This window comes from Heteronotia binoei, chromosome 6 (assembly GCF_032191835.1).
Source record: "Heteronotia binoei isolate CCM8104 ecotype False Entrance Well chromosome 6, APGP_CSIRO_Hbin_v1, whole genome shotgun sequence".
NCBI lineage: Eukaryota > Metazoa > Chordata > Lepidosauria > Squamata > Gekkonidae > Heteronotia > Heteronotia binoei.
Window position 1 is genome coordinate 74,180,485 of NC_083228.1, and position 288,358 is coordinate 74,468,842.

Below are 288,358 nucleotides of genomic sequence, written 5' to 3' on the forward strand. Positions count from 1 at the left end.
GTGGATTTGCTAGGAAGTTACATAAGAACATAAGAGAAGCCATGTTAGATCAGGCCAATGGCCCATCCAGTCCAACACTCTGTGTCACACAGTAGCAAAAAAATTATATATATATATACACACACACACACACACACACATACTGCGGCTAATAGCCAGTGATGGACCTCTGCTCCATATTTTTATCTAAACCCCTCTTGAAGGTGGCTATGTTTGTGGCTGCCACCACCTCCTGTGGCAGTGAATTCCACATGTTAATCACCCTTTGGGTGAAGAAGTACTTCCTTTTATCCGTTTTAACCTGTCTGCTCAGCAATTTCATCGAATGCCCACGAGTTCTTGTATTGTGAGAAAGGGAGAAAAGTACTTCTTTCTCTACTTTCTCCATCCCATGCATTATCTTGTAAACCTCTATCATGTCACCCCACAGTCGACGTTTCTCCAAGCTAAAGAGTCCCAAGCGTTTCAACCTTTCTTCATAGGGAAAGTGTTCCAGCCCTTTAATCATTCTAGTTGCCCTTTTCTGGACTTTCTCCAATGCTATAATATGCTTTTTGAGGTGCGGCGACCAGAACTGCACACAGTACTCCAAATGAGACCGCACCATCGATTTATACAGGGGCATTATGATACTGGCTGATTTGTTTTCAATTCCCTTCCTAATAATTCCCAGCATGGTGTTGGCCTTTTTTATTGCAAACGCACACTGTCTTGACATTTTCAGGGAGTTATCTACCACGACCCCAAGATCTCTCCCTTGGTCAGTCTCTGCCAGTTCACACCCCATCAACTTGTATTTGTAGCTGGGATTCTTGGCCCCAATGTGCATTACTTTGCACTTGGCCACATTGAACCGCATCTGCCACGTTGATGTCCACTCACCCAGCCTCAACAGATCCCTTTGGAGTTCCTCACAATCTTCTCTGGTTCTCACCACCCTGAACAATTTAGTGTCATCCGCAAACTTGGCCACTTCACTGCTCACTCCCAACTCTAAATCATTTATGAACAAGTTAAAGAGCATGGGACCCAGTACCGAGCCCTGCGGCACCCCACTGCTTACCGTCCTCCACTGGGAGGGACAGTGGCTCAGTGGTAGAGCATCTGCTTGGGAAGCAGAAGGTCCCAGGTTCAATCCCCGGCATCTCCAAAAAAGGGGTCCAGGCAAATAGGTGTGAGAAACCTCCGTTTGAGACCCTGGAGAGCCGCTGCCAGTCTGAGAAGACAATACTGACTTTCATGGACCAAGGGTCTGATTCAGTATAAGGCAGCTTCATATGCGAAGACTGCCCATTTATACTCACTCTCTGCTTCCTATTACTCAGCCAGTTTTTGATCCACAAGAGGACCTGTCCTTTTACTCCATGACTCTCCAGCTTTCTAAGGAGCCTTTGATGAGGAACTTTATCAAAAGCTTTCTGGAAGTCAAGGTAAACAACATCTATCGGGTCTCCTTTGTCCACATAAAGTTGTTTTTTAACAGAGGCTTAAAAATATAGGCTAGTACGAAAGAGACACACAAGCCCCCAAGGATGCCAGAAAGGTCAAAAATAGCAGACAAGAAAACTACAAAAGGCAAGCAAGTTTCCTTTGGAAAAGTGCATGTCTTGCCCAATGAAGACAATAAAAAAAGAGCACTAGCCCTGGCAAACCATATGTAAACTGACAAAAGTACAAAGGAAAACAGAATTTCCTTTAACCATGTGAGGTTCAGGAAACTAGCCAGAGTGACACTGACATTAGGCTTGCCAGCCCTCAGGTCCCAGTGGGAGATCTCCTGGTTTTGCAGACTCTTCCTTGCTGCCAGCCAGCTGGCTGGAGGGGGAGAGGCCTGCCTTGACAGCCACCATGTGCCTTTAAATCTTGGCAGGCTTAAAAGAAGCCTGCAAACTGCTTGTGTTTTGGACTATGTGTGTGTCTTTAAATCTGAGCAAGAGGAAACCTGAATGTGCAGGGCAGGTAGGCAAAGCCACATGGGTCTTCCTGGTTAGTATGTGAATTGTGTGAGAGAGGGATGAACAGAGTCCCTCTGTTCATTTAGAGGAAAACTCCACTCCCTGAGCTGCTCTGCTTTTGTTTCCTGTTAGTCTGAAGAAGTTGGTTGAAATACACCAGATGGTTACATTCAGCAACTCTTGTGAGTAAATTGATCTAGTGAAATCACGAAAGTGTGGGTGTGCTGTGTTTATTTTGGCTGCTTTGTGAGAGTGTGTGTATACATGTTCACTTTCATTTAGTGGAAGTGCAGCTGCTGGGGCATGAGGAAATTAAGTCTGTATTCAGGGGAACTGCATTGGTGTGTTTTTATTTATTTATTGTAGGGAATGGGAAAGTCACCTGGCTCTACCCCAAAGTCTCCCAGCTGCACCCCCAAAATCCCCAGATATTTTCTGAGTTGGACCTGGCAAGCCAAATTGACATTGTCAGATGAAGAGTGTAAAAGAAAAACTAGAGGAACACAGGCATTCTTTTAAGGCCCAAGAGGATAGTTTATGGATTTATAAAGGAGATCATTAATGGGACAACAGGGCTGTTCTTAGAAGGCTTTGGTTTTTTGTTTTGCTACTGAATGGAACAAACCCTAATTCTGCTGGGCGGAAAGCTGCTTCCCTCCTTACTGTCCATCACTGGATCTTGCCTGCTTGATTGAAAGTTGGGTGAAGAGAGAGGGGAAGGGGGGATAGTTAAGAAAAAATTGAAACCATCTACAGGCTTTAAGTTTTTTGTCACACAGCAGTATACTGTAATTATTTCACAATTAATGTGTGGTGATTGATTAACCTTGCTACTTTTCTGTTCAGATGTGTGGATTAAGTAAGGATAGAAAGAAATATTTTAGGATGGGCAATATGGTTCAATAGCATTTTTGGACATTTCTGGATATTTGAGGGTAATGCCTGGGATGTGAGGCATTTGGGGGAGGGGAGGGAAATCTCTTCTTGTGAAGTCACTTCCACCAAAATCAAATTTTAAATCTCCTGCCTCTACCAGGCAATCTCTGGAGTGTAGACATCAGGTAGAGAGACCAGCCTCCATATCTCCATTGCCTATAGGCCTATTGAGGATCTGCAGGAGGTGGGTGTTTGAAAAATACCCAGCCAATACCCAGGAGTGATGTCACTTTACCAGTGTGACACCAGTGCAACACAAACCATAGAGTTTTACCTGAATCTTAGAGTGTTGCATTGCCATCATGCCAGTGATAGGATATGACTTCCAGGTATCTACCAAAAGTGACATCATGCCACTGGCAGAACATTATTCCCCCCAGTCCCTGTCCTCTTCTCCTGCTGGTTGTCACTGAATGGCTGGCAACCCTACATTCAGGTGTAATTCCAGCCCCCACCTGAAGATTGTCATACTTAATGGGCAACCAATGGCCCTTGGTACCCATGGTCTGCATTCATAACTGCTCAATCAGGAAGGAAAGGTCCCCTGTGCAAGAACCAGTTGCTTCCGATTCTGGGGTGACGTTGCTTTCGCAACGTTTTCACGGCAGACTTTTTATGGGGTGGTTTGCCATTACCTTCCCCAGTCATCTATACTTTCCCCCCAGCAAGCTAGGTACTCATTTTACTGACCTCAGAAGGATGGAAGGCTGAGTCAACCTGGAGCCGGCTGCCTGAAAACCCAGCTTCCACTGGGGATCGAACTCAGGTTGTGAGCAGAGCCTGCAGCTTTAACACTCTGCGCCACGGGGCTTAATCAGAGATAAGGAATAATTGAAAGAAATCTTAATTTAATTGCTGAGAATTCACTGCAAATGTCATTGCAGTGTGTAGGGGATAGCTATGTCCATCATACTGTAATTGTGGTCGCCTTCCACAGGCACATGGCCCAACTAGACCTTGATGGAGTCATAAAACCTTCAGTCTGATTTAGCAAGGCAATTCTTGTATACTGAAATAGCCCAAGGACAAAATATCTGCCCTTTTCACAAACTCTCACTCATGAAAAAGCCACAGTGGAATTTATTTAGTTTTCTATCCTGCCGTCTCAGCAAGCAGACTCAGGGCGGCTAACTATCAGCCAGAAACAATTTAAGGTTACAATTTAAAAACAGTAAAATTAACGATTAAAATGCATTTCATGGTGCTACTATCTTGGTTTGTTATCTTCCCAGCATCTGAATAATTAGTGTATATAGCCCTGAGAATGGTCCAACCTTTACTGGCAGCATCTCTCCTGATGTCGGTCCCACATCTACTAATTCAGTTCTTAGTACTAGAGATGGCAGGAGATTATAATTAAGTTATGTGCAAATCATGAGCAATGGCATGTGCTGTGCCAGAGGTGTGTAATTAGAAATGCAGATATGTAACTGCTAAAAATTAATGTCTTCCTTGTTCACATTAGTCAGGCAATGACTTTTCATTCCCCATAATTATTTGTCATCCAAGAACTATTAAATAAACCCAACCCATTCAGATTAATACATAAGACTCATATTTCCATGCTGATTATGTCCAGGGAGCTAGGAGTAAAACTTATAACTGAACACATAGCAAAATTATGATACACGTCCAGAGTTCACACAGCCAAGGAGGTAACAAAACTGGATACAGCAGGAAGTCAAGATTAGCAGTACTGTACCTTTGATTCTAACAACCATATTTCTTTATTACAAACTCCAAAGAACTTCAGTGGACTATACAGTGTCCTAGCTGCAAACTGATGGGTAAAGGTAAGGCAAACTTGACTATTCTCTTTTAAAGAAGTGAAGGGACAAGAAAGGGAGATGGTAGTTCAGAAATTCTTGGTTTCCTCTTCTCTTCCAGCTTGACCAATTGAGTCTGCAGGTAAGATAGTGGGGAGTAACTTACTTATCAGTACAGATCTTCCAAAAACTGGCAGAGGGAAACAAGCAACTTCAGTGGTGGTAAACCTAGAGACATCCTCTCCTTTCTTTTAACATGTACACTCAACTCAAAGAGAACATTTTTGTGTTTAAAGAGCACATCCCTGTATTATTTTTATTCACATCCTAAAATAGAATATTATTTTTCACTACATGCCATCAGAAATGTGAGGTCTACTTCTGTTGTCAGATAGTAGAGTGCTGATCAAATAAGAACAATTAGCAAACAATTTCTAGTATTAAGGTACACACTGAATAAGTATTAGAAACTAACACTCATAGAAAAACATAAACCCAGTAGTATATCTCTTAAAGAGAGGCTCAGATGGAGTGTTTCTCTTGGGCAACTGTGAAAATGTTCTATTTTAAATTCTTAGTGATGATTCTCTTCTTGCAGCCCGTGAGAGATAAGAGCAAGGCTCCATGTTGCTGGCCACACATCACAACACTGAAAGTTCTCCTTGGACAAAGAAAACAAGATGGCTGCTCTTCTTGCAGAAAATTTTCGCTTTCTCTCACTATTCTTCAAGAGCAAAGATGTAATGATTTTCAATGGCCTGGTTGCCTTGGGCACAGTTGGAAGCCAGGAAATCTTCTCAGTAGTTGCGTTCCACTGCCCATGCTCCCCAGCTAGGAACTACATCTATGGATTGGCTGCCATAGGTGTACCAGCCCTGGCCTTGTTCCTTATTGGGGTCATCTGGAACAATCACACTTGGAACCTGGTAGCCGAGTGTCACAGACGAGGAACAAAGAATTTTTCAGCAGCAGCAACATGCTTGATCTTTGGCTCAGTCATGGGGCGAGCTGCAGTGGCTCCTGTCACATGGTCGGTGATCTCCCTGCTTCGTGGAGAGGCCTATGTCTGTGCCATGAGTGAATTCATGGATCCTTCCTCCTTGTATGAATTTCCACCTGGTTATGGAGCCAATATCATGGCCAGATTCCCTTGTGACGATCTACCAGGAAACTTGACAAAATTTAAGGATGAAGTTATAAGGCAATTAAAATATGAGTCACAGGTATCATATTTTACTTGTTTATGAAGTAGAAGAATACTGCCTTTTTGTTTATCTGATTGATTATTGTGGGGATTTATTTCTGTATAATGTCAATGTCGACAGCCAATGATTCTGAAAGAAAAATATCCTTGCACCTATGTCATGTCTATCCCTAGATTTAAATAAATTCTTTCTACCTCACCCCTTTCACTTATGTGCCCTAAAGCAGAGGTCCCCAAACCCTGGGCCATGGACTGGTACCAGTAGGTGGCCTGTTAGCAACCAGGCCACGAATCAAGGCAGAGGCATCACACCACCCCTTGTGCCCACCCAGGACCCAGGCAGATGAAAGAGGCAGCACAGCCTCACTTCGAAGCTACCTTCCCTTGGCCATGCTGCCTCTTTCATCTGCCAGAGTCAAGGCAGGCAGAAGAGGCAGCGCTGCTGCAACCTTTGCCTACCCTTCATTTATAGACCCCTGCCGATCAGCTGATCAGCAGCGGTCTTTAAATGGGAGGCAGATTGATTGATTCTGTAGCCTGGCCACCTAGCAAGGAGGTGGCAGAAGCAGCCCCAGTTTCCCCCTTCCCCATTTAAAGACCCCCAAGGAGGGCAGGGATGAAGCGCAGGTAGAGGAGCAGTCTGGGGCAGCCAAAACCCCACTGCTCCCCTAGGTCCGTGGAAAAATTGTCTTCCATGAAACCAGTCCCTAGTGCCAAAAAGGTTGGAAGTCACTGCCCTAAAACAGCTAATAATGCTGCAAAATTAGGGACTTTTAAAAAGTTAATGCATGTTGGAAGTAGGACAGTCTTGTTCTTGGTCCTTAGTATTGTGTAAGGAATTTATTCAGATGTTTCTTTTCTAGAGATGTTGAGATTATTTTGAAGTTTGGTGATATTGCTTGCCTTTGTTAAGCATTAATAGAACAAGAATGCTAACTCTTAAAACATTCTCAATAATCTAGATTACTAATCCAGAAAAACTTTTACCAACTAATTAAATGTAAATTTTGGAGCTATTGAAGATGTATTCAGAAGCTTTCCAAAGTAGACATTCACAATGCTTAATTTCAGTAAACTTAGAAATTATCTGGACCTGCTAAATATGAAGATGTAGGTTCCCATGAACCTGCTGTAAATCCAGGAAAGAAAAGGAAAGGTCCCCTGTGCAAGCATCAGTTGTTTCCAACTCTGGGGTGATGTTGCTTTCACAATGTTTTTATGGCAGACTTTTTATGGGGTGGTTTGCCATTGCCTTCCCCAGTCATCTACACTTTCCCCCCAGCAAGCTGGGTACTCCTTTTACTGACCTCAGAAGGATGGAAGGCTGAGTCAACCTAGAGCCTTCTGTAGAAGGAAGATGTAAATCCATCTTCCTTCTAAATGAATATATGAGAAGTAGACTGTATAAATCAGGCAGCACAACTCAATATACTACAGCGGGGGGGAACAAAGCTCTGCTGTTCTTTTACTAACACTATTGTTTCTTTCAGCTTTTTGGGTGGATGCTCCTTGGTGTAGTTGCAGTTCTAGTGTTCCTCACCAAGTGCCTGAAGCACTGCTGCTCACCACTCAGCTACCGGCAGGAAGACTACTGGGACCAATACAGATCCAATGAGACCAAGCTGTTCCATCGCACTGCAGAGGTGCATTCCAAGGTCATGGCTGCCAACAATGTAAAAAAGTTTTTTGGCTTTGTATGCTTAGATAAGGAAGAGAAGGAATTGGTACACGACTACCCTGTGGATGATGTCCAGCCTAGGCCACAATGGGATGCCATCACTGGGGTCTGTATCTATCGGGAGAATAAAGGCTTCCCTCTCTACAGCCGTCTTCATAAATGGGCCAAAGGTGCAGTGGGATGCAATTCAGGTCCTGATAACCAGGAAATGGTCTTCCTTGCTGCCTAAGATAACTGAACTTGTCCAGCATTCTGTGTGCATTCTCAGTTTTACCTATTAACAAAGGTTTCAGTTAGTGCATAACGCTGATGATTGTTTGTGAATTATCATTTAAACAACACAGCCTACTCCTCATGGGAGTTCAATCAATGACCAATGGCAATGGTTTCTTAATGGGGGAGTTCTTTTCTGAAAGATCAGAGCTTTCCTGTTTTGGAAGAAGAATAGTATTAAACTTGAGGTAACCAAGTAGAACTTGCTTGTTGGCTGGTAGCAGGGTTTGCAGATGTCAGGCACAGAGAAGTCCTCATAAGAAACACACAAGTAGAGAAGCTATCCTCATTTAAGACACAAAACAATGTTATCAATCTTATTGTTTTTGACTGCTGCTACTTGACTGGTACTTCTTTAGTAGCTTTCCTCTAGAAAGACTCAAACTGGAGTGTGGACATTGAGAGAAAGCCACAAGTGATAACATAGATGACTAACTCAGGAACTTTAGTGCTGCCTGGCAGGATTTAAGTTTAGAGGAGATGGGACTGGTGGAATTCTGCCTTTGCAAGTGGCAGCTGCTCTGCTTTCCCTTGCTTTGGTTTTTAACAACAGTACTGGACTGAATTACGGTATCTCTTTGGATCAATTATGTTGTGCTTTGAAATGGCACACCTGTACTATTGCACTTGGACATTTTGTTTGTATTTATGGGTCTTCCACATTGTTGCACTTTATGTAACAGAAGCACAATTTCTTGCTCTGAAGGTCTAGCAAATAGAGCAATCTTTACTTTTCCCATCACTCCTAAAAGCAAACTTGACAGTTGGAAGACAGCAAATGGGGGCATCCATAGACAAAACAGGGGTTACAAAAATCAGAGGATTCAGGCATGCAGAAAAACACATTTAACTTAAGACCCCCTTTACTCTCTCACTTACACAACCCTGATAAAGACTGAGCCTTCAGGTTTCCCTGTCAGAGGAACAGACCTGAGATCAGTTGAGCATAAATTAAAAGAGGCAAAAGGACATGGGAAGGGAAAGTTGGTCAGACTCAATACTTCCTGCCTTCCATTTCCTAAATGAGTCTTTTTTCTCAAGTCCTTAGAAAGCTGTTTATGGAGCCACTTTGGCTTCTTTAGGCTCTTCCCATTTTTCCTTCTCATAGGAATCGTTTGTGATTGTGCCTTTCGTTATGCAGGGGAGATATCAAGTACCTGTATGTGAAAAACTGTTCCTGTGGAGCAAATATTCCTGACTCAATTCAACATATATTGCTTGATTGTTCCATATATCTCCATAAAGAACTATTTTGCAAGCTTTCTTTGTCCCCAGATTTGTCTACTCTGCCACACTGTCGTTATTTATTGAATGACACTAAGTGGGAGGTTACTGAGGCTGTGGAAAAAATTTTGGTAGACATTCTTAAATTTAAATCTGACCATGTGCAAATGCATATGTAATGTTTCTTTTTTAATTTTACCTCCAACATTTAAACTTTTTACATTCTGTGTATTCTCATTTGCGATTGTTCTGCCATTAAAGGTTTAGTATGGTATGGAAGGCGGGCCTTATAACCAAGGATGAATATAAACAAATAATCAGTGCTTGTAGAGAGAAAGTTAGAAAAGCTAAAACTCAGTATGAGCTTAGGCTAGCACAAAATTCTAAAAACAAAAAGAAGTTATTTTCTTATGTTCAAAGTAAAAAGAGCAAGGACATGAGAGTCCCATTGCAGGGACAAGAAAACATAAGAACATAAGAGAAGCCATGTTGGATCAGGCCAATGGCCCATCCAGTCCAACACTCTGTGTCACACAGTGGCCAAAAAAAAAAAATTATACACACACTGTGGCTAATAGCCACTGATGGACCTCTGCTCCATATTTTTACCTAACCCCCTCTTGAAGCTGGCTATGCTTGTAGCCGCCACCACCTTCTGTGGCAGTGAATTCCACATGTTAATCACCCTTTGGGTGAAGAAGTACTTCCTTTTATCCGTTTTAACCCGACTGCTCAGTAATTTCATTGAATGCCCACAAGTTCTTGTATTGTGAGAAAGGGAGAAAAGGACTTCTTTCTCTACTTTCTCCATCCCATGCATAATCTTGTAAACTCTTATAATGTCACCCCGCAGTCGACATTTCTCCAAGCTAAAGAGCCCCAAATGTTTCAACTTTTCTTCATAGGGAAAGTGTTCCAACCCTTTAATCATTCTAGTTGCCCTTTTCTGGACTTTTTCCAATGCTATCCCTTTGGAGTGCCTCACAATCCTCTCTGGTTCTCACCACCCTGAACAATTTAGTGTCATCTGCAAACTTGGCCACTTCACTGCTTACTCCCAACTCCAAATCATTTATGAATAAGTTAAAGAGCATGGGACCCAGTACCGAGCCCTGCGGCACCCCACTTCTTACCGTCCTCCACTGCAAAGACTGCCCATTTATACTCACTCTCTGCTTCCTATTAATTAGCCAGTTTTTGATGCACAAGAAGACCTGTCCTTTTACTCCATGACTCTCCAGCTTACTAAGGAGCCTTTGATGAGGAACTTTATCAAAAGCTTTCTGGAAGTCAAGGTAAACAACATCTGTTGGGTCTCCTTTGTCCACGTTTGTTCACCCCCTCAAAGAAATGTAACAGGTTAGTGAGTCAAGATCTTCCCTTACAGAACCCATGCTGAGTCTTCCTCAATAACTCATGTTCATCAATGTGCCTACTCATTCTCATTCTGTTCTCGATAATGGTTTCTACCAACTTTCCCGGTATTGAAGTCAGACTGACTGGCCTGTAATTTCCTGGATCTCCTCTGGAACCCTTTTTAAAGATGGGGGTGACATTTGCTACCTTCCAGTCCTCAGGAATGGAGGCAGATTTCAATGAAAGATTACATATTTTTGTCAGAAGATCCACAAGTTCAACTTTTAGTTCTTTCAGAACTCTTGGATGTATGCAATCTGGACCTGGTGACTTATTAGTTTTTAATTCGTCTATCGTCTATCTAGTCGCCTCAATCTGACTCAGGACTTTCAACACCCCTTCCAAAATAAGTGGCTCTGGAGCAGGCAAACACTTCTCATCTTCCATAGTGAAGACGGAGGCAAAAAATGCATTCAGCTTCTCAGCCATTTCCCTATCCTCCTTCAGTAATCCTTTCACCCCTTGGTCATCCAAGGGCCCCACTGCTCCCCTGGCTGGTTTCCTGCTTCTAATATATTTGAAGAAATTTTTATTGTTGGTCTTTATGTTTTTTGCAATATGCTCCTCATAGTCCCTTTTTGCCTGCCTGATCACAGTCTTGCATTTGATTTGCTGCAGCCTGAGTTCCCTTTTATTAATCTCACTTGGACTAGCTTTCCACCGCTTAAAGGAGTCCTTCTTACCTTTTACAGCTTCCATTACTTTGTTTGTTAACCATGCAGGCCTTTTCTTATACCTGTTTGTGTCTTTCCTAACTTGTGGTATGTATTTTATCTGAGCTTCTAGGATTGTAGTTTTAAATAGCCTCCAAGCTTCCCCAAGGGTTTTGACTGTATTTATCTTTCCTTTCAGTTTCCTCTTCACATGCCTCATCTCAGAGAATTTACCCCTTTTAAAATTAAAGTGGTTGTGCTGGTCTTTTGTAACGAAGAGAGGGCTGAACTACTCAATTCCTACTTTCTCAGTCTTCTTTTGTGAGGGAAAAGATCCTCAACATAGCAAAAACAGAATATTCAATGAGGGAAGGGAGTTGCAGCCTAGGATTGGTGGAGGGGTGGTACATAAACACCTGATTTCTTTAAATAATACTAAGTCCTTGGGCCAGATGAACTCCATCCAAGGGTACTAAAAGAACTTGCACACATAATTTCTGAGTCTCCGGGCATTATTTTTGAGAATTCTTGGACAACAGGTGAGTTACCAGAAGCTTTGAGGCAGGCAAATGTTCCCATCTTAAAGAAAGGGGACAATGAAAATCTGAATATGACTGACTTGCCCTGGCAGTAATATGTGCAGTCTAGGATCTAGGGGTCTTAATGGACCATATACTGAACATGAGTCAACAGTAGCTAAAAAGACAAATGTGATTTTGGGCTGATTCAACAGAAGTATAGTGTCCAGATCATACAAAGTGAGGGTACTGCTTTACTCTGCTCTGGTTAGACTTCACCTAGAGTACCATGTTTAGTTTTGGGCACCACGATTTAAGAAGGATATAGACAAGCTGGAACATGTTCAGAGGAGAGCAATGAAGATGGTGAGGGGTCTGGAGACCAAGCCCTATGAGGAAAAGTTGAAGGAGCTCAGTATGGTTAGCCTGGAGAGGAGACAACTGAGAGATAATATGATCATCTTCAAGTACTTGAAGGGCTGTCATATAAGGATGATGTGGAATTATTTTCTTTTGCCCCAGGTCAAACCAGAACCAATGGGCTGAAATTAAATCAAAAGAATTTGACTAAACATTAGGAAGAACTTCCTGACAGAGTGGTTCCTCAGTGGAACAGACTTTCTTGGGAGGTGGTGAACTCTCCTTCTTTGGAGGTTTTTAAACAGAGGTCAGATGACCATCTGACAGCAATGCTGATTCTGTGACCGTAGGCAGATCATGAGAAGGAGGGCAAGAAGGGTTGCATCAGTGCTTAGTTCTCATGGCCCTTTCGTACATGCCCAGGGAAATGCTGTTTGCCACTTTGAAAAAGAGATTGGATTTCTACCCCAGCCTTCACTTGGAGTCTCAGAGGGAGTCTCCTTCCCTTCCTCTCCCCACAACAGACACTCTTTGAAGTAGGTGGGGCTGAGAGAACTCTTTTGAGAACTGCTCTTAAGAGAACAGCTCTGAGAGAACTGTGACTGACCCAAGGTCACACCAGCAGCTGCATGTGGAGGAGTGGGGAATCAAACTCTGTTCTCCCAGATTGGAGTCTGCACTCTTAACCACTACACCAAACTGGCTCTGGTAAGACAGGTTTTACAACAACAACAAAAAGTTCAAGGTTTCATAGAAGAACTATGAAGTTAACAAGCTAAAAGTCCAACTAAAACCAGATGGCATAAATTTCTAATTCATACAACAATGAATGAATGAATCAAGTGAGAAATACTAGTAAAGGAAAACAAACATTCTTCATCACCTTTATATAGAAAAAGAGTGTAAGCAAAAAAACTCACATAATTTTACTGCATTTAAGTAGTCTGTACACAAAATCTGTGGGCTTTCTGCATGTTATTAATTTTCTTTTAAATAAAATTATAAAGCAATTCTCATTTAAACATCATAAGAAGATAGCAAAAATACAAATATTTATAAGGCCTATGATCTTATACAGTTCCAGATAAGTCATGATGATTTTGTCCGAGGTTAACTTATTTGCTCTTGAGACCACCAGGAAGCAGAGCAAGCAGAGATGGCTTTCCTCCTCCTGACAGCTCCGCCATGCTTCTCTGCAAGCTAGCAAGCAATACTCCAAAGTCTGTCTGTTATGTGCATCAACCCTCAGAAAGATTGTTCTTGGATTCCACGTATTCCAGTGCTGCTGCCTTCACAGCTTGGACTGTTTCTGCTGTGCCATATTTCTTCTCATACTCTAGATAGCGTTTAAAGAAAAATTTCATCTTCTTTGGTGCTAGGCTGAGGTGTATTATTCGTTCAAAAACTTCCCTGTGAAAATGCATCAGACTGTTCAGAACACAGTTTTATCATAAAGTATGAACTGAATAGTCTACTCAGTTTTATTTTGGGGGGAGCATTCATTCTCTCTTTCAAAGCCCTTTGCCTCATGCAAAGATCAACATGCTGTCAGATCCTTGCTTCTGTTAATAAAAGAAAGCAGACAACCTGGATACAAAGCTTCCTTACCATCTTCAGCACCTGGTTATGAGGGAGACCCAGAAACCAGTATGGACCAAGACTGCACAAATGTGTTCACTAGAAACCGAGCCCTCCCTAGCTCAAAACGAAATAAAAACTGAAAAACAGCATGGAGAACCCTGGAAGTTTTAAATTCTCAGCACATGGGTTTTGTTCAAAAGGCTCTTACATCATCAGGGAAGGTCCTGCTTTCAGGCCTTCTTTGGTCACATCATCAAAATGATTTGCTAGAATGGTTTCCCATTGCATGTAATAGACCTAAGGTTCTTTATGCTTTCCATTAATCCAGTCCCTCACTCTGAACCCCTCTTGGTGTTGTAATACTAATCCTCCCGCATTCAAATGATCAGATCTTCCAGTCTGATGTAATTTCTCTTGAAATCAAGACCAACAGGCAATCCCTGTGTTATAACACAATTTTTTCCTGGAGGGTTCAGAAGTCTTGACTTTCTAACTCATGCTAGTACTCACCGTACTTCTTTCTGGCTGCCATGTTTTATCATCATGTCTATATAAATTGACCAGATGTCTGTGCGTTTTGGGTATGTACTCAGGGTGTTCTCAAAAATGGCCTTGCCATGTTCTGGATCTCCAAACCGGAATTCAAGCTGTGCCAGCTTTGAAATCACATCCACATCTGCAACACAGCAAACATGGATTTTTAAAACATACCTTCTAGTCATCGAACCTGAATAACATCAGAATGTTATTAGCACCAACTGTTTTAAAATGTTTTAAATTTAATTGATTTTATTATGATGATGCACTAACATGTTAGTCTCTTATTGTTTTATGATTGTTGTTATAAGCTGCCCTGAGCCTGCCTTGGTGGGGAAGGTGGGGTATAAATTTAATAAAACCTAAACATAGTAGCTGTCACTGCCTCTGGTCAGATTTTGAGGGTATTGCCATTACCTTGGCAAAGCACCATTAAACAAAGAAGTTAGGGTTCAATGCCCAGCAATTTCTCAGAGTAGTTCCCTCCATCCCTGCATTTTTGTTTAGTAAAATATGTGTTAGTAATTGTGGCTGATTTTTTTCAGTGCAGCATATGCAGTTTTTTCAGTGTAGTGACAGAGAAAGCAAGAATACATACATTAAACAACAGACAGGATGGTATCACAAGAACTGACAATAGGTAAACAGACTGGCACAGAATCAATGTGTGCTATGAAAGCACTGCTGAGATTTCTTGAGACTCTGGTAAACTCCAGATTATCTGGAGCAAACACTGAGCATAAGGAGTTAACAAAATAGAATTATCAGGAACTTCCCCCAGCCTCTGAAGTTAAACATAATTAAACTCTCATGTTTAAAATTAAAGTTACCAATTATGATTATGGTTGAGTTTTTTAGAATGTCTAGCATCATTAGTAATTATTAGCATGCACTGCCCCCCAAAAAGCAATAAGAAGCATGAAGTTCTGGTAGCTACTTGGTCCAAATAAAAATCTAAAAAAAAAAAAAAATCCACTAATACCCTCTTTTTTAAACAGGTCAACAAAAGCAACACAAAACAGTGTGCGAGCTTTTGAGTCCTTCATAAATCTACCTCAGTTTACATATTAAGGAGGGGGGAGAGAGAGATGTTCAGGCCATGTTCTGGAGGCCATTTTTCAGCTCCAGTTTGAAGAGTCATGCAATGTTAGGAGACAGGGCAGAATCAGTATCAAACATTATTGGGCCTTGTGGAAGTGTAAATTCTAGAGGGGAAGGTACAATAAGCCAACCATAAAAAGAGTAAACCAAGAAGATCTTACGTTCTTTGTCTGGCAGACACTTGAGTGCCCGTGGGAGAAGCCTGTGAGCTGCCTCTATCAGACCTCTTTTTAGGAGAAAAGTAGTATATTTCACCCACACAGACTTCTCCTGGCGAAAGCGCTTCAGCATTGTGTTGTACAGATCATCAGCTTGCTGATGGATACGAAAAAAGGGATAATTTTTAAGATGTGAAACCCACACATATCTAAAGGCAAAGAGCTGTCACTAATCATTTATGAACATAAGAAAACTGAACTAAAGAATTTAAAAATGCAATTCAAGGCAAGATCAAGACTAAAATCCAGGTCACCACCAACTCTATGTACTGGCTAGTAAATTACACATGTTCTAAATCTAGCTTCTGAGAATTTACTGATTCTCTGCTTGGATTCCCTGTCCTGTCTTCTGCCCATTTCGAAAACTATTGTTGGTTACTCTTGGGGTTTCAGGCTGACAAACAGAAAGATAAAGGGCCCTAAGAGATTCAGGCAAACAGTGACAGAAGGAACAGACATGATTTGCAAACTACTTTCTTTCGTTTTCTCCAGTACTTAGTTTAAAGTCTGTGCTCTTGAACTCCTCCCCCAAGCTTGGTTGCATTGAAAAGCCAATGTCTATCCTGGATCTGGTAAAGAAATGGTTTTTGTACATTTATATAAAATAAAAAGAAATTCTAAATCTAGCAACCAAGACAATGAAAAACTGCATGTAGTAAATTAGTGTAAACATACTGATCTAGTATCTTCTGATTGCACATTTTGTTATAAATAGACTCTAGCTAAAGCCAAATACCCAGAGGAAGGCAATACCTAGGCACTGCTTGCACAAAGCCATGTAAAGAATAAGTTTGCTACCGGTCGCAGCCTGAAGATATATCCACAATATCGTATTCCACAGGAGGAAGAAAACCCAGTCTCATTCAGTGTCATTTTCCAGCTATACAGGCTAGTAGTACAGACTCTCCACTTTAAAACACTGCTGTAACTGGGTCTCACCTTATATTTCTCAGAATCAGCATAGATGTCTGCCAACTGCTGGAAAACTTTCAGGGGCTCATTGTACTGAATGGCTCTTTCAAAGACTTTCATCAGTGCTTCTTCTGTGCCATACATGTTCTCCAGGTTCAGTAGGGCTACCCACACATTCAGCTTCTCTTGCTCTTCCCTTGGAAACAAATTGACCAAAGTTTATATTTCTTTACTGAAACAACTGATCCTAATCAACAGATCCCTATTACCCAGAAAAGGCAGGTAGTAATGTAGCCTCACAAGTTCAAAACTGCCCTCTGCCGTTGTCATTCCTAGACTTCTCTTTGGCACATATGAGCTGGGTCAGTCAGGTACATACAACCCTACCTTCCTGGTTTCCAATGACATGAACACAAAGACTGAGAATCAGACTACTGGTCTATCAAGGTCAGTATTACCTACTCCAACTCTTAGCAGGTCTCCAAGGTTTCAGATGAAGGTTCTCCATACAATTTACTGTCCAGTCTTTTAGCTGGTGATGCCAGCAACTGGTGGTTGCTGCCAGCTTTTAATTGATCTGGCAAACATCCCTTTGGCCTCCCCATCACTTCACCATCATGGTGACTCTGCTGTGTTGAAGATATCAGCCTATACGCTGTTGCTGGCTCACCATCTGTGTTTGTGATGCTGTACTGCCTTTGTCTTGAACTGTTATGTTTTTATATTGTTATGTTTTTATGATGTTTTAACTTGTAAAAGGTGTTTAAATTTCTGTTGTAAGCCGCCCTGAGCCCACTTGCAAGAAAGGGCAAGATATAAACCTAAAAATTAAATTAAATTTAAATTAAATTAAACCTGGGACCTTCTGCACACAAAACAGATGCTTTGCCACTGAGCCATGGCCTCTGCAATGACTGTCCTCAACAGCTACTCAACATCACATGGAAGCTGGCAAATCACAGTATTATGTCCCAACCAGAAACTGGGCATGTAACACTAGAAACCTTTCCCACAGAATGGATTTGGGGAGAAGCTGAGCCCAAGGGTGGGCACAGTGAGGGAGGCTATGGTAGTTCTTGCTGGGTGGAGAGAGTGAGCCAGCAATGAGCACGGGAAGCTGGGGCCCACCTGACTCAATGCTGAACCTATCAGAAAATCTTGAATGGCTGGGGGCTGGGTCGCCCAGATTACTACTTAGGGTGTCATGCCACCCCAGCTCACCATCTTTCTGGCATCAGACATTATGGATTTGGGGAGAAATGTTATTGGGACTGTAGCACATCAAGGAAGTATTCTTCTGAGCAAATTTTTAATGCAGAATTTTCCACCCAGCCCACTTGTGCTAACAAGGGAGTATGAGAGTATGTGCTATCAAGGGAGTACGGCTACCCAAAACCAACAGTAAAACATCAGCCACTTGTTGGCTTCATCTATGCAATCAGGATGAATGCTATGAAAAATCACTGTAGAACCATCTCTTTTCTTTCTCTTTACTCTGTTCAGTTCCCATACCCTTGTGCTGAAAGAGGGCCAATGCTTCATGAGTTCACATATGTGGCCCTTTTTATTTTTATACTCACCCTCTTTACAATCTATACATACACAGTGGTCTCCAGCAGTAGTTAAAATATAATAATTTTAAAATAGCTGCATAGTTTATAGAACAACTCTAAACATTAATGAAACCACAACAGAAGCAATGATGCGTGTGTCAAATGCTGTCAAATCACATTCAACTTATGGTGACCCTATGAACTAAACCTTAAATAAGCAGAAACAGCTACAGGCAAAATGGAAAGAAGATTCACCTGAAGGAAATTGTTTTGAGGGCCCTTTCAGCCACAGCTCTGGCCTTCTCTATCTCTGTCGCCTGGAGATGGAAGGCCATATATTGCAACCAAAGGATGGAGCTGTCAGGGTTGCCAAGGACCAAGCGGTCAAAATCATCTGCAGACTGGGGCTGCCGAGTAGGATCCATCAGGGCAGTTTCCAGTTTGGCAAGCTCCTTTTCTGCCTTTTGCTTCTCCAACTCCTTGTTCTGCCTTGTTGGCTTCTTTGTCTTAAAATAAAACAAGACAAGAATGAAGTAATGATTGCAATAGCAGTGATGCTACAAGATTCAATGTAAGGGGAGTAACATGCCCAATCACATGGTCACTCAAAGCTGCTCTAAGTCAGGGGTGGCCAATGGTAGCTTTCCAGATGTTTTTGCCTACAACACCCATCAGCCCCAGCCATTGGTCATGCTGGCTGGGGCTCATGGGAGTTGTGGGCAAAAAACAACTGGAGAGCTACTGTTGGCCACCCCTGCTCTAAGTGGTGGGCACTTAAAAGAGGTCATGGACTTTCTAAGAAGAGCTATGATCTGGAACAGGTGACATAGCTAACCCTTAGCTGAGGCACTTTGAACTCCAAACCCTCCTGCCACTCAAGACCAGCAATGCATACATCTATTACCTATCATCCATTACCTTGTCTGCCTTGGTTTGTGGTGCAATTAGCTAAACTGATGCAGCTTCCTACATCTCCGCATATGTGTGGAGGATGGTAACTGAAAGAAAGCTTTGGGGTAGCTGTATATACAATTGCATGTTTGTCATCATCTCATCTAAGCAACACAACTCAAGAACAAGTACAAATTTACTGATGCAAGTATCCAAAACAAAGAAGAATGTCTGCATAAAACAACTCCCAACATAATCTGAAGCTAGAGAAAGACTCTAATCCTACTTATTGTCCCAATTGTACCAAAATCTCTCACTTTCGGGGGGAAAACACACACTATCTATATACTTTTCAGGTCCGCATGGAACGCCCTAGAAGTACTAAGTTAAAGATCAGCAAATAAGATTCCAGGATGCATGTAAAGCAATGCTGAAGCAGAGTGTACTGAGATACTGCACCATCAACTGTGCATCTTCTTCGTCTTCCTCACTAGAAGAGCTGTGTTCTGTCTCTCTCAACATGGTTGTATCCAGTTCAGTTAAATCTTCCTCCCACGTAAAGCTGGTTGAAACCTTCAGCCTGGGAACTTCTCTTCTCTAATGGGAGAAAAATCAAAAGGTTTTGTATTAAATATATGCAACAAAAACACTCTAAAGAAGTCCAGATGTTCTTCCTCTTCCATAATTCTTCACCTTAGAGCTCTTTTCACATTTTTCCTCCTCTTCTTCCTCCCGACAATAGACCTCAATGCCACTATCATCTCCTTCAGTACAATGAATTCTCTTTTTTCCTTGTTTTTCTTCCTATCATTAGAAAACAAAATTTTACACTCAATTTTAAAAAGAACACTTTTATCAAACACCTTTTACGTATGTAAAAAAAATTCAAATACATGTAATGTGGTACAATTATATCCCAGACCTTCCTATCACTACTGCTACCCAGTCTCCCACCCAGACAGATACCTGTTCACATTCAGAAATTTTGCGCTTCTTTAGCTTCTTAAAGTTTGTGTCCATTTCACTGAGTGGCAAATTCAGGGACTCCGGGATAACACTCGGTTTCCCAGTGTCTTCAGGAAGAACTGAGAGCTCCACATGATTCTCTTCTTTGTTTACACTGTATAATTGTTAAAAAAAATAAAACAAAATGGTGATGGGGAAAGAATGGCAGAAAAAGAACTACTGTAAGTATGGAATCTTACATAGTGCTTTTAAAAATGTGCTAAGTACATTCCTTATCTCCTTCAACTTCACACCAACTCTGATAGGTTATTAGAATTAGCATTTTATAAATGGCAAACTCAAATATTTGACCAAACTGAAGTGGTATTTGAATCTGATTTGCTGCTTCTCCTAAACTAGACTACCTCCATGTCCCTCCATAAATGACAGAGTTTTATCTGTTCTATATCAAAGTGTTCCCATCCCAAATTCAGCAATGAATTAAACAAAACACTTACCTGAGAACTTTGGCAGTGATTAACTGTCCTGCGTGTATAAATTTTGCACAATCACATTGACCTGGCACAAAAGAATGGGTGATATATTCCAATGGGATTCGACCCACAACAGAATCAGACAATCTATTAAAAAGAAAAAGAAAAAAGGATAGGTCTGTTGTTACAGTCTCACTTCAAAAGCCAGATCATTGCAAAGCACCCCCCTCCCCAGCCAGTCCTAATGGAACCTGAACCTTGGCTTTCCATAAACCAGCAGCCAGCCTATGAAAGTAAAAAGTGAATAAACTTTTAATACTTATTTTAATTTTGTTGGGATTTTATGCTGTGAGCCGCCCTGAGCCTGCTTTGGTGGGGAGGGTGGGATATAAAATAAATAAATAAATAAATAACAACATTTCAACTACTGAATACAGTAATGTGGTAGAGATGATACAGGATAGTGGTATATTGATAGTCCTGGAGGAAGCTTGGACCACAGCTCCAGTTAACCCCAAATGGCTCTACACTCTTGATGGGCTGAAGGACAGAGCCAACGAACTCCAGAAACAAAGATCCTACTTCCTTCCAATGCTAAAAAATATTTTTCAGATATAAGAACTACAGGGAACCTGAGAAGAAAAAAAAAAAACCCAGAGTGAAGTAATTTGGGGCACTGGATTTAGCCTGGAACTGGAACCTGCAAACATTTCACAATTTCTTCTGCGTATAGAATATGCCTAGTTAGTATGTGCATTTTTCTAAAAAGAGAATTCATTTTTATGACCAGCATACTAAACTCACCCAAGGAAGATACTGGATGGTGTCACAGAGCTGACATAGCCTCTGATGAGTTTACCTTTCTGAACATTATCAAGGCTCGTGATTTCTGCATCTTCCACTTTACCATGGCTCTTGGGATTAACCCTATAAAAGAGAGAGATAGAATGAAATGCCCTCCTGCTGGCCAGGCAAAGTAAATCTGAACCTCTGAAAAACATCAAGCAACACAACTGGCCACAGCAGCCCAAAATTCCCATGCCTGCAAGTGTATCATAATAGAAAATCAAATTTCTGGAATCCTATTTCTACTTACACATTAATAAAATAATGTTTGGCTTTCCTGGCTGTGCAGAAAAGCTTATACAATTAAGATAGCATAGGAAATATAAGCAGGACTGCTTTGCTTTCGTCTGTATCTGTTCCAAACTTAAAAGCTGGAACAGAAAAGAAAAAATAAGAACGAAGCAAATTTACACATCTCATTTGCAGGATCAGATCCAAATGAATTTGTGCTGCTGCAGTTCTAGTCCAAATGGTAGGTTTCTTCCCTATAGGGCTGCTAGCCTCCAGGTGGGACCAGGAATTCTCCTAGAAACTGATCTCCAGACTACAAAGATCAGATCCCCTGGAGACAAGAGGCAGCTTCAGAGGGTGGACTCTATGGCATCACATCCCTCCTGAACTCCTTCTCCTTCCCAAACTCTGCCATTCTCAGGCTCTACCCCCAAATCTTCAAGAATTTCCCACTTCCCTGACCCAGCAATTTATTTTAATTTTGAATACTTGTTTAAAAAAAAGGATGCCAATTTTTAAAAATTTACTTCACTTCACTTCTGCTAGTCTATATTTAGCATGCAACTTAATTCCTTACCTGGACTGCCGGAGGGACACTTCTGTTATATTATGATCATTGGAAAGAACATAACATCTGTAAATACCAAACAGAAGAATATGGCAATTTTATCCAGAGTGAGGAGGAGAAAATAAAGGCTATTTATGTGTCCATTTTACAATACAGGAAACCAAACACGAAAGAACTTTTAGTTTAGGGAAATAAATTTGGGGGGGGGGGGGGGACAGAATCTGAGGGACACTCAACAGAGAACTTGAATACATACAAGGACGTTATCTTCTGAACAAACTTAGCTTTAAACCTTTTCATTGTTAGACAGCACTCACTCTGAAAAGCAGCATAAAATTCTCCATGTGTGTATAGAATATTTAAAGGGAAGATCATGATAGTGATTTCGCAGAAATGTCTTACTTGACAAGTTGTCCCATGCTGAAACCTTCTAGTGGCTGCTCAACAAATGAATCACTCAAGTGGAAAAGGCTAGCTTTGCCAGTCTTTCCAAAGGGAAGCATGATAGACAGGCCAACATGTGGAATCACCTTTTTGACATAGCCTAGGATGATGGTTCCGTTCTCCAGAGAATGAACTCCTGCTCAGAAAATGAAGAGATTAAAGTTCTCAGACACAATATACCAAAGTCTTCGTACATTTGATCCTCCTGAGGCCTATGTGAAACAATGGTGACATCAGGGGGTTTGGCCTAATATGCAAATGAGTTCCTGCTGGGCTTTTTCTACCAAAAAAGTCCTACTCATATCCTAAGGCTGTTACTTCCACTTACAAATATAACACAGGGAACCCAACTTCACTGGTTCAGAAAGATGGATTGTATAAAATTCCCAAGAGTAAGACTCTTCTTGCCTGGTATACAAATATCAACAGATGTATTGCTTATAACAACAAAAATGTGAAGAGTCACTACTTATTCAGTGCCCCTTTCTAGCTTAACCTGTTTTCATCTCAGTTTCACCCACTGATTGTGTAAAACAAACCCTTCTCAACTTGACCAGTGGCTACAAATGGATAGAATATTTCCTGATTCACTTATCATGTAACAGATCCAGAGCTCTGTTAGAACTCTAATATGCATATGGAGTTCCTATCTAATATAGGCATCCCCAAACAGGGATAATATAGATGGGTACACTGAGCTGACACTGCAGTGAATGGGAAACCCTTTTGGGCCAGGAAGCTCACTGTGACAACTGAAACTTGTCATGCACAAGAAAACTCTGCATTAAGATGGCAGAATATATGTTGGAAGTGCCATTCTAATGACTAGGCAAACAATTCATAACACAGGGGACTTGTTTGATGCTTTTAAAATCATACCTGTCAGTGACAGCCAGAGCTTGGTTTTAGTGATATCAGAGCCTACCACTGTTGCAGTCAAAGCTTGCCCATTTTTGAAGTACTTTTCTGCATGTTTTGAGACCTGAGGAGAGAGAAAGGTTTTATTACCAACAGAAAAGCCTAATTCAATGGCTGGTTACATCTCTGAATTAGAATTATTCCTGTATCCATAGCAGTAGTATGTTTAAAGCCCTATATGGCCGAGGACCTGCCTACCTTAGGGACCGCCTCTCTCCATATGTTCCCCAGAGAGCGCTGAGATCCAGCTCCCAAAGTCTCCTAAAAACCCCTGGACCAAAGGAGGCCAAACTGAAAGTAACGAGGGAGCAGGCCTTCTCAATAATGGCTCCCCACTGGTGGAATCAGCTACCGGAGGAAGTGCGAGCCCTGCGGGACTTTAACCAGTTCCGCAGGGCTTGCAAAACTACCCTCTTTCAACAAGCCTATAAGGAACCCTGAAAGTGACATCTAGCCATCTGGATATATATCTCACTGAATGTAGCACCTCTAATTTATTGTGGTTTTTAAAATTTTATGTAACTGTTTTAACTGTATTTATTAACTATATTTTATCATATGAATTGTATAATAATCATGGTACACACCATGTCTTGTTAGCCGCCCTGAGCCTGCCTCGGCAGGGAGGGCGGGATATAAATAAAATATTATTATTATTATTATTATTATTATTATTATTATTATTATTATTATTATTATTATTATTATTATTATTATTATTATTATTATTATTATTATTATTATATTTTCCCCCATTAAAATTCATTTGTTTTAGCCCAGTTTTCCAGCTTGTCAAAATCATCCTGTATCCTGACTCTGTCTTCTACTGCATTTGCTACCCCCCCCCATTTAGTATAATTTGCAAATGTAATAAGCATTCCCTCTATTCCTTTATTCAAATCATTTATAAATATACTAAAGAAAACATTTTTGAAGTATTTTTCTGCATGTTTTGGGACATCAGTGATTTTTCACCTTGGTGTTAGGCGAAAGGAGCAGGTCTTGAACTCTCCCTCTAACACTAGCAGTAACGTCCACCTCCAGCCATTTCTTTACGGTGTTGTACTGGGAACAGAAGCCACAGGAGAGAAGACATCACATTTCATTATTCTACTGGGAAAAGGCACATTATAACATTCAGGTTTCCACCGGGAACACTGCCGCCTTCCACGACATACTGTTGCTGATCTAAAGGTTCATGTTCTCTTAAAAATGAACGTCAGAGAGAGAATCCAACATGATAGTGCTGAAGTCAGATTCATCAAGAAATGTAGCATTCTCTCTGTCCACAAGGCTTGAATAGGGTGCTAAATTTTGTTAGTCTTTAAGGTGGCACTGGACTTCCATTTATCTTTGCAGCAACAGACTAACATGGCTACCCTGTGGATTTATTATGCATTTATTAGAATTAAGTCTGAAAATTCACTGAAGCATTTCACCATTAACACACCTCCCACCTCGCAAACATGAATCTAAAAAGTAAAATTAGGAAAGCGATCTACAACTTAAAGAAATAATTGGAGACTACTTAGGAAAAGAATTTCCAGTCATGTATCTATTGTATTTTGTAGGCGTGTGTGTGTGTGTGTGTGTGTGTGTATGCGCAAGTGTGCCTGGTCTACTGGCAACTCCTACTGGGACATGGAGGATGTTCAGAGAAGTGGGTGGATACAACCTGCTTCTGCCTACCACTCCTGGTATTCCACGGAGGTCTCCCTTTCAAGTACTTGCCAGGGTCAGCCCTGCTTAGCTTCCAAGATCTGAAGAGATCAGGTTTGCTTGGGCTATCCAAGTCAGGGCAACTATCTATTATATTAACTTTCTGAATCTAAAATGCCAACTGGCTTAAGTGCAAAAAACAAACAAAATTTGTTGGGTTCTTAGCAGTTTCAGGCCTCACCTTCTTAACAAAGCATGTTACCATCTGCCCGGGCTTGAAAGATTTTAATCTCTCTTCTGTGTCAAAGTCTTCAGGGCACAAGGTTGTGTTGCTTTCTCCTTTCAGTTCCCTGGTTATAACAGGAGGTGAAGCAGTTATGCCTGTATGTTAAGCATTATAAATATAGTGGGAAGCATGAGGCTTCATTTTTCTATTTTACTTCTCTCCTTAAACAAAATGCACTGTCTGTACTCATGCTGCAATCAAAACCAAGGAACATAATGCACTATCAGGAAGAGATTGGATTTATACCCTGCTCTTCACTTGGGAGGCTCACAGCAGCTTATAATCTCCTTTCCCTTCCCCTCCCCACAACAAACACCCTGTGAGGTAGAAAGGGCTGAGAGAGCTCTGAGAGAACTGTGGTTGACCCAAGGTCACCTAGCAGCTGCATGTGGAGGAGTGGGGAATCAAACCTGGTTCTCCCAGATAAGAGTCTGCACACTTAACCATTACACTAAACTGGCTCTCATATTGCAGGCCTACCAAATTCTTAATTACACAAGAATGGAATTCTTATAATGTTTGCATAGATTAAAGTAATGGTATGTGGCAGCAATATTTGAATTCTGCAAAATAATGAACACTAGGAATGTTTGGAACAGTAGGAATGTTTGGGGTAGCTGGATGTATGCTGAGAAGAACAGCAGTTCAGAATTCATTGTCTAGCCTTCTCCCAATATTTCTAGCCCAAGCATTCTCCAGGTGAATCAGCTTTTCCTGATCACAATTCCTCTGTTCACTGTTTACCACTATCTCAGCCTCTACAACGCCCCCCACCAAACTATATTCTATGTTTGGATCTGATATAATTTTGTCTAATACATTCTCTTCATACAATTTGGGATTCTAGACACAAAAATCAAAACATATACCTGGCATTCAGATAAATAACAAGAATTTAGGCATTTAACAGTTAGAAAAATTCACACACACCCATCCAAAACAGAACATTTAAAAGTTTCCTTACCTTGGCCGGACACTGAGCTCTGGGATGGTCTGGGTGAAGTATGGATGGGAGATGGGCAGATACCTGGAACATTAAGAAACAGACTTAGCACTTGATCCTTGCTTTACCCAACACAGTATGAAATCAGCACTTTATCCTCTTACACAACAACTAAAAGCAAAATCCAGACACTAAATTATTTTTGACTAAGGCAACCTATTTCCTTGGTAGGCTGCTTCAGCAATATTAAGTCAGTTTCCTGAGAAAAGACAATGAGCTTTACTCTTGCAATTTTAGACAAATTTTCTACCTCAGACCAGGAGTGAAAAGATATTGCACCAAGAAGCAAATGCCTGCAAAGTCTACTCCCTTCAGATGGAGAAACCATCCTCTGACCACTTAAGGCTTTGTTTTCCAAGCACCCAAACACTTAGTTCCAGTTCCTCACAAATGTAGTGATAACCTGTCAATGAATTTAAGAAGGTCTATATACATGAATACCAACCCACATCTTGGCTCTCATTAAGAATGGGCAATACATGGCACTTAGCGGACTTTTATGTGGTCTGGAGGAACTTGCTGAAATTTGGCTGTTTTGATTTCTTTCTTTAAATCACACTCACATTTAATGTTTAGGGAGATAATTTTTCAACATTTTAGGCAACATTTGTCAAAGGTCACATAACAGGAAGTTATTTCTAAAACACAGGCATTAAATCTTGTTTATGTAAATAACACGTAAGCATTTGCCACAGGCAACAGAGTACCAACTGAGCTGTGATCAGGGATGGAATTCTAGCAGGAGCTCCTTTGCATATTAGGCCACACACCCCTGATGTAGCCAATACTCCAAGAGCTTACAAGGGTCTTTTTTGTAAGCTCTTGGAGGATTGCCTACATCAGGGGCGTATGTCCTAAAATGCAAAGGAGTTCCTGCTAGAATTCTACCCCTAGCTGTGATCATTTAGCTTCTAACAGGTTTCTAAGTTTGTCCTCTTCTGCTCTGTAGGGAAAGGAGCAGGTATTTAGATTAGAACAAAATTAGGCTATGCTGCACTTATGATCTGAACTAGCCACATTATAAACAGAGGCACAAAGGCCTCTGCCTCTCTATAGGCAACAAAGATGAAAAAATTACAGCACAATGTTGTAACAAGCACAGTGATATAGAAAAGCTTAAAAAAACAGCTATGAGAAAACAAAATATAAGAAAAGTTTGTTACCTGTGAGTTTTAACATCTCGACCCCCAATGACGCGAGCTGTCACCTTCTGTCCAACCTTTAGCTTTGATGTGGGAAAGGTGTCTATTGGAACGTCATCCAAGATCTGGGATGCATGAATGTTGCCTATTAGCTTATCATCAAGTGCCACAAGGACAAAGGTGGGTTTGACTGACTTCACAGTTCCTGTGACCATATCTCCCAAGGACAGAGAATGTTTTATCACAACTGATATTTCCTCTGGTGTCTTGGACTCCTGTTGTAACTTGATCATGTTCCTTCTCTTCTTTGGACTTTGGACAGCAAGCAAAAATCCATGATCGCCTGTCTCTATGGTCTTCAGAATCACCATGACTGACTGCCCCACCTTCATTTTTTCAGAATCAAATTGGAATGTATCATTGAAGTGGGAAGTCAAAGGGATGGCAATCAATTGACCTGTTTCTACCAAGGAAGCAACTGCATACTCTGAAGTCACATGCTGCACCACAGCTGGATGCTGTGATTCTGCTGTTAACTGGAAAAGAGAGAGGCAATGACTTTCAGAGAGTCACAGAAAACAAGAGTTTGCTACTGACTGCAGGGATCCAAGGATCCTGAGACATAAACCATACATTTGAAGCATTATTGCAAGATATTTCTATTCCACCTGTGAATCCTTCACAAATTTCCTAGAGAAAACTGGTAAATTATTTCAATTTCCCAAGACCCAGCTTTTATCATTTTTATGCCCATTCTTACTGAAGGCTGCAAAAAGAAATCACATGATTTCTAGGCACCAGCATCAAATGTTTAGGGTACCAGTGTAATAATGTCTAGGGAGTTTTAAAAATTTGGCAAGATTCCCACCCCCCAAGCCCATTAAAAAATTTAAACTGTTCTTCCCAGTGGACAAACAGTACTGAAGATGGTGCTGTCTAAAATCATTTAGAGCTTTTCCTTCCTTCTAGGTTGCAGGAAGAGAACAATGTTCTATCTTACACCCTATACATTTGGACATTTGAAGGATATTAGCATGCTTTCTAGTCCTCCCCTGCTACTGCCAATGCATGTTAGATAGTATTACTATGTTTCTTTCATCAATTAAGCATACATGCAGTCAGCATCATCCACGTAAGGCAATTCAATTTAACCATACCGTCTTTTGTTTTGGGGAAAGAAGCTCTTCTCGAAGAGAAACATAGACCTTTGACTTCAAGAAATCCATGTGAAGAATCACAGCTCTTGCTTGGTCACCTATAACAATTTTCTTGCCTTGGAAAGCAAACATGGACGAGAAAAAAGTATCTGATATTATTGAGTGTCCCGATCAAGACCCTGAAAGAGAGCTAATTCACATCAAACAGCAACATCAGTAGCACATTTTGTTTTCCATCAAGTCACAGCTGACTTATAGTGAACCTGTGGGGTGGAAAGAGATGTTCAGAGTTGATTTGTCATTGCCTGTCTCTGCATCGCAACCCTAGATTTCCTTGGTAGTCCCCCATCTAAACACTATTCAGGCCAACCCCGCTTAGAAAATTGCAATACTTTGCAATAAAAAATAGTATAAAACATTAAAAACCCAGAAATACAACAGTAGCACATTAACTCAAATTAAATCTCAGCCCCACTAATGCTTTACTGACTCTGTTGTGGTGGAAAGTGCCATCAAGACACAACCAATTTATGACTCCCCTCATGGGGTTTTCAAGACAAGAGATGAACTGAGATGGTTTGCCACTGCAACAGCCATGTGCCTTAGCCAGGCTTCTTCTTTGATTGTCTGAAGACCTACGCTGCTGATCCATTCTCAAAAAAACCACTGTAAATTAAATAAATCTTGTTTTTTATATACAACGGCTTCAGTGATCTCCATGTTCTTCTTGCTCACCATAAAACGTACTTCAAGGCAAGTGAACCCAAAACCTTGTTAACCTAAGAATGTCTTGTAACTGAAGGAAAGGTTTATCTAAACAAACCTGGTTCCCCAAAATCATAAGAGGCTGCACAGGCCCCCTCGATTCCAAGAAAGGCCCTGTCATAGTTGACAACTGGGTTTGTTGCAAAGTCTAGTTCTGGGTTTTATGTCGCTATAAGGTGGACTGCTGCTAAGCAGCTGCTTTAGATCAGAGAGGGGAAAATGTAAGGTCTATCGTCCAAGCCTGTTAGGAAAAAGTTACTTTCCAGGATGGGCAGTAGATCATTGAGGATACACTTGGACCTTTTAGCTAGGAAGCACATATTTTCAAATATAAATGAATGTTCATCGTGTAGTTGCACAGTAGCCTCCGTATCTCCACATGTGCCAACTACAGCCTTAAAAGTTGCTGCTTATTGGTCCTAGACATTGACTAGAGTCCTTACTTTTTATATAGCAGCTTCTATGCTATGGAACAGGTTCCCCATGGTGGTGAGAGGGGTACTATACTTAGAAGGTTTTAGGAGGTGCTATAAGGTTCTCTTATTGACTTGGACTTTTAATGGGTATAAGCAGCAGGCTTTTTGTTGGGGGAGAAGTTAATTGGGGGTTTATTGTATTTTGGTTTTAAAATTTGGAGGTGTAAGCCAAGCCACCTTCAGTTGCAATAGAAAATCAGAGTGTGTGTGTGTGTGTTATAAAATAAGTTAACAGACTGTGTGGAACAATTGTGATGCAGAAGCTGTTGAAATCCTGATGGAATTTACAGTTTGTTTTTCATGGGTCTATGAAGGTATCATTGACGTATCTCAAGGAGAGGCATTTGGGGACAGGGAGCGATAAAGCATTACTGGCATATTGTGGAACCCCAACAATACTTATGGCAGTGCATTAACCTGAAGATACTATCTGTCCCCAGATGTCAAGTGATTTACAAAATTTATTTATTTCAGTATTTACATTCTGGCTTTCTCTCCAAAGGAATGCAAAGCAACTTACAACCAACCTGTGGTTAAGGACAAAGTATGATAGCTGGGTATGGGGTAGAACTGTTGGGAATGGTATTCTTGATGACTTGCAGTTAGTCTTTGCAGGAGATTTTCTTATCTAGATTCTTGACCTCCTTGGTGCCATTATAGTATTCTTTGAAAAATTATCAACGGATTATAGGGGGTTTTCTCCCCTGAAGGACAATGTTAACTTACAAATAAATGGGAGCTCTGATAGTATATAGGGCTTGAGGATGGAGCCTACATCTATAAAGACATCCCTGTGTTGTGGTAGAGCGCAAAATCAGAGGAACTTGGATTGTTTGATTTTTTTTTCTGAATAGCTCAAAGATGATTCCTGGTTGAGGCGCCTTTGGTTTCCTGGATACCTCCCTGGGAGACAAGGATAGACCACAGAGTATGCATAGCCTAAGAGGGCTGCCTTCATAAAAGGATGGTGAGTGGCCTGGGATGAAGCACTAGCCTCTCTCCCCTGAGGCTGAAGAAGAGAGCTATGGGGAAGACAGCCAAGCAAGGTGTCACATTTAGCACCCTTCCCTTCCATTTTGAGGCCATACACTCTCCTTGGAGGACACAGTCCCAAGAAGGAGGTCCTAAATGTCATTATGAACAAGCTGCACAACAACCTCTCCAATCTGTTAGTCCTTAAAGTACCACAAGACTTGTTTTTTGCTTTTTTTGCTGAAACAGGCTAAAAGTACAAGTCCTCTGGAATCCTTTATAATCAGGAATCTGTTTACTTCTTGACAAACAAAATTTAAGACAGCAAAAGAAAGAAAGAAAGAAAAAGACCACAAAATATATCCTACCTCCAAGATGTCTGTGAGTGGCCTCAATGGTCAACCCAGAAGCACATATGCCACTGAAAAGTGCTGAACCATCTGCCTTGACTTCTTGAACCACCAGCTGCAGCTTCTGCCCAAGTTTTAATTCACAGAGTTTCTGGGCTACACTGGAATCATCTGAAGAAGTGGTAAGACAGATTTATGACATCTGCAGTTACAGTTTTCAATATGAAGTACAGAAAGTCCAAGTAAGGCATCCTGAAGAATTAAATGTCCTTAGCATTACTGGAATCCAGTACTTAGCATTATTGAAATGCCTTTAAAAGGCATTTGCTTTTAAAGATCCAGCAAGTTCACAATTTTTAATGTCAATTTGAGAATTCTTTCAAAGAGGACAGGGTGGGAGGCAATATGTCTTTTGATACGTTTAAATTCATAACAAATGAGCCACTGTCACCAACTGAAAACCTGCCAGTCAGGAAGCTTTATCTTCACAACTGGTGAAACAGTAAACAAAACCCACAGAGCAATTACGAAGACCAAAGTATCATATCAACGTAACTAGGGGTTCACCTGAGACAGAAACCATAACTAGACCCAAAAAATTTCACAAAAAATTCTGAAAATTTCACTACTTGTATCCCAGAACTAGATTCCTTCTAACATGAATCTTGCAAGTCATACTTCTTAGCTCCATCCCATGTCAGCCAAGCCTTTTACCTCTTTTGCTCATAATACTCTTGATCTCCTGCAGCTCCTTGAAGTACTGGAACAACAAGGAGAAGCTCTCAGAAACAGAATCTTCGGAGGAGCAGTCAGACACCTTCAGGGACAGCAGGAAACGCTGCTTCTCTTCATCAATGCTGGTCACCTTGGCCATCACAGTCTGACCAATCACAAAGTGATCCCTGGTATCTGTCACAAATTTATCACTCATTGCCTATACAGATTAGGAGACAGAGCAACATGCTATTACTTTGGCAGCCCTTTCAAGTTCTTTCAACTCATGTGTATATCAATATTTGCAAAACAAATCAACGTTCAGTACAACCCAACTTACTGATTTGGGTGCTAGCCCCGTCAAACCATATGGGAACTCCACAAACACACCATATGGCATAATGTTTCTCACATAACCCATCAGCAGCAATCCAGGCTGAATGTCAGAGAAGTTCTTCACTGCATGATCCCCCTCTAGAGCAGAAATGATTGCAGGCTTCCTGCTCAAGGTCTAAACAATATGTCAAGGTATAGAACAGGGAAACAACAATTCTGAAAGCTTTTGTACTTGGTGACCCAAAGTTAGACATCCTTTAAAAGTTTATCAAGACAGAAAGAAAGGTAAACAAATTTGATGGACCATATTGTGCCATGTGAAGAAAGCACACAAATCCAACACCCACCTTCAGATAGACCCACAAAATCTAGCTACTCTCAAACTTTGATAGCCAAAGAATTAAGGACATTGTTCATTTCTACCATTTTTCCCACCTAGTTTCTCTCTTTCAAACTGCTGGAATTAGAAAGGCTTTGAAATATTTTCTACACTTAACTTCAGTTCCTCAAAATGTACAAGAATTAACAGTTGATGAAAAAAACCCAAAATTTGGAGCATTTGAAGCCTAGCAGGAAACAGCTCTAGTCACAATGCGGACCTAGATAAAAATTACATATAATTCATTTTAATAGTACGTGCAGTATACACAGACTCTTGTAAGATATGACATGTATAAGGTCACTGATAAGGAAGTAAGACAGGAAATAAATGTGCAAAGTTCAGACCAAAAAACCTGAAAATGATTGAATCAAACTCTTGACACAGATTAAAAAGGATACAATATGGCCTCCCTTGTCATGAAGGCAAACAACATTGTGCAGGGTTTCATTGCCTTTGAGCCAATGCCACCACAGTCTACAATTGGTCACATAGTCAGAGAGTTGCATTGTGGGAAGATAGGCAGAAACATCATCTGGAAAGATTTTAACTTCTAGGCCACTTTCATTCTTCTTTAGAATTTTCACATTAGCAACCTGAGCAAAAGACAAATGATTGGAGAGGTTTTAAATGCACTTGGAGAAATGTCACTCTGTCACTCTGCCATGTTCTCTCAAACGCAGGTGGGTTTACAATATAAAATGCAATTATCTCTAGCTTCTTTAGGCTTCAGGTCTAGATCCTAGGAGAAACTGCTCTGATGTGAGGAACATATAAGGTTAGAAGAGATTTTTTGTACTAAAAGAAACTATTCTATGGTAAAGTAATAGAGTAGGTGAGATCAAAGTACATCATCCATTCCTAAGGTGTGTCAATCCATTTCTGACAGACAAAACATTCACTGAAACCCCAAGATATACTCAATGAGTGAGAAATGCTTGGCAATTCATACAAAGAAACACAGCACACTTCAGGGGGGAAAAAGTGCATGGCAGAATTCTCGACATTCAAATGACTAACATCCTAAATACTAAGAAAACACACCTAAGCTGTTTTGCTAGTCTCCGCTTCCTACCAAATGATATTCAGAAGTCCATACCCACAGAAGAAGGAGGGGAAATCTTTCAAAATAAATACCTGTCCAGTTTTATATGTCACTTCTCGCTTCTTTGCAACCTCTTCCACTATAGAGTCCTCAACAAGAACATTATCAGTTAATTTGAATGAGAGCAGTAGTCTCTCTTGCTCGGGCTCACACTTTAAGACAATCACCTTGACCACCTAGTTGACAAAAAAGGAGATTAAAAACAAGATTAATATCACTAGGATATTGACATTCAGACTTACAGGCAGGTCGACCCTCACACTATGAATGTAGTCAGGGCTTTTTTTGAGCAGGAATGCAGTTCCGGCTGGCTTGGTGTCAGGGACTGTGGCCTAATATGCAAACAAGTTCCTGCTGGGCTTTCTCTACAAAAAAAGCCCTGGATGTAGTATAAAACATGCAGGGTTCCTAGCTTTCTCTTAACTTTCTATTGATTTATTTAGGTCATTATATTCATATTTCTGATAATTTTAGTCTGCATATATTATATGAGTTATATATGAGCAAAAAAAAGAGAAAAAAAGAATCAATATTCTCTAATAGTTAACTGTAGGCACATTAAGGATAACATGTAAAACTGGAGAAGTTATAATGGATCTTGAGATGCTCTTAACATTTAGTTAGTGCTTACCTGGCCTTCATAGAAAGCTTCCTGAGGAACAGTAATGGGCGCCAAACCAAGCTCATTCTTGGGGACCAGACCTTTTATGTCATTGTAGAACTTCACAATACAGCCAAACTCCCTAGCACACACAACAAATCCATGGGTAACTAGACCTGGCTTTGCATCTTCATAGCTAGCAAGAATAGGGAGTTTAGAAGTGACAAGACTTTTCTTAAGTGTCAGAATAAGCATCTTTGTGTCAGGATTGCAAGCAAGCACCTGAAAGAGAAAGAAACCAGAATGATGCATGTGGAGTAAAAAAACGCACCAAACTTGTGATTTGAAGCAAGAAGAGATTAAACCTCATTCAAATAATGGTATTAGTCTAAACACAGCTAGAAAAAAAGGTGACTGGAGATCAGAACAGAATAACAGAACCACAGAGTCGGAAGGGGCCATACAGGGCATCTAGTCCAACATGCTGCTCAATGCAAGATCAGTCTAGAGCATCCCTGTCAAGTGTTTGTCCAGTTGCTGCTTAATGGAACCATAGAGACAGCTTCATTATTGAGCTCCTTATAATATAATTTATTTAGTGCATTTTTACCCTACCTTTCTTCCACAGAGCTGATGGTGCCATATGTTCTTCCCTCCTCCACTTTATCCTCATGACAATCTGGTGAGGTAGGCTAGGTTGAACATGTGTGACTGCCCAGATCTTAACCTAATTCTCTAACTACTACATATCCAATGCAAAAACACTGAAAGTAACCACCAGTGTTTCATAGCATTTAAACGATGAAACATCCTGTGTGACTGTTGTTCACTTAAATATTTAGGCGATAAGGCAGAAGTCATTCTGTCTCTTTTTTGGGGGGACGGGGGTATTTTGTATTTTTATGGGTATGTGTGCATCTGGAAGTCATGTCAACCTCTGGTGACTGACACCTACTGGGGGCCTGGAGGATATTTAGAGAGGTGGCTGATAGGGATGTGCATTCGGTTCGGCCGAACCGTATTTACAGCCGAATCACCACTGATTCGGCTGTATACGGAATAGGCTGCAGCCAATCCCCATAGGCGCCCATTATACGGCAGCCAAATACGGCTCGCCGTATACTTACGAATGGCTATTCGGAAGTATATGACTGTCAATTCAAAAGGCGGGAAAGTAGCTTCTGCAGCCTCAAAGGAGCTGCTTGCCTACTTTCCCGCCTTTAGTTGCCTTTTCCCGCCTCTCCCATAGCCTCCCTGGGATCAGGGAGGGGGGGAGGGGGAAGAGGAGCCCCAGCAGCCAATCCAAAGCATGCATTTGCAAAATGCATTGCAAATGCATGCTTTGCAGGGCTTTTTAAGGAGTCTTCCTTCCTGGCTGGACTCCTCCATTGCTGCTGTGTGTGAGAGATTGTGCTGCTGCTGGCTGGCCCTTGGCTTCAGCTGCTGCCTGCTGCTCTCTCACTCAGCCTTACCAGACTTCCCCTGGACTAGAGAAGACAAGGTAAGACAGTCTTGGGGTTCTTGTTTTTATTTATTGTTGGTAAAAGGACTTTTTAAGACTTAGAGTCCCTTTACTTATCCAGATTTGGGTGGTGGTGGTGGTGGGGTAGCTTATTTGGGGTTAGGGGTTTCTGCTTGGGGAGGGGGCCTGGGGTGGGGGGGTTGCCAATTTGCCCATATCTAATTTAGTGAGAGGACTTTTAAAAGTGCAGTGTCCTTTTACTTCTCCTGATTTGGGTGACTTGGATTTCTTGGGGTTAGGGTGAAGGGTTTTTTGGGGGGGGAGGGGTTGGCAAAGTTCCTGTATTGTTAAAAGTTAATTTTTTTACTGTTTTAAAAGTATTCAGTGTTTGATTTGTTGCTGCTGTGTTGTGCTGCTGCTGTTACTCTTCTCTTCGGGTTCTTGGGGGGGGGGTGTGCTGTTTGGCCTAATTTCCATTGTTTAAAAGGCCACTTTTGTCCCCCTTTTCCTGGTTCTGGTTTTAGGGGGGGGGGGTGTTGTTGACTGATTTGGCCTGAGCTTTCTTGTTGGTGAAAAGGCCACTTTTTTAACACTTGGCCTTTTGTGATTCTGCTGGTTTTGTTTTGGTTTTTTTAAATTACCTCTGGTTGGTGTGGGGGTTGGTGAGGGTGTGTGTGGGCTGTGTGGGCTGGGTCACTTTCTTGTTTTTATAGAGTAGATTATGTGTTCTGTGGCAGGGAAGCTGGCACCTGGGTGAGAGACCCAGAACCAGCAGGCTTGTTGTGGTTGGCCAGCTCTCCCCGTGTTGTTTGGGGCAGGGCTGGAGAGCTGGCATCTGTAGATTGTGTGTTCTGTGGCAGGGAAGCTGGCACCTGGGTGAGAGACCCAGAACCAGCAGGCTTGTTGTGGTTGGCCAGCTCTCCCCATGTTGTTTGGTGCAGGGCTGGAGAGCTGGCATCTGTAGATTGTGTGTTCTGTGGCAGGGAAGCTGGCACCTGGGTGAGAGACCCAGAACCAGCAGGCTTGTTGTGGTTAGCCAGCTCTCCCCGTGTTGTTTGGGGCAGGGCTGGAGAGCTGGCATCTGGGTTTGCTGCAGCCAGGTCTGCAGAGCAGACCTTGAGCAGATTGTGTTTTGTGTGGCAGTGACGTTGGCAACTGGGTTTATATTGCTTCCAGGCCTGCAGGGTTCATTGATTTCAATGGCCCATAGGGTATAATGATGGAATAGGGGCACCCTCTTTGGGTGCCCCTGGAATGGGATCCCCTGGCCCAATCTTTTTGGGACTCGGGGGGGTTGGAGGGGAGAGTCCCCTGCAGGTCCCCTGCAAATTTGGAGGCTCTCCCTCAAACCCCCTCCCCTCCATGCGGCTTCAAGTATACCCTATTTGCCATTGATTTCAATGGCCCATAGGGTATAATAGGGCCGTATATTCGGTAATAGCCGCGCATCTACCGTATATGCGGCTATTCCGAATGCGGTATTCAGGAGTATACGGGGATTCCGAATTTTTTCCCCCGTATACTTCCGAATCCGTGTAAAACCGAATTTTTTTTTTTTTGCACATCCCTAGTGGCTGAATAGAGCTCGCCCCTGTCTTCCTGACTTGGTATTTCAAGGAGGTCTCCCATCCAAGTAATAACCAGAGCTGACCCTCCTTAGCTTCTGAGATCTGATAAGATCGGGAGAATATTCAGAGAGGTGGCTGAATAGAGCTCGCCCCTGTCCTCCTGACGATATTTCAAGGAGGTCTCCCATCCATAGTGTGACTTGAACCAGAGTTTTGCACATTCAGCCCAACATTTTAGCCATAACACTGTGTTAATTCTCATTAACTCACCTCACTAACTCACAGCATCACAAGTGTGTAACAGTTAAAAGTACTTGACTAAGATTTGGGAGACCCAGGTGTGAGGAACCAGTCAGGGTCAGCTTGGGAGGGCGATCACTATGAAATTTTTCCTGTCACCTCCACCCAGTACCTCAGGCACACCAAAGAAAACTGTCAGAAAAATAACTAGGCACCGAACGTTTTTAAATTCAAAACCAAAAGATATTTATTGGATCACAAAAAGTCAAGGCAGGGAGTAAAATAATATTAATTAGATTATAAACAAATCAGTTGACAGGCAGAAGGTTAACTAATTAGACAATCTAAACGCCAGAGATTGACAGGCTGAGATAGTTTAAAAATATAAAACACTGGCAGGCTTAATACAATCTTTAAGAATCTTAAACAGGCAGGCAGTGCTTACTTGGCACTAGGAACACTATGCAGAGACAGAATTATCCCCTAAGCTTGGGCTTCTTAAATCATAAAAATAATAAATGGTCACACACTCTTTGCCATACATACTGAGGACTTCTGACTTGTGCCAGATAACTATTCCCTCACAGACTCATTCACTAGCATACAGGACTCACACTTTTTGAATGCTATTACCAGCCCCTCAATCCTGTTTGTCCCACCTACCTAGAGTCCTAGTCTGACTTTTGGGATTCCTTCCTAGCCACAAGAATCCAGTCTTTCTTTCAGTGTGTTTGAGTGTTTTAAATTGGACCAGGAGTCTGCCTTGATGTGCTGACAGATCCCCTTAAAGTTTTTCCTTATAGAAGGTGCCTGGTGTTGGCCCCTTCTTCCCAATAACTCCACAGGCTGTTCTCAGCTCCTTCCCAGTTGCTCTCACAACTGAACAGCTTCAGTACCAAGACTGAACTCCAACACTCAGACTGAATTCTACTCTGAGGTGGTTTTTCCCCCATGCAAGCCTCTTTGCAATTCGATACATTCTCGTAACCATGGCTGCAGCCCAGCCAATTGTTGCAAGCTGGTCCCAGCTACCAGGATAACTGCCTGAGTTCATTACGCCAGGTTCAAATCCTCACTCTGCCATGGGAGCTTGCTGGGTGGTCCTTGGGCCAGTCACACAATTTCAGCCTAACCTCCCTCATAAGTTTGTTGGGAGGATAAAAGGTAGGGGAGGGAAACTATGTAAGCAACTTTGGGTCTCCAATGGGGAGAAAGGTATAAATGCATAAATAACGAAGGCACTTTTTTGTACCACCTTAGCACCCTGAACAACCCTCAGTGGAAAAGACCTTAAAACAATCCAAGTTTCAAGTGGACACTTATAGGAAAGCTCTTACCCGAGATTTGACAGTGCTCCTCACACTATATTTCTTTTCTGGTTGTTTCAGAACCACATCAGCTAGATGCAGGTGAGGAACCAGTCCCTTGATGTGACCAGCCACTTTTACTTGCATGCCAAAGTCCTTCAGAGCAAGCACAGTGCCCTAAAATCAGAAAGAAAGTTTTTTAAAATGTGGTGGTCCTGAAAAAATGAGTTGGTACAACACTTATGTTTGAAGTAATATACAGGGTTAAACAAAAATATAAAGCATGTTAATTGAGAAGAAACTACATGGGTCCCTGCACAGAAGTTGTTGCTGCCATAATGAAAAACAGCATGGATGTACTGACATTACAGAGCAGAACTGGGCTTAAAGCATAATCCAATACACAAATGCACAGCGCTTCAAAAATATGTTAAAATAATCAGATAAATAATTAAGTGTTCAGTATGATCACTGCAGCACCATGAGCAATCCAAGGAGCAAAAGACCTCAGAAGTTGGAGTGGACTACTCATTGGGGAGACCTACCTCCACGATCTGTCCAGGATGAATATCATGGTATCTCAAGAATGGAGCATCAATTATACGTCTAAACACCAGAAATAAAACAATCAAAGAAAGAGAAAGAGATTGGTTTATGATAGCTGGAAAAAAGCACAACATAACTTAACATGGAAACTATCACAGGAATCATTTTCCCTTTAGGGTACATCAGCCTTTTTACAGCACAATTTAGAGGCAATTTCAAGCATGCTTACTTGGACATAAGCTCCAGTGAGTTCAAATGACTTACCTCTCAGTAATCATGTTTAAGGATTTGGTTGTTCAGCACACCATTTGTCAGATAACCCTTAGTCCATTCATCCTCCCAACAACTCGCAGCTTTCTAACCTAACTAACATTTTAAATTATGCAAGGTTCCAATGCCACCATTGTTAAAAAGAAAACTTCTCAAAATAGTTTCCAACCAAAACATATTTTGTTAATACAATTCCCATCATGGTTTCCCGAAATTGAACATTTGCTATGACAAGCCTGGAACACAGCTTTCAGCTAGAATGCCTGTTGAGTATCTCTGTGAAAAACTCTTATTTTGTAATCTTGTCTTATCTAGAAACAAAGATCCCAAAAATCTCCTCAGTCAGGGCCTTAGACTACTACAACATATGGTACATTGCTGTCTGTCTGTCATCCAGTGTTTCTTGGTCATTCATAGCAAACTTCAGCTTGCTATACTGTTTATTTTGTGAGCTGGAAAAAAAATTCTTCAAATGCAATATGCTGGACACTTTTCATTTCATGGTTTTAATATAAAATACATAGTTTTTAATGTTTAAAAAAAGATATGGTACAATAAAGTTGCTATAAGCTAAGATATTGGATTTATAAAAAAGATACTGGATTTATATCCCTCCCTATACTCTAAATCTCAGGGTCTCACAGTGGTCACAATCTCCTTTACCTCCTCCCCCCCCCAAAACAGAGACCCTGTGAGGTAGGTGGGGCTGAGAGGGTTCTCACAGCAGCTGCCTTTTCAAGGACAACTCCTATGAGAGCTACGGCTGATCCAAGGCCATTCCAGCAGCTGCAAGTGGAGGAGTGGGGAATCAAACCCAGTTCTCCCAGATAAGAGTCCGCACACTTAACCACTACACCGAACTGGCTCTCAGGAGACCAACACAACCTGAATGTGAGAGCAACCTAAACTAATGACAGTGTGGGGTAATGGTTAATGTATTGGACTAGGATCTCTGGGAACCAGGAGCAAATCTCCTTCCTGCCATGACAGCTATCTGGGCGAACTTGGCCAGTTAGTCCCTTTCAGCCTAGTCTACCTCACAGCACTGCTATTGTGCCAATAAAATCAAGGAGTCAAGAACAATGTTATAAGCGGCTTTGGATCTCCATTGGGGAGGACAGTGGGATATAAACAAATACATAGAAACCAATTTTAGACACATATACTTCAAAGCAACTGCTACTATTTTCAACTGGACTTATGCTCAGGTACAAGTTGTTGTATGATTGCAGCATTAGTTATTTGCCCGCCCATGCTGCTAGCACTCTTTCTTTACTGGGCAATTCCGGAAGTTATTGAATTAAGAGTCCTCTGAAAGGGACTACCTCTCAAACAACTATTAACTGTGCAAAATTCTTCGCAGCTGCTTACAGAATACCCCAGGGATCCACAGAAACAAGTTGATTTGTTTTATTTCAGGGTGAATTAGAATTTTTATCTAGTTTTATATTATTTCTCTTGACTGTTTTATTCTGATCTATGATCATAATAAATAGATAGATAGAATTAACCTCAACAATACTTTTGTAGCTGCATAAATGCTGATAGTGCCTAAGAGACTGAGCTGTGATTGGGGAGGAGAGGGTCCCCCATTCAAAGCTCACCTCGGCCACAAACTCAGTAGATAGCCTTAGGAAGCCACATTCTTTAAGCCTCAATTTTTTTAGCTTGCAATTATGGCGATAATAATACTGGTCTACCTGTTGCCAGATTACTGCAATAGTAAGTATTAAGAGCCCCGTGACACAGAGTGTTAAAGCTGCAGTACTGCAGTCCTAAACTCTGCTCACGACCTGAATTCAATCCCAGCAGAAGGCAATGGCAAACCATCCCGTAAAAAAGTCTGCCGTGAAAACTTTGTGAAAGCAACATCACCCCAGAGTCGGAAATAACTGGTGCTTGCACAGGGGACCTTTCCTTTCCTAAGTACTATTATTAGCTAAAGCAGCAACACTTAAAAGTATTTTGCAAGACACTTCTGACACTTCTTACAAATGAAATGGTTAGACACATATAGAACTGATAACTATCTGTTTCACAGATTAGCATGAAACATACACTTAAGTCTTTTGGAACTATGACTATTTTCTATTAAGCAATGGGATACATGAAGCTGCCATTAGATCAGGCCCCTGGTCCATCTATCTCAGTATTCTGTAATTCTGGCAATGGCTCTCCATAATCTCAGGCAAAGAGTGGTGTTTCACAACATGTGCTGCCTCAGACCTATTAATCTAGGAGATACTAGGGAGTCTGTACCTGGGAATTTCTGCATGCAAACATTCATATTATCACTGAACTAGAGTCCCTTCCTAAGGAATTTTAAGAAATGGGCATATGTTCAAAACATGAGTATATAAAATTAGTTAACACTCCAATTTACACAAACTACACTGAGATGAGACCAGAAACTTACTGTTTGAGGGACAACAATAACATATCATCGATAGAGCTGTAGTCAATAATTCGGCACTTATGCTTGCTTCCAGGCTTAAAGGATTCACGTTTGAAAGACTTGGAAGTATTTGAAAGATGTTTTAACTAAAAACATAAATGATTACAATTACATTCCACATCATTTTTAAATATTATCATCATTCCTCTATACTACATTAGAGATGGGGAAAGTATTCTAAGTCTATTTCATTTTATTATGCAACAGTACTTCTGTTTTGCAAGCCTTCTTTAACTAATGTCAGGGAAGCTCCCTGAATACAGTTAAAGCACAAGCAAAGTCAGTTTATACACTGTTTATAAGCCTTCATTGTCGTCAGTCAATGTAAAGGCTTGGGCTGGGTCCTTGCCCATCACACAAGCAGGGCACTGTCCAGGGAGAGGGCTTTAGATAAAGTATATAAAAGGACTCTTTCTATACATTAGTCCATTCCAGACACAGAGCTCCACAGAGCTTTGTCAGTGTTTGGGGCTGCATAACCCCCTTCCTTTTATGGCTCCAAAGCTCTTCTGGGGACTTCTGCACTGCTCTATGTGGCAATCAGTATCCAACAACTCAAATGGGAAACAAGATAAATACTTGATTTCTGAGTTGATTGCTTAGACATTCAGCAAAAGATTCTCTTCATTAAACATGCAAATGTTGAAATGAAAATCAAAACTTGTAAATATTTGGCTCAGATTTGCAGAAAGCAAAGCAATCTCCAAAGTCCTGTTGGAGACTAGTTTCTTCTTCCCTAGCATAAATTATAATGTGACAACATGCTTTAAGAGACCCACTTTCATTGTTGCTCTATAACCCCAGTGTGATCACACTGCAAAGGAATCCAGACAAGCTCTTAACTAGTTTCAGACTCAATGTTGTTCTGGATTCTCTGCAACCCAGCATGGTAAAAAGCAATTAATAAAACTCCACAGGGGGTGGAGGAAAAATCTACAAAGTTTTGGAGCATAAGCATATTTTCCCTGGTGCTTAAAAACTTGCAAACTGGTCACAGGGTGAGCTTTCCCACAAGATTTCCAAATGTTGGGTGCTACCACTAAAACATGGCACAATTGGTTCCGGCTACTTACATTTGCAAAAGCAAGAGTGCCATCATCCAATATGAAGACAGCACCAGCATTTTTATGAAAGCTTCTCACTCTTGCGTGTGCCACTAGTGCACCAATCCGATCACTAGAGAGATGACCAAGCTGAGTGCCAGGCTGAAGGAAAACTGGGCGCAAAGAAAGGCGTATTGCTTTGGAGGTGGGGTTAACAGAGAGAATGCAGGCTTTCACCTGAAAGGAGGAGAACAAATAGAGAATTTTTTTTTAATTTTCCATAGGTTGCATCAATACATAATGTACCAGACTGATAATGTAACTTTTAAGAAAGCTCCAATTTAGCTGTCTGAAGGCAAGGAGCAGTTTATGAATGTGTCCATGTTTATCCTATTCCACACCATCTCTTCTCCCCAAAATTCCATAATCATCTGGAAACCTGAATCACAACAGCAAACTTATGAAACACAAAAGGAAATACATAAGCATAATTACATAATATATTCTAATTGTGGAATTGTGTTTAAACAAAAACAAAACCATGCTGCATAATATGCACAGTCATGTAGTGCTCTATATATACAAACCTGAACAGGCACAGCTGTAGCTATAAGAAATCTGAACCATCCAAACGGCTACTTTAAAGGTGCCCAGGGGCTTAGGCATGCTCAGGTTGGGATTTAACCTCCAGACTCTTGCATCACATCACAAACTGCTTTTGAAGCTCTGATCATCTTCAGGAGAATGATTGCAAGCAGTATGGAGGCTGCCCTTACAGAAACATAAGTGCAAAGCCCACGGGAAAGCAACATAATCCCAGATATTACAAATAACTTCATAAAAAAAAGCAGCAGCTCTCAAGAGTGCTGAAAATAAAGATGCGTAACTATGGTTTTTACTATAGGACAGTGTGACTCAAATGAGATTTTTTTAAAAAAAACAGGAAATTTTTTCAATTGATTTGTTGAACTTTAGAAATCATCAAATGTTATGAGACTGACTCCAAAACATCAAATCTTACTACTTCTAAAAAGCCAAGCACCAACTTTTTAAAACTTCCCCAATGCTGGCTGCCATATTCATGGTTCTGATTAAGTGCCTCTATCTTGATAATGGAAACATCTTCATAATTTTTTTCACTTAATAGTTTGGGTCTCACAGTATCACTTTATGCAAGACCAGTTTAAGACACTTACTATATGGCCTGGAGAGTAGTTTCTTGATTTTGTGGAACCCAGGTGCATGAAGTCCACAATTCCAGTAAAGGAAGACAGAAAACTAAGAGAAATTCCCAAAGGAGTCACCTAAGAAGAACAAAACAAACAAAACTCCTACTATTGGATTAAAAATTAAAAAATAGAGCTGATTCCCTGATCTGGATGAGGTTATAAGACAAAGAAGCTACTTCATAAGCTTTACAGACCTTTATATCTCAGATGTTCACAGGCAAAGATCTGGCTGCAGTTGCAACAAAACTTATGCTTTTAATGCATGTCTGTAGTTAAGCTAGACAGACTCAGGGGAGATTTTGGCTATAAGAAGGGGCAGGACCATGACGGGGCTATAAATGCATCCCCATACTGAAATTAACAGATGCTGTGCAAAAGCATGGTAATGCTCACCTCCCCTTCCTTCTAATAAAAATTGCACACAAGGCTTGTTGGACAAGAATGTTCCATCTTAATTAACAGAAGAAGGAGGGTGCCATTTGGATTCTCTGTCCCAAGCACCAATACAGCTTAGGACCAACCCTGCTAACTGGATAGTTTGCTGGCTGTTCTGTTGTGGGAGTTCTTGCTTTCTCCACTGCTATTAGAAAAAAGCAGAATAAAGTTATGTTGAAGATGTACTTAACTTGTATCTCATTCTCCTCCAAATATCTCAGTGAAGTGATGCATTAGGAGACAAAAGGATTCCCTTTCATGCAGAGCAGTCAGCAAACCATGTGAGAAAAACCACAGTTGCTATCAAGTAGACCAGTCTTCTCTATTTCCCAAATTCAATAGGCAATACACAGAATATATTTGTGCTTTTGCCCCTAGAGAAGTAATTATACAATGTATGAGCATGTGTGAATCAGCCCTCACTTTTGATTCAATATACGTAGAATTGTTCAGTATGTGCCTCCTTGTCTCATGGGGGTAAAAGAAAGATTTACAAAAGGTATGCTATGACTTCCATATTATCTAGTACAGCATAGAATTTGCAGTTAGAGATCATCAAGCAGACCTTTAAAAACCATTCAGGTCTTTGTATATTAAAGCAAAAAAAAATTAAAAGGTTGTCTTTGTCCTAGTCCTTTATCTCAGTAACGCAGGTTTACCTCCTGAATCTGGGCTTTCACCACCAGCCCAGGTAGCAAACTGTAGAGTGTCCAATTTTGCACTTCTGTTGCAATGGCAGCAGCAACTTCCAACTGGCTGATGGAAATTCGGATTATCCTCCCATTGTTCTTGACTTCATCAATAAGGCAGTTTAAGTATTGTCCTATCTTCAGTTCAGCTCCTAAAAACCCACCATATACAACCATTATTTCTCATAATCAGAGCTTAGCCACCACTCTTCTGATGTTATGATCAAATTGAGGTTTTTTGAAAAAAATTCCTTGTTTCCACATTTGAGACAGACTTTTAGAATGAGCTGCTTCACTTGTACAGCTCATCTAAACAGATCTTGCAGCAACAACAAAAGTTCCTAAAGGGAAAATACTGAACAATGGAACTGGTCAAATTAAAAAATGATCCATGCTGGAATTTTTTAAAATCCCCAACATCAGGTAAACTGTTTGGTTTCTAGTCATTTCTGCATCTAGTGCTCTGTATCTATAACTTCTTAACAATGCAGTCCTACAGCTGGTCTGTAAACTGCTTTGGATGGCCACCAAGCCCCACACCTAAATACCATGGAGGTGCACCAGTGTAATGTCCTGTGGATGCTGTCAGCATAAACTTGATGCAACTGTGCAAGCACAGAAGTCTGAGGTGAGTAGCAGCAGGGTATACCAAGGAGGAACGGGGCTTAGAATACTAAGCCGTCCCTAGTGTCAACAACAATGCCCCAGCAAGAACACAGGTGCAAATAGAAGTACTGCCTCTGAACTTACTGGAAGTGAAAAGCAAAGTTTTCCTCATCTGCCTCCAGCAACTCCTACACAGCCATGGTGCAGCTTACAATAACAATTCTGTCTGTAAACAATTGCAGCTCTTTTAAGTGCTATGTAAACTGCAGCCATGAATACCTTCTGTGAATATTCTCTTCTAAGATCCACTGATGCTATCCTAGTGTCTGATGCCTCCTGGTCTTGCCTGAAAGGGGCTGTAGCCTTTTAGGGAGATTTCCTCTGTCAAGTAAGCTGCAGAGGTGTCCAGATGGTATGGTTGGTGGCCATGATTTCCCTCCCTGTGCATCAACCTGCCAAAGGTGTATGTTTGCAGGAAGGATTCAAACCTCCATCTACAGAACACCAAGGTATGTTGTTGTGTCTTGGAACATCACAGTCCAAGGTAGTATGTGGACTATGCTTGTTCCTTGTTATACTGGGGGAGGAGCAGGGTATCATTAGGATGGCATGTAAGCATAATCCTGAATAGGTTGGCAGCTTCCTTATATATGACTGACATGGGGTTTTTGTCAGCACGCTGTCATGTAACTGGTAGGTATGTGAGTGGTCTCATTATAGACTGAAGTGCTGTTGCAAAGGTCTGATTTTCTTGATACCTTGGTCTTTTGAGAATTTCTTCTCTGATGATAAAGCAGAGGGTACTGAGTAACTATGTAACTGAACTGCACACTACCCATTTCTAGCCAATCACACAACACACCAATTTAAACATAGTTATACCTTTTCCTTTTGACTGGAAATAACTCTGGGCTTTCTCTCGTGGGAGAAATGCTTTTGCTGCATGGACTCCTATGTCAATAAGGTAGCCATGATCTTCCACACTAGAGATGCATCCAGAGAGCAGCTGTTGGGAGAAGTAACACAGCTTAAAAGAAATTGTACTGCTTATCCATTCCCCACCCTGTAACACATGGATTTTTTTCTAAAAAGATCCTTTGCTCCTAGGAATTAACACAGTTTCCTCAAGCAACCCAGCAAACAAAGAGGAATTCCTCAAACCTGGAGCAAGGAGGAATAAATATTTTCCATGCAGTAGCTAGAAAAATTGAGGCTTGTCTGAGATCAAACAGGAACAGAAGGAACATGTTAAATGATAGTGCAGTGCTCTATTCTATGCATGGAAATGTTTTATTATATATTTTATTTTTTTAATATTCTATGTTTATTAATGTTTTTTAACTGTTGTTAGCCGCCCTGAGACAGTCAGGGGAGGACGGGATATAAATCTGATAAATTAATAAATATTCACTCTGCCCTCCCTTTGTCCACAATCAGTTACAGAAATAGCAGAGATCAACTATATAAATTTCAGTTTCTCTCCCCAAATTGATTCATAAGTATTAAGGCTCCTCTGCCATAGAAAGATACCTAGCAGAGCAGAATTCTGACAGATGCAGCTGCTCCACCACTAGAGTATTACTACAACAAGATAATTTGCACTGGTGAAATTCTACTTCCTGCATACCTGTTGAAGGCACAGGGCCATCTTCCCTACATCACCACCAGAAAACCTAAGGGCCAGTATCTTTCAAACTCAGACAAGTAATAATTGTCATACCATGCCTGTTCTCAGAGCTGCAGTGTTCAAAGCCTTGTTGACATCTTTGGGATCAATCGACAGTTGTATCCCATGATGTCCTTCTGCAACCTTCTCCACACCAATCACAGCACATCTGAGAAGCATTCCTGGTGAGAACAGCTCTGAAAGAGGGCTCAAGTCCTGCAAGAAAGAATTTTATGGGATTAAAGAGTAAAATAATGCATGATAACCCAAATCAATAGTGATAGCCAACTACTGACTGAAAAGTCTACCCATATGAACTGTGCTGCCTGCAGCAGTATAATAATTTGTTCGGATGTGCCAAGAAGAAAACATAGTAGTTTGGGAGACAGCCATTCAGCTGTCCAAAGCTTAATTTCTCTCTACTATAGGAGGCAGACTGAAGGCAACTATCAACCTGATATTTGAATATTATTGGCAATTTCTGCTTCAAACAGAAAATGCAAAAAAGATATGATTCAAGGTCCCCAAGCTGTATGAAAAAGTAGTTTTATTTTCAGAGGAGTAGCCATTTTAGTCTGTTGCCACACAAATAACAAACAGCAAGACTAACAAATGTGTTGCATCAGAAGCTTTCATGAGCGACAACCCACTTCATTAAATCAGGACTGGTTGGGGCAATAAAGGGCCAGAATGGATCCCAGGTGGCAAGAGAGGAGGCATACATTTTTCTCTCATGCTATGGCCACCTCTCTGAGAGACACCAGATAGGGTGTTCTGAGCTTCCTATTCTTGCAGGGGGGGGGAGGTAGGCTGCAGTGAAACTCCACCTCCTGTTCTGAAACCATTATGAAATGGTTAAAAGAAGGGTGGCTACTCCCATCCACAAACACAATGGACAACAGCAGAGATGGTGTGTGCTTCATACCATGCCATGGCTCCTGATCTGGGACCCTTGCAAGGCATGATAGAGGCCTTTCCTCTGCATTCTCCCTCAGAGCCTGCAAGCATAGCAGGGAAAAGGGCAAGGGCAGTTGGGATGGTTCAATAGCTTGAATTGCCCTTGCACCAGATGCACTGAGGCTGTTGTTTATTTTGTTTCCATTGAACTGGCAAGATCTTAATTTCAATGTACATTCAGAACTTTTTGTATTGTGCAAAACAGTAAACATACAATAATAAGCAGTAGTACTAGATTCAGTTATAGTAGCTGATCAAAATCTGTGTTAATATTAAGTGTTCTATACCACTGCTTCAGGGCAGACTATGCAGAGCAAAAGCAAGTAACAGAACATGCAAGAGAATCCCCTGCAGAATTGAAGAAACCTGTTTCTGGAACTCTTGATTGGTACTTGCAGAATTCAATCATAATCATTCACTACCTCTTACCTCTACTGGCTTATCTGTGGCCACCTGCTCACTCAGCATTTTGCTGTAAGCCTCACATATGCGTGTCACCTGGACATTTCCAGAAAGCCCATTTGGTAAGCTGATTGTAAGCTCATACTCATTACACTCTTTCACACAGCCCAAGACCAGTGTTCCATCAGTGAGACACTGTTGAATAAACACACACAAACAATTAGGGACTATGGGAGACAAGCATATTCTAGGTGTTTTACACATTTGACTACAAAATGGATGATCCTGAAGGAGCCTTGAAGTTTATAACCGGACCTAAAATAGCCAAAGCAAAAAATAAAACAGAATTCTTCATCTTCTAGATTATGTTATAATAAATGTTAATTAAATGTTATTTAAAATCTATATGCAGCCTCTTGCCCAAACGGTACGTATGTTTGGACTGGGTTGTCACCAGTATGCAGATGACATCCAGCTATTATCTGTTAATGGACAGCCAGCCAAACACCACCCTAAATATTTTAGCCAAGGGCTTGGAGGCTGTGGTTGGCTGGCTGAAACAGAGCTGACTGAAATTAAGTCTATCAAAGATGGAGGTCCTGTGGCTGAATCAGAGAGACCTGAGACTGGGGTGCCAGCTCCCGACTCTGGACAATGTATTATTAACACCAGTGTCAATGTATTATTAACACCAGTGAATAGTCTAGGTGTGATCCTTGATGCCTCCCTTTCAGTGGAGGCCCAGGTAACAAATGTAGCCAGATTGGCATTTTTTCATCTATACCAGGTCAGGCAACTGATCCTGTCTCACCCTGATTTAGCCACAGTGATCCTCAAAGGGTCACCCCCAGGCAAGACTACTGTAACTCGTTCTATGCAGGGCTCCCCTTGAGGCTGACTTGGAAGTTACAACTGATCCGAACATAATCTAGAGCCCATATACAACTGGTGCTTGGCCAACTGCACTGGCTCTAAGTTGAATACTGGATCAGATTTGAGATCTTGTTTTGACCTTCAAAGCCCTGAGACCAATATATCTTTGGGACTGTCTCGCCTCATATGTCCCCCAAGGAGCATTATGCTCAAATAATAATAATCTCCTGGTGGTTCCTGACCTGAAATATATCCGTCTGGCCTCAACTTAATCTAGGGCCTGAGCTTTAGCCCCAACCTGGTGGAACACCCTTCCAGATGAAATCTAGGCCCTGCAGGACTTAATGCGGTTCCCCAGGGCCTGCAAGACTGAAATGTTCTGCCAGGGGTACAGTAGAGGCAATGATAGCTTCTAGATTGGCCCCCTCCTCGTCTCCAGCCACCAACTCTGTCAGTTGTAATATCCACACAAGATGCACAATCCTTCCCTCGAGAGCTTGCAAATTTTGCCTTATGTGCCATCTGTTTGATTATTAACTGTACTGAAATGGATTTTAATTTGATATTGTATTTATTCTTTTAACCATTATTGTTACCTGCCCTGAGTCCTACTGTGCAGGGGAAGGAGGGCAAAAAATCAAACAAATCAAGAGATAATACATGAACTAGCTCCCAAAACCACTACGGTGTATAATTTACAACTGATCCCTGGGATATAATATGAAATACAGATTCAAAACATTATTCAAAACAAACAGATACAAAATATGCCTAACCTCAGTTGTCAGAAGTTCAAAATCCTTTGCATTGGTTTTTACAACTGCTTTCTTCTCTGTCTTGAGTTTTTTTGGTTTTGCTTGATCCTGCTGGGTTTTCTTTCTTTTCAGAGTTTGCTCTTCATGTTGTGTCTAAGATAGATTTTTTTTTAAAAAAAAACACTTAACATATGCACAAGGATAGACACTTGCCTATGCAACATTCATTATGACTGATTCTGAAACTCAAAACCTCTTGTACATGTGCAGTCTTATCCCCAGATTGAATTTGCACTGATAACACAATTAAGGAAGGCTACTACTAAGGGTTTCTATTAAGAAGGCTACTATTATTTCAGTCACAATCACAGGAATAATTTCTAGTCTACTGCAGAAAAATCTGTCATAGGCCCAGTGAAAATGCCTTGGAAATAAATTCAAAGGGACATAACATTCAAAATGTTTAAGAGTATCAGAAATTGAAACATTCTCAACATAACATGCGTAAAATACCACAAATAATGAAAATGTAAAACTAATGTTATTTTCTGCATGGATATTTGATGAGTGGCTTAAATCTTGAACTCTAACAGGCACACATACCAATTCTAATTTAATAGAAGTTAGTTAAACACTGGGTCACATGCTTTCATAAATTTGCATTATAAACCCTTTGCCCTCCACAAGACAATTCTGCTTCAAGAAATTTTGAGAGTAACTCAATATGATTAGTAAAAGAAAAGGTGAAAAATCATTATATTCATTAAAGTCTTGGGAATCACCAACATGAAATGAAATAAGCAAATAATCTGGGTAAAGGGCTTATAATGCCTTGGATACTGGACCGCTGGGGCGACATACACCGATGATCTGATTAAGTTTCATATATTTATTATTTGCATTACTTTGAATAAGTTATCCTGATCCACTGTTGGCTGTTTTGCTGCTTTTCCTTCTCGTGTTGTCTTCTGTGTGCCCCCTCGAGGGAAGTTCTCTTCTATAGAAGACATGGTTGTCTTTCTGGGAAGAAAGCCACAAAACTGTCTGCATCAACAAACTTCACCTACAAAGGTAAGATCAATATGTACAAACATATGAGCATGTTTAATATGACAGCAAGCATTAAGTATATATTTTTCATTTTCAATAACTACTCATTAGTTAGAATAAATCAACTCTCCCTGATTTGTTGTGGCACTCAAACAGTTCAATTTTATACCAGCAGCCTTGTCAATTCATAACAACATGAACCACGCTAGTGGTTCTAATACATTGTTTTGTCTTTGTCAATATTTTGAGACAAAAAGAAAGGAAAGATGACTTCAAGTAGCTAGAACAAGACATGGGCAGCCCAATCCAGACATATGTAGCGGCTGGCTGCTCGGGCGTGGGCGGATCTATGGCGTCGCTCGTTGGCTTCCAAAGGAGAGATGTTACGCCACGCTTGGAGAAGGAAGAGCAGCCAGATGAGCGAGAGAGAACCTGTCGCCGTGGTGATTCCGCTCAGGCACAAGCCATTGGCCCACTGCCGAGGCAGGGGTGGGGGAGGCGCAGGCATGCGCGGGACCACGGGATTGGCCAGCCCATTGCATGTGACCGGGCGAGGGGGCAGAAAGCCTGCACCTGAGATGCTGTCAATCCCCCCACTCCCTCCCGCTGTCAGAGACTCTGTCAATGGCAGGCAGGCAGGCGGGCAGAGGCATGTGCGGACAAGCAGGAAGTGCCAAGTGCAGGAGTTCGCTGTCCTAGACAGCAGCTGGAATGTGTGTCTGGGAGCGGCCAGACCAAGTCCGAAAGACACCCCCTGGAGACCCCCCCCCCCCGGTGTTGCCCTGCTGCCACCCCCTGCTATGTGCAAGGAACACCTCCCCTGGGGGCCGCAGAACTCAGGAGTGCAAGCCACTGGACATGCATCCACTTTAGCTACCCCCCCCAAGTACCCAGCTCACAACAGCCCTGTGTGGTCGGGTAGGCCATCAGCCCAGGCAGGTTGAGGGGCGGCAACCCCCCTCCCGTCCAGCCCTGCGGGGGGGCAGCTCATAGCCCATTCCTCCCCCCCCCCAAGAACCAAGTCTGCCCACTCTCCCAGGCATTCCCTCGGAGAGGCCACTGACGGGGGGGGGGGGGGAAGTTGCCCCGAGAACGTGCAGCAGATGCCAAGCAGGAGAGACAACAGAAAGCACAGCTCAGACTTTATTTTTTCCGGAACAGAGTACAACAGTCTCCCTGGAGCGTGCTGGGAAGTCTCGCTGTGGCAGAGCTCCATTCCAAGTGGCAGGCAGCAGCAGCTGAGGAGTGGGGAGGGGGGCGGTGGAGCAACACACGCGGAAGCCTCTGTGTTGGAGTCCCACCTGCAAAACAGAGATAGAGATCAAGAGCACCTGCAGGGGCGGCAGCTGGAAGAGCAGGCTGCATTTCAGCTGGGCACTCTCTTAAAGGGACAGTCTCTGACCCATCTCCCCGCATCGGGGCAGCTGCCCCCCCCACACACACACGTGCCCTTCCAGGGGTTGGGAATGCGGCAGAGGGCAGACCAGGGGAAGGGAGCAGGCAGAAGCACAGGCAGCACAGGCTCAGCAAATGCCCCCTGCTGGAGCCCACTGCTGGGTTCAAGTGCCAGAGATGCTCGCACACCGAGCAGTCGAGAGGGGAGGAGGAGGACGGGGGGGGGGGCATGGAACTTACCCAGCCATGGGCGACAGTCCTTACATGCAGAGCCTCCAGGAGCCTGGAACCTGTGGAGACCTGGAAACAAGAGCAGTTAGCCCCAGGGGAGAGACCTCTCTCTCCCCCTCGCAAGTCAAAGTTACTGTCAAAGCAACCGCACAGTGCAAAATCCATCACCAACGTGCCTGCTTGTCCCTCATTCTAAGTCTGTGTGGCCGGGAGCTCGCCAGCAGATTTTCCCGTCACACGAACCTGTCCCTAACAACTGAGTTGTGCGAGGCAGAGTGGAAGTATTTCTAGGAGGGGGGGCTGCAATTGAGCGCCGGGGATGGGGCTCACCAGGTCGAGGCGCGAGGAGATTGGTAAGGCAATCACGCCGCTCCCTAAGGGATTTGCAAGCTTCCGCAGCAGCAGAGGCGACCTTTGTTTTTGGTTTCAACAAGTGCCTATGGGTTTCAATGAGTACCTACGGGACATTTTTTCAGGCGTAACGTAGCGCCTCTCGGGGGGGGGTGTCATGGGCCAAACTGCTCAGGAAGCCGCCAAAGCTTGGCCGTGCCCCCAACTCCACCCCCTCTTCCGCCTGAGCACTGCGCTCTGCCTCACTTCCACCCATGCTCGGGCGCAGCACTCTGGCAGAGCAGCTCTCGGGCGGCCCCCCGCCCACGTAACTTCCCTCCACTGTGGTGGCACCGGTCGTACGTCGGCGCAAACCCTTCCTGCGCCCATGTAGTGGCTCGTCTGCTCCCAAAAGTCTTTCCACCACCACCCCTCCTTCGGATTGTGCTGTAGCTCTCGAGTACTGCATGTCATATATTGAAGACCTCAGCAGAGTTACACCCTTTTGAGTCAAATTACTAAAAATGACTTCTCAGAACTGTACCACATCGTCAAACTACAATGTGTTCAATTATCTGCCATGACAAATGGATATAAAAATAAGTCTACTTTTGTAGCTTACAGATGCACTCAGAGGAAAAGAACGAAGATGAGCAAAAATCAGAAGTGCATCTCATGTTACAGATAGGGCGAAGATAGAACCCTAGGTCTCAAAATGTTAAAAAGTTACTCTTCTACACTGCATATAAACCAGAATTCCATGGCTCAGAAAATTTTGCAAGAACTACACAATACATTGCATTACAACTATTGGCGAACCATCGGCCGGTATCAAACCTTCCCTTTTTGAGAAAGGTTATAGAGTGGGCGGTGGCAATTCAGCTACAGGAATTCCTGGATGACACTTCTGCACTGGATCCATTCCAGTCTGGCTTTCGACCAGGTCACGGGACGGAGATGGTTCTGGTCGCCCTCATAGATGACCTAATGCGACATCGGGATCAGGGCAGCTCAGCGGTGCTGTTATTATTAGATCTGTCAACCGCATTTGATACAGTTGACCGTCAGCTACTGACTAGTCGCTTTGCCGACGTGGGGATTCAGGGGTCCGCCTTACAGTGGTTGGCCTCCTTTCCCCAAGATCGGGGACAAAGGGTGGTGATAGGGGAGGAATCATTCCAAAGGCACCCACTTATATGTGGTGTGCCACAGGGTGCGGTTCTGTCCCCGATGTTATTTAACATCTATATGCGCCCCCCTGCCCAGATTGTCAGGAGGTATGGGCTGGGATGTCACCAATATGCAGATGACACCCAGCTCTATCTATTGATGGGTGGCCAGTGCGGCTGTACTCCGGAAAATCTAGACCTGGCTCTTCAAGCCGTAGCATCTTGGCTCAGGCTGAGTCGGCTGAAGCTGAATCTGACGAAGACGAAGGTTCTCTACCTGAGTTGGGGTGGTCCGGGGAGGAGATCGGTCTGCCGGCTCTTGATGGGGTGTCACTAATACCGACCCTTAAGGTCAAGAGCTTGGGTGTACTCCTTGAGTCCTCTCTTACAATGGAGGCCCAGGTAGCAGCCACTACTAGATCTGCCTTTTTTTCATCTTCGGCGGGTGCGGCAGTTGGCCCCTTTCCTGGAGCATGACGACTTAAGCAGTGGTGATCCATGCTACGGTCACCTCAAGAATAGATCACTGCAATGCTCTCTACATGCTAGTGCAGAACGCTGTGGCACGGCTGTTAATGGGGCTCCCCTGATGGGAGCACATTCAGCCAGTGCTGAAAGAGCTGCGCTGGCTACCTATATTGTTTCAAGTCCGTTTCAAGGTGTTGGTATTGATCTTTAAAGCCCTTTATGGTCAGGGGCCTGTCTATCTGCGGGAATGCCTTTCTCCACATGTTCCCCAGAGAGCACTGCATTCAGGGATAAAAAATCTATTGTCCATCCCTGGACCAAAGGAGGCTAGATTGTGTTCGACACAAGCTAGGGCTTCTCACTGGCAACACCAGAATTGTGGAATGCTCTCCCAGAGGCCATAAGGGCCCTGCGGGATCTTTCCACTTTCCGCAGGGCCTGTAAGACCGAACTGTTCCAACAGGCCTTTGATATCTAGCCAGGAGAGAACTGCCACCCGACATCGTATAGAGTATTAGGTGATCACCGTCAGAAAATAACAACTCGGCTATATTGTAGTGATACAGCACCACAAAATGTTTTTAAAATCTTAAATTGTAATTATGTTTTATTGGTTTTTACTGGTTTTAAATTGTGAATATGAATGTTGTCAGCCGCCCTGAGTCTGCTTGTGGAGAGGGCGAGATAGAAATTTAAAGTAATAAATAATAAATAAATAAACTAGCTTCTTTCACTTGCTGGTTAGAAAATATAAGAGCTAGGCAGAAAATATAAGGAGCTGGCTGCTTCCATATTATTCAGCAACATCTTTATGTAAAATTGTATTCTTGTTTACAGATGAAGTTCTTAGAATGTAGTTAACTGGAAAAGCAGCAGAAATCAGCAAAAGCAGATTTCTCCATCACTGTTAGGAAAGGACTTGTTGATTTCTGCATATGCAGTTATCAATGGCATTGGTCAGAGGTGTCAAACATATGGCTGATGCAGCCGCACTGTAGCTTGTTTTTTTCTCAGCTCCCTCAGTGGCCCTTTGCTTCCTGCTTTTTGCCTCCCTTCTCCCTTGCTCACTCTCTCACACTCACAGCTTACACAGTGGCATTGTGCAGGAGAGATACAAAGACCAACCCCCCCCCACACACACACATAGAGTTTCTGCTCCCTCCTCTGCAGCTGCTCCTCCTCTTTTGGAGAGGAGTGGGGAGGAAAGCGAGCGTTCTTTCTCTACTGTTATACCATCCATTGTCATCCCGTACAATGACTCACCATCTGAACTATTATATTCCGGCTGATAATTATGTTTTAATCTGCAGTGTACCCACTCTGCCGTGTTATACTTTACTGAGCTGTGTTGTTTTAATTGTATACTATTAATTTATTGTTGGATTTTAATTGTTTTTATTATGTTTGTAATCCGCCCTGAGCCCTTATGGAAAAGGGTGGAAAATAAATCTGCCAAATAAATAAAAATAAATAAAGAGAGAAAAGGGAAACAAAGTTGGAGTCCCATGGCTGCTTCAGGACCAACTATGTTTTATACCAGGTATAAGCTTTTGTGTTCAAGCACACTTCTTCAGAGGGAGAAAGGGAGGATGGATTGTTCTAACAAGCACAATTTACATTGAGGAAAGTATTTTGGCTTATTCTGAAAAGTTTATTTTTAAAGATTGTATTTCTCTGTTCCTATCTGGATTTTTTTTTAAAAAAAAGACTCTGATTAGGAATTAAAACACTTTGACTGGTCCTTATATCTTGAAAAGTAGAGTGATTTCAGATGTCAAATGTTAGCACACACTGGTAATGAGACAGGAAAGCTAGGTTTCAATTCAATCCAGGAGGCTGCATTGCCTTAGCTTCATTATCAGTTGCAATTCAGCAGTCTCTCTTTCTAACCTCCCTTTGAAATTCCTTTGTAAGAGCACTGCTATTCTTAGGTCAGCAACTGAATGTTCTGATGAGAGCCAGTTTGGTGCAGTGGTTAAGTGTGTGGACCCTAACCTGAGAGAACTGGGTGTTTCCCCACTCCTTCATATGTACCTGCTGAATGACCTTGGGTCAGTTATATTTCTTGAACAAGCTGCTCTCTCAAGAGTGGTTGTCAAAAGAGCTCTCAGCCCCACCTACCTCACAGGGCATCTGTTGTGGGGAGAGGAAAGGAAAGGAGATTGTAAATCACTCTGAGACTGAGTGAAGTACAGGATAAATCCAACCTCTTTTTCTTCTTCTAATGCCAGACTTCTGTCCATTTATTCTTTGCATCTTCCTGGACTGAATCCTCCCGGATGGAATTGAGACCAGTGCTGGTATCTTCATGCCTACTACTCCTCTGCTTATCACACCTAATCTAATCAAGCCTGCTAATGTAATTTACCTGCTATTGTCATTCAACATCTGAAATAATCTTTATATAGTTTATATCTCTGGTACTTTGTGTTACGTTTTATGGCATGCATGGCCCGGCCCAACAAAGTGACATTTATGTCAGATTGGGCCCTCATAACAAATGAGTTTGACTGCTCTGGCATAGGTGCTCTAATCTTTTTTAAACTATTTTCATGCCATGATTTTCAAATAACTGATACTGCATTGAATAGGTAAAGGAAGGACAAAGCTGAAACCACTCACATTCAAAACTGCACACCAGTCTTGCACATTTTTACTAGGCTGTGTGCCCACACATTATCTGTGTAAAATCCAAAATTAGTAAGATGTTTTTAAAGAAGTTGCCATGAGGCAAGACTTAACTCACCACAGACAACCAGCCAGGTGTCTAGTTTCTATTACAGTAGTCCTAAAGCAGGGGTCCATGGTAGTTCTAAAGCAGGGGTCCTAAACCCCCGGTCCATGAACCAGGACAAGTCCATGGCCTGTTAGCAACCAGGTCATGAGTTGTATAATTATTTCATTATATATTACAATGTAGTAATAAAAATAAGACGACATTGGATTTATATCCTGCCCTCCACTCTGAATCTCAAAGTGGCTCACAACCTCCTTTATCTTCCTCCCCCACAACAGACACCCTGTGAGGTGGATGGGGCTGAGAGAGCTCTCCCCAGAAGCTGCCTTTTCAAGGACAACTCTGCGAGAGCTACGGCTGACCCAAGGCCATTCCAGCAGCTGCAAATGGAGGAGTAGGAAATCAAACCCGGTTCTCCCAGATAACTTAACCACCACACCAAAATAAAGTGCACAATGGTATCATCCCAAAACCATCTCAGCCCCCACCCACCCAGTCCATGGAAAAATTGTCTTCCACAAAACTGGTCCCTGGTGCCAGAAAGGTTGGGGACCGCTGTCCTAAAGAAAGCACAGTAAGTGGAGTACTTTGTTTTAAACAGGAATTTGAGCCTAATTTTCTCACACATTATGTCTAATAATCTAATCATAGTTTTTGTTTGTTTTTTTATTTGGTACTTTTGATGTAACCACAAAATATGCCATGAAAATAGGACCAAAGGCAAACCTAAAGATGCAAAGACCATCAAGGGAATAGGAGAAAAAAATGAACAGCTATAACACGAATGAAAAGGAGGACTACTGATGAATGACCATAGTTTCAAGTGGTGACCACTGAGTGACCAAATCTCTTTGATTTCTTATACACAGAGCAAAGGCAGGCTGTATTTATAACCGCTACCCGCTCTATAATTTTCAGGATTACACATGCTTCTCCTAACTTCACAAGAATCCAAAGAACCACACTCAAGTCTGTCACAGCAAACAAATATACAAACCAGCTGTGTGGCCATTAATGGACTAGCACCCACTATCAAATGCAAAACATGCGTACCCAGATGTATTTTTATACACATACCGTAAGTATTAAAAAGGTCAGCATTTGCAGGGTCAAAAGCAGCAATAGGACACAATATTCCTGTGACTTTTATGAGTAAAAAAAGAGAAGAGCCTATAAACTGGACAGATGCAGGTGGCACATCAGCATCAATCATAGATTTTTGATCATTCTAATGCTGTCTATTCACAACAAACTTATGGTGACCCCTCATGGGGTTTTCAAGGCAAGAAATGAAACAAGAGGTGGTTTGCAACCTCAGGCTTCCTTAGTGATCTCCCCTCCAAGTACTAACCAAAGCAAACCTTGCTTACGGTCTGAGATTTTACGAGATCGGACAAGTCTGAACCATACAGATAAGGGCCACCCCATTTCTAGGTCTTGTTAAACGTTACCCACTCGAAGGCGACTTAAATCTGAGGGTAATAAACAGCATAATCTTCTTTCCCAAATAAACTGTTCAAACTGAGAAAAATAGTAGCCCAAGAGAGCAAAAAGTCGTAGCCGGACTCTATCGGCTGTCCTAGACTTATTACTATGGAGATGAGTCCGTCCCCCCCCCCCCGCCGATACTCAGCAGCATTTTTAAAAAGGGAACCTCCTCCCCAAGTTCTGTATTGTTGCAACCCATCTTGCGTCTCATTTTGCTGCATGCGAACTCATCCTCTAATCACTGTATTAGACACTCTCTCCAAATAAACGCGTACTTCATGTACCCCACTCTTTCCTTTTCTAACGTTTCCTTCCCAGTTCACCCAATAGAGTTCCTCCTCTCATCTTCACCATTTAACCAAGAGAAGTAAAATGCCACACTTACATAGTACAGCCGCACATGTGAGAGAAAGGCTTCGTGACCCGGAAATCAAAATGGCATAAGGTAAAGACCGAGAAAGGTCAACAGGAAGCATACGCGTGAGCCCACGGCAACCATAGTGCTAAGCAGCAACTAGATGTCATAGAGAGGGAGGAACGGATAACGAAGAGCACATCAATTAGCCAATCGTGAGGCAGTCTCCTGAAGCAGTTCCGCCTTATTCGTCAGGGCAAGGGGAAGGTCTGGCTAACGCCATCTTGTGAGTGAAGGGCATTGAATGGTTGTGGTTCTGTAGTAGATTGGTCCGTGAGATTGGGGAATTTTGCTTTGGTGGAAGCGTGAGTAATTTTTGTGTGAAGATACAGTTTCTCCGATGCCTCCTTAGTCTCATGTTAGTAGTATCCTTTCTTGTATGCGTTCTGTGCATTATTTATTGTAATCCTAACAACAAATTTTGCCTACACTTCAGTGAATTCCTGGTCCGTTCCATTTAAGCATTGTGGGTAACTGGTGAGTCTGTGAGGAGGACCAATTTAAATTACAGACTGGAACTCGAGATCAAATCCTAATTTAACCGTAAAGCCCTTTGGGTTATCTTGAACTGATCACCATAGAAACTAAACTATTTCACAGGGTTGCTATAAGGACCAGATGCATGTATGGTGGTATGCATGTAACTCTGACATTTGATTGTGTCACTGAATTATTTTACTGGATGGTTGTGCGTGTGAATTGAAGGTGAAAAGAACAATGTATGCCAGCCTTAGCTCCTTGGAGGAAGAGTTGGATAAAAATGCAATAAGTAATTATGTTACTCCCAGGGCTTTTTTTGTAGAACTGGGGGGTTTTTTGTTTAAAAAAGCCCAGGAGGAACTCATTTGCATATTAGGCCACACACCCCTGACATCACCATTGCTTCACACAGGGCTTTTTGTGGGAAAAGTCAAGGAGAAGCTCATTTGCATATTAGACTACACACACTGCTGCTGAGCCGGCTGGAACTATGTTCCTGCTCAAAAAAGGCCCTAGTTACTCCTGGTTTTCAAACTCTGAAAGATGAGTGCAGGTTTATCCTTTTAAAGGTTTCCAATAGCAAATCAATTTCCAGTTAAGGATTTGCCTGTTTGAACTGAACCTAAGAAGCTTCTAGTAAGTTGCTGTTGCATACCAGAACCTGCTGTCTCCCCTGCATGAGTTTTGAACTTGCTCCTCATTGATATCCGTTCCCTAAGGAATATTGCTGAAGAGCAATGATTGCAGGTGTATTTGAAATCAATTCTCTTATTTTTTTTTGAGGGAAGGAACCAGGAAGCAGCAACATATAGAAGACTGCCATAGCATTAAATACTTTTAATATAATAAATATTAAACTTATTGAGGTAGTTTATAGTTGTTACAGTCTGTTAGGGTAAAAATGTGCACAGCAGAAGTATTTTAGAGAAAGCATAAGTCCTGATTTGAAAAATGACAGCTGCTACATCAAAAAAAGTATTGTATAAGATAATGCTATTGCTTTCCAAGAAAAAATGCAGAATATATGCTCTGAATTTCAGAAATGCATTTTCAGAACTTTGCTATAGTTCATCAGAGTAGAACTTTATTTTTTTTTCTTTTACTGGCGCACTATCTGACAATAATGTTGCTTTATAATGTATTATTCTACTTTTTTGCACATTGACTCCATCAAAATTATAGATGGTGAATTTTGGCCTGAGGTACCAAAAAATTATTACATGCTTTATTCTAGTATCGAATACAGTTCGTTACATCAGTTCTGCAATTAAGTCCATAGAAGTAACTTATTTTTTTATTAGTCCATCTACATATCACTGTGTCTTAATGTACGGAGGTAGATTTTTGGTTTCACAACACTAACTTTTGTTTACATGGAAGCAGGACTTAAAAGAATCATATCTGTTGGTGGTGCTCCTGCATGTAGTGCTAGTTTTAGCTTAATGCTCTAATCCTTGAATACAGATAAATGGAATAAAGTGAGTAGTTGTATCGCAGTTTTCCATTTTGGCTAGAAAATAGTTAAGAGACATATGAACTCTTTATTTTTAAATCCAGGACAAGCAGTGATGGCAGGACATGATTCTGGAGCGCATCCACAATTCACAGGGTTTCAAAAATACTTCAATTCTTACACCTTGATTGGCCGAAGGAATGTAAGTATGCATTCAGATAACCATAAAGCATGCTTCTGAAATGTGTTTTATTTAATTCATAGTATCTTTTTCTGTTTTCAGTGTGTAATAGCCACATATGCAAGCGTTGCAATGCTCATCCTGTACTTCAAACTAAGGCCTAAAAAACAAAAACCAGCTGTGACAGAGAAATAAAATGGGTAAGTACCATATTTTATTACTATCATTATTAGCAGCAAATAATATTACAGTTGCCCTGACATAAATAGATCTAAGCAGAGTTGGCCCGGGTTAGTATTTGGATGGAAGATCCAGGGAATACCAGGGTCACTATATAGAGGCAAGCAATGGCAAACCACTGCTTATTGTCTCTTGCCTTAAAAACCTTATGCTGTTTGTAATTTGCTGACAAAAAAATTGCATCATGTCATTACAGATTATTTTTTTTGTTTCCAAGCCTGTGTTGTTTCTAGTTTGAACATGGAAATGAGAAAAAAAATTCTACTAGTTCTTTTCCTGACAAACTTTCTGATTTTTTAAAATTCTCACAAATATGTACTCTTTGTAAGCAAATGTTACATGTAAATGTGTGGCATTGGAACTGGGGTGTGAACTAGTGGAGAGTAACTAAGAGAGATCTTGGGGTCATGGTAGATAACTCAGCGAAAATGTTGAGACAGTGTGTGACGGCAACAAACAAGGCCAATGCTATGCTGGGAATTATTAGGAAGGGAATTGAAAACAAATCAGCCAGTATCATAATGCCCCTGTATAAATCGATGGTGCAGCCTCATTTGGAGTACTGTGTACAATTCTGGTCACCACACCTCAAAAAAGATATTATAGCATTGGAAAAGGTGCAGAAAAGGGCAACTAGAATGTTTAAAGGTTTGAACACTTTCCTTGTGAAGAAAGGTTAAAACACTTGGAGTGTTTTAGCTTGGAGAAATGTTGATAGAGGGGTGATATGATAGAGGGTGCTCGCTTCGGCAACACATATACCAAAAAAATTGGAATGCTATTGATGGAGGTTTACAAAATTATGCATGGGATAGAGAAGGTAGAGAAAAGTATTTTTCTCTCTTTCTCACAATACGAGAACTCGTGGACACTCAATGAAATTGCTGAGCAGTCAGGCTAGAACAGATAAAAGGAAGTACTTCTTCACCCAGTGTGATTAACACATGGAATTAACTGCCACAGAAGGTGGTGGCAGCTACAAACATGGACAGCTTCAATAGGAGGTTGGATAAACATATGGAGCAGAAGTTCATCAGTGGCTGTTAGCCACAGGTTATTGATGGAACTCTCTGGACAGTGATGCTCTGTATTCTTGGTGCCTGGGGCGGTGGGGGGGGGAGACAGTGGGAGAGCTTCTAGTGTCCTGGCCCCACTGATGGACCTCCTGATGGCACCAGGTCTGTTTTTTTGGTCATTGTGTGACATGAGTGTTGGACTGGATGGGCCATTGGCCTGATCCAACATGGTTTCTCTTATGTTCTTATGTACAGAACCACACTAGTAAAATATCCTAGAGTTGAAGTCACTTAAACATTTTTATTTTGTAGTTTATCCTTCTACAATGTGCAGCTGTGTAAACATACGTCCTGCAATTCCTTACTGAGACATTACTGAGGAATTTTCACAGGAAAAACATGATAGTTGCTTTCAATACTTTTTGTCTGATGTTTCTAAATTAGATTCTGCCTAACAGTCCATTTTCTTTTTTATCAGGTTGTTAATGTGCTGGTAGTGAACTTCCAATGTGGTATTGATGCAGCCAGAAAAAAACTGATGTACAGTTCAAATAAATCATGACCAGTGATGGAATTTGTCTTCTGTACATATTGCCAGTAGTGAAGTGATTCTACATAAACAATAAACACGTCTAAAATGTTCCAATTTATTTAAAGTGCCTGTTGCATTTATCTTGAAAATAGGTGTTAGAGCATAGGCAAGCATAATCCCTTGCCAGGTATTCCTGCATTTCTGGAACATATTGCACATTTTCCTGCTTAAAATGTAAATTGTAAGTGCTGTTAATCCAATTGTAGTATGAGAGAAACATATTTTAAGATTTCTGTTCTGTTACATTATTTACATCTACACCTTCATGTGAGGAAATGAATTTTACCAGAAATGCTTTTTTACTAGCAGGCTCAAGCACTTTGCATAACACAGAATTGTTTTAAGATGAGTGCCAGTTACACGACAGTATTCCTGGTTTTGTACCAATTGGTGTTCTGTTTTTCAGCATGAGTACAACCAATTATCTATAGGGAAATACAGTGTTAAATGGATAATATTCCTGCATTATATCAGGAAAAGTTAGATTTCAAAAACTGTTTCAATACCCAGCTAGAGCCAAAACACCGTATCTTTTAATATTTTGATAGTATTTGTTTTTTTTTTAAACAGAGGTCATCATCTTGTTGCTGGAGCAGAGGCTCAACAAAATGGGTTTATTAACCAAATTATGAAATGCTTCAGGTTTTATTACTGAAAGTGTCAGTTACTTAGTGTTCCTGTAAACCAAGAATAATTGTAATGAAAATACCACTTTCACTCCTATTGATAAGAACTCATATCACCTATCCAGAGAGCCAGTTTGGTGTAGTGGTTAACTGTGCGGACTCTTATCTGGGAGAACCGGGTTTGATTCCCCACTCCTCCACTTGCACCTGCTAGCATGGCCTTGGGTCAGCCATAGCTCTGGCAGAAGTTGTCCTTGAAAGGGCAGCTGCTGTGAAAGCCCTCTCCAGCCCCACCCACCTCACAGGGTGTCTGTTGTGGGGGAGGAAGGTAAAGGAGATTGTGAGCTGCTCTGAGACTCTTTGGAGTGGAGGGCGGGATATAAATCCAATATCATCATCATCTTCTTCCAATTTTAAAATATAGTGTATTAGTAGATCCTGAGTACCATCATTGGAAGGAATGCACACCTTTACTATTTGTTCCAAGTCAATATGTGGATTTCATATAGAAAATCCCCTTTGCCCTCCGGCCTACAGTCAAGCAATATACAATGACAATTATATTACTGTGTAAGTGATAGAGATGTTTATTTCCCAGTTATTTGCCCTTGCTTCACTCATTTAGTAAATGTAATAATTTGTAACAACCTTAATTTAGGATTGCTTCCTTTTTAATGGCTATAAATTCTGCAGTGCAGACATGATAGTTACAGTGACCTGTTGCCAATTATGATTCTGTTGTGTTAGAAATTTTTTCATCAGTTACAAATTGTAAAATCAGTATATACGGTGGGTCAGGGAATACTTAATTGAAACAAATGTCCCTCATTAGTTAACTGTAGGTGTATAGTTACTGTGCTGTCACCACATAGCTGACAAGTGTCTTACTAAACAGTTATCCTGCAGTTCCTTGTCAGCGTGAAATGCTTAACTGGCTTCCCCTCTTCACCCAAAATAAAGGATATATGCAATTTTATATGTTTCAGCTCAGTGGTAAATATCAAGAGGAACTGTGACATAAGTGACTGGGGAAAAAGCTTAGAATTTTTATTGACCCAAAAATTTTTCTCAAAATGAATTGTTCCACTTGTCTTTGCGAAGAGAAAGCATGATGGGATTAGTTCCACTTTTCCTTAAGAAAATAAAGCTTGATGGTATTAATTCTAATAGACACTGCAGCAATATTTCATGTAAGAATTGCAGAGAATAATTTGTCTTTATTACAAAGTATCAAAAATATAAAACTGTACAAAATGAAAAACCATGGCAGTTTAATTTTTTTAAAAAAACGTGTGGCTCATTCATTTCCTGCCAGAATTCAACAACTGGTAGACAGCTCAATCTGTGTTGTAACTGAACATATGAATTATAGTTACTAACCCATTCTAGAAAAGCAATGTGGTGTTACTCTAGTATACACTTTATAGGGATGTGATTCTATACTTCTGTCCCAAAGTAATTTAACAGAGGACAAAAAACAGTACCCCAATTAAAGATTGTCACAATTTAAAAGGTCCATCTCTAAAGCATCATTCAAATTTTGTCAGCAGGCTTCAATATACTCAATCTGTACTGTCCTCCTTAGAATAAATAAGGACCTCACGTAAGACAAATAACTATGTTCTCTCCATATTATAAAAAGAACCCACAGTTCCATGTGGAAGCTCCTACTGAAGTTCGTGGAAGTGGTTAAACCCGGAAAAATGACAAAATAAGTGCTTTTAAAAAGCTGTTAAATAATGTGTTGTTTACCTTTGATTTTACAACTGGTTCTGCAGTTTGGAGCTGAACAACCATTTCTTTGCTGAGGATAAGAGACTACCTGTACACTTATCTGAATTAAACTCCCCCTCCCCCATCAAATTCATGATTTCAGAGTCCAGCATTTTCCAGTGGAGCTTAAAACAGTTACTTGAAGGTGCTGCTTGGGTCATAGTTTATGTTGCTTGTTCCAACAGAAAAGTTCGTTTCAGTTCATCAGAGTCTTAAATAATACAAAATATTCTACAGCCTTTAATTCACAAGGCCTTACACAACCAAGTCTTGTAGTTTCATAGTTCACTGGGAACTGTATGCGCCAGCAGAAAGAAGCAGATTTCTGCGAGTGAAATGGAGATGTATGACGGGAGTTGATTTGGTCATATAGGTACCTAACAACAAGTCCTGAGAGCTTTCAGGCAGATTTATATGTCCAGTGGCTGTGGTAAAATCATCTGTTTCTAAGTCCTCAAAGGCTTTCAAAGCATCCCACAACTTTACTGTGTTATCCATTGAACCTAACAAGAAATGGGACAAAGTTAACACATTCTACATTTATCAATTCACAGTATAAGTAAATCCATCCAGTAAATATGTTAATCAGGTTGCCAAATTCAAAGTATCTTGGAGTACTAGTGCAAATGCATTTTTGTTAGAAAAACTGTCAGTACTTATGTGAGGTGGTCCACCAATTTCTCCTCCCTCCGTTCTCTTTCTCTGGCAGTGGAGCAGTCCAGCGCATGAGCATCGGGACTTGAGAGTCCCTCCCAAAAACTGCTGATACTCAGTACCAGTGAGTATCATCCCCCCAAAAAAGTCCTGAGTGTTATAGCAACTCATTGACACAGGATTCACAAGCATTTAAGATGAACATAATAAGCTTGAGTAGCAACACTGTTTCTAAGTGCACTAAGATCAGAGACAAAGACAAAGGGTGTCCTAATATAAAAGGGAGCACTGAGAACACACTGCATTCAGATAGAATCGCAGAGTTGGAAGAGACCATACAGGGCATCTAGTGCAACCTCCTGCTCAATGCAGGATCAGCCTACAGCACTCCTGACAAGTGTTTGTCCAGCCGCTGCTTAAATACCGCTAGTGAGGGGAGAGCTCACCACTTCCCTAAGTGGCTGATTCCACAGATGTCACAAATCTGAAAAATGGGCATAAATATAGTTTGCTACCATGTTCCTGTCCTCCTTTCCCATGTGGAACACAATTGAGGATTTCCATGTTTCAGAAGCCTTCAATCACGCTTCGGTTTCCCATGATGCCCTGGTAAACTGCAGTTAATTCAAGTTTAGAATCCTGGCTTGGGAGGAAGAACCAATTTGCCTATGAGGCTAGGGCAATTTAGAATCAAATTTTAATAATAATAATAAACAACTACATATGTATGATCATCGTGGCAAATTAGTGTTCTAAAATTAGGTGGCTTCAAATGAACTCTGTGCAGGAGAAGCATGAAGGCCCCATGCAATCACAACAGCCGTTATTTTTGATTCACTGAACAAGAAATCTTGATTTACACACCTGATGCTAAAATTTCTCCATCTCTACTGAACCGGAGTGCAGAGACTGTATCTGTATGTCCTTTTAACTCCCCTACCATCAAACCATGGCCAATATCCCAGAGAAGCACTCTTCCATCTGTAGCTCCAGTTGCCAAGAATCTTCCATTAGGAGAAAATGCTAATGAATGGACTGGTCCCTAGAACAAAAAAAGGTAAAACTATTACAGAATGAAGTTTTTGCATCTAAATACTCATGTCTATACGTTATGATTTAAAACAGATTTCAAACATTATCAACATGAACAAGTTCAATTTTTTAGGTTCTGCTGACAGACTGCCTGGAACCTTCTTAAACTTGCTTCTAGTATTATGTAATTTTGCTATGTGGCCAACAGTAGATGCATGCACATGGAAACAGACCATGGTTTAGGAGCAGAGCATCTGCTTTGTATGCAGAAAGTATCATGAGTGAAAAGGATCATGTAGTAGGTGATGTTAAAGGTCTCTACCCTCTACCCTGAATGCTACTGAAAAGTTGGCATTTTCATACACCAACTGACAGCCCACTCACAGCTTTGCCCTAAGCATGGACTTGCAAATGATGTCCTACTGTTAACAAGGTTTACTTCCCAGAAAGGATCAGTCTTTAACATCTTACTGGGTTCAGTGGCATTTACTCCTAGACAAGCGTGCAAAGGACTGATTCCATGCACAATTACCTAGAAATCTCACGTAGGATGCATTCACACTACACTAAATAATGCGTTTTGCTACTGGATTTTTACTGTGTAATAGCTAAAATCCAGTTGCAAAACGATTATTTTTAATGTGAGATTTCAAAATCTTGAAGGTGCCACACCATTTTGGGTGTTTTTGTGTGTGGGTGTACCAAACTTCAGTGTAAATATGGTTAGGTATAATGCCATAAAGTCCACCCTCCAAAGCAGGCATTTTCTCTAGGGGAACTGGTCTCTGTTCTGTGGAGCTGTAATTCCAAGCAATCTCCAGACCCTACCTGGAAGCTGGTTTAAGTAAACATCAGTAGGATAAGATTTCGTAAATCTAACTATGATATAATTTCGTATACTTCATATGTGATCAGTACTCTTATTGAGTCACTCCATGTAATCCATCTTGAGTCCCAGTGAGCAAGGCAGAAATAAATAAATACAATTATTACTGGGCATCAGTTCTGTCTCATAAAATTAAAATGGCATTTAAAAGAAAAACACATTTCAATTGTTGGTTGTTGTTAGAAGGTCAGTCAGCCACTTCCCCTCCCCCATAGCATAAATAGACATCACAATATGGACACAAAAATATACAGCAAATCTTTTGTTTCATCGAATGCTCAAATTTTTATTGTTTGTCATTTGCATCTCAGGATGTTTAAAAAACCTGCCCTGAGCCAGTCCTACAGGAAGGGCGGGCTAAAAATTCGAATAAAATAAATAAAAAATAAACCCATTATTGGATCTTTCATTTGCAAAGTAATTATACTTAATTACCTATAGATTAATCACTTTAAATTGTACATTTTGATTTCTAGCCTCAATACACACATTTCTCTATAATGACTTTGATCTATTATAGAGAAATGTGTGTATTGAGGCTAGAAATCAAAAATCACCTCTAAGGCACTTTCTACCCATAGTGAAGGTGTTGAAATGGTCACTGATTTCATTTCTCATTAATCCCACCAAAAAACTCAATTTCCCAGAATACTTAGAAAATTTTTAAAGAGTGTCTTAAAAGCGTGCATGCACAAACAGGTTCTGCACATGCGGTTCCTTTTCACGTTTATGCTTGTTTGGTCAAGACGGCTTTTTCAAAACCTGGTAAAATAGCAGGAGACTGGGGGTGAGATTTTTTTTGATAGAAAGCAACATTTTCAAAGTGTTTCCTCATTTGCTAGTAGAAGTGGCCTGTGCATTTGCTCTTGTCAGAAGCATGGAAATGGGCAAAAGATTCATGGGTGAGGGTTTGGAAGAAGAGGAGGAGGATGAAGAAGAGCTCCCAGAAACTCCTAATGGGAGGAGCATCAGTTAGAAAATGGGAGGAGCATCAGTTACAAATCTCCCAGCTCTGCCATCTTTTCCTTCACTAGCTTGTGAGAAGCGGCAATGCTTCTTACCTAACAAGGGAATCTCTGTCCAAATGAAGGAAGCCCCTTCCAGGTAAGAAGTGGTACTAGTGGCTTGCTTTTCAAATCTGGAACCAGAAACAAGGTTGCACCCCCACCCCCCAAAAAAATGAAACACAAGATGTGCTTTGAAGGTAGACCATCACCACTAGTTGGCCATCCCTATCTCATAGGATTTTTTTCTATATTTGGAAGCTTAAAGGGGTGGGGGAGAGACAACAGTTCTATTGGAATAACCACAAGGGAATGCTACAATTTTTGACTTTTAATTACATTGGCTGCATACAGAACATAAGTAATTTTAATATGAATCTAACATTAATTTACCTTATGTCCTGTGAAGATTCTCACACAATTCCCATTCAGAACATCCCACAGCCGCACTGTTCTATCTGCTGAGCCTGTAGCAACGTAGTTGGAGTTTGGGTGAAAACGTGTAGATGTGACATCAGCAAGGTGGCCAGCAAAAATCCGCAAAGGCTGGTAGTGATCTGTAGCCCACAAACTGAGACCAATAAAAAAAAATCATAACAAGGAAAGCAGAATTTGACAGTTTGTTCTTTAGGAAGAAACCAGTGTTTGATTCACAAGGACTTCCAATCTTATTATTTTAAAAAATTAGCAGATACTGCTTTGAGGATCTCATGGGGCTATCTGAAATTTTAACTATGGCCATGGATAGGCTAAATGAATGTCTAATTCTAAAAAATGAATTTGTTTTAATTTTTACTCTGATAAATTTTTACTTAAAGGATAGATTCTAGATGAGATTTACAGCTCACTGACACTTGCAAGTTTATATCTAGATGAAAAGCTTCTGTAGATTCTTACCGAGCCACTCTGTCATGACCACCTGACACAAAGTAATACCCATAGGGTGAGAACTGTGTGTCCCATACAGGGTAGTTGTGTCCTTTGTATCCCACCAGGCAAGAAAAGGTTAAGAGACTCCACAATCTGATTGTGCCATCCTCTGAAGATGATAACAAATAGTTCCTGTCAAAAACAACAGTAACACCATATGAAGGTAACAATCTCAACACTGAAAATATAATGCATAGTAGCACTGATAGTAATACATAGCATGTGTCAAATATATAATAAATGGTTAAGATGTTTATAGTAGTAGACCCACAGTTAAAAACCTCTTCATCTTCACCATACACCTAAGATGTTATTTCTTAATAGTGTTTTCTACAAGGAGAGTTTTAAAGACTTTATTTTCCCTTGCTCTCAATGGGAAGCCAAAGCAGCTTACATCATTCTCTGCTCCATTTTATCCTCACAACAAACCTGTAAGGTAGGTTAGGCTGTGTGTGACTAACTGACCCAAGGAATTTGTATGGCAGAGTGAGAATTCAAACCTGGGTCTCCCAGATCCTAGTCCAACCCTAACCACTAGATCTCTTAGGTAAAACAACATATAGACTACATGCTGCCCCATTCGTATCATATTTCTAAGTCTCAGTCTATCTGAATTGGCCTTTTTGCAAAGCTAGTTTTATTTTTTTTAAACCTGGCTTCCTTTGAACCTTCCAAATTCCTTAATTTGCACAAACACACACACATATTTAAATTCAGAAATTATAGCAAGAGGGGAAACGGGGAGTTTATGGACATAGCTATATTTGGCATAGGCATCTGGTTTAACACATGTAATGCTAGTATCAGTACATGCTATGCTACTGTTTACTATAAGCTTTTTGATATTGGACAAAGCCTAACTGAAGAACAGAGATTTCAAATAAGGTGACACTGGTAATGGTTTCAGCATCTAAGGAGATACAGATAAATACTCTGATGCTCACATCCATCTCAGAAGTCATGTTGACAACTGTCTTGAATTAAAAACTCTATTTCTTTTTAAACATTATGCTTGAGAGATTTTACCTATCAGGGCTGAAGCTGGTACCATAGACAGGTCCACTGTGACCATATAAAATCTTCAACTCACTTGCTGTTTTCTCATCCATGATCCTTTCTAAAACATCATCAGATTCTTTATCTATGAGGCTGAGATCTGAGGGGGGAAAGTTGAAGTTCACATTTACAGAGCTATTTCTATATCATAAAAGTAAACTTTTGTTTGCAGATCTTTTTTGGCCTATTAAAAGAACCAGTTAATAGAATTATAGAGCTGAAAGGGACCTACATAAGAACATAAGAGAAGGCATGTTAGATCAGGCCAATGGCCCATCCAGTCCAACACTCTGTGTCACACAGTGGCAAAATTTTATATATATATACACACACACACACTGTGGCTAATAGCCACTGATGGACCTCTGCTCCATATTTTTATCTAAACCCCTCCTGAAGGTGGCTATGCTTGTGGCCGCCACCACCTCCTGTGGCAGTGAATCCCACATGTTAATCACCCTTTGGGTGAAGAAGTACTTCCTTTTATCCGTTTTAACCTGTCTGCTCAGCAATTTCATCAAATGCCCACGAGTTCTTGTATTGTGAGAAAGGGAGAAAAGTACTTCTTTCTCACTACCTTCTGAGGAAACCTGTTCCACTGAGGAACCACTCTGTCAGGAAGTTCTTCCTGACGTTTAGCCAGAAACTCTTAATTTAATTTCAACTCATTGGTTCTGGTCCGACCTTCTGGGGTCATAGAAAACAACTCTGCACCATTCACTATTTGACAGCCCTTCAAGTACTTAAAGATGGTGATCACATCACCTCTCAGTCGTCTCCTCTCCAGGCTAAACATACCCAGCTCCTTCAACCTCTCCTCATAGGACTTAGTCTCCAGACCCCTCATCATCTTCACTGCTCTCTTCTGGACATGGTCCAACTTGTCTATATCCTTCTTAAATTGTGGTGCTCCAAACTAAACACAATACTCTAGGTGAGGTCTAACCATAGCAGAGTAAAGCAATACCATCACTTCACGTGATCTGGACACTATACTTCTGTTAATACAGGCCAAAATTGAATTCGCCTTTTTAGCCACCACATCACACTGCTAACTCATGTTCAGTGTACGGTCCAGTAAGACCCCTAGATCCTTTATGCACATACTACTGCCAAGACAAGTCTCCCCCATCCTATAATTATGCATTGGAGTTTTTTCCTACCTAAATGCAGAACTTTACATTTATCCTTGTTATAATTCATTTTATTTGTTTTAGCCTAGTTGTCCAGCCTGTCAAGATCATCCTGTATCCTGCCTCTGTATTCACGACCCTCCCAATTTCATATCATCTGGAAATTTAATAAGCGTTTTCCTCTATTCCTTCATCCAAATCACTTATAAAGCTGTTGAACAAAACAAGTCCCAGGACAGATCCTTGAGGCACCCCACTTGCCACACCTCTCCAAAAGAATGGGGAACCATTCACAACCACTCTTTGTGTGCAATCTGTCACCAGTTACAGATCCACCTAACAATGACAGGATCCAAACTGCATTTTACCAACTTGTCAACAAGAATAGTATGTGGAACCTTATTAAAAGCCTTGCTGAAATAACTGAAGTTGTAGTTGCTGAAGTGTGAGTACAATTAATGCTAGAATACCCTAAGTACTTTTCAATAGAATAATTCCATAAGCACAAGCATATTTTGCTGCAAATACTGTAACAAGTATTAAACAAGTATTTCAACACTACAGCCTCTTCCTAAAATCAGGAATACTCATACCAAATCTCCACTAGCCTTCTATTTGCAAGGAACTTAAAAACATATATACAGTTTTTCTTCTATATAAGATCAAGTGTCAGTTGTATAAATATGGAAGTTAAACCTATAAGAATTATATTACCTGATGCCGACTTTACACTACGTAGTTTTTTGGGTGTCACAGACCATACTCTGACAGTGGAGTCAGCAAAACCTCCTACAATCATGCTAGAGTCATCCGTAAAATCCACTGCTGTTAGGCCCTGTACATACAAAAAGTACTATTTTAAGAAGGTTTTTAATATGATAAATGATAAATATAAATTCTAAAATTACATGTTCTTATTTAAGGAGAATTAGCCACCAATAATACCTGAGATGGGAATGATCACATAATATAGCAAATCCTTTTGTGTGAAACAAATTATGCTATACTTGGGCAGAAGTAGCAGGGCCCACAATTTTGACTGGCTTGGATAGCCAGACATTACTTTCAGATGCCACCAAGATATGGAGGCTTTGAGAGAAGGGAGAATTTCAATCTCTCCAAATCTGGATTTAGAAACTCTGAAACATGAGAATCTCTTGTTTTTCAGTGTCTGCAAAGTCTAGTGTGGTGAGAGTTTGCCCATTTCCTCCCCGTTCCCCACTCTATGTATTCTAAAAGACTAGGCAAACAAGTCCAGTGTGGCCTGTGGCCTCTCCCCTCCCTCCCACAACTCCTGTAATGCATTGAAACCTTAGGGAACTATATTTCATGCTGGGAAACCAAGACCATGTGGTCATCAGAAAGATTCCTGGTCAGCACTGTATTTTTACACTCTATCTATATATTGTGGATCTCCTGTAATTTAAATAGCTGAAGGAAAGCTCTGAACATTTATAGCATTAATAATACATTTGATCAATGTCCACAACAGGGTATCAATGTGCACCACAAGATATCAATGAAACCTCTACCCGAAAATTCATTCTTTCCAAAATCAAACTTCATGCTTCTGTGCCTATCATTAGAAAGGGCAATGAAAGCAGGTGTTCTTGCATACCAATAGGCTCCCTAGGCACACAGAAAAAATAAATGAGAAAAGTATGCTCATTGCCCACCAGAAACCACATGTTGCTGAATATGCTAAACATGTGCTGGGGAAAATAAATGGCAAAGTGACTAGTACAGACATGCTTGAGTCGCTAAGAACTTGTTTCATCTTGGACTAGGTAACAAAATTAGGACTGAACATATGAAGCTGCCTTATACTGAATCAGACCCTCGGTCCATCAAAGTCAGTATTGTCTACTCAGACTGGCAGTGGCCCTCAAGGGTCTCAAGCTGAGGTTTTTCACACCTGTTTGCCTGGACCCTTTTTAGTTGGATGCCAGGGATTGAACCTGGGACCTTCTGCTTACCAAGCAGATATTCTACCTCTGAGCCACCATCCCTCCCATGAAGATGTGTGGCTAATAGTACAATCTTAAAAACTTACACCATTCTAAGTTCATTGAGGTCGGTGGGCACCGAAGGGTGTAACTGCTTAGAGCTGCATTGTACATACAGATTGTGACTCACAAGCTGAGTCTCAAAGAAACACTTATCCAGTGGAATACATATATGTTTGGTTTTACAGGCTTAAGCTTTCAATATTGGACAGGTAGGAATGCTTACAATACAATATATCAACTGCTTAGAGCTGCATTGTACATACAGATTGTGACCCACAAGCTGAGTCTCAAAGAAACACTTATCCAGTGGAATACATATATATTGCTGGTTTTACAGGCTTAAGCTTTCAATATTGGACAGGTAGGAATGCTTACAATACAATATATCAAGTGATATATATATATGAAATAATTATGAGTTATTGATCATTGTTAATATTCATAATTTCATCTAGTCAATAGCATAAGTATTATATTAGATAGTCCTGGTTCACTGTGTTACCTTGGACATTTATGTAGTGTATGACCCCACCACCTCTACAGTCCAGAGCCTCCACACACTTAATTGCACAGGGGACTTTATCATGTGATTTCTATTCCGCAGAGGAAAAAAATAAAGGAGAAGAGAGCTCAAGAATGAAACCTCTCAATGACTGGACAGACATTGGCTTGGATCTACTGGAGATGTCTACAGATGAAAGGGATTTTTGTCCCTGGAACAGAAATTGCCTGCCCTTCCCCCTGGCTGCAGCCCCAGTGCTTCTGGTGAGAAAGGAGATCACAAGGAACAGCTCTGCAAAGGAGATGAAAATCTGCAACAGAACAGGGGGAACTGGTAAAAATCGATTTGGCCTTCCATTCTTGGAAATCCTTCTACTGGATCCAAGCCATCATCATATATATAGTAGAAGGGCAAGGACACTACTCCTGGATAATGTGAACAGCTCAGGTAAAAAAAGTAAAAAGCAGACAGCTATGATTGTTTTCTATATTATTTATTTATTTATTTATATTGGGATTTATACCCCGCCCTTCGCACCGAAGTGTCTCAGGGCGGCTTACAACATGATAATTCAAATACTACAATTTAAAACACTTACAAGTAAAATTAAAACCATAAATTAATAAAAGCAAGATAGATAAAAACCGGCGGTCTACAGATGCATTTTGTTCCATCCAAAAGATTTCCTTGTCAGTCAGTATTATAGGCCTGCCGGAAGAGGGCTGTCTTACAGGCCCTGCGGAACTGCCCTAGGTCCCGCAGGGCCCGCACCTCCTCCGGCAGCTGGTTCCACCAATAAGGTGCCGTTACTGAGAAGGCCCGATCCCTGGTGGATTTTAGACGGGCCTCCTTTGGCCCGGGGACTACCAACAGGTTTTGTGAACCCGAGCGTAGTACTCTCTGGGGAACGTGTGGGGAAAGACGGTCCCTAAGGTAGACAGGTCCTAGGCCATATAGGGCTTTAAAGGTAATAACCAACACCTTGTACCGGACTCGGAATATTACTGGCAGCCAGTGCAGATCCCGGAGCCCCGGCCGAATGTGCTCCTAATAACAACATATTTTATTGAAGTCACCTTACAGCCTGATTCTAACCATGCCTTTTTTTACTGTAAAGTCACAGCTGATTTACAGCAACCCCACAGAGTTTTCAAAACAATAGATGTTCAGAGGTGGTTTGCCCCTGCCTGCTTCCACATCATGACCCTGGTGGTATCCCATACTGCTTAGCTTCTGAGATCAGTCAAGATTAGCCTAGCCTGGGCTATCCAGGTCAGAATGCTTTTGCAGTAATGAACCCTTTTTTTCAGAACTTACTTGAGGAGTTCATCCTAACTATGATTTACCCTATATGTTTTGACTCTCAGGTATTTCCCCTACAGTGATCCTCCTTTGATGAACCCTTTTTTTCAGAACTTACTTGAGGAGTTCATCCTAACTATGATTTACCCTATATGTTTTGACTCTCAGGTATTTCCCCTACAGTGATCCTCCTTTGATACAGTGATCCTCCTAAAAGAGCCATCTTTAGATCCGGCCCAATTGACACACTATCGGCCGGTTTCAAATTTGCCCTTTTTGGGCAAACTTATTGAGAGGGCAGTGGCGACGCAGTTACAGACTTTCCTGGAGGACACTTCCGTCCTTGACCCATTTCAGTCCGGCTTTCGCCGGGACACGGGACGGAGACAGTGTTGGTTGCCCTGGTGGATGACCTTCAACGGCATCTGGATCGGGGTGGCTCGACGGTGCTGATGTTGTTAGACCTGTCGGCTGCGTTCGACACGGTCGACCATCGGCTACTGACGTGCCGCCTCGCCGACGCGGGGATTCAGGGGTTGGCCTTACAGTGGCTTTCCTCTTTCCTGGAAGGTCGGGGACAAAGGGTCGCAATTGGGGGGGAGCTATCCCGGAGGCGCACACTCGATTGTGGTGTGCCCCAGGGGGCGGTTCTCTCCCCGATGTTATTTAACATCTATATGCGGCCTCTTGCCCAGATTGCCCGAAGGTATGGGCTGGGATGTCACCAGTATGCTGATGACACCCAGCTCTATCTACTGATGGATGGCCAACCTGTCTGCGCCCCGGAAAATCTCGACCAGGCATTACGGGCCGTGGCTGAGTGGCTCAGACTGAGTGGGCTGAAGCTAAATCCTCCGAAGACAGAGGTCCTTTGCTTGGGTCGCCGCGGCCCGGGGAGGGGGATCTCCCTACCGGCTTTTGACGGTGCGCCGCTGATGGCGGCGGACAGGGTCAAGAGCTTGGGGGTGCTGTTGGAGCCTTCCTTAAAGATGGAGGCTCAGATAGCAGCTGCTGCCAAGTCCGCATTTTTTCATCTTAGGCGGGCAAGGCAGCTGGCCCCCTTTCTGGAACGCGACGACCTAGCAACAGTGATCCATGCTACGGTCACCTCAAGGTTGGACTACTGCAATGCCCTCTACATGGGGCTGCCCTTGTCTCGGACCCGGAAACTGCAGCTGGTGCAGAATGCCGCGGCCCGGCTGCTATTGGGTCTCCCAAAGTGGGGACACATCCGGCCGGGTCTCCGGACTCTGCACTGGCTTCCAGTGATATACCGAGTCCGGTACAAGGTGCTGGTTATTACCTTTAAAGCCCTATATGGCCTGGGACCTGCCTACCTGAAGGACCGTCTTTCCCCACATGTTCCCCAGAGAGCACTGAGGTCAGGAACACAAAATCTCCTCACTATCCCCGGGCCAAAAGAAGCCCGTCTGAAAGCCACCAGAGAAAGGGCTTTCTCCGTTATGGCCCCCGTATGGTGGAATCAGCTGCCGGAAGAGGTGAGGGCCCTGCGGGACTTGGCGCAGTTCCGCAGGGCCTGTAAGACGACCCTCTTCCGGCTAGCCTACACCTAGCTATGATGACAACTGATGTAACTGGCCAGCCATCTGTTTACAGGAAATTGAAATATTCTGTTTTAAAGTTTTAACTGTTTAAATATTTAATTGTTTTATACTTAATATTGTTTAAATTTTATGTTTGATTAAATTGTTGGAAGCCGCCCTGAGCCATTCGTGGGAAGGGCGGGATATAAATCTCAAATAAATAAATAAATAAATAAATATTTAAGAGGTTTCCATGAGATTGGTCTTGGCTATAATGTGAACATTAATTGTCTGTAGGTTTATGAGTTCAAGCACAGCAAATATTTAATTAAGCAGTCACTTAAAAAAAAAACCCAACCAGTTATCAGAGTCTTAATTCTCCTGCAAGTGCCACGGCAGGCTTAGTGCAAAAGTATTCTATGAACAGTGCCATTGATCAGTACTGCATACTAACCTGATAAGCATTAAGGAATGTGTAGAAACAGATAGAAGGCAAGCAGTCTGGACCAAGACGCACACGCTTAGTGGCTTCCTTCATATTCATTATTTTATCCAGCTTGTCAGAATCCTTCAGCTCAGGAAGGGGAATTCTGTATGAAGAACAACACACTTCAAACAGAGCAGGAATGCCTTCATGCCATGAACGTACAAGTGACATTTGGAGGAGGAAAGGCTGAATTCAATAACACTTAAAAATAAATTTTGCATGCTTCTTATTAAACCAAAACACTTTTTGTTTATACTATATATCTTGTCACTTTCGTCACAAGTCTTTCCTCCATAAAATAAAACCTGTTTATTAGTACTGTGCCATGACTTTCCTCTTAATGTATGTAATGCTGCCACCAGGAATTTAATTCCAAATACTGTATTTAACGTTCCTAACTTAATTGTGCCCAAGCTCTAAGACTTCTTCATTGTACTATGTGACCCTAAGGATGAGACTCTTATAATTTAATATCATACGCCTCCAGGTTAATATAATTTATTTGTAGAGTGTATTGGTTTCAAGATGTTTATAGCTTCATTCTTAGGCGAATAATAGTAACTTCTGACTGAACTTACACTCTTTCATTTCACACACTCCTCACTCTCAAATCCTCTTCCTAACTCAACTTTTTGACAGCTTCTGTTTCTCACACTCCAAAGATTAAAATACTTCTGTCCACTGACATTTTAGGTAGGATCCATGCCATTAACTGGTCTTCTCTAGTTTTAAAATTACCTGTTCTGAGGAGGAGCATTTGGATCTTGCTTTTTACTTTTTGATCCCATACTATCCTTTTTTGGCTTCTTCTTCTTTGGCTTACCCTCCTCATTTTCTCCCTCTTCATCTTCATCATCCAGAGGTAATTCAATTTCTGGTTCTTTTAATAAGCCGAAAAAGACCTGCAAACCAACGTTTTAAGTACTTTTATGATATAAAAACAGGCTTAGTGAAATGCAGAACTAGTGAGATAATACCTTCTATTGAATTGTTAAATGACTTAAAAATAAATGTGCATATTTCCTATTAAACGACAACAATTTTCACTTATGTAATGAAGGTATATAGTTAAGAACTGATAATCATATGTTAGTGATAAAACAACCTTTATTTCATTAGCATCTAATTAAAGAGATATCACATTATAATTTCTGATAAAAGTTAATTACACGCCACTATCTAGCGGAATATTTTAGGTGTGATGAAGGGCATGGACATGCCTTGTGAGATTTGTTACAGTTTAAAGAAAAACAGTAGACTCTATTATATCCTGCATGTCACATCACAAATATATTTTGCAGCTCTCATAAGTTTTAAAAATGGTTTGCCATGCTATGAAGGCAATTCCTGTTGACAAAATACAAATTGAAAGCTGTCTCGTAAGGTGCACAAAATTAATGTGGTCTTTGGACTGCAGCCCTTGGGGCATTTGGAGAGCTTCTGTGCATACAACAGAACTTTCTAAGGCACTTCTTTCTATTTCAGTTGCTTGAAAAAAATTAGTGTCCACCATCTAATCTAGCACAAGATGGTGCTATTCAGAAGAGAAAATAACAGAAACTCAGTATACACAGGCCTTGAATTCAACAGGAGTTCACAGGAGCACAGCTCTTGAACCTTTCTGAAGGTTTCCCCTCCTCCTCCCCACCTACTTACCTTGTCCATGGAATAGTAGGTGCAGCTGCATAACAATCCCTAGATGAGCTCCACAACCTATTTTTCTACAAAACGATCCCTAAGTATACATATATACATGGTACATATACACCTTTCATGTATTGCAGCTCCAAAGTTTAAAAGATGCAATGTCCTAATAGCCGTATTTAAACCATCAGTCAGTCAAGCTGCTTCTGTCAGTCAAAGGCAACCAACCTCTGTTCTGGCAGTTTATGGCTCTCCCTACTCTCCTACTGGCTAAGCTGCCTGTCACTCTGCTTTGCAGAGGAGAGAAAGACAGCCTTCCCTCAATTGGCTGAGGGACAGAGGAGGAGAAAAACAGTCATAGAGAAAGCCCTCTCTGAGGGAAGGAGGTGGAGGGAAGGCTTTCTCACGATTGGCTGAGAGAGAGGAGGAAAGACTCTCTCTCGATTAGCTGAGGACTCCCTGGATTGGCTGAGGACTCCCCCCTTTCCTCCTCTGGAAGGGAAGCAGACAGAGACAGGGAGGAAAATGGCATCCTGTACCAGCAGGCCAGATACAGAGAGAGAGAGAGAGGGAGAGATTGAAGTCCTTTGCTTAAGACCAACAATGTATCAGAGAGAGACTGTTGGTCTGAAAGGTATCACAAAAGGCTTCTGAGGGAGAACTCATTGGGGCCAGTCCTAACTATGGCTTCCAGTTCCAGGTTGGTGGGAAATTCATGGAGATTCTGTGGTGGAGTTTGAGGAGGCCACAGGAATTAGAGCTTCAGAGCAGGGTCTACCAGACCCAAGTTCTTGCTGTGGAAGCTGACTGGGTGATTTCGGATCACTCACAGACTTTCAGCCTAACCTGTCTCACAGGGTTGTTGTTCAGATCAAAGGGGGGAGAAAAGAATGATGTAAGCTGCTTTGGTCCCCACCACTGTGGAGAAAGACTGTCCTTTCCCTAGGCAGAGGCTGCAGGGAGGGGGAAGGTGATAGAAAGCTGAAGTCAGAGGGGCAGATAAAGTGAAGGAGATAGCGATTACAACTCCAGGTTAGGAAATTCCTGGGGATTTAAGAGATGGAGCCTGGAGAGGGTGGGGTTTGAAGAGGGGTGGGACTTCAAACAGGTACACTGCCATACACTGCACCCTCCAAACTAGCCATTTCATCCTTGGGAACCACTGTTGCCAATCTCCCGGTGACAGCTGGAGATCATTCAAAATTACAACTGCTTTCCAGATGGCAGAGATCAGCTCCCCTTAAGGTTGTGGGGGAATAAATGCCTTCACTTGGGTGGGGGAGAAGACAGTAAGGGTGGGGGGGGCACTTGCCATGAGCCTCGTTCCACAGCCTGTTGTATTTTTCTCTTCAACTGGTCTTATTCCAAGTTATGCATAAGACAGTTCACTAAAATTTTCTTCTACAGGGGATCCTGGAAAGTCTTAAGCATATTGTCTCCTGTCCAGAATTAAATTTCTACATCCCAAGTAATGCTGATCAACTAGCTGTACTATACTGACCAAAGCTGAGGGCCAAATTGTTATCAATATCGAGATAAAAACAGACATTCATGAGGATGGTCTCAGAAAGCTGTCTCACCTTCTTTCATTTGATCTATCTATGCAATAAAACTTATTTACTGCTTTCTGTCTTTTTCTGTCAAAGAGTTGCTGAATTAGTTCTTTGCTCTCTAGAACCAAAGTATAAGTTGGTATGAACAAGTATAAGACCTCAGCAATCAAGAACTCCCACTGGTCTGTCAATCTAGATAGCCCCGACAAAATATTGTCTGTGATGTTATGTCCTACTGAGTGTAAATATATCAGCATCATACCTTTGCTTTGTTAGCCTCTCGTTTTGCCTCGCCAGCCAGACTTCCTACCATAGCATCAATTTGTTGTTTACTGCGAGGCATTCCATCAAATATATCAATGTAAAGATGCTCTTGAACAATATTCCAGATCTGATTGTTCTGTTTTTCCTGAAGGTGTCTCTTCAAGAGCTGGTAAGAGTCACGGGAAATGCGTAGCACAAACTTGCTTGTTCGAAAATCCAGCATTGTCTCATTCCCTCTCATGTGCTCTTTTTTGGTTAAACTTGATAATACGCGCAAGTCATCCTGGTAATAACACTCCTGATCTCCATGAAACCTAGAAGAAGGATTTAGAAACTTAAAAGATGACAGTCTTCTAAACAGCTTGAATTGTATGTTCCTCAGATCATCTTGAAAGAACAGTAAGCAGGCATTTACCACAGACATTTGCTTATCCCAAAGCAGAGAAAACAACAGTTGGGACTTTTCTCTGCTGTTAAGAGAAACACACTATGTAGCAGTAAGCAGTATGAGCACAAAAACTAAATGATCTAGAAAAATGTTTAAGGTTCCTGAGTATCTACATAATAACTTTTGGAACTCAAGTCACAAGGCACTTGAGATTCTTCCAGCATTGGGCACAGACATACTGCCCTTCCTCTCAGAGCAGTGCTTGGTGAGAACTTTGTCCAAAACAGGAAAGAATACAGTTTCAGTGAAACCACCTTAACAGCATACACAAAAATTGTTTTAGTCCAGAAAATGAAGTTTAAGAAGTAGAGAGAAATGCACATAAATAAAAGTATTAGAATGCAATACAATCAACTTGAATAAATTATATTTCAGGTCTATAGAATTACAAGTAAAGCAAATATGTATATATACAACAGTTATTTGCTTGAAAATAATTCTAATTAGCACTGGAGGAGGAGAGTTATTTGGGGGAGGGTTGTATTTTGTATGTTTAAACAGAATATCTAAGCCAGTCTGAGTCATGGAGAAAGGCATGGTATAAATGTTTTAATAAATAAGCACCTACAATACACTAATGTACATAATAGTTGAGACTGTCTTAATTGTGTTATATGGGATCTATCATACCCTCCACAATGTAATGCCCTGGACCGGGGGTAGCCAAACTTGCTTAACGTAAGAGCCACAGAGAATCAAATGAGAGAGGGGAGGGAGGGGAAGAGAATGGAAGGTAGATGGGGAGAGAGAGGTGGAAAGAAAGCAACTTTAACTCAAAATGCATTCTCCAAACCACCAGCTTGAAGAAGTGATTTAAAGGGTCAAATGCTTTCTCCAAGCCAGCCAATAGGGTGGTGCAGACTTCGAGAGCCAGACAATATGCTTCTGAGCCACAGTCTGGCCATCCCTGCCCTGGACACTTACTGGTTTTCCTTCCCTTCCCAAGAGACATGTTCAGAAAGCATATGGTATTCCTGATGCCTGTCTTGAAAAAGAACCACACAGAAAAATGCTACATACGCTGCTCCCAGATCACTACATAGCCTGAGATCTAAAACAGATTTAGCTATCTAAAAATGAGAAAACAAAAATGAAATTAGACGTATGAAATTATATTACTTTTCAAAGAAAGACTTTGCTTCATTTTCATGCCCATTGTAGACTAGCTCCAAATACATATGCACAAAGAGAGGATAAAAAAGCTGAGATAGCTCAGCTCGATGACAGTCCAGAGCACATTCAATGAAGTGTTTCAGTCCACTATAATAGTCTTCATAGAGTGCTGGGTCTCCCTGCTGGTTGTAGGCAGACAACACTGCACTCACATCTGGCTGATCTTCCATGAGGACACCAACTGCAAAGTATCAACATATCAGGGTAAATAATCTTGTACTTTGTATTGTAATACTTCAATCCTAAACATCTTTACTTTGAAGTTCCACTAAAATTCATTGACTGGGATGACTGAGAGGATGACAATACATAAACAATTTAAAGCCTGATTTCTTTTACGCAGCATTTTCTATCATATTCCAGATATAATTATGGTAAAGTTGAGTCTGAGTTGCATAAGGAATATAGAATATATAATGAAAATAGTAACAAATTGTTTTGCTGATGCTGGAAAAAGTATTATGAACATATTTTTATCCAGTATATTCAATCCTTCATTAACTGATTAAATATTACACGTACTTCAGTGCTAAGAATTTCCACCAATAAATTATAATTGACTAGTGAAGAGTCCCATTGCTTAGTGCTGATAGATATTTGGGAACGGATACTATACTGTTGCTCTTGTTTGTTTTGTAACGTAAGAACATAAGAGAAGCCATGCTGGATCAGGCCAATGGCCCATCTAGTCCAACACTCTGTGTCACACAGTGGCCAAAAAAATTATATATATATATATATATATATATATATATATATATATTATATATATATGTGTGTGTGTGTGTGTGTGTGTGTGTGTATATATATATATATATATATATATATATATACACACACACACACACACACACACATATATATACACACACACACACATATATACACACTGTGGCTAATAGCCACTGATGGACCTCTGCTTCATATTTTTATCTAACCCCCTCTTGAAGCTGTCTATGCTTGTAGCCGCCACCACCTCCTGTGGCAGTGAATTCCACATGTTAATCACCCTTTGGGTGAAGCCGCCACCACCTCCTGTGGCAGTGAATTCCACATGTTAATCACCCTTTGGGTGAAGAAGTACTTCCTTATAATGTATTTAAATGTATTTATTTAATTTAACATATTCAGAGGCCCACCTTTCTCTCAGACAAGTGTGACCAAAAGCTGGTAACCAAGTAAAAGTAGTTCAAGCAATCCCAGAATAACAGAACAGTAACAACTGTAGCAAACACCCTGCAAGCCTGGCCAATGGGCATTAGGCCATTCATGCCCTAAAATGCTAGCAATTAACAATCTCAAATTTCTCTCTCTCCTTCTTCAAAGGTTACTTATAGAAGTCTCAGCAGTTTTAAATGGTTTTCATTTGTATATTTCAGCTTGAACTCAGAAACACACAAAACTGCCATACATAATAAAACCATCAATTCTCAGGGGTGGCAAACTCATTTGTTATAAGGGTCAGATTTGACATAAATGAGACCGTCAGGTCGGACCATGTGTATAATAAAATATAATTCCAGGTAGCAGAGCTACAAACTTTATAAAAAACACAAACACAATTAAAGATTTTTAAAAACTGAAAATATGCTTAAGTTAGCAGTCTTGCAATATTTTATTTAACAAGTCTCTGATAACTGACACCTGAATTAATGCATCAAAATCTGGAGACAATGTCTGTGCTGTAGCAATCTTGACTAGGCTGTTCAGGGGTGTGTGTGTAAACTGCAAGCCTACTTTTGATTTATTGACATTTATTGCAGAAATCTCATGGTCAATGCTTTGAATCTAAGACCCCAGTGGAAAACATGAAATTTTTCAGGCTGGGCATTGTGAGCTTTTATACACAAGTTGTTATATGTGCTGGTCAGCCAATGGAGAAAATTTGCTCTGTAGCTCTTGTGTGACTGAGCAAGCCTGGCAAAACAAGCTGTGGTGCAGATGACAGTGAGGTGCTCACAGGCCTGATCTGGCCCTCAGGCTACACATTTGACACCTCTGGTCTAGATTAATATGATCTACTCAATCTATCAGAACCTCTTCAAGACCTCATGAAGAGAAAGCTGCTTCCTAATCTGTGAGTTTTTAACTGGAGATACCATGGATTGAACCTAAAACATTCCGCATGCAAAATACATACTCTGCTGTTGAGGCACTGCTCATTGTAATATTGCAAACTACTTTGGGAGGCTCTCTAAATGAAAGCAGGAAGAAGTACAGGAAATTATAAATTATTTAATGGAACGTTCCCCAAAAAAACTCAGCATGAAAATGAATAAAGCTCCAAATTAGCATCTAATTTTTATTTCAGGATCCATGGCTATGTGAATTTTAAAATTAGAAGCAAGGTCACTGCCAACCCAAATCTGTGTTACTACAACATACAATTTTCTATTCCCGTTATGCGTGTAATAACTATTAATTTTTTTACCTCTGCTGTCTTAAGTACTGTGCAAAATAACTAAAGGTAAAGTTGCATAAACTCAGGGGAGCGGTCCGCACGCCTTCTCACCTTTCCCGGGGGGTCCCAAGGGCACCGCAGGAGGGGCCGTGACAGCTGCATGAGCAACGGCAGCCCCCACCTGGCCAAAAGTGATGGAGCTGAGCAGCACTTCCCCAGGTCCGGGGACAGCGGCCCCGAGGCTGGATTCCTGCCCTTCCCCACCATGAGTCGCCTGCCCTCCGGGCGCCGAGGGACTGAGATCAGCCGCGACCTCATCGTTGAGCAGCCGAGCTTCCCGGCGGAGAATTTCTTCAGACTCGCGGAGGTTGCTACGCCGCAGGAACTGCAACACTGCCAGCAAGGTCTGCCGATCGGTGGGCAGCTGGGAAGCGGCCGGTTGAACAGTGGGGACCACTGGGGGCTTCGAGTCAGCTGTGCCCACCACCGTCTCCCCGTCCGTGAGAGGAGCAGCAGCGGTTGAGGAAGGAGGAGCGGGAGCGGAATTTGCCGGGGACTGAGGTGGAGGCGGTGGAGCTCCCCCATCGGGGTCTGGTTTCACCGTTACCGCCTCAGCCGGTTCCTCCGGCAGAGCCGCCATACCGGCCCTCAACGGCCTCGCCTGTTACTCAGGCAGCCCGCGGGTTTACGACACTCAGGGCATAGTGAAGCCAAGAACGCTTAGCGACAGTCCGGCTGTTGCTTTACGGTATTTCCGGTTTCTGTTAACAAAAAAAAATAATTGTTGCAAGACTGTTAAACCGGTTGTTGGTGGAGTACGGGTTGGTTGAGGCTGTAAAATCCGTGATTTTTGGAGAAAGTTTAAAGGCATTTAGGGTTGCGGCTAAAATGTATTCTGGTGAAATCGTCTTCCTTTGAACCAAATGCATTGCATAGAAGTAAATTGATTGATTTCAATGGCTCCCTCTCGTGTAAACAAATATGATTGGAATCGAAGGTTTAAGCCGCAGCTCAATCCCTGACCTGTTAAAATACACATATTGACCGCCCACTTACAGCTTCGACCTAAATATGGACCCGCAAATTATGCCCCACTGTTAACAAGGTTTACTTCCTAGAAAGGATCGTTCATAGTCTTTATCGTCTTATTGGTTTCAGTGGAACTTACTCCTAGAGAAGCCTGCAAAGGGCTTATTCCATGCAGGATTACCTAGAAACCTCACTTAGGGTAGGCTCACACTACGCTAAATAATGTGTTTTGCAACAGAATTTTTAGTGTATAGCAAAAATCCAGTTGCAAAATGCATTATTTTTTAAATGAGAGTTCTAAATCTTGAAGGGGGCGCACCGCAGTTGGGTGTTTTGTGTGTGTGTGCGTGCACCAAAATTCAGCGTAAATAAAATGGCATGGGTAGGGACTTCAGAGAGTTATAACTCCATAGAGTCCAAAGCAGCCATTTTCTCTAGGAGAACTGGTCTCTGTTTGTAGTTGTAATTCCGAGCAATCTCCAGGCCTCACTCGGAAGACAAAGTAGAAAAAGCCCAGCAGAAATGTATTTGTATATTAGGCTACAGCCACTGACATCACCATTGTTTCACGCAGGACTTTATTGTATTTGCATATTAGGCCTCTCCCCCTGACACCAAGCCAGCCAGAACTGCGTTTCTAATTTAAAAAAGCCCCAAGACAATAAACACAATGACTACTGGGCATTCGTTCTGTCTCATAAAATTAAAATGGTTTAAAAAAAAATCAATTGTTGGTTGTTGTCAGCTGGTCAGTCAGCCACTCCCCCCCCCATACTATAAACAGGTATCACAGTATGAACACAAAAGTAACAGCAAATCTTTTGTTTCATCGACTGCTCAGATTTTTATTATTTGCCACTTGAGTCTCAGGATGTTTAAAAAACCCTTTATTGGCTCTTTCACTAGCAAAGGAATTATACTTGATTACCTGCAGATTAATCATTTTAAATTGTACACAGATCAAAGCCATTATAATGTGTGTATTGAGGCTAGAAATCAAAAATCCGCTTCTACCCAGACTGAAGGTGTTAAAATCATTGCTCTGCTCTCTGGGAATGGTTTCATTTCCCATTAATCCCCCTAAAAACTCAATTTCCCAGAATACCTAGAGAATTTTTAAAGCGTGTTTTAGAAGAGCGCGCGAACAAACTCTGCGCATGCGGTTCCTGTTCACGTTTATGGTAAAATAGGAAGAGAGATCGGGGGCGAGTTTTTTTTTTATTTTTTTTGTAGAAAACAACATTTTCAAAGCGTTGTCTCATTTACTGGTGGAAGTAGCCTGCGCGTTTGATCTTTTCAGGGGCATGGAAATGGGCGAAGAATTCAAGGGTGAGGGTTTGGAAGAGGAGGAGGAGGAAGATGAAGAAGAGCCCCCGGAAGCTCCTGGTTGCTCCGGGGCGGCCTCCCGCTTCGAGAGGGAAAGCCGCTCAGAGTCCAGTGGTGAGGGGAATGAAGAGATGGAAGAAGAGATAGAAGAAGAAGCTCTAGAAAGGGGACCTAGGGAGCCCTTTGGAAGCTTTGGGATGGAGGAGGGAGCAATGGACTCGGACGATGAAGATGAGGTAACGCTGGGCTCACCATAATCCATTACAGCGTATTTGGAGGAGGGGCGGTGTGAGGACACTTTGTGGTGAAGCAGGACTTCCCAGCATGCTTTGCACCAAGTATAGCTGCCAGGATACTCTTGTAGCGGCCAGAACGTTGAGTTTAAACATAGATTAAAGAACACAAGTTTGACTCTGTACTTAGTTATGAATTTTCGTGTGTAGGTTGCCGCAACCTAACATTAAGGCAGCGAACATCAACACATCATAACAAATTTTAGAGTATGTGTGTAAATAAAAACAATTCAACAAACACATAAATGGGAAGGAGGTTCACTGAGGGGATGCCAAACAAAACAGAAAAGTCTGCTGACAGAAGACAGTGATTGAAGGAAACAAATAAAAAGTCCATTTCAGGATCGTCACCTAGCTCAGTTGGCAGAAGCAGCCAAAACAGAGCTTCTGAAGATGACCATGGTGACTCCCAGGTTCATATGGGAGTAAGAGGTCCTTAAAGTAAGCCAGCCCAAAGCTGTATAGGGCTTTTAAAAATATTTCAAATATTTTTATTAAATAATAAAACACATTTACAAAATGTGTGAACTGGCAGAGACTGACCAAGAGAAAGATCTTGGGGTCATGGTAGATAACTCACTGAAAATGTCAAGACAGTATGCCTTTGCAATAAAAAAGGCCAACGCCATGCTGGGAATTATTAGGAAGGGAATTGAAAACAAATCAGCCAGTATCATAATGCCCCTGTATAAATCGATGGTGCGGTCTCATTTGGAGTACTGTGCAGTTCTGGTCGCCGCACCTCAAAAAGGATATTATAGCATTGGAGAAAGTCCAGAAAAGGGCAACTAGAATGATTAAAGGGCTGGAACACTTTCCCTATGAAGAAAGGTTGAAACGCTTGGGACTCTTTAGCTTGGAGAAACGTCGCCTGCGGGGTGACATGATAGAGGTTTACAAGATAATGCATGGGATGGAGAAAGTAGAGAAAGAAGTACTTTTCTCCCTTTCTCACAATACAAGAACTCGTGGGCATTCGATGAAATTGCTGAGCAGACAGGTTAAAACGGATAAAAGGAAGTACTTCTTCACCCAAAGGGTGATTAACATGTGGATTTCACTGCCACAGGAGGTGGTGGCGGCCACAAGCATGGCCACCTTCAAGAGGGGTTTAGCTAAAAATATGGAGCAGAGGTCCATCAGTGGCTATTAGCCACAGTGTGTGTGTATGTGTGTGTATATATATATAAATAAAAAAATTTTGGCCACTGTGTGACACAGTGTTGGACTGGATGGGCCATTGGCCTCATCCAACATGGCTTCTCTTATGTTCTTAAAATAAATGGAAATATATAAATAACATACAGGACCTGTGAAACACATGCAAAAATAAGACATTGAGAAGTCAATGATCTAAATGATCAAAAGATTTATAATGGTACTATTTCCCATAAAGACTTAAGTATATAATCAGCAGAAAAGTGAAACAGCAGAAGTTATTGTCTTTGCTGATTAGATAGAAAATTATTTTTAAAAAACAGCATCCTGTGCCATCCCAAGCCCCAAAAGAAAGCAAAATTTAAAGGAAAAGAAATAGAAAAGTAAAGGGAGTGAGAAGGAAGCAAGTTCAGAAGATAGGAGGGAACACCAAATTATAAGGAGAGAAAAGCTGTATAGGGTTTTAAAGGTCAATAGCAGCACCTTGAAGTAAACCTCAGAAGCAGCACCTCAGAAGTAAATTGGGAGCTATTGTTGGTGGATTAGAGTGATAAGGTCTCTGTCTCTTCATTCAGCATTCTGTACTAATTTTATCTTCCAATCATTTTTTCCACACAGAACACATCACAGTAGAGTAGCCTGGATGTTGCCAGGGCATGCATTGCAGTGGCATTCACAATGTCAATGTGTTGTTTTAAGCCTTTTGGTGTTGCAGTGGGGGAAAGAGTCATAAATATTTCAGTGTTGACATTGTACCATTTTCACTGTATCTTGGTATGATGCTAGCAAAACAAGCTCTCCATTTCCAAATAAGTTAAATCCATTAGTGTATTTTGAACAGAGTGGGAGAGGACTAGCAAGATGACATTTGTCAGCAAGCACTGTTTTGTGTATGTACTCTAGATGTCCATTGTGCCTCTAGTATGCCATGTGTGCTGGAGATGGGACCATCCTAGATCAGTGCTTCCTGTCATGTTCAGTACAGAAATTGCACCTGGAAAGTATGTCCCTGCAAACTGTGCATAGAACTGTCATATATGATATGTCATATATACCTCTAAAGTAGACAGAGAAAGTGGTGCTTTCTGCCTATACTTATAGCTTTATTTTTTTTAAAAAAAAAGTTCTATTCTTGTAGAGACCAGTTCTTCAGGGGAAAGAAGATCTATATACAACTGCATTTTTTTCCCTTTTGAAATATCTGTTGTGTAAGTAGCATGCAAACCTTTAAAAAAGCTGACACAAGTATCTTGTTCACTTACAGCGTATGATTAATCTTTCTGAACTGACACCGTACATAATGTGTTCCATCTGCAAGGGGTATTTCATAGATGCCACAACTATCACAGAGTGTCTTCATACATGTAAGTTTTACTTTCCTTTTCAAAAGAAACAATTTCATATTTGTGGGGAAATTACATTTTGAAAAATTATCAAGATGACTGTAATAGCTTAATCAGCATCAGGATAATATATAATATTTTCTTAAAAGGAAGAAAACAACTAAAAGACTGTGAAGACTGTGTACCAACAACTAAAAGACTGTGAAGGGTTGATTCTTCACAGTGCTCCAGAAAGCTTTGAGTGGCAGGCTGCTCTGAGCAATCTAATTGGTTGGCATCAGCTGAGTAGAAAAAAAAGTATTGAGAGAGCTGGGTGCTGAGGAAAAATCAGATTCAGAGTCTTACTTTTACTGTGAAGAGACATGTACTGAGACTGTCTTTGGATAGCCCTGTGAGAAAAAGGGTTTAGTGCTGACCGAGTCAGATTTTAGCTGTGACTGAATGCAGTCTGAATTCAGCAGTAGCTATGAGCAGTTTGAACACAGGAGCACTGGGGATAATTTGCCAAGGAAGAGAGAAGATTCCCATTCAGCCCAAAGGGAGAAAATTGCCTACCCAGTCAAGCAGGTAGAGACCTTAAAAGTCAGTCAAAACTCAAAAAGAGTACTGGTGTTCCAAAGAGAAGGGGTTTGGGTACTGGGAACAGGGTACCAGCCTTCTGGGCATCAAAAGAGTTAGCAGTTATACAAACAAAGAGTAGTTGAGTGTTTGGGAAAACACTGGAACAAAAGCCTCTCAATTTAAAGTTCTAAGTAACCGTGAATGAATTAAGAACCTCTAATTCGCCTGATGTTTAAGAGCAAAAGTCTGTGCTCATGGTAATTTCACCTGACTCATGGCTGTTACATAAAAACCATTTGTTATTTTTGACTTTTAAAAGTGTCTCTAGTGCATTTTCAAAGGTTTAAGTTAAAGGGTGGACTTATCCCTTTCCCTCAAATACCTGGTTTGAGCAAATCGACAAACAAGGTTTAAGAAGGGAACAATAAACACGTTATCAGGGCTTCTCAGTCAGCGAGGGGACAAATAAAAAAGGAGGGAAAATCTTATCTGTGAGGGAGGGAAGTTGAATTGAATGTCCTGCTGCTTGTTGGTAATATATTGCTTGCAGGCTGTGGAATGCTGTTTTTAAGAGTTCTTTTCCATGAGTGCAGTTTTAGAATTCACTGTAAGTCTGAACCCAGCATTAGTTTTACTTAAGGGTCACCTTTCTGTTGTGCTTTCCATTCTAGGCAGCCTGTACTACACTTTCTGATGCTTTTGTAATACTTCATAATAAACATGTAACTACCACTTTGTTCTTTTTCCAGTCTGTAAGAGCTGCATTGTAAGACATTTTTACTACAGTAATAGATGTCCAAAATGCAACATTGTAGTGCATCAGACACAGCCGCTATATAATATAAGGTAATGTATTTGGGTTGTTGTTTTCTATTTAGTTTGCCTGCAAAGAAAAAAAAATGATTTAAAAAACAAGTGTCCCTGTGCTAGTTTTAAGTATTAGAACTGAAAGTATATTTCATACAAATGGAAGGAAATATCTGCTTCCAACAAAAAGTCTAGCAGACCATTCAAAAATTATCTGTTTCCATTGTCATAAAAGAACAAAGATGTGCTGCAGATCCAGACATACATTTTGTTCCATTATGCTTGAAATTCCTCTGGTATATCTTTCCATCTAGGTATCAATCCACTGTTATTAAAAGTTTGATAGTAAAATTACTTTTGATCTTTGGTTAGAACCTATATACTCCCCAGAAGTTGACTCATATATTTTGGTTGAAAAGAACAAGAAACTTGCCCAACAGTCTGTTATAACTGAAAGTAGTTTCTAATCTATTGCATTTTGTGGCCATACTTCACTAATTTAATGCTGCAGCATGTGACTGATAGTAAATGATTTATTTTCTTTCTTTTATAGGCTGGATCGACAGTTGCAAGACATAGTATATAAATTAGTAGTCAACTTGGAGGAAAGTAAGTCGTCTTGTATGAGGTTCTTGCTATTAGACTAAAGATATGCTTAACTAGAGCATACATGAGCTGTAATGCAGATAATTACTGTGTTCAACAATACTCTGAATTACCATTTCTTAAGGGGACAAGGGGACATGTATGTTTTCTTTTTCTGTAATGTTACTCCAGAAGCCCAAACCCTGCCATATTGTACAGATTACAACAATATGAGAATCCTTTATTTCATGGTAAAAGAAAACAATTTTGTAGACCTTATGGTTGTAGAGAGAAGAATGGAAATCTGTGGGCAATGGCTGAAGAAATCCCAGATGACATAAGGGTTTAAAATCCCAGTTCCCAGAAAGTATGGATTTGTTGACCCACACAGCTCCACATAGTTCACTTCCTCCTCCTCACCCTTCTTTTCACCCAGCCCATAATTTAGTGACCACTGGCTTTGCAGTCCCCATAGCCTCTGTAACCTTTCCTACCCCTTTACTTTGCCAAAACCAGGAAAAGTTTTAAAATAATAAATGTTAGAAGCAGAGGCTATAATTAAAAATGTTCAAATAGTCATGCATGTGTATAATATATTTGAATCACAAAGTTTAGGTTTTTTTAATGTTTAAGATTGCATTTCAGTTCTAGATTTGTTCAAAGCTCTTTCCATAATCATATTGTTATTTTGTCCCTTCAAGTTCTGACTGAATTTGTTGACAGATACTGCTGCTATCATTTGCATGACAATGTACTCACAATTACAGTTTAAATGTTTTAATCAAAAGTAGTGGGAATAATCCAGATAGTATATAAGAGCAGAAAGCAGTGAACTGCAAGTTCAGTGTGAAACTGTTGTGTGATTGAAAACTTAAATCTTTAAGAAGCACCAATAGTGAGGGTGATTGATAAAAGTGAGTGACCATGATGGATTGAGAACCTTCTTTTCACCATTAGAAAAGGAATTATGCCAATTAAACAAAATTTTTCACTGATTTCTCCATTGCACAAAGTGCTGTTCCTGGGGGTCTTTAGACTCCTGAGTGCAATATTTCAGAAGGGCATTTGTGATACTTTGAATTCAACAAGTATGCATTTCAAACCCAAGTCACTACATGTCTGTATGTATCATATTTGCTATATAGGGGAGAAAAAGCAAATGCATGATTTCTACAGGGAGAGAGGTCTTGAAATACCCAAACCTGGTAAGTTGCAGCACTTACCTTATTTTGTTCTTAGCTGGATGCCAAAGATATATTTGTGAGCAAAGCATGGTAGTTGTTTCTGCTTCTGTTGGATATTATAGTTGCTATGGTAATTAGCAGTACAATTGGTGATTGACAGAGCAGACTGTAATACTTCATTGTAGCTGTTTAAACTTTTTTTGTTTCTGAGGTTGAAAATATATTCCTTTGTCATACAAGAACACTATTAATTAACTAACATAAAGATTATTTGATTAAAGGTGCTGTAAAAGCACAAATAATTTTGTGAGATTTGCCATCTGCAAAAGAAATGTAGAGTTGGCAAGCTGTTAGGAGAATGTCTTGGTTGGTGACTTTATTCATAGGTATAAAAGCAGCTTATTTTACTTCCTAGAGTATCCTGTGTCCTGAAGCAATATGGGAGCCTATTAAATAGAATTACTTTAGAACAGAAAGATCTATGCATGATGATAAGGTTCTCAGTATCAGGGCTCAAGTTTATTGGTTAATACCTTTAAGCCGCTGGCATAGCACCACTACTTGAGGTCAAACCAGACAAGATCCTGGAACTTCCATGACTGGCACTCCAAGCTCTTTAAAAATGCATTTTTAGGTGTGTGAAGACTGGGGTAGGGTGCCATGTTCCCCACCTGCAGTAGTCCTCCTGGAGAGCAACCATATGGTTTCAAATACTGTAGGCTTTTCCATTGAGGCAAATAGCAGCATCTGGGTTCTGTTTCAGTTAGGGAAAACATTTCAAGGGATATTTTAAAAAAAAAAAATCCTCCATGCAGTGCAACTACAGCCCCAATCTGGCCCCATGTGCTTGATAATCACATTTGTTTACAAAAAGCTAGTAACTCTAATTAGGGGACTCCCAGCATCTCTCTTCTCTCCCCCCCCCTCCACTTTTCTTTCATTAAACTCTGTGATTTAAATTCTACATTATTAGGGATGGGCATGAACCAGGAAAATGTGGTTCAGTTCATGGTGCGCCTGGTTTGTGAAGCACAAACTGTCATGTTATGTGGTAGAACAACCCTTCTACATGCTAGAGTCACCAGGCCCACAGGAGATCTCCAGCTGCCTCTCCTCTGCCTGCCCTCCAAGTTTGGTGAGGATTAGATTTAAAGGGTTCAAATTACAGCTCCCCAAATTACAGCTCCAGATTGGACTGGAAAAGGTGTCCAAGTTTTGCCCCCCCCCCTCCCTGAAGACGATGGAAATGTCAGGTGCCGGTTCAAAAGATTTAAGTCTAGTGGCACCTGGGTTCAAAAGCGTAAGCTACACATACCAGATGCACAGGGAACCTGTGCTTTGCATTTGCTTTGGAAACCTGTTGCTTTGATGTTTGGTAAATCTTTTGATTTGTGTGGAGACAGTCTGTCTGGAAATGTATCCATTCACAAACTATCACAAACAGCTTGAAAGTTCATCCCAGTTGACCTGCCACAAAGTTCAGTTCATCCCAGTTGATGTGCCAAAATTTTTCTCAAACTTTAGTTTGTGAGCCCGTTCATACCCATCTCTATACATCACAGTAACAAAACTGTAAGGTTCAGGGCTTTTCTATGAGCAGCCAGTGTGATGCAGCGACAAAAAAGTATAATGCGATCTTGGGGTGTATCTACAGAGGCATAACATCCAAATTGCAAGAACTCATAGTCCTGCTGTACATTGCATTGGTCAGGCCACACCTGGAGTATTGTATGCACTTCTGGAGGCCTCACTTCAAGAAGGATGCAGTTGGAATGGAGTGGGTGCTGAGGAGAGCAACAAGGATGATCAGGGGTCTGGAGACCAAGCCCTATAAGGAAAGACTGAGGGACTTGAGAATGTTCAGGCTGGAGAAGAGGAAATTTAGGGGGGACATGATTACTGTCTTTAAGTCTTTGAAGGGCTGTCACTTAGACAAGGGCAGGGAGCTGTTCCTGTTGGTAGCAGAGGATAGGACTCATAATAATGGGTTTAAATTAAGGGGGGGAAGGTATCAGCTTGATATTAAGAGAGACTTTTTTACAGTAAGAGTTGTTCAACAGTGGAATCATCTACCTATGGAGGTGGTGAGCTCCCCCTCACTGGCAGTCTTTAAACAGCAGCTGGACAAACACTTGTCAGGGATTCTTTAAGCTGATCCTGAATTGAGCATGGGGTTGGACTAGATGGCCTGTTTGGCCCCTTCCAACTCTGTGATTCTGTGATCAATAGAACTCTTTCCCTAATCTTTTGAGTTTTAGATGCCAGGTGAAGGTGTTTTCCCTTAGTATATGGTGCTTATTATTTATTTATTTATTTATTCTATAACTTATACCCCGCCCTTCCCATAAAATGGCTCAGGGCGGCTCACAGCAAACGATAAAACAATAAAACAAAATACAGAGTTATTACATTTATTATAGCCTGTTCACTCCTGCATTGACCTTTGGAGCAGGCATCTATGTGCTCAAAAGTCCGGCATGACATGAGAGACCTAGGAAGAAGATGATTTCTTATCACACTGAGAACCCCCACTATTTCCTTCACCACAGGGCAGGTAGCTTTTGGGGACCCCAGATAAATACCCTTGAGAGCTGGTGAGCAGCTATGGAGTGGGAAGAGTGAAGGTAGAAAGACAGAGAATTGGCTTAAATTTGTGACAAAATAATTCCTTACCATAATGTAGCAATATAGCCCTTTTTAAAAAGTGACTCTTGGAGTGACATTCTTGAAGCATGTTACAGCACTATACTGCTTGTTATTTCGCACTGTGATATATAGATTCTTTGTTTTTATTGTTCCTCTTTTTATATCTTAGCTGTGCCACAGCCAGTTGCTGTAGCCAGGGGGAGACCTCGCAAAGTTGTAGGCTCAGTGTTCCGTATCCCCCCAGAACTTGACATGTCGCTACTCCTGGAATTTATTGGGTGAGTGAAACAAAACTTTATAACCTGTTAACCATGGCAAGTAGAAGTTTCAAACATGTATACATACACTGGAAAAAAAAATCTCATGTCATTACACTTGCATCTGCTCAAAATGTTGATACATTTTATTAATGTTTTTGTGTAGGAAAAATGTTTTTGTGTAGGAAAAATCGACACCTAAAATTGCCCTTTGTTTTTAGGGAGAAAAAGGAATTCCACTAGGGAAGAGATCCTGCAGTTTTGGAATTATGTGCAAACACTGTTTTACTTACTTTGAAACAGTCTGTTATTTCTGCAGTCTTGTTTGGGAATGAATTCTTAGGAAGCCAGATTCCAATATACTTACATCTAACTTTTCTTACAAAAAGTGTGCATGAGTATTCTGTCTGTAGAGAACCATATGATTTCATCAACAAGTACATGAGTAGGTATTCTAAAAATACCCGTTCGCTAAAACTGATGTTGGTGTTTTCTGAAGATGTTCAGCTCTGTAACAATAAGAATCTTTATGGAAATGTAATGACATGATTGTTTTCCACTGTTAAATGCAAAACACCCATTTTAAATATCCACATTAATATTCCACCTTTCCTCCAAGGATGTCAGAAAGGTGTGGATTATCACACTGTGTGGTAAATCTGTGCAGTTGTCATGTCTCAGGGTGCAGGCAGGAGAGAGTCTAAAGCCGGTCTGAAGTCAAAGTTCAAGGAGTCAGTCAGGAGCCGAGTAACCACAGCAAAATTGCAAACCAGAAGGAGAAGTCAGTGTCCAAAGCCAAAAGGTCAGAGTGCCAAGGAATTCAAACCGGTCAGGAACTGGAATCAGGAAGGAGTGTAGGTGCAAGCCAGGGAATCAACTTGTTGCTTCCACAAGGTTGCCAAGTTCCAGGCGTGAGTTATATGGGCATATCAATCAGCCTACTTTCTGGGTGGCCATAGTTCCCCTAGTAATCAGGGCTAAGAGATCTGAAGCATTGGCGTGTGGCGCATCTGTTTTCTGTCAGTGTCTGTCAAAGATGTACCTACGTTCATGGTGTGGGTGCCTGGAATGTGGAGGGTGTGATTGACGGCCCAGCTGTTGGTTCTTCCTGGTCTGTTAACCCTTCCAGCTCCCCCTCCTCAGGGCTCATGACAGCAGTACATTAGGCTGAGATACAGTGATTAAGCAGGAGCCCAGAGAGCTTTTTTACTGAGTGGGAATTTGAGCCTAGATATTCCCAGGACAATCCCATCACTTTATCCACTATGCCAGCCTATGTATGCCCTAACTAGAAGCTTGCTGTAGCCTGAGTCTGTCCAATTTATGTAAGGTATGAGATACAGATCTAAGACTTTTGCACATCTTGTTGAAATGTTGATTCCCTGTTATTCATGCTACAGTTTTACTTATTTCTTGATTGTAAGAGCAGTTTGCAAGATGGGGATCTAAGTTGCAATGCTTTTAGTCCTCTAGTTCAAGGACGACAAAAAATGGGATAATATATTAGCTGTATATTGCTAAAGTACTTTAGAATTTAAAGGATCAGTTATCCAGATAATAGCAAGAGACAACTTGCTTCAGCACTAACATTTGAGATTCCTTTCCTAACTTTCATTTATTAGCTCTCTTTAACAGATTGGTTGAAAGGCAATTTAACTCATGAACCTTCTTTAAAAAACACACACGCCTTTGCAGGCTGTAGATTTCCACATGTTCTTGATAGGCAGCCTTTCCATATTGCAAAACGTGAAGGTTTCCTGTAACTTTGCTGCATTTGCTCTGTGTGTGTATATGGTAGCACACCCCCCCTTCCACTGCATTCTAAAATGCTACTCACTGCCATCCTTGGAGGTCCTGTGGTGGGAGAGGAGAAGACTCACTGTGGGCAGAAATTCTCCCATCTACTGAAACAATTTGCTGGATCTAATTCATTGGTCATTGTTATCAAAAGTTTATTTGATCTTCCAAAACAGCACATATTTTTGAAATGAAATCTTTAAGCAGATATTTGTGTGCCTAGCACATCATTTTACTTATTACATGAAAAGTTATGTTATTCATATGCTTCACAACAAATGTTTGCTTGCCTGTATAGAGATTATCTTTAAGTAGAAAAATAGTAATATGGACAATGATTGAGGTTAGTCCTATTAATTTAAGGACAGGAGTTGAAGGCAGCAACTGCTTATGACAACAGTTTATCAGGTTGATAGTATGTTTATATGACAAATTGATATCTTGTAACTTGACATAGTGTAATTTTCAAATAATATAAATGCAGTTACCCTTCTTGCTTAGTGGCATTAATAGGTTAGTTGTGAACGACCACTGGAAAGGTGACAACTGTTTATTGATCCAGAGCATCCATTAAAAAAAGTTGAAACTGTAAAATTTAACAAAATAAACAATGAGTCCATTATGAGGGGAAATGTATTCAGAGATTTTTAAAATAAATTGCTGTGGGGAATCGTCCTTAGGACTGTCATACTTTTGATTACCTTAGAAGTGATTTGTACTCTGTTCAGTTTCTTTTTGTTAATATGAGTATATATAATCCATGTTGTTTTTAAAAATGATTTGATTTTTAATCCAGTCATTGAGTTGAAATTAACATCTTTTTATAAATTCAGAATTGAGTAATTCCATGATTTTACATGGGATTTTGTAGGAGTTTATGTGATAACCAAATGCCTGTTCCTCAGCATTATAAACTAATTAAGGTTCTCTGGGTGTTTATATTTTAAGGATTTCTTTCCCCTTTAGTGTCAAAAATAGTCTGAATTCCTTCACCCGAAGAATGGGGAGCTGACTGCAGAATAATGGGAAGGATCTGTTTTGTCAACAGCAGTGCTTTCCTTCAATGCATGGAGCCTGCTTCAGCACAAAATCTTCTTCAGCCAGTGAAAAACCCTATTGTATTATGCTGGAGGAAAACACCATTATCTATTAGTGGAATAGATCTATGGGATCTAGTCTAATGGAGGAAAAAACCCTACTAGACCATAAAAATATTTAATATGTTTACAAAAACTGTGGTATTTGCACAACTTATTATGAACATGTGCATCTTTTACACAAGCACTTGTCTAAAGAATGCCCAATGAATATAAAAGAGTAAGTGGAATTTTGTATTATCTGATTCTACATCACTCGAAAATTTTACAGTGGTTAGATACTTTCTGCAATAACAGAAAGAAGTTGGAGACTCCTAAATGGGAAATTGTGGTCACGTTCTTTTAGATGACATAGATTTTTCCAGCTCCTCTGTTCATCATTCAGGCATGCATATAGATAAAGCACTAGAATTCAGGCGTTTTGAAAGATAAAATTCTTGTCTGCAAGTGCATGTGTCCCTATCTCTGAGATAAAACAGCAGTCCTCTGAAATATATTTTGGCTTTTGATAACAGTTATGATTATTCTGCTCAGCTCTCCAGCTTGAATGCTATATATTTTAGAGATATAGAGATCTAGGAGTGCAGTCCTGTGCAGAATTATTCTGCTCTAAACCCACTGAAATGTATCTGTTTAGAGTAGGATAACTCTGCATAGGATTGCACTGTTCATATAGAGTTCATGGTTATAACGCTTGAAACTGCATATCTAGTTCTACAGAAATCAAACCAATTATTTAATATTTAATGTTGAAGCCTAAACTAAGATGATCAGTTTACATTACACAATAATGAAGGTATTTGTTCCTATCACAGTATAAAAGCAGCTATTTTTGTAATTTCCCCAGTGTAATACTGTCTAATCCTAAAGAGAGTTATATTTTTCTAAGCCCTAAGTGTAATTATAAGTATTGTACTGTTAGTATCTAGTATCTACAAGGAGCTGCTTTTCTGTTACACTAAAAGTGGCTTGCCTTTTAAAGATGTCTCATAATTTCTCTGAAGACTGTTTTGGATATTTTCTGTCACTAATTTGAAATGTACATGAATGAGATCATCCCAAGCATGAGAATGGTGTCATCAGTATGTTAATGAGACCCATGATATTTGTCATTCCCAACTGAGCAAGAACAGCTGTTGTGGCTGTGAAGCAGTACTTAAATGCTATAACAGGCTGGATGAAGATTAACAAAATGATACTTTATCTGAATGAAACAGAAATGATAGTCATTAGTGGCCTCATTCCCCTAGGAGAAGTAAGATTTCACTGTCCTTGATGGGGTCATACATTTCCAACAAACCCATTTTCCTCATCCAATTCTTCACTGATTCTACCCTCTCTTAGAAGATGAGTATAATTGTTTTAATCTGTGCCTTGATAACTTCTGGAATCCAATATTGCAGTTTGCTTGGGATTGTCTTTAAAGATACCCATTTAACACCTGCAGTTGATTTTGGGTTTGTTGTTTGTCTCTGTAAGCACCTAGGCTTACAGTAGGTAACAACAGTACTCTTTCAATTCCATTACCTGCCAGTTTGTTCTCAAGCACAATCCAAAGTGCTGGTGAGCAAAATATGTATATGTATGTGAATACTTTGTGTATGAAAGTGAAAATGACATTGTGTTGATATAGCAATTCAAGCATATAAACACATGTAGTTCAAGAGGTATTGATTGTGTTAATTCTTTTTTTCTTTCAGAGCTAATGATCTCTCAGGGAATTTTAAGGTGTGGATGTTACTAAATTTATCTACCTATGTTTCACTTTGAATATTATGCATAATTAAAATGTTAGCACTTTGAAAACAAGTTGTTATCTTGGAATATGCCAGGCTAACCTGATTTCCTTTTTTTGACAAAGTTACTGCCTTGCTGGATCAGGGGAATACTGTAGACCACTTTTTCCCAAAGGGGGCAATATTGCCCCCTGGGGAGTGCTGGAATGATCCTGGGGGCCGGTAGTAGCCTTGGGTGCAATTGGGGGGTGGTGAATAAAAATAAGGGGGCGATGGAAACATAATGGGAGAAGAGAAGAGGTGGGAGGTGTCAAAACATCATGTTCTGGGAGAGGTCCAGAATTTTTAATTTAGAGAAAAATTCCAATTATCAGAAATAGAGGGTTCCTTTTTGTCTGCTACTTAGTGCGAGTTCACCCAATTAGACTAGTAATGAGGATCAGAACTCCTTCCAATTAAAATATAAGATGGATGCAGTTTATTTACAATACAGAATTAAAAAATAAAGGTGTACAGACAAACAAGAAACCCAGAAACAAAAAATCTTATTAGTCTATCCTAGCCAATACTTGCTACAGCTAGCAGCTTCTCAAGATTGCTTGCATTTTCTGTCTCAGCAATACAGTTCAAGTCATGACAGTGGAAGCACTGAGACAATTACACAAACTTCTCTGAAGAGTTCCAAGCTGTAGGTTTCTCCTCACAAGGTTTTCTGCAGAGCCTCAAGCTTCTTACAGTCCTCTGGTTACCAGGTGGTTGCTTCTGTTGATTTCAGTCAACTGCAATGCCCCAGACACAGAGTGTCTTCTGCTGGGCCAGTGCATGGGAGTAGGTGGGGTAGGCGATTGCCTAGGGTGCCACCCTGCCAAGGGCACTGCTGGATGCCCCCTTAGTCCCCCTTCCCATGTGGTACGATGGCACCAGCCAGCAGGCAGGCCAAGAGCCCTGGGTGCCACTGCTTTTCTTCGCAGGGCAAACGTTGCCTGCGCTTGTCAGAGGCTTCCAAGGAAGCCTCCGAAGAGCTGACAAGCGCAATGGGAAGGTGCCGCTCGCCCAGCCACTTTCAGCCTGAAAGCAGCAGGCAGCAGAGGCTTCTTTTGAAGCCTCCAACAAGCATAGACAATATTTGCCCTTTGAAGGAAAGTGGCGGTGCAGCAGCACTTGTATGTGCCGCCTGGAACTCTGGGCTTGTCTGCTGGCTGGCCTGATGATAACATCATCTGTGCGCAAAGAATATCCCTCCCTTAGGAGCACTCAGGGGGGTCGCTGAGTAATTTTTTTTTCTGAAAAGGGGGTGTTTGGGGACCTCTGCTGTAGACACTGTAAGGCTATTGATAAAATTGTTTCAGTAAGGCTATTGATAAAATTTCACATGCTATTCTTGCTGACAAGTTGTTAAAATGTGGTTTGGATCCTGTTAACTGTTAGGTGGATCTATAACTGGCTGACAGATTGCACCCAAAGGGTGTTTGTGAATAGTTCCTCATCCTCTTGGAGAGGAGTGCCTCAAGGAGCTGTCCTGGGACCCATTCTGTTCAAAATCTTCATAAACGACTTGGATGAAGGAATAGAGGAATTGTGTATTTAATTTGCAGATTATACAAAATTGGGAGGGGTCACAAATATAGTAAAAGACAGACAGTTTACAAGGTAATCTTGACAGGCTGGAAAACTGCGCTAAAACAAAATGAATTTTAACAGGGATAAATGTAAAGTTTTGCATTTAGGGAGGAAAAATCCAATGCATTAGAGAATTGTCTTGGCAGTAGTATGTGCGAAAATAATCTACGCGTCTTAGTGGACCATTCACTGAACATGAGTCAGCATTGTGATGCGGTGGCTAAAAAGACAAATTCAATTTTGGGCTGATTCAACAGATGTATAGTGTCCAGATCATGTGAAGTGATGGTATTGCTTTATTCTGCTCTGGTTAGACCTCACTTAGAGTATTGTGTTCAGTTTTGGGCACCACAATTTAAGAAGGGTATAGACAAGTTGGAGCATGTCCAGAGGAGGTCAATGAAGATGATGAGAGTTCTGGAGACCAAGTCCTATGAGGAAAAGTTGAAGGAGCTGGGTATGTATAGCCTGGAGAGGAGATGACTAAGAGGTTATATGATCTACCATCTTCAAGTACTTGAAGGGCTGTCATATAGAAGATAGTGCAGAGTGTCACGCTCTGGGGTGCTGGTGGAGTGAGACTCAGTCCCAGACAGGGTATAAGCTGAAGAGTAGAGGGAAAGCAAGTCCCAAAGTGCAGGGTCTCAAGCCAGTTCAAGGTCAGAAGCCAGGAAAGAACAATGTCCAGAACACTAACTGGAAGCTGAATTGTTCAAGCCCGGGGTCCAGAAGCCAAGGGTCAGGTTTCATAGCAAGATGGGGTGAGGGCAGTCGCAAAGTTCAACACGTTGCTTTCACGAAGGAATCTGCCTAGAGCAGGGGGCTTCATAGCTTGCTGCAGCTTTTTCCAATTAGCAAACGATCAGGCTCCGGTTAGAAGTCAGGACTCAGATATCGCTTCGCCTTCACCTCTCTGCGTCTGAGGGCCCAATCCTGGCATAGTCTGTCTCGGGGGTTGAGTTGGTGGGCTCTGTGCTTGTGGCTGTTCAACTGCAGAAAGTGAGAGCGGCCGCAGCCAACTGTCAGTTTCTTCTGAGGGACCGGGAGCTGTGCTGTCGGATGGCTGAGCTGTTTGTTCTGCTACCTCCGCAGCTGGCAGCTCCCCTTCAGCATCAGAATTGTACATAACACGGAGTTGTTTTCTGTGGCCCCAGAAGGTTGGACCAGAACTAACAAATTGAAATTAAATCAGAAGAGTTTCCAGCTAAACAATGGGAAAAGCTTCCTGATAGAGCAGTTCCTCAGTGCAACAAGCTTCCTTGGGAAGTGGTGGGCTCTCCTTCCTTGGAGGTTTTTAAGCAGAGGCTAGATGGCCATCTGGCAGGAATGCTGAATCTGTGAATTAGGCTGATCATGCAAAGGAGAGTGGGAAGGGTTGCATCAGTTCTTAGTTCTTGTGGCCCTTTCTTATACACCCATGGAAATGCTGATTGACGCTTTGGGGTAAGTCAGAAATTTTTCTCCAGGCCAGTTTTGCAAGGGAGTCTGGAGATTTTTGCCACCTTCTGGGCATGGAACAGGGGTCACTGGGGAATGTATGTGGGGGAGGGGGAGATACTTGTACATTGTGCAGAGTGTTGGACTAGATGACCCTGGAGATCCCTTCCAACTCTATGATTCTGTGTGCAAATTCATAAGCATAGTGTAGGCTACTACAGCACACCTATACTTACTCTTCTGCTTGCACATACATCTTGTTGGCATCACTGTTCTTATGCTAACTTGCCTTGTCAAGAAAGAGGTTCATGTGTCCTTGAATGATCTCTTCCGTCTTTAAAACACTGGTGAACACTCTGTAGAGGGTAGCCAATGGCATCTGTGGGAGTTATACTGGGTAGGGGGAGGAGAAATGGCTACATTTGGTCAGAGTCTGGGGTTCTAGAGGAGTCTAGGCTACTCCCTTTACCTTTCTTTTTATTATCAGTACTTTATGCATCAGCTAACATCACACATCTTTTTCATACTTTTAATTTTTGAATTGCACAAACATTCTTTGAGAACTTTTCATTTTGTGTGATTTTAAGAAGCTCTGAATCAATTCTTTGATGATAAACCAATATTATTGACTGTAGTAATGCAAGTTTAATATATGCAAAAAATATAGCATTTCAGAACTGCGCAAAGAATCTTATGTTGAGAAAGTAGTTCAAAGGTCCCAATGCATTTTTCCTGTTTTGAAAAATTGGATCTTCAATGTACAATTAAAGTATTCATAGTCATTGAACAAATTTTAAAAATTAAAAAATAAGGAATGTATTTTTGCAGTAGTGTGTGTATATTTTATTAGAATTCATACATAAAACTATTCTATTATATAATCTCATGAATATCACATATTGAGTCATAAATAAATATTCACCAAATATTTGCACCAAACACAACCACTTTTTAAAAACCTGCAAGGGTAAGGCTCAAGCACCAGTAGTGTGGTTGCATTTTCAGTAGTTATATGGTGGAAAGTTAAATCTCCTTTTCAGTTTTTTTTTAAATCCCCCTTTTGAATTCTTGGTTTTTGGCTGCTTTAATGGCTGAAAAAAATTAGTAAGGCAAAAGCACAACCAGACCACATACAGCAGTTGCTGGACTGTATGAAGCAACTATGTGAAATAATAGCTTTAGTAGGTGTAGACATACATCTTCACTCTTTATTGGTGATATTTCCCATTGCCATAATTCCCAAGTATGTATGCAAAGGGACCATAGTAGTGGGGGGAGGGGAATAGCTGAGCTTTGCAGCCTGTGAGCCATGTGAGCTGCTCTTACTGTGCAAGGCAAGAAGACAGTGCTGCTGTATGTATTTTGAATGTTTTTTTCCATCTTCAGTTGTCATAGTTCCCATATTGATGAGTATGTTTTTTTAATAAAAGTAGAGTCCAAAAAATACTGTTTTCAAATTTATTCTGCATTTTGATAACAGCATAAAATTTGCTGCCTTCTTTCTGTAGCCACTGGAAAAGAAGTTTGTACGGGTTTCAGGAGAGGCAACTATTGGACATGTTGAGAAATTCCTCCGAAGAAAGATGGATCTCAATCCTGGCTGTCAGGTATGATATGATAGTTGTTTGTACCATGCCGTGGTCTCACACCCTTATTCTCCCACCTCCACACCATCTGTAACAAATCTACCTTCTAGTAGCATGGAAGTGAATGAGGTACAATTATTCGCATTTGTACTTTTCAGAAGGTGTTATGTAACTTGGAGAAGTCAAACTTGTTGCTCTGTATATAAATGTGCAAAGAGACACTTTGCAGAGAGGGCAAAATAGACTAGACTAGAGCAGGAAAATAAAATTGAAAGGCCAAACCATATTGTTGGGTCTTAAACGGGTTTTTATTTAGCAGAAACGCAGTTCCAGCTGGCTTGGTGTCGGGGTATGGCCTAATATACAAATGAGTTCCTGCTGGGCCTTTTCTTTTAAAAAGCCTGAGTAAAATAATAGTGCCATCAGGGGGTGTGGCCTAATATGCAAATGAGTTCCTGCTTGGCCTTTCGTACGAGCTTTATAGTGGTGATAGGAAAATATGATCTGAACCTTTTTATAATTTCAGATTTTTACCAGAACTGTACCCAGTTTTTACCCATAAAAACTTCAGGGATGAAAGGGAGGTTTGGGGAGAAAATATTTTCTGAAACATTCCTTATATTTTCCCTATACTTTATGATGCCATTTTACAGCTGCTTCTTTCTCTAATAAATCAGGAAGCAGAGTGAACTGTAATCAGTGGAAAGCATGAAGTTAACTTTAAAAAGTGATTGTTTTTATTTCAAGGTTAGATGGTGGCACAATCTTGTATTCATTTCCCAGATAGAGGTAGGTCCTTAAGGAGTTTCGGCTAAACTGTGGTGGAAGCTAGGGGAAATTCTTTGCTTGGACATGGCCCTAGGGAGCTTATAATGATTATAAGCTGTTGATATGTTTGCTGCTTTTATTGATGATTTAAAGTTCTGATTGTGGCATCTGAGGCAGAAATTATTTTTATGGCCACGTCATTGGTTCATGACTCCAGTGTGAATCTTAAATATGTGCAATCAGAACTTTGCATAAATTTTTGCAATCAGAACTGTTGATCATTACTCTAGAGAGGCTGGATTTTACACAATTTGTTTTGCTCTATATTAAATGTATCTGGAATATCTAATTTTAATAGCTACTGGCCCAAAATATAGTGTATTTGCTTTATCGTGTTCCTGTAGAGTTGTTGTAGTCTTCATAATTACTGTCTTTTCCTTTATATTTAAAATAATCCTCAGAGTGTTCATTTACAGGTTGTCCCTAGTTTGATACTGTGACACACAGCACAGGCTAGATCCATCTGATAGGTATAGGTGAGCTCATTTTGAAAAATGAAAATCGTGTTTTCCCACACCTAGTCCCTTATGTTGCCCATTGTTTATATATTTTTAAATTAACCTTGAGCTGTTCAGTTGGCTTTTTAGGTTAGTGTAATAGCATATGAAAAATGAAAATCTCTTTTAAAATTATAATTTTGATTGAATGGTGTTTCTGTTGTAATATCCCAAAGCAGCATTATCTTTCTTTTGTAGCCAAAATTAATGGGTAAAGTCATTGATGATTTATAGTAGAAGTTCCATGCAGCTGCTTTTAGATATGCTAATATATCTTAAAGAAATGTTCCCTTGTCAGAAATGTATTTCTTAAAGCATGAACTCTAAAGCCCAAATATAGGCTTTGGAGAGATAATCAGAAGCATCACGGGCTGCAGCTGCTAATTTTAGCATGCTTAGGCCAAATAGAATTTCTGGTATGTGATAAAAGCACAATGACAGTGTTGTATGAAGAAAGGAAAAGTTCTGTTAATTAAATTGGATGGTTAACTCATGTATCTTTCTGGTCTTAACCTTTCAGTTGGCTCCTCACATGACTCTTAGCTCTGTCCTGGATGAAAGACTTGCTTGGTTCCTTACAATTGTTGACTCTTTGATGTCCAGTTATTCATTAGATGACCCCCCACACACCTTTTATTCAAGTACAAACCATACTTCTACATGTTGCTGTTACAGTGTTTAGGGTTTGGGGTTTTTGTGGGCGGGGGGGTAGGGTTTGTATGCAACCAGTTATGGAGGGTAATTAAAATGGTTTCTGTATGTTTTATTATGACTACTGGGGAATGTTCATTAGAAATACTGTGAATCCGTTTTCTGTAAAAAGTCTCGTTATATATATGGTTGCCATCTGCATTAGCTTTTAGCACTGATTAGTTGATTTTAAGTCTAAAACTAATTTATTGCGCAGCTGATTGATGGGCTTCCCAACCCTAGTCTCTCATGCATGTCTTTACACCACAGTGATTAATAGATGCAATCCCTAACACTTTAGGCATTTAGTTAAACATGAGTTGTTGAGAACAAATTGGCATTGGTATTACTTTCTTATGTTCCATTGAGTTGTATTTGCATCATATGAGTCCCATCTTAGCAGGTTAGTATTGAAGCATTAAGAGTTGGCTGTGATGCAACAGAATTTGTTTTACATTCCAAGCACTTTGGAGTAGTGAAAGAGAAAGCAACTTTATAATCATTTATTTAAAGCTACTGAAACAATTAATGTCTTGTCTAATGACTGAGGATATATAGGAATAGGCTGGATAGTAGTTTTGAAATGCAGATTAAATATGTGCTTTATCACGTCAATTAGTTGTTAATTTGATATTTTAAATAATTATAACATGTTCTTGTGATTTAGCAAAATTATTTTAATAAAGGGAATTGTTGCAAGACAAGTAAAAAACGCAGCTTTCATGTAAATTGCATATGGACCAAAATGAAGAAAGTTCAGATGGTCACATTGCCATATTTATTTCATTTCCTTTTTATCTACATAGTGATTCTTACAATTCTCTATTGTCATTCTATGCTGAGTAATGATCTACTTTGACCAACAGGAGGCAGGCTATGCCTGTTGTTATTTTTTTAGATACACTTTCCAATAATTAGATGTTTCTCTGTCTCAGCAAGCAATTGTATGTCTGCTTCCTTATAAAGCAATTTTTAAAAAACAGCCAGACAGTACAACTGCACTTGAGAAAACTCTGGGGATCTCGGATCTGTCCTTCCAGTGTTGATCCAAAACAGATGAAAGGAGCCACCTAGATCGTAGGCTATATTTTTGCAGGCACAAAAATATGAAAAGTTTTTTTAAAAAAAAAAAAACCCACCAAGTAACAAGCTGCAGGAAAGAGCTGACAGTCTTGGTATAGATTGCCATTCAAAATTGGGGGGCAGGAAAAATGTAACCTATTGGGAGGGAAGAAATACTATGCTAGTGGGCAATTGTGCAGTGCCAAGGGTGAAGGCTGATCCATTAGGCAGAGGGGAGGGTGGTGAAAAATGGGCAAAAAAGGAGGGTCCTCCTGGTGGCATTGGGGGAGGGTGAGCATGGCTGGGATTTCCCCATCCTTATAGGTACCCCTTTGTTTCTGCTGTTGAGGAAGATCATTCTTTGTTCAGGTTAGACAGCTCATGTGTATCTGGTTCAAACAAGAGGTGACTCTGCTCCTAGTTGTTGAACAGAAGAACCTGCTGGGTGTAGCAAATCGACTCTTGAGCTATGTCCTTTTCCACATAAGAAATTATGTTCTCAAGGTACATTTAGCTGTGTTTGGCATTGTTTTAGGAAATTCCCTGCCACCTCTCCAATTACAGAGCCATAAGATTGTATAGATCTCAAATTTTGGCTACTTCAAAATATAGCACTGAGGCTTCAAATCCTGCCATTAGACAGTCATTGGCAGAAGGGAGCTTGTTTGGAGATCCCCTTTCTGAATTGTCTGGGGGGGAAATAATCTATTCCAAGCTTCAGTCAGACCTATCTCAAGTGGATTAAAAACTGTATGTTGGAAACCAGTAAGACTAGGCATGTCTCTACCAAAGTTGCAGACTGGATGCCTCCCCTAGAGAATGTAAGCTCATTGGCCTCCTGGTCTTCATAGTCTAACCTTTTTCTGGAAATGTGTAAGACAGCCAGCCTGCTGGCTTTCTGCTTGCATTTTTACTTGATTCTGTAGAATTCAGATCCACTTATTAACAGGAGCAACCTTTAGCTGTAGGGTGCTTCATAGTTTCCTTGAATGATCATTCTGATCAGGAGAACAACTCTGAATGTGTATGAATTTTTCTCACCCAGGAAAGCTGACCCAGCACAAAAATGCATGACACAACTGGAAAAATAGCACTTGAACCAGCTAGTTCTCTTCCTCAGAATTATCTCTAGTACCATGCCAGCCCTCTCATGTTCAAACAAAGAAGTTCTTCAGTCTTAGCTTGAATAACGATTGTAGATCTTTTCCTTGTATCTGTTGCATATTTCATGTTACATATATAGTGGTGGTAGGTGATTATTATTTTAAACATTACTTCTCCTGATTACAAGGAAGGAACTTGGCCCCCTACCGGATGAGATATGATGAGCAGCAGGCTACTGTTGAGGTGTTTTGTGTATGTACTCTTTGAGTTGACATTATTGCTTCCTTATATTTACTGCTTTTGAATAAATTATATGGTGAACAAAGAAAAGGACTGGTCCTATTTCAAAAACTTCGATCCAGCCTGCATCCCATTGGTCAGGGTAAATCCTTATCCAGATTAGAACAGCATCAGAGACTAATTAGAGGGACAAATCCTAGGAAGGAAAACAGTTGTCTGTTTTCAAAATGGGTTCTGAAGAAGTTATTGTCAAGGGTTCAGTGGTGAAATCATCAATAGCTGCAGATGGTTTACCCAAAAGAAAACATCTGCTACTGCAGTTATCCACTGGGGCTACAGAGAAATGTTGGGTGTGTACCAGGACTTGCATTCTTTGGTGATATGTAGTCCCAAAAGTCCTCACTGATTCTCTCAGTGATTTGAGAATATCATATCTACGAAGAATCCTCTGCAATGTATAAGGGTTTTGTGGCTCAGATAGCTCCCAAGGAAATGGATCAGTATGGAAGAGGTTCTCTGATAGTAAGAGTTCATGTTTTGTATCTAAACTTCCAGATCTGTAGGCCTAGGGTAGCTTTGCTGCAGCAAAGGACATGAATTGCTGATCTATGTTTCTCAGCTGCATCATTTGAACTTAATTTGGTAGTAATTCAGCTTATGTCATTTTATACAATAGTTACATGTAATTCTTGCATGAAGGCTATGTGTGTTCCCTCTGTAGGTTCTAACAAGGCATCCAAACAGTTGCCAATAATAGTTACCTTTGGGATTTGCTGCTGTTAGATGATACCAGATTGCAAATAGTGTGAGCACAATGTCCCACAGAGAATTGGCACTCCAAAGCTAATAGCTCTTGTGTTATTTAATTAAGATGTTGCTTGGATTGAGACAGCTGCCCATGTTAACAATTGTAACCGCACCAGTGCTTGAACATATATTTGTTTTGAACATGGATTTTACAAAGTATTTGTCTTCCTGTACACTGGCAAGTATAAACTGATTTTTTTTTAACCAAAGCATAGCTGCAGATATAGGCCCACATATAAACATATATTTGTCATCAAGGTTGGTAAGCTAGAAATGGAGGACAACCATTAAAACAAATTATAGGTATTATGGAATGTTTGGGAAGGATGTGCCTTTTCAAAAGATTTTATTCTGCTATGGAGTACTCGTGACTTATTTATCACTGGTTGTTACACAGCTCCTGTAGGCAATCTTTGCTTTATAATGGGCCATAAATTCTCTTGAAGTACTGTCTCGTGAAATCATAAAAATGCCTTTTAAAAACCTCAGCAATGTTTAAATAGTTTTGAAATCCTAGGAAACAATTCTGGAAAGAACTTGGTGGGAAAGGATGAATTGTATCTATATACCCTCCTTGCAAATAGTGTGAGCACAATGTTCCACAGAGAATTGGCACTCCAAAGCTAATAGCTCTTGTATTATTTAATTAAGATGTTGCTTGGATTGAGACAGCTGCTACAGTCCTAGAAGCTCAGATAAAATATATGCTACAAGTTAGGAAAGGCACAAACAGGTATAAGAAAAGGCCTGCATGGTTAACAAACAAAGTAATGGAAGCTGTAAAAGGTAAGAAGGATTCCTTTAAGCGGTGGAAAGCTAGTCCAAGTGAGATTAATAAAAGGGAACACAGGCTGTAGCAAATCAAATGCAAGACTGTGATCAGGTAGGCAAAAAGGGACTATGAGGCGCATATTGCAAAAAACATAAAGACCAACAATAAAAATTTCTTCAAATATATTAAAAGCAGGAAACCAGCCAGGGAAGCAGTGGGGCCCTTGGATGACCAAGGGGTAAAAGGATTACTGAAGGAGGACAGGGAAATGGCTGAGAAACTGAATGCATTTTTGACTCCGTCTTCACTGTGGAAGATGAGAAGTGTTTGCCCGCTCCAGAACCACTAATTTTGGAAGGGGTGTTGAAAGACTTGAGTCAGATTGAGGTGACAAGAGAGGAGGTCCTACAACTGATTGACGAATTAAAAACTAATAAGTCACCAGGTCCGGATGGTTGCATCCAAGAGTTCTGAAAGAACTAAAAGTTGAACTTGTGGATCTCCTGACAAAAATATGTAATCTTTCATTGAAATCTGCCTCCGTTCCTGAGGACTGGAAGGTAGCAAATGTCACCCCCATCTTTAAAAAGGGTTCCAGAGGACATCCGGGAAATTACAGGCCAGTCCATCTGACTTCAATACCGGGAAAGTTGGTAAAAACCATTATCAAGGACAGAATGAGTAGGCACATTGATGAAGACAAGTTATTGAGGAAGACTCAGCATGAGTTCTGTAAGGGAAGATCTTGCCTCACTAACCTGTTACAGTTCTTTGAGGGGGTGAACAAACATGTGGACAAAGGGGACCCAATAGATGTTGTTTACCTTGACTTCCAGAAAACTTTTGATAAAGTTCCTCGTCAGAGGCTCCTTAGTAAGCTCATGAGTCATAGAGTAAAAGGACAGGTCCTCTTGTGGATCAAAAACTGGCTAATTAATAGGAAGCAGAGAGTGAGTATGAATGGGTAGTCTTCACTGTGGAGGACGGTAAGCAGTGGGGTGCCTCAGGGCTCAGTACTGGGTCCCATGCTCTTTAACTTGTTCATTAATGATTTGGAGTTGGGAGTAAGCAGTGAAGTGGCCAAGTTTGCAGATGACACTAAATTGTTCAGGGTGGTGAGAACCAGAGAGGATTTTGAGTCACTCCAAAGGGATCTGTTGAGGCTGGGTGAGTGGGCGTCAACGTGGCAGATGAGATTCAATGTGGCCAAGTGCAAAGTAATGCACATTGGGGCCAAGAATCCCAGTACAAATACAAGTTGATGGGTTGTGAACTGACAGAGACTGACCAAGAGAGAGATCTTGGGGTCGTGGTAGATAACTCACTGAAAATATCAAGACTGTGTGATTGCAATAAAAAAGGCCAATGCCATGCTGGGAATTATTAGGAAGGGAATTGAAAACAAATCAGCCAAGATCATAATGCCCCTGTATAAATCGATGGTGCGGTCTCATTTGGAATACTGTGTACAATTCTGGTCATCGCACCTCAAAAAGGATATTATAGCATTGGAAAAAGTCCAGAAAAGGGCAACTAGAATGATTAAAGGTTTGGAACACTTTCCCTATGAAGAAAGGTTAAAACACTTGGGGCTCTTTAGCTTGGAGAAACGTCGGCTGCGAAGAACACTGTCTGGTGCAGTGATGCTCTGTATTCTTGGTGCTTGGGGGCAGGGTGGCAAAGTGGAAGGGCTTCTAGCCCCACTTACGAACCTCTTAATGGCACAAGTTTGTTTGGTTTTTTTGGGCCACTGTGTGACGCAGAGTGTTGGACTGGATGGGCCGTTGGCCTGATCCAACATGGCCTCTCTTATGTTCTTAGTCAAGGTAATCGAGGAAGAATTTGGCAATCTAGCATGTTGCATATCAAAAGATACTTTGGTTTCCACCCCACCCACACCCATACATCTTTGTTTTATTTCTAGGTTGATATAATATGTGGAGATCATCTTCTGGAACACTTCCAGACTTTACGAGAAATCCGACGAGCTCTAGGAGAAAATGCAGTGCAGGTAAGTTGATGCCAAGGCTGTGAGGGAAGATGAGGCTTTTACCAAAATTGTCTTTTATTAACAAAAACAAATCAATATCTGTTAATGATGCTTTCTTTTGTAGCTGGTTTGGTTTAACCTTGCATAATGATATCCTTAATTTGTGGCAGGTCCTCAAATGATATCCTGCATGCTGCTAGAAAAGTTTTAGAGTGACAGTTGTGTGGTTTTCTTGGTTTAAGGTTTTAGTTTAGCGTTGTCCTTAGAGTTTTGCTTTCAATTTGAGTCAAACTGGATAGCTACTACAGTAAAAAGCATACTTAAATATAATGTTAATATCTCAGTCTACCTCTTTACAGCATGGTAACAACTGCCAAGAGCCATGCATTGGTGTGCTAAACATAAATCTGTACTTGCTTTCACTGTGTTTCAGATTCCTTAGAATGTCAGCTTCTCAGTCTCTCTTCCTTATATTTTTATCATATTTCTATCATATCTTTACATCTTACAGTTGTACCTTGAGGGAAAACAAAACATACTAGAATTGTCAGTATTTATGTGCCCATTGACACTAAGTATTTGAACATGCTAGACTGTACAAATCAGTATTGGGTGTTAAATGGTTTTTGTAGATAGCACTGTCAAAAAATCTAAAAATAGAGAATTTAAAAACAGACAAGTATTTTAATGTAATGCCTTAACTGCATATGGTCTATTTCATACGAAGTGTTCTACTGAATCAGACCAATATTCCATCTAGTCCAGCATCCAGCTTTACACAGTAAGCAGCAAATTGCTCTTGAAGGCCAACAGACAGGTCACAGATGCCAAGACCCACTTCCTCCCCAATGTTGCCTCGTAACCTAACCATTGTTATTAAGGGGTTCACTGGCTCTGAACGTAGAGGTTTCCTGTAGCCACTATTGCTAGTAGCCACTAATGGACTTGCCCTCCAGAGATCTGTCTAAAATTCTCTCTGTGCTTATCACTATGTTTTCTAGCAGTGAGTTCTTTTCTCCCTTTCTCACAATACAAGAACTCGTGGGCATTCAATGAAATTGCTGAGCAGTCAGGTTAAAACGGATAAAAGGAAGTACTTCTTCACCCAAAGGGTGATTAACATGTGGAATTCACTGCCACAGGAGGTGGTGGCGGCTATAAGCATAGCCAGCTTCAAGAGGGGATTGGATAAAAATATGGAGCAGAGGTCCATCAGTGGCTATTAGCCACAGTGTGTGTGTGCGTGTGTGTGTATATTTTGGCCACTGTGTGATACAGAGTGTTGGACTGGATGGGCCATTGGCCTGATCCAACAGGCTTCTCTTATGTTCTTATGTTCCACAATTTAATTATTTGTTGAGTAAAGAAATAGTTTCTTTTGACCAACCTGTTTCTGTTGCCCATCAACTTCATTGGGTGCCCCTGACTTCTAGTATTATGACAGAGGGAGAAGAAATTGTCTCTCTATACTTTTGTCACCTATGGATAACTTTATAAACCTATACTATGTCCTCCCCTTTTTAAAAAAAATTTTTAAAGCCCTAGACACTTAAGCCTTTCCTCACAGGACCGTATTTTCAACACCTTAATCATTTTGGTTGCCATCTTTTGCATTTATTCCATCTCTGCAGTAGCTTTTTAAAGATAAGGCTACCAAAACTATACAAAATAGTTCAAATGAGGATATTTTCATCACACGATATATCCATTGTATCCAGTGCCCAGATCTCTCTCCTTGGCAGTCTGAACCAGTTCAGACCCATCAGTGTATATTTAAAGTTAGGACTTCATGTTGCAGTGTGCATCACCTTACACTTACCTTCATTGAACATTATTTGCCACATTGTTGCCCACTCACCCAGTTGAGAGTTCTCTTACTGGAGCTTTTACAATTTGCCTTGGGCTTCACCCTAACAAATGATATGGTACTATCCAGATCCTTGGCCATTGCACTGCTCATCCCTAATTCCAGCTTCAGAGGGCAGCAATGTAGTAGGACAGCTAGATTAAAGTCCAGTAGTGCTTTAAAAACCAATGACATTTTTTGGGTATAAGCTTTCAATGCTCCCTTCATCCGATAAGCTTACACTCCGAAAAATTTGTTGGTCTCTAAGATTCTACTGGACTTGAATTTAGCTCCTGTAACCGCAGATAATGTATGCAGGAATTCATTAATTCACAGGTCTCACATTGGGTCAAGGAGAGAGGAGGAATACACTGATTCTGATAACTTTAATGCCTGTTCTGTGATCCATAGATTCTTGATGCAGCAGGCTGAATTCATGGTATTGTGGACAAGAATTAGTTTTCTTGAATATGTATTTAGCACAGTCAGTTTTGACAACCCTTTCTTCCCCTGTTTGTTAGGTCTGGCTAGGGAAGATGTGAGTCTGGAATTAGAGTTTAAAGTACTGATGATCTGCTTGTACTCAACATCATTTGGAGCTCAGTTTTAAATAGGCAGTTTGCAGGTATAAGAACAGGTCTCTGGCTTACCAGGATCCCCCATTTGAGCCCTGCTGGGTGGCTCATTGGGCTGGGCATCATCTTTGTGGGGCACACTGGTGCCTCCCAGGACCCCATGCCCCCTGAGGCATTCTGCTCCAGCCAGCCAAATAGAGTGTTAGGGTCAGGCAGGTAGACTTCAGTTGGCCAGTCTTCAGTCGGGTCCGCCTGCCGAGTATACATCCAGCTCCCTGATGGCCTCAAACCACATTTTCCTTGGTGGCCCCAGTGGTGAATGGGTGACCATGTGCTGGGCAGAAAACATAGACAAACACCTTACATGGGTATAATAGGCCACAACTTTATTGATTACAGTTGTAGAGGTTTGGCTTGGCAGAGGTGTTTGATCTCAGGCATCAAGCAACCCACCTGCCATCCAGTGGGAAATCCATCTTTCAATCCACCTGCTGCAGGGAAGGAACCTGGGATGGCAACCAGTGGGAATGCCTAGGTTCAGGCCACTGTGTGATCCTCCTGCTACGTGGGGGTAAGAATAGCCTGGCAGCCTCCAAGCTGGGTGTGCCTCCCTAAGCCTTCTCCCCCAAGGCCCCTTAATAGGATCCTCAAGTGGGATGACCACTTTCTCTCCCAATAGGGATCCAACCCAATGCCAAAACAGTCACTAGAGGTGGATGTTTTGATTCATTTGCCTCCCACCAAACCTACTACAGCTGCAACCACTTCCAAAGACCTCTCCATAAACAATGCAGCCAGACATCCTGCTCTGTTCCAAGAGATGTACACCTGTCAACCTGAAGAGGGCCTCCTGCCTAAATGATATTTGGATGCTGGATTGTCTGGCCTCCTACTGCAATCACAAAGTTGCCCCCAGCCTTGGTGACCTTTCTCCTGGACAGATCAACCTTCTCAGGGTTTTAGGCACCTCTCCAATAGGTCAGACCAGAAGAATAAAATGGTTGGAATTTGGGTGCGTAGTATGCTTATGTCAGCCTGTATTGCAAGGGTCAGGTCTAGGCTCTTGTGGGAGTTGAGGCCATTTTCTCCAAGATGGATGGTGATACCAGTGCTTTACTTGGAGGTACCAGCTCACTTCACTACATACCACAGTGTCCAGTCCAAGAAACCCTCCTGGCTAACATGCACCCTCCCCCCAACTGATTGACACCGTATATCTCCTGGCCTTGTACACAGTACTATGGCCATAGACACAGATGAACCAGAGTCACAGAAAGTTAGAGGAAATTTAGTTGTTGAATGTACATGCAAACCAAAGAAGTGTCTCAGCTACCAGAGCCTCATATGTAAGATTTGGGGAAGCCAAGATCTTCTGGCAAGGTGGCCGTTTTGATCCTGAAAGAGTACCCCCCAAAGTCACCTGATGGGAGGCCAAACACTGCCAGACAAACCAGCAGTACCACCACAAATTTATACCACTATAGGAGGAACTGGTCAGGGTGGATAAGCAGGGCATCAGAGTACCACAGGCAGATGTCCATGAAGGCTCTTGCAGATCTCACAGAAAAAGGGAAAGATGCCAGAGACCCCTGAAGGTGGACCCCTGATGGGGTACTCAGTGCATTCTGAGTTACAGGTGAATGCTGTGCCTGTATAGTGTGACATCAGCCAAGTGCAGTGCCCACACTGAGCAGTGCTGATGGGACTTGGCCAACAGTTTGCTCAACCTTAATGCCCTAAAAAGGCCAGGGAGAATGCAGCCTCAAAGAATGCTGCTTCAAAAACTGATGAACATATAGGAGGGAGCCACTCCATCAACCTGAACAGTAGGGGGTAGAAGATGGGGTACTCAGTGCATTATGCATCTCTGCCAAGCAACCACAGGATTATAGAGAAGGGGTCTGGATTGATGCTCATCAAGACTTCTGTACCACAGGCCCTGAACAGCTGGACAGCCTGGTTGAATTAAGCATAGCACACAGAGCAGAACTCAGGGTGGCAAGTGGAATGGCATCATTAACTGAGGAGCCCTTAGGGTATGAGCCTGAATTAACCCAGTACTTTCTTTGGTACCACACCAAGGGGCAAGTCATGGAGATTGGGTGGGGGAGCGTGGGACTGAAGGGTCCTGCCACCCTGCTGGCCTTACGTCTCTTGTTCAGTTTTAGCACTATCAACTTTGACAGTCCCTCCTTTCTCCTCTTTGTTGGTCTGGATGGGAAGAGTATGAGGCTGGAATTAGTTTAATGCACTAATAATCTGCTTGGTGCTCAGTGCACCAACTCTGAGAGCATCATTTGCAGCCCTGACTCAGTTTTGAATAGGCAGTCTGCAAGCACAAGTCTGCACATTTCTTTATTGGTCCTTGCTTGATTAGAGCAGTAGTATAAATGGAATGGTGCAATTACCCAAATCATGAAGCCTAACAAAAAAAAAGTTTAGAGTTAAAATACAGTTTCTAATGGATGATTTCACTATATCATAATGGAAGTATTTTGGGTCTGTATCAAAGCTCCATGGAAACAGATTGCTTCTTAAAGTACCCTGTTCCAGTCCTGAAATGCTGTTTTCACACATTACTGCAGAAGTGCTAACTATATGCATCCTAGATCTGTTGTCAGTATGAAGTGTAATTTGCAGTCACAAAAAATGTTAAAGTAACTTGCTGTTAAGCAATGATTTGTGGCTAGTTGTAGATCTTTTCCAGCAACCACAACAACTGAAACAATTAGCAGTGTGGGAGATATTGCTTCTGGAAGTGGCATATGTGAGGAAAGTTGATACAAATGGCCATTCCTCTGACCACCTCCCAACTGCTGTTAAAGAAAATGAATGATCTCTGGAAATCAGATTGTGGCTCTCCACCATCTCATCTAGTTATATCATTTCATTATTCCTTGGACTATGGAGCTGGTCTAGTTAGTGAATCAGACTTTAAAAATCAAGCCACTAAAAGCTTATCCTGCAACAAGCTGCAACAAACACAGCTACCTTTAAAAAAAAAACAACCCCAAAGCAGTGCTCAAAGTGCTTTGGAAGGCTGGAAAGAAAATCCTTCTGCAAAACAGTGGAATAATTGGGCAGGGGGGGAATGAAACAGCTACTAAAAAGTGCAGATGAATTCAACAATCAATGTTTTATTTCTTGGATTTTTAGAATTAATTCTTATACTTTCTTTAAAGAATTATTTTGCTTCTGAGTCCGCCCTACTGGCATCAAAGATGTTGGAGAGCCAGTTTGGTGTAGTGGTTAAGTGTGCGGACTCATATCTGGGAGAACCAGGTTTGATTCCCCACTCCTCTGCTTGCAGCTGCTGGAATGGCCTTGGGTCAGCAATAGCTCTGGCAGAGGTTGTCCTTGAAAGGACAGCTGCTGTGAGAGCCCTCTCAGCCCCACCCACCTCACAGGGTGTCTGTTGTTGGGGGAGAAGATATAGGAGATAGGAGAATCAGAGACTCAGAGAAAAAGGCAGGGTATAAATCTGCAATTCTTCTTCTTTTGGGACCCTTTATTATTTTAATTAACAAAGGGTGACATGGGATTGAACACTGAGAAGTGTTTAATGTGCATATAAAATAGGATTACCTGCTCAGGTGAAAGGGACAAAATATGTGATGTGGGACTTCTGATAGAATACCTGTTGATAGGTTGTGACAGTTTAGACTGCAGTTAAGGGATCCATTGTTGCATCATCTTTTTAAAAAACTCCTTACCTACTCAAAAGCAGCATTTGGGTGCAAGACTGTACAAGACTCTTTCCTAAAATGTTAATTTGGTATAGGTTTGTTCATATGAAGGAGTATTGACATTTGATTTCTTAGTCCAACAATAGATTATTCATTTTTGCTTTTAGTCTCCATTTCCTTTGTCTGTAATCCTCTTTTTAAATAAATAGAACAATACAATCTAGTGGTCTGTTCAGACATGGTTTCCACTACTGTTGCGAGTACTCTATCTCAAATACTCCTCACTCTGCAGAGAGAATAGAGCAACTGAATTGAGAAATCCTGAGTTCTATATTTCACAACAAAACCCCTCTATACACTATTTCTCTATTCATGGAATGTGCAGGGAGAGACAGTGGGCATGAGTGCACTGGCCCTGCCTCCATGCAATTGCTGGGTTGTCTGCACAGTGTTGAATGTATCTGTCATATGTTCCCTCCCAGTGATTAGGGACACTAGATTCTAAAAGTAGCCCTTCATGGGGAACATATGCACAAACACTTTGTGAGACGCTGTTCGTAAGCCAGTGCTCATGCAGAGGGTGGGGCCAGCACACTCATGCCCGCTCTTCCTTTCCATGTGTGCAGTCAGTGTCAATGAATCAATATATCAATATATTTATTACGATCATAGATCAAAATAAAACAAAGGTCAATCAAGATAGATAATATAAAACTAAATCTATTTTGCCCTAAAATAAAACAAAACAACTTGTTGCTGCGAAGAATTTTCCACCGTTAACAGTTGTTTGAGAGTTAGTTCCTTTCAGAAGACTCTCTGAGATTTCTTTATCTGAACATCTAGGCTAAGATTGAAGCGAAGAGGCAATGAACTTCATACCAATATCCACGTGCATATTACAGTGTAATAGGATATGCTTAACTGATTCAGTCTCATTAGATCCACAGATACATAGTCTTTGTTCCCAGGGAATCTTCTTGAATTTTCCATCAAGGACTGCAGAAGGAAGAGTCTGCCATCTTGCCAATGTATAGGCTCTTCTATATTTGGGTACCACCAATAATGAGAGAGCTGCAGCCAGTGCAGTTAAGTACTTGTGGTTTTCTGGAATTAAAAAACGAGGTACTTTACTGTTATCTTCCTGCCTCTCGATATCAAGTATCCTTTGTTGAATCAGTGCTTTGGCATGGGAGTTGTCTAGTCAGAGGATACTGTCTTCTGCCAGTCCAATAGATTGGAGATTCTGAAGAACCCCTTTTGCCCAGGACGAGTAAAATCTGTCTTTTAAAAATAAAGTCATAAGACCCTGTGGATTTTGCCTTAGTCGAGGCCAGTGAAGAATGGAGGTAAGAATGGAGGCAGTCAGTGTCCAGAGGACTTATGTGTACAGGGCAAAAGAGTAGCGTTTTATGCAAAGAGGAGAGACTCTTGTAACAGCATGATTTCTTTTCCACTTTCTAGGATGGCTTACTTGTACTGCACTATGGTCTGATTCTGAACAGAGATTCTGCACTTTAAAAGATTGTGTAAACCTCAGAAGTCAAAGGGCTCTGAAGAAGCAGATCAACCATTACTGGTCCTGAAGTACACCAAAGAAGGCCATCTATCAGGAAAAATGCATTACTGTTTGCTCTGTGCAAGCTAATTAGTATATGACTTAAATCAGCATGAAAAACAAATGTTGTGCACACAAGTACTGAGAGGCTGAAGTACTTTCTGGCAACAGAACCCAGCTAGCTCAGGAAGAGCATAACCACTGTGAAGTGAGCACATCCACTCATTTTAATTGCTGTTTTGCGGCCTTACAAGGTCACTGCTTATTCCCAGGATTTCAGACAAGCCTGTGCCTGAGAGTCCTTTAAATACACAATGGCAATGGTGTTCTCAGGGATTATCTTTGGCATCTCATATACATTCTGCTTGGTGACACTTTGTATGCACTGGTTGATTTGTATAGCAATAGTATGGGAAACCTTTCAGATTAGTCGATAAAAGAAATGAGGAACAACCACCTGTTACCAGTTTTAAGCATTATATCTTCTGTTTTCATTTTCATTAAAAATAGCATTAAGCTATGCAACATCAAAGCAGTGGAACAGAGTGTGAAAAAAATTAGACAACTGCTAATAAGGCACCAACTTCTTTACCCAATGTGAATTGTTACAATAGGCTGGCTGTGAGGTCCTTTTTGGAAACCATTTAAGCTCTTGATTCGGATCCTAATGAAGTCAGCATGCAGCCTTTGTTATGGTCCATTAGGATTCCCAGCTCTTGTCACCCTTGCCCAGTTCCTTCATACTTTTCAGCAAGTCCACTTCTATTCCTGGCTTCCAGCCACAGTCACATCTGTGCTGCCCCTTCACAGCCTCTGTCATCCTACTCCAAATGTTCCATCCCTTTCTTGTGCTTATTCCTCAGCTTCCTTCAGCTGCTGTTTTGGAGCCTCAGTTGGTGGTACATGACTGGGTTGTGACCTCTTGCAAATACAAGAGCTTCAGGCAGCACTCTGTTGCAGTATCAAGGACAAAGGAGACAGTGCCTTGAAATGGCAACATATCTGAACATTTGATTTTATATCTTTTAACACATTCACAAGACTGGTTTAGTCACAGGGACTTCAAAGAACAGTGTTTTGTAAATGGCCTGTAATATCACCACAGATGAAATACGAGCACCTGAGACTACAGTATACAGAACAGTGGATAGAATATGTGCTTTCTGATACAAAAGGTGCCAGTCTGCTAATTATTCATTTTTCTACTTCAGTATTCTATCTATTAGAAATGGAATTACTGCTTCATGTGCATAAAGACAATAGATTTTTCTTGATTTTTTTTTTTAATTACAGGCTTTTGAATCAGTTTTTTGCTTAGGAAAATGCCTATGTAAATTCAGTTTTACTGCAATAAATTTTGTAGAGGGAAGGTGTTTCTAAATGTTCATCTTATAGTCAAAATATTCAGTTTGTTTTGAAGATGTAAAAAATAGCAGTGATAAAAATTGAGAACGTTGTTTTGTACATTTTTAACCATGTATTGAATTTCAGTATTCTAATGCTAACAGACATGATGGTTCTCTTTTAGAGCAGGGGTTACTGGGAATGTCAACTGCTGCAGAATCTCCATCAATTATCAACTCTATGATGTAATCAAATAAGGTTTATTCATTAAATGAAGACGTTACAGTTCCAAGACTAAGTCTTGGTGAAACTGAGCTCCCAGGCCCAGGCATCCAAATATAACTGTGTGTCCAGAGTGTTACAAGTTTAAACTCAAAGCACCTTTTTTTGTTTCTAACAATAAAAGCATTCCCCTTTGTTATCAGTTCTAACTGCAGCAGGCTATTCTCCAAAAGTGAAAGTCTCTGGGCAAGAGAAGCGACTAACCTTCAGTACCTAGCCATACCACACATTCCCAGGGTGGAAAGTTACTTGTGTATCATTACGGACATAGCATAGCAGATTAGCAAGCAAGCTCACTATGCAAAGCAACACAGCACAAATACACCCAGCTGGCTCAAAACAGATGTGCTCATGGCAAGAGAATTTCCTGCACTGGACTTGATGATCCTTCAGGTATGTTCTAGCTCTGTATTTCTTATGTTTCTAAAAAATGATTTCATTCCAAATGAAGACAATCAAAAGGAACACAAACCATAGCATTAAAATATAAGTTAATAGTAAGACAAGCAAAAGAAGAATTTGAGGAGCTGAGTCTTTTGTCTGAGGATGGCTTTCTCCTTTCAGAAAGTCTTAGTGGAAGGGAATCACTGGTCCAGTCCAGTATGTTTAAATACTCTGAAAATAGGAAACAAGACAGGATTGCATCTAGACTATCAGATAATAAAGGCTGCTGGATGATGATATGAAATATATCTCCATTCTTCCTATGAAGCACTATAGCATGAGCACATATAGTGAAGCATTGGCTTCTCTGCAGGACTCAGCACTTTATTTTTGTGACCTCCTTTTATAAAGGCAACCAATGAGATGCTGCAGAGATATAAATCTTTAAGCATCTGCAGAATGACTCAGTAATATCCTTATGTAACTACTGGGGTTTTTTTCTTTTTACCTTTACTTGACTAATGTTACAATTTTATGATTAGGGATAATGCTGCAGGGAGTATTCCTGATCAGGTAGATTTATTATCAAACAAGAAAATGCCTTAATTATCTTTAAAGCCCTAAACAAAACAAGCCATCAGAACTACTTAAAGCTCTGGCCTCAATGGCACACTGCAAAATATACATTCATTAATAGAGTTTTTATTTGGGCAAACCAGACTCAATGGCAATATAATACAAAATGATTAACCAGGTTTATCAATCTATAGCAACTTGGCTCTGCTGTTCAAATAAGCAGTGAAGGAACTGGGAACCTTTTTTGTCTGTCAAGTCCTTCAGGGCTGCTTCAAATCAGAGATGTCATGATGTAAACTGCTTGCAAAGCTTCTAAAGTATGAGTCACATTGCTAGGGTGAAGGTATTACTTTTTCAAAGCTTCATTGTTTTGGCAGTAATCCTAAACATTAACTAGGGGGAAATATTGAACTTCATTACACATACTTTGGGATAAAATGCAGAAATTTACACTGTGCATGTACTTGGAAACCAATTGTTCCTTTTTTAAACTGAATCCTTTACACACACCCCTTAAGTAAATTAGTTTAAAATTGAGTGCTGTAGATTTTTGTTTTTATTTTTTTACATCTATGTCCTTTTTATAGCTGGTTCTGAGGAAGAATGTAACAAATACATGGGAAATGGTGTTTATATCACCTAAATTTACACCTCTTTTCAAACAAGTTCAAGGTGGTAAATGCTGTGCAGCATCTACCAGAAGATTGCACTGCATTGATCACAGTTGGATCTGGAGCCTTCATCACATACATAAGCTGACTAACAGGAGAAATAGAGTTGGGGGATCTTTCATGTGTTAATATCTCACTCTAAATCTCCACTATCTCTTCCAGCATTTTCCCATAGGAGCTAAGAGCAAATCACCCAATATGAACATATGAAGCTGCCTTATACTGAATCAGACCCTTGGTCCATCAAAGTCAGTATTGTCTACTCAGACTGGCAGCAGCTCTCCAGGGTCTCAATCTGAGGTTTTTCACACCTGTTTGCCTGGACCCTTTTTTGGAGATGCTGGGGATTGAACCTGGGACCTGCTTACCAAGCAGATGCTCGACCACTGAGCCACGGTCCCTCCCCTAATATGACTTTCTGGAATGTGCCCAACAGATAAGAACAAATGACTGGAGCACAAAGCCTCTACTATTTAAGATGTGTGATCCAGGAGTACAGCAGTGTCAATAATAAAAATTGCCAAAATGTCCAAATGCTGTGTTTCTCTCTCCCTGTGGAGGTCATCTACCAGGGTGGCCAAAGCAGTATAAAGTTGCTTTTTGAAGTCTGACCTTGGGGCCTTAAATGGCTTTCTTTTGCAGACAATATATTTCATAAAACTTGATTTATTTGTATGGGATTGTTTCTGTTACAGCACAAGTATTTTACACTTCTATTTTTTGATAGACAAGCATACTGTTTAGTCACAGGCTGGGGAAAACAAGGTAGTGCCTGTTCCAAGATTCCAAATGAAGGCTTCAGTAGCCAGTTAGCAGAGCACAGTTTTTTCATGCTTTTTTTCAGTGTGTTATTTGCTTACACTACCTCTCTGTAGTCCTTTATGCAACTTCCAGAAAAGTCAGTGCTTTCAATGTTGTTGGAGAGCCAGTATTGATTATAGCAGCTGCTTCTGCAAAATGGCTTTATTGTCCTGCTTATTATCCACATGAAGCCTGGGTGATGTTGGACCAGTCACAGTTCTCTCAACTCTCTCAGCCTCACCTACCTCACAAGGTGCCTGTTGTGGGGAGAGGAAGGGAAAGCAATTGTAGGTCACTTTGAGACTCAAGGCAGAGAAAAGCAGGGTATAAGCAATTATCTAATTTTTCATCAGTTACTGGAGCCTTTGTTTGAATGAATAAAGGAAAGATGATAACCAGGCTACTATAGTATTATTTGTGTAAAGAGGAAGAGCACAGATACTGTTTTTCAGCACACAGCCCTCATTAAGGTACAGTAAGCATTTGAGAATAACAAAATAGCTTAAGCAGCTTTCTCTGTTCCAAAATAGGAAACTGCTTTATAAAACATTTCTATATACAAGCCTGTTCCAATTATAAAAACTCTCAACTGCCAGCCAGCTGGGCAGCCAACAGAAGAAGAAGAAGATATTGGATTTATATCCCGCCCTCCACTCCGAAGAGTCTCAGAGTGGCTCACAATCTCCTTTACCTTTCTCCCCCACAACAGACACCCTGTGAGGTGGGTGGGGCTGGGGAGGGCTCTCACAGCAGCTGCCCTCTCAAGGACAACCTCTGCCAGAGCTATGGCTGACCCAAGGCCATTCCAGCAGGTGCAAGTGGAAAAGTGGGGCATCAAACCCGGTTCTCCCAGATAAGAGTCCGCACACTTAACCACTACACCAAACTGGCTCTCCAACAACACACAAACTTGGTTCATCTTGGATTCTTGTATATCTAACACGAGTTATTGGTGAGTGTGAACAACTTAATATCAGATAACAAACATACTTGTATTCTTAATTGTGTTAACAATTACAGTTGTGCACATAGCAAATCACTGCTATCTCTTGGTCTTTATCCACTACATGTATATTTTGGATGCCCTTGAGGAATGTTGGAAAATTCTATTTTTTTTCCCTTGTCCTTTCTTCAAGGAGTATGAGATGGTGTACATGGTTCTTCCATCCCAACAGTGATGTAAGGTAGGTTAGGCAGAAAGTAACTAGCTCAAGGTCACTTAGTGAATTTCAGGGCATAGTGCAGATTTGAACTTTGGTCTCCATAATTCAATGCTAAGCATGTCTGGCAGTAGGACCCACCCTGGACTTGTAGGCACACATTATCTTAGCTGAGGCAAGCTGTAAACATGGGTGGCAGGCCCACCAGTCTAGCTAGGATATACCTGAAACAGGCGGGGTGGGACTGCAGACTCAGGGTTGCCAAGTTTGGCCACTAAAGGGAGCCCATCATTGTTAAGCTCTGTCTGGGTGAAGGGAACAACCCAGGAAGAGGTAGCTGAGACAGGGATCCAGGATGCTTCCTGGCTGGATGAAAGGGTGGAGATTAGCCAGCCCTTAGAGGGGTATTGAAAGGGTAGTCTGGTTAAGGACAATCTGCAGCAAGTCAGGGAGGATGGAATATCCCTGATCAGGTAAGCATGTGAGAGCTGAGGGTACAGAAAGGAGATGCAACCACCTCACTGCTCCAATATAAGTTCTTGTGAGTTCGCTGCTGTGGGCAATACAGCCTTTTTTTGTAACAAAGTTGTTGTCGGGGCTTTTTATGAGCAGGAACACACAGGAATGCAGTTCCGGCTGGCTTGATGTCAAGGGATGTGGCCTAATATGCAAATGAGTCCCTGCTGGGCTTTTTCAACAAAAAAGCCCTGGTTATTGTAATAGGATACAGGGGGGATATTGCAATGCAGCCTGGATGATGGTGAGAGTCACAAAGTAGTACACCATACTGGCTCACTACATTAGTAATACACCTTCAAGGCCAACTGCCTTTGGCTAATGTTGAAATGTCATCCTTGTTTCTCTTATTTACTAGTAAGCGGTAGCAAGTACCATGGAAGTTTTGTAAATGCAAGTGTGACAGATTGCTCATGAAAATCAGGGTTTTAAATCCTGCTAGTTCAGAGAGCCTGTAAGGTAAGGAGTTAATTTTCACTGGAGTGGAGTGCTTGTTTGATAGACTGCTCTACACACTCTGATTAGCCAGTGTCAGCTGAGGGAAAATATAAGATCAGCATTGTACTGGAGGGGGAAAGCTTTTAAGCCAGTAGGTTGGCTTCTGACATAAAGAGCTGGAGTCAGTATTTCTGATGGAATTAGTCAGGTTCTGCTTCTAAGAGAAGGGACTCCTTTGCCCTAATTGAATAGGAAACACTCTGAGGAAGAATTGTGATTCTAAGTCTAGTAAGCTAAAAAATTGCTTTATATACAGACATCAGAACTGGAAGAGAGATTTCCTGTTCTCATGTGTGCTGTTAGAGTGGTATGTCTGGATGAACAGAACTGAAACCACCATGAGGGGTGAGGGGAATAAAACAGATTTCAAATAGACTCGCCTTCAGCCCGATGGAGCAACCAAGACTTATTTTACTTCCTAAGAAGGGGACACACTAGCAACAGATGGAACTAGAGAAGACATTGTGAAGGAGAGGCAACTTCCGAGAACCCTATCTCTGCATATCATTTCATTGCCTTCCAAAATATTCCAAATTCTGTTTAAAATTCTATATTTTCCACCTAAACATTAAACATGTACCTTTTCCCTAGCAGTCTATGCAGTTGGAGGGTTTGAACATAAGAATCTCATATACAATCTTTATAAACACTTCAGTCTTTGCTGCTTTGTTCTTTTGTTAGTTGTAGTCAGGCCACAGATTCAGTGGGAGCTCACAGGAGCACAGCTCCTGAACCTTTCTGAGAGTTCCACTTCCTTGTCCATTGAATAGTATTGAAGCTGCATAACAATCCCTGGATGAGCTCCACCACCTATTTTTCTACAAAACACCCCTTGGTTGTAGCGATTGCTCCTAGCAAAGACTGATGTGTGAACACTGATTTGTGTGAATTGCATAACATTCATTCTAAGATGATGAAAGCTTGAAGGCAAAACTTCAAAGAACAAGCAGGCTGGATGAATTCATGTTGTCTTTTATTTATTTGTGCCTTACAGAAGAGGAGGAAACAATGTGAGTATTTCTCTTCTTGGTTCAAGGAACTATTGCAGTGAGACTGATAGAACAAGATGGCTTCGTGTTATCAAACACAATCATGGTAGGATGCATCAGTGCAAATACATCATAACACACAAATGCTGGCAATCTTAAGGCATTGAAAGAAAATCTACAACAGTAAATGCTATATAAAACTTGGCACATATTTGTGTGGTAGACCGGTGATGTGTACTGACTGCTGATATAGATGGAAGATGAAATTCAGCTTTATCATTCAGAATCCTTGCTTTCTCTGGGGGGAAATGGTAGGTGTGACTCTTTCCTTCCCCGTGATTAGAGTGTTGTGATGTCTGGCAAAAAAAGTAGTTCTATTTGCCAAACTGTTGGAAAGGCAGAATTCCATAGTCTATGACACCTATTGTTGCTCATTTACCAAACCAAAGTGGTTTTTTCTTTGTTTTTTCTGGCGTGCAAGGCCAAACAAATGTGCTGCTCCTAACCGATTCAGAGACAAATCAGAGTCACTAACATTGTGTGGTTACCATGTGGCAGTGAGTAAATTTAAATATATATATATATATATATATATATATATTAAGAAAAAAGTCCCAAACAGGTAGGTTTACTGGCACAACTGGTCTCTGTACAGCATGTAGAGATCCTATTGCTTTCCATAATAGAGAAATGAACAGCTGGCATAAATCTACACTCCTTTTCTAATGGTGAATCAAAAGCAGAAGGCTATAACTTTACATTGTGGCTATAGGAAGCTGCACGTATCCTAGCTTTTGAAACAACATTAGAACTCTGTGCTTCTAAAGAACTCAAGAGCTGGTATTTTTTTTTCTTTTAGCCTTATATGAGCCTTAAGGCCAATTACAGCACATGTGTTTCCTTTAATTATTTTTTTATACCTGGCACTATTGATTCTAAGCAATAACAATTTCTTAAATTACTAGTATGGAACAAAATGAAACTGAACAAAGGCTCACTGTAATTAGAACTCTGCTTCTAAAGAACTCAAGAGCTGGGGACAGGGTTTCCCCTCTTAGCCTTATACAAGTCTTAAGGCTAGTTACAGCACATGTTTCCTTTACTTATTTTTTAGTACCTGGCACTATTGATTCTAAGCAATGACAATTTTTTTAAATTACTAGTATGGCACAAAATGAAACTGAACAGAAGCTCACTGTGATCACAGAAATTGACTGGACATGCACCTAATAATAGATTAGAATCCTAAGACCCCATATTTCACCATATAGGCTTTTTAAAAAGAGAAAGAGGAAGAATACACCATGCTCAGCTTGGTTCTTATGGTTGCAAGCAACCCCAAAATACAGAGATACAAGTGTCTCTTCACAATGTGCTAGTCATCACAGAACACTACACTTTGTTAAACACTGGTGTGGCAAACTTGCCCTCTACTTGTTTATTGTGGGGTATAATACTAATATTTCTAAACAAGCTCACCCCTTTTAAGACAGTAGCTTCCACCAAGCATTCCTAGATGTACTGTGCTTCTCTGTAAAATAATACAAAACACATTACAAGCTAGAGGACTGGAAACGGAGTGAAGCAGCCATGTGCATGAGTTTCCTGCCTTCAGAGGTTCAGGATTAATCTGTACCTCATTGATAATATATACTCTCAGGGGTATTGCCAGTCTTACCCCTAAGCAGCTGTTTTCAAACTTCAGCTGAGACTAGGAGTCAAAGCAAAATGTGATAAAGATCATGGATTACCACAGGTCTGCAAAAAAAAAAAAGACAAATTGCATGTGTATGCAGCCATGATTCAGACAGGGACCAATGGGGGAAGGAAGAAGAGATTTAACTTTTCAAGCCACATTCAGTTTTACTAATCCAAATGGTTGTAAAAGAAGAAATGTTTTGGTTAAAAAATAGGGTTGCCAGTCTCCAGGTGAAACCCTATAAGAAAGCTGGATCCCCACTCCACCCCCCTTTAAAACACCAACAGTGCAGAAAGTCTGTTTTGTATAATGAAGCTGAACAGCACTTGAAGAGTTAAATCCCCTCTTCCTTGATCTGAACTAAACCTGCAGTGTAGACATACAATTTTACTTTTTACAGATGGATGGAGACCTATGCTATCACTGTTTTTGCCCCAGACAGTAGATTCAGGGTTAGGTAAGAATACCTGAAACATGCAAGCTTCAAACATGTAGAGGTTTTTGTCCTTCCTTCTTAGCTGCTGCTTTGAAATTTCCCTTCTTGTTTAATTTAGAAACCAGGCTACCACATTACTATGTAATTCGCTAGTTACTTTTTCGATAGTATTTCCAACTCAACTTTGACTATTTCTTTGCTCCTAAAGTAGTCTAGTGATGTGAAACATTAGAATGCTACATGTTTGTGAGCTGGTAAGCACCTTGATTCAGGTATAGGCAATTTCAAAATTTTAAGCTATATTGTTCCCCCTTAAAATTTAATTGTACTTGAGGCTAAGAGTGTTACATTTTTTGGTTTGCAGTACTCCCCTCCTCCAGGTTTGTTCGCTCTGTTTTCTTAGTGGATGTTATGGTCTCCTCAATCATTTCAGCAAAGGCTTCCCCTACTTGACTTGAGATTTTTGAGGCCATCTTAGTAGCCTCTTCTTTCTCCTCCTTCTTAAAAGAAAGAGTGGGGGATATTTTGGAGCTGCTGGTCACAGATGAACTGAAGAGTCGGGGCTGGAAGGAATAGCTTGGATTGGAAAGGGGGTTTAGAGGTGAGATGCTGATGCTTGAGGTGCTAAATCGTGTCTCCTCACCTTCCAGCAGCTTCCTGTAAACATCACAGAAGAAAAAAAATTATTATGACATGTGATGATGTTCAAACCAAGATTAAGCAAATTTGTGAAGATAGGTCCATCAATGACTAATCATTATGTGGGTTCAGATCAAAAGTGAATCTAAACTTGATATTCCCAAAACCCAGAAATGAACTGAAGAGCATTAAAGATCCCTACTTCACATTACTACAGTTTGTATATGCTTCATCTGACTAGGTTTTGATTAAAAAGTTCCACTGATATACATACCCAGTTTTTTAAAAACACCTCTCTGGGACAAGACTTTAATTACATGGTATACATTAGACATTTATCCCCAAACTGAAACTTCATTTACCTCTCTTGTCCTGATTATCCATGTTTACCTTGCTCCCAGGTCATATATTTCAAGGTACAAGGTTCTTGAGCACAAAATACTTGTTTACCTAAATGCTGAGTTATTTGAATTTCTGAGAGACGCTCCAGTGATAGGACATTCAGATAAACAAAGTTGCACTGCACTCACAATTGAATCAGAAGCATAATCTTAGGTTTTAAAATGCCCTCAAAGTTTGAGATGTGAATTGTGTATAAGAAAAAGAGCTGATACGCTTAAAAAAAAAAAAAGCTGCAGCTTTAAAAAAAAAAAAAGATTTCTTCTGTGTCTGAATACCTTGCAAATATCTTGCCTGGATTAACAGATCACAACAGTAGCTGCCAGTCAGAACTATGAACTACAACTTATTAGAATATATTACATGGTATGTGGCACCAGAACCAAAGATACATTAAATCCAGTATCCATCATTAAGGTACAACTGGAACAGCAGAGATCATGAAGAATCAGTTTCATGATAGGAGTACAGGTGAAGTTGAGTGACGTACTGGGACTGTTTGTTTTCTTGCAGATCCAGTCAACCCATAATAATTCAGAAACTGAATGCTCAGTAGATGTCTTACTAGGCAGAGTACTTGTGAAGAGTTCCTCACCATCTTGGAGAGGAGTGATAAGTGGAGTGCCTCAAGGATCTGTCCTGGGACCTGTTTTGTTAAACATCTTTATGATTTGGATGAAGGAATAGAGGGAGTGCTTATTAAATTTGCAGATGATACTAAATTGGGAGGGGTAGCAAACAGTAGAAAAGTCAGGATGATCCTGACAAGCTGGAATACTGGGCTAAAACAAATAAGATCAATTTTAATGGGGATAGATGTAAAGTTCTGCATTTAAGTAGGAAAAATCCAATGCATAATTACAGGATGGGGAAGGATTGTCTTGGCAGTAGTATGTGCAAAAAGGATCTAGGGATCTTAGTGAACCATACACTGAACATGAATCAGCAGCGTAATGTGGTAGCTAAAAAGGCAAATGTGATTTCGGATCCAGATGGGTTAGTGTCCAGATTGTGCGAAGTGATGGCATCACTTTACTCTGTTCTAGTTACACCTCACCTAGAGTACTGTGTTCAGTTTTGGGCACCACAATTTAAGAAGGATATAGACAAGCTGGAAAGTGTTCAGAGGAGGGCAACAAAGATGGTGAGAGGCCTGGAGACTAAGTCCTATGAGGAAAGGCTGAAGGAGTTGTGTATGTTTAGCCTGGTGATGACAGAGTTGATATGATCACCATGTGCAAGTACTTGAAGGGCTACATAGACTAGAGGATGGTGCAGAGTTGTTTTCTGCTGCCCCAGAAGGTCAGAGCAGAACCAATGGGTTTAAATTAAAAGAGCTTTCAACTAAACATTAGGAAAACCTAGTCAGTTGTAGCCTATGGTGGGTTCTCCTTCTTTGGAGGTTTTTAAACAGAGGCTAGAGAGCCACCTGACAGCAATGCTGATTCTATTAACTTAGGCAGATCATGAGAAGGAAGGCAGGAAGGGTTGCATCAATGCTAAGTTCTTGTGGCCCTTACACACTCAGGGAACTGGTGTTTGCCACTTTGGGGTTAGGTAGCCAATTTTCACCAGGCCGCTTTGCTAGGGATCCTGGAGAGTTTGGGGGGAGCATTTATTCCATCTTCTGGGCATGGAACAGGTGTCTTGGGGATGTGTGGGGAGAGATATTTGTGAATTTCCTGCATCATTAAGGGAGGTGAACTAGATGACCATAGATGACCTACCAACTCTATGATTGTATGATTTAAGGCTGACGATATTTTTGTCTATCTTGCTGTTCATAAATTATTTACAGCAGTACAGTAGTTTTCAAGTTACAATACAAAGTTGTCTTAAATGTTTAACCCAGCTGTTATTTATCATCTACCCATCAAGTAAACAAATGACATACTACTACTATCCCTTAGTCCTTCTATTACCTTTCTGCTCCTTTCAACACAAGTATTCCAAATTCCCATCCCAGCTATTTAAAGTCCAGATTGATTGTGTAAGCAACCCTCTGCTTCAATTGTAACAATAAAGTTACAGAGTGGACCTATCCAGATGTCTAAGAAAAAACAATGAGCATGCAGCCAACATTATGTAAAAGAGTACCAAAGTATTCTTAAAGGCAGAATTAAACTGGATCCCACCAAACTCCAAGGCCATTATGTACCATTACAGCTTTTATTGTATTTCCTGCAGTTGAAGTTGCCAGTGATGGCAGAGCTGTAATCATCAGTGTTACCTGTATGCTGCTATCTCTATATCCAGAGCCATTTTAACATTGAGCAAGTCTTGGTATTCCCTCAGATGCCGAGCCATTTCACTCTTAGTTTCTCTCAGATCACTTTCTAGCTGACTGATTGTGTCCTGCAAGTCAAAGAAATTGTGTTAAAAGTAACAAGGTTTCAAAACAAGACATACTAATTAGTTTCTTTTTCTACTTTTTGTTGTAAGCAAGGAGAAAATATGAATGTGTTAACTCATTGTAGCAGGCTGACTGGAGCCAAACAGAACTTCCAATTAAGGCAAGTATGATTGCTATTCAAACATAAATGCATCTTTAATTGTTAACAGTCTGTTCCATACAAAAGAAATGCAATATATTAATTTAGAAGCCTGACCATATGTTTATTCAATGACAAAAAAAGCTTCATTTTTTTCCTATAGAGATCAGGGGTGAGGTATCCTTAGCATATTTATACAATACTACTAGGATATAATCTAAAACCTAATGACGCTCAGCATATTTGTATATTAATCTTAAAGCATAATTTGACTTGGAAGCCAGTACCGCTGTTGACTTGGAAGCCAGTGCTGCTGAGTTCATTGTCGCATATCCACAAGTAAATATATATAGGCTTGCAATCCTCAGCAATCTGTAGGTCATACTATATGTGCAAGCACTGTATAATCCTTGTTTCTCTTATCCAAACAAAACCTGTTGTCATTTTTTTCCAGCAGGGCACTGAAACTGATCATGGCTGAGCAATACTCTTAAGCCCAGATCTCACAGAATAAGGCTTACTCCTTTCCATACAGTGACTCTATTATCAGAACTAGGTTAAAAGTGGAATCAGATTGTTCCTTATCAAGCCATGCCTATCCAGTTCTAGCAATTCTATTGAATAACTGGTGGGCTTAAATGTCTGTTTCCTGTCTGATATCAAACCAGTTAAATTTATGGTAAAAAAAAACATACACATGTCAGTATTCTCATATGCATACAGATGTCAAGACAATATTACTTTGAATTCAATATACAAATGCCATCCTCAGCTACTGCAATTTTTCGCATATAACTATGTTAAAATTGAAAATAGAAGAACAGCAGAGACAATTACATAGAACATATAGCAAGGCAAGCAGTCTTGCATGTATCTGTGTTGATGATGAAGACAGGATGGACAATCATAAGGGTACCTTTGATGATACTGTGTTAAAGAAGGAAAGGAGTCATACTGATCCTCTCGATAGAAAAAGACTGGATAATAAATCTTGATAATGGCATAAACAGTAAACTCTGCCTTGAACAAGACTTCACATCACGGCACCCCCCAGAAAAAGAAATACATCCCTTTTAAACTTTTGCATTATTTTTTGTAACATTCAGCCTGAGAAAGTGTACTGTTGAACTCAAAAACTGGTGGATCCTGTTGGTTTTCAGGCAGCTCTGGGGAATTTTGAGAGCCCCGACGGTTACTCCGTGGAACCCTGTAGCTGTGTAGAATATAGGGGTGCCAGATTCCCTGGTGGAGGTGGGCATCTCCTGCTGCCAGGCCATGTCCCCAAGCCTCTGATCAGCTGGTCAGCAGGGGGACTTACCAGTAAAAAGATAAAGGCCCAGTCCATGTTGCCAGGATTGCACAGGAAGTGACACTATCACACCAGCAACTTCCAGATGACGTTCTGGTACTTTGGCAAAAACTCTATGGTAGAGGCTGGTTTGACCATAGACTTTTTGCCCAAATACCAGAGCATTGCCCAGAAGTTGTTGGCATGATGATGTCATGACTGGGCCTTTCTCTTTCTTCTGATAAGTCCCTCCCTATCCCTCACTGATTGTAAGAGGGAAGTTGGCAACCTTAGTGAAATTATGGGGCTATAAACAGTTGCTCCTTGGTGTCCTCATCCATGCTCTGTGAAGCCCACAGCTCACTGATTTACCTGGAAGTGGGATGACATGAAACAACCTGGAAGACAACTAGAGTGAGACTGGCAGAAAAGTTGGGATGAATCAGACAGAGCACATCATAAAGCCCATTTGCAAACCTATGATGTAGCAGTGAAGACTTTTTTTTTCTCTGCCACCATTCCATTAGCTTGATTTTTTTAAAGTGGTTTGTGAGTTGATAACACCTAAATCCAACCCTGCCAGCAATGAAAATCTGGCTCCCAGTTGTGATGTTTTGTAAGGTTATCTGCTGGCAAAAATTCTCTCTTCCATTTCAAATTGGAAGCCAAGCTAAGGGCAGATCCAGATACTTGAGGTGTCAGAAGTGCCTGATTATCTTTTTGTTATGACCCTGCCAGCAGATGCTGACAAAGTCCTTAGGAATGTGTGGGTCAACAAGTGTTCTCTGTACCAAAGCCTGTCATGGCTTTAAAATCTTTCTAATTTTATTTTAAACTTGAGGGAATACAGAAGAAAAAGAGTAGGGGAAAAGAAATAAAAGTTAACATTACCAAAACACAATATGGAGGACAATTTTTGTGAATATAAAGGACAATCATTTATTCAAATACATGTATTTATAGGAAAAATATAACGTAATAGCATAAGAAACCACTATAACAACCTACATAACTAATTCTATCATTTTCACATAATATATTATAATTTTTATCCTATCTTATCAATCTTAACATGGCTTTAAAATCTTACTGGGAAAAATTACTGGAACTATTAATTAAAATCATAACCTCCTCCCTGATTGAGGGGGCTCTCCCAAGGCCTTTGAAGGAGGCAGATATTAGACCTTCGCTCAAAAAACACTTCATTGACTAGGGATATGGTAGCTGGTTACAAGCCAGTCCCCACTTTACCTTTTTTGGGAAGGTGATAGAGCATTATTATTTATTTTTATTTTATTTTTCGTACTTATATCCCGCTGGAGCAGGCTCAGGGCAGCTAACATAAATAACAATAAAATACTAAAACCATAGAGCCATAAAACGATTACAATAGTATCAGTTAAAATTAAACAATTTGCAATTTAAAATTATTAATACAATTTTAAAACAACAGTTTTGGTGCTAAGTTCCATGCCATGATGTTGGACAGCTATGTACTTTGGTTGAAGGCCATTCGAAATAATGTTGTTTTGCAGGCTCTGCAGAATTGGGCAAGATCCTGCAAGGCTCTAACATCATCTGGGAGTTCGTTCCACCAGTGGGGGGCTGCAATAGAGAAGGCTCTTTCTCTGGTAGCCTTCAATCTCACCTCCCTCGACCCGGGGATTTCTAATAGGTTTTGTGATCCAGATTTAAGTACCCTCTGGGGTTAAGGCAAAACAAAGTGGAACCAAATCCAGACAAGACTGAGGTGATGCTGGCCAGAAAATCTGTGATGGCACAGCATCTCCAATGTTTCCTGAATGAGACACCTGCCCTTGACCCATTTCAGTCTGGTTTCAGTCCCGAGTTTGGTACCAAGACAGCTTTAGTTACACTGGTGGATGATCTTTGTTTAAAGTTGGGCAGGAGACAATATTTCCAGTGGTTACTGTAGGACTTCTCAGCTGCCTTGGATGCAGTTGACTGCTCCATTTTTAATTTTTTGCCACTGTGTGACACAGAGTGTTGTACTGGATGGGCCATTGGCCTGATCCAACATGGCTTCTCTTATGTTCTTATCCATCAGCTTGACTGTGGACTTGGTAGTAATGGCATAGCCCTTCAGTGGTTTTGCTCTTTTTTTGTCTAACTAGACACAAAGTGTCTTCTCCAGAGGTGCAGAATCAACTGGGGGGGAACTTATTTGGGGGGAGGGGCTACAGGGTTCTGTTCTCTGATCCACACTCTTTAATTTATACGAAGCCACTAAATTAAATTGTCTGGAGCTTTGGGGTTGCATTATCCAAGGCTCCAAATGCATCTGTTTTGGTTCTGGAGCTTTGAGGCTGTGGTCAGGTGGTTAAGGCAAAACAAACTGGAACCAAATCCAGACAAGACTGAGGTGATGCTGGCCAGAAAATCTGTCATTCTAGAAGGACTGAATTCACTTATTCTAGATGCAGTGAATTTTTTTCAGAGCAGGTTAGGAGTTTGGGAGTGCTCATGGACCCTGCCATGCTGTTTGAAAAGCAGACTGGCATAGTGGTTAGGAGTGCATTCTATCAACTACATCTGATTGCTACCTATCTCATTACCTACTGGCTGTGCTGATCCAAACTTTTGTAAACTCATGGACTACTGCAACATGCTTTATGGCCGAGGACCTGCCTACCTAAGGGACCGTCTCTCTCCATATGTTCCCCAGAGAGAACTAAGATCTAGTTTGCAAAATCTTCTGAAAATCCCTGGGCCAAGGGAGGCCAAGCTAAAAACAACAAGGGAGCAGGCCTTTTCGATAATGGCTCCCCAATGGTGGAACCAGCTGCCAGAGGAGGTGCGGGCCCTGCGGGATCTTAATCAGTTCCATAGGGCTTGTAAAACCGCCCTCTTCCAGCTTGCCTTCTAAGGTGGAATCTTGGCAATCATACCCAGCCATCTTTATATATGTACTGAAACTGTAGCACCATTAATTTATATTGGTTTTAAATTATTTATTTAACTTAAATGTACGAATTTGTATTTAACTGTATTTTATTGTATTAATTGTATTTTATTGTTATCATGGTATATGTATCATGTCTTGTAAGCCGCCCTGAGCCTGGCTTGGCAGGGAGGGCGGGATATAAATAAAAATTTATTTTTATTTATGTGGGACTGCCCTTGGAGACAGCCCACAAAGTACAACTGGTCCAGAATGCAACAGGCTGAATGCTGTCAGGGGGATAGTTATAGGGAACATTTGTTGCTCATTTTGAAATAGCTACCTGTCTGTTTCCAAGTTCCAAAATCCATCATTACCTGGGACACACACAGTTGAAGAACCATCTCCTTCCATACATGCACTGTGCAGACTTTGGTAATTAGGCAGCCATCTGCTGACTATTCCACTACTTGGGGTGGCCCATCTGGCATCAACCAGAGCAGGGGTCCTCAACCTACGGCCCGCGGGCCAGATGCGGCCCGCTGAGGACGTTTATGCGGCCCGCCGGGTTATGGCAAAATCAGACCGGAAGTGACGTTCGACCTAAACTCGCGTTAGCAACGCACGCTTCCGGCACTGGGCTGAGGTGGCGGAGACAGAGTGTGAGGTGATACCAAGGTGAGGTTGTGTGGTGTGTGGTGTGGGGAAGGGAGAGAGATGCAGAAGACGGAGAACTGACGGCCCGCGGCCTTGTACAGTAATGGCAGTCCGGCCCTCCAACAGTCTGAGGGACAGTGAACTGGCCCCCTATTTAAAAAGGTTGAGGACCCCTGAACCAGAGCATGGGGTTTTACCATGGTGGCTCCAGCTCTGTGGAATGGGCTCCCTGAAGAGATAACTGTGGGGGGGGGTGCTCCCTGGACATCTTCAGGGAGGTGCTGTTGAGGGGTTTAAGTGGCAGGCATCTTTTAAGGTGGGGTGGAACTTAGGGTTTGTTATTTTATCTTTGATTTTAGTTGGGGATATTTTAATTGTTGTAAACCACCTTGAACCAAGGTGATACATATGTGTGTCATTTAATTGATCTTAATCAAAGGTATTATGTGGACTGTGTTCTTGGTTTTGAATTCACCTAAGGACAGAAGGGCCACCTCTGATCAATTAGAAAGATATAACAAATGCAGAAAATTACATTGTTTTATAAGGTTTGTCTCCTTTAACGAAAACGTCTGATGCCTTAGCAACAAGAATTCCCCTTTCTCCACTTCGGCAACAGCCTCTTTTATCTTCTTTGCAGCAGCATCCCTTCTTTTCTTGGGCCTCTCTTTACCTATGTCTTTATCCCTTTTTTCTTTTCCCATGGTCCATTTTGCCGCAAAGGTACTGGAATCCCAAACAGGCAACTGAGAATAGTTTTGATTTAGGGTAATTTGCAGTGCAATCCTCTGTGGAGTTATCCAATCTAAGTGGTCTTAGACTGGAATAACTATTGCACTGTTCGAGTACTTCACTTCTGCCTTGATAGGCTGAAGGTGCTTAAGAGGGTAGGCTCTTTTTTTTTTTACTAGCATGCAACCATTATTTGCTATTTGTCCTTTTCATTTTCCTGCCTATCAGTCATATTTGTCTTCATGTCTTTTGTTTTGTTTGTTTTAATATTCTTATTATTGTGCCTCAGAAATAATTTTAATTCATTTTAGTCAGTTTACTGAGTCTGCCTGTGTTCATTACTATAATTCAATGGTATAACAATTGAACACTGAATTATTCGAATTCACAGTCTGTTACGTCCTATAAGAGTTCAAACTACAGTCCAGTGATATCAAGCCAAAGAATCTTCTTTTTAGTCCACAAATTGATAATTTCCAAGCTACAATGTCACCCAATTTGATTGCAGACAATCTGTCCAGCCTCTAGGCACCAATATGCAACTACATGCATCCTGGGTTCAAAATAAGCATGTTTCAATCAGGTCACAGTTAGGTTCTCCTGTAACAATTGTGAGAAGGCTGTGCCACATATTAAAGTTTATCTTGAGCATTGGGTCCATTGTTAAATTGTAATGCGACCCGAAGAAGACTACTGTGATTGAAACATACTTATTTTGAACAGTGCAACAACTTTGTATGTTTGGCAATTTGAATTAAAGCACAAGCTTAAATAATCAAGGATTTTTAGAATAAACAAATACAAGTTCCCAGCCAGCTGCAAGCAGTTTCAGTACTTTCAGAACCCTGGACAGGGGCAGAAATTTCTCCACAATTTATTAGCTGCCTCTTAGGCTTACGCCTATATATATTCTAGTATTTGTGTGTGTGTGAATGAGAGTGTGTGAGTGAGTGTCATGGCAATCTCTGGTGACTGACCCCTACTGGCGACATATTCAGAGAGGGGGCTGCTCCTGCCTCCAGCTCTGGTATTCCAAGGAGGTCTCCCATCCAAGTACTTCCCAAAGTTGACCCTGTTTAGCTTTTGAGATCTGATGAGATCAGCTTGCCTGGCCAAACACTATTTAAAAACTTCATAATTGAATAACAGTGCTGCACAACTTCCTGCTACAATTACATTTCCAAGTCATTTTTGATGCATCAAGCAAGAAGATACATGAATGCATCCAAACTATTGTGTTGAATGGGGTCTGCAAGACAAGCCAAAGGAGAGCTTAAAGGAACAGGAAATCAGCTGGGGAATAGAATCTAGACTACATCATGCAAAGATGACATGGAAGGAAGAAGAACAGAAGAACTGCAGATTTATACCTTGCCCTTCTCCCTGAATCAGAGACTCAGAGCGGCTTACAATCTCCCACATCTTCTCCCCCCACAACAGACACCCTGTGAGGTGGGTGGGGCTGGAGAGGGCTCTCACAGCAGCTGCCCTTTTGAGGACAACCTCTGCCACAGCTATGGCTGACCCAAGACCATTCCAGCAGGTGCAAGTGGAAAAGTGGGGCATCAAACCCGGTTCTCCCAGATAAGAGTCTGCACACTTAACCACTACACCAAAGTGGAAACCCAAAGGCTACTCACACAGTGCCTGCTGTGTAAAAAATCCATGCTTTAAAGCTCATGACACTCAAAGAAGGGTCAATGTTAGGAGGGTCATTTGGCCTTGGTCTCAGATTTTCGCCATTTGTTAGGTTTCAGAACTTGTTTATGCAAAAAACAAAAAATACCATCTGAGCAAACTGTGAGACACAGAGCATAGAGATAAATTACATATATCTCATTCTGATACCTTGTTTAGCTTATGTGTAATCACATAAAAAAAATATTATGGCTAAGGGACTTGGAGGAATTCCCTGGTGCAACACGGTTAACAGCTTTGAAGACGCCTTCAAGAAGAGGCCTTCCGATGCTCAGTCCCCTGGGCCATCCACAGCAGGCCCGGCCAGGCCGAGCGGCAAAGGCCAAACGGGGGGCGCTGCAGGGCTAAGGCTGGAGCTGCTGACCTGGAAGCCGAGGGCCTCGGCGCTGTGGCGCTCCTCGGTGTCGCGCAGCTGCCGCTCGAGGGACTCGTTGGCGCCGCGCAGGCTCTCCACCTCGAGCGTGCGGGCCTGGAGCTGGCGGCGGTACTCGCCGATCTCCTCGCGGCTGGCCCGGATGGCCTCGTGGCTGCGCGCCGCCTGCTCGCTGAGGTTGGCGAACTTGGCGCGGTACCACTCGTCGGCCGCCTGCAGGTTCTTGGCGGCCAGCCCCTCGTACTGGGCGCGCAGCTCCTTGAGCGCCGCCGTCAGGTCTGCCTTGGTGGAGTCGGGCTCGGCGGCGGCCAGGGGTGGCGCCTGCAGGGCGGCGCTCAGCTCGGCCAGCTCCTCGGCGTGCACCTTGCGCACGAAGGCCAGCTCGTCGAGCAGCGCCTCCACCTTCTTCTCCAACGCCAGGCGCGCCAGGGTGGCGCCGTCCACCTCCAGCTGCTGGGCCCGCAGCGCCTGCTCCGCCTCGGCCCGCGCCCGCGCCTCCTCCTCGCAGCGCGCCCGCAAGCGCTGCACGTCCTCGGCCAGCCGCTCCCGGTCCAGGGCCAGCTGGGCCCGCGCCGCCTCGCTGTCGTCGAGCTGGGCCCGCAGCTCGCGCAGCTCGCCCTGGAAGAGCTCGGCCAGGCGGCTGGGCTCGGCGTGTCGCTGCCGCAGCGCGCCCAGTTCGGCCTCCAGCAGGCGGTTGTGCTGCTCCAGCTGGCGCACCTTCTCGATGTAGCCGGCGAAGCGGTCGTTGAGGCCCTGCAGCTGCTCCTTCTCGTTGGTGCGGGTCAGGCGGAACTCGTCGCTGAGTGCCGTCGCCTGGCTCAGGTCCAGGCTCTCCGCCTGCAGCTGGGCCAGCCGGTACGAGACCGCATGGCTGCTGCTGCTGCTGCTGCTGCGGGAGGCCGAGTGCGAGCGGTAGCTGCCCAGGCGAGAGGAGAAGCGCGGCGGCTCCCCGAAGATCTTCCGGTAGGAGGAGGCCAGGTAGTGGGGATCCGAGCCGAAGTTCATCCTGGCGGTTGTGGCGGGAGCCCCTGCGCCGCCCCTCCTTTATATAGGGAGGCGCGTCGGCGTCTGCAGGAAAGGCGGGGGGAGCCGCGCTCTTCGGGTGCGGCCGGGAGGAGGAGGGGCGACTCGGGGAATCGGCAGGAGAAGCGCGATCTTCCGGACCCCTCGTCTCAGCTCCTCGGGGGCGAACCGCAGCGAGTTCAGGGGCCCTTTTTTTACTGACTCGCCCAGGCGGAGGAGAAGGGTTTGAAGGGGAGGCTGAGGGCACTGGCGCCCTGAAAAGTCTGCGATAGTGGAGATTGGGAGATTTAGGGAAGGCTGGATAGGGAAGGTGTTCATGGGAGGGAGGCAGGCAGGCCCGGTGAAGTTAAGCGAATTAAGAGATGCCCAGTGGAAATGGTGCTCGAATGGTATTCAGAGTGCTTTGCAGATCGGGACCGAGGGCAGGTACCGTTGCCGGCTGAAATGTTAGGGTGCACATCAGAGGAAATAATGGGGGAACGGCTAGCAGCTATCTAGTAGAGTGAGCCTGGCATGTCTTTCCTGTATCAGCGGTCCCTTGCGTTTTCCCAGCTGACTTTACCGCGGGAGCATGACTAGGGGAAATGCTGGTGGAGCTGTCCATTTTGCCGCAGTGCTGATGTCAGTCAGTTCCGAGGGCCACGGAAGGCTGAGTATTTTCACTTTCAGGGACTGATATAGTTCTGTAGTCAGGAAATACAATCAAGCAGTATTTGTCCTCTAAAACACACACACACACACACACACACACACCAGTTGTTTTCCCAAAATTGCTAGCATTGCTTGAACCACAAAGGCAGTTCTCCTCAGGTTCAGTTTTAGGATTTTTCACTTCAGGTGAAAGAGAATCTGTAATCCAATCACCACATTAAGTAAGTTTTAATAGTATGAACACTGAAGAGGGAAGGAAGCCATCATCCACCAGTAAATAGAAACGGAAGAGTGACTGGGGTAGCTGAGTGGAGAGAGAGGAGAAGGCTAGAGAAAAACAACTGCACCTTGGAGACACTGCTGTTATTCTCCAGCAGGTTTGCATTTGCATCTTGTATCACATCCAGAAAAGAAATGATGGCAAAAGCTGATTCTTTAGAACAATCCTAACTAAGTACAAATATGGGCTGTGTCGTTTACAGTACACTTAAGCAGGAATGCTGTATTGCTCTTAACAGGGGAAGCATCCAGACATAGAGAAGTATCGGATGGTTTGAAGTGGCTATGTTCTGTATAATCCAAACCAACATAGCCACAGTTCTTTTCAAAGGAAAGAGAGAGGCATGCCAAGACAGAATTAACTGCATCTAGGACTATAAACACATAAGACTGCCTTATACTGAATGAGAACTTTTGGCCCATCGTTATCAGTATCAACTACTGATCAAAGTGGCAACTACTCATAGGTCTTCTTAGGTAAAGGTCTTTCACATCCCTTTAACTGGAAGCACTGGGGATTTAATTTGGGGTTGTCTGCATAACGAGCAGGTTCTCTGCCACCAAGCTATAGACTCTAAATTATATGTTACTTCTACCCAATTGAACTACCACTTTCAATCTATCTGGTACATTTTTATATCCTGCCCTTCCTCCTAGGAGCTCAGAGTGGCACACATTGTTCTCCCTTATTAAATCCTCAAAACAGCAGCACTGTGAGGTAGGCTAGGCTGAAACAAAGTGACTGGCCCAACGTTTTCCAATTAGCTTTATGGAGGAATAAGAATTTCCAGCCAGGATTGACTGGTCCTAGTCTCACACTCTAAACAGTACCTCCCATTGTTGTTGTACTCTAAATAGTACCTCACTATTGTTTGTGTTCATGAATACATATATGTTTGTTTTATTTACTCAGAGATCCTGCCAAAGTTTTTTTTGATGACCACTCCTCAATGGAGCCTAATTCTTATGGGTCAGTATATCTCAGAACCAGGGGTGGAATTCTAGCAGGAGCTCCTTTGCATATTAGACCACATACCCCTGATGTAGCCAGTCCTCCAAGAGCTTACAGAAAAGAGCCTTGTAAGCTCTTGGAGGATTGGCTACATCAGGGGTGTGTGGCCTAATGTGCAAAGGAGCTCCTGCTAGAATTCCACCCCTGCTCAGAACAATAATTATGGGGCCATATTAATTATGGGGACATATGCCTTCCACTGCAGCCAGCTGCTATTTAACTTGTTCATTAATTATTTGGAGTTGGGGGTAAGAAGTGAAGTGGCTAAGTTTGCAGATTACACTAAATTGTTCAGGGTGGTGAGAACCAGAGAGGATTGTGAGGCACTCCAAAGGGATCTGTCGAGGCTGGGGAAGTGGGCATCAACATGGCAAATTAGGTTCAACATGACCAAGTGCAAAGTAATGCAGATTGGGGCCAAAAATCCTAACTATAAATACAAGTTGATGGGGTGTGAACTGGCAGAGACTGACAGAGAGAGAGAGATCTTGGGGTCATGGTAGATAATTCACTGAAAATGTCAAGACAGTGTGCGACTGCAATAAAAAAAAGTCCAATGCCATACTGGGAATTATTAGGAAGGGAACTTAAAACAAATCAGCCAGTATCATAATGCCACTGTATAAATTGATGGTGTGACCTCATTTGGAATACTGTGTACAATTCTGGTCACTGCACCTCAAAAAAGATATTATAGCATTAGGAAAAGTGCAGAAAAGGGCAACTAGAATGATTAAAGGGTTGGAACACTTTCCCTATGAAGAAAGGTTAAAATGCTTGGGGCTCTTTAGCTTGGAGAAATGTCGACTGAGGGGTGACATGATAGAGGTTTACAAGATTATGCATGGGACAGAGAAAGTAGAGAAAGAAGTACTTTTCTCCCCTTCTCACAATATGAGAACTTGTGGACATTCAATGAAATTGCTGAGCAGTCAAATTAGAACTGATAAAAGGAAGTACTTCTTCACCCAAAGGGTGCTTAAACACATGGAATCCACTGCCACGGGAGGTGGTGGCAGCTGCAAGCATAGCCAGCTTCAAGAGGGGATTGGATAAACATATGAAGCAGAGGTCCATCACTGGCTATTAGCCACATAGTATTGTTGGAACTCTCTCTCTCTGGGGCAGTGATGCTCTGTATTCTTGGTGCTTGAGGGGGCACAGTGGGAGGGCTTCTAGTGTCCTGGACCCACTGATGGACCTCCTGAGGGTGCCTGGGTTTTTGGCCACTGTGTGACACAGAGTGTTGGACTGGATGGGCCATTGGCCTGATTCAACATGGCTTCTCTTATGTTCTTATGTTAACAAAATCTAGTCCTCTATAGACTGAGATTAAAGCTGTATCTTAGCATCCAGCTGAGGATGTCCTATGTATGCTTCCAGTTGGCACAGTTCCCTTCCTGTTAATATTCAGAGATAATGTAAGTCTTCCTATGAAAATCCCTTGACTTACTTTCAGTCACAGGAGTTGCCTACTATCTGGAATAGTTCTTGAGGTTCTTCTGTGATACTTGATTTCCTTCCTGTTTCTGCCTCTGTCTTTGTCTGGCTCTTCCCCATCTCTGACCCAGAAATCATGATCTTTGGACACCAGAGTTTTTGTGGATATAATTGTGGATCTTCCAGTTCTGGACTAAATAGCTTTTGTCCTCTTCTTTATTATTTTCAAGTGTTCAAAAGGCTGTAGATTCCCTGGCTCTGACTGCAAATACTGTATACCCATGAGGTGATCATTTATTTATTCTGTACTATGTGAAGAATAACCTGCCCTGAGCCTGTTCTACTGGAAGGGTGGGCTAAAAATGGAATAAAATAAATAAATACACATATAGTTGTATTACATCTTGAACACTATTAATGTCAACACATCAGGCTGCCTAGCCTGCCATAATGCAGCCACAGATAAGAGAGACAGTGTTGTGTAGTAAGCTAGAGTGCTGGATTAAGATCTGGGAATCCTCACTCTGCCATGGAAGATTTATGGGTAAATCTGAACCACACTGCCTAACCTACCTCCCAGGTTATGAGGATAAAATGGAGGAGAAGAAAAAGATGTAAGCTGATTTGGAGATAAAGGCAGGGTATAAACGAAATAAATTAAAATCAACAAATTTCATATACCCTTGGCTTATGTAGGAGGCACAAAGGCTTTTGGCTTTTATATGCTAGGGAGGCTGAAACAGACTTCTGCAGTGCATGGCCTTTTGTTTGCACTGGAAGGATTCCCCCCCCCCCTTTCATTTTGCACAGGAGTATTGAGGATGGTTACAGTCTGAAAGGCTATTGCAGCAGTACAAGCTTGTTTCAACACCTTCATTAACTGGTATCTCTTAAAAACCTACAAGAAAAATGATAAAATCAACTAAATTGTACCTGTCACCCAAATGTTTCCTTCCATTACCATGAAGATACAGCTGCACAGCCATAGTCTAACAGTTTACACACTCATGTGCCTTCACTGCAACTGTTCTCAGACATCATTGCAATAATCAAGTTAATATTATTATTTAGAAGAAGATATTGGATTTATACACTACCTGAAGGAGTCTCAGAGCAGTTCACAATCTCCTTTCCCTTCCCCTCCCCACAACAGACACTCTGTGAGGTAGGTGGGGCTGAGAACTTTGACAGAAACTGCTCTTTCCAGAACAGCCTGTGGCAGAGTTATGACTGACCCAAGTTCACTCCAGCAGTTATATGTGGAGGAGTGGGGAATCAAACCTGGTTCTCCCAGATAAGATTCCACGCATAAACCACTACACTTAGCAAGAAGCATACCCCATCTTTAAGTCCTCATCAGGGCCCCCAAGGCAACTAACAGATTAAAAACATACATAATAAAATTACATCTTAAAAAGCATTAAAACCAACAAACTCCCCATTATTAAAATAATATTAATATAAATATAAATATTAATACATACTAAATATATTGATAAATATTAATATTAAAATATTATAAATATTAAAATAATTAAAACCAAAGCTAATGTACACATACAAAAATATAGAGTAGAAAGGAAGGAATGCCAAATTTTGTTTACAAAGTCTTCATCTGCTGGTGGAGATGGCAACAGAAAGGACAGACAATTCCCTTTGCGGAGGGCATTCCAAGTTTTGGTATCACAACTTTCTCCTGGGTTGCTACCTGGTTAATCTCAGAAGGCAAGGGCACCTGAATCAGGGCCTCAGAAGATGAACTAAGTGGCTGGGTAGGGTCATAAGGGATTAAGCAGTCATTCAGATATGTTGGTCCCTAGCCATGTAGCACTTTAAAGGTTAACACAGACAGCTTGCATTGGGAGCCGATATAGACGCACCAACATCTTAATTGCAATATTCTGCATCAACTGAAGTTTCTAAACACTTTTCAAGGCAGCCCCATGTAGAGTGTTTTGTAGTAATCTAATATAGATGTAACCAGGACATGCACCACAGTGGCCAGACCTTTTCCGCCCAGAAAAGGATGTAGCTAGCTGAGCAGTCAAAGCTGTCAGCTCTGGAACTATTCTCAGTTAAAGAAGACCTCCAGGGTTTCAAAAGGTTGGCTTTATTGATTGATAGGACCAGTAGCAATACACAACTGTGTCAGATCTGGCACACCTGAGAGGTGGCTAGAGTTATATACCCTCTCCAGGGCCATTATTCAGACCACCAAATCTTACAGTGCAAAAGCCCACACAAAGAATTACAAAGTGGTTCACACCAACACCTTTTCCCTCCCAGACAATAATGAGCAGTTGAAGCTGGCTCTGGAATGAGATAACATGGCCTTGAGAAGGCAGTTCCAAACCTCTCTGCAGGGTACAAAAAGATACTTATAACTGTTATGCAGACAGAGCAAAGCGGGCACAGGAGTTTCTACCTGAGATCCATTAGTGATGTAAGATAGAGCTAACTGTCATTTACATATTTGTGACAACCCAGCCCAAATCTCTGGATGAGCTCACCCAGCAATTTAATGCAGATGTTGAAGAGCAAAGGGAACAAGATGAAGCCTTGCAGGTCTCTATATGCCAAAGGCCAAGAGTTACAGTGTGGTTTGCCCAAACCATCCAATGAGCTTTGTGCATGAGAATGTAAATCTGGTTCTTGCATGGCTTTTTGCTAGTGTTGATCCATTATTTCCCTTAACATCTTACCTTCTCCCCCCATCATTCCATTTCCGTTATTGTCTTCCCCATTTTAACAATTTAGATTTTACACTCCTCAGGGCAGTAATCTGTCTTTTTTCTCATGCTGCTCTCAAGATCATCATATACATTGCTAGCCACTGTAGCATGCTGGTTCCTAGTACTTATTTGTAGCAGCACAGAAACAAGGCAGATTCTTACACAAAATAAGCTTTCCCCCAAATTATAGAAGGAACTAATCTCTCCCTTCCTCTTGGCTTGTGGTGACCTCAAGGCACACCATTTTAGGAAACTTACAGTGCAATCCTAAGGAGAGTTACTCCAGTCTAAGCCCATTCATTTCAATGGGCTTAGACTGGCGTAACTCTCCTTAGGATTGCACTGTTAAATACCTAAAACATAGCCAATTTAAGATAATATGCAGAGTGATGCAGTGATGAAATTGGCTTCATATTTTCTCAGGTGCTTTTAGAAGGTGCTCCTAGAAATTATGCAGTCATATTTTAAAAATTCAGCCTTAGCACTCCTTTAACATATGATCCATGTTTTATGTATATTTGTCCTTAGAAGAATTTTGGCAAGTTCAATTTGTTACAGATTTACTCCCCCCCCCCATCAGATTTGTAGCCTATTATTCAATAAATGTTGGGGTAGATCATGATCTACCTGCTGATCCCAAACTGGGTCATAATAGTCCTCTTAAAGCTCCTGACTCAAAAGCCACAAGAATCCCTCACTGGCCAGTGTTCCCTTAATTAAATTTGGGTCACAGGGTGAGTCTAGTCTCTTCCCATCCTGATCTCCAGAGAATCCTCCTATTTGTAAGGTTTGGTCACCCAATGGTATGACAACCAGTCTAGGTGGTTAAACTACAATTGCTTCTCCCTGACAAAACTGTAAACAATGGTGCCTCCTTAAATTGCTGATGTTTAAAAATTGCTACTAAGAAAGACCATATAATTACTTATTACCATTTATTACTTTTTCATATCTGAAGAAGTGTGTGTGTACATGAAAGCTGATACACAGAATAATATTTTGTTGGTTTTAAAGGTGCCACTGGACTCAAACTTTGTTCTATTACTTATTATGCCTTTCTTCTCTATCGATTGGCAGCACTTGAAACAAAGAGGTCAATTTTGGTAAGACATTCATTTTGATGGCAGAGAGTCTGCCTAGCCAAGAAATTCTCAGTTTGTTCCAACTTTGAAGGTCTTCAGTGATACTTATCCATACTTTTTGATCATTATCTTTGTATAAATTCTTATTTTGTCCTGTTATATTGATGCCCAAATATTGTATTGATTTTTTTTGTAACAAGGCACCCTGCTAGTTTTTGTATCTCTTCTTGCTCTTCATTGGTTGTATTTAATATTATTATCTTGGTTTTCTTTTTGTTCAATTTATATTCAGAATGACTTCCAAAACTGGTTATTTGTTCCATTACATATTTCAAAGAGGCATAGGGTCTCGTCGCCATTATGGCAACATCATCTGCATAGCTTTTCATCTTATTTTTTCCCTTATCTTCCTTTATTCCAGTAATCCTATTATCTTGTCTGATTTTATTGGCCATTATTTCCATTGCTAGAATAAATAATAGCAGTTATGTTGGGCATCCTTGTTGAGTACCTTTGGCATTCTCAGTTTTCCCCAATAAGGAACTGTTAATTAAGATTCTGGCATACTGATTCATGTAAATATTTTAAATCCAATTTAAAAATTCATTTCCACAATCCATGTTTTGTAAAATTGTAAGTAGGAAGGTTTTTAAAACATTGCAGAAAACTATAAGCTTCATATGTAATGGGGGAAAAGCCAAGGTTTAAAATAATGCAAGATGAGAAAAAGAGAGGAGGCTTGGCAGTACCAAATTTTAGGTTATATCATCAAGCAGCAGGACTAGTTTGGATATCAGAATGGATTATACACCCAGATTAGAAGAATATTAAATTGGAAGTAGCAGATACAAAGGAAGGAATTCACAACAATTTATGGATCAAGAAGTCATTAAAAGCTATTCAAAAGCAAGGTAGCAATCATACAGTGAGAGACAGACTGCTGAGAATATAGTTTCAGTGCAAAAACAGAATAAGCCCCCCTACTTCACTACTGACATCTCCAATCAATGTCTACTGTGATGCAAGTACCAGGGGGGGAAATGATAACTTAACCTATGCTTACATTATTTATTTATTTATTTATTTATTTATTTATTTATTTAAGATTTATATCCCGCCCTTCCCACGAGTGGCTCAGGGCGGCTTCCAGTAGTAGATCCAGCAAAATTACAATATTTAAACATATAAAGGGATCAGCATTTAAAACAGATAAAAACAGATAAAACCATAGTTATCAATAAACATTAATAAATATTTCAACTGTATATAAAAGAAATCCGGCAAGTTACGTTAAAATTCTCAAGCTAGGTATAGGCTAGCCGGAAGAGGGTCGTCTTACAGGCCCTGCGGAACTGAACAAGGTTCCGCAGGGCCCTCACCTCTTCCGGCAGCTGATTCCACCATGTAGGGGCCATAACAGAGAAAGCCCTTTCTCTGGTGGATTTCAAACGGGCTTCCTTCGGCCCAGGGATAGTAAGGAGATTTTGTGTTCCCGACCTCAGTACTCTCTGGGGAACGTGCGGGGAAAGACGGTCCTTCAGGTAGACAGGTCCCAAGCCATATAGGGCTTTAAAGGTGATGACCAGCACCTTGTACCGGACTCGGTATATTACTGGAAGCCAGTGCAGGGTCCGAAGACCTGGCTGAATGTGTTCCCGCTTTGGGAGACCCAATAACAGCCGGGCCGCGGCATTCTGCACCAGCTGCAATTTCCGAGTTCGGGACAGGGGCAGCCCCATGTAGAGGGCATTACAGTAGTCTAACCTCGAGGTGACCGTGGCATGGATCACTGTTGCTAGGTCGTCGCACTCCAAAAAGGGGGCCAACTGCCTTGCCCGCCTAAGATGAAAAAACGCGGACTTGGCAGCGGCTGCTATCTGAGCCTCCATCTTTAAGGAAGGCTCCAACAGCACCCCCAAGCTCCTGACCCTGTCCGCCGCTATCAGCGGCGCACCGTCAAAGGCTGGTAGGGGGATTCCCCTTTCCGGACCGCGGCGACCCAAGCAAAGGACCTCTGTCTTCGCGGGGTTAAGCTTCAGCCCACTCAGTCTGAGCCATTCAGCCACGGCATATAGTGCCCGATCTAGATTTTCCGGGACGCAGGTCGGCTGGCCGTCCATCAGTAGATAGAGCTGGGTGTCATCAGCATACTGATGACACCCTAGCCCGTACCTTCGGGCAATCTGGGCAAGAGGTCGCATATAGATGTCAGGGAGAGAACCGCCCCTTGGGGCACACCACAGTCAAGTGTGCACCTCCGGGACAGCTCCCCCCCAACTGCGACCCTTTGTCCCCGACCTTCAAGGAAAGAGGAAAGCCACTGTAAAGCCAACCCCTGAATCCCTGCGTCGGCGAGGCGACCCTTCAGTAGCCGATGGTCGACCGTGTCGAACGCCGCCGACAGGTCTAACAACATCAGCAACATCAGCCGAGCCGCCCCGATCCAGATGCCGTTGAAGGTCATCCATTAGGGCGACCAGCACCGTCTCCGTCCCATGTCCCGGGCGAAAGCCGGACTGAAATGGGTCAAGGAAGACATGGAAGAATAAGATCTTGGCAAGATATAACAAGTGAAGGGAAGAATATTCAGTGGTTGACATATTATCAAATGGCATCAAAATACAAAGAATAAATTGCAAAAGAAGGAGGCCACCTAAGCAGAAAATGGCTTATGAACAACTGATCACAGGTGACCTAAACATCTATTAGGAAAAATATATAAAATGCTATTGCAATATGAAACAGAAACAGAACAAGTGAAGGACTGTAAGATTAAATGGATGAAAAACTTTGGAGAGTGGGAAAAGAACCCCAAACCCTAAGCGATAAATTATATAAAATGTTCTTTAGATGGTACATCACATCCAAAGAAATGGCAAAAGTTAACAAGAGCTACAATGCCAGATGTTGGAAATGCAAGAGTACTGATTCAACATTTTATCATATGTGGTGGTCCTGCAGCAAAACCAAAAAATATTGAATAAAATCCATGAATACAAAATATATTAAAAATTAACTTCCCAATGAATCAAAAAAATGCTACTGAATATATTACCATCTAATGTATCAAAAATTCATAATGAACTATTTTAAATACATGGTAACAGTGGCAAGAGTGGTATTTGCATCTAAGTGGAAAGTTGAAATATGGCCAGAATTGATTGACTAGAGAAATAAATTAACTGATTATATGACAATGGCAAAGTTAACATCTTATTTGCACAACAGACCAGAATCCAAATTTCAAGAAAATTGAATGTATTTGTTGCATATATTGATTACAGCTAGGCTGGAAAGATTTAAAGAAAATAAGAATAACATTATAAAGTCTAGAAGGATTTAGAGATGGAACTGAGCAATATAGGTTTAATATGTTTATTCTTACAATGACCTAAGGTTAGAATTGTTAGGAATTAAAATGTAATTATATGTAGACCAGTCCAAAACAAGTATATAAGTAAACTGTACATAACAAAGTAAGATCTGTTCAACAACTTTATAAGAAAAATGTTATTTACAATTTATTAGACAATATTGATTATAAATGATGGTTTTTCTCTGATTTCTATGCTTTTGATGACTAAACTATAACTACTTATGTATAAATGAAATTCTGTGGTATTTCTATCTTATTTTACCTTTTTCAATGTTTGTATTGTTCATTTATATATATATATATATATATATATATAGAGAGAGAGAGAGAGAGAGAGAGAGAGAGAGAGCGCTAAGGTCCAAAGAACACATTAAATTGAAGATCCATTTTTGAAAACTTCAAAGCAGCTATGGAAGGAATTTAGGACTGGAGCCATGGCACTGAGGTAATGTTAATCTTGCCTCCCAGTGCTCTTTCCTCTGTTTTGTCACATACAGGCAGACCCCAAAGCTGGGCCCAGGGGAAAAGACAATTACAGTGTATGCACCCCCTCACCAAGCACTGCAACCTTGATCCATTCCGCCCTTCCTCTTCCCATAGATCAGGGGTGTTGAACTAATTTGCCATGATGGCAGGATTTGACATAACTGAGACCTTGTTGGGCTGGGCCAAGTGTGTAATAAAATGTAATGCCAGGTAGCAGAAATATAAATTTTTATAAAGGACACAAACACAATTAAAGATTTTTTTTTTAACTTATGCTTATAAGATTGGCACTCTTGCAATATTTTATTTAACAGTCTCTTGCTCTGAATTTAACCTCTTGCTCTGAATTACTGTTTATCAAAATCTGGAGACAATGTCTGTGCTGTAGCAAACTTGAATCTCTTCTGTGGGATTGAGGGAACTGGGCACAGGAAGCTATGGCTCTTTCCCTTCCTCCCCAGGGAACAGCCAATGGAGAAAATAGAGGCTTTGCTCTGTGTGATTGAGTACACCTGACAAAGCTAGCTGAGATGCTGAAGGAAGCAAGAGAGAGGGAGAAGGAAGTAGACTTTCTCGCGGATCTGATAGGAGGCTTCCTGGGACCTAATCCAGCCCACAGGCTGCTTGTTTGACACCTCTGCCATAGATAGTTGCTGTGAAATCTAAAAAAAGAGTTGGAATATCTCTGTGACAAAATTATTTCCTTGTTGGAACTTACTTTTTAAAAGGGACTGGGTTTTTTTTCCCTGTGAAAGGGAGTCAGTTCACTTATACAAACTGCTTCCCCCCTTCCCCCCTTAACTACAGAGGAAAGAGTCATTTGCTAGAGAGGAAGGATGTAAACAGGAAGATCCAGATATGCTTTGGGACAGGCCTGGTGCATCCATAAGGCAGCATTCGGCAGCTGCCTAGGGTGCAGATGTGAGAGGGAGCGCCGGTTTTGACCCTCCCACCCGCCTGTGTGCCTGTTTGAAATATGCTGCAAAGCAGCATGTCCTGGCCTGCGCCTCGGCTGACAAACATGGCTCCACCTCCCAAGTCTGCGCTGGAATCACAGATGAGATGCAGAGCCTTGCTGGCCGGGCTGCCACCAGCTACAACCAGTCTGGGAGACTGGAGGTTTCTCTGCCCCCTCTAGAGAGAGAGAGAGGTGAAGGAGAGCTGGAGGCCTGGTGGAGAAGAGACCCTGTCCTGCATTGCAACCTCCCAGGGAGAGAGGTAGATAGGGAAGTGTGTAGGAGTAGAGGACTGCATTTTTCTTCTCTTTTATTTGTGCCTTGTTGGTCCCCAGTATAAGCTTTCCCTTGTAGTGTGCCTTACTCAATCCATATATGTGTTCCCTATTTATAATGTAAATAGTTTGAATAAAGACTTATAATTTCTTTTGGAGTTAACTAGTGGAGTCATGCTCTGACCACTTAGTCTCCCCCGCTCTGCACATTACCAAGAATAAAAAGGGTATCCTGGGAAGAAAAAGGAGGGGCCTGTTTTTTGGGTTGCCAACTCTCCAAGGCCACCCCAAAGATTGGAGATTTCACCTCTAAACAAGGAGAGTTAGCCAGAGGGATCTCACTGTCCCTCTACAATGGCAGTGACAAATTCAGTGAGTGGTGGCAGCGAAATGAGGAAAGGTTACGCCCACTAGGGGGTGGGTAGGGGCAGCAGCGGGACTTGCAAGCCACAGACGGTTGCACAGTTGCAAGGGGTGTGGGCAGGTGCCTGTTCCTCCACAGTGCACATCATCCAAAGTCTTACCCATGGCAACAATAGTGAGGTTTTCCCTCTCTCAGCAACTTGTGGCAACAGTTTTCTCCACTGCATGACCTGAGGGCTTTGGGGGTTTAAAAATAAAAGTAATTGCAAGATCACTACAGTGCTGTTACATTATACTGATCTATTGCCACAATTTACTAGGTTCCCTAAATTCGCAGATTTCATTTTTTAAAAAAGAATTAAATCTCTAGCACTACTTACTCTCGCTCTCTTTTTAAGAAGGCTGGGAATTTAGGGGAACTGGTAGATCCTGGTAAAAGATAGTTATCATGCTATAATGATCCAACAATTATCAACATTTTAAAATAGGGTTGCCAGGTCTGTGTTGGAAAATACCTGGAAAATACCTTTGGGGGTGGATCTGGGAGAGGGTGGGTTTGGGGAGGGGAGGGGCCTCAGCATGCCATAGAGTCCACCCTTCAAAGCAGCTATTTTTTCCAGGGGAGCTGATCTCTACCAGCTGGAGACCAGTTGTAAAAGTAGGGCCTATCTGGAGGCTGGAAACACTATTTTTAAACCTCTCTGGTGACAGGGGGAAATGACAGCCACAGGGACCTGAGGCAAGGAAAGCAGGGGGACAACTGCTGTGTAGATGCTCCATTTCAACTGCAAATGCCTTAGCATTCACAGCAGCTATGAAAGCTATGGACAATATTGTTGCTGTGGAAGCATCTCCAGCTCAGTGTTGTATTCTCTGTCTGATAGAACCTGTACAGGGGCTGAGGACGAGAAAGGGCTTTCCCAAATTCTTGCTACCTGAGAATCTCAATGGAGGTTCCAGGAACTGGACTTTCTGCATGCAAGACATGGGATGTGACCTGTCCCAAGAAGTTGGTGGAAATAAACACATTTATTGAAAATTAAATAACAGTTTATACTGGATGCTAAAACTTATAGGCCTTTGATACTTGTATGCTTATTTGATGTTTAAGAATAAAAAATAATATTTACATTACTGACTACTGTTTTCTCCACTGCCTGACGTGAGGGCTGAAATTTGTAATAAGCCACTGGATCGGTCAACTGCAACAAACAATCAGGTAAGTCCATCTTGCATTGCCCTGTGTGCAAAATGACCATATGTGTGAGTCTTTCATTTCTCTTTGTAGGCTTAAATATGGAAGACTCTCTGGCTATAATTCAGCCTTTCTTAAACAGATGACTGAATTCTGATTATACACAAGGAGTTTTTTCTTTCTAGCCTCAGTGTATAACTTTGTGGGTGGAGAGTATTCAAAAAGAAGATTCTTCAGATCCCATGTGGTGGTGCATGCTTGGGGGTTTCCCCTTTTCCCAATGTAACTGCTCACAACCTGAGTCAAGTTATTCCTTTTTGAGCCCACTGACTTCAATTAACTTAGAAACTCTGTTTAGGATTGCACCAAAAGGCTAAAATTCTTCTCCCTGACATCTAGCTCTCTTCTTTCTACAGAGCAGCATTCAAATAACATGAGTCCCTTGGCTCAACCACAGGTTTGCTGTCTGTGGGCCAGACTATAAGTGAAGGTGGAGCTCCATTATTGAAACTTCTGATGAGTTATTTAGCCCTTAAAAAGCAACTGAGAGGCCAGCATAAATTGGGTTCTTCACAATGGGGAAAGAAGGCTTTAATTGTTCTCCCTGTTAAGTTTCTCCAATGGAAATTTTAACTTCCAACCCAGGTTGCTTGAAGTTCTGGTATATGGGTACAAAGCTGGTCAGGCACAATATGGATATCCAGGAATCGTTTTGTAGAAAAATAGGTGGTGAAGCTCATTAGTGTAATTCATTAGCATATGACCCCTCCAGCCAAAAGCAACCTGATGCAAGAAAGGAGAGTCCCAGGCAAGCACGACTCGGGCTTGTTAGAGATCCAGCCAGCCAAACAGGCCTCACTTGCCTGGGGCTATCCTGGGCTGCTCCCCCCAAGTCAAGCCACCCACCACTCAAAATCACATAAGAAGTGGAGAAAGGGTGGCACAGGCTTCTCCAGGGGTTAATGAGGGCTGCTGGGGGCATGGCAAAGCCCCTGGTGGTTGGCTGGCTGCCCACTTTCTTAATTCAAGGATTGTTACGCAGCTGCACCTACTATTCAATGGAGAAGGTAGGTGGAGAGGAAGAGGGGGAACTGTCAGAAAGGTTTAGGAGCTTTGCTCCTTTGAGCTCCTGCTGAATCTGAGCCCTGTGGATATCTTTTTTCCTTACTGAAACTTAAATTAGGGGGAAGGAATTTTCAGTGGAGAAAGGATCAAGGTGAGAGTTAATATCTCTCCCCTACTAAATGTCCTCAGTCTATATTCTTCCCCCAGCTACTTTTTAGAACCAAGTAATTCATCTGGAATTCCAGTCAAAGAACTTGAGTGTTATGCTGGATCCAACTCATATGTGTAGGTGCTTTAGGGCCAAACAACATGTTATGGCAGGTATGGGTTCAACCTGTGGCTGTTAATGCCATTTTACCGTAGAATTTAATCATTTAAACATAAGAAAACCCCCGCTGAATCAAGCCAGTGGTCCACTAGTCCAGCACCCTGTTTCACACAGTGGCCAACTAGTTACTCCGGAGAGCCAATAAACAGGTCATAGAGGACAAACAGCCCCATGGCGCAGAATGGTAAAGCTGCTCACGACCTGAGTTCGATCCCAGCGGAAGCTGGTTCAGGTAGCCAGGTCCAGGTTGACTCAGCCTTCCATCCTTCTGAGGTCAGTAAAATGAGTACCCAGCTTGCTGGGGGAAAAGTGTAGATGACTGGGGAAGGCAATGGCAAACCACCCCGTAAAAAGTCTGCCGTGAAAATGTTGTGAAAGCAACGTCACCCCAGAGTCAAAAACGACTGGTGCTTGCACAGGGGAGTACCTTTACCTTTAGAGGACAAAACCTTTCCTTGGTGTTGGCTCCTACCAGGTTTTTTTGTTTTTGTTTTTTAAGCAGGAACGCATTTCTAGCCGCCTTGGAACGCACCAGAATGCAGTTCCGGCTGGCTTGGTGTCGGGGTGTGGCCTAATATGCAAAGGAGTTCCTTCTGGGCTTTTTCTTTTAAAAAGCCCTGTGTGAAACAATGGTGACATTGGGGTGTGGCCTAATATGCAAATGAGTCCATGCTGGGCTTTTTCTACAAAGAAAGCCCTGGCTTCTACTATCGGAGTTTGGAGATTTACTGTCTCTGAATGTGAAGGTTCCCTTTATTTACCATGGCTAGTAGTCATGGGAAAGATTTATCATCCATTAATTTGCTTAATCCCCCCTTAAATCAATCTATGTCTATGGTCATCACTACATCCTCTGGCAGCAAATTCCACATTCTGGAAGGACCCAGTCCTTGTCAGGCCCACAGTATGAAGGGCAGGTAATCTCTTCCCCACAACAGCTTTTCAAGGGCTGAAACAGCCTTCCATTGCTGTTTCAGCACTTGAAAAAGCATGGCAGGGGGCGGGGATGGGACAAAATTGCTTTGTCTCCCTGCACTGGAGGTCCGACCAGAACTGGGTCCTTGTGGCATTTTTAAATAGTCAAATTCTTCTGTAAAATGGCATTAGCGACCACAGGTCATTATAACATGTAGTTGGTTCTTAGTACCATCCTATGTCTTGGAGCAAAGATAATAATTTCTACTCCTTCTGGCTCTCTCTTTGTTTTCTGATGAAAATGAAGCAGGAAAAGAGTTGCCAGAGTAGCTGCTTTTAATGGGACAAGACTAAGCTATCTTCCCAATCCCTTCTTTCTGTTCTAGCTTTGAGACTAAGATGAAAAGTCGAAAATCAGCATGAGGAACAAGAGAAAGGGTGGGACTGCCAAAGACAGAGGACTAGGTAGGGGGATAAAAACTGAAGGCCCATAAACTTAGGGAAATTGTGTGTTTCAGTTGGGTAGGTAGCGATGGGGAACTTTGTCTCTGGTCTTGTGCTAGCTCTTGAAAGCACAGTAGAATACAACATGAAACCTTTTGGAGTTGCACACACTGCTCTCTTAGGCTCCAATGATCTGTCCTTGCTATACATATAATCATATTCCTGCTGTTGCCTTGCAGTGCAATCCTAAACACACAGTAACTCTGCCTGGGATTTTTAACACATTGATAATACTGCCTAGCACATTTCCAACAGATATTGTCAATGCAAAGTTCATTGGCACATTTAAAAAAGCACATTTATGTAATTGTGCATGCAGAATGTCATATGATTTGAACAGAAAAGCTTTTACGGTATAAATAAATAGTAGTTTCTTGTCCTTATGAGTTTCACTTCCAGAAAGGAGAGAATGTCAAACTCTGATTTTATTTATTTATTTTATTAGGTTTATATCCTCCCCTATCCCAAATATAAATAATAGAATCAGAATTATAGGTCATATTGTCCAGCCCCCTGCACAATGCAGAAAATTCATAAGTGAGAGGAGTGAAATAATGAAATGAGCTGAAACAGGAGGAACCAAATGTAATGTCTTAGTGATTGTTAAGGTGCAAGGAGCAGAACCGGGTACAAACATTTAGTAACCATAGCACAGGGGTAGTAGCCATTGTTAAAACGCAGAAACCGAAAAGAAATAACACGGCTGAACAAGCCATGGCAACAGTAAGATTAATAATAGAGATTAATCAGCAATAGAAATTAATCAGCAGCAAGTACGCAGGCGTAATCAAGTAATGAATATTAACTGACACACCCCACCTCGGGGAAAAGTAAATTTAAATGCACATGCAATGTATGTAACGGGAGGGGTACATATCAAGGAGGGGGTGAAGTAGGCGTGCCGGGTAGCCTGTACCCTCTAAGTACCTCAGCCTATGGGGAAAGGAGGAGGGACTCATCGGCCGGGAGTAAAGGATAAAAGGGTATGTATGGAACTAATCAGGGAGCTCGTTGAAAAGCGACTCCCCTCTTTCTTGATATCAATAAAGTTGTATACTTCAAAGGAGACTCCCGACTGACAGCTCTTTTTCTTTGCATCTCCTGGAGGGGCCAGGGGAGGCAGCCAAATTGTCTCTAACAATTGGGGGCTCGTCCGGGATCACGTGACCTGTCGCCAGCCCACTCAGCGAACTCCAATTGGGAAGGTGCACCTCGTGAGTATTTCACGACCCATTGGATCTCCGTTGGCTGAGATTGGAGACAGCTCAAGACCCGTGACACTGTAGATAGCAGTCAGTCGGTGACGCTCCAGGCAGGAGGGGCCTGCCAGGCAGGAGGGGCCTGCCAGAAAGACGAGCTCGCACAAACTTGGGAATCGGGACGTCCCGTCTAGTTAAGGTAAGACCGCGGCAAATGAGAAATAGAAGTTCTCAGTTTAAAGAGGGTAACGGATCTGGGGAGGCTTAGGGAATCCCCCAGATACAAGCAGACAGTCATTTAGCACTGATGCTAAAGAAGCTAGAAGGATAGTCTTTGACTGTTTGAATAAGGAGAAGATGGTGAACTTCTCTGTTTTTGTGTGGCCAAAGTATAAGTTGCGGGGACTTATCTGGCCTCCCTTTGGTAGCTTTGATGAAACAGTGAGACAGCTGTTAAACATTTATATTAATGAAAGGAGGCCTTGAAATGAGGAATCCAGTTACGTGGGGGCATGGATGCCTCAACCAGGATCACTGGTCTGCATGATGAAATTTAAAAGGGAAAAACAAAAAGAAATGGTTGCTTTTGGTGTGGCCACACCAAAGGGAACTCTCTTGGCTAAAGTCTCTTGGGGAGGGACGGTGGCTCAGTGGTAGAGCATCTGCTTGGAAGCAGAAGGTCCCAGGTTCAATCCCTGGCATCTCCAAAAAAGGGTCCAGGCAAATAGGTGTGAAAAGCCTCAGCTTGAAACCCTGGAGAGCCACTGCCAGTATGAGTAGACAATACTGACTTTGATGGACCAAGGGTCTGATTCAGTATAAGGCAGCTTCATATGTTCATGTTCAAGTCTGGATACCAGTCTCCAGGTGTAGCCAGGAGACATCCTGCAATTTCTCTAGATTGCAGCTGCATTCTTAAAGTATTCCAGGAACTTCAACCTGGACATGGTTATTGGGTGATCTTTGTCAGATAATCCTCTTGTAGTAAAGAAAGTATTTATAGTAATGAGTGTTGGGAAACAGAGAGGGGAGAGAACTGGTCAACCCCCCCCCTCTGTTGGAATATTTTTTCCTTCTCCTTTCTTTTCCCTTCTTTTGTTCTTGTTAGTATTTGGTATTTGTAAAGAAGTGACTATCTTTACACTTAGTGAAAAGTGTAAGTTCTGTCTTGCATAAGTAAACTACTTTGGAAATGTTGTTGGAACATTATAAAGAAATACATTATAAAGGGAGTGCTGTCTGTATAGTCAGAGATTAAAAGTGTTTGGAAGGTAGTAAAGTGTTAAAATAAAGTTTGCTTTCATGGTTGGAGTTTAGCAGGATAACTGTGGCACAGAAGGTTAAAATAGCTGAAAGTGTTAGGAAGGATTTCTTTCTTTTAAAGTGGTGATAAGAGTTACGAGTTTATTTTGGTGTATATATTTTGAGTAGCTAAAACAGATTCAGTTGTTTTCCTTGTAAATTGTTTGGCAAAACCTTTTATAGACCAAACTTTGAGCCTTTCTCCTGCCAGGAGACTGGCATCCTCCAAGTCCTAGCCCCTCCTTTTGGAATGTTAGGAAACAATACAATATGTAGCTAAGATGGAGAAAGCAGGTTCTTTCTCCAAGGATTTTTTTTTCTTGCTGAACAGAGGTTTGCCTTAAAACAAAGCAGAATTAAGTATTCAGAATTAATGTAATGCTATTCAGAATGAATGTAAGATGAGAGGGTTTTTTAAAAAAGTTTTTATAAAGTAAAAGGACAGTTGTAGATAAATTAATTTTAAGTATTTACGGCTTTTAAACCTGGTTTTTATCAATGTTCTGTAAATAAACAAGGAAGTTGTTGAAGCACAATTAGTGGGAGAAGAAAGTGCAATGTTTATGTCATTGGTTATAAACAACATAATGCTTTAACCCTAAAAGGGTGAGGGCCAATGTTCCCTTTAAGATGAGTTGGCATGGGCAGGCTCATGGATTTCTAGCCTTCAGCTCACACTTTTTGTAAAAGTAGTCCCAGAGCACAACTGCCAGTACTCGGCAGCTTAAAAGGAACATTGGTAGGGTTAAAATTATGCACTATTAAAAAAAAATGCACTATTATATCAGAAGTTGTGGAATAAAAAGTGAGATATCTGAATTGGACCCCCAGAGGAAATAACATTATCTTAAGCGGACTCAAAGTTTTAATGGCAACCTTGTGTGCTGCCTAGAGAAATAACTTTTGTTGAGAAATACTTTTAATAGTAGTTTATAAGCAATAAAACAGATTAATGCTAGTTATGACAAATTCCAGATTTCTAAAATGTAAAACTAATGGAGACTTTTAAAGGACAAGAATGGAGAAACATGATAATGTAAAATTTACAAAACCTCCAGATCAAAAAGCTAACCAAATCTAAAAGATGTTCCTCTACTCCAGGGAAGTGCTGGTTCTTTCCAAGCAGTAGAGGAGAAAAGGTGCAACGATATAAAGGGAACAAGGGGGAACAAATGGCAGGAATAATTAATTTGGGATGGTCTGGCCAAACCTGTACTTCATGTTTTCAAATGTAAACTCTATTAAAGAGAAAGGGTAGTTTATTTAGGTTAATAAAACTCTTAAACATTTTGAAGGGAAAAAGAAAATGAAAATGCTAACCAGGAAGGTGGGGAATTCAGATCCTGAATTTAGCAGGAGCTCACAGGAGAGCAGCTCCTGAACTTTTCTGATGGCACCATCTCTTTCTCCCCATCTAGCTACCTTGACTATTGAAAAATAGGTGCAACTGCATAACAATTCCTGGATGAAATCCACCAACTATTTTTTTTTTACAATACCCCTGATAAAATTAATATCAGAAGAATTAAGGATTGGTGAAGCAAAGGGAACAGAACAGTTAATTATGTGTGTGCAGGTATCAGATATAATTTTTGGATAAGGTTATAGAGAATAAGCTAACTAATGTGGCAGTTAAAAAAAAAAAGCTAAAGAAGAAACAATAACAGGGTTTTGGGAAAAGTGGCATTATAAAGTTTAGTTAAACTTAAGGTATAATTTGTGTAAGAGACTGTAAAAGGAAGAACGGTGGCTCTCCAAGCCATTAATTAAATAAGTGTTAAGTGGTTGTACGAAGGGAAGTATCAGGGAGTTCAAGCCAAGATGGATATAGGAAATTTGTGTGTTTAGGAAATTTTTAAATAAAACCTATATTGTGTGTGTGGTGTATAAAAGTGGATTGTACTGCCTTGAGGAGGAAGGCTATCAGTTACTCTACCTTGATATACCTACTTCTATCTATCAAAATGCTGCTAAAAAGTTTGCCTCAGTCAGGAATAACTGGCTGAGTTATTATGTGTTATTTGGATCAGCTACTGTCCGTGCTGTTTTCTTTCTTCAACAGAAAAGCCTTGCTGATGCGAACGCTGTCCCTACACCAACATGGACTGGGTGACTGGGTTTTAGTCAAGACTGGAAAGGAAAGGCCGTTGTCTCAGCAGTGGTTAGAACCTTGCCAGGTGACACTAACAACGTAAACAGCAGTTGGCACAGCAGAGAGTGGCTGGATGTATTACACGTGGTGAAAGAGGCTCCAGCAGCAGTGAATTACATGGCTGATAAATAAAATTGTTGAACAGTAGCATAAAATCACAAACAAATAACTTTTAATTTAAGTTTTCTAAGTGTTAAATGGACTCTGAAAAGATTGTTTTATATAATTCATATCGTTTGATACATTATTAGAACTTTGGAGTAGGAGTAGGTTGCAAAAGGGAGATTGTGTAACACATATAAGGTTAAGGTTTACCAGAATGACAGATGGCTGGACCCTATCATGACGAAGATTGTATCTGATTTTACAAAAACTTCTGTTAATAATACTGATCTCTAAGGTCCAATGTCCTGGAACTGGAGGAAATACATGGATCCGCCACGCTCATTATATGTTCCAGCAACATGGGAAAAGCTCTAGATTAATTTATGAGCATCCCACATCAGTAGCAACGCTGAGTCTGCTACCTGGACTAATAAGTGAGCCCCCATTAGTAGTAGGGTCCTTACAAGCATTATCTCAATGATCAGAACGCGAAATATTGTTTGTCTCCCCCTCAAAAATAGGAAAAACCGGATTAAGGTGGTTTAGATACAGCAAGTTGACCCCAGGCTTATGTTTCTGTTGCATTCATAGTGGGGTATGGAACTCTATAGTGCCAGGCTTCAACCAGGCACAAGAAAGAATGAGCAAGCTGAGTAACTACAGCGCTTGCACAGACTACTTCTGGTTGTCAAAACCAGGAAATCATACACGGGGGAACAAAACTCTCCTGTGGGGCAAGACAAATTTGGGAGATATTTTTCCTGACATACCAATGTTCCAGGCTGATTATTCAGGTAAAGGTAGTATATGTTCAGGGATGAAAATAAAAGATCCCAACCTGTGGTTTTTCTTTGATAAATGGGCCACTAATTATCATCCTGGGTACAAGAGAGGGGCATGTGTTGGGATAGGATTCTTAACATTCCCAGTACAGGTGTTGCCCAAGCATTCCCGGGTAAAAAGGGAAGATCACCTCGGTCCCAGAGACGGACAGTTAGGAACAAATTGCAAAGATGAAGTAATTGTGGGCCATCAGCTCTCAGATGATGCAGGCAGCCGCATAGGGGGAGGATTAATAACAGGTCTTTTAACATTAGGAGCCTATCCAGGAATAGTGGCACAAGAAAATCGTAAAAGCATAATAGGTCTGACCTGTAGACTAGAGAAAACGGTGAATGCAACAGGGAAGGTCATCAGAGAATTGCAAACTGAGATAGAAGAATTAAGTCAAATCCAGCTACAACATCGGATGGCCCTAGACTATTTGTTAGCACAGCAAGGAGGATTCTGCAAGGTGATAGGAACACAATGTCATGTGCAGTTTCATGATTTAAACAAAAGCATAGAAATGCACTTACAAGAAATGCAAACTACTTCAAAGGAAAACTATGAAGGAATACAAAGTCCCTGGAACTGGCTTACCTCCTGGTTACCAGACTGGGGGTGGCTCAAGAGCATATTGCAGATCGGTATGATCATAGTGGTAATCAGCATCATCTGTTGTTGTTGTCTCCACTGCTTGCCGGTGTGTAGCAGTGCTTGCCAGTCAGCAATAAAGAAGCATACCAAGAAAGGGCAAGCTCAGCTGATGGTTGCAAAGTTTGAGAATGTTTCAGCTCAGGTGAAAATAAAAGAGTAGGGATTGAGAGGAGTGAAATAATGAAATGAGCTGAAACAGGAGGAACCAAATGTAATGTCTTAGTGATTGTTAAGGTGCAAGGAGCAGAACCGGGTACAAACATTTAGTAACCATAGCACAGGGGTAGTAGCCATTGTTAAAACGCAGAAACCGAAAAGAAATAACACGGCTAAACAAGCCATGGCAACAGTAAGATTAATAATAGAGATTAATCAGCAATAGAAATTAATCAGCAGCAAGTACGCAGGCGTAATCAAGTAATGAATATTAACTGACACACCCCACCTCGGGGAAAAGTAAATTTAAATGCACATGCAATGTATGTAACGGGAGGGGTACATATCAAGGAGGGGGTGAAGTAGGCGTGCCGGGTAGCCTGTACCCTCTAAGTACCTCAGCCTATGGGGAAAGGAGGAGGGACTCATCGGCCGGGAGTAAAGGATAAAAGGGTATGTATGGAACTAATCAGGGAGCTCGTTGAAAAGCGACTCCCCTCTTTCTTGATATCAATAAAGTTGTATACTTCAAAGGAGACTCCCGACTGACAGCTCTTTTTCTTTGCATCTCCTGGAGGGGCCAGGGGAGGCAGCCAAATTGTCTCTAACAATAAGTACCTCCCCCCTCCCCCAGTGATCCATGCCCAGAAGATGAGCTTAGGACAGCTCATGGCAATTAGGATATAAATAACAATAACAGAATATGCCAATTAAACCAGACAATCAAGGTAAGATGGCAGCAAACAAAATAAAACTCCAGGGCAGTCCTTAATGCTTCATGCAGAATTATTAGTCCAATCAGGGGTGGAATTCTAGCAGGAGCTCCTTTGCATATTAGACCATGCACCCTGATGTAGCCAATTCTTCAAGAGCTTACAGGGCTCTTTTTTGTGAGCTACTGGAGGATTTGCTACATCAGAGGTGTGTGGCCTAACATGCAAAGGAGCTCCTGCTAGAATTCCACCCCTGAGTCCAATGATGTATTTCTGTGGGCAGGAGAGGCTGAGATGGACTGCACATCCACAGCTTCAGGCAAAGGCCTGACAGAACAGCTTTTACAGGCTCTGCAGAACTGTAACAAGTCCCACAGGGCCTTGATCTCACATTGGAGCATGTTTCACCAGGCCAGGGTTTGGGCAGAAAAAGTCCTGGCCCAAGTTGAGGCTAAGCAGATGCCTTTCAGGACAGGGACTACCAGTAGGTGTTGATCAGCAGAGCTCTCTGTGAAACATACAGGAAGAGATGGTCCTATAGGTATGCTGGCCCCAGGCTGCATAAGGCTTTAAAAGTCGATACCATAACCATGAACCAGATCTGGTATTCAGTTGGCAGCCAGTACAATTGGTGGAACACCAGTTGAATGCGTGCCCGCATAGGCATCACCATCAGTAAGCATGCTACTGCATTCTTCACTAGCTGCACTTTCTGGGTCAGGTTTAAAGGGAGGTCCATGTACAGCATATTACAGTAAGCTAGCCTGGAAGTGACTATTGTATGGATCATTATAGCTAATGATCCCATTATAGCTGGAAAGTGAGATAGGGAACCAGTTGCCTGAGTAGCTGAAGGTGATAAAAGGCTGACCTGACAACAGCAGTGACCTGGGCCGCCATCGAAAATGAGGCATCCAGGATCACCCCAAGGTTTCTCACCCTCAGGGCTGGGGTCACCAATGCTCTTGCAAGTGTTGGAAACCAGATTCCTGATCCCAGGCCCCCTTGACTCAGGTATAAGACCTCCATCTTCATTTGATTTAATCCCAAAAAGACTCTGCTGTAACCATCCAGCCATGGACACTAATGCCTTATCCAGAATATATGAGGCAGAGTCCAGCTGGTCATCTGTCAACAGATAAAGCTGGGTGTCATCAGCATACTGATGACTGCTCAGTCCAAACCCACAAGCCAACTGAGCAAGGGGATGCATGTAGATGTTAAACAACATTGGAAAGAAGATCGCCCCCTGCAGTACTTTGCAGTACTTTGAAGAAGGAGAGTCATTGTAAGCTGTCCCCTGTATTCCTACATTGGTGAGATGTGGGTCAAAAGTTCATAGTTAACTGTGTCAAACACTGCTGTTGCGTCCAAAAGCAACAGCAGCACCAACCCACCTTGAACCAGGTGTCTCCAGAGGTCCTCTGCAAGGGTGACCAGCACAGATGGATCCAGATAGACAGCCATGTTGGTCTGAAGCAATAGCACAAAGTTGGAGTCCAGTAGCACCTTAAAGACCAACAAAGTCCAAAAGAATGTAAGCTTTCAGCTCAGTCTTTGTCCAGCCACTAGGCAAATTGGGCTATCCCGCCCTCCTGGCACTCAAGACAAGTGCCTAATTGCGGCGGTCACCAGCTCTCTGGCTGGCAGCAGCAACTAGGCGGTGAGGGCAGGCAGGCCACCTCCCCCACCCCCCCATGCGCTCAGAGAAGTGATGCCAGCCTCATCCTTCAGCAGGCATCACTGTAGAGTGTTCTCTTAATAGAGAGCAGGATGAGGCTTTGCTCCCCCTCCCTTCCGATTCCTGAAGGGAGGGGGGAGCGAAGCCTCATCCTGCTCTCTATTAAGAGAGAACACTCTACTGCAAAGCCCACTGAAATGGGTAAGGACAAGGCTGGAGTCTCTCCTCTGAGTATGCTGAGGGGTCAGAGCATGGTGCCACACTGTGGCACTGCAGAGAAGAGGGAAGGGGCATCCCAGGGGTGCCTCTGTGGAGGAGGGGGGGTGGTGGCAGGCAGTAAGTCTGCTTGGGGCGTCACACGCCCTAGGGTGGGCCCTGTCTCTGTCCCATGGCCAGGGCAGACACCAAACTGGAATGGATCCAGGATGGAAGCCACAGCTCTCTCAACTACTTTATCCAGAAATGGAAGATTCTATACCAGGCAGTAGTTGGCAAGGAACGTAGGGGCCACTTATGACTTTTTAAAGAGTAGATGCACCACTGAATCCCATTTGCAAATGCTTTATTTTGTAGCTCTGCTTTGCATAATGTTGTACTACAGCCAATGCTCCTTGTCTTTTATTTGTGAGAGATTTTCGTATATTCCAATTGCAACAGTTCTATAAAAGACACACGTTGTTAATTGATTGGAGAAGGAATGTTTTAAGAGGTGTCCTACTGCATACTAAACAGCTATTATATTTCACTAGGTAGGATGACAAAATACAGGGCTATTAACCACCCTACTCACTACTGAGCCATCTATGCAAGTCCCATACCTAATGCCCCTGATACAAGAGCCAATGAGTTGTAGTTATTAGAATAACAAACTAGGCTACAGGGAAATCTGGTTTTAAATTAATACAAGGAAACACACTGGGTGAGCTTGGATCAGATACTGTAAGCCTAACCTACCTCACTGGGTTGTTGTAAGATAAAAGGAAGGACAGGAGAACCTCTGAGCTCCTTAGAGGGAGAGTGGAATAAAAATATGATTGATACTATGTGCAGAAATAATAGAATTAACAACCCCTGACAGCATGACAGGATAGACCTGTTACATGTTCTTCAGTGTGCCACTAGTGAGTCACTAGATGCATTTCTTTAATATCAGAGTTCAGTTCTCCTTTACTTCCTTTGTATTTGTTGTGTCCTAGGTTCAAATGGAGAACTGTTACTTTTGGAGGGAACTGTTACTTTTGGAGGGAAGCTGAACAAGCCAAGCTTGTACTCCACACCAGGGTTCCAGAGAAGGCCTAAGCGTGCCCAATCAGGGGAAGGATTGAAACATAAGTAGCCAATCAACATCTAGGCTCATACTGTACCCTGATAGGCCCTTAGGCCTCTGTAAATAGCCAATCCATGTACATAGTTAAGGTCCAATCAGAAGGGGGCAAGAATTGTATAAAGGAGCGGGAGGTTTGAATAGAGCTCAGTCTGTGTTGGTGTTCCTGAAGTAAAGCTTGCTGAAATCACTCTCCGCCTCTGGTCTCTTACTGCGTCAACCCCAGTACTTTACACTGGTGATGAGGATGGGATGCCAGTAAGAACCAGCAACAGAACCAGGAACACGGAAAGGTGGCTAAATCCAAGCCATCTGGGTCCGCACCTCCGCTCTGCGCACACCCCAGCTTGCAAGCCGCCCAGACACGCTGCCAAGAATGGAGGCTCCAGCCAACCTCCTACAGCCCTTTAGCATCGATCGCCCTGAGCTGTGGGACTCATGGGTCGAAGGCTTCCAGTCATACCTGACCTTCCGGAAAATTACAGAGACTACCATGCAGAGAGCTCTGCTTATCAGTACGTGTGGCACGGAGACCGTGGACTTAGCCAGGGCTCTTCTCCAACCCAGGAAGCTCTCAGAGACGCCGGTGGACAACATCATCAGCGCTCTGGAGAAGTATTTCCAGCCCCAGCCAACCAAGCTCACCCGGCACTGGGACTTCCGACAAAGGACACAGAAGGCAGGCGAAACCACAATGGCGTTCTTGACAAGCCTGCGCCGGGTGGCAAGCCGATGCAGTTTCACAGACCTCAACGAAGCCCTTCTCGACCAGTTTGTATGGGGCTTGAGGGACGAAAAACTAGTACAGAAACTCCTGTCCCTCTCCGAGTGCAACCTAACAAAGGCAATCGATGTGGCCACCAGCTGGGAGAAGGGCAGATCAGCAGAGCCACGGCTGACAAGACAGGCTGTGGCACACCAGATCAACCCTGAACCATCTACAGAGGACTCAGACGAGGACAAAGCTCTACAAACCGGCTATCGTTCAGCAGGAAGGAAGACCACCCATGCCCCACAGGGCATGAGACACAAGACACCACCTGCATGTGCAAGCTGTGGGGGCCAGCACGAGTGAAAGACCTGCCGATTCCGGAATGCCACCTGTCGACTCTGCAACAAGGAAGGCCACATCGCCTGTGCCTGCAGATCCACATCCCGAGCATGCGTCCCGCAAAGATCTGCACACTCCGAAGGCCAGCCAGACTTCGAGACTGACGCTCTCCACGCCCACCCATACCCGGTACAGTACCTACCCTCGCCAGTCAGGCCCTCCAAAATCCGGGTCAATGTAGGGATCGGGGGGGTGCCCTGCCAAATGGAGGTGGACTCTGGGTCAGCATAATCTATTATAGCGGCAGAGACATTTTTAAAAATCCCCACCAGGCTGAGGCCTCGTCTCAGGGACCCGGGGTTTACCTTAGTGGACTTCCAGAAGAATAAGGTGCCTATCTTGGGAGTGGGCCCGGTCCCAGTCCAATACAAGGGGTTCAAGGGCCAGCTACAAGTGCTAGTGGTCAAGAACCACCTTACAAACCTTTTGGGTCTCGACTGGTTCAAGCCCCTGGGAATAGAGATCAGGGGGGTCAATAAGACTGTCGGAGTGGACTTTAACAAGGTTTGCGAAGAGTTCCCGGCCATTTTCGATGGCACCTTGGGCTGCTACACGGGTCCACCGGTTACACTACACCTCGACCCCACAGTGCGGCCTATTAGGCTTAAAGCGCGGCGAGTTCCATTCGCGCTCAAGCCTAAAATTGAGGAGGAACTGGATAAACTGATTGCACAGGGAATACTAGAGCCTGTCACCCACGCAACCTGGGAAACTCCCATCGTGACTCCAGTCAAGCCCAGTGGGGAAGTGCGGATTTGTGCAGACTATAAGTGCACCTTCAACAAGGCTCTTCAGGCCCACGCATACCCTGTGCCCATCGTCAGCCACGTTTTAGCCACCCTAGCCGGCGCAAAAATTTTTGGCAAGTTGGACTTGGCCCAAGCTTACCAACAGCTGCCGATGGATGAGGCCACGGCCAACGCCCAAACAATTGTGACCCACCGGGGGGCCTTTAGAGTAAAGCGGTTGCAATTTGGCGTGAGTGTGGCTCCGGGGTTGTTCCAGGAACTCATGGACTCTCTTTTAAAAGGACTTCCCGGAGTCACTCCATTCTTCGATGATGTGCTGATCGCGGCAGCCTCGCCTGAAGAATTCGCCGCCCGCCTTAGAGGAGTCCTACAACGTTTTGAAACAGCCGGCCTCAAGGTCAAACGGGAGAAGTGCCTCCTGGGCGTGGATCGGGTGGAATTCCTGGGGTTCTCCATCGATGCCCAGGGGGTCCACCCCTCCGACGCCAAGCTGCGTGCCATCAGAGATGCTCCAGCGCCCACCAACAAGCAAGAACTCCAGGCCTTCCTCGGCCTCCTAAACTTTTATCATGCTTTTCTCCCCCACAAAGCAGCGGTGGCCGAACCCCTGCACCGGCTTCTAGACAAGAACCGACCCTGGGCGTGGGGCCGCCAGCACGCTAAAGCCTTCCAGGATATCAAGGGCCTCCTGATGTCCAACTCCGTCCTTGCCCATTTCGACGAGACCCTGCCCTTGGTCCTTGCATGCGACGCATCCCCTTATGGCGTGGGGGCAGTTCTGGGCCACCGACTCCCTGATGGGACTGAAGTCCCTATCGCGTACTACTCGCGGACCCTCTCGTCGGCGGAACGGAACTACGCCCAAATCGACAAAGAAGGGTTGGCAGTCGTGGCCGGCGTCAAAAAATTTCATGATTACATCTACGGCTGGCCCTTTACCCTCTATACGGACCACAAACCCCTCTTGGGCCTCTTTGCATCAGACCGGCAGACCCCTCAGGTGTTGTCCCCACGGGTCCTCCGTTGGTCCATTTTTCTAGCCGGCTACACTTACACCCTAGTGCATTGCCCGGGCAAGGCAATGGGCCATGCTGACGCCCTGAGCCGCTTGCCCTTGCCTGATGTGGATCCCGATCCAGCCCCGGCTCATCAGATCCTACTGATGGACATGCTTCCGGACAGGCCATAGCTCACCCGCTGTGAGGAAAAGCCCCCTACTTTTCATACATGTGAACATCATGATCACCAGCATGGTTGCCAGGGTGCCTGGAGATTTGACTCTCACACATCTGCTCTAAGAAGTGGACTTTGCTTACACTTTCTAAGGCTTATATGGCAGCTTTGCATTCTACATCTCTGAAGAGTGGTAGCCAGAACTACAGACATGCTCCAGCTGCTCCTTGTGTGCCCAGTCTTGGCCACTGCAGTGGAAGAAGCCACCATGTTTCCAGCCTGGCTCCATGGACCTAGAGCTAACAACAGCAGAATCCAGCTTGCTTTCCTGACCCAAGCTTACCCTGCCAGGCTGAACTCATTCCTTCTTAGTGGGAAAGTCACACGTACACACCCTGAGCCTGCAAGCAACCCATCTGTTTTAAGAATGGATTAATAGCTCAACTGTTGATCCTAATTGCTCAGCAATACCAGAACAATAAATCTTGCCCAGCAGAAGATGAGAAAGAGGAAGGACATCTCCTGTCTTCATCAAGTCTTTTGTCTAACTCGGGTGGTACCTAGGCCAGCATTTGATTACCTATTGTCACCCTCCTAGTTAATCCCATTTAAACTTAAGTATCCAGTCATTCCCATTCTTACCCCAGTCTAATACCTTGGGGCCAACCCAGGCAACATTGCAGCTTGGAAATTTCCAGGTTCACTGGACTAAGGTGAAGTTCATTGGCCAAAGCAGGCATCCAATTAGGTGTCAGTAAGGAATGTCCAGCCTTCTTGAACCTCCCATCTCTCCTCCCTTGGACCTCCCAGTCCCTAAGGGTCTGAGGAAGCCTATTTAACCTCTGACCCAACTCCACTCATGTGTGCTTTCTATTCAGCAACCCCTATTACCCGCTGTCTAGATCCATCCCCAATTCTGGCCACAGTGTTGGGTCCATTTCCCCTGTCCTCTTAAGTCGCCATTGGAAACCTTCCTGGAAGACTACGATGGTAAATATTACCCTGTCTGTTTATCCTGATATGTGTCCCTATCAATCTCTCTATATTTCCTAGACCTGTTTGAATGTGTGATTGATTTTGTACCTTGTGTGAACGAACTATTGTTTCAAATAAACCACAATTGATTTTATTAAATTAGAGTCTCTTATTGAGCATTGACTCTCTGAACGGTTGAGCCTGGTATACAATTGATAACAAAGATTCCTTTTTGGGGCTAACTGTCTCTCAATCTAATTCCCCAATCTCATTTTGAGAGCAGTTTCCCTAACACCGCGACGTTGCTGCCCGCTCCGCTCGTGATCCAGTCCTCTCCCGTGTCTTGGACTGGGTGGGGAGGGGTGGCCCAAGGGCTCGACTGGGCCGGAATTTACTCCGTTTGCAGCCCGGAAAGACGAACTATCCACCCACAAAGGCTGCCTACTATGGGGCAACAGAGTCGTCATCCCCAAACCCTTGCAAGACCAAGTGCTTAGAGCCCTGCACGAGGCACACCCGGGCATAGTCCGCATGAAGGCTCTCGCACGGAGCTATGTCTGGTGGCCCGGCCTCGATGCAGAAATTGAGGCTTGGGTTAAAAGGTGCCCGACATGCCAGGTGGCAAGGCCTGACCCCCCACGTGGCCCAGTGCAACCATGGGAATCCACCAAAACCCCCTGGTCAAGACTGCATATGGACTTTGCTGGCCCCTTCCATGGGCAGACTCTACTCATACTAGTGGATTCATACTCCAAGTGGTTGGAGGTGGTCCAGGTGCCCTCGCCATCATCGCAGGCGACCATCACGGCTCTGAGGGCCATCTTTGCAGCCCATGGGTTGCCAGAAACCATCGTCACCGACAACGGCACAGCATTCACGTCCGCAGTGTTCCAGGACTTCTTAGCCAGGAACCTCATCAGGCACATTCGCTCTGCCCCGTTTCATCCAGCCACCAACGGCCAGGCAGAGCGGATGGTGCGCACGGCAAAGGAGGCCTTGAACCGTCTGGGCCCCTCAGACTGGCCAAAAGACTTGGCGTGTTTCCTAATGGCCTACCGGACCACACCCACCGCCTCCACAGGTCGCAGTCCAGCCGAACTCCTCATGGGCCGCCGCATCACCACCCTGCTGGACAAGCTGCACCCTGACCGAGCCCCAGACAGGTGACCGGCGCCGGAACACCTTAAAGCCCCCAGAGGGTTCTACCCAGGTGAGACAGTGTGGGCACGGAACTATGCCACCACTGGCCCCGCCTGGCTCCCTGGAAAGGTGGACCACGTCACCGGACCGGTCTCCTATGCAGTGACCTTGGAGGGTGGACATCTCCTGAGGCGACACATCGACCAACTCTGTGATCGCCTGCCTGCCGGGGAGCCAAGGTCAGAGGCTCCAGATCCGGACAACGTAAGTCCCCGTGAGCCTGACACAGAACAGGGTTCCGTAGAGCCCGCTTCGGCCCAGCAGGAGGAGACCCCCGACCGCGCAGCTGAACCCAGGTCTCCCGGGGCCACCGTCCCAGATGTCTCCAGCTCTGCAGCTGTGGAACCACCAACCGAGTCGGAACGCCCAGTCCCCTCGGAGCTCCGACGCTCGACACGAGACCGCCGCCCTCCGGCATATCTCCAGGACTATGTCACCTGATAGCTGGAACTATGGGGGGAGGGGTGTTGTGTCCTAGGTTCAAATGGAAAACTGTTACTTTTGGAGGGAACTGTTACTTTTGGAGGGAACTGTTACTTTTGGAGGGAAGCTGAACAAGCCAAGCTTGTACTCCACACCAGGGTTCCAGAGAAGGCCTAAGCGTGCCCAATCAGGGGAAGGATTGAAACATAAGTAGCCAATCAACATCTAGGCTCATACTGTACCCTGATAGGCCCTTAGGCCTCTGTAAATAGCCAATCCATGTACATAGTTAAGGTCCAATCAGAAGGGGGCAAGAATTGTATAAAGGAGCGGGAGGTTTGAATAGAGCTCAGTCTGTGTTGGTGTTCCTGAAGTAAAGCTTGCTGAAATCACTCTCCGCCTCTGGTCTCTTACTGCGTCAACCCCAGTACTTTACAGTATTATTTATTTCACTTTATGAAAATAAAATTTAAATGCGCAAAAACAGGACTTTTGCAGCCTGATCATTAATTCAGCAAACAAGACTTCATAAGAGTTCATATCTTGAAGTTTTGAGCTTTGCGCAAATTATTTCATAGGCACTACTGTTGTGGGCTGGGGAGTTGGTAGAAAAAGCCCATCAGGAACTCATTTGCATATTAGTCCATACTCCTGGCATCACCATTGTTTTGCACAGGCCTTTTTTTGTAGAAAAAGCCCAGCAGGAACATATTTGCATATTAGGCCACACTCCCTGATGCTGAGTCAGGTGGAACTGCATTTCTGTGCATTCTTGCTCAAAAAAAGCTCTGGTTGTAGGACAAATGCTTTTACATCATGCTACTATATTTTACCAAATGACTGGTGCTTGCACAGGGACTATATTTCACTAGGGCTTATGTTGAGCAGGAACGCACAGGAATGCAGTTCCAGCTGGCTTGGCATTAGGGAGTGTGGCCTAATATGCAATTGAGTTCCTGCTGGGCTTAAAAAAAAAGCCCTATGTGAAACAATGGTGACATCAGGGACTGTGGCCTAATATGCAAATGAATTCTTGCTTGACTTTTTCTACAAAACAAGCCTTGGTTTTTCATTACTGATTTTCTAAAAGCTGTTGCCAGTCAGAGTAGACAGTAATAGGCTATATTATGGGTCGCCAACTTTTATGAGGCACCTTTGGAATTTTGACACAGGGCACTGAGTGCAGCCACAAAACGGTTGCTTCAGGAGGACGAGACAGCCACAAAATGGCTGCTGTAGCTTACCTTCAGTAACAGAGTGAAGAAAATCCTTATGCTAAGGCTGCAGCTGCTGCCAAGGCAATGTTTTTTAAAAATCTGCACAGCCCATCCAGTGGCCAGTCCAAAGGCTTGCTGGGCAAAAGCCCCACATGGCAGATACCATAGTGCCCATGGGAACCACAATGGAGTGGGCTACTTTATAAAGGGCAGTTGAAAGCTGGAGCAAGGGGCCTTGTTCACACCAGAGGGCTGTATTAGTAATCATATTTGTTTTTATTTGATACTTGCATTTATTTATTCATCTCATATATACCCTCCCACCTAGGGTTGCCAGGTCTGTGTTGGAAAATACCTGGAGACTTTGGGGGTGGATCCAGGAGAAGGCAGGGTTTAGGAGGGGAGGGGCCTCAGCATGGTACAATGCCATAAAGCAGCCACTTTCTCCAAGGAGCTGATCTCTGCCAGCTGGAAATCAGTTGTAAAAGCAGGAGATCTCCAGGCCCCACCACTTGAAGGCTGGTAATCCCACCCCCACCTTTCTCCCCAATGGGAGCTCAAAACAGATTACAGTGTTTTCCTCTCCTCCATTTTATCTTCACAATAACTGTGTGAGGTGGGTTTTGTTGTTGTTCAGTCACAGTGTCGAGTCTGACTCTTTGTGACCCCATGGACCAAGTCACGCCAGGCCCTCCTGTCTTCCACCCACTTCTGAAGTCTGCTCAAATTTGTGTTAGATTCAAACTTGGGTATCCCAGATCCTAGCCCACACTCCTAAGCAGGATGCCACTCTGGGTCTGAGTCATGGGGATGGGGGTCGGAAGGAATCTTTGTATGGCGCATCCATTGCTAGCACAGCAACCCTGTCAATTATTGTAGGCTAGCTTCACATGCTCCATAATTTCCTTTTTCCATTATTAGGGTTAGGGAAGCAAGGCTGTATGGCAAAGCCAGATCTCGGAAGCTAAGCAAGGTCGGTGTTGGGAAAGGACACCACCAAGGATGCTGCTGTAGAGGAAGGCAATGGTAAAACCACCTCCGATTCTCTCTTGCCTTGAAAGCCTCTAGCTGGGCTCACCATAAATCGACTGCAACTTGACAGCATTTTACAACACAGGGTTCAGTTTTATGACTTAAGTTTTGAAGTAAAGCATCTCAAAAGTAGACCTTCACAGAATCACCTCATTTGTTGAATTCACTGTTAACACTGAATGATAAAACTGTAACTGAAACCGTTGTTCATATTTTTCAAGAAGCAGTTATACAAACGTCAGCAGACGTTCTTTCCCAATACTCCTAGATTAAAGTGTAGGAGGAGGGGAAAGCATTGTAAAAACCTGCAGCCTTCAGCCTCTAACCCAGCTGGAAAAGCCCAAACATCCAACCTAAACTCTTACTTCCTTCTTGGGGGTTTTAATTTGTTAGACAGCTGTCCTCCCACTTGCGCATGGCTTGTAGCCTTAAGTGCTTGGGTAGGGATGGTGCGCAAATCACAGTCGTTGTTTTCTCCTGTAGCGGCGTCCTGTTTTGGAGCTTGAAAATTAACTGCACACAAAAATTAGCAAGCACAGAAACATCCTTTTAAAAAAATATTGGCTGCCTCTGCAATGCCTTTTTAAAGAAGTTAAAGGCAATTCTGGTGCTCTGTTTTTGGAAGGTAGAGAAATAAACGATGTAGTAACCGGAGAATACACTGCAGCTTGTTCTTGAGCTTATCTACCTTAAACAAAAGTCGGTTATAAAATAGGTAGCAATTGATTAGGTAGGTCCACATGTTGTGCTCGGTAACAGGCGTCTGCTATTTAGCAAGGAGAGAGCAAAGCTCTTCTACACTGAGACCTTTAGTACTGCAGAGGTTTTGCTCAACAACTGCTGGAAGCTGATTTACTGCTATGGTTCCACGTGGCTATGTTCCTTGTTACAGTCTAACAATACCCTTCCATGTGGACAGGGTGAGCCCTACCACTAGGCAAACTAGGGGATTGCCTAGGGCGCTGGCCTTCTGGAGGTAACAAATTGGGTGCCCCACATGTGACTTTTCATGTTTTTGAAAATTGGTTATCAGTGCGGGGGGGGGGGGGGCAGAAGTTAGCCTTGCCCAGGACGCCAGATAGTTTGGGCCGGCCCTGCATGTGGAAAAGGCAAAAATCAAAATATGTGTCAACCATAGCAATCCAAAGCAAACAAGTTTGAAGATCTACTGATTTAATTATTGTGATTGATTAGTGTTTGCACTTTATTTATTTATTTATTTATTACTTTTCATTTATATCCCGCCCTCTCCGCAAGCGGACTCAGGGCGGCTTACAACATTATAAAACAATTAATCCGATAAAACATATAAAACCATAATTTACATATCAACTTTAAAACCATTCTATAGTGCTATTTCAATCCAGTATAGGCGAAACGGCAGGTGGAAGGTGCCACTGGAAGCCGCAGTCCCGATCCTGCATGTAGGCGGTTGAGGATATTGGTCGCCTGATGCTAACCCGGAGACGAAAGCATCTTTCGGCAGCACCCTGAACGACCAAGCAGCCTTATCTAGGGACAGCACTGCTTGCTCCACACGGAGAGGGGCCTAGAAAAGGAGCCTAAACAAAGCTCGTCTCCCCCACCCCAGTTGGCTAGCCGCGGTCAACGGGCATCCTTACTTGCGGTCGAAAAATAACAACAAAGAAAAGGCATGCACCTGCCTCACAAAGTGTGCAAAGACTAAAGCTTGCGTGTTGGAACATCAGAACCATGCTTGACACAGTAGGCAGTGGTCGCCCTGAACGACGCTCTGCTCTAGTTGCCCACGAACTTCTCAGGTTGAATATCGACATAGCAGCTCTCAGTGAGGTCCGTTTCCCTGAGGAAGGTAGTCTTCGAGAACACGGTGCTGGCTATACCCTCTATTGGTCGGGTAAGTCAAAGGCTGAGAGCCGCCTTTCTGGCGTTGGCTTCATGGTCAGGAACTCCATTGCCTCCAAACTCGAAAACCTTCCAACAGGTCACTCAGATCGCATCATGTCCATGCGCCTCCCACTTCAAAACAAGCAGCATGCAACACTCTTCAGTGTGTATGCCCCAACCCTTCAAGCAGATCCTGCAGAAAAGAACAAGTTCTATGCTGATCTACGCAACCTCATACGGAAGACCCCTACAGAGGACAAGGTGATCATCCTTGGCGACTTCAATTCCAGAGTAGGTAAAGACTCGGAAGCCTGGAAAGGAGTACTTGGCAAACACGGCATTGGCAACTGCAATGACAACGGGCGCCTCCTGCTAGAATTCTGCATGGAGCACCAGCTCACCATCACCAACACTATCTTCCAGCAGAAGAACAGTCTGAAGACAACCTGGATGCACCCACGGTCCAAGCACTGGCACCTTATCGACTACATTCTGGTGCGCCAGAGAGACCTTCGAGATGTCTTACACACCCGAGTAATGCCCAGCGCAGAATGTCATACGGATCATCGTCTTGTACGCTGCAATCTCCGTCTTCACTTTAAACCCACACCCAGGAGAGGAGGTATCCCTCGGAGGAAGTTTCAGGTTGGCAGCCTCCAGTCAGCCGAAGTTAAAGCTGCCTTCCAGGCAAAACTCCAGTCAAGAATTGAGGACCTCAGTTGCCCCACAGACCCTTCTCCAGAAGCACTCTGGGAACACCTAAAAACTACCGTCCTGCAGATCTCTGAAGAAGTCCTCGGGTTCTCCACAAGGAAGAACAAGGACTGGTTTGATGAGAACAATCAAGAGATCCAAGAATTACTGGCAAAAAAGAGATCTGCCTACCAAGCACATCTTGCTCAGCCCTCCTGTCCTGGGAAAAAAGCAACCTTTCGCGCTGCATGTAGCAACCTCCAGGGCAAGCTTCGAGACATTCAGAACGAGTGGTGGACCAAGCTTGCAGAGAGAACCCAGCTGTGTGCAGACACTGGTGATTTAAGAGGGTTCTACGAAGCCCTGAAGGCAGTATATGGTCCATCATATCAGGCTCAGAGTCCCTTGCATAGTGCAGACGGCCAAGTGCTCCTCACAGACAAGGCATCCATATTGAACCGGTGGTCGGAGTATTTTCAAGTTCTCTTCAGTGCCAACCGCGTAGTTCAAGATTCAGCAATCCACCTCACCCCACTTCAACCGGTGAAAACAGAGTTGGATGAGATCCCCACCCTAGAAGAGACTGTTAAAGCCATCAAGCAACTGAAAAGTGGCAAGGCAGCAGGAGTTGATGGAATTTCACCAGAGATCTGGAAGCATGGGGGCACAGTACTACATAGCTCACTTCACAAAGTACTTGTCACCTGCTGGGAACAAGGCAAATTACCACAGGACTTTCGCGATGCAATCATCATCACCCTATACAAGAACAAAGGGGAAAAGTCAGACTGCTCCAACTATCGGGGGATAACCCTGCTCTCCATCGCAGGCAAAATCCTTGCCAGAATACTCCTGAACAGACTGGTGCCCACCATTGCAGAAGAACTCCTCCCAGAGAGCCAGTGCGGCTTCAGAGCTAACAGGAGCACCACCAACATGGTATTTGTTCTCAGGCAGCTCCAAGAGAAATGCAGGGAACAGAACAAGGCTCTGTATGTGACTTTTGTCGACCTTACCAAAGCTTTCGATACCGTTAGCAGGAAAGGCCTGTGGCAAATCTTGGAACGTTTAGGATGTCCCCCAAGGTTCCTCAGCATGATCATCCAGCTACACGAAGACCAGCGAGGCCAAGTCAGACACTGCAACGACCTCTCGGAGCCCTTCCCAATAGGCACAGGTGTAAAGCAAGGCTGCGTTCTCGCGCCAACTCTCTTTACGATCTTCTTTAGCATGATGCTTCAAAGAGCCGCAGTAGATCTAGATGATGACGATGGTGTCTACATCCGCTATCGCACCGATGGCAGCCTGTTCAACCTGAGGCGACTAAAGGCACACTCCAAGACAATGGAAAAACTCATCCGAGAGCTACTGTTTGCTGATGATGCTGCACTCGTCTCCCACTCGGTATCAGCTCTGCAGCATATGACGTCCTGCTTTGCAGAGGCTGCCAAGCTATTCGGCCTAGAAGTTAGTCTGAAGAAGACAGAAGTTCTCCACCAGCCTGCACCCCAGGAAGATTATCACCCTCCCTGCATCACTGTGGGTGAATCAGTTCTGAAGACAGTCCAGCAGTTCAGCTACCTGGGGTGCATCATCTCCTCAGATGCCAAGATCGACAAGGAGATTGACAACAGGCTGGCAAAGGCAAACCGTGCATTTGGCCGACTGCACAAAAGAGTGTGGAGCAACAAGCATCTGAAAAAAGGCACAAAGATCAATGTTTACAAAGCGGTTGTGATGACAACCCTCATCTATGGCTCCGAATCGTGGGTTTTATACCGTCATCACCTGCGACTCCTTGAGCGCTTTCATCAGCGCTGCCTTCGCACCATCCTCAACATCCACTGGAGTGACTTTGTGACCAACACTGAAGTCCTCAAGCGGGCAGAGGTTACCAGCATCGAGGCACTGCTGTTGAAGACGCAGCTGCGCTGGGCAGGGCATATTTCTAGGATGGAAAACCACCACCTTCCCAAGATTGCCCTGTATGGCGAACTCTCCACCGGCCATCGAAATAGAGGGGCACCAAAGAAGAGGTACAAGGACTCCTTGAAGAAATCCCTTAGCACCTGTCACATCAACCATCACCAGTGGTCTGACCTAGCCTCAGATCTCAAAGCATGGAGGCACACCATCCACCAGGCTGTCTCTTCCTTTGAGAACGCACACATAGCTGGTCTTGAGGACAAAAGGAGATTGAGGAAGAATCGCACTGCTACAGGACCAACCCTAAATCAGACTTTTCCCTGCAGCCGCTGTGGCCGGACCTGCCTTTCCCACATTGGTCTTGTCAGCCACCAGCGAGCCTGCAGCAAACGTGGACTATTGCACCCTTCTTAAATCTTCGTTCGCGAAGCCAAGCCGAGAGAGAGAGAGAGGCGTATTGACTTCTTAACTATGATCAGACCCACCGGTGTCCGGTGGCAGCCCTTTTTCAGTTAGACCACAAAAGCCTGTTTAAACAGTTCGGTCTTACAGGCCCTGCGGAATGCAGATAAATCCCGCAGGGCCCTTATAGCTTCTGGGAGGGTGTTCCAAAGTTCTGGCGCTGCCACCGAAAAAGCCCTGGATCTCGTTACACATAGCCTGGCTTCTCTTGGGCCAGGGGCGGACAACAGATTTTTTGTCCCTGATCGCAGTGCTCTCTGGGGGATATATGGGGAAAGGCGGTCCCGTAGATAGGCAGGTCCCTGACCATAGAGGGCTTTAAAGGTTAATACCAACACCTTGAAGCGAACTCGGAATACAACAGGCAACCAGTGCAGCTCTCTCAGCATTGGCTGAATGTGCTCCCGTCGCGGCAGCCCCATTAGCAGCCGTGCCGCAGCGTTCTGCACTAGCTGTAGTCTCCGGGTTAGTGTCAAGGGTAGCCCCATGTAGAGAGCATTACAGTGATCTATTCTTGAGGTGACCGTAGCATGGATTACCGTCGCTAAGTCGTTGCGCTCCAGGTAAGGGGCCAGCTGCCGCAGTTGCCGAAGATGAAAAAAGGCAGATCAGCGACCGAGCGGCACCTTCCCAGGAAGAGGGAAAGGGCAAGGGGAGTAAGGGAGCACCTAGTGGCGCCCTCAGGCGGGGTAGCGCCCTAGGCAGTCGCCTACCCCGCCTACTCCCACAAGCTGGCCCTGGGAGCAGGGCAGATAATACTGACTGACAATGCAACCAGGATATGTAGGGTAAGCAGTGCAGAAAAGCACCATCTGCCTCAAAGACCTCTCTTCCACACCAAGGTTTGCTAGGTCCTATGTGAACAACTGTCAGTACAATTGCACTAGGTCAGGGGTGGCCAAACTTGTTTAACTTAAGAGCCACATAGAATAAACAGCAGATGTTTGAGAGCCACAAGATATGAATGTGAGCTGTTTGAGAGTCGTAAGACAGAGAGGGAGGGATGGAGGAAGATAGGTGGGGAGAGGTGAAAAGAAAGGAACTTTAAATACATTCTCCAAGCCACTGGCTGGTTTGACTTGGAAAAGTGATTTAAAGAGACAAATGCATTCTTTCAGCCAGTCAATGGTGCAGTGAGGGTTTTGAGAGCCACAAAATATGTGTGAAAGAGCCACATGTGGCTCCTGAGCTGCAGTTTGGCCACCCCTGTACTAGGTCTTCAAAACAATGGGGCAGATATCAAAGTGCAGGCAGTGGTTTGGCAGTAACAGCATATGGGTTCTCTGGAAAACATGAATGAGCTAATTGTGTCAATTCAGAAGGAAAAGGTTAATGCAGACATGCCCAAAGTATGGTGGAAAGGAAATGTGTTTTCCTTGGTGCTACAGAGCACTGTGTCATGAGAGAGTGTATCTACCTGATAAAATCTACCTATGTGATTTATAAGGGGAATTTGTAGCGGTGGTAGACAGCTAGCTTCAACACTATCTTCTCATGTATGTGTAAAGATAAAGATAAAGGTAGTCCCCTGTGCAAGCACCAGTTGTTTCCGACTCTGGGGTGATGTTGCTTTCACAACGTTTTCACGGCAGACTTTTTACGGGGTGGTTTGTGATTGCCTTCCCAAGTATGTAATTTACACTTTACCCCCAGCAAGCTGGGTACTCATTTTACTGACCTTGGATGGATAGAAGGCTGATTCAACCTGAGCCAGCTACCTGAAACCAGCTTCCGCTGGGATCAAACTCAGGTCGTGAGCAGAGAGTTCAGACTGCAGTACTAGAGTTTTACCACTCTGTTCCACTGAGTTAGTAGTAATTAAAGCACAAAATAGGCAGGAACACCTCAATATTGTTATGATGTATGGCTATTCTTCTTTTTAGTAGTGGAAAAACACATACAGTCTTTTATGATCTGTATCTTTAATGCCCCTGAATTTCAGTTACTGCTATGGCAGAATCCTGGGAACTGCCACCCTTTCAAGGAAGGACATAAATGTAGTCTCAGATCATAACAATCTCATGTAAAATAGACTGGATGTAAAATAGACGCTTCCTTGAGTTTCATTGCTGGAGTAAGAATTTGAACATGGGGTTCTCTTACCCAAGCTCAGAGGCATTGCGCTACTGTCTTGTACAGTTTTGGTATGCTGCTGTGTCATGTCCCCGTTTGCAAATTAACAAAGTAAGTTAATAATTGTGCATGCAAAAAAAGATTTTGAGACATGAGTTGCTGAAAGCATCAGGACAAACAATTATTTTTAAAATATATATCTGGAGCAGGAACCAGGCAGAGAAACAGTGGAGCCTTTGGATGACAAAGGAATAAAGGGATTGCTAAAGGGAGAAGGAGAAACAGCAGAGAAGCTCAATTACTTTTTGCTTCTGTGCTCACTGTGGAAAGTGTGAGGCATGTACCCAGGTCACAGCCCTTATTTTCAAGAAGGGAGTATGAAGAATTGAGCCAAATTGGGGTGACCAGCAATGAAGTTCTAGACTTAGTGGAGAAATTAAAAACTGACTCGTCTCCAGGTCCTGATGGCATACACCTGAGAATTCTTAAGGAAGATGTGAGATCATTGATCTACTAACCTGTACATAGAATCACAGAGTTGGAAGGGACCTCTAGGGTCATGTAGTCCAAACCCCTGTACAATGCAGGAACTTTACAAATACCTTCCCCACACACATACACCCTCAGTGACCCCTGCTGCAAGCCCAGAAGATTACAAAAACCTCCAGGATCCCTTGCCAAACTGGCCTGGAGGAAAAATTGCTGTTTGTCCCCAAAGTGTTGAACTGTATTTCCCTGGGCATGTAAGAAAGGGATAAATTAGTAGAAACTGTAATGAAAGATAGCATTGTTAGGCACATAACAGCATGGCTTTTGCAAAGGGAAGTTCTGCCTCACCAACCTTTTGGAGTTATTTGAGAACGTGAACAAGTGGGTAGACATTATATACCTGGACTTTCAAAAGGCTTTGACAAGGTGGCTCACCCAAGACTCCTGAGTAAATTTAGCAGTTATGGGATAAGAGGATGGGTTCTCTTATGGATTAAAAACTGGTTAAATGACAGGAAGCAAAGAGTAGGAATCAATGGAAGTTCTCTCAATGGAGGGAAGTAAGCAGTGGGGTCCCACAAGGATTGATATTGGAGCTGGTAGTAAAGAAGTTAAAATAGCCAAGGAGCATGGCAAGTTGCTGCAGTGTTGCTACAAGTGAGCACTAGAATGGCCATTGGGGTCAGCCACACCTCCATGGGAGGAAGTCGGTGGGGTGAGCCGGTGCCCATCATGAGTGCTGCTTGCTGGCTCTGAGTAGAGCTATTTGGGCTTGGCTCTGCTTGCTCTTGGCTGCCAGTGGCCTTCTAGGGCAGTGGTCTACTAGGAACATTTATTGTAAATCAAGTGACCAGTCTGTTCCTGTCCACAGAAATGTATGTCACAATACAATTCTGGTTGTCTTTACAATGCCACAGGTTTCCTTTTTATTTTTGCTGCCACAGACCACATTGTTTTGTTTCTGAAATCGTATAAATCGATCGATTAATGATAACGTATTTGCAAGTGCGACACGGACCCACTTGGACATTCAAGCGGGTCCTGGTAAAGAGTATGCCACCCTACACTTGTTCGTTAGCACTGATAAATATTTTGCGAATTATCACCTCTGAACCTCCAAAAGACTAGAATGAGCACAGTTAGCATCCCTGGCTAGGGAGGGATGGTTGTCATTTCTGTCCACTTTTAGTATTATATGATTGGCCGTTAACAAGAAACTAAGAATAAAAATGAGTCGATAGATCGGAGACCTCTCTCGCCCTTCTGTGGAAGTGAAACATTGTTCAAGAGAGGAATGCTGTGTTTAGTCCTTTGTAGCAAAATAAAACAGAAGTCCAGTGTCACCTTAAAGACTAACAACGTTTATTCCAGATGGGGTAGCTGTGTTGGTCTGAAGCAGCAGAACAACGTTTGATTCCAGTGGCACCTTTAAGACCAAGACGGTGTTATTCTGGATATAAGCTTTCGCGGCGTGCACGCACACTTCTTCAGTCACATACAAATACATTTATTCCACCATGAGCTTTCCTGAATCAGAGCTTCAGTGTAGAATGTTGACAGCCATCAGCAGCCTCTGAAAATGCCTATACGGCATTGCAGTAGCCTTGAACATTTCTCCTAACCCCTTACTGGAGAGGAGGAGTGATGTCGAAATAACTGGGCGGGAGAGGGAAAAGGTTCTTTTGCGCGTGCGCGGCTTATGAGGTTGAGCTCTGCGGCAGTTCAGTTGTTCGGTTTCCTGCAGGGGGGGCAGAGTGAACGAGAGAGAGAGAGAGCAGCGCACGCGGGAAAGGTGAGGAGGGGGAGGGAAACGGCGGCCCTCCTGCTTTCTGACGGGGACGAAGGGAGAAATTGGTGCCTTCATAGGGGAGCGGGGCTGGCGTGACCGAGGCGGGAAGTCCTGGGGAGATGAAGCTTCCCCCACGCCAACGGGAGACGAGTAGTAACCGTGGGGGTGAGCCTGCTTTCATTTTAGGAGGCTGAAGGACAGTCTCTTTCTTTCTCTGGTGAGAGGAAGAGCGATCTCTTACCCCCCCCCCCCCCCGCGTCCCTGCGTTTTCTTGTGGCGCGCGAAGAGCCGTGGTCGGAACCCCACCCCAGGGCTGAGGGGGAAATGATCTTGCTGGTGCGGGAAGGGAGGGGGCGGGCGGGCGGCTAAGCGAGGCCAGCTCCCGGCTGGCAAGTGCTAGGGAACTCCAACTCAACTTTTACTTCGCACCGTTGGCAATTTTTTTTTGTCGAGAGGGGCAGGGAAGAAGTGAGATACTGAGAAAGAAAATCTGTACCTACGTCTCCCCAAGTGGCGACGATGATGCGGGTAGAACAACCTTTGTGTGCCCTTTTCGGGGTATGTATTCAGTTTTTCCCCTGTAATTGAACGACGTTCTTGACCATTACTGGAGATCCACTTGGGTCATTGCTGCAGAGAGAAGGTCGACCCCCACGTTTCCACTTGAGAGTTGAGGGGGGAAATATTTGAGGGTGGCTCTAAAGTTGGTTTCAGTGATTGCAGTTCTCTCTGTCAATCTTGTATCCCATCCTCCCCATCTACTGCGTTGCGATAAGAAGAATGTGGGTAATAATTGGGTCAATCACTGTTTTCTAGCCTCACCTTGAAGAGTTTTGATAGGCGGGCAATCCAGTTTTTTCTATTACCTTTGCAATTTTTCTGCACAATCACTTTTTCAGTGTTAGCTAAGGGCAAATTCTCCTGGAGATGGTGAAACTGTCATTTTTAAGACTCCAGCATAGACATGTGCCTTCAAACGGGCAACTATAGGTTGGAATTTGGCTAGTAAGCAGTGTTCCCTCTAAGCTGAATTAGCGTGAGCTAGCTCACAGGTTTTCGTCTTAGCTCAGGAAGGATGGCCTCAGAGCAAGCCAAATGGCTTTCTTACAACTTGAATGCCAGTAGCTCACAAAGCAGAATTTTTGCTCACAAGACTACTCAGCTTAAGAGGGAGCATTTGTTGTAAATTAATTTCATTTTGTACTGAGGATTTAATATTAGTAATTTATTTCATATCAAGCTGGTGGCTTTAAAAATCCAGTACATTTGAATCTTGCCCTAAAATTGAGCAGCATTTTGGATTGCTAACTGACATTTCCTTTTGCACATAGCTTCATTGTACAATTATGAAATCTGCTGGGACAGGGTGGTATATTGAGTAAGGCAGCTGGCTGGCAGCATGTCAGGTGTTTCAGGCAAACATTGCACAAGGATTAAGCTGATGTTTTTCTCACTGTATTTAAACCGAGGTGGCCTTGGCAAAGGCTTGTATGTTAGGCTGCAGTTGATAAACTACAGCAGAAAGGCTGCCAATTTTTTAAAAAAAGTATGTGCATTTCTAGTAAGGCTTTTGTGAATATCTGCCATTACTGTTGTGTTTTAACATGCGGTCACATTCAACAGTTCAGCAACAGGTGTGCATGGGCCAAATGATTTAAATTGTCTTTGCCTCTGGAATTGACTGCCTCTAGTCTTCACATCTTCTTGTATGCTCCTGGCTAGAGATGTAACATTTCTGAAAATCTTGAACCCATGAGGAAAAATGAGGGTGTGCTTTTTTGGTGGGAGAAAAAGTAGAAATCTGGGGGGAGGGTATTAGTAAATAGTTACCTCTTTAAGAGCATAAACTGAATAATTTATAATAAAAGTTAGCATTTTTAAAGCTACCTGGCATATTTATAGGAGTTAGAAATATAAATACTTAAGTTTTCTACAAGCAGAACTGCATATGCTTAGTTATTCACAGTATGTAGAGAATTACCCTAATGTGGGTACCCTGTCTTGCCCCATCTCAGAAACTAAGTAGGGTCAGTTCTGGTTAGTATTTGGATGGAAGACCACCGAGGAATATCAGGGTTGCTCTGCAGAGGCAGGCAACTGCAAACCCCCTCTAAATAGTCTCTTGCCTTGAAAATCAAGGGGTTACATAAGTCAGCTACTGCTTGACAGCAAAATAGAGAGAGAGAGCATTTCTCATTAATGCTATAAATTGTCTTGTATAAAAATATTCATTCTACACATTTTGTCTTAAAAAGTGTCCCCACTCATCCAAAAAGAAAATATATTTCATAGGAGGTTTACCCCTGAGAGCTTGACAAAATTTCCAATTTTTCTTTTGAAAAAATTGAAAAGAAGTATGGAGGAGTGTTTTTCCTGAATTGTTCTGCTCCTCCCTGCCCCCAAACATTTATTCTGTTTCCAGCCAAAGAGTAGGGTGGCAAACTCCAAAATACCGCAATGTCTGTGTTCCATCTTCTGCCAGCATAGCACATGTGTCTATAACAGCGGTGGCTAAACTTGCTTAATGTAAGAGCCACATAGAATAGACGTCAGATGTTTGAGAGCCACAAGATATGAACATCAGATGTTTTGAGAGCCGCAATACATGAACGTCAGATCTTTGAGAACTGTAAGGAAGATAGGAAGGCAAACAGATGGGGGGAGAGAGGAGAAAGAGGTAGAAAGAAAGCCACTTTAACTTTAAATGCATTGTCCAACTTGCCAGCTGGCTTGTCTTGGAGAAGTGATTTAAAGAGACAAATGCCTTCTCCAAGCCAGCTGATGGGCAGTGAGAGCCACGTAATATGTATGAAAGAGCCACATGTGGCTCCCGAACCAGTTTGGCCACCCCTGGTCTATAAATTAAGAAGCTATAACACTAAAATATACCTGTGGTTGCGTCCAAATGGCAACAGTCTTAATTTATATTTTCTTACCATTGCAGAACCAGAGACATTCACAGCAGCAATGGAGTGTTCACATGTCAGTTTTCCTTGCACTTTCCTTGATCTCAGCCAGCCCACTGTGGCCACTTTTTACTGCCCCTCCATGCTACTGGAGGGCTCTTTTAAAAAGTTGCCTTATCACTATAGCATTTTATTATTACACTATAGCTTTTTTAAAAAAGGTCAAAAAGCCTTCTGGTGATGGTTGGGGAAATGTGTGCAGGGGCCTGAGGCTCTCTGCTCTGTGAATCATCATGGTTAGCAACTTGTATTACAGAATTATGCTATTGATGTGATTTATTGTACTAGGCACTGATACACATAGCACTTTGCCTGTTCAAAAATCAGGTTTGTTTGCTGATTAATAAATATGAAAATGAGCTGCAAATTTTAATTTCAAGTAATTTGATTTTTGCAAACGTAACAGAAGTAAATGCAGATTTTCGGCATGCTTATACATTTATTTATCTAATTTGTAGCCTGCCTTACTCCCCAGTGGGGACCCAAAGTGGCTTATATAATTCTCCTCTTCTCTGTTTTATCCTCACAACAACCTTACACGATAAGTTAGGCTGAGAGAGTGTGGATGGCTCAAGGTCACTCAGTGAGCTTCCATGGCACAAGTGGGGATTCAAACCCAAGTTTGCACATCATAAATTTATCTCTGAATTGTATCCAGGGATTTGTGTGATAATATAAAATCAGTAATTGATAGGCAAGGTGTCAGTTTTGTGGTGAAGGTAGAGGGAGAAGTCTAAGCATGCAGGAACAATCAGGAATAGACTTGGGGCTGTGCCCCACTGTTGGATCATTGGCTCATGCCAGGTTGCAACTTCCACTTCTCAAATGGAGCCTTAGAAGCCTTATATTGGACCATTTTGTGGTGTCTTAAAGCAGTTAATTTAACAGATTTGAGTGCAGTAACCAAGAAGAACACAATAGAAATATGCATTATTCCTAGAATTGTTAGTTTTCTCCCATATAAAACAAATTTATGAATTCAAAACTTACATCCAAGCAATGCTCCTCTAAGCTGCAGAGTCTTGTGAAAAAAAATTCTACTGTGTGAGTCACTGGCATTAAAGTTGTGAGCTGCTGCAATAAATGAGTGTGCTCTGGGGTCATCCTTCCTGAGCTAAGACAAAAATCTGTGAAAAATCTGACTCAGCTTTGAGGGAACACTGCATCTAAGTAGCCTACTTGTAATTTTCATTTATTTTTTGTTTAATAATAATTTACTTAATTGTTATCCATTCTAAAATACTGTTAATAATCATCCCTTCTCCTAATAGTGAACTTGATGATTCTGTGTATATTAGTAGTCTAGTCAAATGGAGATACTCACAAATAGGGATTCTTTCATATATTTATATTTATTTATTTATTTTTAAAATATTTTTATAGTTTATTAAATTAATATATTGTGTACTGTGTGAGTCACTGGCATTAAAGTTGTGAGCTGCTGCAATAAATGAGTGTGCTCTGGGGCCTGTTACCATACAAAAGAAAATATTATTAAAACAGAAGTCGAAGGCAGTGTTTTCACTAATTATATATACATTCAAATTCCATTATCTCTATTCACCATTTACTACATTCACCGTCACTATTACATTACAAATTAAACCCATTTATCCTTTTCACTTGCACTCAAGGAAAACTCATTAAAGATATTTTATCGATGACGCTTGACACCTTGCATAATACTTTACTTCCATACACCTTTAACCATCTGTATGACCTGCCCCCCTAGTCTAACTATTTGCTTTGGCATTCCATTCCGCAGCACCATCCAATTATGAATCCTCCATTTTTGGTATTTCTTTCCTATTAAATCCTCCATTTTTGGTATTTCTTCCGTTTACGCCAATTTCTCTCTTGGTTATTTAAAACCTCTCTTGGTTTTGGAGTTAACTGCCTAATTATCCATAATATCTCTTTCATTTTTTTATTTTTCTGACCTCTAGATCTAATAAGTTTCTCCCTTTCCCTTCTCCAAACTACATCTTTGATCTGTTTCCTTATGTCTCTTGAATGTATTTCTCTAAGTGAGCCATTCTTTTTTAGCTTTAGAGAGTTTAACCTATATATATATTTAATTTCCCTCTCAGGTTTTTTTTGTTCTTTTTCCAGCGTGGGGGTCAATGTTTCTACTACTGAACAAAATAAATCCTCATTTATTTCTTCTGATATGCTTAAAAATCTTGAAGTATATTTTACCTTATACATGTCTGATCTAGTAATCCTGTTCTCTGATTCTTCCTGTTTAATTTCCAAGTCGCCTGTACCTTGCTCCTTTAGTATTTGTTTTGTGTCAATAGAGTTTTTGGTTTGTGTCAACTTTGTCATATCCGTTTTTATGTCCTTCAATCCATTTTCTAATCCATCAAGCTTAAATTTTAATCCCCCTATCTGTTCCATTAAATTGTTCTGCATCTGATTTAATGCCCCCATAAAAAAGTCTTCAAAAGATGACTGAAATATTTTGAGAGCATCCTGCGACAACATGATTCCCTCTATCATTGAGTTAAGCAGGAGAAATTCAAATTATCATATAATAATATAGAATGAAGACACCTCACTACCTCTTGCAGACTACATACACTCACTTCTTCATTCATTCTCCATCCTAATCCTTTCTCATTAACGATACACTTTTACTTAGACCCACACACATTCACACACTTTTGTAAATTATACAGTGATAGACTAACAGCATTTAATTCCTTGCTTTCCCTCTCTTTCTTCTTTCTTCCTTCAGTCCTTCTGTTTCCCCTTTCTTCCTCTTCTTCTTTATTTATTTACATTATATTTATATCCCGCCCATTCTATGCAGATTCAAGGCAGCTAACCGCATAAAATACACAATAAACAATAAAACAATAAAATAAATTGCAATGGTGCTACTTCAGGCAGATCATATAATATTTTCCTTTCTCAGCACGTATATATCCTAGGCAGTTAGTACCAAAGTGCGATGGATGCAGATGTGGTGGCAGGGCCCTTATGGCTTCTGGGAGGATGTTCCAAAGTATTGGGGCTGCAACCGAGAAGGCTCTTGCTCTGGTGGAATTAAGCCTAGCCTCTTTTAGCCTAGGGACAGCCAAAAGATTTTGAGAGTTTGATCACAGTGCTCTCTGGGGAGCATGTGGGGCAAGGCAGTCCCATAGATAGGTAGGTCCTAGGCCATATAGGGCTTTGAAGGTTAATACCAGGACCTTGAAAAGGATTCGGTATGCAACAGGCAGCCAGTGCAGCGCTCTCAGCACAGGCTGAATGTGCTGCTGCCGGGGAAGCCCCATTAGTTGCCTGGCTGCAGCATTCTGCACCAACTGCAGTTTCTGAATCTGAGTCAAGGGCAGACCCATATAGAGAGCATTACAGTAATCAATTCTCGAGGTGACCGAGGCGTGGATCAGCATTGCTAAATTGCTGTGCTCAAGGTAGGGGACCAAGTGCCGTATTCGCCGAAAGTGGAAAAAAGCGACTCATATAAAATCCTATTTTCTGTGTTAACTATGTAAAATGCATCATTTATAATTTGGCATATAAAAGTTGTATTATTTGGCAGATTTATGGATTTTAGAAGTATGATTGACTTTATCAAAGATTTCAGGTTTTCACGGCTGGTAACATCATTAGGGTTTGTAGAATCTTTTGGGCTCAAGTGCAGCCAAGAAGGTCAGAGCGCCTACTTCGGCTGCAACGCCACTGAGGATGTTCTCCGCAGCTGAGAATGAAACGTCTGGAAGGAAAACTTTCTCCAGTAAAACACGGCACTTGGGCCCGAAAGATTCTACAAACCCTAATGATGATTGACTTTGTTTTCTATAAGCTAAGTTGCAAATATACCCAGTACTAAAGCATGAAATCTATAAACTGCTGTCCTTCTGCTATCTTAACATGTTGCTCTAATTTTAAAAGAAACCCCCCCATTTCATAGCATTTTTTTAGTGCCTCCCTCAGATTTCCTAAATTTTTCAAATGGAAAAATTGGGGGGGGGGGATCATCAAACTTTTGCCTGCTGTACATTTTAAATGAATAAAATCATTTTACTCATTTCAAAAGAAAAAAAATTATAGGAATTCTTTTTCAACATCTGCCCCCCCAAATTTTTCTAATTTTCCAAGTGGAAAACCTGGAAAAAGTCATCAGAAAACAATGAGAGAACCTGATCTCCCCCCCACCTCCAGTGTTCTCTCTAAGCTGAATTGGTGTGAGTTAACTCAGGGTTTTTTTAGTTCCAGTTCACACATTTTTGTCTTAGCTCAGGAAAAATGGCCCCAGAGCAAACTAATTTATGCAGCAGCTCACAACTTTAATGCCAGTAGCTCTTGAAGTAGAATTTTTGCTCACAAAACTCCATAGCTTAGAGGGAGTATTTTTCTTTTTGTTAACCAGGTGTTCATATCTCTATTCAGGCTAGATAAATAGGAAGTTATTTACAGAAAAGAGCAAGAGTCCAGTAGCACCTTAAAAACTAACAAAATTTGTTGTAGGATATGAACTTTTGTGAGTTACAGCTCACTTCTTCAGATCCAGTTAGAATGTGAGTCCATCTGTCCTATATATTGGGAAGTGGAGTGATTTCAGATGCTGAATGACAATAGCAGGCGAGTGAATGACAATAGCAGGCATGATTGAATTGGATGTGATATGCAGAGTGGTAGTGGGCATGAAGAAATCAGCATTCATAATGAGACAGGAAACCTGGGTCTCGATTCAGTTCAGGTGGATGCATTGTCTTGAGCTTTATTATCAGTTGCAATTCATCAGTCTCTCTAATCTCCCTTTGAAATTTTTTTGTAAGAGAATTGCTATCCTTAAGAAGTTGTTTAACATTTTTCACTATTATTCTCTGGGGGACGATGTTGCCCCATCTGTCCTATCATAATTTCTCACATTAATTTGTAAGTAAAGATATATTTAGTTTTTTGTCTTGAGGCCAAATGGTTTTTGTAGGTATTGACCCTGTGTTTGGGAAACAATATCTCAAGTTCCTCTTTGTTTCTGCTATTTAGGCATAAGGTTCAAAAAACTAGATAACACTAAATAAATAAAGTTGGGTAGCCATGTTAGTCTGAAGCAGTAGAATAAAGTTTGTCCAGTGGCACTTTTAAGACTAACAAAGTTTTATTCAAGGTATACACTTCCATGTGCAAGCACTTCCGTGTGCAAGCACACTTCCTCAGATAAACTAAATAGGTGAGTCATAAATGTAAAAATAATGAAACCTTGAAGTGGTATGGGTTGGTTCTGAAATTATCATGAAATGGGGATACCATCAATATAGTGTTACCGAATGAAATAGGCTTCCTTGAGAGGTGGTGGGCTCTCCTTCCTTGGAGGTTTTTAAACAGAGGCTAGATGGCAATCTGACAGCAATGAAGATCCTGTAAATTTAGGGGAAGGTGTTTTTGAGTTTCCTGCATTGTGCAGGGGGTTGGACTAGATTACCCTGGAGGTGTCTCTTCCAACTCTATGATTCTATGAATGTGGTGCCTGTGAGTACCATGGGTCCCACCAGTCCTAGCTGATTTTTTTTTCCAGAAAGTAGATGGGGCTTTTGTAAGACAGGGCTTGTTATTGGCTGCTGTGACAGACTGCAAGGCTTTTAGCTCTTGGGCCTCAACTGGTACCAAAACCAGATAAGACCATGAGGTTTTCTGTAGATTACAGGCATTTAAATTAAGTGACCACACCTGATGTCTACCCAATACCTAGAGTAAATGAATTGGTTGAAACAACTGGAACTGCAAATTTTATTTCAATATTAGATTTGACAAAAGACTATTTGAGCTACTGCGATTCTGTAGGGCCTGCAAAATGGAGCTATTCCACTGGGGTTTTGGCTGAGGCAGCAGGCATCCTATTCCAGCTATTATTCCATCAGTTGGCCTCCCTTGTAGCGACATTGTGTCTTACTACAGTGCTATCCTGCTATTACTACCATAATTTAATCTGGGCCTATAATTGCTTATTCTGTATGATGTGCCCTTGAATTGTAGGTTTTTATTGTTATTACTATATGTTGTGATCCGCCCTGAGCCCATTTACGGGAATGGGTGGCATATAAGCCTACTAAATAAATAAATAAATTGGCAAGTGGCCATGGACCCCAGAGACCAACCAAAAACTGCTTTCATTACTAAGGAGAGACTCTTTGAGTTCACCGTCCTAGCTTTTGGTTTGAGGAACGCTCCAGCAATGTTCCAAAGATTGATGACAAATTTTGGCGGGAATAACAGAATTTGCTCTTGCTTCCATTGATGATATTGCAATTTTCAGCCAGACATGGAAGGAATATTTGCAGCATCTTGTAATTGTGTTTCAAAGGATTAAAGACTGTGGTCTCACTATCAAAGCATCCAAGTCTCAGCTAGCCATGACTCAGATAGAATATTTAGGGAATGTGCTAGGAGGTGGTAAGATCAAAGTGGACTGGAGCAAGGTACAAGTTATACAAGAACAGTACAGACCCACCACCAAGCAACATATTTGAGCATTTATTGGTGTAGGGGGGTACTACAGAAGGTTCACCCCAGAGTTCAGTGCAATCACAGCTCCTCTGTGTGAAAGAAACACCCTGACCCAATAATTTGGAATTCAGAATGCCAAAAGGCATTTGACCCCCTTAAGGCTATTTTAACAACAGAACTAGTGCTAAGGGCACCTGACTTTTCAAAACCCTTTACCTTATTTATTGATGCATCTAATATTGGTATCAGGGCAATGTTAAGTCAGTGTGGAGAGGATGGTCAGCAACACCCCATTCTGTACCTGAAAACATGAAAAAAGAGAGGTTGTTATGGACTTGCTGCTTGATAATGGCTAGCTTGGCTGGCTAACTCATTGATACTAAGATTTAATTACTTCCTTGAGTGAATATCGTAGGATTCTTTGCTGACGTGATTTGCAGGAGAATGAAACTTTTCCTATCTAAGTATACTTGAAACACAGTATGTTTTCAAAGCAAGGAACTTAAGAGCATTCTAAGACTGCATGCTCTTTTCTTCTACTTCTTGGTTTCTTGGACCTTTGATTCTGCATTTTCAAATATAAGTCCAGTGCCACTTTAAAGACCAAGAACATGAATTCCAGAATAAGCATTTGTAAGTTAGAACTTCAGATTCCATGAAGATGAATTAATTTTCCACATTTCTGTAAAGAAAATACTGTTTTATTTTACTCTTCTGTTTGATTTTGCTTCAATGGACTACCACTATGAAATTATTTGTATTATGCCAGGGAGAATTGGAACATTTTAAAAGCTAGCTTCACCTTTCTGGTGGGCATGCAAACATAAGAGAAGCCATGTTGAATCAGGCCAATGGCCCATCCAGTCCAACACTCTGTGTCACACAGTGGCCAAAAAAACCAGGCGCCCTCAGGAGGTCCATCAGTGGGGTCAGGACACTAGAAGCCCTCCCACTGTGCCCCCCCAGCACCAAGAATACAGAGCATCACTGCCCCAGACAGATTTACAACAATACATTGTGGCTAATAGCCAGTGATGGACCTCTGCTCCATATGTTTATCCAATCCCCTCTTGAAACTATCTGTGCTTGCCGCCACCACGACTTCCTGTGACAGTGGATTCCATGTGTTAATCACCCTTTGGGTGAAGAAGTACTTCCTTTTATTAGTTCTAACTTGACTGTTCAGCAATTTCATTGAATGTCCATGAGTTTTCATATTGTGAGAAAGGGAGAAAAATACTTCTTTCTCTACCTTCTCTATCCCATACATAATCTTGTAAATCTCTATCATGTCACCCCTCAGTCAACATTTCTCCAAGCTAAAGAGCCCCAAGCGTTTTAACCTTTCTTCATAGGGAAAGTGTTCCAACCCTTTAATCATTCTAGTTGCCCTTTTCTGCACTTTCCCCAATGCTATAATATCTTTTTTGAGGAGCAGTGACCAGAATTGTATACAGTAGTCCAAATGAGGCCACACCATCAATTTATGCAGGGTCATTATGAAAGCTGCCCCATGGTGCAGAGTGGTAAAGCTGTTGTACTGCAGTCAAAAGCTCTGCTCACGACCTGAGTTCAATCCTGGCAGAAGCTGGGTTTAGGTAGCCAGCTCAAGGTTGACTCAGCCTCCCATCCTTCTGAGGTTGGTAAAATGAGTACTCAGCCTCATTTGCCATGTTGACGCCCACTCGCCCAGCCTCAACAGATCCCTCTGGAGTGCCTCACAATCCTCTCTGGTTCTCACCCTGAACAATTTAGTGTCATCTGCAAACTTAGCCACTTCACTGCTTACTCCCAACTCCAAATCATTAATGAACAAGTTAAAAAGCATCAGACCCAGTTCTGAGTCCTGCGGCATCCCACTGCTTATCACCCTCTACTGAGAAAATGGCCCATTTATACTCTTTGTTTCCTATTAATTAGCCAGTTTTTGATCTACAAGAGGACATGTCTTTTTTACCCCATGACTCTCGAGTTTACTTAGGAGCCTTTGATGAGGAACTGTATCAGAAGTTTTCTGGAAGTCAAGGTAAACAACATCTATTGGGTCCCCTTTGTCCGCATGTTTGTTCATCCTTTTAGAGAACTCTAACAGGTTAGTGAGACAAGATCTTCCCTTACAGAACCCATGCTGAGTCTTCCTCAATAACTTTTGTTCATACCAAATCAGTCTTATGGATTTTACACTCCAGTTCATCTGGTAAAATAAGCTGAAACCACCAAAAAATTGTGCTGGAATAAATATTGTTTTGTCTTTAAGGTGCTATTGGTAGGGATGTGCACTTTGAAAGAAATCATTTTTTAATCTGGGTATAAGGGAGCTGACAAAAATCAGTGTTCTGGCATATCCAAGTTCCAGATATCAGTTTAGTGTTCAGATCTGGGTTTTTGTGTTTTTTTAAAAAATTCTGATATTCTCTCCATTATTTCCTATGGAAATCTTTCCAGGGTGCTGGAGGAACTATTTTTAAAGTGAATGGCACCAAAATTACAGAGGAGTTTCTGGTGCCTGTCCTCTAAGTAATCCCTAAGTTTCAAACAAATTGGAATAGGAGATATAATTTTTTGGGCTCCTGAACAATGTATTCCTAGCTATGGTGCATTTTTCCTTTGTGGTAAAATGCCAGACTTTCTCCAGGGCAAACAGCAAAGAGCAAGCAAAGCAACCTCTGGCCAAAAGCAGAACCAACAAGCCCAAAGAACCAATGCAGGATGAGGGAACCCCAGCAGAAGTACGGGACAATGTGGCAAGCCTAACACAGCAAATGTAAGAGAATGGAATCCAAACCAATGTCAAGTCAGAGAATCTGTTCCAAACCAATTTAACAAGGAAGGTAGCTGCAAGCCCAACAAATGTAAAAACCTAAGAATCCAGGCTAATGTAGAACCTCAGAATCCAAGCCACTGAAATCAAGCCAATGTTGAACCAGAGAATCCAGTGCAAACTACAAACCCAATGTGAAGTAATTTAAGCAAAGAACATAATGTTGCAAGACAAACAGAACCAATTTTAAAGGACAGAATCCAGCCCAAGCCAACCTGGTAAGGCTTCACAAAAAGATAGACACTCAGTAAAATTAAAGAAAAATAGTCCTGGAAGCTTTAAAATGTTGGCTCCTGACATTCCTGCTTAGATTTTTCAGAACCTATTTCTTGGTACTCTGAAAAATCCTGGATACCATATAGACCCTCAAATATGACCTGAAAATACTGAAAAAATATTTTTGGATATATATTTGAACCAGAAATATCCAAATGCACATCCCTAACTATTGGACTCGTTTTATTCTTTTTGCTTTTGATTTGTTACGGTGAGTTGAGGGACAGAACACTTTCTTTCTCTTGGGGGTATGAGGAGGTTATTTAATCTTTGTGAAATATTGAGCCCAAGAACCTATCAAAGTGTAGAAAGCCCATATATAGGAAATGGTATTAATTTAGTGCTGAGGCATATGCAGTTCTTGCAATGTACAGGCTTCTTAATGGTTATTAAAACTTTGTGTTTTGTGTTCTGGAAGCTGATTGTGAAGGAACTAGAAAACACAGTATCACTAATCATTTGTTTTGTCATCTAATATTGTAAAGTAGTCTGTTCCGAAATCATATCAGCTGAAAGAAGAATGTGTGCAGGAGCTACAAAACATCCCATCTGAACATTGAATAATGAAAGAGAATGACCTGAGCGGACAACCCACTCATCCTAGGCACTTGTGTTTATTTTTTCTGCCAGATCCCCAAGGAAATTTACCCAGTTTGTCAACTCAGTTTAATCACAGAAGCTTTTAAACAAAATAGAAAAACAACTTATCTGTATGTGCCTCCTTACATATCAAGTTAGCTTGGGCCAGAGCCTTACAACTCGCTATAGTATAGTTTAACGTCTTTTTTTTTTACTTCAGAAATGTTTGGCTATGACAGTGTTGGAAGGACTGCAATTAAAATAAATCTCATAGAGTTGGTTCTAAAATGTGTACCACATGTATACATTTCTGTATATTTGAGGATATTTACAGATGCTTAGGTTTTAAAAATAGGTTTTTGTAACTTAAGAAAGGATACCATAAAATTCAGTAGTTCATAGCTGCTTATTTTGATTGACTGGCTAGTTGCCTGTACTGTTACATACTTAATCCTACTGACTTACAAAAGTATGTCAGGGTTCAGCCCAGCTTATTTTTAGCTTGTGTCCTTAGCAACAAGTTGAAAAGAAGCATTTGTATATTTAAAGCAAATGAAATTCTGGGAAAAAATGACAATGTAGCCTTGATCACCACAAGGTGTCTACATTTTTCTTTCTGGCCCAAGTAGTTTGGAGCCAGTTTCCCAAACACATACTTAAGGATTTGAGAATATAACTCATGAAAATGGAAATAGAGTTTTTGCAAAATGTTGTATCCACTTTAATCACTGAACTGAGAGTTCTAGTACTAGATTATGAAAGCTGTGGTAGGACACAAGTTATCAATTCTGTTTGGTATTTTGTCTTTAAATGGTGTAGTTGCCATATGCAAGATACTAGCTCAAATTTGGCAGATCATGGCATGAGGATTTCCTTATGCATGTGGGGTGTAGCTGATTCCCCACTTCTGCAGCAGGCCTCCAGCTCTCCACCCTGTGTTTTTCGTGGGAGTTCTCTCTCTCCCAGGAGCAGCATGGATGGGGGGCATTTTGGATAGTAAAGTCACATGTCTCTCTCCATATTTATAATGTAACACCATCAAATGTCGTGGAGTGGTCACACTGATTTCTTCCAGGATGGGGTGGAATGGGAAGAGTGTGTGACGCAGACTTCCACGGAAACGCACAGCCTGAATGTTCCCACATAGAATAATTTTGTTTTATGCTCAGTGTTAACTTCCACTGCAAAATTTAGAGTAAGGAAATGAGGGTAAGGGAGGCATGGAGCATAAGTTTTCATGTTCCCACAGCTCCAGACTGTGAAATTATTAGAACCTTACGCTGAAATATTTATGAAATATTTCACTGATAAATATGCATATATAAAGTACATCTAGTTTTCTCATCAATATTTATTTTGACTAATAGTACTTAATTGTTTTTGTAAGGTTCTTGTGGTGTTTTACTGATTACTGCAGGCATTTTAAAACAACAACAACCAGGAAGTAGTTATACAAAACTTTTGTGAAACATGCCTTGAAAGTTAACTAGGTCTCTCCATTTACCTTTCCAGAGTAAAGTGACAATTGGCAACATTTTTTTTTTAAAAAAATGACAACTTCATGGAGTGATCGATTACAAAATGCAGCAGATCTTCCTGCAAATATGGATGGGTATGCTCTGAAGAAATATCGCCGGGAAGCATATCACCGGTAAGCTCTTTGTGCACTAAAGCCACTCCTGCAAAACTTCAGTAAAGAAACTAAAGCCCCCTCCAGATAAGGACCACATAAAGCTATCTTCTCATAGCTGAAAGCCAATAGCTGCTGCTTTTCCTTCCACAGCTCTTTACATTCCTTAATGTTTTCCCCTCACATTGCAGCCTTTGCTTTTACCATGTAACTCCATGATCAGAATTATGTTCCATTTGTCCAGTCTGTTGTACTACAACTGCATATGTGAGAAAGTGTTGCTGCCACCACTATTGTTTTGTTTCTTAGGGCTAAACTAGAGATGATGGCATTTTACATGGGACTGCCAATGCCATTTTAATGCCTAACATGGATGATTTAAAAAATACCACAAGAACTCAGTCTTGATCAGGCCCATGGCATGGTAGGACAAGGTGTTGTCTCTTTATACCCCATGCCTTTTCAAGTGCCAAAATGGCCCCCATCTTTGGCTCTTGAAAGGATGATGATATTGGATTTATATCCCGCCCTTCACTCAGAGTCTCAGAGTGGCTCACAATCTCCTTTATCTTCCTCCCCCACAACAGACACCCTGTGAGGTGGGTGGGACTGAGAGGACTCTCACAGCAACTGTCCTTTCAAGGACAACCTCTGCCAGAGCTATGGCTGACCCAAGGCCATGCCAGCAGGTGCAAGTGGAGGAGAGGAGAATCAGACCCAGTTCTCCCAGATAAGAGTCCACACCTTAACCACTACACCAACCTGGCTCTTCAAAAGGAGTTGGGAGGTACAAAAGTGCCTCATCCACCATGCTGCAAGCCCAGTCAGGCTTGTGTTACTTTTATATCACTCATGTTTAGACTTTAAAATAAGAATGGCCCTGTGTCAGACATGAGGACACTGCCTCGTCTAGTTTGGTCCTTAATGCCAGGATTGAAGAAGGTAGGTATGGCGCCATGAAGAAGGTAGGTATTGCCCTTCTGCTCTCTTATTTCTCAAGCTGATTCTAAGCTATGGTTTTGCTACTCATGGTGTATTTCACTTTTTTATGTACACATTTATTGTTAAGTGTTTCTTTTGGAACTTTTTGCTGACTCACAATGGCAGAATTATCAGTTCAGAAATTATTTTGCTGTGGTAAAATTAGAAAATGTAGTCAGAAATCAATATATCTAATAATATGGCCAAATTTATTAATACTTTAATGCAGAGATTGTTTATTTATTTATTTATTTATTTCATTTATATCCCGCCCTCCCCCACCACGGCAGGCTCAGGGCGGCTAACAACATTCTACAATCATACAATAACAAGTAAAACCTTAAAATTACAATATAGAGCAATAAAACATTAAAATATTAACTTAAAACCAATCCAGTAATACAGTTGTGATGCGGTATAGATCTTTAGACCGCATTGGCGGACCCTTGGTTACCGTTTTTCCTAGCAGTCCGAGTATGCTAATTTAAAAAGGGTGGTCTTGCAGGCCCTGCGGAACTGTTCAAGGTTCCGCAGGGCCCGCACCTCCTCTGGGAGTCGGTTCCACAGGGTAGGGGCCGCGATCGAAAAGGCCCGTGCTCTGGTACTCTGATATTTAATTTCCTTCGGCCCAGGGGCAGTCATTAGGTTTTTCCCGGTTGACCTCAGTGCTCTCTGGGGTTCGTATGGGGAAAGACGGTCCCTCAGGTAGACAGGTCCTCGGCCATATAAGGCTTTAAAGGTAACGACCAACACTTTGTACTGGACCCGGTATATAATCGGCAGCCAGTGCAGTTCACGTAGCCCCGGCTGTATATGTTCCCGTTTTGGGAGTCCCAACAACAGCCTGGCCGCCGCGTTCTGCACTAGCTGCAATCTCCGGGTCCGGCACAGAGGTAGCCCCAAGTAGAGGGCATTACAGTAGTCTAGTCTTGAGGTGACCGTTGCGTGGATCACTGTTGCGAGGTCCCGGCGCTCAAGGAAAGGGGCCAGCTGCCTTGCCCGCTTCAGATGGAAGAATGCTGACTTGGCAGTGGCTGCTATCTGGGCCTCCATCGATAGTGAAGGCTCCAGTAAAACACCCAGACTCTTTACCTGGCGCGCTGCTTTCAATGGCGCACCATCAAAGGTCGGGAGAGCTATTTCCCTTCCCAGAGCGCCGCGACCCACGCATAGGACCTCTGTCTTGGAGTCATAAATAGACAAGACAGCTTTTCTGTAAATCTGACAAAAGCTTCAGCTTTGCAGCTTTGCAGAAAAACCTAAAATAAAAATAAAAATGGGGCAGGGGGGTTAACCTCGCCAAAATAATACAAGCAGTGACTCTAAGAAATTAATGCCTTTGCTAGGCAACCACAATGGTAACATCAGCCTTCAAGTTCAAGCTTTGGTTTCTGTTGATAAAAGGTAGGGTGATGGCATTTTCCAGGAATATTTTGGCTTTTGAGGGAGGAGTCATCACGGTCAGACCGATTACCCACCACTGTGAGACTTACTATCACCCTGCTTGGATGAATTGCCCAGGCCTTATGACTGTTCAAGATAGTTGATCAAAAGCTTTAATCAGATGAAAGGGGGAAAAAAAGGAGAGAATTACTCAGATCCAGGTGCTTGATGTTGTTCAACAGCAGCCATGCTACAGAATCTAGTGTGGTGTAGTGGTCAACATGTCAAACAAGGATATGGAAAACCCAGGTTTCAGTGTCCACATTGCCAGGGAAGTTCTGAGTTACTTTTGCCCAGTTACATTGTAGGTAGGCTGGTAGGTGGAGAAGTGAGGAGGATGCAGGATAATGGGAGAGGCTATGGATGCTGCCAGCAAAGGGGAAGCGGAAATAGTAGGGAAGGGGTAAATGAGATGCCTCCTGCAAGCCCTTGTGGTTTCCCTGCTTGTCAACATATACGTTTCTGAACCACACCATACAAAATATGCTTGATTCAGCTGCAGAATGGAGTTAGGGACAAACTGGGTGATTTCTCTGCAAACCTGAAGGAAGTTCCAGGGTTGCAGAAAAATTTGGAATCTAACCCCCCCCCCCCCTCTATCACACCTACAATGGGTTTATTAATCCCCCATATAACATAAACAGAACTTGTAGCTTTAAGAAACTGAACTCTCAGTTGTTGGGATTTACTAGGCAACCATATGAATACTGCCAAACCTTGGTTTCTGTAAAGAAGACGACGACTGCAGATTTATACCCCACCCTTCTCTCTGAATCAGAGACTCAGAGCAGTTTACAATCTCTTATATCTTCTCCCCTCACAACAGACACCCTGTAAGGTGGGTCGGGCTGAGAGGGCTCTCACAGCAGCTGCCCTTTCAATGACTGGTCTGCAATAGCTATGGCTAACCCAAGGCCATTCCAGCAGGTGCAAGTGGAGGAGTGGGGAATCAGACCTGGTTCTCCCAGATAAGAATCCGCACACTTAACCACTACACCAAACTGGCTCTCATGAGCAACCTGTGGGGGTGAGGAGTGGACTAGGAGATTGAAACAGCCCTGAAAAAGGTCTGCTGCCCCCAGGTACAGGCCTAGCAGTGATTACTAGAAACTTCCTACCCACACCGCCAGTCACAGTCAGTATGCAACTGGGCCCAGACACTATACAGCCCTGCCCAGTGCCAGCTGCCACACAGCCCAAGCAGATTGTTCCTGGGAAGAGGCTGTTAGGGGTAGTGACTGAGGAAAAGCTGAAGATGAGGACGCAGGTAAAGGTAGGGTGACTAGTGGCTGGGAAGGAGAAAGGAAAAGGGACAGCTATGGGGGCTGCCAGGGAAGGGAAAGAGGAAATTCCAGGGGGAAGGGTTAAAGGGGAAATGATATGGTTCCTGAAAGTACTTGTGGGCCCCCCACTTATTTATTTTTATTTCTGCAATGACTTCAGTGCTTAAGATTTTTTAGAGCTTTTTCTTAGGTGCAAGTGGAAAAATTAGAGCTGAACTGAAGGTTTCATACTAGCAAGGGAATTAATAGAATATTTTGTGAACTATCTGGACTAGAATGAAGCAGCCTTACAAATAAAGTTCAGGGTGTTTGTTTCCCACACCCAATACACTTGCCTGAATTCCTTTGTGTTCAACAAATCTCTTGGCTTAGCCATCCCATTATGTTAATACTTTTCTTGGGTTACATTTCTCTTCTTCCCTACCTTCTCCTCCACTACCTCCTTGTCTCTCAGAGCATGATGGAAATCTATATTTAGCAATATTGTGTTTTCCAGCTGTTCATTTTGTGCATGCTCCATGTAACAGCTCTATTAAAACAGGACTGTGCTACTGAAGATACCAGCGCCATCCTGAGCCGAGGTACACTGTTCAAAGCCTGTTGACTTCAGTGGATGTAGAAGGGCATAAGTCTACTTAGATGGCATTGTACAGCTGGTGCTTCCCCCCGCCCCCCACCTTATAGGAAGAGGCAGGCAAAAAGAGCAGCAGAGGGGCTCCCCATTTCTTCTGGCATAATCCTTACTCTTTCTACAGAAGACCAAGCAAATGAATAATGTCCAGCTTGATAAAAACTGGGAGAGACAGTGGACAAATTATGAAAGGAATGTGAAAGTAAATACAATCTAAGAATAATTCTTAACCACTGTGGGAAAGACAATTGGTACTCTTGACATAGCCTAAAACTGTATCAACAGGTGATCAAGAGGAAATAGTTAAGCTTGGTAGTCATCTCTATATTACTAACTTTGCCTCATCTTTCTATCAAAATAGTTCTGTTCCTACTTCTTCAGAAAAAAAGATTAATTAGATTTAAGGGCTGCAGTGGAAAATATTTGCAGACTCTTGCATAGTTCCGTAGATGTTGTCTCTAATAAATATACACATTGAAGGAACAGGTTAAAAAGGGAAAAATTAAATAGTTTTGTATTAAGTTATCAATATGAGAATGACATTCTGAGGGATTTCCTTTGTTCATTATTATAATAGTTAATATGGCAGAAACTAAAACAGGCAGGTCTCCCAAATAATTTTAGGATGGAGAAGGAAAATGTCTGGATTGAAACACATTTTGAGATTGGGAGTCCTGTGTTTTCTTTGCTGGATGGCTTTGGGCAAGTCTCTGTCTAAGAATAATAGTAAAATAGCACTTAACATTAAATAGCACTTTAAAGTGGTCAAAGTGCCTTAGATTATTTTGTAATCCTTACAACATTTGAAATAAGTTGTTAGAGGAGAGTTTTATGGCTACTGTGGACCACCAGAAAGGCAAATAAGTGTGTTCTTAAGCAAATCAAGCCTGAACTCTCTCGGCCTAGAAGCTAAAATAACTAAACTGAGGCTATTGTACTTTGGTCATACTGTGAGAAGACTGGAGTCACTGGAAAAGACAATAATAAGGAATGTTGAAGGCGCCAGGAAAAAAGGAAGACCCAACATGAGGTAGATTGACTCAATAAAGAGGCTAAGGCTGTTGATGTCAGGACATTTTGGAGGACATCAGTTCATGAGTCAGAGGTGATTTGATGGCACTTAACACACACACGCACACACAAACACCCCTATGTTGCAAATGGTGGCTAATGTTGACAGTGAAGTGACCTTATACATCACCTAGCAAATTCACTGTAATCTACAAATCAGAAGGCCCTCGTGCAAATCAATATGAGAATTTATGCCCCACCCAGGATAGGACGGGGTATAAATTGAAACATTAAATTAAATCTCTCCTCTGCTGTAAATTTGTTAGATGGCCTTATAGCTTTAACAGTCTTTTAAGGGAGTGTGAAATTGTTATTAGAGTCTTCTTGTTTTGGATTTTACTTTGAGCCTGTCTTCGAGCTGCTTCTGAACTCTGGGACTTGTTTCATGGCTTAGCTCTACAACCTGCATAGCAGTGATAAGGGATGTGTCTGGACATGAGCCTGTACCTGGACTCAGCCTGCCCCATTGAGGCCCTGGAGTTGGGATACTTACCTGGTCTGTAGCCACTGGAAGGGAGCTGTGGGGCAGATGAGAGACAGCCTTGAGTCCAGTGCCAGTCTTGTTGAAGCAGGGTTTAGCTGCCCTAGGCTTTGTACTGCTGCTGGGAACCCTGTTGGCAGCACAGAGCTCATTACCACAATGATCTGGTGGGAAGGAGTGAAAGTTGGTGAGCTCTGGGGATGAGTCAGGCCCGTGTTGCAAACTATCTGCAAAGAAAGATCTTCCAGGGCAGCAACTGAAATGAACCTTTTCCTGGCTTTGGCTGATGATGTCATCAGCTAGGGCCAGGGAAGAGGCTGCTTGCTAAAGTCAGCCTAGAGAATTCCCCAAAGAAAAAATGGCCAGGCTAGACCCAGGTGCAGGGGCAATTAATGGGGAGGTGTGGCTGATTTGTTCTTCAAACATGGAGGAGCCAGGACAAACCAGAAGGGAGCAATAAAAGGAAGTCTCCATGGGCAGGCCAGGGAGGAAGTATAATGCCGGACAATGTAGTGAAGTGCTGCTCCAGGGGTGGAGAGAAAGGACCTGCAGTCCATGTGTCCTACCAGCCCCCAATTCTGAGGTCTGAGAGAGACCAGTGCAGAAAATACAATGGCAGAGGGGGTGGAGGATGAACGTTCAAAACAGGGTACTCACAAGATAATACTAAATTGTGTTGCAGAATTTGATAAAATTTTGAAATCTGTGCTTCATCCTATGTACTCATTCAGTTTAGCCAATATAAACAAATTATGTACACTTTCTGGTTCTTATATGTTTGCTCAGTTCCATATTTCTGCTGTGGGTATAGGATGAGAATGTTCTAGTTGAGACAAAATTATTTACTTTAAAAACCATGAGTACTTTACTGATATTTAGTAGATTTTTTAATCTTTCTCAAAGAATTTCAAAGCGGCTTAAATGGTATCTCCTGTTTTATCCAGACAAAAAAATTGAGGTAGATTAAGCTGACAGATAGTGGTCTAAAGTCAACCAGGAAACTATGCTAGAAGTATCTTCAGATTTAGTCCAACACACTCATTATTACTCCTGTTGTTACAGTGGATCTATGGCATGTTTTATTGCTATATAACTTTCAGGTTTAGGTATTGGAGTGTTCATGTCTCTAGTTCGTATTGCTAAAATTTGGAACTGAATTATCTTTTGTGTCATGTCACTCAGAGTGGGTTTTGTGTGTAAAATTTTGGCAGCAGTCTCCTCTTGAGACTTGTTTAACCTGTTTATTGGTTGCTGACTCTGAGCCTGATTAGGTGCCTAAATTGCATAAGCAATATGACTTTTATTTTGAAAGGTGCTGTACTGACAGTTCAAGCTCTTGAAATAATTGTATTGCTGTAGCAAATTGCTTAGCACAGTGTTTACTGGCTAAATCTTGGCTAATAGATTGTTTAGAAGAAATTAATTGTTGCCTATTTTGGAAATTTCTAAGTTGCCAAACAAGGATGATTCCCTCTGCCACTTCCAAACCCCCTCCACATATTTAGAATTGAGATAAGTAGTAGGATTTTATTTGTAGCATATAAGGGATTTTCTTCCATAGTTCCCATATATATCCCAAAATAGAAGGCACTGAACTGATAGCTAATGTAAATTCTGCTTCTTATTATATCTTGTCTATTTGTAGGAAATGCCTGTGGTATAAACAAGAATAGGGGCTGAATTACAGCTACCTTCTTACTGAAACATTTGGTAATGATATACTTGCCCTTTTATGAACAATTACTTGTGTTCTACCTTTGAAAGTTGAAAAAATTGATACATAATGATTAAGATGTTCCTCATTGTAAGAAAGCATGATGCTTCCTCTTTTTTGCTGTCCTTGTTGATTTATCTGGGTTGGGTGTAATTGTGAGGCTGCTCCTTGTGTAGGAGTACAGTCATGTACTGTGATTGTAGTTAGACAGGAAGGAGGTTGAGTATGAGACACCAAATTGCTGTGATGTCTATTTTTTAACACTGAGGGAATACTTCTATTCACCCTTTGGATTATTGCATATAGTTCTTTGGTGTCCAACAGCTGTTTCCAGTAAAGGTTAAACAATGGAAAAAGTTGGTTTTCAGTTCTCTGGCAACTGCCAAGAAACAGAACTCAGGTATTTACTTTTTATTTTATATTTTGATAATTTGAGTTGTAATAATTAATGGTCATAGGACAGAATTGGCCTTTCTATTATAAATGTAGGTCTTTTCACAGTATCATTTACATACAGGCGAAGTGAGCCAAAATGTAGTAGTTCTCCACTTTCAAAGGTATTTTTGCCTTAATATTGGCACATGGTCTGGAAATTGGGCCTCTTCTTCCAGTTCAGGATTCCAATCCTGTCTGTACTTATTTCAGCTAGTCTTTAGACAACTTTCTATGTTTTATTATAGGTTTCAGTGAACAGTTATGAACAAGTTATGGCCAAAAGGGTGAAAAAATTTGTTCAGAATAGACTTACATGGAATTGTTTTGCCTGGAAAGAGAATCCATAATTTGAAAACACAGGTGGATCAAGCTGATACTTAACTACAATATAGCTTTTGGATTTCAAAAGAGTAGAATCTACTCTTCGAATTGCTGATTCCAGAATTAGGGTTTTAGATAGGTTATAAAATTTGCATATTCATAATTTTTAATTAGACGTTACCATGATAATTGAAAATAATCCCTTCGGGGAGATTGCAGTTCAAGAACTGTAATGTCTGTTAAAGGGTAATATCCATCTGTTTGGCTGCATTCATTCAGATAATAATTCAGATACCTTGAACTGTCCCAGTGCAATAGACCTAGCTAAGAGAATATTTTCAGGGAAATACTCAGTTTTGCACATAATGTGCAAAATGATCATAATTATGAAAATATGAACGAGAGAGGACTGATTCTTTCTCCATGTTAACTTCAGCTATCCTAGTAGAAATGTGTTTAGAACTTAGGATGCTGTAATGATTGAAATAATTTGGAAATTATTGCTTTATGTCTTAAAATTGAATGATTTAAAGTATCTACTGTATTAATAGGCTGTAAGAAGCCATTTGTTGATTTCAGTATATTAAAATGGATTTTTTTTATTAGCAGAATGTAGTCATAGGATACTACTAGGGGTGTGCACTCAGTATATACCAATCCAAATAAATACCGAATAAATTTATTGAGCTGAATGCATGTCTACTGAAGAAGAAGCAGCAAAATTAAAGCTGGTATTATTTGGCTTTTATTCAGGGGCTACTTGCAGAGTAGTGTGGCCCTGACTTTGCCACTCCCCTGGAAAGGGAGGGAAGGTATATAAACTTTACATACCTTCCCTTAATTGGGGAGTCCTGTTGCAGCTGCTCCCTTCCACTTTCCAAAGTCTGGAGCCCCTTCAGTGTGCCCACCCCAGAGCCCACTCTTCTTTTTCCACACTTCCTCCAGTGCTCACCTTTCCAAGCACCCCAAACCTCATTGTTTTGCTGGGTACCCCTTCAAGGCCTCCCCTCTTCTCTTCATGGCCCATTCCCCCCATGGGCCACCCCCAAAGGTGCACCCAATTTTCTGCTCGTCACCCCACTTCTTCTGCTCCATATGTTTATCCAATCCCCTCTTGAAGCCATCTGTGCTTGTAGCTTCCACCACCTCCTGTGGCAGTGAATTCCATATGTTAATCACCCTTTGGGTGAAGAAGTACTTCCTTTTATCAGTTCTAACCTGACTGCTCAGCAATTTCATTGAGTGTTCTAACCTGACTGCTCAGCAATTTCATTGAGTTCTCGTATTGTGAGAAAGGGAGAAAAGTACTTCTTTCTCTACCTTCTCTTTTCCATGCATAATCTTGTCTGGTACAGCTGGAAAATGGGAGTACTGATTGGAGCACCCCCCCCCCGAGGGTAGTGGAGGGGCTGTTGGGGAGCAGCCTCCAGCAGTTGGGAGAAGGGGCCCTAGAGAAACATTTGAATACCAGAGACACTGCCCAACACCCCAGAAAAGTGGGTGCACCTTTGGGAGTTCCTGTGATCCCACGGGGACTGCCCCATAGAGAGCAGAGGAGAGGTCCTGGAGAAGTACCAGCAAAAGATTTGGGGGCACCTGGTGGGGATCACGGTAAGCATTGCAGGAAGTTTGGAAAAGGAAGAGGGGGCTTGCGGGGGCAGTGAAGGGGCTGTGGATTTTGAAAAGTCCAGGAGAGCAGCTGTGGCATGACTCCCCAGTGAAAGGAAGGTATTTAAAATTTTAACATCTTCCCTTTCCTCCCTGGTTCGTGCTCCTTCTATGGCATGACTCCCAGTGAAACTTTAGATACCTTCTCTCTATTACACCCTATGAGGATGGTCCCCTTAAGGTATAATGGAGTAGAATATATTTGGGTTTCCTGAATATTGACCTGAATGCCAGTAAAATACCAGTACTTGTATTTGGCTATATTCAGGAGTGCTGATATTTTTCAAGTCTAACAGACCTGAATCTGGAAAAAAACCCTGAGGGTTTGGGGTTTTTTGCACACCCCTAGATATCCATTTGTCTCAATTTATGTTTATCGTCTGTAAGAGTAATGGCTTTGTATTCAAGCTGTAACCAGCTGTAAGGACCATGTGACCATGATACTACTGCAATTACACTCAAGGCCAATAAGAGCTGTTGGTTTTGCCCTTTAAAGCCCTACATGGCTTGGGACCGGAGTATCTGAAGGACTGTCTTCTCTCGTGTATTCTTGGGTGGGGATTTAGATCACAAGGAGAGGCGTTTTTGACTGTCCCATCAGTCAAAGAATCTTGTCTGGTGGATACATGAGAGGGGACATTTTCAGTGGCAGCCATGGTTATGGAACAATCTCCCCAGGGAGGAGTACCTGGCCCCCTCACTTTGAGTCTCCAGAAGGCAGTTGAACATGGTTTTATTTAGGACTGCATTTGGTTAAATGTAATAGCAGTCCTGAATTGTGATTTTAAATCTTGGTTGTTATGATTTTAATGTATTTTATTTAATGTATTTTATTTATTAAATTCTCCCCAATGGGAACCCAGAACAACTTTCATTATTTTTCTCTTCTCCATTTTATTCCCACAACAATCCTGTAAAGGTAGATTAGGCTGATATAGTGCGACTGGCCCAGTGTCACCCAGCAAACTTCCAAGGCACAAGAGGGGGTTTGAATGTGGGTCTCCCAGAGTACTGTACTCTTAATCAGTACAAGTACACTGGCTCTCTTATATATGCTGTAAACTGCCTTTAGCTCCATAAGGAAGAAAGGCAGCTAATAATTTTTTAAATAAGTAGACAAGAAATGGGAGATCTGTGATCAAGGGGCAGCTTTGGATTAGGGCAGTGGTATAATTGTATGGGCTTTTTAAGGTTAACCCTTTCCCATTGTCTTTTTCTCCTTGGCTACAGCAAATTTAGAAGGGTGTAACTCTTTTCAGCATGCAACTGCTAATCACAGATCTTCAATATGTTGTCTAGTTTCACCCTTTTACATGTTTGAATATGCATCAATATAAACTGATGTTGCACCGTACTGGTTCATGTCTTTTCTTGTTCTTTCATGTTGGGAATAAATCAAGATCTTCCTCAGTTGTGTAATCCTTGCATATTTTACAGTGATACAAATACGTTGAGACTTAAGAGTGCTGCAGAGGTTCGTAATAAGCAACTTAAAGAGGGTTCTTGCTCTGCGTATAAACTCTTCCTGTTTTTCAAGATGTGTTTGAGAACTTCCTTCATACTGTATGACACACTTTTGATATAATGCTTATATTTGTTGCAGAAGTCAAAGCATTTATTGACTAAACATAGAAAAACCAATGAACTGGAAAGCTATGTCACCACAGCACCATCTGTACATATAGGCCCCTGTTGTCCTTATTCAGTAGCATTCTCCTATTATCCAGGCATGCAGTTTTATTCTTGGAGATTGTGGGAAATTATAAGTGCAGGGTTAGGATCCTTTTCCAAAACTGGACAGTTTGGTCATTGATGGAAAGTCAGTTAACTAGTGATTTCCTCTTCTTTGTGTAGGTAGGTAGAATTTTCCCTGACACTTCTAATGCTTGGTCTTATTTCTGCTCCACAACACTGTTTTTAGATGTTAGTTTAGTTTAGACATGGTTTCTCAGACATTGGAAGCTGAAAATTCAAGGTTACGGACTCAGCCCAGTTTGCAGTCTCATTAATTTTCATAAAATATCTACTTTTATTTAAAGGTGCAAATAATCTTGGTTTTCTCTTCCTTTTATTCTTGCCAGCAGCACTTTGAATAACAGGTAATGGCACTATGCCTCCTTTCTCTGATGATGTAACCATAATGTTTTATGCTAAACTGCTGTTGAAAAAGAAATATTTTCATGTCTAATTTAGCAGTGTAATACTTTTTCAATGGAAACATTGTAAGACATTACATGCTACTTAAAATAATTGTGGAAATTGGATCCTAAGTTTTGTGAATATATGAGAATTGTACTCTGTAAAATCCTGACAGAAGATTTGGGAGAGGAAAAATGAAATTGTTTAAGGAGAAAATGTTTTAAAAGATGAAGTTCTGAATACCTTTGGTAAATTTACTAGACGATTTCAAGAATGAATGGGATCTGTTAAAAAATTTTCATATGGAGTCAAATCATATTGGCATACTGTTTTGACATTTTTAAATAGTACTCTGGTTCTTATTCTGAGAGTCTGCTCAGAGTTCCAGTGCTGGAAAAATCTCAAATGGCTCATCTCCAGTGTTCCTAAAGATGATGCTGGTGCCTAAAAATTTGATAAGAAAAGTAATTAGATGGGACTGGGGAATTATTACATTATCTGGTAGTGAGAGTCAGGAGCATCTGTATGAGCACACATCTATTTTCATACTTGGTATTTAATTTTAATTTTAAATCAACCTTACAGTGAACTAAATATTGTCTGTTTACATTCTTAGTGTTGAGTTGAAGTTCCCTTTCAAGATTCCCAAAGGCACCTTTTCAAGTACTTCCTTATTACCTTGTCCTTTTAGAGATATGTGGTACATATTTTAAATTAGTATTGTGTATCTGTAGCTTTTAAGTCAAAGGATTTTGAAATGCTTCTTAGGTGGTTACATTTTTATAATTTCTACCATTTTAACAACAAATAGTCTTTTGGAAGTTTAGTCTTAACAGCTGTTTATTAATTTCTTCAATAACCCTGATCAACCTATCTTAAACAAAACAGGAGTAAAATTTTCCTGGTGACTCAATTATATTTATTTATACTTTTTATTTATATCTTGTTTTTCTCCCTGATCAGGACCTAAAGTGGCTTTTTACATCATTCTCCCCTCCTCCACTCTGTCCTCAGATCGTCCGCAACCTTGTGAGGTAGTTTAGACCAGGGGTGTTGAACTCATTTGTTATAAGGGCCGGATCTGACATAAATGAGACCTCGTTGGGCCAGGCTGTGTCGTGTTGGACCAAGCCATGTTGGGTCAGCCCATGTGTATACCTATTTAAGATTAGGTGGCAGAGATATAAATTTTATAAAGAACACAGACAAACACAAATATATATTTTTTAAAAACTTAAAACATGCTCAAAACATTGCCACTCATTGGTCTTAAAGGTGCTTTCTTTGTATTTCTCCCATGGGATCCAGGGAACTGGGCAAAGGAAGCTCTGGCTCCTTCCTTCCCCAGGAGACTGGGAACGAACCTCAGCCACTAGATGGAAGAGAGGCTTGGCTCAGTAGCTCTGCTGTGCAATTGGGAGAGCCTGGCAAAACAAGCTATCCCTCCCCCCTTCCTCCCCAAGGGAGGAGCTTGATGACAGCCAGTTGCCTGGGGGCCTGATTGGAGCCCTCCAGGGGCCTGATTTGACCCCCGAACTGCATGTTTGACACCCCTGATTTAGACTGAATCAGGTCTAAATCAGGTCCAGGGTCACCCAGTGAACTTCCATGGTAGAGCAAGGATTCAAACCTGGTTGTCCTAGGTCCTTGTTTATCTGAGGAAGTGTGTGTGCATACAGAAGCTCATACCTTGAATAAAACTTTGTTGGTCTTAAGGGTTCCACTGGATTCTAACTGTGTTCTACTCTAAATATTATGCTCCAGCCCTTCAGTTGCTTAATGAAAATGTAACTATTTCCTATAAACCTTTACTATCTAGCACTGTCTAAAATTTCTGAGGATTTTAAATTGGCAGTTTTTTTTTCTGCCTATTGAGATTTTTCAAGCTGGTTAGTCATATTTGTTTGTAGTAGTAGAAAAGAACAAGAGTCCAGTAGCACCTTAAAGACTAGCAAAAAAATGTGACAGGATATGAGCTTTTGTGAGTCACTGAAGAAGTGAGCAGTGATTCACAAGAGCTCATACCCTACCACAAATTTTGTTAGTCTTTAAGATGCTACTGGACACTTGTTGTTTCCTAGTGTTGAGATTTTGTATGGTAGAACTGTGTTTCATCCCAGAAGTGGACAAATTCAAACACCAAAGTTACATTACTTGTAATGCAGGTAGCCCAGGCTAGCTCAATCTTGTCAGATTTCAGAAGACAAGCAGGGTTGACCCTGGTTAGTATTTGGATGAGAGATCACCAAGAAACATCAGGGTCGCTATGAAGAGTCAGGCAATGGCAAACCACTTCTAGACATCTCTTGTTTTGAAAACCCCATGGGATCAACAGAAGTCACATGAGATTTTAAAAAATAATTTTTATTTTTACACTAAAATATACAAATCACAATGTTCTCATCAAAAGAAAGTTTTACAGATTTGGTATCTCTTATTCTTCTCATATATAATTAAATCGTATATATCTGGCTCAAAATAATAAATCTCAGTAAAATGGAGTAATGTAAGAATCTGCAGCATCCCCACCTAGCTTTCCGTAATCTTTGCCTTTCTGTGAAAAGGAAGATTGGGGAAGATTGGGTGGGGGTGCTGCAAATTCTACAGAGGGTACTGGCCCTGCTTCCCCACCCCTGCTGGCTATGGCCCTGGTGTTCTCCTTACTGGTGCACCCAAGTTGGACATTGCATTTAGTATCAGATGTTAATTCACCATAGTTATTTTTAAATTTGCATAAATTGTAATGATGCCACTTTCCCTTTACTTTATTGCTAGAGTGTATCTTCAGTAGATTTTAAAATACTTGCAAGGGTATTTGTTTTTGTTCAGTCTTCTGCCAACATGCCATGAAGTTGACTGTTATGTAACTGTTACGATGTCATCTTTAATTCCTTTTTCTCCGTCCTGTCTCCCCCCCCCCCCCCCCCCCCCCGTACTGTACATGCTTCATTGCAAAAGCAGGCCGCTTGCCAGGAAACTGTGACTCCTAAAGCAGTGTGGAAAGTTAAGGGTAAAATATGGTATGACTAGAGAAACTCTATGCCAAATGGACTTATGTAGAACAGTGATATCCAGTGACCTGTAAAATTAACTACAGAATGTGTTCTCTAGCACTGTTTAAGGAGAATTGCAGCATCTTCAACCTTGTTTTCAGGCATAGTGCTTTAAAGTAAAATCGCATTGAAATAAAATTACATATAAGCGTAGGGAGCCTTCAAGACATGAGGTAATGTGATCAGGCATGTCAGTAACTTGGATGGCTGCAAATTTTGCAAGATGAGGTAAGTGAGATGAGGTAAGATTCTTAGTGTAGGAATATAATAGGTTTGACCTTGGGTATTAACAGTTTTGCTACTGAAGTATTTGTTTTTGTAAATTGCCTTGTAGTGATATTAGCTTGTCTGTTCAAGAGATGATTTCTGGGGTATTGAGAAGAGAAGCATTATTGAGTTGGCAGCTATTCCTTTTTGTATGTATTTGTATACTTGTTTCTGCCTATATTTGTTCTAGCAGTTTGTGTAAACAATATGTAAAGCTAATTATATTCTTTTAGCAGTCTGGGGCATCCAGACAAAAATCTTAAGATGTAACACTGAATACTAATGATTGTGTTCATTTTCATATTACTGTTTAAGACAGTATCGAAAAGTGCAATTGATCATTCCATTCATCAGATGATAAAAATTATTGTAATTGGCTTAAGTCAGCTTTTTAATTATAGTATGTTAATTGTTATAAACAATGCCATCATCGGTGTATGTACCTGAAATTCAGCCAAGTGTTTTAAAGAGTATTTTCCATAAAGGTTATTACGTGTTCTTTTACATCTGTGGTAATAGCTGGACAAATCCAATTTTTAATTTAAGGCTAAAACCTTGTCATAACTTTGTAATTTTGGTTCTGGATTTTCATAGGAGTCCAGAAATGACAGAATTACTGCATCAGATGCCTGTGGCTGAAGGGTAGTTAGATATGAGCACAGGAGGAGGGGATAAGGGTTTCACCTCCCCCCCACCACACTATCCCCTTACTCACTGGTGCTGAGAAATTTGTGATATACTGCCTGTCTTGGGAAGGGAACTGCTGGAAACATTTAGATTGTGATACTGCGCAGAAGTGAGGGAGGATTAAACTGGTAGCATTCTGTAGGGTTAACAACAGGCTGCTCATTGCTTGTGTTGAACTGAACGTTTGAAAATATATAGTGGATATTCAGTATAATAGTTGCCTGTCATAAACAGGCTTGAGAGCAATCCTTAGCCACAGAACAAACTTCTGACAACATCCAGTCTGCTAGCTGTATCTAGATGCTGAGAGGTGAAAGTGAAATTAGGTAAAGTCCATGGATATGAGACAGAAAATTAGATAGGGATAAATTATGAGAGAGCTGTGCGGTTCTTAGAAATTCAAGTAAACTGAAACTCAAGGAGCATAGGCAGGCTGACCAAGGGAGTGCAAGAAGGCTAGACAGGTTCTATACTATTGTATATTATCTCTTTATATTTTTTATTGAATTTTAAAAAATATACACGTTAATATCAATATTTATATTCATATACAATTAATTAAACTTATGGAATAAGGTTGTAAACAAGCATAAATACTTACATGCATACAATAAAATATCGAGTAAGGATTTTAAGTTATAAAGATATATCTAGATATGTAGACCATGTTCTATCCAAGGAGAGAGGTCAAGATGAAAACAAAAGATTAAGACAACAATTCCTGTATCAAAACACAGTTAATCTAATTGAACCCATATTATCATTAAACTATTAATTATGTATTGCTATGAATTCTTAACTGCCTAAATATTCTCTATGCAAACTATTACAGGTTATTCCAAAATTTACTATCTGGTAATTATAATTGGGTGCGATCCACGACTAGCACAGTAAAAGAAAAGGAAGGTAGAAAAAGAGAGAAATAAAAGTGTTAATAAATAGAAAAGAAACAAAAAAACACAACTGAAGGAAAATATTAAAAACTTATAAGTAGAGAAGATCAAGATATTCTGGTTTGTGTGGTTGAATGTCATTTGCTGTAATGAACTCAATAAAAGGAAATCATTTCTCTGTGAATTTCGAGTTATCATTTTCTGTGTTTGAATGTTGGATATGATCTGTAATTTTTTCTAGTATGAGAATGTCCCAAACCTTGGATAACCAGCTGGAGACTGATGGAACTTGAGGTGATTTCCATTTTGAAACAATTAGGGTTTTTGTTGCTATCAGCATATTAGTTATCAATGCTCACCTAAATTATGTTGCCATTTTGACTGGCATGGTAAACGCTGAACACTATCCAGAGAAATCACTATATCATAAATTTTAGAAATTATGCCTTTGTGATTATAGTCTGATTGTTTAAGAAATAGTTCAAAATCAGAGTGAGGACATGACATTACTTTTTTCAAGTTGAGAGTAGAAGAGGTATGTTGAAGCTGCAAATAAAAGTACCAAGGAATCTGTTGTTGCAGTTTTCTTTCCAATATATTTTTAGGTAATAATCCAGAATTATTAGCTATATCTACTAGTCTTGTTAGTCCCACTTGTCTCCAGATTTCTGCAACCTTTGTTTCATTGCCTGGAGGAAACCAGTTTTGGAATAAAAATGATGAGAATCTGGAAATAGTCGGAAGTAATTTTTTCCTGAGAGTGTCCCATATTCCAAGTAAAGGTTTTAGAAAGGTGCTATTCCTTACAGAGGTAGGACGTGATTTTGCTGTTGACCAAATGATTTAATAGATGCTGGAGCTGTATACATTGACAACGAGGTAGTCCAATCTTCCTGTTCTGATTTCTGAAGAAGTTTAATTATCATTGCTATTATTGTAGCTTTGTAGTATATAGTAAAGTCTGGAAAGTTTAAGCCTCCTTGAGAACTCTGCCTTCTAAGAATTTTAAAACTAGTTCTTGGTTTTTTGTATTGCCATAAAAATTCATTTAGGTTTTTTTGCCATGATTTAAGTAATCAGCAGGTAAATGTACTGGAAGTGTATGAAATAAGAAGAGCCATTTAGAAAAGAGGAATGATTTAACAAGCTGCAGTCTGTCATGAAAAGATGTATTGTTTGTTCCATTTGTTTGTAGTTCATTGGATTTCTTGAGAGATGCATAGGTGGTTGAATTTTAAAATATTGTTGAGATTACAAGGAATCTGAACTCCTAGATAAGTGAGTGATTTTAATGACCATTGGTATCTATAGTGTTGACGAATATATAATTACGTATCTGAGGTAAGTTGTAGAGGTAGAATAGAAGAGAAGCTTCAAAAGGTACGATGTTTCAAGAGAATCAAATGCCTTCTCTACATCTAAGGACAGCAGAAGTGCCTCCAAACATTTGCGATTAGTATTAGAAATAATATTTATGGTTTTATGTATATTGGTTGTTAAGTCTCTTCCAGTTATAAAACCTGCTTGGTCGGGATGAATATGTTGTGTTACAAAAGAATTTAGCCTCTTGGTAATTACTGCCGTGAAAATCTTGTAGTCTTGATTTAAAAGGGAGATCGGTCTGTAGGAGGATGGGTTAGTTAAGCCTTTGCCTTGTTTAGGTAGAACAATTTATCGAGACTGAGTTCCAAGACGGTGGTAGTTTGCCATCAAAGAGTTTTCGTTGCAAGCTTTGGAGAGTGGTGGAGCTAGTAGATGTGCAAATTTTTTTATATAAAACTGAGGGAAAACCATCTGGTCCAGCAGATTTGTTGTTTTTTAGGTTTTTAATAGCAGCAATGACTTCTTGAGGTTCAGCTGGTTGTTCCATAATTGAGCGATGTTGCTCCTCCTCAGGGTGTGAGTTGAGATAAGCAATGATGTCATCTGTTGAAGGATTTTTAGAGGAATAGAGATTAAAATAGTATTGAGTAAAAATGATTTTTCTGGAGTTGTGATGAAGTGTTCCCGTTTGGTCTCGAGCTGTTGTCACATATCTTGAAAATTTCCTTTCATTAACTTTCCAGGAGAGTAGTTTTAAAATTTTTAGGAGACTTTACCCAATATTTCTGTTTGACAAAAAGGAGATTCTTTTTAATATGAGAACTTTCAATGGTTTCTAGTAGCTTCCGTTCAGAAATTAGTTCTTTGTACTTGAGTGGGCATCCAGAGTCTTTGTGCGATTTTTCAAGACAGGAGATTCTCTTCTTCAACTCTAGGTAAAAGGCTTCTTTTTTTACGTTTGATTTGTGTTGTCTGAGATATGATTTGTCCACAAAGGACTGCTTTGAGAGCGTCCCAAATATTTGAAGCTGAAACATCTTCAGTACAGTTTGTCTCCAAATATTGTTTAATGTTTGTGACAGTTTGTGTAATACAATCATCATTGTACAGGATTGATTTATTTAGAGTCCAGTAAAATTGTGCATGGCAGTCAGAAGATGTTAAAGTGCAACTCACCCAGGAGTGGTCAGACCACAAGGCAAGGCCAATATCAGCAGAAGTCACCGAAGATAGCAAGAACTTGGATAAAAGAATCAAGTCAATTCTTGTATGAATGTTATGTTTTGGAGAAAAATATGTGTAATCTCTTTCCTTACTGTGAGTAGCTTTCCAGACATCAATAAGTTGTGAGTCTTCGAATATTGAAGACAATCTAGTAGGGCCCTGTTTTTTCTTAGAAAGTTTGAAAGGATTGTAGGATCGATCAAGGTCAGAGTTAGCAGTGTGACTTAGGTCGCTTCCTAGAATGACCTTGCCTTCTTGGAAGTTTCTCAAAGTGTGTAGTGTCTCCTCCAGAAATGACAGTTGGTTGTCATTGGGTGAGTACATAGAACCAATTGTAACTAGCTCTTCATCAAGTAGGCCTTTAATGAAGATATAATGGCCTTTGGGGTCAATTTTTGATGAATGATGTTGGAATCTGATGTTTTTAGATATTAATATCAAGACCCCTCATGACTTGGAATTTCCATTTGCATGACACTGATGTTGGATTCAGAGAGATTTGAGAGCTGGTTGTGCAGGAGAGTGTAGGTGGGTTTCTTGTAATAGAACCATGTCTGAAGTTTTTTTAGGTTTGATAAGATGAATTTCCTCTTAACAACATTGTTAAGCCTCGGACATTCAGAGAAATAATTTTCAAAATAGGAGGCATTGTAGCAGAGTATGCACTGATGCAGAATAAAGTTATATAAATAAGTGAATATAAAGAGAGAGAAAAATAGAAGGAAAAAATGAATAAGAAAAGCACTATGCTAGTCGTGGTCTTACCTTTCTTGTAGTTGCTGTTACTTTGTATTAGTACTAGAATGGCAGTGATAGTTGAGCAGCAACTTAAGAGAAGTGTTACTTTTATCTGTAAACAAAAAAAATTAAAATGTTATTGAGTAGTGAAAATTGTAATATAATATTATAGTCGAAGGTGAAGCTATCGGTGTCACGAAAGCTGATGTATTTAATATTACCAATAAATATGGAGCCAATAAATACATTAATCTGTTGAATTTAGGCTGCATTAAAATACACACAATGAATAGGAGTAATTAATTCCAATAATGAATGGAATCAATTAATATTACTGAATCAGTGAGTAAATATTAGTAATATTTAGTGACTCAATTAATATTATTATTGTTTAATTTTATTCTTTCTGATCACTAAATCACAATATTACTGATTACTTGTTAAAACAGAGGGTTTGGGTGGGAGAGATCACAGTAATATTGTGATTTAGTGATCAGAAAGAATGAAATTAAATAATATTAATTGAGTCACTAAACAAGCAGTTATAAGAAGCTACAGTAATCTATTATGTTAAGAATAAAATGAAAATGAGCTTAATTAATGCAGAATATATAATGAGTGGTTAGCAATTGATTATAATATCCACTCCCCCTCTTTTAACACTTAAAACATATAAAGTGGCTTTATCTAGTATATAAGTAGTCTTAACAGCCTCACTTAATTGCACCCTGGGAAACTAGATACAGTTAATGGAGAATTCTCCAATACTAAAAGACTGTAAACAAAAAACAAGGCTAAGAGAGATCTCCCTCCCCCCTCCCACCAACTTATCAACCAAATTTAAACAAAACATGTATTATTAGGCACAAACCAGCCTATATGAAATGTTATCTTTAAAATTTGAAACATATATGTCTATTGTAAAGTATCAGTCATAAGTATTAGATTAATGCATTTATTTAATGTTCAGTTTGGCGTCTTTCATTGGTGATGCTGGCTTCATTTGTGTGAAGGCTTGGAGGAATCCATCGGTACTGGAACATGAATAGAGTTAAGTAGTACATAACCAACTTCTAAACTCTCAGCATACAGTCTGTCCTTAAAGGTGATTTGCATCTTGTTGTGAAGCCATTTATAGTGAATTTTAGCTGCACATAGGGATTCTGTGATGGGTTTCATCTCCTGTCTCCAGTTCAATACGTCCTTTGGTAAGTCTAGGTATACATGAATAGAGTCATTTTTGAAAGGAAGGTCACCCCAACTCCTTGCTAACTCAAGTATTTTTTGTCTGACCCTCTGATCTGGAATGGTTGCTAATGTGTCTCTTGGGCCTCTGATTGCTGCTCGTGAGGGGAAACTGAGGCGGTAGGCGGCAGAAATACAAGGAGCGATATCATCTTCCAGATCTAATACATTTACTAGCTATTCTGCAATAAAGCTTGGGAGATCGTATTATTTAAGTTGTCTTTAAAACCCCTAAATTTCAAATTGGAATGGCGTGAAGAGGTTTCTAGTGAGAGTATTTTCTCTTTAAGAGTAATATTTTCAGCCTTCAGTGTTTTTACATCTTCCTGTAAAGCCAGCCCGATTTCCCTTGCACTACCTGCAACTGTATTTACATTTTCGAGTGTGATTTGAAATGAGGCAAACTGATCTGTCAGAGGTTTGATTATTGCCGACATGTTATCTGTTGTTTTCTTTTCAAAATTGCTAAACATCATTTCTAGGGTTGTCTCATTAGGAATGGGGGTGGGCAAGAAAGCAGTTGTTCCCTCAGCCGCCATTTCGTCTTCGCTCCTCAGGTCTGTGTTCTGAGTTGTCAGTGGAATTTTTATTGTAAAGAAGTCCTTGATCCCCTTATTATTTGCAGGGGTTGTTGTAGACTTTCCAGTTGATGTTTTACTCATGTTTATTAGAGGTGATATACTGGTTTGTGTGAGTTAGATGAGTTGAGGTAAAAGGGGGAAGCAGAGCAAGTACTCTAGGTGTCCATCTTAGAAGACTCCGACACCACGCCCCTTGCATATTAATTATAATCAAAGGTTTGAATTTTTCTGTTGTTTATACTGTCAAGTGAGGGACTAACTTTGCATCCAGAAAGACTTGGGGTATTGGCCCAGCAGCTGTGATGTGGAAATGACATTTAACACATTTTCTCCTCTATTTGTATGTGTTAATGAAGTTATAGCAGAAAAACAAACTGGGATCACAGTGTAAAAACCCAAAAAACAAGCGATCGCTGTAATTTATGGCTATTATGTTTTATAGTTAATAAAAATACATATGGTCCTTACATATTACATAGATGACAGAAAAATATCACAACTAATAATGTGATCCTGAATTACAGATTTAGAAAAAGTCCAATCCTTGTGGTATTATAGAACACCTTCAGCAATAAGTTGTAGTATATGATGAGCATCTAGATGTAAGCACTTGGACTATCAAAGTTAGTGCAAATAGGTTCCTTTCTGGGGAGGATTAATCCCCCCTCCATTTTGTGTAAGTTTTTAGTTCATTGTCGTCATGTGCAGTCCCATATTGAACTGGAAGATGATTTTCAAGCTAGCCTAGAAACAGAGCAGGAGGAACCCCTCCAAATTGGAGCTATTTTCCTGCTCAATGATCATGTGCTCCAGGGAGGGACTCCACACTCTTCCTCAGCTCTCTTTGCTGATGTCGGAGTAGGACATTTCTTAGCTAGCTTTTCATTCTTTTTTTCTCAACAAAAGTGATGTTCTTCAAGGAATGCTTCCCTTGTTCAACGAATATGACAACGGATGAGCACTCTTGTTTGTTGTGTTTGGGTGAGAACCATAACATATCAGCATATATAATCTGCCAGCAGTTTATCCTGAAAGCCAGAGCCCAAGGGCCGACCATGTCTCCTGGCTAAAAATCATTTCTGTGTGAAAAGGCTCTTGACATTGGCTAAGCTGGCAACAAAAACATCTGCCCCGGTACAACAGCTTGTGTTCTCAGCATCCAAACTGGTCACTGACCATGTTTTTCAAAATCCATCAGTAGTTTTGACCCACTTGGTTCCAAGGTCAGACCCAAACTGTAGATGTTCTGGGGCACCTGAAAATGCTCTGAACAGGTCATGTTCAGAACTGCCACCAAAGAAGTACAGATTGAAGTTAAAACAAGTCTCATCGATCAGGCTCTGTGGATCTAAAATAACATAGAGAACCAAAGAAATCAGATTCAAAGGAACCAGCTTTGAAGACAGATGTAGAAGTTAGTGGACACACTACTTTGTGCACTCGATCTCCCATTCGCCTGTCACCACATGGTGCCCATTGATATGCAAACTAGCAACAGTAGTTCAGACACCGACAGATCACATCTCAAGATCTCAGAGGGCTCATTCTAGACCATGGCAACAATATCCTTGCTGCTGTCCTTCTCAGTACCATCCAGGATTGTTGGAACCATCACAGCCATGCATAGAACCAATGGGCCAGATGATGGAACAACCACAGACACTTGTGTTCAACTCTGGCGTTGCTTTGGAGCTGTCCCTGGATGACACTGTTCGGGACCGTGATCCAGTGTCATCAAGTGAGTACTTACGTCTTTACTCAGAACATGTGGTACAGATGCAAAACCCCAAGACAACATCCTAGGCTAGCCTGTATCCTGATTCTCGAGAGACTGTAGCTTTTTCTCTTCTGGAAGGAGTTCTTGAAATGGCAACAGCTATTTGGGAAAAACCATCCTTTATCCCAGGGGTGGGGAACCTTTTTTCTGCCAAGGGCCATATGGATATTTATAACATCATTCGTGGGCCATAAAAATTATCAATTTAAAAAAAAAACAGTGCTCTGCCAAGGGAGAACAATTCAGTCTGTCAAAATTAATACAAATGTTTTTCTATTTGAAGTCATGTGGGGAGAGCCTAATCTGGCACATGCGCACGCGTACACACAAACACACACACACACACACACACACAAACACCTGGCCTGCCCTAGGCAAATGCATAGGTCCAGGGTTTTTTGTAGAAAAAGCCCAGCAGAAACTCAGTAGCATATTAGACCACATCCCCTGATATTAGCATATTGGGTCACACACTCATTAGCATATTAGGCCACATCATCTGGGATAAAGAAGTGCAAATTGAACTGTGGCAGTAACTTTTTCAGGTCCTGCTGCAATTCTGACTGGCCAACCAGGTCCCAGGGAGGCTGCCTCACAGTACATCTGGACCCTGTAATCCCTGCCTTGCCCTGGGGAGGCTGTTGCACAGCGCGGTTGGGCCCCATAATCCTCGCTGGCCAGCCAGGCCCCAGAGAGGCTGCCACATGGCTCGATTCGGCCCAGCAATCCCCGAGGGCCACACCAAGTGACCTCGAGAGCTGCATATGGCCCTTGGGACAGACATTCCCCATCCCTGCTTTATCCCTTTTCACTCATCCTCCTCCATCTTCTTTAATGGCGGAGAAACAAAGCTGCACTTCTGTGTAAAAAGTCTAAGACGTACTTCTTAAAGCTATAGGCATTAACGAACACTACAAGCTTAGAAAATATATAACAATTCAGCAAAAACTCACTTTACAAAACAGAACAATAATCAAGAGAAGAACAAATCATCTATGCCTATATTTATATATCCATTAAACAGGTAAGTCCTTTGTAGCTTTCTGTTTATGTTCTAGGTGAAAGTCCAACACTCCCACGGCTCAAGCAGTGATTAAGATGGACTTTAGCACGCCGAAATAGAAGATTATGATGATATTGGATTTATATCCCACCCTATAGTCTGAATCTCAGAGTCTCAGAGCAGTCACAATCTCCTTTACCTTCCCCCACTCTGTGAGGTAGGTGGGGCTAAGAGCTCTTACAGCAGCTGCCCTTTCAAGGACAACTCCTACGAAAGCTGTGGCTGACCCAAGGCAATTCCAGCAGGTACAAGTGGAGGAGTGGGGAGTCAAACCCGGTTCTCCCAGATAAGAGTCTGTGCATTTAACCAGTACACCAAACTGGCTCTAGAGAAGCAGACTTCAGCCTGAAATACTGGTGATTCTTGGATGTGCAGTCATTTTTTTCAATATTGTTTCATAGGAGCTAAATGAGACTATCCAGAACATTCAGACCTCGTTTTTGCCCAAAGGCTTTCTCTAAGCTTAAATTCACAGCAAGGCACTTCAAAACGATCCACAACTTTCAAACTTACAATTCCCAAGTGTCTGATAAGAAGTCTTTAACCAAAGTTAAAGTTGGTGTAGTGGTTAAGTGTGTGGACTCTTGTCTGGGAGAACCGGGTTTGATTCCCCACTCCTCCACTTGCACCTGCTGGAATGGCCTTGGGTCAGCCATAGCTCTGGCAGAGGTTGTCCTTGAAAAGGCAGCTGCTGTGAGAGCCCTCTCAGCCCCACCCACCTCACAGGGTGTCTGTTGTGGGGGAGGAAGGTAAAGGAGATTGTGAGCTGTTCTGAGACTCTTCAGAGTGGAGGGTAGGATATAAATCCAATATCTTCTTCTTCTTCTTCAAAGTCATCCGAACAGAAGCGCTTGGACTATCAAAGCAACTGTTGAATGCAGGCAAGCATACAGCGGATACTTTGGTGCGCACAATGGCCTCAGCTATAATTCTGAGAAGACATGCTTGACTGAGATCAACTGCTCTCCCTCCTGAGACGTGCACTGGGGTGGAAGACCTACCCTTTGAAGGCTCTTTACTCATTTTGGCTAAGACTGATGATTTTCTGCAACAAATCAAGAAAAATCAACAAATAACTTGCTCCATTGGAATAACTCCATCACAGGCTCCTCCGTACAGGCCTAAATATCATTTAGGGTTCCAACTGTCCTATCAGAGCTTCCATCCTTCCTACCATCAGCAAACTTATCACTATCCTCAACAAAGATCTTCCTCTCAACCTTCTCAGCAGAACCGTTGTAGGTCTAACTTGAGGTCCCAAATCTGGTCCTGTTCAGCACCAACCCTCAAGGGACCATATAAAGGCCCTCAAGCCTTCCTTCAGACTAGTACTGGGTGGTAATCCACCTCAACTCTCCTTTCAGAATAGTTTGTCCAAGTTCTTACCAGAAAGGCACAACATTACTTCCAATTCCTGGGTGTTATCCATTGTTGAAAATGGCTCCCATTTAGATTTTGCCCACTTAATCTCCAGTGATAACAGCTGCTCAAGCAGTTGACAATGTGTTATCAGAGTTGATTACTGAGTTAAATGTTTTGTTGGCAAATTAAGCTCCCCTGCTTCAATATTTGGTTATTAATTTCAGGTTTTTCCTGGTTAATAAAAAAGATGGTGGTTTACCTTCTATTTTGGACCTCGAGGGCCCAATTTCTTTCTTGATGTACATAGATTCATAATGGTTTCTTTGTCTTCAGTTTCCCAATTGCTCAGTTCAGAATATTGGTTTGAGCTTCAAGACACTTATTTTCACATTCCCGTTTATGGAGATCATAGAAAAAGTTACAGTTCTCTCTTCAGGGTACTCCTTATGAATATAGGGTGCTTCCTTTTGGTTTGGCCACTGTGTTTACCAAATGTATGGCAGTCGTAGTTCCCCATTTAAAATCTAAATGATGTTCTGTCTTCCCATAGTTAGATGAATGGCTGTTTACTGCACCTTCTGCCCTAGAAATCCATACTCATTTGTCATGGACCTTACAAACTTGCCAAAGGCTCGACCTACAGATTGCTTGGAAGTCAAACCTGATTCCCTGTCAACAAACATCCTTTATTCAGGCTAGGCTGGATTCTGTTGCTATTTGAGTATTCTTACCAGGAGACAAGGCCTTATCTATTAAACTCATGGTTGAGCAATGCATGTTTAGTTGCTTTCAGAAAGCCATCGCCATCCAAAGATTATTTGATCTAAGTGGTTCCTTTTGTTCACCTAAAAATGTGACCTTTACAGAATTAGTTCATAAGAGTGTTTAACCCCACTCTATGCTCTCAGAACCCCCATTTTTAGATCCTTAGAAGGATCCTGAAGGAATTGTGATAGTGAACCCTCAACTCTAACCAGCTGACAAGAATAACCTTTGGTTGCCAATCTCCTCAGATTACAGTTACTAAAGATGTTTCAGGTGGGGGTGCCCTCTATGGGGACAGATGTGTTAGTGACACATGGTCCAGAACTGAACGGGGCCTACATTTTAACCTGTTAGAACTGAGAGCAGTTTGCTATGCTTGTAGCTCTTTTTCAGCTTTGCTGCACAGGAAAGTGATCCAAGTTCAGACCAGTAACGCCACAGTGATGTTTTACATCAGCAAATGGGGGTACCACCTCCCTTCTTTGGTGTCAAGAAGCCATTGCCATTTGGGAACAGACAGTTGCAAACCACATGTCCCTCCAGGTGATCCATATTGCCAGTTTAGAAAATTTCACTGCAGATGGGCTGAGCAGATTAGGAGAAACCCACACATGTGTGGTCTATTCATCAAGATTATATCTACTCCATTTTTGCACAATGGATTTTCTCTTCCGCTAAGAAGGGTAACATCTGCTAATCTTGAACCAATATCTTACTGTGTAGCTAATCTCTCGAATATAACTTTGTTATTTTGATTCCTCACTGCTAATGTTCCTTTTGAAATATTCTTGCACACTTTTAATAAATTCCTTTTAATTGTATTTGTGATGTTTTTCTTAAGGTAATTTCAATCTTAATTCCAGTACCTAAACCAGATGCTTACCTACCAGGTTAATGGTTTTGTAGAAGCTCATTCTACAAGCGGCCTGCCTTCCAGAGTTCACTTCCTTGCTTAATCCCAGAAAGGTTAGATGCTTGCCCCTTGACTTCTGGTCATTGGGATAGTCAAAGGGGCTAGTGGCTCACATGGCCAAGATTTTGTAACTTTGCATTCTGCGGGCCCTTACCAGCAATCTCTTGGACTTTTGACTTACAACAACCCTATGAATTAAAGACCTCCAAAACATCTGATCATTAAATTGGGGCCGTTGCTTCCTTTACTGAGTCAATCTACCTCACAGGTCTTCCTCTTTTCTCTCTGCCTTTCACTTTTCCTAGCATTATTGCCTTTTCTAGTGAATCTTGTTTTTTATAATGTGAGTAAAGTATGATAATGTGAGTAAAGTATGAGTAAAGTTTGGTCATGGAGTAGGTAAAATTAATACAGGTAAACAATAGAATTGTGTGGTACTATTGTGTTAGATCAACAGCCCAAATCTGTGCATGCTTACTCAGAAGCAACTCCACTTTTTGACGCAATAGCTGCTTCTAACTGAAAGTGCATAGGATTGCAACCCATGTCTCTTTAAAAATTTTAGAAGTGTCAAAAAATTCCTAAGATACACTTCTAAAATGTCACAAGGAATATCTTTGTTCCCATTAAATTTCATGACAAAAATGTTTACCCTTGGGTCTCTTACTTTTTCCACAGGGTTTTTGTGAACAGAAGTCTAGCCATGGAAAAAATAAAGTGCTTTGGATTTGATATGGATTATACATTAGCCGGTGAGTGTGTGTGAATGTATATACTTTTCATAATCAGGCTCCATGTGTGGGGCATTGTCTCACTGATGAAAACAGTAGGATGCTGTGCTTCAGGGTAGTGGGTATTTAGTTCAGAATATTTTTTTTTTGCCTTAGTTTTACTGAAATCACTTAATGCTAGTTTATAATCTTCCTTGCACTGACGTCCTCTGGCTTGATGTGATGTCCATGTTTCAAGGTACCTTTATGTGTTTTTCTTTGTATCTTCCCTGTTCTTTTGCTTTCTCTATGCCCATTTTCTCTTCACTAATTTTTCTTATTTATTAATTAAAACATATCTGTCTTCCCTTCAAATTAAGGTGAAAGTGGCTTGAAATATAAACAAACACCCAATCTGGTATATGAACAACAATAAAGTGTACATTTTAAAATAAATCAGAACAAGATTCATACGTGTAGAAACTAATAGGTCAAAAATTCCAGTCCCGTACCATGATACCATCTCCTAAATAGAATTGTATTTCTCAGCTTCCTGGAGGACAGTAGAGATATTATCCTGATCATTTCCTGGAAGGCTGTTTGAGAACATAGGGGCCTCTATAGTGAAAGAATGCAAATAAATTAAGACAAATCTTACAGCCCTAAGGAGTAAGAGTTGCTGAGAGAAAGGGTACTGGGAGATGAAAATAACAAACACTATAGAACTACATGCTTACACTAGAAGATCATGTGCTTAATGGAAGACCACTTCCTACTCCTCCTTGAACTCTCTGCCTGAACAAAGGAAGTCACCTGACTAACTGACTAAACAGACAAAACAGGTTTTCCCACTTCTTGATTGACAGCAGTCAGTATCTTCTTCCCAGGTCATGCAGACAATAGGGAATCAGGCACAGTGTTAACCCTATAATGACTGGAACTTTAGAACATTGCAAAGGACATACAGAACAGATGTATATTTCCAACAGCCGTTATCTTTGGATTGGCTTACTACTGGACATGACTTTGTCCATCATTATCCTCATCAGGAGGCATTTCAATTCTCATCTCTCAATCTGTCCCCATATAATTTGCTTGTACTTCTTCTATTTCTTGTCTCCTTTTCTTGAGTGCTGTGTATTTGAGTTTGAATATGTGAGTATATTATCTGTTTAAGCTGCCTTGAACTAAGAAGAAGGGCAGGATATAAATGTCTTAATAAATAAATAAATTTAAATATTTGTTAGAAGATGACATGGGACATCAACATTGCACCATGCATACTTTTTATAGATAGCTGTCTACACATGATACAAATGAACAGCCATTAACCATGACAGAACACCAAATAAATTGTCACTATTACAATATTTCTAGGACTCTGGGCAGCCATACCCCTATTTAGTCTATGGCCTCTTCCAAGCAGACTTCTTGCAGCCTAAGGAGGCTACCTCCAACTTAATTAGCTCTTTCTCCAACAGAAGTTTCCCTGATTATATTGGTGTTTGGATCCATAATTTCTATGGATGGCACAAACCAGCTCACGAATTAAAATTTGTCATGAATTTTGGCTGGTTTGTGAAGTGATGTTCATGAACTGAAGAGCCTCCATGAACTTCCACAAATTTTAAGGCAGCTTGTGAAAAGCAGGGGTTTAAATGGCTCCTAAGCTTCTATAGTGCTGCCGTTTTGGTTGCTTTTCAGAAAGACCTACCGTTCCTGTGCATGGGTAGAGAGTAAAGGCACCTTGCCTCCCACTTTTCTGCTGAGTGAAGTGCTAAGATGCTGCTGCAAGGTTATTCAGCAGTGGAGAGGATTTCTTTGTAGCTCTTCCATCCTATGAAAGTTCTTCCTTGCCTTCTTCCCTTGCTTGGCTTAGCCATCTCCACTAGTTGTTACATGTTCTGCATGTGGAGTCCTCCCCCCATTGTGAGGGAGATCATAATTCTGATTCCTCATCTTCCTCCCCTTTTTCCTGTCATATGACTCTCATGTGATTGTGAGGCCATGTGGTTTCTTGTCACGTGCATGCAGCTCAGTGTGTTTCATGCAGCATCTTGAGGATTAAAGATTGGTTTGTGTCTGGAAATACTGATGGCTGCTGTTGTGGGCAATTATGTTTAGGTAGAATACAGTGATGGTAAGTAATGAAATTCAAAGATAGCTGTAATTATAATGTCCTATATATTGTATGTGGGAAATCTGCAACAGCTTTTGGCTTTACTGAACCAAGGTTGACTTTCTGTGCAACTAGCACAGAAATAAGTAAAGTTCAGCAGACCATCACATACATGTTACATAATGGTTGCTATAGTAGTTTTTGTTTTTTCTCTGCTTTGTTACACTAGCGATCAAGAGCATAATTCTTGAAATGCATAATAATTTCTCTTCTCTGTTAGATTATTCTATAAGGATCAGGTTTTTAGTACAGTTGACGTGGTTATGTAACAAGGTTGTGTGACTGCTATGTACTTTAGAATTACAGTTAAAATTCTTGGGGAACTTCTGTTTTATAACTCTATGCTGCTTTCATGTTAAAGGCTGTGTATTCTTTCAAAATATGTCAGGAAAAATTCATAATTTTTTTCAATATTTTGGCTTTGAAACTGTGTCAACTGTGTTTCTGGTGTCAAAAACCTGTTTTTCTCAGTTGTTGATAGAACACACTGAGTCATTGACCCTAAACCCTGAATATAAACTACACTCATTCCTGAATAATTCAAGAGGGCATTTTTACATAGATAATAGGGCTGTACTGTAATTAAATTGTTCAAAAAGATGTTTTGATAAAGAGATTGGGACTGTGGACTATACTACTGTGTACCAGTTTGGTGTAGTGGTTAAGTGCGTGGACTCTTATCTGGAAGAACCGGGTTTGATTCCCCACTCCTCCACTTGCAGCTGCTGGAATGGCTTTGGGTCAACCATAGCTCTCGTAGGAGTTGTCCTTGAAAGGGCAGCTGCTGTGAGAGCCCTCTCAGCCCCACCAACCTCACAGGGTGTCTGTTGTGGGAGGAGAAGATATAGGAGATTGTAAACCGCTCTGAGTCTTTGATTCAGAGAGAAGGGCAGGGTATAAATCTGCAATTTTCCTTCTCCTCCTTCTTCCTTCTTTTTTCTTCTTCTTTCTTATTCTTAATGTAATGTCTGTTGCAGAAAATATTTGCTGTTAAGGGATCCCCACCCCAGGATCCCTTGGAAAAGGGTAGGCAAGACAAAAAACAAAAAAGCTTAAGTGTGAGTCTTTACACCCCAGGGTAGCACTACCACCAGTCACCTTCCACGAACCAGACAGCCAGAGACCTAGGGACAAAATCTCAGCCTCCTGGAACTAAAATCAAGAAAGTCACCCTTGCAACGTAGGACACTTAAAAGACAAGTTTCACCAAACAATCTGTAACTGTGGCCAATGAAGGCTGAAGTACTGGATTCAGATTGAAGGCTCCTAATTTAAGAACTCCCCCAAAATATGATTTTTTAAAAAAATTGTGTGGAAATGGCCTAGAAAAGAGCTGTGGATAAAAATAACAAAGTGTAACTAAGCACATTTCAATGCATCGAGTTTTCTAATTAACCCACCCTGAGCCCATTTTTGGGAAGGGTGGGATAGAAATCTAAACAAACAAACAATGCATTATTTCAAGATCCAGATGTTGCCAAAAGTGAGGTTTCACATTCCAAAGTACAATACAAGGTTTCAGTAAGACCCACTCAAAATAAAAGTTTCATCATCGTTTCTTTCTTCTTCTTCTTTCTTTCTTTCTTTCTTTCTTTCTTTCTTTCTTTCTTTCTTTCTTTCTTTCTTTCTTTCTTTCTTTCTTTCTTTCTTTCTTTCTTTCTTTCTTTCTTTCTTTCTTTCTTTCTTTCTTTCTTTCTTTCTTTCTTTCTTTCTTTCTTTCTTTCTTTCTTTCTTTCTTTCTTTCTTTCTTTCTTTCTTTCTTTCTTTCTTTCTTTCTTTCTCTCTGATGTAATCCAAACAAAGGGCAAAACCTTTCCTTTATTCTGTTTATTTTATATCTATACACACACACACACACACACACACAGATTTATATCCTGCCCTCCCTGCAAGCAGGCTTAGGGCGGGTTACACAAGTCAACTTGGCAAATGTAGTGACTGTAATATACAAATAAATAGGGTTAATATAGTTACAACAGAATTAAAATAATCTAAAAGCAGTCTTGGTTAAGGCATCAGATGATTGAATATGAGCGCCCTGTAGATGATGCTGTGGTGAACTCATTTGGCAGCATTTCTTGATGCTTTAAATCACTAAACACATCCCTGCATCATAGGGGAGGCCCAGATGTAATGGCTGTCCATCTCCTCAGCCAAAGGCCTGCTGGAACGACTCTATTTTACAGGCCCCGTGGAATGTAACAGGACCCTGATCTCAAGTGGGAGCATGTTTCACTAGGCTAGGGCCATGGCAGAAAAAGTTCTGGCCCTGGTTGAAGCTAAACAGACGTCTTTCAGGCTGGGGACTACCAGAAGGTGTTAATCTGCAGAGTGCAAGGTTCTGCAGGACAGCTATGGGGCACATTCTAGTTATCCAATCAAATATGTAGCAAATGATGTAGTTTAACTGTCAAGGACTTTTACTAATCAGGAGGTGTAACCAATCCAGTGAGTTTGCTAATTAACCCAGATGCCCTGCAGCTGCATTAAGATCAGTTGAACAAACACCTTCTTCCACCCATGAGCTCAGGCACTAACAAGATGGAATGTACCCTCCTGGATTCTTGCATCCTTGAAGCTACCAGGCATAATTGTGTGACCAGCAGCTGGCTTACCTCCTGTCTCCCTATCTGAAGTTACAAGTGGCTTGCTATGTTTCAGAAAAAGAAACTTCCATCTTTTACTAGGCCTCAGCCTGAATCATTATTTTGAATTTGAACAAGCAGCTGCTTAAAGAGACAGGTTTCTTGTTATGCTTTTACTCAGGGCTTTTTTTTGTAGCAGGAACTCCTTTGCATATTAGGCCACACACCCCTGATGTAGCCAATCCTCCAAGGGCTTTCAGGGCTCAGTACTACAAAAAAAGCCCTGCTCTATAGCCAGGAGGCGCTGCCTATAGGGTTACCCCACCTGAGCTAAGGGGACCCCAAGCTATACAAAATGGAGTCTGACCAGAAACTGGCCAAGAAATACTTCATTCAAAATGGAGTAGAGAGCTTGTTCTAGTCCCATGTAAAGGCACCCTCCGTACATGGCCCTCTCCCCCACCCAAATGGAATGCATAATAACATTGGGGACTGCTGGTAAGTATTGTTCATACCCTAATCTCAGCTACTGATTAATCAGCTATCTCCCTGGCTCTTTGCTGCGATTCAACTTCTCTTTGTCTAATGCTATGGTAATATCTGACACCTGGACAAACTCTTTATTCTCTATGCTTGCCTCTCCCCAGGGGTATCTTTGCTAAACCGCCCAAACAATTAGCACATATACTGACCTTTTGTAACCCATTGAGCTGACATTACTAAACCAGCACTGTCTATTGTTACCTGAAGATCCATTCAGGTGACCAGAGTCAGCTGTACTCATTGTCTTGAGGTGAACAACCAATCAGGTATCCAGAAAAGACTAATCACTGCCCAACAAGCCAGACCCTTTTTGGGAGAACCTTTTCCTTTCCAAAATATTAAAACAGGAGAGAAAGCTTCATCTCTCAGTCTGAGCATATATAACATGTAAGTAAGGGGACCCTCAGACATGGCACATGGTAGTGCATGTCTACATCCAGAGGCGTCACTAGGGTGGGTTGCACCCTGGGCTGTAACTGATTCAAGTCAACCCCCCCCATTGGGCATCACCCCTTTTGGAGGGCTGCGTCACCCCCTCCGCACACAACCCCGCCCACTTCACATGGCCCCTCCCTCATCCACCCTCTGGTCACATGACCAGCCCCCGTAATCCAAGATACCAGTTTTGCAGCATTTAAGTTTCCCCCACTCACCCACACGCTTTTAGCTGAGCCGGCGGCAGCGCGGCCCCGGTTTCAGAATCCTGGCCAGCCTACACACAGCAGCAGCGTTCTAGTCCCAGGGCCAGCCCCTTCCTGTTGGGGGGGTCATGGGTCAGTGCCTGGGGCCAATGAGAATGCTCTGGGGGAGGGCCGATGGCCCCCTTGGCCCTGCCCTAGTGACGCCGCTGTCTACATCTTCAAGTTGTAACTGGACCTCCCCACATCTGAACCAGGTAATACTCCTTTCCTCAAGACCCCCTCAATTCCTCTATCGATAACCTCTATCTTTCGTAGCTTCTTGATTGCCTGTATTGTGTATTTGGATGTGCGAATGTATTCTTTTTACATATTTTAAGTAAACATTATAAAATATATTTGCCTGGAGTATTCTTGTTTGAAAACCTGACCTCTGTATTATTGAAGAAAAGATCCTTTGCTCCTGATTCACTCTACCTAGTCTCCATATTGCTAATTTCCCCATTTTAAAAGGAACATAAGCATTTCCCGTAACAGCTCCTACTATGTAATTTCTACATAGTTCAGTGTCTCATTTAAACATTTATGCCTTTTCAACTCTACAAAAGAAAGAAGCATTGCAGAAAATACATAAAAAGGGGGGAAAGGGGGAATTGACAGAATGGGGAAAACAAACAGAAAACAGTACAAATATATCAGTTATAATTCTACCTTCCAATAAAATACTAAAATCATTCTACCTACAAGTATAAAAATCTCCATATATTTTACCTTCCTTTCTTTCATTACCAGAAAAAAATCTTTTAATAAGCTAGTAATAGCAATATGAATATAAATATTTCTTCTTAAACACAAATAGGTATAACAAATTTTAAAAAAATTCCGAACTGTCTCAACGCCAAGTTTATCTGATTTAACTTAAGCCTATTATAGGCACAAATTAGATTGTTGGTTTGACAAAGTCCTTATTAAAACAAGCACATAAAAATAATATCACTTTAGTATAAGTAGTTTTCCTTAACAAATTACTTAGGATATAACTAAGTAATTTGTCTCTCAGTCTAAACCATTTCTCCAAAAAAGCATATTAAAAACAACATTACCAGGTTACCAAATCTACCAGATACACAATTATGCTATCTGCCTTTACAACTGTTAATCCAGCTCTTACCACAATATGAGCAATCTCACTAAGTAAGCATACTGTAGATACATCTACTATATAAAGAAATATGTTATCTGCACTCTTTAACATTAATCCAAATTGACTATATATTTAATTACAATTTTACCAGCTCTATTTCTTCCTCAAAATCTCCCTTTTTTTAAAAAAAATCGGATATCTGTTTATTATTAATAGTTACATGTTTGTTTGCCCACAAAAAAAGAACCAAAATTCATGAATCCTTCATCCCAATGATTAAAAACTTTTAAGTTCCTTTAATTTCTGCATCCATATTACATCAGAGTCAGCCCATTTGACCACAGCTTGCCTTTTAAAATCGCATACCACTTCTTAATCAGTTCCATATCCAGTCATTCACAAAAATAAAACAAAAATCCAATATCCTTCTTCCGGAAAGTTTTCCACATCTTGATTTGTTGATTGAAGTGTACCTTTTCTCAATATGGCCTGCCGCCTCAACAGAGGGAAGAAGAATTAAACACCATTTTCCCCTCTCCAATTGACTTCACTGGATCTTGATTTCCGGTCTTGTTTTAAAACTGCGACATAGGAGACCATTTTAATTTTCCTTTGTTTATTTCGGAGCATATCACTTTCCCCTTCCAATTTCACAGCCGTCAGCAGACTCTCTTTAGCACTCAACTCCTATTGGATTGCAATTTCATTAGCTTTCAACATAAAACAACTCATTTGGTCTTTAATGAGCTGCATAAATGAGACAAGATCTTGTTTCAGAGAGATGATATTTAAAAAGATAACTTTTTCATGAGACATTTTGCTAGGTAGTGCCATTTTCCTCTGATAACAAACTCAGTCTTTTAGTTCAGATTGTAAAATAGTTTCCAGCTCCTGCTAATCCACATTCCACAACAACTCCAGCTGAGATTTCAAATGTCGTTCTTTCAAATACAGTCAGGCGATAGAGACAGATCTCTCTGGAATATATCTCCTTTGTGTTCAGATCATATTGCAACCTAATAATAATCACTTTAGTATAAGTCTAATTATAATCCGGGTCGATTTTAGTAGTTATATTCAATCCAATTTAAATAGTTAAGACTGCTTGTAACTTTCCGAGGCCTTCTTTGTCTTCTTTTGAGCTAGTCTCTCATTGTTATGTAAAGTGACTCATCAAGGAATGGAATTAGAAAAGCACCTACTTGTTAAGTAGAATCTTCACATTAGGAGTAGAAAAACGCTACTTCAAAGGTGTACTGGAGAAAACAAAAGCAAAAAAGCAGTCGGGCGTTCTTTTTCTGCTGGTGCGCCAGCTTTTTATGGCTGCAGAGCCTCAGGACATAGAGGAGACACAGGGACAGCCACCGCTGAACCCCTCTCTCCCTGTAAAAATCCCATGCCTAAGAAAAAGCTTCTTCCGGGCTTTTTCTATGAGGGCATCACTTCTGTGACACCCCTCCAACAGCCAGACTCAGAGTTGCCGCAGGAGGACGATCTGTGAGCCCCTCTGAAGCCAAGATGATGGAGCCCGGAAGTCCGTTATTAATAAAGTTTTAATTACTGTACGAAAGGAGAAGTGTGATGCCTAGTTACATGTGGTTTCCCCCTGACAAGTTTTTCAAAACAAAATTAAGTCAGAGAGGCTGTGATCTGCAGCTGAAAATGAGGATTGGGTGAAGGGGTAGCCTAATCTGTTCCCTTCTGATAGTTTTCCTACTAAAATGTTCTTCCTAAGAAGGAAAATATCTGCACCATTTCCTCCATGGGTGGAAGATCAGGTGGGCAATTTTGACCAGAAAATATCTGAGGGGAAAAGAGGAAAGAGTTTTCCTTTTCTCTCTTTCCTTTTATTAAGATTTACAGCCTTTTGATGCCTGGTTTGCATTACAGAATAAAAAAAGGAGAAAAAAGTCAAATGTCTTATTATCTATTATCTAGCTTACCCTTGATCGACTGAGAGCCAGCTGTGTGTTTATGTAAAAGGGAGTACTTCTACTCCCTTTTTCATAAACTTCTAATCTCTACTTTTACATTTACTTCTAATCTCTACTATGGTTGTAAACCTTGTTGAAGTTTTGATCTCATTGTGAATACATTATATGTTTCAACAGCTAAAGTAGTTTAATTTAAAAAGCTGTCCTTACGCATGCATTGTTCTCTCCTTTTTTGAATGGGCTTGGATAGTAACTGTATGATTCACTGTGAGTCTGCAATAGCAAATGGTTGGTAAATTAGAATTTAATATAAATATTTGTACTTTAGTTTATATTACCCTATTTTAGCTTCTTTCCAGTTCACTTAAATTTCCACATTAATTAAGAGTTCTTTTTCTTGTATCCATGTTCTTTGGGTATCCTTTGGGTGTATTTTGGGTATCTTTTGGCAAATCAGTTTCTGCTCAGCTATGAGGCTTGCTTGGGCCAGTCACTTCCCTAACCTACCTCACAGGGTGGTTGTGAAGATAAATTTGAGTATCATTGTATTATGGGAATCAGCTGAGGAGGAGGAAGATTGGGGAAAAATAGTAAGTAAGTGTCAGCTGAGAGTCAAATTAAGTATTTTTTTCTTAATCTATTTCAAGTTACAAAATACTAGTTTTTGCTATTTTTATTTATTTATTTATTCGATTTATATCCCGCCCTACCCCACCAAGGCGGGCTCAGGGCGGCTCACAATACAAAAGGCTAACAAAAGATCAGTTTAAAATACATTAATAATTATACAATAAAATACATAAAAATACATAAAACTCACATCAATATGCACTATGCTACCTTTTCCTTAAATCAGTTCTTCAAGTATTCCAGTGTTCAATATTCTGATGTTCATAAGTTTAAATATTCAGGCATCCCTATATCAATTAGTTGTATGCCAACTGGAGAGGGCTGTTTTACAGGCCCTGCGGAACTGTTCAAGGTTCCGCAGGGCCCTCACCTCCGGCAGCTGGTTCCACCAACAGGGGGCTGCAATCGAAAAGGCCCTGTCTCTGGTCGCTTTCAGACGGGCCTCCTTTGGCCCAGGGATTATATGGAGGTTCTGAGACCCCGATCTCAGCACTCTCTGGGGAACATGTGGGGAGAGATGGTCCCTAAGGTAGGTAGGTCCCAGGCCATAAAGGGCTTTAAAGGTCATAAGACGGTATAAAAAGACGGTATAAAAAGTTTGCTGTTTAATAATGTTAAGCATTATAGGGATGGTGCAAATAAAATACTGACAATGGTTAAGAGTCCAAAAGTCATCCCCAGGAGTGCATATTCCTCAGCTCTCCACTTTAAGGGGATGTTGGCACCAGTCTTAACTATGGTTTAAAAACTAATCCAGGTCTAAAACTAAAAGCATTGAATAGTGGTTTTAGGTTCTGGGTGAGCAGTTAATATAGGTACAGTAAGTGTTCATACTTGTGTTTTCCTTGACTCAACTCAAGATAGAGGAGGTGGGAATTCACTCCTAAGAGACAACTGGAGTGCTGGTTTTCATAGTTTTCTCCCATTCTCTTAAACATGGTTAAGATAATCACTGTCCTCTGTATCTTAACCCACCAGCTATATGTATTTCAGCTTGCTGTTCCCCATCCCCTCATCTGAAGAAGTATGCATGCATATGAAAGCTCACATTATGAATAAAACTTTGTTGGTCTTAAAGGTGCTACTTTGTTCTACTGCTTCAGACCAACACGGCCGCCCACCTGGATCTTTCTGTATCCCATTTTTGGATGTAGCCAAAAAGATGCCGTTCTAGAATTGCACACTTGAAATAATGTGAATACTTTTGAGATAAAAAGTTCAGTGACAATGAATTTTGTACAAAAGCCATGTAATTATTAGACTATTAGTAGAACCAACCAAATTAACAAAACGGTGTGCAAGCAATCACGTTCCCCAGAACTCTTCAACAGGCAGGATAATTAACATTTTCTTCTGCTTATGCTGTTGTGTTGCATTACAGAATACAAAAGAGCCAATGGTTACTAAACATCCATGGTCTTAGATAGTGATTGCTGTATTTGACAAATGACACAATGATGAGGGCTAATCAGACTTTCCCAGCCTTGTCCCAGATGGAGTCTAATTCTTCATGCTACTTGGAATTATATTCATTTCATTTATTACGATTCAGAATCAGCCAACACCAACATGAGCACAAGCTAAACATAGGCTTTTAAATTTTTAAAATCTTCATTAAGCACTAATTTCAGTGATACAGGATTGTTAATAAAAAGCATCAACTGAACCAAAGCGCAAAATTAGGCTATCTTAAGGATTCTTTTCAGCATCTTCCATCCAGTTTCACATGATCTTGGAAGTGCATACCCATGGCAGTTAATCTCTCCCCCCACCCATCCACAGAGTTTAGTCTCTGCGGACACTGGGGGGATTTTTAAAAAGTACTTGGATTGTTCATTAAAAGTTTCACAGATGTGGGGATTGATCTAGGGAGCAGTGTGAGTTACTTGATCATAAAGTCTGATCTACTGATTTTCTGGCCTTCCATGATAAATTATTCTTAATGTTTGATAGCCATTATAAGAATGCCAGTTATTGTCAAGAAATCTGTGGCACAAAAATAATAAATGAGCATGACTCCACAAATACATTTTTTCAGTAATTGTATATTTTAGGAGTGAACATTTCGTGAAGTGTGGGGTCATACTATACATTCTGAATTGGTCACTGGATTGCAACAGAATATATAAATGCTTTTCTTGCGTTCCTATTGGGATATCGATATTTCATGCATGAATGCACAAGTTATTGTTCTGTAGTACTATATGCCTCTAAGCAGTGAATGTTGGTAATGTTGAGCATTATGGTTTACTGATATAAAAGGATGATACAGACAGAATGTTGGAACGGACTCAGACATTTTCGGAAATGCTCTTGATCTCGGCCTTGACCATGCCTTGTAGAGACTTCATGATAGATTGATAGGGTTGGTATAGCTGTAGCCAAATTAGATAGAACCAAAGTTTTGGATATGGCCCATGAATTTCTCCATTTCTGATATACACAAACACCGGACTATATGTTGTTTTATGTAGTAAATGTGTAGTAATTGGTACAGTTGAAATGAAGACCATTTTTCAACATTGGTTTTCCCTACTTGCTTTCTATAGAGTGTAGCTGGAAGAAAATGGCTGAGAATTCAGACTTAATAAAGACTAGAGCGTAGTATGAGACCGTATTTTGCAGACATCTCTTGAGTTCCCACATTTTTCATATGGGTCTGATATTGAGATCTTTGGCCATCTAGTGGCCAATACTTGACATATATAGACAGAAACTTCTTTTTAAAACAGTTCTTAGAAAGGTAACTGCAGAGTAAGCATTTTATGGGAAATAATAATGGGCTGAAGAATAACACATTTGAATTAATCTAATACTTGTGAATGTTATAAGTGGTGTAATTGGATGGTTATGGAATCTTTTTTGCTTCCCTACTTTGACTATTAGACAGTATTTTAAAGTGAGTTTTTCTGTTCAGCATCTTGTTCCCTTTACTGCTTGAGGATTTCTCTGTTACAAGACATGGTGATGACCACTGGTTTTGATATTTTTGAAAGAGATTAATGGAAGACTGGTCTGACAACTGCAATTAGTTGAGATAGCTAACTGGAAGTTCCATGTTGATAGGCATTATACTTTGGAACACCTAATACTGGGGACAGATAGAAGAGAACTGCTGTATTCATCTATCCTTGAGAACTCCACTGACAGGCCAGTGTTGAAACAAGATTCAGGATAGGTAGGTCCTTGTACTGATGCAGTAGTGTTGGGCTTATAAGGATGTGTTAACTGTTTACAAATAGTAAAAAAACATTTTTTAGCATGACAGCCTAGAAATATAGCATGTGTCCTATTTAGAATTATGATTTTCAGTTACTGTTATAGGGGAGAATAAATTCTAAAGAAGGTATTCAGTTATGTTGAACAATAAATACAAGAGAAAAATCCACAAATTTTGTTCAAGAGAACTGTTAAGGGTGTTAAGAATCAAGAATATTACCATGAATACTAGTTCCCTTATGACCATGATTAGGATTTTTTAAAAATGACCACAACACTAGTACTAGTAGTGTGCAAAAGATAGCATGCACCTTTTTCTGACATGAAGACTTACTTTGGAATATTAATGTATAGGCATTTTGTAAAAAATAAGTATTGAATTATGATTTGTAGCTTACTTACTGTATTTTCAGAACCAATACTTACATTGTAGAGTACCAGACCATTGTGGCAAGTCCTTAAAGAGATGGGAGTACCAGACCACCTCCTGAGAAACTTGTATAAGGGTCAAGAAGCAATGGTCAGAACAGGATGTGGAACAACTGATTGGTTTAGAATAGGAAAAGGAGTTCAACAAGGATGTATATTGTCATCCTGCTTATTTAATTTATATGCAGAATGCTGACCTGGATGAAGCAGAAGCCGGAATTAAGATTGCCGGGAAAAACAACCTCAGATATGCAGATGATACCACTCTAATGGCAGAAAGTGAGGAGGACCTAAAGAACCTCTTGTTGAGGGTGAAAGAGGAGAGCACAAAAGTAGACTTGAAACTCAACATCAAAAGATGATAGCATCCGGCCCCATCACACCTTGGCAAATAGAAGGGGAAGACATGGAAGTAGTGACAGACTTCACATTTCTGGGATCCAAGATCACTGCAGATGATGACTGTGTAGCCATGAAATTAAAAGACGTTTGCTCCTTGGGAGGGACAGCTATGGCGAATCTGGGCAGTATAATAAAAAGTAGAGACATCACCCTGCCAACAAAAGCCTGTATAGTCAAAGCAATGGTATTCCCAGTAGTAATGTATGGCTGTGAGAGCTGGACCATAAGGAAGGCCAAGTGCACAAGAATAGATGCTTTTGAGCTGTGGTGCTGGAGAAGAATCTTGAGAGTCCCTTGGACTGCAAGAAGATCAAATCAGTCCGTCCTAAGGGAAATCAACCCTGACTGTTCCCTGGAAGGTCAGATGCTGAAGCTAAAATACTTTGGCCACCAAATGAGAAGGGAGCACTCCCTGGAGAAGATCCTGATGCTGGGAAAGACAGAAGGCAAAAGAAGAAGGGGACAGCAAAAGATGAGATGGCTGGACAGCGTTACTGATGTAACAAACACGAATTTGAGCAGACTTCAGAGGATGGTGGAAGACAGGAGGATCTGGTATGACTTTGTCCATGGGGTCGCAAAGAGTTGGACTCGACTGTGCGACCGAACAACAACAGACCAATGTAGAGTACCAGCAGGGCCGGCGTGTGGGAGTCGGCGAAGTAGGCGACGGCCTAGGGCACCAGCTCCCACAGGGGCGCCTCCCTCCCTCTGTCACAATCAGCTGCGCCCCTTTCATTCTCACAATAACCATATGAGGTAAGTTAGGCTGAGAATATATGACTGGCCCAAGGTCACCCAGTGAGTACCGTGGCAGAACAGAGACTTGGACCTGTCCAAGAGTTGGACAGGACTGAATGATTAACAACTCCCAGATCCTAGTCTAACCACTGCTCCACACTGTCTTTTGTGGAGTGGCTGCTGTTGAACAATATAAAGCAGCTGTGCCTGGGTGAGATGTGCAAGTCATGTGGTTGTGAGTCAGTCACTAGGTGGATGTGGGTGCGTTTAGCCCCAGTGAGTCCTCCATCAAAGCCAAAACAGCCCTGGAAACAGCTCTGCTGCCTGCCCCTGCCTTTTACTGACAGAAACCAAGCTTATATGGCTGGCAATATCGTTGTGGTTTCCTAGCAATGACCACTGAGAACATTTATTTCTTAAAGCTACAGATGTTCCTTTTACCATTTGGAGGATTTTAACACCCCAGTTTTTGTTATTGTAGATTTTAGAATGTGAGTACAGGACTTTATTTCTGTGTTGGAACTTGAGTCTATCACAGAATTCAAATTTTTTAGATATCTATTCCTCTTCTGTGGTCTACAGTTAGGTCACTTTATCTATGGGAATTCTTCTGTCACCAAATTGTTTCCTGCCAAAAAAAATCCAAGTTCTTGAAAAATTTACACCATGGATTCTGAGTTAGGAAAAATGTTTTTCATTTATGCAAAATAGTCATTATTTGTATATTTTATATTTGCATTGTATGTTTAAGTATTTATATTTTCTTAAGCATTCTGAGCACTGTAGAGTACAGTTAGATTTTTATCTGAAGAATCTTGAAAAACCTTATCTTTCTAGAGCATTGTAAACAAACACTCACCTGGTAGCTTTGTTTTCTGCTTGTTGTGTTTAAACTGGTTTACAATTCAAAATAACTGTAACAAACAAAAAATATGCAAGGGAAGGGAAGAGGCATAAACAAATTATTCTGTTTCATAATGACCAGTTAGAATGTTCACAGCTGTAGACAGTTCTGATGGAAGCCATTTGGAAGGGAAGGAGCCAAATAGCTGGTTCTAGGCAGGCTCCCTCTGATGTTGCCAAATGACCCCTGGGCTTGGAATTGCTTGAATGACTAGGCAGGGTAGATTTTAAAACTGAAAGTTGTTTTGGAGGGTTTTTTGTTTGTTTGTTTGTTGACTGTTGATAACAGAGTGTGGCATGTGGATAGTTTGAAAAGTATACAAAAAGCAACTTCTTGTGAATTGTTTGTGTGTGTGTGGCTGCTCTAAAGCCAGTTACAAGCCAAAGATTTTAAGCAGTGGTGATTGTCACTGGTTCATGCCTTTTCTGTGCTACCATTTAGTCTCAGAGTTGTCAGTCTTCCAAACTTTATCTAAACAACTTTTACATGTAATATGTTCCCTTTTAATCTATAAATAGAGGAGGATTAAAGAGCAGAGGCGTTTTGAGATCAGACTCACCTTAAGGAAAAAAGGAACATGAATTTACTTCTTCACTCTCTTACATCATCCTGAGGTTGCCAGTTCTCAAATGTCCTTTCATCAGACTGAATACTAACATCATAATGAAATTTGATCTAGTCTTTTTGCTAACTCATCCTATTTGACACTGTATCTATCATAACTATCATATCTAATGTTTCAAAATAATTTAGTGTAGTTTATTATTGTTTGATTTTCAGATTTATTAAAACACATTAGATTTAAGTTGCAATATTTAAAATATATATTTTGTGGTAAATATGTTGGATTTTTCTCTCTGGACCTTTCCGTTCTTGCTTTTGCATTATGTTGATATCTTTCCTATCTGTACCTACTAAAATGGCTTTAATGCGGGGGGCAACCTTCTAGCGAAACTGTAGAACAAGTAATCCATGTAGTTGCTTGCAGTTTTTGTATTTATATGCATACAATGACTGAAGTTTTTTGCAAACTTTCCATTTGGAAATCTTGATGAACTAACCTCAGAGTGTTTTGTAGACTGGAAGATGAAATTTTGCATAGATGTAAATGCCAAGGAGACATGGCTTATAGTTCAGTCTTTGGTCTTTCTCTGCACAGTAGCTCCAGCAAATGCACACAACACCACTGTTTCAGTTTAAAGTCAGTTTGATTCTTTCTTTTTGACAGGGGAGTCCAGTGTAACTCCTTCAAGACTGGAGTGACACTCAGCATCTGCATCTGCCTCATGTGAGTTAAAATCTTGGCAGCAGCATTTTGCATTAGCTGGAGCGGCTGCAGATTTTTTTTTCTTTTCAGGAAGGCTATAAAATTGCTACTGTACATGTCTTGGCAGCAATGGTAACACTGGTGTGCATGGATATCCCATTTCTTACTACATACCTTCCTGTTAATACAATTTGTCTTCTCTTGTGACATGTACACTACATAAGGAAATCCATATTTTTTTGGAAAGTTATAGTGCAATCCTAAATAGAGTTACACCCTTCTAAACCCATTAATTTCAGTGGATTTATAAGGGTGTGTTTAGAATTGCACTGCTAAAGTACTTTTGAACCCTTAGCAGTATTTAATATTTGTATTGGAATTGATAAGAAAACAAGATACATGCTAACAGATGGTTTCTGTTTTCAACTTTGGCTATTTACAAAGGCATCATTCTGTTACCTCCCTGACCTGCAAAAGAAAATAAATCCCTCCTCTTAACAAACCCCCCAGATACCTTGGAATAAATTTATACTTTTTCTTAGTACTTGATGCTTTTAGTTATGTCTTGGGAATGTATCTTGTGAAGAACAGGATGAAGATGTGGTTTGCAGTTAAACTAAGAGTGTTCATGTAATATCTGCAGCTATTTGGCTTACTGCACAGGCAGATCATGCATGGCAACATCTGGTTGGCTGTCACATTATTTTTAAATGATAATCACCATAATATTTGGTTTGCAGAGATGCATTTCTGCACCACATTGTTTCCTAATAACAGAGCAGTTTTAGAACTGAAGATTAAGTAGCACTGAATAATACAGTTTACTTTTACATATAGAAAGTTACAGGCTCCTTTTCAATTATGATGCTGTTTCAGTGCCCAAGTGTTGTTCACACTGCTCGTCTTAGATACATTACTTGCTGGCTAGCTCATATTACCCAAATAAGCACTTCCACAGCTTGCAAGAAAATGTCATGAGCTTGTAACACAACTTGATTGATGTACAGTGTTCTGTGGTGTAGAGTGTTGACAGAAAGGGACACAAGCTCTGTAAATTCCAGCTTCATTCCCAGTTGTCCAATTAAAGGAAAACTTCTCTTGCCACAATAACCAGAGAGCAACATCTATATATCTAATTCTGAACCTGTCTGTAGTGTGGGGACTGGGGAGCAAAACAACCTGCACAGTGAGAATAGGAGAAGGTAGGAGGGATATTTGTATAAACTCAAGAGAGCAGCCAGACTTGGTGAAAAATCCAACAGGAAGTGATGGCATTAAAAGAAAAACCACAGAAAATCAGTTTTCTAAAAAAAAATTGGGAGTTGCAGATCAGTACTGTGTGATTGCAGAGGAGAGAAAAAAGTAGTAATGGGAGGCTTGAGGTATGTGGAGAATGCAGCAAAGAAGTGGTGATAAAGCATGCAGTGCCAAACAGTGGAAAAAATGGCAGTGGGTGGAGAAGGCAGTGTTGGAGCAAACAAGGGGGAGAAATTGGGGGCCAGTTGTGGGAAATTCCCTTCCCCCAGTGTGTCTGCAGATTCCCTGCATGTCTATAACTTATTTCCATCTTCAGAACAGAACTGAACTCCCAGTATGTGCATACTGAGATTTGTATATTAGCTGACAAGTAATTACTGAAGTGCTCTGTCAACAAGGGTGCAGAAAATTCACCCAGTATTGTGGATCCTTCTTCGCAAACAGGAAATTTCTCATCCCTCTGTGTGATGAAACAGGCTTGGTTGTCTTGCAGAACCTGTTCTGCCCACTTTCTCTTTCGGTTTCCACCTCCTGGAGGGAGCTGCTATTCTTCCTTCCACTAGGGTATTCATTGCCACCACCTGTTCATATTAGGAGTTCCCACTGAGAGAAGCAGAACTCTCAGTTCTCGTTCCTAGTTTTGAGGCCTAGCCTCAAGGTCTCCTGCTTCCACAGGGAACAAATACTGCTTTGGGGCTCCCCTGGAAAGATGGCCACTTGCACATTGCCCACTTCCCTCATCCCTGGGGGTCCCTCTTGCAAAATACTGTGCCCAGAGCAGTTGGGGAAACTATGTGGTACAGAAATCCACTTCCAGCATTAAAAGGTTAAAATATTTATTAAAAAGTAAAAGTTCACAAGCATCTGGGAATAATGTTTAGAATCATTGACTCTAATCTGGGAGAACCAGGCTTTATTCCCCACTTCTCCACATGCAGCTGTTGGTGTGCCCTTGGGTCTGTCACAAATTCTCTCAGATCTGTTCTTGAAAGAGCTCTTTCAGCCCCACCTACCTCACAGGGTGTCTGCTGTGAGGAGGGGAAGGGAAGGAGATTGTAAGTTGCTCTGAGACTCTGAATGAAGGGCAGAATATAAATCTAGTCTCTTTTCTTCTTCTACTTAAGCACAGCACCAGATCAGCAATTGGCAGAACAAAAGAAAGTGGATATAAATGCAATTCCTTCTGCCCATGTTGGCTAAACATACCCTGTCTGATGTTAAAATAGGGCATGTTTTACTTTTCTTAAGAAGTTACAACGTTCCCATAGAGGTCTTATTACCTAGGATACTAGATGGCCCAGAGGTTTGTCCCCATCTGACCCAGAAGTCTGTCCCCTTCAAAGAAGCAGCACCAAGAGAGACCTTTCTTCTCCAGTGAGGATATTTTGAAACACTGTTCCCTCCCAGGAACTGGTCACAATGTCACTCAGAGCACCCACTGGGAAATCTCTGAAAACATATAATCATAGGGTTGGAAGGGACCTCCAGTGTCTTCTAATCCAACTGCTGCACAATGCAGGAGATTCACAAATACCTCTTCTCCACACCCCAGTGATCCCTGTTCTATGCCCAGCAGATGGCAAAAAACCTCCAGAATCCCTGGCCAAATGGTCCTGGAGAAAAATTGCTTCCTAACCCCAAAGTGGCAATCAGCATTTCCTTGGGCATGTAAGAAAGGACCATGAGAGGTAAGCACTGATGCAACCCTTCCTGCCCTCTCTCTCATGATCTGCATAAGTCCACAGAATCAGCATTGCTGTCAGATGGCCATCTAGCCTCTGTTTAAAAAACTCCAAAGAAGGAAAGCCTATCTACCTCCTGTGGAAGCCTGTTCCACTGAGGAACTGCTCTAGGAAGTTAGGAAGTTCTTCCTTATGTTTAGCCAAAAAATCTTTTGATTTAATTTCAACTTGTTGGTTTGGTCTGACCTTCTAGGAGCTTCTTCCTTTTTTTCCTGCCTCTCTAGCAAACATTTGCCTTCTCTGTGGTTAAGAGGGGCGGGGAAAGTCAGCCTCCTTTGCTAGATGTAATCTGACTCCCTCTCCCATTTCTAGCCCACAGGGAAAAAAACAGAAACTCACAGCCACTTTGAAAACTGACTTCCCAGCCCTCCACCAAAGGCGGGGAGGCATTTCTTCACACACTGGATTCATGAATATTTGTGAAGAGCAAATTGTAGACCTTGGTCGTTGAGGGGATCTCTGATAAAGCTACATGGTAGTTTAGGATGGACTGAGGGGATTACCTTGATGGCATTTTGTAAGTGCAGAGGATGAATCCCAGTGACTTTGACTTCTTGCCTTATCCCTATTGAGCCACAGCATCAAGTTTACTGTAGCTTTGAAATCAGACACAGAATGGGCTAACATTTTGTGTTAAGTTCCAAGTAGCTACACTGTTCTTGTTCTTTTGGGTAGTTTTCCAAATTTGTATTACGGTTGCATCCATTTCTCCATGTGACATCCCATGTTATGAATTTCAGAATATAAAACATTTATATAGCATTGGCCCCATGTTCTGTGTTGCGCCCCCCCCCTCCCCCGGAGGAAGATACCATGGACTGAAAGAGTGAGTGACACTGTAGCTGTCTTTTGGTGGATTTCTTCAGGGTTAAATGGGTATACATTTAGTCCTGGACATATTAAAATCTGAATGTAAGCCTGAAAGTAGTGTTTAATGTGTAAACTATCTGTCAGATGAAAGATACCAGTCTGCAAAACTACCACTGATTTTCCTTTTAATATTATGCTAAATATCATAGAATCTGTGCTGCAAATTGAAGTCTTAAATTTTAAATGAGCTTCAATTTTGTTTTAGAATCCCATCTACTCATAAATGGGGTTGGGGAGAAATTGGAGGTTATATTATACAGATGCTGAAAACTGCAATCATGTTGGCTGCATAACAGCATAATAAGGCAAGCCCCTTCAAAATTAAGCCATTGTATGCCACATTTGTTTAAATGTTTTTTTCAGAAAAGATGATAGTTCTGAAGGGATGTATTTTTTCCCCATACATAGATCTTTTTCACTGCTTTGAAAGGGCAAATAAAAACAAAGCAAACTTTTGTCACTTCCATCCCTCAACAGAGACTGGTTATGTAACTCAAAGACACACACACACCCTTTCATTTTTACCTAAAGCATTCACAATTTCAAGCATTGTCCAAGAAACAGACATTATGCAGTTTGATATTTCCATAGGCCATCTAGAAACACCTGTCATACCTTCTGTATATCAGTGTGCCTTCTCTGTGTCTGGTTGGGCAAGTGGTCTAAATTTTTTTTTTTAGGAAAACATTCATTGGAAAAGGCTTAGTGAATGCACATGTCCTCATAACTTATACTTGAAAAAAATGAAATGAAAACTTTAAGATTTCAGCAATACATGAGTACGGAATGAATTTTACCACTGATGGCAAGACCCTGGAACATTTGTGATCTTTTTGTTTACAGAATATAAGCCCCAAAGATAAGAAATTAAAGGTGTATGATTGTGTGCACCAAAAATTGGTTTTATGCTTTCAGTATCTTCAAGTTCCAACAATATTTTAACTTTTTATAACTTGCCAAATTTAAGTTGAATTTTATACCCATCTGAAGGTAGATTCTGTATCAAATTTCAGGCTGATGGGAGACATTGTCTTGATTTCATGAGATATAGAAGTCCCATGCATTGTAATGGTAGAATGTTGGAACTCCGATGTGACTTACTAAAATACAGGTGCCTCCCATGCTTATGTAATAAATGACATATAAAATGACATAAGGAGAGCTCTGATGTATTAGACCAGTGATCCGTCTCGACCAGCATTCTCTTTCACTCATGGTCCTTTTTATATGGAAGTCTTTAAAATACCATGAGAATCCTAAGATCTGTGAGCTACATTCAGTGAAAACATTATTTTCCACTTCCCCCTGTCTTCCTGAGCCCTGGAAAAACTGATTCTTAGGGCCAAGGGATCTACAGGAACAGCATGGGATGCAGTGTATTGGGATACATCTCAAGTGTGAAATTGTGAACCTCTTCCACACATAATCCCAGACTTCAGCATGGGCAGATGTATTCTCTGCTCACACAGGGGCACTGTTGGATCCAACTAAACATTTTTGATTATGGGTCAGAAAATGGATTTTACAAACTTATGAGTGAAGAAGGTGTGGGGCTTTGTTTTAACATTAATTGAGATTCCATTTTATAATAAGCTGTATTTTAATATTTCTAATTAATGTCAAAACCAGGTCTGAAAAAAATTATTTTAAAAAGGCTATGCATTATTTACTCTGACTTTTTTCAGGATAAATAGGTATAGATTTAATACTGGATATATTAAAATCTGAATGTATGGTGTCAGATTTCTTCATAAAACTTCCATTTAGGAGAGTAGTCACATACTAGTGTTTTGAATTGTAAGCCTGAAAGTGGTGTTTAGTGTCTGAGCTATTTGTTGGATGAAAGATACCAGTCTGTGAAATGAACATTGATTTTCCTTTTAATGTTATGCTAAATATCATAGAATCTGTGCAGGAAATTGAAATGTGTCTCTTAAATGGAAACAGGCCATCCTAAACGCAGATTCTTGAAATACTTGAATCAAGTCAATAGCTTTCTTTGAATGGGTTTACTTTTGAAAGTCTCATTGCACAGAATAATAACTGCTTCTTGGTTGTGGAAATAATGACCTTTCATTTCAAAAATGTATTTAGGCACGGTAGTGAATTGCTTGTGTATTTAAAAATGATGAACATTTCGCTAGTGCTTATTCTAAACACTTCAAGTATTTCACATACAGTAAGAATGATTGTGAGCAACTATATCATCATGTTACACATGTGGGAATTTAGGCTGTCCATATACTGCCCAGGTAGAGATTCTCTTTGTAAGTCTTGGGTTTGTGCATGTTTCCCTACCGTGCATATAACCTTAATGAGGACCAAGACCTGTGTGCATGATCCCTGCTTCTCACTTCAATTTATACTCTGTGTGTGTGTGTGTGCCATGTGTACACATTTGGAATGCACCCTCCTGTGACCTCACCTACTACATTGGTAGTGTATGTACGTGAACAATTTCTAAGCCAACCCTGAAAAGAAAGGAACTCAATTATGGCTCACCTTGAATGCATCAACATATCATTGGATATTGCCTGAGTGTTGTGCTATAGCAGTAACTTGCAGCTGGATAGGTTTGTCTGCACAAGAGAATCCAGTTGCAAATTAATTGCTTTAGCACACCAGTTGCATAATATGCAGTGAATTTGCACCTTTAAGACCAACAAAGTTTTATTCAAAATGTAAGCTTTCGTATGCATGCATACTTCTTCAGGTGAGGGGATAGAGTAGATTCAATTCCATTGAGAGTTTTATGTACTATCAAAAGACAAATAAGTGGGTTCTAGATCAAATCAAGCTTGACCTCTCCTTAGAAAGTAAAATGACTAAACTGAGGCTATCATTGTTTGGTCACATTATGAGAAGACAATAATCACTGCAAAACACAATAATTCTATGAAAAGTTGAAGGCAGCAGGAAAAGAGGAAGATCCAACATGAGGTGGACTGATTCAATAAAGGAAGCCAGGGCCTTCTGTTTGCAAGACCCGGGCAAGGCTGTTAATGACATTTTGGAGGTGATTAATTCATAGTGTTGCCATAAGTTGGAAGCAACTTCACAGCACTTAATACACATGCATGTTTTTGTAGAGAGCTCTACACTGGAAGCTTTACAAGGTTTCTAAAATGAGATTGTTTCACAGATATTCTGCATTAAACATTGCCATGTTGTTTCATTAGTACATCTGCTCTGGAATGCTGGCTGAGTCTTTTGGATCTTGTCATTGAACCACAAGTGAGTGTGCTCTAGAATGCGCCAGACATTCTGCTGTGTATTACAAGAAAGATAGCTAGTGACAGGGCGGCTGATTTACTGATCTGCTTATTATGTAACATCTAGCAACTTGTGCCCCCCCCCCAAAAAAAAGGCTGTTGGAAATCACTGTATTAATAGAAAAATTAATTTTGGATTAAAAGTTTATTATATTATTGTGATAGACCCTTTCTTTACACTGAGAGGACATACACAGACTTATTATTTTGAGGAACCAAGTTTGTTTTGAGCTGTAAATCTTTCCATCAGTTATAAAATGGTCTTAGGGTAGGAAGTGTAAAGGCTTTGCATTTGCTAATGTGAGATAAGTTATGTGGTAAGAAGCACACTGTGATCACTGACTGAGGTATGAAAATAAATAGTGTGTAAATAACACAGAAGATTGATTTATTTACAAATTGGTTTTAGAGAACAGAGCAACAGCACAGGTCTATAGATAGTCAAATGAAAAAACTAGTTGAGGGACATAAATTTAGGCTAGTTATGGCTTCAGAGTGTGGTTTGAATTCTCGTTTATACTTGCACTGATTAGCCAGCAAAATATATTTTTTTCATACATACAGGATTCCACCCATGCCTGCCTATCCTTTCCCAGGAGTCAGACAAAATAGTATGTCAGCTTATCACCAGAGTCAAGTCTAACAAGTGGGTACTCTATCCTCTCCCAGGGTTAGAATTGCACCACACTACTGTGCTACCATACAGAGCCATTCATCAAATTGTTTTCCTTTTTTGCTAAGGCAGACCCAGAACCATGACTGCCCTCTCTCTGAGGCAGATATGAACTAATTGCTCCTGTGCTTCCCTCTAACATTTAATCGCTCCTCTGAAAGGTGATTGTATGCTGAAGCAACACTCCTGCAGGCTCAGGGACGAAACAGCTGAGTGGATGTTTTTCTTTTCAGGGTAGGTCAGCCTCCTGTCCATCACATATTACTAAATCACAGCATGTGTGCATTGTTAAAACTGGTATACTTCGTAGTATATCAAGTCAGCACACACATGCCCTAATTTAATACTGTAACAAAATTTTAATCCAGTATTTATTTAGTATTTTTAGTTTAGTTATGAATAATTTATGAGTGGGGAGCAAGGATGAGTCTGGGGGGATGGACCCAGCTTGCTGTAAATCAGGTAGCTATCAAGTGGCTTCCTGTAGCCTACTTCAAAGGGGCTGGTCCAGCATTTTGTGGGGGGGCCTGGAGCCCAGATTTTCCTCTGGTCCACAACTTGGGTTGAAAAGAAAGTGGCCAAAGATGGTGTGCTATTCTGGAACTATGTCTTCCAGCACAGTGTGACTGTTATCTTTTCCTCTCCCTATGGACTGGTCCCAACTCCAGGCACAATGAATGATTCTAGACTTCTGTTACACAAATACATTAGAACAGTACCGTTCTAAGTTTTCCTAGAACAAATAGTTTTACAGGTCAATGCTGTGGTTGGACAAAATGATATAAAAGTCTCATGGCCTTGTGATTCTAGTGGATTGCCCTTCCAGAATATATTGGATGATTGCTGAGAGTGATTCTGTGCTTTTCTACTCCTTCCTGGTGAATCATATATAGCAGTAATTTATTATTATTTTATTTTAGTAAATTTCTATTCCGCCCATTCCCCGTAGGTTCAGGGCGGAGTACAACATATAATAAAACAATAAAATACAATAAAAACATTTTAAAACAGACAACTCAACAGCACTCAGATTACCATGATATCACATATTGCCCAGCCTAGCCATCTCACATCATGATATCTCATAGGGATGGCAGTTTTTATTCCATTTCCTGTCACAGATGACAGTGCTGGCCGGGGAGGCCAACCAGATCAAGAATAGACTCCCTCAGCTAAAAGCCTGGCGGAACAGGCCCTACAGAATGCTAATAGGCCAGGTAGGGCCCAGATCTCAATAGGGAGCTGGTTCCACCAGGCTGGGGCCAGGACTGAAAAAGCCCTGGCCCTAGTTGAGGTGAGGTGGGTGTCTCTTGGGCCGGGGACGGCCAACAGGTATTGGGAGGTCGAACCTAATGACCTCCTGGGCATATATGGAAAGAGATGGTCCCGCAGGTATGTTGGTCCCAAGCCGTGTAAGGCTTTAAATGTTAGCACTAGAACCTTGAAGCGGATCTGGTACTTGAGAGGCAGCCAGTGCAGACTGCAGAGCGCCGGCCGAATGCCCACCCTTAAAGGTGGTGCAGTCAGCAGGTGAGCTGCTGCATTCTGCGCCCGCTGCAGTTTCCAGATCAGTCTCAATGGTAAGCCAGCGTAGAGTGAGTTACGGTAGTCTAGTCTGGAAGTGACCATTGCATAGATCATTGTAGCCAGGTCCTGGGGGGATAGATATGGTGCTAGCTGCATCATCTGCCCAATATAACAAAAGGCAGACCTGGCAACCAACGTGATCTGGGCCTCCATGGAAAGGGAGGCATCCAAGGTCACTTCCAAGCTTCTCACCTTTTGAGCTGGCACCAATGTGGCACCGTCCAAAGCTGGGAGCTCGATGCCCATACTCACCCCACCCTGACTCAGGTATAGGACCATGGTCTTAGCTGGATTCAGCTTCAGCCGGCTCTGTTGTAACCACCCAGCTACAGCTCCCAATGCCTCGGACAATTGGTCAGGGGCGGCGACCTGCCGGCCACTCATCAACAGATAGAGCTGAGTGTCATCAGTGTACTGGTGGCAACCCAGCCCAAAACCTTGGTTAATCTGGGCAAGGGGGCGCATATAGATGTTAAATAATATTGGTGAGAGAATGGCTCCCTGTGGCACTCCACATATTAGTGGATGCTGCAAGGAAGTCTGCTAGCCAAGCACCACCCTTTGTCCCCATCCCCGGAGAAAAGAGGAAAACCATTGTAAGGCCACCCCCCGAACTCCAGCGATGGTGAGGCGGTAGGTCATAAGGTCGTAATCAACCATGTCAAATGCTGCTGACAGATCAAGAAGTATCAGCAGCGCTGACCTGCCTTGATCCTTAATCTGGTTCCATTGGTTAGTAGTACAGCTTTCCTTTATCCAGACTGTCACCTTTGAGTTCCAGTAATCTTAAGCAGCATTGCTTAAGTTGTCTTATTGTCAGCAGTCTGCACATGGGTTGAGAAATAATCTAAAAGTTCTGTGCTAAAAAAGCTGCTTACTGTGTATGCACTTTCAGCATGCAGAGGATTTGAATGCTAATGCTGCTTTTGGACATGCAGGATTAATAAGCAGATGTTCCACACCTAATAGCTGCTGCATATGCAGTAAGAAGTTCTTAAATTTGCATTGCCAATATGAAGTGTTGTTATACGTAAAGATTTCTCTATTTAGGATTCAGCTAAATGTAGGTAAGATCTGAGATCCAGCTACATTATACATGGATCATCAGATATGTGCAGGTGGTTAACTTCTGTTGTATTTATAATTTTTAAAAATAATTTGGCACAACAGACTATTTTTTAAAATCCTAACACCTCTGCGTACTCTATGTCAGTGGCCCCCAACCTTTTTTGTCCCAGGGACCAGACCCAGGGCTGGCTGGCCCACGGCGGCCCCAGAGCTGGTGGCCGCCCCCCCATGGTGCCTCCTCCTCCCCCCGTTTCCTCTTCCCTCCTCTGCCCCACCCCCGCAGCTTTGCTGCCCGCCCCCGCGCAGCCTCACCGCCTGCTGTTTTTACCAGGGAAGATGAAGTGCCATCCAGACTGACCTCCCCCCCCCCCCCCCCCCCGCCGATCAACTGATCCAATCGGCCGGGAAAACCACGGCAGCACGGCTGTTTCAGCAGTCACTTGCTGCCGCTGCAGTTTTCCTTGCTGATTGGATCAGCTGATTAGCAAGGGGAGGAGGTCAGTCTGGAGAGCGCTTCATGGCACCTTCCCTGGCCTTAAAGTGGTATAAACAGGGGACGGCGAGGCTGTGTGGGGGAATGGGCGGGCAGCTGCGCGGTCCACTTGAAAACTAGCCAAGGACTGGTCCTGGTCCGCGGCCCAGGGGTTGGGGACCCCTGCTCTATGTGATACTTGTTTGTAGTTTCCATGTGACAGGTAGGGAGACTGTCTTAAATATCTGAATGACTAGTGTGATGGCATGACATCAATTTTAGTGCATCATTACATGTGACTGTTTCCCTTAAACAGGCTGAAGCACAAAAACTGAATGAATAAACTTAGATAAATTATATGCAGAATGAGTCACAATTGAATAGTTGGTTACTTTGTTAAGAAGGATACTCGAATAATAGTAGATCATACACAGAACATAAATGATCAGGAAAATGCCCAGTAGTCCTCCCCCCACCCCAAGAACTTGTGAAATAGTGCGAGGCTGTGTGGAAAAATGCATTGGAAAAATGCAGGGCCCCCCCAAAATACTTTTAACATACCCCTGATTTCTGCCCTGCACTTTATATTTTTTCCTAGTGCTACATATGAAGAATCTCTTCAGTTTTAGTTGCCACTTGTCATTAAAGGTATGCATGTCTGCCAGGGGATGGGTGGGCTGTGGCATTCAAGAAACTAGTGTGCAGACCCAGCTTTCACAGTTCTTTAGATTCCAGCCTGCATCTTAAGAAAGATTTAAACAAGTGGGCGCCAGTAATTAATATGATTAAAGACACAGAATGAGACATATCTAAAGAAAATATAGGTGTTATTCTGTTAAAGTAATAGACTATTAAGATCTGAGGGTGGCAGATTCTTTAAACTTGTAAAATGGTACTATAAATATGAAGAGCAGCAATTCTTGATTGAAAGTGGGACATGGTGGTGTAGGTAAAGAGATAAATTCTAGGATAAATATCAGAACACAAAAAAGACATGAATTATCAATTTAGTGTTTTCTCTTTTACAGGTAAAATATCCAGAAATATTAAAGCCTTGAAGGGGAAAAACTTTTTCCTATTTTTTTAAAAAATATAAATATATGCAACACTAATTTTCCTATTTTGCTGCTATAAAAATGTAAAATGCATAATTTATAATGAGTTAACATAAAATGGTATTAATTGGCATATGGAGCAGAGGTCCATCAGTGGCTATTAGCCACAGTGTGTGTGTGTGTGTGTGTGTGTGTGTATAGGCCACTGTGTGAAACAGAGTGTTGGACTGGATGGGCCATTGACCTGATCCAACATGCCTTCTCTTATGTTATGTTCATATTTATTAAATTTAAATACGTAAATATGTTTTCTACAAGCCAAATCTCCAATACACCCAGTAATAAAATGAGAGCAAGCTGCTGTACTCTATGCTATCTTAGCATAGCTCATTCTTTTCAAAAGGAAAAAAAAAACAGGGTCCCCCCCCCCATTTCCCAAAATTTCCATTGGAAAAACTGAAGAATAAGGCCTCAAACTTTCATTTTATACAGCATTTCACTAATTTCAAAGAAATATTTCAGGGGTTTTTTGCTTTTACTCCCAGAAGTTTCTCAATTTTTCCCATTGGAAAAATGCAGGGGGCCCCCAAAATAATTTTAAGATACCCCTGATTTCTGCCCTGCATTTTATATTTTTTCCTAGGCATTCACATTTATGTTTTCTTTGCACAGAATAAAAGTCTTCCAAGACAAATTAACACTTTGCTGTAGCTTTTATTAATATGTTACTTGGTAACCTGGGAGCTGACTTCTCATGGGCAGATGTTTTCAGCCATTGTCCCTTTAAACCTCCATGGGATGCCTAAATGGATTTTAGAATTGCATTTTGATTTTAGCAGGATCAGTAGGTCTGTTCAACTTTTAATACGTAGAAGTGAAATGAGGTGGGGGCGATATATTTTCTCTGGGGCAATAGCTAACATTTGTTAGCTAATGAAGTAGCTAATATTGCATTAGATGCCTTCTGCTGCTGAAATATGAACTGTTCTTCCATTCTGATGGAACATTATGATCACAACAGCTACTAAAGTTTAACAATTTAGGAAATGTGAAGCAGATGACTTTATTATTGGTAAGGACAGAAGAGAATGTCAGAATTAATATACGCTTTCTACCTTGGTTCGGTGTGGGGTTTTTATGCAGGGCTCTTGTATTTTCTAAAATAATCTAAATTTTCTAATTTTGTCACAGTGTATAAGTCTCCAGAATATGAATCCCTTGGGTTTGACCTGACAGTTGAGCGATTAGTTTCAATTGGATATCCTCAAGAGCTGCTCAATTTTGTCTATGATCCTGCATTCCCAACCAGGTAAATGGCTGTAACCTCCTCAAGGGTTTATTTGCTCTGTACTGTTTTAATGACATAGTTTTAGCTTCCACTTACACAGTTTTATATGCAGGTGATGTGGGCAGATAATGTGTCTTGAAAGATCCACTGACTTGACAAGTGACTTGAGTAACCAGAAAACCTACAAAATATAAAATGGTGTAATAGGTTTGCCCATATACTAAGTTATGTAATGAATATGTTTAATCTAATACAAGGCTGCTAAAAATCTTTCTTGAAATGATTTAAAGGACAAAAAAGTGTGGTCATGGGGGTTCAGAAGGATGTATTTTCTTAGGCATTTCCTTGTAGTAGGGCTGCCGTCACCACTTCCTATTCCATTCTTTGCTGTGTTAGAGGCTATTCCTGAGGACAGTTTTGAAAGCAGCTTTCTAGCTTCTTTCAAAAAGTGGACCTTTGGAAGCTTCACTGCATGTGTGGCACTCTGAGCACATTTCTTTTATATTCTGGTCAGTGTTTACCACAGTCATTGATGAAACAGATTAATGCCTGTAGCAAAAGCTGAAAAAAATTGAAAGCTCTTCATTGAAAGATGCTGAAAAAATTAAAACGCTGGCACCTTACCATAGGCCTACTTCATATTTTTGTTTTTCAGGTGTCTTACATTCACAGTTATTTTTCTGTTTTTGATATATCACAGACAATGACTTCCCTTGTAAAAAGGAGGTAGCAGAATTTTCACAGTGTATTATGTAATGTTTCAAAAACAAGTGTGTAGATAGGCCTCAATAAGTGGGTAATGAAGGGAAGAAATGGAAGGGCCAGCTGGGTGAATACTTTGTGCCCAAATCTTTGTGCATTCCCTAGTATGTATTCATGCTGCTGCAAAAACTTCTGAAAGTTAGTGGTGAAGTAAAATTTGAGCAAGTATCAAAAGCTTGTGCTTCTAAACTTACGATGAAGTAGTGATGCTGCTTTACCTGCATCCAGGGCTGTCCATATGATTATCCATGTGACAGTCCAAGTTCTGGGCCATATACTTGGTATCAGGCTGTAAGGCCTTGGTGCAGAAAAATAGGATCTATTTAGTCCATACAAAAATGTATTCAGTTTTTTCTTTGTCTGTGTTAATTGACTAGAGCAGGGATTCCGTACCTTTTTTGATCTTGGAGACGCTTTTGGACTTCTGATACAGCCACAAAACCCTGGACTAGAAAGAAGAAAATATAGTAATAGTCTTAGTTTGCTTGTTTGGCTGCCTCCTTCTCAGTCTCTTAATATTGAGGGCCAAGCTACAAGTTATGGTAGGAGTAGGGTGGCTGCTCAAAACTGCCTCCCTATGTAATATTTTCACCTCTTTCCCAATTACATGTTGATTTACTTGCCATGATGTGAACTCTTCATGTCATGTGGTTCCCCATCCTCTCCCACTAGTGGAAGCCAGTGATGCAGAGTGCTGGTGAGGAAGCACACTATGTGACTGTTGCATCATGGGTAAGTGGGAAAAAACTATACATTAGAATCATCGAGTTGAAAGGGACCTCCAGAGTCATGTAGTCCAGTCCCCTGCACAGTGCAGGAAATTCAGAAGTACCTCCCTTCTACACATACCCAATGACCCCTGCTCTAAAGCCAAAAGATGTCCCCCCAACCCTCTCCAGGATCCCTGACAAAACTGACCTGGAAAAAAATTGCTGACTGACCTCAAAGTGCTGAACAGCATCTCCCTGGGTATGCAAGAAGGGGCCATGAAAACCAAGCACGGATGCTACCCTTCCTGCCCTCCCTCTCATGATCTGCCTAAGTTCACAGAATCAGCATTGCTGTCAGATAACCATCTAGCCTCTGTTTAAAAACCTCCAAAGAAGGAGAGCCCACCACCTCTCAAGGAAGCATGTTTCACTGAGAAACTGCTCTGTCAGGAAGTTCTTCCTAATGTTTAGTTGAAAACTTTTTTTGTTTGATTTCAACCTGTTGGTTCTGGTCCAACTTTCTGGGGCAACAGTAAACAACTCTGCACCATCCTCTATATGACAGCTCTTCAAGTACTTGAAGATGGTTATCATATCACCTCCCCACATTGTGAGGAGAAAGGGAAGAATGTGACATAGAGAGGCTATTTCTAAGTAAGTGCCCACTAATCCTGCTCAATGAGCTGTAATTTTTGCTCAGTGGTAGACATGGTAGAAGTTCCATATGGAAAAACATGAACCAACCCCAATTACAAGGATAGTCTTCTGCAGTCTTCTCTACCCAGGTACTTTTCACCTAGCTGAAATGACTTCTAGTACCTGAGCACAGCTGTGGAGGAAATAATTCAGGAAAAGAAGCTTTGGGGATAAGCTGCAGGCTGGGGAAGATCTTTACTCCTCACTTGAATATCCCTTTTTGCTTTTAAAATCACATTCTATGTGACTGAGTCAGTTCTTGCTGCTGTCACAACTAGTTCAGCTCTTGCTGTTTATAATCAAGGCTCCTCTGGAAAACCACTTAGATGATAAATGGCAGTTAACTCTCTCTGTAGACTTGTTCAAAAGGGTTTAGTTTGCAACACTAGTAATATTAGCATTTCAATATGTTCAAAGTGCTTTACATAAATTATTTCATAAATTATTTCTTCAGCATCATTGTAAGCAATTAGGATAAATGTTTACTAGTGCTTAGTGTTAAATGGACAAGTCTTTTTATGGTGAAGAATACATGGGGAGATCCTGTCTTGGAGTTATTCAGTGACTGGGCTGGGTGGGAGTTCTTAAATTTTGGGTTTTCAAAGCTATGCAAGTGTCCTACTAAATGTGTAAACCAGCCTACCTGTTTAGATAAATGAGTAAATATAACAGAATAGATCAATTGTATTTTTAAACCAGGCAATGCAGAATATTTTTTCCTCTGCAGCTAAACAAAAGTTCAATGGGACTCTGTCAGCAAAGTGTCCTCCTTAGGGTCAGATTCTAGTTTGGACAGAACATGATAGAACTGGCTCAGGTATGCCATTCCAATAGACTATCTTTTTAAGTCTTGCTGTTTGTCACTTCATGGTATAAAATTCTTATATCCTTCTTTGCATTTCTTTGATAGAGGCCTGGTGTTTGATTCCCTTTATGGAAACTTGTTAAAAGTTGATGCCTATGGGAACATCCTAGTATGTGCACATGGCTTTAACTTCATGAGAGGGTGAGTACCATAGGTTTATGGCACTTATTTCAGGAACTTATGTAGCATTTGGTTGTTAATCACATTCAATATTCAGCATAGCATCTTCCAAATGGCTGTAGCTTGATGCTTTCCAGTATATCCTGCTAAATTTGGAAACCCTGTTATAGAAACTCAAGAGAATGTGAGAGAAATATCTGTGTAATTTCATTTGCCTATTGCAGTATGATGATGAGACCTTCCATCATATCATACATATGCTAGTGTTGGAAATATTTACAGTTTGAAATGTTGCTGAATGTATATTTTAAGGAAGTATTAAGATTTAATTAATGAATTGCATGCTAGTCAAAATACAGGCTTATGTTTTATTACTTTGATTCTTGTGTAGAGGTTCAGGAGGGAGCACAAAGAAGAACTGAAAGCAGTAATTATTGCTTGAGTTTTGTATATGTGGCCTTATATCAGGGGTGGCCAAGGGTAGTTCTCCAGATGTTTTTTTTTTTGCCTACAACTCCCATCAGCCCCAGCCATTGGCCATGCTGACTGGGGCTGATGGGAGTTGTAGGCAAAAAAACATCTGGAGAGCTACCCTTGGCCACCCCTGCCTTATATGAAAGGGAGGTATATCACAGAATAAGTCTTGATGTTGTTTCATTTCTAACAGCAGTGTTTTTAAAGGCTGAATTGGCTTATTGATCTTTTTGGCCTCTGATGAAAGTTGCCACAGAATTGGGAAAAATGACTGTGATCTCACTGACATCCTTTAAGTACCATCTTCCCTTGCCCTTTATTATTTTTTTTAGGCCAGAGATCCGAGAGCAGTATCCTAATAAATTCATCCAGAGGGATGACACTGACAGGTTTTATATTCTAAACACTCTGTTCAACCTACCAGGTGAGACCCTAAATGAAGGAGGTGTAGGGCAAATTTTGTACTTTGACATTGTTCAGTATCAAAGTTGGAAATATCCTTTTGGCTTCTATTAATTGTGTAAACCTCTCCTTCACTTAATGATTAATGTTGCTTTTATTTGGCTTTCCTTCCTTGCAGAAACCTACTTGTTGGCTTGTCTGGTTGATTTTTTTACTAATTGTGACAGATATGCAAGGTAAGTGTGTAATTGTACTTTCTGGCGTACTCAGCAAGTTCAGTGCTAGCCACGTGCCGGGGGTGGGGAGGCACCTTGAAAGAGCCCCAGGAGCCCGCTCTTCACTGTTTTGCCAGGTTGACAAGTTGGGAGGGAGGGGAAGGTGCTGCGCGGAGGGGGCGGGGCCACCAGAGCGGCGTGGAGATCAGGGCTGCCAGAAAAGTGGTGGCAGAGAGAGCGGGGACTGCCAGGGGGGCCCTCTACCCAATTTTTTTTCCCGTTGACCCTCCCCCCCCACTAGAATTTTCTGGCTGGAGGCCTGTTGTTTGTGTTGGTTGGCCTTGCAATTTAATCATTACAGGATTTTCATGGTTTTATTATTTAAGGTGAAAAATCATTGACTTAGGTACAACTGCATGTGACACTGTGTTTCTGTGACTGGGATTTCATACATAGAAATTGGCCCTAAAAAGGGGAGAGAGATATGACTGAAGACTGCAATGCTAGATAATTTCTTTTCTTAATATGCGATGTTATTTTCTGAGTTTGGAAGCTTTGTTTGTGCTTCCCCCCACTTAAAGTTGTAGAGTTGGCGACGGGGTGATCAGGGCACCTGTAAAACATTAGAGGTATATACCACAGCACCAAGGCCAAATCCAGGTTGGAGTCTGCTGTTGATTTTTAGGTCTAGATTAAATATCTAGAGTTTCAATCACAGCACTCCAGCATTGCACCGAGTATAGCCCTTTAAGTATGTAAACTTGGCTGATTAGTGACTGGATACTATTGTCTACTCATAAGCTGTGAAATCATAAATAATTCCCCTATGGTGCTGGCCAAATGGAGTGCTCCCAATAGCTTAGAAATGCACACTATGAAACATTGGCCCATCACCCACCAACCAGAGTCTGTGGCTTCCCATTGGCTGACTCTGCTCTCTCCTGCCCACTGCTGGCCTGGGGTAGTTCGAACAAGCCGTCAAAATGCTACTGTCACCTTGGGCACACCACAAAGACACATCTCCACTTCTCCATGTCCTCTCCACAGAGGGGATTACAGTCTGCACAGTATGGGGTGGAAGACCAGCATGAGGGACTGCATGCAGACACAACAGACTCCGAGACCCACCACTGCCACTTTCATGAGACCCCCAAAGCTCACTCACAGGGCACACAAAGCCATCGAGACACCACTGCAGGCACTTCCCTCATTTCCAGGATGCTGCCTCCAGAGCCAAGAGCTTGTTCTGCCACTCTCCCCCCACATCCCAAGGACTTCTGAACCGCCAGAGAGCTGTCACTAACACAGGGGCCTTCCCTACCTTTCCAAATCCAACACTGCCACCATCACTGCTGCTCTCCTATGCCCTCTGAGATGGCCTGGGAGATGGCCCACTCTAGCGCAACCTCCCAAAGGGCTTTGGAGTCCCCACCATCCACAGCCCTCTGCTGCAGCCTAAAGAGCCCTCCAAAATGGCCTGGCAGTAACCGCTGGCCCTAGCACTCTCCTGTGGCCTCCCGAGCCCTCCCACAGGGCCTCGGAAATGGCACTGCCCAGACACCTCTCCTGCACCCTCCTGAGGCCTAACAGAGCACTCGGGAGACCTAGCAACCTTCAATGTCACTCTCCTGCAGCAACCTAAGCCCACCCAAAAAGCCTAGGAGATGCCACTGCCACCAGTGCTCTCTTGCATCCTCCACAGCCCTATGAGAGGGCCCGTGAGACAAAACTGACCTAAGCATTCTCTTGCCCCCTCACAAGCCCTAGAGAGGGGCTGGGAGATGATGACAGTGCTGTCCCATGGCAACACAAGGCCTCCCAATGGGCTCACAGTAAGAGAATCGTAGAATCATAGAGTTGGAAGGGGCCATACAGACCATCTAGTCCAATCCCCCTGCTCTATGCAGTATCAGCCTAAAGCATCTCCAACAAATAATCATCCAGCCACTTTTTGAAGATTGCCAATGAAGGGGAGCTCATGTGGCCAGAAAGTGGTGCAGGCTGTACTGTGGCTGTCAGCCAGGTGATGGTCAGGTGCAGGGTTCATGCCACATATGGGGGGGAACACTGGGTTAGCAGGGAAAGCTGCCACAGCAAGGGGGGAATACCAACAGTGTGGGATGAATGGCGATAGCAGGGGGCTGGCAGATTCTTAAAGCTAAGAGGGGAATTGGAGAGCACCCGGGGTCCGGGGAATACTGCATGAGTCTGGGGAGTTAGCTTCCATCCTGTTCACCTTCTGTCATTCTTAAATCCCCACCTCTTGTTTGCATGTTCTTCAAACCCAGCATCTTTCTAGTACCCATTATATTTATTGTCGCAACAGGCATTCTTTCTAGTATAATACGTAAGAGCTTCCTGCTGGCTTCCATGAGACTAAACCCTACTAGGGTTTTATAGCTAGTTACAGTGTTGCAAATTCCAGCTCTGCAGGAGTTCTGATGCCTCTTGAACTCTTCTTACTGTATAATGTCTCCGTACTTTGTTCCTTTCTCTCATAGCTGTGAAACAGGGTTTAAAGATGGAGACCTCTTCATGTCCTTCAGAAGCATGTTCCAGGATGTGAGAGATGCTGTGGATTGGGTTCATTATAAGGTGATTGAAACTTGAGCCTTTCTTTTCACTATCTATTAGTGTAGCTAAACCTCTTTCTAACTTCTGAATAAAGATATCATAATATGAAATTTTCTCTGCTATCCCATGGGTAACTATTAAATGCTAGCTAAGGACCAATGATATAATGAACAAGAAGTAGAGTGTTGAAGACATGGTTCAAACCTTACTTCCACCCTACTTCCTACTCCTGTGTTCCAGCTCCAAACATTCACATTCATGTTTCAATAGCTTGGACAGTTTCATATCTGGATAGTTCTGCTGTGATCCTTCAGAGAAGCTTGTGCCAAGGCCTTATATTTATACTCTGCTTTTCTCCCTTAGGAGCATTTTGTATATAGTAACTTCTGTGGGTGGAACTGCATAACCTACCTTCAAAAAAATCATCTGCTCTGTTTATAGCCTCCAGACTTAATTATGTGTATCTGGATATTTTTGGTTGGAAAATATACCCCCAAAAGTCTAACCAGTACTTTTGAGTATGTTCCATTCAGCCAAAACAGTATTCAGGATTCCAGAATACCAAATATAAGCTCCTGAAAAAATCTGGGAATATTTGGGGTTGCTATTTTAAGGCTCTCAGGATTGGCTTTCTCCCATTTCCCAGGATTCCTTGGCAGTGGGAGGGAGGGAACGGGGGGGGGGATGGAGGCAACTGTCCCAGCCAACAGAACCAGATGATAAAGGGAACACTTGAACTGTCTGCCCTATGATGATGATTCTCAAATCCCTTCATGACCATGGCTGCTGTGTGGGAGTAGGCCAAATAGGCAGCCGCCTAGGGCACCACCTGGTGTAGGGAGCACCACCAGGCGTCCCCTCTCCCCGTGCACAGTGTGTGCTCCTTAGAGCCTGCCTTCCCCAATGGAAAGCAGACTCCATGGAGCACAGATGCTACCCGGCCAATTTTGCATTCCCTGGGTCTGTTACAGACCTGGGAAACGCAAAAGCAGACGGCACCTGCACAGTGCGCTCCTTGGAGCCCAGCAGGGATAAATTAACTAATTGTAAAAGCTGAAGAAGAGCCAATTACGGTTTCTAAAAACTGGCTCCTGTTGAAGCTGTATGCTGCCACTCGTTCTTCCTACTCTACTTTAACAGAGCCATGGGGTGGGAGCCATAGGTCAGTGGTAGAGCATCTTTCTCACATGCCCAAGGTCTTGTTCCTGGCACCTCCAGCTAAAAGGGTTAAATAGAGATGGGCATGTGAAACTCTTGTCCCTGGCACCTGCAGCTAAAAGAATCAAGTAGTATTCTCACAATTTTTATTGCGTAATCTCACAATTTTTTTTAAAAAAAAATGTAAAATAAAAAACAAAAAACTGTAAATTAAAAATGTAAATAGGTTCAAGTTTCTTCATTTCTCCTACAATTCTGTTTTTTAAATTTTTTTTTTTTGGTGGGGGGGCTCACTAGTGAGCAGTTCGCTAGGGCATTGAAAGCTTTAGCCCTGACTTTGAGTATAGGCAAAAGAGGATAAAAGCAGCTTGATCCCCATTTAAGTGCTAGATTTTTTGTAGAGTGCTGCTGCTGGTCTGTTCTGCTTTGGATTTCTACTGCCTGCTGCCTTCCTGGGAAGATCTTATTTTTCTCTCCCTACTGGACATCTTCAGGATAGAATTTGTTTCAAAAAATTATTTGAAAATTTTCTGGTTTTTCACTTTTGCTGGAGGGGTTATAATGTATGTGGGGGAGTCAGCCTTTTATTTTCATTCTGGTTCTTTTAAAATAATTCCCCTTCATTTTGTTATGTGCTACTTTTAAAAGGATTTAAAAGCCTTGTGTTTGGTGCTCTTGTCTTGGCTTGTGATGGAATTTTAAATGCTTTGCATTTTCTGTATTTCCAAATACTTTTGTGCTTTTGGGGGGTATTTTCCAAGTTGTTACTGCTTTAAAAAGTTTATCTTTTTGCATTTTTCTGGTCCTGGTTTTATAGTTGTTCCAGTATAGTTGTTCTAAAGATCTTAATATGTTTTTGGGAGGGAAGAGTGGTTTCATGAAGTTTTGGAATGTTCCTGTTGGTTTTTAAAAATTTAATTTTTGCCACAACTTCAGAAGAAAATTTCTGGTTATGTTTTGTTAACAGTTAAGTGTAGGTATGGGTTTGGGTATTTGAGAAGACTCAGGGTTGGTTTGGCTCAGGTTCTGTGGTTTGACATTGGTTTCTGTTGAGCTTTCCACATTGGCTTCAGGTTTGGCTTGGCTTTTGCAGTTTGGCTTTTGTTCTGTTTGGCTTGCAATGGTGTCCCTTGCTTACACTGGTATCTCTGGTATGATGTTGGTTACGTTGGGCTTTCCACATTGGCATGTGTTTTTGCTAAGGTTCTCTGGCATGATGTTGGTTCTGTTGGGTTTGTTCTGTTTTCACTGGAAGCTTTTGCCAGTGGTTGTGCTTGTGTGATTGGCTATCAGATTCTTTGAATTTTTTCCCCTTGTAAGAAACAATGGAAACAAGTGGGCTGGCTGGGGGCATCTTGTTTACAGGTCTGTAGAACTGGATCCCTTGGTCCAAATCACTTGAAAATTAGGGGATCTTTGGTAAACATGCTGTGATGGACTGGGAAGCAGTCTGAGTGAGTGACAGTTGAGACTGTGATTGGCTGACTGCCTCCATGGTAACCAATGTAACAAGTTAAAGGAGGCAGGAGAGGGAAATCTCCTGAGGTCCAGTTTAGTTCCTGTGGAGTTCAGACTGAGAAGTGTCTGAGTGAGACTGCAGAGTGGGCAGTCTGAGACAGAGCTGGCATTTGATTAGAGCTCTTGTCTGTTGAGAGTTTCTGTTTATGAGAAGGGGCTAACAGCTGCTCTTTCTGAGAAGACTCTCAGAGTTGTAGCATAAAGTGTCACAAGGCAGAACGAGGTTAAAGACTCCGCAGAGGAGTTCTGTCAGAGCCAAAGGGGTAAACTTCTGGTTCTAAGAAAGAACACAAAACACACACTGTGAGAGGGACAAAAGGTTCTTGTGTCTGTGTGAAATTCCAGAAGTCAGACAGAAATCCTAGCAGTGGAAGGGGACTTGGCACAAGTGTATGAAGTGTCAGTGTGAAGGGCCTTCAAGGGTGTCAGAGTCCAGGGTATAGCTCTTCAGACAAGAGGATACCTAGTTTGCTAGGGGAAAGAGTCAGTGGTGGGAAGTTTTTACACAAGATCAGTCAGTCTTCTCTGAGGAAGTGAGATAGTGTGTGGAGATCTTTGAAAAGCCAAATCCATCTCAAAAGTCTTTTTATTTATGAGTGTTATCCAGTTAAGGGGAACATGGTTTGTTTTATATAATAACAGCCTGCCAACATAAGGAGTGTTCTTGGATGTCCTAATTTGATGATTTGCCTGCCAAAGATTTTAATATACGAACTTTTGATATTATTTTCTCCCTTCCCACCCTATCTTTATATAATGAAACTTATTATTTGTTGTGATCTTAAAATGCTATCTGTGCCATCATTTATTTCTGACAAAATTAATTTTGGTTCTCCTTAAGTACTGGGTAAAGGTGTGACAGGATTCAAAGTGGTCCCCTTTGCCCACTGACCCTAGCTCCCTCACACATGCATTACTAGGTTCCCTACAATTTTGGTGTCATTTGAGTAAAAAATAGCCACTCCAGACTCTCTTCTGTGAAAAAGTCCCCTGTAGGAAATAATGAAACCTGAATAGCCCCAAATAGACCCCCATACCCCCAAATACTAGTATTTTTGTTCTGAAGTATTTTCCTGAAGTCTGAATCCAAACATATTTTTTCCAGTGCATATCCTTATTGTTTTTCCCCATTTGGTGGAAATGTGCTAGATAACGTGGGAGAGGGGAGAGTCTGGGGCAAAGTAGTACTGACATAATCTCTACATGGGGGCAAGCAAGGTGGGACAGCTACAACTGGCAGGTGCATTCTGTGGAAATGTGAGATACATTCTTAGAGCATCCTTATCAGCAACCAGTGTTGCTGCCTTAAAATGAACTTGGGGAATCTCTCCCTGCTCACCCTTAGGATCATTGCCTAAAAGACCCACTCTTCTTCCTTAACATCTAGACTGATGTAGAGTTTTGAAGAATACAAAAGTTGGCACACTGTGTTTTATTTTGCTTTGCCTTAATAAAAAAGATTTACATGACTTTTGGTTTCATAGTATGAAGACTGACAGCCCTACCTCTGACTAGACATTTTTGGTCAGGGAACATAGACATTAGCAGAAATCTGTATACTCCTGAGTGCTCATTACCATATATCTACACTTACAATATATCTCATCCACATCTTAACTACTTTTATGCTTCCTTATACTCCTGGTTAACTGTAGTTGTGCTGAATTACTCTTTGTTAAATTTACCCCAGAAAAGACTCAGACTGATTTTGCACTAGGCTTGTTCTGGGTGGAGAGCCCTTTTGCTCCTGGCACTTCTATCCATTTTCATACAAGCTGCTATGGAGCTGCAAGTTGGTGCGCTGCTTTCCCTCAGCAAGCAAGATCCTCTTACAAGTGGTTTCTGTTTTCCATAGGAGAGCAGCGCGCCAACTTGCAGCTCTGTAGCAGCTTGTGCAAAAATGTAGAGAAGCGCCAGGGGCAAAAGGGCTTTTCACCCGGAACAAGCCCTAGTGCGAAACTGGCATCAATGACACCTTGCCCTGTGTTTATCTTTGAAATGAATGGGTTCTCCACCCCCATGTTGAGTCTATCTGGAGTCAGTCTCAAAATGAGAAACTAAAAAACTTTTAGAGTAACTTATTCAGGTATTACTGTTACATCTTTCTACAGAATGATGACAACATGGAAGCTGATACTAATATGAAACCTGAGTAAGATATCTGCTAGGTCATAACTTCTATAATCTCATAAGGTTTTTTCTTTTGTTTCAGGGATCTCTCAAGGAGAAGACAGTTGAGAATCTTGCAAAGTATGTGGTGAAAGATGTGAGTATGCAGATAGTTTTAATGAAGGTGCCACTCTGCCACTTAAAATTACCACTAAATCCATTCCTGATCCCAACACTTCTGATTCTGATATTATTGGGAGTGGTAATGGGCATCAGGAATCCTACTGAGGAGGTAGTAATGGATAGGAAAGAGTGAGTGATCCCTAGTTGCTTAATAGCACACCTGCCCTTCAAACTTGAAAGGGCTATTTTCAGTGGAGATGGCAGGTATATCCCCACTGAAAATAATAGCCCTTTGAGGAAAAGCATGACTCCAACTAACAGGGAGGACTGTAAATAAAGTAGACCTGGAGCCAGAAACCTGATTTACTGACTGTTATTTCCTATAGGAACTTGGTGTGGCCTTTGAACTCTGAATCCAGGCCTTCTTTGCATAGGAAAATGTCCATAATGGCCCTGGGCAGCTTATAACCCGCAGGGAGCTCTGGAGCCTATTGCACTCTGCTGGCATCCCTAGGGTCTTTTCCAGGCCAGTCCCTTTAAGATTGCCCTGTGGAACAGTGGGAGAATGGGGAGTGGGTTGCAGCTGTGTCTAGTAGCTCTCAATCCTATGAGGCTTCACAAGGGAATCCCATGGTGGTAGACAAGCCTGGTAGGTGCAGCTTCGGTCTATCCACAGTTCAGTCTATCCACATTATTATTAATGTGGCTAGAAGGCCATTGGCAGTATTGGATCACTACCCTGGACCCCTGATAGGATTTTAAATGGTCCAAAGACTGGTTGCAATGTAGAAGTGGGCTCTTACCTGTCAGGTAATGGACTTTAGGTTGGTGGGTGGTAAACCTGGCCTTTAGAGTCTGAAGGCCAGCCAGATCTACTTTCAATAGGAAATCTGCATGGGTGAGTCAGGGAAGGGCATCTTTATTGATCTTCTTCGTGGTCTCTGTGCATTCACACATATGGGTAATCCGCAGGATTGGCCCCGACCTCGGAGAGTTCAAAGCAATCTTGATCGTAGATCTGGCGCGCCTCCCGCTTGTCCTGGGAGGAGTCAGCTACTGCGCATGCCTGGAGAAGGGGGAGGTGCTTAGCCACTCAGTTTCTTCCTTACCGCCGACCGGATCGCACCTTCCTCGTTGATCTCCAACTTCTTCATTGCAATCTCTACAACTACCTTCTCTTCAACCTCAACTCTTCATCTTCTACTTCTACCTGGTATCGTATAAAAAAAAAAAAAAAAAAAAAAGGCCTTTTCTTACTATCTCTTCGGGACTTTTCCCCTCCCCCCCCCCCCTCCCCGGGCGGATGGAAGGAAGGGACAAGATAATCTTTAAACGCTGCACCAGCTGCTCATCCAAAATCCCCTCATCCGACGGTCACTCTCTGTGCTTGTTCTGCCTTGGAGAGGCCCACCGTCCAGACTCCTGCGTGCACTGCAGCCAATTTGGCAAACAGGCCCGCAAGAACCGCGCCGCGAGACTCAGGAGCCACCTCATGGAAACCACACTCCGACCGGCCATGCCGCATGGCGGACAAAAACAACCCGCGCCATCTTCCCCACACCTCGTGGGAGAGACGCAGTCGGCAGCTTCCGTGGCACAGAGTCCCAGTAAGCCTAAGACCGGCAAGCACTCCAAGAAGTCGGACGACCCCAAGAAGCGCCGCCGTTCCGATTCCGCCCACTCGGACCCGACGGGTAGCGTGAGCTCCAAGAAGCACAAGACCCGACCTCTCGACTCGGTCTCGAACCCGACCACCAAGCCGAAGACCCCGAACCCGAGCGCCACTGCCTCCGGATCGCTGCCGAAGACTCCGACATCGAAGTCGACAGCAACACCATCAATCACTCCATTGGAAATCATCCGCATTTCATCCAAGTCACCGTCCATTCCGAATTCCCCACCAGACCAACTGCTGGATACGCACTCTACCGCATCCGTTGGGATCCTCGACCCATCTAAATTCATAGATCTCTCGCACCCTGTAGACGCCCACGCGCTCACCAGAGAACCCTCGACCCCGAGAGTCCTCCCGACCAGACCGCGGTCTCGCAGTCGCAGACGCACCAGATCCCGCAGTCGCCGGCACACCAGGTCGCGCAGTCGCCGTCACACCAGGTCTCGCAGCCGCCGCCGCACCAGGTCCCGCAGTCGCCGCCGCACCAGGTCCCGCAGCCGCCGTCGCTCCCGCAGCCACCGCAGGGGGAGACACTACTACTACTCTCCATCGAGATCCAGGTCTCCATCCCCACGGAACCGAAGACGGCACCGACGATCACCATCCTACGATCGACATTACCACAGCTACCAAGAGTCTCCTCGCGACCGAGATCGCTCACACAGACTCCATTCCGCATCGGTCGAACCGCTTCACCATGACGACCTTACGAATCTCGGCGCCGAACCGAAACTCCCGCCGCCACTCGAGTCCTTACACACGGCTCCCAAGACAACGCCCCAGCCCGACCTGCACCAGGGAACCGACGACGGATCCGAGGAGGAACTCTCCGACTCCGACCACTCTTCGGGTTCGGACCTACAATCCCCAGAATCCGACATAGCCAAGCCAGCAGACCTATCGCCGTCCGAGGGCCCGAAATCCTACCTCGACCTCGTGGCAAACATGGCAAGTTCGCTGAACCTGAAGCTCAATACGGACGCCCCCAGAGTCTCGGACGTCGTATTCGATCTGGTGCATGCGGATCTTCCATCCAGCTCATCTCTTCCCATGCTCCCCGTCCTCCTAGAAACACTCAGAGAAGCATGGGACAAACCGGCATCAGTACCGCCGACATCCAAGAAGGTCGAAGCCCTCTACAAGATACATGCACCTGAATCCAAGTTCCTATTCACTCACCCGGCTCCGAACTCGATCATCGTGCATTCGTCTTCGAAATCGAAGCAGACTAGGCACCCGGTACCACCAGAACGAGAGGGCAAGAAACTCGACACGATCGGGAGAAAGATCTACGCCCTCACTACAGCCACAACCAAAATCCTCAACTACATGGCATGCTTTTCCGCATACACCCACAACCTGACCACTTCCCTCGGCGCACTGGTACCATCCCTACCCGAGGCGTCCCAGAAGTCAGCCGCCACTACCCTGCAAGAGATCGCCAGAGTGAGCAAACAGCAAATCAACACTGCACGGCACGCTGCACAGTGTTCTTCCAAAACCTTGGCCTCAGCCATAGCACTCCGTAGACACGCGTGGCTCAGATCCTCCTCCCTCCAACCAGACATCAAATACAAGGTGGAAGACCTGCCCTTTGATGGCCTCGGCCTGTTCAGCTCATCTACAGATGACATCCTCACGTCAGTAGACGATGGCAGGAAGAGGGCGAAACGTCTGGGAGTTTCCCAACCTCTGACACAATCCAACCGACAAAGGAACTGGAGGTCCAGCCAATACAAAGGGGCCAGATCCCCACGACAACAGGATTCATGGAAGCGCAAACCACCACAGTCCAAGCCTTCCTTTCAGCACAGACGCCAAACAACCAAGAAACCTCCAACCACATCCAAACCATCTCTCTGACCTCCCTGCCCCGAGCCGTCCAGTCCCCCTTCATCAGCCAAACCCATCAACACGACTACAACCGTTCTACACTGCCTGGAGGACCATAACATCAGACGCCTGGGTCCTCACCATCATTCAAAGAGGCTACCTGATAGAGTTTACATCCACTCCAAGGCACCACCGATTCCTCACCACACCCCCGTCCGCACCCCTGCAGACAGAAATTGCGTCTCTGCTGGACAAGGGCGCGATAGAACCAGTCCCACCCCAATACCATCGCACCGGCTTCTACTCCCGGTACTTCCTGGTACCAAAAAGGGACGGAGGACTCCGACCCATCCTCGACCTCCGCAAACTCAACCTACACATAATCTACAAGAAATTCCGTATGGTCACGCTTCAGGCAATCCTTCCGCTCATCCCAGAACGAGCATGGATGGCGTCCATAGACCTCCAGGATGCCTACTTCCACATAACAATCAATCATCATCACAGAAGATTCCTAAGGTTCGCCGTAGGGAGGCAGCACTTCCAGTTCTGCTCCCTCCCCTTCGGCCTCTCCACAGCACCAAGGGTCTTCACCAAGTGCATGGCAGTAGTAGCAGCCACATTACGCCAGCAACAGATATCAATCTTCCCGTACATAGACGACTGGCTGATCGTCGCCCATTCCAGGGAGCAACTACAACTGGACGTCTCGACCACCCTCTCCACCCTGGCCACCCTAGGCCTCCGAGTCAACCTCTCAAAATCCAAACTAATCCCTACCCAGAGGATTCAGTTCATAGGGGCGGACATCTCCACGCTCTCGCAAACGGCTTCCCTACCTCAGGACAGAGCACTCGCCATACTGTCAATGGCCAACACTATCATCGCCCAGCGCTCCCAAACAGCGCTCACCTTCCAAAGAATGCTAGGCCTCATGGCAGCAACCACAGCAGTTCTGCGGTTTGCGAAGCTGCACATGCGCCCCCTTCAAATGTGGTTCGTAAGGACTTTTCGCCCCCACACACAACATCAATCCACACTACTCACCCTCCCACCGCACATTGTGCCATCCCTCAAATGGTGGACCAAGCAACATCACCTCTTCAAGGGCATGCCATTCAAACAGACACCGCCCTCGGTGATCGTAACCACAGATGCATCCAAGTGGGGATGGGGAGCCCACTTAGAGGACCTCACGGTGCAGGGCCAATGGACAGACTACGAACGCTCTCTCCACATAAATTGCCTGGAGCTCATCGCAGTGCACAAGGCCCTGCGGTCTTTCCTCCCGTCGCTAAAGAACCAGCACGTCCAGGTCACCTCCGACAACATCGCCACAGTCTTTTACATCAACAGGCAGGGCGGCACCGCCTCCGTCAGACTCTGCAGGAGAGCCCTCGCACTGTGGCATTGGAGCATAAGCCAGGGCATCTTCCTCACGGCCGTGCACCTACCAGGGACCGACAACACCCAGGCAGACGCCCTGAGTCGCCACTCGACCAACAACCACGAGTGGTCCATCAACAGTCGATACATCCGACAGATCTTCAACGTCTTCGGACAACCGAAGATAGATGTATTTGCTTCACCATCAAATGCCCAATGCACCCGCTTCTACATGAGAGGTCCCCCATCCCACCTCTCCAGGGGGGATGCCTTCCTACAAACTTGGAACGGAACACTGCACTACCTCTTTCCCCCCATCCCACTTATCACCAGAGTTCTACAGAAGATTCAGGTAGACCACACAAACTGCATCCTCATAACTCCATGGTGGCCGCGCCAACCCTGGTTTACGACCGTGCTGCTCCTGTCCAACAATACCTTCGTCCAGCTCCCTCAAACACGGGATCTCCTCTCCCAACAGGACGGCAGGGTCCTTCACCACAACCCGGCGTCACTCAAGCTAACAGCCTGGAGAATCAATTTCTAGATTTCCCCCCAGAGGTCCGTCACGTCCTAGTGAATTCCAGAAAACCATCTACTAGGAAATCCTATCTACTTAAGTGGAAACGCTTCTCACACTATGCCTCACAACACAACTTCGACCCCAACTATGCCACCATACCTCAGGTACTAACTTACACCTTAACGCTCTCTAGAGCGGGTCTGTCGTATTCCTCCCTGAAGGTACATCTGGCAGCCATCTCTGCTTTCCACCCCCGCATCGATGGCACAACGGTTTTTTCTCACCATGCGACTAGAGCCTTCCTCAAGGGCATCATTCGCCTTCACCCACCAATCAAACAAGTTCTACCCACCTGGAGCCTATCTCTAGTCCTGAGCCAACTCATGAAACCGCCCTTCGAACCCATGGCTTCCATTCCACTGCACCTGCTGTCATGGAAGACGGCATTACTTACGGCCCTCACCACAGGTAAGAGGGCCAGTGACATCTGCGCATTCAGAGCAGACCCACCGTATACGACATTTCATAACAGTACGGTGGTCCTCCGACCTGACCCGACCTTTCTTCCCAAGGTCGTCTCTCCCTTCCATCTGGGAAGACAGTCCATTATACCAGCCTTCTTCCAGCACCCCGCGGACGCGGGACAAAGGGCACTCCACAACTTGGATGCACGGAGAGCCCTAGCCTTCTACATAGATAGAACCCGCCAAATCCGTAAAGACCCCAGACTCTTTATCACTTACGCTACCCATAATCAGGGCAGCAGAATATCTACCCAGAGACTCTCCAAATGGATTGTTGCTGCCATCGAACTCGCCTACCAGCTGGCAAAACAACCAATCCCTCAACATATACGAGCCCACTCAACCAGAGCCGTGGCCACCTCGTCCGCCTTCATGAAAGGCATACCTATAGAGGACATCTGCGCCGCAGCCGTCTGGTCCTCTACATCTACCTTCGCCTCGCACTACGCCCTCGACGTTCGTGCCCGGCGAGACGCCTCCTTCGGACAAGCGGTGCTACGATCGATCTTCGACTAACCACCGTGAGTAACACTATCATTATGTTACACTCTAATCCTACCTTTTCTTACAGATCCAGCACCCACCTCCGAAGAAATGGCTCGCTAATCACCCATATGTGTGAATGCACAGAGACCACGAAGAAGATGGACAGGTTTCTTACCTGTAACTGGTGATCTTCGAGTGGTCATCTGTGCAATCACACAGACCCACCCAGCCTTCCCCGCTGCTGGAAGTTAGTTAGCACAGTTATTTCCACCTACCCGGCGGCGGGAAGAAACTGAGTGGCTAAGCACCTCCCCCTTCTCCAGGCATGCGCAGTAGCTGACTCCTCCCAGGACAAGCGGGAGGCGCGCCAGATCTACGATCAAGATTGCTTTGAACTCTCCGAGGTCGGGGCCAATCCTGCGGATTACCCATATGTGTGATTGCACAGATGACCACTCGAAGATCACCAGTTACAGGTAAGAAACCTGTCCTTAAATGTTAGAAGTATTGTTCTCATATTTCTGAAACAACTTTCCTATATGATAACAATGTTCCTGGTATTTAACAAGAAGCATGCCCATCCTGATACAGTATTAAAACAATAGCGTTGCTAGTGAACAGCTATAGTGCTATATATTCATGTTGCTCTGGGCTATGACATTTCGTTGCATGGTTGAGACATGCAGCAATTCAAGCAGCATATTAATCATGCTACAGTCATAACTTGACATTATTCAAAATAGCAGGATACACATTGCTATCTCAACTGGGAAATCTGAAAGGCTCCCAAAGGTAAGAGAACCTTTCTAATTCTACTGGTTGATTGATGATTCGGTTTTATTTGAATCTTTGTCTTTGTAGGGGAAGCTGCCTCTGCTCTTGAGCCGTATGAATGAGGTGGGAAAAGTGTTCCTTGCCACCAACAGTGATTATAAATACACTGATGTAAGTGTTTATAGAATTTGGCATCTGCTTTTAACCTCCCCTCCCCCACCAAGATTTCCAAACACAGTTTTCCATAATGTATGTATCTGACAGGGGGCTGTGATTCATGAAAGCGCATATCAAAATGAATTTTATTAGTTTTTAAGATGCCACTGCACTTAGTTTTATTTTGGTTCCTTTTTCCCTGTGGGACTAAAATTCTTTGGTTAACATTACAGTAGGAGTAATACAGGGTGTTGATATATCATTTTAGCACACATCGAGGCTGTTCTACATTTTCCTATTTATTTAAAGTCTGCTATAAAATTATTGCTCAAATTTAATTGATGTGGTGATTGCTCTGTTCAAAAAGTGTTGTTCTGTCTATATAACATGGTGAAATTTAAGAAATCCATTTGTATAGCTGTAAATATCTGAAATATAAAATACTATCTTTAATTTACCTTTCAGAAAATAATGACTTACCTGTTTGATTTTCCACATGGACCAAAGGTGGGTGATAAGAATTGTCAATTAGTACTCTTTTAATAATATTTAATAGTCCTGTTTGGGTCTTAAAGCCAATAAGCCGTTCAACTAAAAAATGACAGCAATCTAATTAAAAAGTTATTGTTGTTCAAAGTTCATTAACAACAAATGACATTTAATTGAATTAGCTATATATTTGCTCACATCTAATGTTACATTAAAATCCAGGTCCGCTAACAAAGTTATTAAATGATAATTAGAATAGCTAACAGGCTTCTTATTCAAATGGGGAGCCAGAAATTTTCTTCTCAGATCTGAATAAATTACACAGAAAAAAGAAGAAATGCTCAATAGTTTCTACCAGTGTTCCTTCTAAGTTATGGAGTCTTGTGAGCAGAAATTCTACTTTGTGAGCTATTAGCATTAAAACTGTGAGCTACTAGCATTACAGTTGTGAACTGCTGCATACATTAATTTGCTCTGGGGCCGTTTTTCGTGAGCTAAGACAAAAATGTGTGAGCCAAAGGCCAAAAAAACTGTAAGCTAGCTCAGTTTAAAGGGAACACTGGTTTCTACCAAAGAAGGCCTGTCACAAGTACAAACTCTAGATTCCCTTTCTTGGCCTGTAAATTGTCCATGTAAGGCAGCAAGTGGAAGTGAATTAGTTCTTGCAAGAAAAAAATATCTTATAGCATGGTATTATAATACTGTAGAAATAATATGGTAAGAGTTATTGATTAATTCAAGTAGGTAGCCTTGTTGGTCTGAAACAACGTAACAAAGTTAGAGTCCAAAGCCACCTTTAAGATGAAAAAAGTTTTATTCAGAGTGTAAGCTTTCTTGTGCAGGCACACATCCTCAGACAAATAGGAGCTAAACTCAACAGTCCATATATATAAGGCGGAGGTTGAACAGCAGCTGTCCAGTTTGGATAAGATAGACACTAAGATGCATGAATCCCTCTGATTAGATGGCACTCAGATCTCAGGAATTCTTATATCTTCTTAGTGGTATCTGTGCTTCACACTCATGGGATGAAGCGCCAGCGCCAATCAGTAACTCCAAAATCCGGGATTTTTCACTGCCCGACCCCAGTAGACATGTGCGACAGCCCCAGTGCGTATGCCCACCCGGTGGGCGCGAATATTCTGCCAGTTCCTTCTTTACCTCCGCGTCTGATAGACTTGTTTTTCGTCACTCTGGTTGGTAGTTATTTCCCTTTTCCTTCTCCAGGTTTCTCTTAGTTTTTTCTTTGTTTTCTTCGTTCCTAAATATATATATATGTGTGTGTGTGTATATATATATATGTATATATGTATATATATATATGTATATATGTATGTGTATATATATATATATATATATATATATATATATATATATGTGTGTGTGTGTGTGTGTATATATATATATAATATTAGTTAGTTTCAACCCTTCGGGGGGTTTTCCCCTGCCCTTCTCCTGCCATCCCTGTCTATTGAAAATCGTTGGGTGGTTTTCAAGCGGTGCCTTAAGTATGGGAGCAAGATCCTTCCTCCGGACGAACATTCTCTTTGTCTGCTGTGCCTTGGGGAAGGTCATCGGGTGGAATCCTGTCATCACTGCTCGAAATTTTCCAAGCAGACGAGGAAAAACCGAGCGGCAAGACTTTCGGCGGCGCTGGTAAAATCGGCTCTCGCACCGCAGATGTCGACATCAGCGTTGACCAGCATTTCGATGGCCACCCCGGCATCGATATCGGTTCCGGTCTCATTGTCGAGCCAACCGACCCAACCATTCCAATGAGCCGACCGCCCCCACAAGTGTGCAGGCTCAGCATCCCAGTCCAATCTCTCCTTCTGAAGATTTCAAGTCCTATGGGGAGCTCATTAAAAGAATGGCACATTCCTTATATTTGCCTGTAGTCCAGCCTCAACTGGTCATTGATGACACAGTCTTTGACATTATGCAGAAGGACACTTCGACAGTGGTAGCCCTTCCCATCACTAAGGTCATCTTGCAAGCCATCAAAGATTCTTGGTCCAAGCCTGCCTCAACCCCTATCTCGTCCAAGCGTATGGATCACATGTATAGGATCCAGGAACACGGTGCAGAGTTTCTCTTTAACCATCCATGCCCCAACTCTGTAGTAGTGTCGTCCTTGTCCCACACCTCACCTCCAGATAAAGAGGGGAAGAGGATTGATACTTTTGGCAGGTGCTTTTATTCTGCAGGCACTCTTGGTATCAAAATTTCTAATTATTTTGCCTGCATGGCGAGATACCAGTATTCCCTCTGGGAACAGCTCTCACCACTCCTAGCTTCTCTGCCTGAGGATAAGCGCACGTTGGCCAAAAAGGCCCAGAGGGAGGGAATGCTCCTGGCAAAACAACAGCTGCAGGCTTCAAAACATATGGTGGACACTGCAGCTAAGATGCTTACCTCAGCCATTACGTTGCATCGTCATTCTTGGCTTTGGGCCACCGCTCTACAGTTCGACACAAGCTCCTGGGTCGAGGATCTCCCTTTTGAAGGTGAGGGTCTCTTCAGCTCTAGTACGGATGCAGTCCTACAAGAAATGGACAAGAACATTAAGACGTCTCGTAATCTGGGAGTACCTTCATCTTCCTCTCACCCTGGCAAGTCTCGTCCATGGTACAAGCAATGGCCTAAGAAGCCGTACCACACCAGATCCCCTGAGAGTTCGTGGAAGCTGCATATGGGACAGCATGAGGCTAATAATTCCTTTGCTGCAGGAGGGAAAACCAAGTTTTCTTCTTTTTCCTCTCACATGGGAAAGTCTAAGACTGGCAGGAATCCCAAGCAGGGTCTTTGACTTTGGCTTCACCCCTTCTTCCCCCCCCCCCTCCTCTGGGCCCACCCACCTCTACAGATTTCTGCAAGCATGGCGGCAGATCACCACCGACAAGTGGGTATTGTCCATCATACAGGAGGGTTATGTGATAGAATTTGTTCAGCCCCCTTCTTATCCCAGATTGGTGATCACACATCCTACAGCGGTTTTACTGGAGGAAGTTCAAAATCTGCTTAGCAAGCGAGCAATAGAACCTGTCCCCAATCATCTCAAGGGTTCTACCCCAGGTACTTCACGGTTCCCGTGTGGGATGGTGGTCTTCGTCCAGTCATGGATCTGAGGGGACTGAACAAATTCATCGCTTATCAGAAGTTCAGAATGCTGACTCTACAAAGCATTCTTCCACTCATCAAGAAGGGAGATTGGATGGCTACCCTGGACTTGAAGGATGCCTGTTTCCACATCAGCATCCTCCCCAGTCACAGGAGGTTTCTTCGGTTTGCCATTGGGACGCACCATTTTCAATACCAGGTGCTCTCTTTTGGGCTCTCTACAGCCCCCAGGGTCTTCACAAAGACCATGGTTGTTGTGGTGGCTTACCTTCGTCTCCAAGGTATCATCCTTTTCCCCTACATAGACGATTGGTTGGTGGTTGCTGGGTCCGCAGCTTCTCTCAGAGCGCATCTGCAAGTGATTCTCAGCCTTTTGAGTGCACTAGGACTTCTGGTGAATGAGAAGAAGTCTCACTTGATCCCAGTACAAAGAGTTCAGTTTATAGGAGCGATTTTGGACACCAACCAGCACCTAGTGTTTCTTCCAGATTCCCGAGCGTTGGATATTATCTCCCTGGTTCAACTCTTTCAGGCAGTGAGATGCGCTTCTGTTCTGCAGATCCAACATCTCTTGGGCCTCATGGCGGCTACTACCAATGTTCTGCGCTTTGCGAGGCTGAGGATGTGAATCCTTCAACTCTGGTTCATCAGGAATTACAATCCAGTGAGAGACCTCCCGTCCAAGATTCTGCAGGTTCCTTCGCTGGAACTTCACTCCCTGGATTGGTGGAGGATGAAGTCCAATCTTTGCGGAGGAGCTCCATCTCATCTCTCCCTCCCCTCGCTCATGATAACAATGGATGCCTCGCTGTGGGGATGGGGAATGCACCTCGGAGATCTCTGCATAGGCGGCCCATGGCCCCCGCCAGTGGCTCACCATCGTATCAATTTCTTAGAGCTCATGGCAGTCTTATCTGGCCTTGCGGTCGTTTCTACCCCTAATCTACTGTCAGACTGTAGCTGTGATGTCAGTCAACACGACAACTGTCAATTATATAAAGCAAGGGGGGACTGTGTCCAGAAGGCTGTGTGCATTGGCGATGCAGCTTTGGGAGACCTGCATAGCTTCTCAGACCTTCATTGTAGCCACCCACCTGCCCGGGGAGCTCAGGATTCCCTGAGCAGGGGAGACGTCTCCCATCACGAATGGGAGATGAACTGGAGATACCTCAAACCTCTGTTCCAGGAGTGGGGTCATCCCAGAATAGACGTCTTTGCCACGGCAAACAATCAGAAGTGCGAACAATTCTGGTCCAGAGGAGGGACGGACCCAAGGTCCCTAGGGGACGGTCTTCTACTTCTGTGGGCGGGCAAGTTCCTATACCTGTTTCCACCATTGCCTCTTCTCACCAGAGTGCTTCACAAATTGGCCCAGGAGCGTCCAGAGTGCATCCTAGTTGCTCCGTGGTGGCCTCAACAGACTTGGTTTCCTGTCCTCCTAGCCATGGCAGGGGGTTGTCACCACAAGTTTCTGTCGGAACCAGACCTCCTTTTGGCTCAAGGCGGTCGCCTGTTTCACCACGATGTCCCTCACCTCAGATTGACGGCTTGGAGGGTCAGCTTCTAGAATTCTCTGACAGAGTGCAACATGTCATGTTGAACAGTAGAAAGCTGGCAACTCGCCACTCCTATGTCTTAAGTTCCTGTCCTTTTTGCAGGACAAGGGTATTAATTCACGTTCTGCTGGTCTGGAGTTTGTGTTTGAGTTTTTACTATCTCTTGTTGATGCTGGATTTAATCATTCCTCGATTTGAGTATATCTGGCTGCCATCTTGGCTCATCACGACCCTGTGGATGGCACACCAGCATACAAAACATTTTTTGAAGGGTCTTCTGCTGCTTCACCTGCCGTCTAAGGTTTTTCCTCCTGCTTGGGATCTGACGCTGATTCTTGACAGACTCTCGAGGCAGCCCTTTGAACCCTTGGCTACCTGCCCACTGCATCTTCTTAGTGGCCATCACTACGGCCAGGAGGGCAGGTGAGCTAGTGGCTCTGCGGTGTGATGCTCCATACATTTCTTTTCAAGACGATGGGGTGTGCTTGGCCCTGGACATCTCGTTCCTCCCTAAGGTGGTGTCTAGTTTCCACCTCAATTTGGAAGTGTTTTTGCCTACTTTTTACCCTTCTTCTTCTGTAGAAGAAAGACGTCTGCACGCCTTGGATGTTGTTGTTGTTTTTTGTGCATCACACCAAGCCATTTAGGAAGGATCCCAATTTATTTGTCTCCTATGTGGCCCCTAGGTTGGGTTTCAAGATCTCTGCACAGAGGCTTTCTGTGCAGCCATTAAAATCTGCTACCTGTTGGCTAAGCGTCCCTTGCCAGGGCTGCTCCGTGCGCATTCCACTAGGGCTTTGGCTGCGTCCACAGCGTTTCTGAAGGGTGCTTCCTTGGCTGACATCTGTTTGACTGCAACCTGGGCATATCCTCATGTCTTCATGTGACATTATGCCCTGGATGTCCAGCAGTGTTGCAGAGCACAGCTGGGTACCCTGGTCCTTCAAGGCGCTACTTCTGCATAACTGTCAGCTCCCTCCTCCAGGTAAGCCTATCTTGCTAATCTCCCATGAGTGTGAAGCACAGAGACCACGAAGAAGATAAACAAGTTGCCTACCTGTAACTTTCTGCTCTTCGAGTGGTCATCTGTGCATTCACACTACCCGCACTCCTTCCTCTCTGCTGCCGGTCATGGTACTCTGGATAGGTGGCGGTGGGAAGGAACTGGAAGGATATTCATGCCCACTGGGTGGGCATATGCACTGAGGCTGTTGTGCATGTCTATCGGGGTTGGGCAGCGAAAAATCCCGGACTTTGGAGTTACCGATCGGTGATCGGCGCTGGCACTTCATCCCATGAGTGTGAATGCACAGATGACCACTTGAAGATCATCAGTTACAGGTAGGCAACCTGTTTTTCTTACGGGGAGACCATTGAAGATAGGTCTTCTTGTCTAACTGTCTTATCACACAGAGTCCAGTGGCACCTTTAAGACCAACAAAGTTTTATTCAGGGTGTGAGCTTTTGTGTGCACACACACTTTCCTGTCTGTCTGAGGAAGCTCATAACCTGAATAAAAGTTTGTTGGTCTTAAAGGTGCCAATGGATTCTAACTTTGTTTTATATTCTTCAGCAGCATATATATCTTTTCTAGGGAGGATAAGCATAAAGTTCTGGTTCACAGGGATCAGAAAAGCAGCTTTTAAAAAACATGCTAACTAATTTCTAGTTTGCAAAATATAGCCTTTGAGACTTGTAGTCAGACACTTTAGGACTGTTATTGTCGTACTGATTATAATTATTTAAAACATTTTTATGTCAACTTTTCCACCTGATGAGGATCCCCAAGGCAGCACACATTAAAATATCTGAACAATTAAAACCCCCAAAGTAGTTATTAAAGTCTGTTGTTGGATGCCTGATACAGCAGAGGAGCACTAGATTGGTTCCCCAGTAAGAAATAAGAATTCCTGAGATCTGAGTGCCATCTAATCAGAGGGATTCATTCATCTTAGTGTCTATTTCTGATAACATTGGAGGGAGAAGTTTCTGCCAGTTAGCCACTCCTGCTGCAAATCTCTATTTTGTTGCTGTTTATGAGACCCCACTGACAACCCCCAGGAACAAAATTTGGGGGAGGGCTGTAGCTGGCAGAAGAGGTGGATCAAGTTTGCAGTGTTAGATGTGGCAAGCTGCTTGCCTCAATAAAAGATTTGTTTATCTCCCTATATTAGATCTATATGGCTAAGTACAAGGATATTGTAGTGCATTCACAAATAAGGACTTTCCACAGTTTCAGATTAACAGAATACCATACTTCTCAGAAGTAGCACTCTTAAGGTTTTGCAGAACTATTAACATAAAAATAGTATCTTACAAGTATGCAAGTTTCCATGTTCCTTAGTGTTTCAATGGTAGTCTCTATTTTGAAAGCTCTTGAATGGTTTGCACTTAGTTATTGAATGTTTGGGTAGAAAGGCTGTTGCTTGCCCTTGAGAACAACAGCCTTACAAAATGCCAGACAAACACGCCTGCTTGTGGGCACTTGTGCCTCTGAGATGCATATTTATGGGAAGCCAGTTCTGACAAATTTAGGGAAGATAGGTCTTTTATAGGGTGCCTTGCCTGACATGGTGACACTCGGTAATTGATACCCTCCTGTCTTGTGGTGGCTATTAGGTTCTGTTGCAGAGCTGGACTAGCCAATTCCAAAGTAAACTAAAAAGCAATCATTTTGAAATGTATGTGACTTCATGGTAAAAAGAAGGATGGCTCTGTTTGATCTTTTTTAGCCTGGCAGCTCTCATCGGCCATG

General features: G+C 42.0%; 7 protein-coding genes across 16 annotated transcripts in view; 4 read left to right on the forward strand and 3 right to left on the reverse strand.

The window, feature by feature from the left end:
- Window positions 1-5,181: 5,181 nt before the first annotated feature.
- Window positions 5,182-9,066, forward strand: CALHM2 (calcium homeostasis modulator family member 2). The gene is made up of 2 exons (XM_060241719.1): window positions 5,182-5,880; window positions 7,352-9,066. The coding sequence occupies exons 1-2, from the start codon at window positions 5,338-5,340 to the stop codon at window positions 7,766-7,768; spliced, it is 960 nt and encodes a 319-aa protein (XP_060097702.1). The 5' UTR covers window positions 5,182-5,337; the 3' UTR covers window positions 7,769-9,066.
- Window positions 9,067-12,839: 3,773 nt separating this feature from the next.
- On the reverse strand, window positions 12,840-60,031 carry PDCD11 (programmed cell death 11). Of its 2 annotated transcripts, none has more exons than XM_060241720.1 (36): window positions 59,924-60,031; window positions 51,576-51,690; window positions 50,692-50,823; window positions 49,070-49,237; window positions 47,738-47,899; window positions 46,900-47,023; window positions 45,382-45,563; window positions 44,255-44,362; window positions 43,089-43,295; window positions 41,977-42,101; window positions 39,290-39,350; window positions 38,775-38,921; window positions 34,198-34,449; window positions 33,599-33,742; window positions 32,863-33,057; window positions 32,087-32,257; window positions 31,747-31,966; window positions 31,051-31,203; window positions 28,470-28,585; window positions 27,334-27,848; window positions 26,132-26,194; window positions 25,123-25,231; window positions 24,198-24,287; window positions 23,184-23,286; window positions 22,263-22,440; window positions 21,870-21,926; window positions 21,020-21,142; window positions 20,240-20,362; window positions 19,743-19,896; window positions 19,470-19,580; window positions 19,236-19,373; window positions 18,141-18,391; window positions 16,360-16,528; window positions 15,364-15,517; window positions 14,075-14,240; window positions 12,840-13,393 (listed from the first exon to the last, which is right to left on the reverse strand). In XM_060241720.1, exons 1-36 carry the CDS (start codon window positions 59,938-59,940, stop codon window positions 13,222-13,224), a joined length of 5,475 nt encoding a protein of 1,824 aa, XP_060097703.1. In that variant the 5' UTR covers window positions 59,941-60,031; the 3' UTR covers window positions 12,840-13,221. The 2 variants fall into 2 exon arrangements, with proteins under 2 accessions (XP_060097703.1, XP_060097704.1); XM_060241721.1 differs by having other exon boundaries at window positions 51,576-51,686; window positions 59,918-59,940.
- A 142-nt stretch (window positions 60,032-60,173) lies between these two features.
- ATP5MK (ATP synthase membrane subunit k) lies at window positions 60,174-63,973 on the forward strand. Of its 2 annotated transcripts, none has more exons than XM_060241724.1 (4): window positions 60,174-60,311; window positions 61,991-62,088; window positions 62,170-62,267; window positions 63,802-63,973. In XM_060241724.1, the coding sequence occupies exons 2-3, from the start codon at window positions 62,002-62,004 to the stop codon at window positions 62,260-62,262; spliced, it is 180 nt and encodes a 59-aa protein (XP_060097707.1). In that variant the 5' UTR covers window positions 60,174-60,311; window positions 61,991-62,001; the 3' UTR covers window positions 62,263-62,267; window positions 63,802-63,973. The 2 variants fall into 2 exon arrangements, with proteins under 2 accessions (XP_060097707.1, XP_060097706.1); XM_060241723.1 differs by lacking the exon at window positions 60,174-60,311 and adding an exon at window positions 61,024-61,069.
- A 1,765-nt stretch (window positions 63,974-65,738) lies between these two features.
- On the reverse strand, window positions 65,739-87,040 carry TAF5 (TATA-box binding protein associated factor 5). Its single transcript, XM_060241722.1, has 11 exons — window positions 86,448-87,040; window positions 83,882-84,116; window positions 82,313-82,628; window positions 79,592-79,755; window positions 78,821-78,956; window positions 73,724-73,844; window positions 71,847-71,976; window positions 70,788-70,952; window positions 70,284-70,461; window positions 67,833-68,010; window positions 65,739-66,817 (listed from the first exon to the last, which is right to left on the reverse strand). The coding sequence occupies exons 1-11, from the start codon at window positions 86,974-86,976 to the stop codon at window positions 66,600-66,602; spliced, it is 2,370 nt and encodes a 789-aa protein (XP_060097705.1). The 5' UTR covers window positions 86,977-87,040; the 3' UTR covers window positions 65,739-66,599.
- A 1,387-nt stretch (window positions 87,041-88,427) lies between these two features.
- PCGF6 (polycomb group ring finger 6) lies at window positions 88,428-124,218 on the forward strand. The gene is made up of 10 exons (XM_060241725.1): window positions 88,428-88,927; window positions 91,407-91,506; window positions 92,796-92,892; window positions 93,407-93,462; window positions 94,584-94,643; window positions 97,438-97,546; window positions 102,120-102,147; window positions 106,721-106,819; window positions 114,723-114,809; window positions 122,357-124,218. The coding sequence occupies exons 1-10, from the start codon at window positions 88,670-88,672 to the stop codon at window positions 122,411-122,413; spliced, it is 951 nt and encodes a 316-aa protein (XP_060097708.1). The 5' UTR covers window positions 88,428-88,669; the 3' UTR covers window positions 122,414-124,218.
- Window positions 124,219-131,995: 7,777 nt separating this feature from the next.
- INA (internexin neuronal intermediate filament protein alpha) lies at window positions 131,996-144,041 on the reverse strand. Its single transcript, XM_060241729.1, has 3 exons — window positions 142,978-144,041; window positions 135,075-135,199; window positions 131,996-132,463 (listed from the first exon to the last, which is right to left on the reverse strand). The coding sequence occupies exons 1-3, from the start codon at window positions 143,989-143,991 to the stop codon at window positions 132,151-132,153; spliced, it is 1,452 nt and encodes a 483-aa protein (XP_060097712.1). The 5' UTR covers window positions 143,992-144,041; the 3' UTR covers window positions 131,996-132,150.
- Window positions 144,042-187,847: 43,806 nt separating this feature from the next.
- Window positions 187,848-288,358, forward strand: part of NT5C2 (5'-nucleotidase, cytosolic II) — a 122,270-nt gene continuing 21,759 nt past the window's right edge. The window contains exons 1-14 of one of the 8 annotated variants that reach the window (XM_060241744.1): window positions 202,655-202,709; window positions 231,425-231,498; window positions 248,033-248,092; window positions 261,259-261,376; window positions 262,790-262,849; window positions 264,251-264,340; window positions 264,434-264,529; window positions 265,315-265,406; window positions 265,563-265,620; window positions 268,101-268,194; window positions 273,062-273,115; window positions 280,370-280,453; window positions 280,904-280,945; window positions 288,336-288,358. The exon at window positions 288,336-288,358 is cut by the window's right edge and continues 85 nt beyond it. In XM_060241744.1, coding sequence (XP_060097727.1) covers window positions 264,522-264,529; window positions 265,315-265,406; window positions 265,563-265,620; window positions 268,101-268,194; window positions 273,062-273,115; window positions 280,370-280,453; window positions 280,904-280,945; window positions 288,336-288,358 — 455 coding nt within the window. In that variant the 5' untranslated portion in view covers window positions 202,655-202,709; window positions 231,425-231,498; window positions 248,033-248,092; ... (2 more) ...; window positions 264,251-264,340; window positions 264,434-264,521. Of the gene's footprint in view, window positions 187,961-202,570; window positions 202,710-231,424; window positions 231,499-248,032; window positions 248,093-261,258; window positions 261,377-262,789; window positions 262,850-264,250; window positions 264,341-264,433; window positions 264,530-265,314; window positions 265,407-265,562; window positions 265,621-268,100; window positions 268,195-273,061; window positions 273,116-280,369; window positions 280,454-280,903; window positions 280,946-288,335 lie in introns of those variants that run through there. The other 7 variants (XM_060241743.1, XM_060241746.1, XM_060241739.1 and 4 more) reach the window with 7 other exon arrangements.

Excerpts from the sequence above, each read along its gene's own strand:
- CALHM2 (XM_060241719.1), top strand. The coding sequence starts at position 5,338 with ATGGCTGCTCTTCTTGCAGAAAATTTTCGCTTTCTCTCACTATTCTTC. Across the intron at positions 5,881-7,351 it reads AATTAAAATATGAGTCACAG|CTTTTTGGGTGGATGCTCCT; the intron begins GTATCATATTTT and ends TGTTTCTTTCAG.
- PDCD11 (XM_060241720.1), bottom strand. Across the intron at positions 25,232-26,131 it reads GAGCTCAGTGTCCGGCCAAG|GGAACTGAAAGGAGAAAGCA; the intron begins GTAAGGAAACTT and ends TGTTATAACCAG. Across the intron at positions 20,363-21,019 it reads CCATCCAGTATCTTCCTTGG|ATTGTCTGATTCTGTTGTGG; the intron begins GTGAGTTTAGTA and ends TCTTTTTAATAG.
- PCGF6 (XM_060241725.1), top strand. The coding sequence starts at position 88,670 with ATGGAAATGGGCGAAGAATTCAAGGGTGAGGGTTTGGAAGAGGAGGAG. Across the intron at positions 93,463-94,583 it reads AGTAGTCAACTTGGAGGAAA|GGGAGAAAAAGCAAATGCAT; the intron begins GTAAGTCGTCTT and ends TTTGCTATATAG. Across the intron at positions 114,810-122,356 it reads TAGGAGAAAATGCAGTGCAG|GATGGCTTACTTGTACTGCA; the intron begins GTAAGTTGATGC and ends TCCACTTTCTAG.
- TAF5 (XM_060241722.1), bottom strand. The coding sequence starts at position 86,976 with ATGGCGGCTCTGCCGGAGGAACCGGCTGAGGCGGTAACGGTGAAACCA. Across the intron at positions 73,845-78,820 it reads CATTCCTTAATGCTTATCAG|GGCCTAACAGCAGTGGATTT; the intron begins GTTAGTATGCAG and ends TTGTATGTACAG. Across the intron at positions 70,462-70,787 it reads GGTCATGACAGAGTGGCTCG|TTTGTGGGCTACAGATCACT; the intron begins GTAAGAATCTAC and ends TATTGGTCTCAG.
- ATP5MK (XM_060241724.1), top strand. The coding sequence starts at position 62,002 with ATGGCAGGACATGATTCTGGAGCGCATCCACAATTCACAGGGTTTCAA. Across the intron at positions 62,089-62,169 it reads CCTTGATTGGCCGAAGGAAT|TGTGTAATAGCCACATATGC; the intron begins GTAAGTATGCAT and ends TTCTGTTTTCAG.
- INA (XM_060241729.1), bottom strand. The coding sequence starts at position 143,991 with ATGAACTTCGGCTCGGATCCCCACTACCTGGCCTCCTCCTACCGGAAG. Across the intron at positions 135,200-142,977 it reads CCGAGGCCCTCGGCTTCCAG|GACACAATCAGTCAGCTAGA; the intron begins GTCAGCAGCTCC and ends TTTGACTTGCAG. Across the intron at positions 132,464-135,074 it reads ATAGAGATAGCAGCATACAG|GAAGCTGCTGGAAGGTGAGG; the intron begins GTAACACTGATG and ends TGATGTTTACAG.